The sequence below is a fragment of the Haemaphysalis longicornis genome, unplaced genomic scaffold (genome assembly GCF_048455015.1).
Source record: "Haemaphysalis longicornis isolate Haplotype H1 unplaced genomic scaffold, Haemaphysalis longicornis Haplotype H1 scaffold_10, whole genome shotgun sequence".
Taxonomy (NCBI): domain Eukaryota; kingdom Metazoa; phylum Arthropoda; class Arachnida; order Ixodida; family Ixodidae; genus Haemaphysalis; species Haemaphysalis longicornis.
The window spans coordinates 130,604,116-130,892,473 of record NW_027526204.1 but is presented as its reverse complement, the minus strand read 5'-3'; the positions used below and the strand labels follow the sequence as shown (position 1 = coordinate 130,892,473).

Below are 288,358 nucleotides of genomic sequence, written 5' to 3'. Positions count from 1 at the left end.
CCCGACGTCGACGCTATCGTGGAGAGTGACCGAAGGTTGCTTCTTGACCGCGGTGTGTCTGTGGCAAGAGGCATTGCGCGGTTTAAGCATCGCAAATCCCACGTTTTGGTCACCAATTTCACCGAGGAGTACCAGCATTTAAACAAGGGCGCTGCAGTTGCGTTCGTCGAAGAAACGCAACTAGCAAGTGACGTGATAGCAGTCGCCGACTTTGAACGCGCACCCGACGATCCCTTCAAGCTTCCGCACCCCTTCGACGTGAATTCGGCGCTACCGCAAGAAAGGAACAAGTTATTGGCTTTGCTGCGTCGCTACAGCGAGTGTTTTTCGTCGAACTCAAAGTTACGTCAAACACCTCTGGCGAAGCACCGGATAATAACCGAGGATGGAGCCCGACCTACCCGACAGTCACCGTACCGCGTCTCTTCCCACGAGCGCGAAGCCATCCGGACTCAAGTCGACGACATGCTCAACGACGACATTATACAGCCATCGAAAAGTCCGTGGGCTGCGCCGGTCGTACTCGTGAAGAAAAAAGACGGCACACTGAGGTTCTGCGTTGACTACCGGCGATTGAACAAGATCACCAAAAAGGACGTGTACCCTCTGCCACGAATCGACGACGCCCTCGACCACCTCTGCCATGCGAGGTACTTCTCATCGATGGACCTGAAGACCGGCTACTGGCAAATTGAAGTGGACGAGAGAGATCGAGAGAAGACTGCATTCATAACCCCGGACGGCCTATACGAGTTCAAGGTAATGCCGTTTGGGCTATGCACGGCACCAGCAACGTTCCAAAGAGTCATGGACACTGTGCTAGCTGGCCTGAAGTGGCACACCTGCCTCGTATACCTCGACGACGTTGTGGTATTCTCCCGGACTTTCGACGAACACCTCGCAAGGTTGCAGTCAGTACTCGAGGCCATCCGTACGTCGGGGTTAACGCTGAAGCCTGAAAAGTGCCGCTTCGCGTACGAGGAACTGAAGTTTTTGGGCCATGTCGTCAACGCCGCGGGAGTCCTGCCTGACCCGGCGAAAACTTCAGCCATAGCGAACTTCCCAAGGCCGAAAGATAAGAAGGGCGTGCGCAGATTTCTTGGACTGTGCGCATACTACCGGCGCTTCGTCGCAAACTTCGCACGCATTGCAGAGCCGCTCACGCGCTTGACGAAAGATAGCACCGCTTTCAGCTGGGAAGACGACCAAGAAAAGGCATTCTGCGAGCTGCAAAAACACCTGCAAAGGCCGCCCGTGCTCGCTCATTTCGACGACAACGCCGAAACGGAAATACACACGGACGCCAGTGATATAGGCTTGGGTGCCGTCCTTGTCCAAAAACAAAGCGGGTGCGAAAACGTAATCGCCTATGCCAGCCGTGGTCTGTCGAAGGAGGAGAAAAACTACTCTGCCTCCGAAAAAGAGTGCCTGGCTATTATATGGGCCATTTCAAAATTTCGCCCATACGTGTATGGCAGACCGTTCAAGGTTGTAACAGACCACCATGCGCTGTGTTGGCTCGCCAATTTGAAGGACCCCTCTGGCCGTCTTGGGCGGTGGAGTTTGCGCCTGCAAGAGTTCGACATTACAATCGTCTACAAATCCGGCAGGAAACACTCCGACGCCGACTGCCTGTCCCGCGCCCCTGTCGACCCACCACCACAAGACTCCGATGAAGACAGTGCGTTCTTCGGGGTTGTTACGGAGAGCGACCTAGCCGCCCAGCAGCGTGCCGACCCCGACTTGCGAGTAATGATCGACTACCTCGAAGGACGTAACGTCGCCGTGCCTAGAGCGTTCAAGCGTAACTTACCAGCATTCAGCCTCAGAAACTCCGTCCTCGTGAAGAAGAATTTCAGCCCCGGAACAAGAACGAATTATCTACTTGTCATCCCCGCAGACCTTCGTGACGAAATTTTGGAAGCGTCCCACGACGACCCGTCTTCCGGACATCTCGGCACAGCTCGCACTATTGCAAAAATTAAGGCGAAGTACTTCTGGCCCCGCCTTACATCCGACGTCACCCACTACGTTCGGAGTTGCCGGGACTGCCAGCGACGAAAAACGCCGCCGACAAGACGTGCCGGACTTCTACAACCGATCGCCGTCCCGCGGAGGCCCTTTCAACAAATTGGAATGGACCTTCTAGGCCCGTTCCCGACGTCACGATCGGAGAACAAGTGGATTGTCGTAGCGACAGACTACATGACGCGCTACGCAGAGACCGCCGCTCTTCCGCGGGGGACTGCACAAGAAGTCGCCAAGTTCTTTATAAACCAAGTTGTGCTGCGACATGGAGCCCCTGAAGTCCTAATCACGGACCGCGGAACGGCCTTTACCGCGGAGCTGATGCAAGGAATCTTACGCTACAGCAACACGGATCACCGAAGAACGACGGCGTACCACCCCCAAACGAACGGACTAACAGAACGTCTGAACAAGACAATTGCGGATATGCTGTCCATGTACGTCGACGTTGAACATAAGACTTGGGACGAAGTCCTCCCGTATGTCACGTTTGCGTACAATACAGCGACGCAGAAAACTACGCAGATGACACCGTTCGAGCTTGTCTACGGAAGACGACCGACTACGATGCTCGACGCCATGCTTCCGCATGTAGAAGACGACGACCTCAACGCCGACGTCCAAGGATACCTTCAACGTGCGGAGGAGGCCCGCCAGCTTGCTCGAGTTCGTATAAGGGACCAGCAGCTGGTGGATGCCGGCCGCTACAACCTCCGACGCCGAGACGCCGAGTACCAACCAGGGGATCGTGTGTGGGTTTGGACTCCCATCCGACGACGCGGACTGAGCGAGAAACTTCTGCGACGGTATTTCGGACCCTACCAGATTCTGCGACGTGTTGGCCAACTTACCTACGAAGTGATCCCCGATGGTGACTCCGGCACATCACGACGACGTACGCGGCCCGAAGTCGTCCACGTGGTTCGCTTAAAACCTTTCTACGAACGATGACGAACTTTTATTTTCATTTTCGAACTGTCGCTTATGTTAGCATCGGGTCGATGCACTCTTAGAGGGGGGGTAATGCCGCGAACCATGCATTGGGTTTGTTTATTTGTGTTTTGCTTTTACCGCCCGGCTGCGCCGGTCTGTGTTATCTCCGTGCCAAGGGAAGCGCGTGTTCCATTCTTTCTTTCTGTGCCGCATGTGTTATCTGTTCAGATAGGGAGAGCATTCCGATCTAACGTGAACATCCCGGAATAATCTTCTTGCATCTACAATGTTCTCGATGCGAATCGACGGTTCCAGAACCACGCGCGCCGAAAGATAAAAAGCCTGCAGAGCAGACGCCGGGGCATTCGATTCTGCGACGCTCGCCGACGCACGTACGTCACTTTGTTGACCACTGCTTCGCCGCCTCTGTATTCTTTTCAGTTGTTAGGGGAGCACAAGTTCGCTCCAATAAACTTGTTTCTTTTCCAAACAACTGCTTCGTCCTTGGCTACGTGACAATATTGTGTACCCAAGGCCGTTCGAATTCATTACGGTTGGCGTGAGGTGGCGCTGTACACCGCAGCTTCGCAATACCCGTGCAAAGACGGGCTACCTTGATCGAGAAGGAGCAGGTTTGGAGGTTTGCATTAAAAACACTGCGAGACAGAACAAATCGAAGTTACGTCAAACGAATGAATTATGACATGTTTTTGCACGCACCGGTTATCTCAAGAGCCAAGCTGACGGTGCTGCGCGACTGGCGTTTTGTGTACTTTTGCGTCGTTGTTTAATGTGTGCGCGTGAAGACTCTTTGTACCTTTTTCTCTGTCTCGTCCCCTGTCTCTCTCCACTTTATCCTGTCACTCCCCTCTACTTCCCTTCCCCTGCACTGGGTTGTATGCCGGTGAGCTACCTGCCGAGCTCAAAATATCCCCAGTGCCTTTCCTTTCCTTTTCCCCTCCCGCCAACCACAAACAGCAAGTGTTAAAAAAAAATACCCAGCTTCAGTTCTTTTGGAAGCCCCTAGCGATAGACATTCATAACAGATATTTCCGGGTCATGTTAGGTCGTACCGTTCATCAGGGGAAACCTTCTGCGGGGATATTTTTTCTTTTTTTCTTTTCGCGCTTACACATGCTTGCATAACATTGCCGACATTGCTGTCAGCACAACGACGTAGTGGTTCGCCGTCTACTGCTAGCAACTGATGGTCTATTCTAGATGCCAGTCTAGAATAGTTCGGAGCAATTCATGGGCAGTGCAGGGCTGAACCTGGAATCGAAATTCCGTGATAAAAAAAAAAAAAAAAACAGTCCTCGGCAGTTCAAAATCACAAATCGAAGATACCCAGAGTGACAGATGTAAAAAGAATCAGCGTGCACTGTAGGTTAAGTTTTTCAAACGTTTAGTGCAAAGCTTCCATGGCTGCAAACGTCCTCATTCCTATTAACCAACTAATTAGCGCATGTAGGTACTATTTTTTAAACAGCAAAGCTGTTTAGCAAATCCTAATTTTTCGTGTCCGCAGTTAAAAATACCAAGAAATTGCCGAGCGCGAGCACGTGAGTGCGGATCTTGCGGCGACCAACCGGCAGCTAACAACACCAAGAAAATGCCTAGCGCTCGTGTATGCGTGCGTCGCGACGACCACCCAGCGTCCCCTGCGCACGTATGTCAAGCCAAGCATACCCATTTAGAGAGATTGGCCGAGATTGGCAAAAGAAAACAAACTCCAGCGTTCGCCGTAATCGAGGCAGACACGTCATAGCGTACCTTCCTCCAAGGTGATGTCCAATGATTATCACTTGAAAAAAAAAATAAAAATAAAAGAAAGAAGCTCACATTTGTAGTAACGATGTTGGAGTAAAGGTCGTTGCGGCAGCGACGAAGGAGCGAGTCGGCTGGAATCGTGGTCATAAACCTTCGTGATGGTCGTGAAGGTTGCGTAGAGCTTCGCTGCCTTCAAGTCTTACTCGTTAGCGTGAGCTGAGTTTTCAGGTCTTTTATGTTGTGTGTGTGCATTATCCCACAGCTATGAATAATGGGAGACAGAACACTTGCAATGGCTCGCAGAACCCAGGGACGCAGGTTGGAATCCCGGCCGCTGCGGCCGGTTTTTCACAAGTAGAGGCGAAAAGCAAATACGCCTGTGGGTCAAGATTTCGGCGCACCTTTAAGACCCCGAGGTGGTCAACAATATTAATGCACCTCGGACAAGAAAAAAAAAAAAGACTCTTGGGGCGTTTCTTTCCGCCCCAAGAAATGCGCTCGTCACATCTTGCATCGCGGAAAAATGCGCCGCAAATGGATAAGCGTAAAATTCCGGCACTGAATATTTGACAGAGAAAAAGCATTTACGAGCGCGCACGTTTTACCTTTTAGCGTCAAAAATGAGAGGCAAATACCTTCAGTTTGGCATTGACTTGGCCGAACGTACGACTTATCATTTTCTGCCAATATTCAATTGAAAAGGTAGAGAAGCTGTTTTCATTTAAGTGCCATTGCGTAACATAGGAAGTGCGAGGGACCAGTTTTTTACGGCCAATGACGCGTCGGCACTTAAATCGCGCATTTATCCTCGAAAACCGTGCGCGTCAATTCGTAAAAAGAACTTTGGCGCATCCCTTTCGGTCAAGTGGAACTACCGAGTTGTTTGCATCGCTACCTGAACGATACGAAGGGAAAATATGGCACTCACCTGAAACGCAGCAATAGGGCTACAATACGAAACTACGCAGCTTTTAGGGCTTAGGGGCTGGGGCGCTTGGCGCCTCCTGTCGTCGTCGTAATCGTTGTCTCGTGTAGTCACGGTAACAAAATACCGAGAAACTCGTTTACGCCTCGCGCTGGAGCGCTTCGTGCTTCAAAGACGCGAGACTTTTACAGCCCAGCTGTATACCTCTATCCCACAATGGTTTCATCTCCGTTGGCAAAAACGCCAAGGCGCCAAGAATACACTTATACACTGCAAGCTTCGCGTCTCCTCAGGTTTCACGTTAGTGGAGATGGCCCAGGATTTTTCAGAAAGTTCACAGTGGAAGAAATTTTTTTCCTGGTTCGGCATGTCAAATTTTCCCATCTTGCCCCCAAACTGGTTGTCAGAGTTTAAGGGTGCGTTTACTAGGTAGGAATTCCGTCCGAGTTATCGTGAATCCTATTGAGTGCTCGGAATTCATTTAGAGCGCCACTCTCTCGGTCTCGAAGGGTCGAGGGCGAGAACAACATTGGCCATTTTCGTACGCGAATAGAAACGGTTACATGCAAGAGTTCAAAAATACAGCGGCCTCGTTGTAATGCAAGAGAGAGAGAGAGAGAGACAAACATTGATTGTAGTAACGAATAGGAGGATGTTCTTAGGGCCTCCACCCAATGGAAACAATGCTAGACTGATGTCGGTTCTTTTAAGTGATCGGAATGTTGAGATCCCGGGCGTATTCGTGTACACTGTATAGTTGAGCTCAAAAGCATCGCTTATTATGTACACTCGGTTACTCATGCTAAAGGATTCATAACAGCCAAAGAAGGTGGAAAGGCAATAAAATTGAGTCACCATGAATTAAACCACGTCTACAAAAAAAAAAAAAAAAAAAAGCACGTCACGCAACACACCCTGTGGTGCGTGGCTTTTCCGGGTCATTTTTACCAGCAGAGCTATTTAAGCCTATGTTTCCGCCATCTAGCGTTACCAGAGAAAAAAATACCAAGAAAAATACCGGGCGCGCCTCACGAGTGTGCGCCTCGTGAGGAGCTCCCGGCGTTGGCCAACTCGGCCTTTGAGAACATTCAACACTGCCCAGCGTTCGTGGCGTGATCTCTCGAGTGCTCTTCTTCTCGCCAGTTCACGTGCGTTCGCGCCTGAAGTGGGGAGCACAGACGCCAACTTCGCCAAGCCGGTTGCGGCGGGTTCTAGCGCCTGCTAACGCGGTCCACTTTGGGAGAGGCACCCGCCGGGGTGGCTCAGTGGCTAAGGCGTTGCGCTGCTGAGCACGAGGTCGCGGGTTCGATTCCCGGCCGCGGCGGCCGCTTTTCTGATGGAGGCGAAAAGCAAAAACGCCCGTGTGTACGAGATTTCGGCGCACGATAAAGATCCCCAAGTGGCCAAAATTAATCCGGAGCCCTCCACTACGGCGTGCCTCATCGCCTGCGTTGCGTCGGCGCATTAAACCCCACAATCAATCAATCAATCAACTTTGTGAGAGGCGAAAACCTGCGGTCAAAACGATCCGGACCTGCCAGTCAGGGAGAGCTTTCGGCGGCAAGTTCGAAAATCCATGTCAGCTACAACAGCCGCGCCTACAACTATTTAAGGACCGCCAACTTTGCCCTTTCTCCAGCCTTGCCCCACCAGTGCGAGCCGCGCCGTTTTTTTTTTGTTTTTTTTTTTTGTTTGCAACAATTTCTTCTTGACGCACGAAATTACATTTGCGCGGTCGAGTGAGGGAATATCATTTCATTTTCCAATTTGAGTGGACGGATAGTTCCCGTTGCTTTATTTCATTCCGTGAAGTATTGAAAACGAGCCAACGTGAAGGGCAGCGCGACGCAAGAGAAAAGCGTCCTTGAAAGTACTCCTTCTTAAGGGGTAACAAAAACAAAACAAAAAAAAACGCTTCGAAGAAAGGGTTTGAATGAGAAGCAAGCATTAACAAAGACCGTTAGAAATAAAAGAGAGAGAGAGAAAAAAAGAGGAGACGACGTGGGGAGTCCCCGGGGCTTTAAAAAGGTGCCGTGTGCACACGAGAGCGAGGAGGGAATAACGGGTTAGCGCGAAAGAGCAAGCAAGGCAGACGAAGGTTTGCGGTGTGCGCAGTGGTGGTCTTGCCCTGTCGGCCGGTGCCAATAAAGCACCACAGCGTCGGAAGCTGTACAGTGTCGCGTGCGACGCTAACGACGTCACACGCGTTTGCGACACAATGCGAACTCGACGAACCACTCCCACGTCTCCGAGGGATCCGTGGAATCCTTGGAATGCCGTCAAACGCAAGCTGTAAAACCCAGAATCAAGAAGAGTTTATGTGAGGGCGAAAGATTAAAACGGAGAGCCGCGGCGGTCGTTTGTGTGAAGGGTGAAAAAACAAAAGGATAAGGAAGTGTAGAGGGAGAGAGGGAGAGAGGGGACAGAACTATGCGGGGTGAAATGCTAGGCGGTCAAGCGTCAGCTGCGAACTTGAGCGTGCTGCGCTGAGGACTGAAGGGCTGGTTGCGCTACAAGACATCCTTGGAATAGCTTTTTACAGTCCAAGTAGGATTAGGCGGGGTTTCGTCTTGGATAGTAGCGTAGAAACAAAGCCGTTAACGTTAAAGGCTTGACAAGGTTTATTTCTGACACCGCATTCGCTTCGCGCTTCGTAGATCAGGTCCACCCTTATATATCTCCTTAAGATCCTTCCACGACTAACTTTTCATTCATGGTTCGAACTTAAGCTTGTGTAAAGTGTATAAAAAAGTAAGTGTAAATTCTTAAGTCAGCTTTTGGACAAGAAACGTCGCCACAGGAAGACTGAAAACTTGCTTTTATTAAAAGAATATTTTTTTCAAGCATTACTAATCTAAGTTATCTGCATTGTCTAACTAATTTGCCAAAATAAAGTCTAAATGTGCAGGTGATGCATTTTGCGAGTTTTTTTAGACAATTAACGAGCCTTTTGTTTTGCCAAAAAGGGGATTTTTTCTTCCGCCTTTCATCGTGTTTTTTTTTTTTTCGTGCAATAAGAAAACAGCATTACCTTATTGCGATAGCCATATGGCAAGTTTTCGATATCGAATCAACAAGACCGAACTCGCACTCCCATACGACCATACAGGATTGCTACATTCAGTCTGAGTGACCCCAATATATGTTCTGAGCGATTCCAATACGTTCCAGGTAACCAAATAACGTGGCCGGAGCTTTCTGTTTAGATGAAGGAGACGGCCATGGTTCAAGAATAGTTTTTGAACTAAAATGACCGTGGTATATAGAGGCACTCGATCTTTAGCGCGAAGCCATTTCCTACGTCGATACATGCCGGACACTCCATCAAGGCATGATCAACGGATTTCGGCGACCCACAAGTGTCCCAGTAGGAGTTCGCAGTCTGGCCAAGGTGATAGCGGATACAAATTCGTGAGCGCTGCGCTGAGACACAACCGATGGTGTAGGGTCCCTAGCCGACGAGGAATTCGCTCCGGCATCCCAATCCTCAGAATGTAATGCGAATCGCGGGTAGGTCGCTAACTCTTCATAGCGTGCTTGTCCCCTGTACCTCTTCGTCTCGTCCTTTGATTTCAAGGACAGACAACCGATGTTTGTCGAGTATATTTCCGCTGTCCCAATTGAAAGGGCATCACTGAAAACACCTTAACCCGAAACTGTTTTTCTGATAGCGCCCTAGAACTTTTGAAATCGGGATTTTTAGATCTACCAGCCTATAGTGTCCCGCCAAAAGGAATGATGGCATCTTTGACAGTGAGCCGTGCGGCAACACAATTTTAACTGCCCGTGAGATTAAGAGAGGTATTTGAAAAATTGTCGCCGGCTAAAACAACATTAATGTGCTGCCTTCCCTATTCCTTTATGCGGGTTTCGAAGCATGCGTTGAAACCGACTGGCTTGTTTGGACACGTACGGTTCAGCCACGTTTAGACGAGTGCATGGCGCCACCCTTTAGACTTAAAAAATTTTGGTGCAAAATTAAAATTATTTCCGCCTGTTTATTTAGATTCCTCGAAGTTACCCCAGTATACAGACTGCTGGCTTTTATATGAGCTAGAGGACATGCACTCCACAAAAATCGATTGTCTGTTTCTTTAAAGGGTCTATCACTCCAGGTACAAACCCAAAAAACGCATAGTTTAGCCTGTGCCTAGTAGCGTCCATCTGACCTTCAAGCCAAGCAAAGGTCAAGCCAGCGCCTCGTACAATTGCGAAGTGAAAGCGTCTAATCGCTCGTTTGTTTTGTGGGGATTGGGGTGCATAGAGGGCGCTAGAGGGAAAGAGTAAGGGTGCGTGACTGCATCCCATTGTTCACTCGTGCTCGGACCTACAGCGCCGACTGCGCTGAGCAGCGTACTGTGTTCTGTATTGCCGCGCAATTGTGCGCGCGTTCACTGGGCACTCTCGGCGCGAAAGTCGAGCTTTCGCTCGATAAATCTGGCTTAACCGAGTTCAACTATGGCAAATATTTTCCTGTACCGTTTGCTACTTTAAGAAGATACGTTTTGAAACATGTTTATGTCGCATTATATTGAACAGGTCAGCGGTAACAGCTGCTGTCAGGATACCTGTCCAGAAATTAAGGCTGACCAAGTATTGCGTCCGTGTCCGACGATTGAAGCGTGTAACGCCGTCTGAAAAAAGCTTCAAATGTGCTTGAGATTTGTGTACTTGTAGTTGAGGTTCGGAGAAATTGGGGTGGGGCTCGTGGTCCCCACCGTTTAACCGAAGTAAATGAACTTCAACTTTAATAGTGACGCTGAGATGGAAGTGAGGCTGAGCTCCGTGAGCTGGGTTTGACCGTAGGTCGAGGATTTGTAAATTAAGTTGAACAGCTCTGCATAGTATGACAAGCAGAAAACAGACATGGCAGCCTTGAGAACGAAAAGCGCGGTGTGGAGCTATACCTTGAATTTCATGGTGCCGGGAAGCAAACTTGTGGGGTATCGAAGGGATATTTGACAAAAGGGGCATTAGGTCTGCCTCGAGGGCTGCCTGGAAAAAATTTCGGACAAGATTCGAACCCCCCCCCCCCTCTCTCTCTCTCTGGCTACGTGCTTGGCCAGATTTGGTCATGCGCTGGCTGAAGCCTCGCGTTAAAACACAGAAGTCAGTTCAGAATTGTTGCCTATAGAAAGACGCGTTACTTAACAATCCTAAGTGACGGTTACCACTTATGCGCGTAATAAGTGTTACGCACCGAAATCGTCGCGTTCTGTGTTTTCATTACCAGAAATTGATAAAAAACCTGTCTGTTTTTTTATATATATCTTACTATCAACTTGGCATGCATTCGCTCATCAGTTCATCGCTGTGTGAATCTTTACAGCCCAATTTTCCAGGCGCTGTCGACGTTAGGAAAACGAAGGAACAGATAAAATGAAGATAAACGTGCCTTCAGCATCGTTCACTTGAATTTAATAGGGAATCCTTCAGACTACGAAACTTCGCACGATTGAGCCTATTATTTACTCCATACTATGCTATAGACAACAAGAAATTAATTAATTCAAGCAAGACACCCAAACAAATTTGTAACGGCTCGTGGCAGTCGCCGCAGCTTCTCCTATAAACCGAAAAGCAAAAACGCCCGTGTGTACAAGATTTCGGCGCACGGTAGAGATCCCCAGGTTGTCAAAATTAATCCCCGGTCCTCTACTACGGCGCGCCTCATCGCCTGCGTTGCGTCGGCGAATTAAACCTTGCAATAAATAAATAAATAAATAAATAAATAAATAAATAAATAAATAAATAAATAAATAAATAAATAAATAAATAAATAAATAAATAAATAAATAAATAAATAAATAAATAAATAAATAAATAAATAAATAAATAAATAAATAAATAAATAAATAAATAAATAAATAAATAAATAAATAAATAAATAAACTCTTCCAGCAACATCGAGGAATGATATTTTCTGTTGGGAGACTGCTGCCTTTTTCATTAAATTCCAGCGCGAGGTCACGTGTTACTACAACCTAAAAGCACACGCAGTGCACTATCGTAGGCGTTGCACGCAGAACGTCACTCGGAGTGACGATACGGAAAGAAAAGCAGCTACGAATGCAACACACACTGCTATTGCGACGTGAGCTTTCCTGGGTTTGCAATTATTGCTTTAGTTCGCTCAAAGTGCGACATCGAAGAAGGTTAACGCCCAACGAAACGTTAATGAAATTTTCAAGAAGCGAAAATGAAAAAAAAAAAAAAAAAGACTTGTCAGAGGATGACATGCGTGCCGTCGGAGCTTTGCTACATCTATTCTTTCGTAGGGTGCATAATAGTGCAAGTGGTGTGGCGCCGCTCTAAATTTGCAATTGCCGAAAAAAAAAAAAAAACTTGGAAATTTTGACTGCGCTAGAGAAGGAAAGCGCTCTTTTATTCAAGGCATTTCGCATTCTCTCAAAAGCCACGTTTAAAAGGTTTTACGGTCTGGGCTGTTTCTCGTTTTTTTTTTTTTTGTTGTTGTTTTAGTTCTAATCTAGTACTGAAATGTTTGAACACTCTTGACACGGCCTTACAGAGTTGGTGTTGCCATGGAGCTACTGTTCGAATTGTAAATATGCAAGGAAGCGTGCTGATAGCAAAAAAAAAAAAAAGAATGAACGCATTCTTTCTCTGGTTTTCAGAATTTGTTGCCCCACGTACATGTAATCGGTGTTGATTGGCTCGTAGACACACTTAAAGTTCTCTTCAAATATTTAAATTGATTTCCAAAATAAGTGACGGGCTGGTCTTGTCAACGCGCGCCTGTTTTTAAAGAGAGATTGCGCTTAATGCATGACGTAGTTTGCTCTTTCTCACGTACAGTTTGGTTGTCGTCGCTGCAGTAGGCTTACAAGCAGATTAAGGCCGAAAAGTAACGGAAAAGTCTCGTGTCAAGTTCGAAATACTCGCAGTAAGGACCCCTTCACATTTGCGACGAAAGCGAGCGATGCGGCTGGACCGCATCGCTTGTTAGGCAAGCGACACGAGCGACGGCTGTGAAGTATTTTTGGGGCCCTATTCTCGACTGCACAAATTCTTGGGAAATTCGCCGTTTTTTTCCGTAATTGATTGATTGTAGGGTTTAACGCGCCGACGCAACGCCCCTAAACGCCGACCCATCGCCCCTAAAAATGGTCGAGACCAATCGCTCCCGTCGCGCGGCGAAAGTGATGCATGCCAGGCGACAAAAAAGCGACAGAAATCTCGTCGCTTTCGTTTTCGCTGCAAGTGCCAACGGGCCTTAAAACGCACTCTTAGCGCTGCGCGAAGGAACCCCCTCCTGCAAAGATTATGCGCAGGAGCAACTTCCGTTGTCATGCTTAAGCTGTACCCGAGCTTACGAGAATCGGCACCAGCTGCAATGAGAGCGCGATTTTCCCTGCCCCCACGGAAGATGAAATGCTGGTCCTTCTCATATACATGCACGACACACAAGAAAAGCTTTACCATATTTTTTTAATGTTGAAAGAATCGCGAAAGCTGAAAGTGCGTCCAACCTTCGCTGAAAGTGCGGCCAATCGATAGTCAAACCTTCAACGATTCAAATCACAAACGAAGAACGATCCCATGCGGTGATTTTTCCCGCACTAAGTAAACGTATCTACGAACGATCCAAATATATACCGACAGTTTATGAGATAAAGGTATACTAGTTCTGCGTAATCGATGCGTGTATTGCCTTATCGAGAACAGTTTTTCTTTTTTCCCCGATGTTCAAGTAACCGTTTTGATACAATGGAAGCCCGGTCCCGCGCACGCACTGTGTGTCCAAGAGCTCTTATCCGAGCTTTTCGGTCGCCCAACCCGTCTACGAGAAAACGCATTAGTGTTTTCATAGAACGCCATCTGTCCCATTAAGAAAGCTTCTTTAATAGATTCGGTGGTCGCAGTCATACTGCGAACAGATGGTGAGCGTCCTTCGTATCGGGGTCAGTTGAACGTGTCTTCGGATAAACTATCTGCGTAAATTGTAAAGGTGCTTTGCTGCATAACGGTGTTTGGTTTGATCTAGAACGCGTCGAGTAAAGCGGTGGTATCCTTTTTATAGCTGCTGTTCAAATATTAATGGACAGAAAAGCTTTAAGCTCGCACGTCACGTCGTTATCAGCTCTGATTGTCCAGTTGAGATTACGCTAATTTGTGCCTACAACAGTCGCCTTCGTTATCTCTTTTCGCGTGCGAAATTCAGCAGGGGTTGCTCAACTGGGAAGATGATTCGATTGATTGATTGATTGATTGATTGATTGATTGATTGATTGATTGATTGATTGATTGATTGATTGATTGATTGATTGATTGATTGATTGATGGGTTTAACGCGTCGTCGCTTCACAGTCGATGAGGCTCGCGCAGTGGAGGGCTCCGGATTAATTTTGACCACCTGGGGATCTTTATCGTGCGCCGAAATCTCGAACACACGGGCGTTTTTGCTTTTCGCCTCCATCAGAAAGGCGGCCGCCGCGGCCGGGAATCGAACCCGTGTCCTCGTGCTCAGGATGATAATTCGAGGCGATCAGCGCGTCAGTATATGTCTTTTAAAGCAGTTAACATTCCCAGGATCTTTTTTCGGCTGTTTTCACTTTTTTTTTTTTCCAGCCGTTTGGTATTTCCTTGTCTGTTGTTTACTATTATTTCTCGGCCGACTGATCTGCAACGCGCTTTATATACGAGCGAATTCCTGCCATATACAAGGCTTCAGACCTTATCCTACTCTGGACAGAGGTTCGTAATTTGCATTTCCCGCGTTCCTGTGGCGGCCGTACAGTGCAACTCTAAATGCAGCGACGTTAGTAACCATCGAATACTGATGTGATCAAATGCGGATACCGTTGCATACGCAGCCCACGTTCTCGCTTTTCGACGCGAGTGATTTTTTTTGTTTTATTCTTTTCTATTCAAATTCAACGAAGAAGGAGAATCAGCATGGTTGCTCGGTGGTTCCGGCACTAAGCTTACGAAACGAAGAAAAAAAGGAACGTTGTAGGCAGCACACGTCTTTGCTCTGTAGTGCGGCTGCATTTTTTGTTGTTGTTGTTCTGTTCTTTCGCATTCAATGGGGATGCGAAGTCAGCATGATGGCACAGTTCTAAAACTAACCCCATGAAAAAAAAGAGCGCGACGCGACGGCGCGAAATATGCATGGGGTGAGTTGAAGGAAGTTCGGCGGGCGCTGAGATAATGCAGCATCGACGCGCACAGCGTCGGACTGTGTAACCGAGAGACGCGCAACGAGGAATCGTTACACGATTCGCGGTATCTGTCCGGACTTGCCGCCGCTGCCCGTGCAGTCGTATGGAGACGCGTGAGACTGGGAAACTGGTTCACGAAAACCGTGGGAAAAACCGACAGGGTCTCGACTTCCTGATCAGCGCGGCCGCTCGGGAAATATGGCGCAGTGCTGCTTCCGCTTCGCCTATCTCACGCTGTAAGTTTTGAAAAGTGGTGAATTTAGAGTTCATTGTGTTGGGGCTGTTAAGGCGTCACTTTTGGCGGTTTCACCCGCCGAAAGCTGTACGTACGCTATAAGGTGCGCCGTGTATACGGACGGCTCCGGATTCATTTTGACCGCCTGGGATTCTTCAACGTGCGCCGGTCTCGACGGCTGGGCGTTTTCGCATTTAGGCTCCGTCTGAAAAAATTAAAGCCGTTCCACTTAATATGAAAGCTGTCGGAAGTGCAGAGCATGGATTCGCCATAATGAGCTGCAGCGTCGTTATCCGCTCACTGCTGCCACCCACAGCCTTTCAAATTTCCCGCCTTCGCAGTGCTCGCGCCCCCACCTGCCTGAAACTGCGCCGGCGGGAGTTCTGTTCTCTGGTGCTTTCCTCCCCGCACGTGCTGGCGTTGCACTGCCACATTTTGCGTTTACTATATCCTAAAAACCAACCCCACGGGCGTCCTTAACTGAAGGAACGCGGGCGCTGCCGGTTAATTACGTATATTTTCCCTCAAATGTACCTATAGTTTTCTTTGCCCCAAACAACGGGAATATGTATGACAAGCGCCAGCGTTTCACGAGTTTTGAACTCTTACGACTGTATAAACCGTTTGGCTTTCGAAGCCTCTGGGGTACGCCGCGAATAACAGCGTTACCCCGGGACGCCGCCTTGGTGCTCTATGTGTTCGGGTTGAGCGGGCGAGCTAGTACGACAAGGCGAGCGCCTAAAGTGCTCTGCACTTAAAAGCAGCCGCTGTGGCCCGGATCGAACCAGCGTTCTAAGCCCGGATCGATTCACCCAAGCACAAGAGCGTGCTTGATGTAAGTTTCGCAATGGGATGAATATAAAGTACAGTGTGTTTGTATTAATTAGAACGTTAGTGTGATTACGGAAATACGTTTTATAGTATTTGCCTTGCCTATATATAAGCTAACTAATGCAATAATGAGAGCAAACTTCTTTTCCCCTGTTTGTTTCCTTTTTTTTTTTTTTCATACGAGAGGCAATGTATACGCTCCTTACGGACGGCTGCATAGCTTTGCAGTTTAACATTACGTCAGCCATGTAATTACCAAGGTAATATAATGTGACCAACCCACGTTAGACGTTGTAAGGCAGCTTGATTTTACTGTTTCTTTTAAATTCTATAACAGGTACTGAACGCTTAAAGGGGTACTGACCCGAAATTTTCGAGCTAATTTTTTTGCTCTGCTATGGGTGCCTACCAGCCCACTAATAAAAGAATGGCACGTTAGACGGTCGATAGCAGCGTAAATAATTATTTACAGCCTCGTTTATTGGTGTCAGTTTCGGTCTCGGCTAAACGAACACCGAGGCGGCCGCCATCTTAGGAGGGCGATCATGACGACGCCGTTTTGGTCGCACCTCTGCCGGTGCCATACCAGCCGTGGTCTCCACCATCTCCATTCGCCAGGCAGATGACGTCAGTCGCAAAACCGTGACGTGTAGACACGGTGGAACAGCGCGCGCCAACCTCAGCCAGCGCGTTGGCCATGTCACGGGAACCCTCACGTCGCCACTTTGGAGCCAGGTGGAGCAGATGGGTCAGGCTGATACCGATTGCGAGATGGTATCTATTCTGAGCTTTCTTGTGCGAACAAAGATTAAAATTAGATTTAAAATATGTTATAATTAACGATTACTGCTGAAGCTTGCTGGGAGATCTCATTATACAAAGGAAAGCTTTTACATAGTTATCCCAGCTTTGAAATTTCGTGTCAGCGCTCTTTTGATTTATAATCTCATTTGCGTTCATTTTATTCAAATGAGCTTCAGCTTCAAGAGCAGTGTTGCGTAAAAACGCGACCATTTCTTTCATCAAACCTCATTTCGAAATATGGCTTCAGATGTAAAACACGTTACAAATTAATTTCGAAGAAACCAGCCCGCTTTTCCCGCCCCCTGTTTCGCGCTGCTTCACTTCCACCCCATGACAGCGTCAGGCCGGGGGATGTCACGCCCGGCGCATGCGCAATAGAAATGCTTTTTCTGGTGAGTAACCAGCTCGGCATCGAAGTGACGAACTCCACGTTTCTCCAGAAGAGCTTACGGGCAGGTTGGGATTACAGCTGATTTATCCATGGTGAAAGCGGGTGAAAGCACCCCGAGTGAAGCGGTAAATTGTCCGAAGGACGACCAGATACGCGAGGCTTGCGCCGTTGGTATCACGAGAGCGGACAATGTGAAGAGGGATTTAAATTTCCCGCGCAGGTTTTAGACCAGCCAGGTAGTCAAGAGCTATATTAAACACTCGTCGAACGCCAACCCAGACTGACCGTTTCGACACGCGACTGAGAGCCGTGCCGTGAGTGTTATGAATGATAGAACGGGATTACAGTCGCCGAATAAAGCCTCGTGGCACGTTGTTAATCATTTCCACACTCAGATATACATCCTTTGCTGCGTGGTGTCAGCTAAGTAAAGTGACTAGGTTACTTTTCTGTTGCACACTACGGCAGTTTAGTCCCCCCCCCCCCCCCCCCCCCCCCCCTCTCTCTCTCTCTCTCTCTCTCTCTCTCTCTCTCTCTCTCTCTCTCTCTCTCTCTCTCTCCTCTCTCTCTCTCTCTCTCTCTCTCTCTCTCTCTCTCTCTCTCTCTCTCTCTCTGCGATGTAAGCTTAACCTTACGGACTGCTTTTACACTGGAAGCAGTGCTTCAGCTAATCTAAGACATAAATCAGCTGTATATTGTGTCTATATTGTGTCTATATTGTCTATATTGTGTCCCAACAAATCCACCATATATTTTATGGAAATAAAGCAAAGTTGACAACTTGATATAGCTGCCTGTGTTGCAGGGAAACATCTTAAAAGTGGGATAGTCGCACATAGATTGTACGTTTCTAGAAGTTCAAATTCTAATGGCATGGACAAGGCTCGTGGGCACGATTTCGCATTTCGATAGCAGCCGTCGGGCTACGCATAGTGGTGGAGACAATTTAAATGATTCCGGATCCTGCAGCGCCGATATTTGCAGCCAGGAAATGCCATGCACAACTGAGATCGGGCTGGCTACCTGCTGCGTTGGCGTTCCTCAAAGTGCGCGTGTGAGGCTACGGTAACAGGCCCGGACATCTTTGGAGGCCGAGAGAACAGGTTTCCTGAATTGCTCAAATAGTTCACGTCTCGGCCGGCGAGTAGAGAGAGGCCCGGCGATACAAATACGAATCTTGCAAATATTCGCGGTGTCGTCTCTTTTCATTACATTATCCTCGTTTTTCTTAGAAGTATAGGTTCGAGAAAAAAAAAGGCTTGCTCATACGTTTTGCAATCTTTACAGATGGGCACCGCTCTCGATTCTCATGTCGGATGTACCGTCGCTGGCCCTGACGTATACGTTGCGCAAGTTTAAAGTCGCATGTTGCAAAATCTGTACGGGAATGCGTCATTTAATTTCTCTCCGATCGGGGCATGTTCCCGCGCAGCTGTGATTAGAAGCCGAAATAGCTTCGTGCAGATCCGGTCAAAGCTGCAGCCAGATAACGACAGCGACGGTACTGTCGACGCGGGCATGTATGGAGTTTTTGATCGTGCGGAAGAGCGCCTATAAGTTATGATCCCCGTGACTTCAACCACTGTAGCCGTCAGGAATCTGGAAACAGGTTGTAGCTGCAGGAGGCAATGAAAAAACGGGGTGGCTGATGGCCGTATAGGTGGTCATTGTATGGCACTAATCGGGTCGTGCGTAAGCTTGCAAGAATTGTCGTTCGATTAATTAAACTTGTACGCTTGCATTAATTTTCTACTGCGACGGTGTCGGAACTTTCAGTTGTGTTGTTGCGTTTAGAAGCATTCGCTAAAGTAAAGTTACAGGCCCTGCTGGTCACGTGTCATTAGGATGGTTCGTTTTCGGGTAAAACCTGATTTCACCTGATTCTTATACCCCGAACACGGGTCAGGAGATTCTGGTTCAACCCGATTTCTCACCGAATGGGCCTTTTCAAAGGAGCGATTTGCGCAATTGTGGCGTGAAGTTCCGCCGTTCCCAACTAGTACTTCGTGGAAGCGAGCCCCACAAACACACCTTCGGAACTCATTGAGTATTCGAATAACTCTACCACCCGCAACCTCCGGCTGGTAAATGCTACCCTAACATTATTGTGCCTCGCTAATGGAGGCTGTGTTGTCGCGAGAACCTTCTCCCAGTTGAGATACGTTCAGCGATGAGACAGGCCTCAAAATGAAGACCGACAAGTTGCGCAAGAACATCACCCTAATGTAGCAAGGATGAGGGAGCAATAGATGACCAGCTTTTCGTGAATAAAATGTTTCATTTGTTAGCCGTTATGAATGCTATTTACTGTCATTATTTAGTCATTTACGAATAGCTGCCAAATTTCGGAGAGCATGTTTTGAAGAGAACCCTGAAGTCCCCCGATTACCAGGGTGAAATAAACAACTATATTTAACCCGTGAGAGTTAAAAGGTTCGTGATACCATCTACAATAAACTGAGTGTATTAAATAAACTTAGTACACCTATCGCTTTACCCTCCCCCCACCCCCCCCTCCCCCAAAAAAACCCGAATTTCTTAATGGTTTCACCAAAACACCCAATTTCTCCCCGAATATCAGTTCGCAAAATAGCACCAGATTTTTACCTCCCGATTTTGAAAAAATATAAAACCCGAAAACGAACAATCCTACGTGTCATGGAATTATCATTTTGTTCAAAGTATATTTGTCTATTTCACAATGGTGCAGAAATCACAAATCGAAAACTCTACCCATCAAGCGCTCGTTCACTCACTCGCTCACTCACTCACTCACTCACTCACTCACTCACTCACTCACTCACTCACTCACTCACTCACTCACTCACTCACCCACTCACTCACTCACTCACTCACTCACTCACTCACTCACTCACTCACTCACTCACTCACTCACTCACTCACTCACTCACTCACATCATGTAGAAGAGGAAGGCAAACTTATTGGTATATTCTTTACGGGAATGTATCTCGCCTCTATGAAAAAAGCAAAACGTTAAATTCACTGGAATACCATCGCTTGTGTCGAATTTGCGAACTTTGAATGTTTTACGCAACGAATGAAACCTGGCTGCGTCCTATTCACGGTCTTCGTGATATTTTCAATGTTATAACAAAAGGAAAAAAAAAAACAAAGCTCCCCGTCGGGGAATCGAACCCCGGTCTCCCGCGTGACAGGCGGGGATACTGACCACTATACTAACGAGGAGGACGGGAGTCGCTACGGAAGAGAACGTAGCATAAAATTAGCTCGTGGTTCTGTCGACATGTTTTTTGTCCTCAATTGTTACTGGATGCAGGTACGGTAGTTGACATGTTTATTGACGATTTAGGTTATTTTTAACAACCGTCTCACTAATGTGCGTTTCAAATAAATTTCGATTTGTCAAAGACAGCAAATCCATTATCGAGATTACAGACATGTAGAACACAGCTGACTTAGAGGCGGTTCTGTGTTGGATACAAAAAACGAAAACGACCATGTATCATGATTATACTGTCATGATTAATTATACCCAAGTATAATGATTAACTATACCCATGCGGACAAAATAATCCGGAGCCCTTCCACTAAGGCGTGCCTTACTGCCCACGGGAATACCACCGACGCGTTCAACCCGCGCATTTAAATTTCAAAGAGATGTTTTAGGGGAGTCATTAGCAATGCTCGCACTAACAACAAATTAAATTGTAACAGCCCAATATTGTGGTAACAATTTTGACGAGATGCAGTTTATTTTTCCAAGAGCTGGGAATGTATGAGTAAGATCGCAATGTCAGTCAGCTATGCAACAATATAAATCGACAACATCAATCAATCGATTCATCAGTTCATTTCCTTCCACCCCTAACCTCAATCCAAAAGAACTTCACTCAATGCTGAAATTCACAGCCTCCCTTTTAACATGTTAGCGGGGTAGCGGGTTTCCGAAAGACCTCAAAACCTTTCATTTCACTTCGTCAACTGCCGCGATGACGCTGTTTTAAAGCGAAGCTTCAGTGGCCTCACCAGGGGTTTCCCCAGGCATCGAATCAAGGGGGGGTGTCTCAATGGCTCTGGGGAAGGGGGGGGGGGGGTTCATTTTATCCCACTAGTTAAATAATAGACGTCTGTTAACCAAACGCTCACCCCCGTGACGTACGTTTTTCATTTTCTATATGTGTTTGTGGGGCTCGCTTCCACGAAGTACTAGTTGGGAACGGCGGAACTTCACGCCACAATTGCGCAAATCGCTCCTTTGAAAAGGCCCATTCGGTATATATATATATATATATATATATATATATATATATATATATATATATATATATATATATATATATATATATATATATATATATATACACCTGAGAGGCGGTGCTTCCTATTCAATCTAAGAAAAAAATAAATTTAGAGAAATTCATTTTTTACCATGAAAGGTCCGTATTCAGTTTTTTTTTTTAATTTCTCGCCATTTTTCAACGTATAAGGACATTTTCGAACTTGTTACCAGGGCCAGTGACGAAATTTGAGTTCTTGAAACAATGTTTAGGTAGTACACGAATTATGCAGCACTTATAAATCAGGCACCGATTGTACGCTCCCGATTTATTAAAACGCCAGGATTAGCTTCCGTAGCGCTTTTCGCTACTCCCTGGCTGGTAGCAATGTGCTCGCAGCGTGGTCAGCCTCAAACCACTTTGCCCCTTTCCTTTGAAAGCCTTTTTTGTGTGGACATACGAACTTGCCACGAGCTGTCGAAAAAAAGGAAATAAATACATGCAACGCTAACAGCAAGCTCGGGGGGCGCACTTTTGTTTATTTTGCCCGAGGCTACTGCCAAGAATAGCAGACGGGCAGCCCGCGCATGCGCAGATCGATACTGAAAAAGGTCCATACAAGGACTGACAAGAGTGAAATTTGGGGATTCGAGGGGGGGTGTCCAGAAAACCTAGGGGGGGTCTACACACCCCCTAGGGGGGGTGTAGGGAAATCACTGGGCCTCACTGATGCCGCTGTACGCAATGGACCCTTTTCCAGTACCAGTCCCTCTAGCGGCCGCCACGGCGAACTAAAAATGGCAGTAACGCACACCCCCAAGAAAGTTTGACTTTCGGAGAACTCGTGCACAAAATATCCTGGTCCTGCTAGGGAGCCTACATGCGCCGCGCCTTCGTCGTTCCTCTTCGTCGCGCCCCTCATGGCAGCCATGTGCGCCTTCGACGAAGGCGCGGCGCATGTAGGCTCCCTAGGTCCTGCTGCCCCTCCCGCACTGACCAGTCACCCGCACCTTTCACATGAATGTCACGGTACGGTAGCAGGCGAACGTTCTCGTGACTAATCTGCCGTGTTCAAAGCGCCCCCCCCCCCCTCCCCCCTTTTTTTTTTCATTTTCGTAACCCCCTCACTGGCAGCCATGTGCTGGCAGCGTGGTCAGTTTCAAGCGTCTTCGTTCCTTTTCTTAGAAAGCCATTATTGTATGCACGTACGAACCCACCAGGGGGAGTCCAAAGAGAAAAAGAAAGAAAACGTGCAGATTATAGCCGCTTCCTAAGCAGAAAACCGAGGGGCGCGCTTTTGTTTATTTTGCCCGAGGCGCCTGCCAAGAATGGCGGACCGGCAGCCCGCGCATGCGCAGATCGCTACTGGAAAAAGGTCCATTACGCCCTGCAGGAAAACCAACTTTCTCTGACGATGATGGTGAATAATCGTGGGGGAAGTGAGAGAGAGAGAGAGAGAGAGAGAGAGAGAGAGAGAGAGAGAGAGAGAGAGAGAGAGAGAGAGAGAGAGAGAGAGAGAGAGAGAGAGAGAGAGAGAGAGAGAGAAATAAGCGTTTATTGTCTGAAAAGACTAGCTAGGACTTGGTCCTTGCCGGTCAGAGGTGGTAGGTCTCCTCATTCCAGGAAACCTTTGTCGGTGGCTGCCGTCTTCGCGCGGTTCACCAGATTCTTCTGGTTCTCCGGATCCTCGCAGACGAGCAGTGCCTCCCACTGCTCGTAAAAAAAGAAGAAAGTAAAAGAAGAAAGAAGTAAAAGAAGAAAAAAAAAAACGCTATTTGTGGCCGGAATAATCGAATCTGGGTCCCTCGTGTTAAGAGACCGGCGTCTATCTGATTTTTCTATTTCGAAATGGTCGAATCGAACGCCAAGCAGCAGGTACCGATTCGCGCCGTACACACCGAACCCCAACGATACGCACCCGAGGGTATTTCGGAACAGTGGCGCGTACCCCCAGAGTAGCACATACTCGCAGTGTGGGATTGGCCAGCCAAAAAAAAAATAATAATAATAATAAATCGCGAGAAAGCTTCCTGCTCAAAAAAAGTCGTGGTTATACGGAGGAGTGCAGAGGGCTCGCCTTCTCGTCGTAGGTCGCTCGCTGAACCCAAGTAAAGCCACACGGCGTTCTGTCGTCGCGGCGTCCCACAGAGGCCTCGAAAACCAAGCGGTTTATGTAGTCATAGGCGTCAGAAACGCGTGAATCGCTGGCGCTTGTCATGCATCTTCCCGTTGTTTAGCGCGAAGAAACTGCGGGTACATTTGAGGCAAACTATACGTAATTAACCGGCAGCGCCCGCGTTCAGTTAGTTAGGAACGCTTGTTGGGTTGGTTTTTACTACCGTAAGCGAAAAAAAGCGGCGGTGCAACGCCGGCACGTGCGGGAGGAAAAGCAAGCACAAAAAGAACAGAACTCACGCAGGCACTGTTTCAGGCAGGGGGCGCGGGAGCACTGCGGAGGCGGGAAATTTGAATTGCATTGGTGGTATAGCAGTGCGCGGATAACGGCGCTGCTGCATCATGGCGAATCACTGCTCTGCACTTCCTGTAGATTTCACGTCGAGTGGAACGGATTTAATTTTTAACAGGAGAGATTGCTAAAACGTAATTTTGATCATTCAATCATTATAATAAAGAAATAATTGTCAACGAAACAATAGTTTATAATAATAATAACTTCATATCAAGCTGGAATCTAAGGCTGGAGCGGTGATCCGCAACGGTCTTCTTGCTTCTCTGAGCACAAAGTCCTCTGAAACGGCGAGACAAAACGGGTTCGCACGATGTCCTAATGCGACCCTGCCGTTGTTCCCAAGGCTGTTAAAAACTCAAGGTCACTGGTGAGGCCCCCTCAGCGCAATGAGCCACCGCTCCGCGACTCCGGAATGGGAGTAGGCGTTCACTTTTATTGCCGCCATTAAACACGACCAGGGGCGCGGAACCTTTCGAAATGTATGTCTCGGAGTTACTCGTAAGGCAGGAGGGCTGCTGGCTGAGCGCTGCTTCCGTGACGTTTGGCACGGGGACGCTCTGTCATTCCTCCTGCGTGTTATGTTTCTGCGCCCGTGGTTTTATTTCGTTTTAACCCTTCGTCCTACGTGTTTGTCCGACCTAGCGAGGTTGTTTTCCACGCGTAGCAACCAACCACTTCCGTACGAAACGAACAGTGCGCATTATTCCATGTTGGTGATTCAAAGGGAGCAGTCTCTGCCAAATGGACGTCACAACAGTTCATTCATTCAGTAGAAACATTCATTCATTCATTCATTCATTCATTCATTCATTCATTCATTCATTCATTCATTCATTCATTCATTTATCTATTCAATCAATCAATCAATCAATTCATTCATTCATTAATAAAAATCAATCAATCCATCAATCAACAAATCAATCAATCCATCAATCAATAAATCAACAATCACTCAACAAATCAGTCAATCAGTCAATCAATCAATCAGTCAAGCTTTTATTAACGTGCCCAGGAACAGCACTGCCCAGCTTCTGCGCGGTGGAGCATGTATTGAAAAAAAAAAACTAGACAAAACATAAAAAACAAACCTCTGAACGCGGCTAGTGTATGTACTGGTTAAACTTGAACAAGCCTGTCATGATGCCGCAAAATCGTTATTCGTCGAACACACCAATGCGAACCCTTACCCACTCCTTACAAATGTGTAAAGTGACGACTGCAATCCTTAACATGGACAAGGTAACAAACATGAGAGCGACAAATCCTGAACATGGACAGCATACGATGCTAAAACAGCACGCCAATAGAGATTGAAGGCCGGGAAAGAATATCGTCAATATTGACGTTATTTATGCGCCCTGAATGATGGGAATGCGAATGCTTACATTTTTTTCTGACATAACATCAATTTACGAGGGCTCTCTACAGAAAGAAAGCTGTTTTCTTTTTTTTTGCCAAATTACGCGTTGTAAACAGAGAAGCGCGGTTGCCCACCGGAACGTGATCCGACCGCCCGTATAAAACGTCAGGTTCAGGGAACGCAGGAAAGGTTTGTAAGCAGGCGGCAGATTTAAATGAAAATTCCGCCTGAATTCATATTTCCAAGGAATTTCTCAGGAGAGCGTTGATCACTGCACCGTCGGAGGGTGTGTTCATGACATGTAATCTTTAGCGTCTCATTTTAGCGTTTCGTTTCTTTTCAAATTTTATTTTAGTACTAATCTCCCTTCTTCTTCTGGGGACCAATCAGATCCCGTTCAGGTCTCTGGTGGTCACAATTGAATCACAATTGAATCGCAGTCCCGCAATCATTTGTGTGGACTCAGGCATATATATCATATATGTGGTCAAACGGCATTCCGTTGTTGAACACGAAGTCGCGGTGCTATTCCAGGATACGATATTCACCGGCTTACGGGCCATGCTGCTGAGTCTGAGGACGTGGGTTCGATTCCCGGCTTCGGTGGTCTTTTTTTCTGGTGGACGCAAAAAGCGAAAACGCCCGTGTGTCGATATTTCTGCGCAAGTTAAAGATAACAGCTGGTTAAAATTAATCCGGAGCCCTCCAATACGGCGCGCCTCATAGCCCGGGTGCTGCTTCAGCCCGTCAAACACGTACATCCGAAGATCCCAGGTCAGGGTCGTTCTTTTTTCTTTTTTATACTTGGTCGAGATAAGAAACAGCCGCGTGGGGTAATCTGGATGTGCTATGAAGATTTTTTGGGTAAGGCATCCCCCTACAATAGGTCGTTCATAGTAGCCCGTAAAAAAAAAACAATTTGGGATAAGCCTGCCACCTGGCAGACTTGCTTCGAGTAACAGTGCTTCGCGAAAAACAGCGTCGCGAGTTGCGTCCTCGAGCGAATTTTAGTCACGGTTCTTTTTCCCGTTCACTCGCATCCTCCTCGTTAGTATAGTGGTCAGTATCCCCGCCTGTCACGCGGGAGACCGGGGTTCGATTCCCCGACGGGGAGATTTTTTTTTTTCTTTTTCTTTCAAACTCTTGCTCTATCTCATCATCATCATCATCACCAGCCTATCTACGCCCACTGCAGGGCAAAGGCCTCTCCCATTATTCTCCAATTACCTCGGTCCTGTGCCAACTGTGACCAATTTATCCCCGCAAACTTCTTGATCTCATCTGCCCATCTAACTTTCTGCCGCCCCCTGCAACGCTTGCCTTCTCTAGGGATCCACTCTGTTACCCTTAATGACCAGCGGTTATCTTGCCTTCGCATTACATGCCCTGCCCACGTCCATTTCTTCTTCTTAATTTCTACTAATATGTCTTTAACACCAGTTTGCTCTCTGACCCACTCCGCTCTCTTCTTGTCCCTTAATGTTACACCTATCATTTTCCGCTCCATTGCCCGCTGAGTCGTTCTCAATTTAAGTTGAACCCTCTTAGTGAGCCTCCAAGTTTCTGCCCCGTAGGTGAGTACCGGTAAGATGCAGCTGTCATACACTTTCTTCTTCAGCGACAATGGTAGGCTGCTATTCATTATCTGAGAATGTCTGCCATATGCACCCCACCCCATTCTGATCCTTCTAATTATCTCTGCCTCATGGTTGGGATCTGGGGTCACAACTTGGCCTAAGTAGATATATTCGCTTACCACTTCCACTGCCTCGCCACCTATCTCAAACTGCTGTGCTGTCCCGAGGTTATTGATCATTACTTTAGTTTTCTGCATATTAATTTTCAGGCCCACGGTTCTACTCTGTTCGTCCAGTGCGGAAAGCATGCTTTGCAATTCGTCCCCCGAGTTACTTAGCAAGGCAACGTCATCAGCAAATCTGAGGTTACTGAGGTATTCTCCATTAACCCTTACTCCCACCTGTTCCCAATCCAACGTTCTGAATACTTCTTGTAAGCATGCTGTGAATAACATTGGAGAGATTGTGTCTCCTTGTCTGACACCCTTCCTTATAGGTATTTTACTGCTCTCCCTATGGAGGATGATGGTAGCTGTAGACCCACTGTAGATATCATCTAGTATTCTTACATAATGCTCATCTACCCCCTGGTTCCGTAATGCCTGAATGACTGCTAGGGTTTCGACCGAGTCAAATGCTTTCTCATAATCTATGAAGGCTATATATAGGGGTTGAGTATACTCAGCGCACTTCTCTATCACCTGATTGATCGTGTGAATATGGTCCATTGTTGAATAACCTTTACGGAACCCTGCTTGTTCTTTAGGTTGACTGAAATCTAAGGTTGCAGAGATTCGGTTAGCGATTACCTTGGTAAATACCTTGTAGATGACTGACAGTAAGCTGATCGGCCTGTAATTTTTCAAGTCCTTCATGTCGCCTTTCTTATGGATTATTCTCTATCTATATGGCTGAAAATGACGCTTCGCCAGGTCGCTTCGAAACGGGAACAAACTTATACTGTAAAAAAAATCGGGGAATTTGACACTGCAGCAGTGTAGTGAGGGGACCATTGCACAGGTGAGGAAAAAAAAGCTGCATAAAATCTAACGAGACCTAGATTTTGACTTGAAAAATTGCGGTTAACCTCAGTGCTGTGGGTCAGTGCCGTCCACTTCGTAAGGGCACTGCCCGTAAAAGTCGAAATTAAAGTTTCTGCTCATATGCATGCGATTTGTTACCGGCATTTCAAAAACTTTAGTTGGTGCGTTTGTTGCGCTTAGGGCTCGTATTATAAGCTTCCAAGCGCGGCAAAGGGCGAATCGTCTTTAGACCATTGTCGTATCTGCTGGAAGCTGCGCGAAAAACAACTTGCTGTTTGATAGCGCCACGCCGCGGGTATAATCGGCTCTAGAGACGCCATTGTCAGAGTAAGAGCTTAACACTCGTGAATTAAATGAACGCTTATTTTCCTGAATTTATTTCTGTCTGCTTTAAAAGATTTCTGTCTGCTTTAAGGGCAACAGGTATTCCAACTTCCTTAATGGTTGATGGGCGAGATTTATGGGGGGCTATAAAAATTACGTGTTCCGAGATTGCATTGCATGGTTAGCTCTATTCGCACAGAACAGTTTTAGGGAGCGGAATTCGGGGTAGCTACTTTAACGGCGATGGCCTGTAACAATGATTTAATCGAAAGTTTGGAAAAGGATGGCAATTAACTGTTTTACTAGCTTCAGGACTGCATTCCGATCAGGGGCAATGCACAAGTTTTGTGGAGCTAGGTGCGACTTATATCGCGGAAAAAAAATCTTGGGTATGTGGTGCTATTCGTATCATAAATCAGGAAAGTTTTTTGTACATTAGGTATTCAACACGAGCGCTAATGATTATACAGTAATCTCTCCTTATAGGGAAATCTTTGTACTCGTTTTACTCGAAATATCGCTCTATTCGAAATTTCTTCTGGTCCCAACCCAAACGCATGTATATTTCAGACCGCATTATTCGAAGTTCACGAAGAGCTTGATCCGCTTAGAGCGAAGTGGCGAGCGGAGGCGCCGCCGAGCGGCGGCGACCCAGCGGCGAGGCAGGCTGTCAACATGGCGGGTCAGCGCGCAAGCCAAAGTTGACGCAAGCTGGTGTTTCTCGGGCGATCTTCTCGAGCCGGTCAAGCTCGATTCGCCCCATTTGACTTTATACAAACAGTCCAAGTGCGTGGTAGGGCCATTGAATTTTGTTCCTAGTCATTGGTCAATGGCGTGGACGCGACGGTGCGCGAAGACCGACGCACTCGAACCATAGAATCTGCAGGGTTGTTGAAAACCGGGCGCCAAAAAACTCTTGTGTTTCAAACTTCCCGGCTGCAAACCTCGGGGGAAAAATCGCCAAGTGATCATGCAAAGCCTCTAGTACAAAACCGGTCAGTTTTCATGATTGCACTGTGTACCCACAATGAGTCGTTAATCGGTTTTTTAGGTCAACAAACACAACCTCAAACTCGAGCCACGGCGTTTGCTGCGCTTTCCAGCGCGAAATTGTCGTAGCGTTCCGCGACGCCCGCACGCCCCCCTATAAAAGTGGCCACTTCCACTGCCACTTTTATTGGCGGGGACCACAGCGTCATGCAGTGTTTGGCCAAATTGGAGCACGGGTTGCTCGCGCTCGGCAACACCATGAAATAGCCAAAGTTCACTGTCTTGTTTGCACCGGAATAATGTTTTGCTTCAGTGAATATGCTGTGCTTTGATTCCTAGCACCTGTGGCGCAATTTAAGCTGGAATTCTTCAGCTTTTCTCGAGTGGTCGCTTATATCGAAATACCGCTTATAACGACTTTTTTCGTTTTCCCGCTGACTTTGTTATAACGAGGGATTACTGTACTTATATAACTTACTGGTTTCTCTAAAGAGGAAAACACTGCCACTAGTGCGTTTTGCGTCTTTGTTATACCCGTATAATAAGGTATTAACTATGTTAAGCGAATTTTCTATATTGCTTTTTAAAACTTATTATCATTGCATTGGCACCAAAATTACCATACGTTGGTCTCAATTCTCAGCATTTCCACACTGATTTCTTTTCTTATTTTTAGGGGCGTAAAGGCGTTCGAAGGACTGCCCTGAGCCTGCGGTAAGTTTCCCCATTTCCTTCAAGTAGTCGTGTATTGTGTAACGTTTAGTCTATCCCTAAAAAGAAGGTAGTTAGGTAACTGGATAGTGTTCTGGTTAGCAGCGCATTCGCATAACCTACACACATGACCTTTTTGAGTTCTTGTGTATTGTGTAACATTTAATCTATCCCTAAAATGAGAGAGTAGGAGGAAGTTAGGTACTCGATATAGCGTCCTATAGTCGGCGCATAGTCACGTAGCCAACACAGGTACCATCTTCTTTACTCAAGTTAGGTAACGAAGTCCTCGTCCTTATTACACGGACACCCTACCGCAAAAAGCGAGCGAAGTTCACTTAGAGGAGCTGCTTAGATATATACGTGCGTAGACTGACCGCATACTACCGCGCACTTTCAGACTCCCAAAGCAGCTACGTTTGTAGGCCTGCAGTGCAAACGCTTTTTATCTTCTCCCGGATTTCCTATGCGCTGAAAGACACCGGTTGTGCGGAACGCTCGAGTTTCCCAAGCAGCTCGTTTTCCTGTTCTTTTGTTTCCGTTTCTTTCGCTTTGTTTTCGGCCGCTGTCTCCGCCTGCCAGACCGAGCTGTTCCGAAGTAGTGACTGTCGTAAAACGCGTCTTCGATTGATTTTCCCTTCGAGAACGGCCGAAATTAGAGCAGGAAACTAGTTTCACGGCTCCACGTGCCGTCGTCTACTGACGGCAGCGTGGTGATAGCGGTAACTCGAAAAACAAAAAGAGGTCTTAAAGCAGGATGAACAAGTCCACGCAATGTAAGACAAGGTCCTTCCGTACGTGGTAAGAGAACCCCGCGGTTGAGGGCAACTTCTCAGTCGCGCGTATCAATTGCGTCGCTACGTGCTCAGTCGCATTCGGTGTGTAGGAAGAGCGTGTTTCAGTCCTTATTTGCATTCGCTATACTCGTTCAATTACAGTGTTTGTTCTTTGCGGTAGTTTTGACTGTAAGAATGGACTAATTGGCAGGCTTATTGGGGCGGTCCAAGATATGCGGCATTTATTGACAAGCACAACAGAGTTCTACTTCTGCAGACTATACCCTGTAACTGAGTTAAGAACGGCAATAGCTCATGTACAGTATCACTCCGCCTAAGCGACGGACCGAGATGTCAGCGGGCACAAAGGGCAAAGACAGCCGGCAGTACTAGTCTTGGACTGAAGACCTCGACCACAAATATGCTCATTTTAACTGTAAATGAAGTCTCTCTCTCTCTCTCTCTCTCTCTCTCTCTCCCTCTCTCTCTCTCTCTCTCTCTCTCTCTCTCTCTCTCTCTCTCTCTCTCTCTCTCTCTCTCTCTCTCTCTCTCTCTCTCTCTCTCTCAACGGGCGAGCGCGCGTTTTGAAAGGGGATTGGATGAATGTGTGATATCGTCTGTCTTTTCTCGCGTAGTTTGTGTCGCCGCAGTAGTAAGCATATTAAGTAAAAAAAAAAAAAAAAAGATCACGGAAACGGCTCATGTCATGTTCAAAATATTCCCCAGTAACGTCCTACTTGCGCCGCGCGGAGTAGCATCCGGCTGCGGTAATGAAGCACAGATCGAGGCAACTTCTGTCGCCAAACTCTAGTCCTAAGTTGTACCTGAGTATAGCACTGGACATGATGCGGGGTGGAGAAACCCACATCCCAGCTAAGCGGGATGAAGCTGACGCAGGGCTGCCAATTGAGTGTGGACTCTATATTTTAACAGCGGAGATTTTATAGTTCTTTCGTCCAGCGTTACCAAAAAAAATACAAAGAAAAAACACCGAGTGTCTCGTGAGAAGCGCCCCGCGTCGGCCAGCTCGACCTTCGAGAATACTCTGCCCGGCCTTCGTGGCTTGATCTCTCGCGTGCTATTATCCTCGCCAGTTCCCGTGCGTTCGCACCTGAAGTGGGGAGCAGAGGCGCCGAGTTCGGTCTACAGTCGCCGAGTTCGCGAGGCCGGTTGCCGCGGGTTCTGGCGCGTGCTAACGCGGTCCACTTTTGGAGAGTCGTGAAAGTGTGCGGACGAAACGATCCGGGCCTGCCAGTCATGGAAACCCTTTAAGCGGCAAGTTGGGAAATCAATGTGGGGTTCAACAGCCGGGTCGCGTATAGAAAGGCGTTTCCTAGTCAGCACAGCCAAGCGACGTGTGGCGCCATCTAGGGGCATGTTTGAAGCTATGTCCACGTGCATGTGGCCCTCAATTTATTAGCGCAGAAACGCTTGGTCTCGTGGTGTAGTAGTTCCGCTCCTTCGAAGCGAACATCCTAACCCTGGTTCAAATCCTGTTACCGCTTTTTTTTTTTTTTTTCATTTTCAAGTCTTTTTCATATTTGAATATTAATTTATGCCAACGGGCATACTATCGCAATAAAAAATATTTGAACATTAACACTTGTTATCACGCATAGAATCTATTTATGGCATCTTTATGCCTTAAAAATGGATTTCGGGTATTGTCGTTGCCTTTTGGTCAGTTTCAGCTACTGCTTCTTGTACGTTCTTGCGGTTTTTCCCCTTTTATGTCTGTTTCTGCTATTTCTGTTGGATATTTTTCTACCCCGTGGTTTTGAACCATTGCAGGTTCGTTTTGGCTGTTATTTGTTTCAGTCCGGGTGGTTTTGTATGCTTTAGGTACGTTTATGCTGTGATATAACCCCCACAAGCGAGCTCAGGTGACGTCTGGCTGTACTGACTAGGAAACGCATATACGCCAGCCGGGTCTCCGACGAAGGGAGAGGGGCCGCCAGCTCTGCCGTTTCGCCAGCCTTGCACCACTAGTGCAAGCTGCAGCATTCTTTTGTGTTATATATTGAACGGCAAAATAATTTGAGCCATGGGTACAAACGTGTTTCGTGCAAGAGTGGCGGGCGTCATGCTGCCGGCGACCTGAAACGGCGATTAGACGAGATGGCGGCACCGATGTCTCGCCTTCTTTACGCCAGGTAGCATGTATACACGACGCTGTTTATTGTCCTCGAGCACTGTTGCCGCACCGGCCGCTGAGTTCATGTTGCGGGTCCAGGCGTATAATAGGGAGTTTTAGTATAGCGTTTTAGCTGTAGCGTTAACGTTTTGCGGGCCGCAATCGCGAACGGATAGCGCCTCGTTATGGTTTTATGACAGTGTCGATGTGCGGCGGGAAATTTTCGGTGGGAACGCCCTCGTCACGGCCAGAGGCGTGACTCACGGATAGCCCTCTGATTCCCACTCTGACGTCACTCGCCTGTCGGCGTGAGAGACACGTCACTCGAGAAGCCTCCGGCGCGGGGGTGCTTCTGAAGTCGAAGACTTCACAGCTTCTGTCGCGCCAAGAACCCGAACTCTGTCCTCCCCCTCCTCCTCCTCCTCCTCATACTCCTCATTGTGCGGCAACGGTCCCTCCTCCTCCTCCTCCTCCTCCTCCTACTCCTCATCGTGCGGCAACGGTGCCCTTGCGCCGGCGCTTATTTGTTTATAGACAAGACCGCTACACACACGCTACACACACACTTGGGAACGGGGCCTGGAGACGGCGACGAAGGCTCACGGGTATGCATTACTCCGGCGACCTTGAACCCGGAGACGCCAAACATGCGCCATTGAAAAATACGCGAGGCCAGGCCAGACATTTTCTGCCGCGAGCAACACCACCGAGTGTTCGGGGAAGGACTGCGTTAGTTGAGGGTGTAGAACGGGGGAAGTGTGGCACTGCCAGTGCGGGTGATGTAGACGAAATAGTCGTGAAGTGTCAAGACTTCCCGCGACCTTGTTGTGGGAAGAGGGGTGGTGCGCGGATGGAGTGTGGCGGCCTTGATGGTTGTAGGTGATGGTTGCGGGGTATCAGACATTTGTCAGAGGGGGAGGACAGATTGGCGCTGACGAGTGGGTGCGGCCGGCTAACGATGCGCGCAGAGAGAAAATTGGATGTCACGGCGATTCGTCCTTTCGCGAAATCGTGGACGCTTGAGGTGTTTCTGTGCGCGTTGAAAGATGACCGGGAGCAGAGGTATGAGTTTTATAGGCTGATGATGCAGTGTCTAGGCGAAATCTTTCCATTCTCAGAGAGAGCGAGATAGAGAAAAGTTCTTATTTGGTGCGGGCGGGCTCTGGTCCTGTCGGTAAGTGCGGGTTGGAAAGGTTGATGGGATGGGGCAAAGGTGAAGTGAGCTCTTGATCGGCGAGGCTCTTGGGCTTAACGGGTGTCTTCTGGGAGAAGCTGTTCACGCTAACCTTCACCAGAATATTGCTTTTCCGTTGTGGTCTAACAGTGCACCGCGGCAAAGTTAATCTGATAGCAAAACCCCTCTTTTTGTGTGTGTCGTGTGTGTACCCGGGGGTGGGGGGGAGGTAGCGGCCCTGACCGGATTCCGAGTCACTATATCCAACGCGTCAGTAGACCCAACGAGTCATTACATCCATTCATTGATCTACTGACTCGTTGGATCTATTGACGCGTTGGATCTAGTGACTTGGTTGGAGGCTAGTAAACAAAAGCAAACCGTTAAACACAATGAGACCCGACCCCAAGAAAGACAAGCACGCGCGGTTCTTCCCGTTGGATGTAATGACTCGCTGGATCTATTGACGCGTTGGATCTAGTGACTCAGTTGTATCTCTTGACTCGTTGGATCTTCTGACTAGGGCATCACGTGACCTAGTGGGTCGCCTGACTCGTCGGATCTAATGAGCAGTCGGATCTCGGGGCCATAAGCGCCCTCACCGGGAGCCTAGGAGTATGGGTAGAGGAAAAAGAACGCGCCCATTCCAACGGCATCACAACACTAGCTTCCTTGCAGCTTATAATACCTCCGTAAGCTTTCAAAAGAAAGTGGGCTTCTTTTTTTCCTCGTCCCAAAAGTCTCCGTGCGCAGTATACAAAGACAGCGCATGTTTCCCACGTTCCACTCGAGGTGAACGTCTACCACGCGTCCTGCCAGTCCGCCGCGCTGCGCAGGCGATTAGGGGAAGGGATTAACGCCGCTGTTTATCAGGCTTGCCTATAGCACGAATCTCGGCAGTGTATTTACTGTCCACGCATAAACGACCGTGTCGGCCGCTCTCTCTAAAGAAGGAAAAGAAACGGCGCACGCACGTGTATCATGCTGCGGTGTCGGCGGGTAGCGCTCGCTAGCGCGGCGACGCGCGATCACAGATGCAGACGTCGCGAGCTTCGTGGGAGTCCATCGGCCCGCGGATTAGCCCTGTGCCGCCGAGCAGCATTTGAAGCTGCGCGCGTGCATGAGAGGCGCTGGATGACGGATCGGTCTGCGATGCGCAACGCGGTGTTTGTGCGTGCGCGCGCGACCGATTAGTTTATGCGGTCTCTTTATGGTTTCCCCGATGAGCGAAAACACGACCGCCGTCATTTTGGTATGCTATGCGCGGTATATCTGGAGGCGCGGCAAACGAGACAGAAATCGCAGAAACTCTGATGTTAGAGTGGTGGGATAAATGCTTAAGCTGTTGTGCTATACACACCAAGCCCCTTGTAAGTCGGCTTCACTGTTGTACACAATTGATTGCCGGGAGGACATTTTTTTAAAGGGCAATATAAGAAGTTTGATATAAAAGAAGGAAAACCGAAGGTCCTTTTATCAAATGCCACAATAAGACGTCGTAAATCCCTGCGAAGCGCTGTGGTCTGAACCCCCCTTTAAAGGGATACTGAAGCACTTTTTACAAAAAAAGAGCTTTTGCTCCCATTTTATCATTTTTCATACGGCGAACTCGAAAATCAAGTTAAAACTTGGCATAAACAATTGAAAAGGACTTAATTTTGGCAAAAATGAACAACGGGTGCCTAGGGGCATGTGGCGAACCTCACCGCCGTTCGTGATTGGTCAAGTCTTCGTGACGTCGTCGTGAGGACCCTCGGAGGAGGCGGAGCATGAAACGCGTTCCCAGCGGGTCGTCCCAGTAGAAAACGCTGTATTTGCATTTGTGTAATTGATCCCACTTTGTCCAGTCCGAGTAGTGAGTTTATCGTACACCCGTACTGTTCGAGCCTCTCGCCCGTGCACGAGCGGCGACGGCGACAAGTGCCGGCGACGAACAACACTTCCGAGGAATACGTGTCCCAACCGGCAACGTTCACCCGCCTGGGAAACAGCTGAGTCGCCAAGCCATCGGCCAACTGCCGAGTTGCCCGACCGCGCTGTCATACTACGCCGACGGCGAAACAAACACGTCGGCCGATGGAAAGTCGCCGTAGTGTGACTGGTTCGCCGACCGAAGAAGCCAACAAAATCGGTCACCCGACCGGTCGCCCGACGCGTCGTCGGGAATCGACCGAGAAGCGAAAACGGCTCACCGACAACATCTGTGCCGCAATGAATGCGGCTCTATTTTGATAGTTTCTGGAGTGTAATAAACTCAGTAAGGTCCACGAAGCCCATGCAACTCAACACTAGCGCTAATGCAATCTGTATTTTGGCTTTCGACGCTTCTACCCCGGAGCTGCAAGCTGTAAATGGTGTGCGAACGGCTCGCCTGTAGAAAATGTAAGGTCAGTTTCGTGCAGAAGAAGAGTTACGTAGGGTAATTTGGGTAATAAGGCATCAATATCGGCCAAGGTTTTTTATGTGAAACGTAAAACCAAAGTAGGACAAGCTCTATCCCCGCAGTCGGAAATCGCAGTCGCAGCCGCGCACACACATTTTTGCGAGCGTTTTCGCGAAGCAGGGGAGTTGATGGCGATAAGCTATTGTGGGGGCTTCGGGGAACCTTGCTGTGCAAGCGCTATTTAAGAAATTTCAGTTTACCAGCCAGGAATTCTGTAAACCAGCTAGTAAACACCGACGTATGACACGGAAGGATGGGCCTCCATCTATTACCTAGGCTATTTTGCACCGTGTCCCCATTTGTGCGGTGGTGCAGTGCCGTCGCGCCCGTGCGCTCAACTTCGCGGGTTCAATTCCCGCCGTAGTCTTTTTTTTTTTTTTTTTTTTTGGGGGGGGGGGTATGGTTTGCGTATGCAATTTGTGAATCATTTTCTGCGCTGATTTTGAGAAGCAACCACCTTCTCAATAGAAAATTTTCTTCGAAACATGCAAGTGGCGTCTTGAGCCACCACAATTAATTTCCCTTTTCTCGCACCGTGCTTCTCGAAAATGCGGTACCATGGTGCAAAGTATATATCCTTCTTTATTAGAGGAGGTTAAATTTCAGCTGACGTACGCACTAATTTATATGCAAATTTTAAGTGCTACAGAGGTCTTTTCACCGGGGGTTCATCCATAACATTCATATTATTACTGTCGCGGCACCAGCGCACAGCTCTTTTTTCTTTGTCCGTGATCCAACAAGAAGTTCAGGAGTACATACAGTACAAGCAGCGCACACGCCAGTACGCACCAACGGCTTCAGTCGTGCAGCGGCGACACGATACTCCAATTTTGATTACAGAGAGCCGCTCCTCACATGTTTTTTGCGACGTCACCACTGCTGTTCCAGATTTTAGAGCCGATATCCCGCCGCTGGGGCTTTTGTAACTGCAATGGCGTTGTCACTTAGTTCAGCATGAGCCATATTGAAACGCTTTGGTCAGTACTGGTCCCTTCTGAGGCACTCATATCACGATAAGCATGTTTTCATAACAGGTGTTCATGCGCGCACTGCGTTACAATGACCGACGAAGAAGATTGCTGCTGTTGCCAGGAGATACGGGAGGTTCGAGAGAGGCAAAGGCACCCCAGGTGCGCCACAACCACCAGAAAACTAAAAAAATGTGTGCCTCAACAGGGTTGTGCTGGAGGTTGCACTTCGACAGAATGGCATCCCGATACTGCCTAGAAGCAGCCTGTCTGGGAATGTCTGGAACACAACACACTCGCCTTTGTTGGCTTGAAGTGTTCCCTCTTTACAGTAGCAACCCACTGAGCAGCGAGTTTCGGCTCCCGCGGGAAGCTGTGAAAGACCACTTTATCGCGGCCATAGGTGCTGTTGCAACCGAATGCCGAGCAGAACCTCGGCATGGTTACTCCGCTTCCTCGGCACGATTGTGAAGCAGTACAACGCAGCACTGAAAAAGTTTCCACTACTAGTTGCTAAATTAAAACAAAACACAGCACGGGGCCCAGGAAAGCTAACGCTGGCGGACGGCACGCTGAGAAAGGCAGCAGCAGGGGCCGAACACTTGCCGCGGCGGCCGATCGCTCCTCACGACGACGTCACCACGACCCCTTTCACTCTCGTGCCGTCCTCCTCCCCTGCGCTCCGCGCGTCGCGGGGGCGTGGCGATGGCGCTTGTTTATTCGCCTATTACGCCGCTATTTCAACCAAAAAAAAAGAAAAAGACCTCGTAGGTTAGGTGTTTAAGGTCAACGTTTCCGAATTTCTGTGTATCCAGCAAATTGAAAACCGCCTCAGTTTCCCTTTAAAGTCGGATTCACTACTATGCACAAACGCTATCCTGCAAGACAATTTTTATTTTTTTTGAGGGGGGGAAAGGGGGGGGGGGTCCAACATAAGTAGTCCGATATCATAGTATGAAGACCTAAAGGACTTTTAATAAATAGCTCCGTAAGACATAATATGGAGGGGAATGCAGAGTTAGAGCGAGTCCTGTCAAAGTCGGCCCCTTTATGTATGTAAGTATTTATTGTTCTTAGGAAAGGAAGATCCACCAACAGGCGTAAATTGTCTCGCCTAGGGGGCGGACACCGGAATGCCTGCTGGTGTAGGGGGGGGGGGGAGGATAGGGAGAAAAGAATACATAGGAATGGGTGGATAGGGGAGAAGGTTGGGATTACAATGTATATAACACACACAAGGGTAAATATAAAACACAAAACATAAAAAAAGAGGAATAAGAAAAAAAAGGAGTTACACATTGAGAAAATTAACATAACAGAGAAGCACTACACTCTTAGGCAAAAAGGACTAAAAGTTCGTCCTTTCGGGGACTAACGGCCTCTGCCACAATCATTAGTCCCTTTGGGGACTAACTGCGAGGGGACGAACGGTTAGTCCCCCACTCGGATGGTCCGTTCCGATACTCCCCAAGGACGAACTGCGTAGAGTGCAGAAAAAAGAAAAAAACGCCAGCACCGGCAGGGATCGAACCCCTGACGCCCGGAATTATACACAAGGAACCCGACGCGCTATCCGCTAGACCACGCCGCCGGGTAGTTTCCACGGCAGATAATAGTGTACAGCGTGTAGTTCTGTGCATAACGCAACAGATCCATTGCAACTGGTGCCCGAATTTCTATCTGTGCAAGCGAACGTGACCTCGTTTTGCGCCTTGGGCTTAGCGCTTTGCTAGGTTTAGGGACTATTGCTCAGTTCGATTCGAAGTAGAGCCTCACAACCATAGTTTTTTTCGTAAATAACAATCAACTCGTCGTCGCCTAGTTGAGATAGGTAGCTGGGCGATCGGACGACTCATTTGTTTCCGCACAAATTAGCGCAAGCTAAGTGCTTTCTTAGTGTTCGATACATATGTTAAGTGCTCTATGTAACGTATGTGAAAGGTGTCGTCTGTGTGAGTGTCAGAATAAGGAAACATGCCATATTTTCCTGCATCGGCGAAAGCGAATTTGGTGTTGCTTAGCCTGAATTCTTCAAATTCGCGTCGCTAGACGATTGCGACTGCGAAATGCAAGCGGGTTTTACGGCAGTTGCAGCACTGTCATAGCTTTGGTGCCCAAGGCAATTATGTACCGAGTGTAAAAGATAACTTCGAGACGCTTACCTGTAGCGAGCATTTTTGTTTTGCAGTTGTCATCAGCAACATGCGTTTTTTCTAGTCTGTTAAACATATACATATTCGTTACGCTCAGGAATCCACTTTTGCTATTGTCACTAATTTTTGAGTTACTGTTAAGGCGCTTGAAAGCTTTCATTGGCCGTTATTATCTCGCACGAATCGAATGCAACACAGCGTATCAACATAACCTCGCCGAGAAGCGTATGACAATCGCGCTTCGCCGTTCCTTGCCATTACCCGCCGCTCTACTAACCCTAGGCGATTTTCTTATAGCTAACATCAATATTTTCTCTCGTGGCACCATCTAAAGCACACAGTGACTGCAATGCCTTGTGTTTTGGAAATATAAAACTGTTCGCAGAAATATGCGCGAAAGGGCAACGACGACGCCATTAGGGGATTAACGACGCAGCAAAGAGACTAACTGCATGCGTTTCGTCTTCCCGTTACTCCTTATAGATCGGCGGGGACGAACAGTTAGTCCGAATTTATGCACACGGCACGTACTCTGCCGCAGATACTCCCTTTGAAGATGAACGGTCCCCCGCAAAGACTAACGGCTGTATTTTAGTCCCTATTTTAGTCCTTTTTGCCTAAGAGTGTACAGATATAGACAACACATGAATCTACAAAGGACAATGTTTAGCACATATGTAAAAGGGGTCACACACACACACACACACACACGCACAGAACATTTTACAAACACAATACATTTTTGAGGTATACATATTGGGATGAAATATAGGAATCCTGATGCCGAAGTGTGAAGGCTCTAAGGTCTCATAATAAATACCTCCACAGAACTACATTCAGCCCTACACTAAAAAGTTAAAGACATAAAAGTTCTAAAAAGACGCAAAAGTTCTGGAGCCTTTTGAACTCGACGGTGTTCTCAACACGCCGATAGGGGTACGTTAAGGCCGCAAGTCAAGCCCACCGTCCCGCTATCGACCTAGCTATGTGAGAGGATTACTTGTTTTTACAATTCAAACACGTTGCGGCGCACTGATTATTCCCACGCTGTTCGTTGATTGGTAGATGTGTGCTCTGAATCCGCTGACCAATGGTACCTAAGTGCAGGGCAAGTCGCTTGCCGGCGGTCGCTCGTCGCCATTTGCAATGCCGGATATGAACAAACGTTTGTTTTACGCTACGTCAGCGGTCTCTGCGGCTGTGATTGGCTAACTGGTTTGCGATGCCATCGCGCGACGAGGAAATTCGGTCCGAGAGCGGTTGGCTGCGGCGTCGCACAGTGACGGAAAGCGACGGCGGGCTTAGTGCTTTGTGAAGCCGCAAACATCGCGCGACGTCGGCGATTCGCAAGTGGAAACGTCGTTCAAACTTGGCGCCGCCAGGAGAGTGGTGTCTCACCCCTTCAGAGAGAAACGATGCACCAAACTCTCGAGCTCTTTTCGTCCTGTATTCCTTGGCCTAGCACTGGACCGAGATGCGTATCGTATAGAAATGCGTAGAGATCCCAAACGATGCTGATAGTGGAAAATGTGTCCACATTTCTTGTGTCCGTTGATGTTAGCCCTATGTAGTATATGTAAGCAGCTGGTGTTGTGCAACTAATGGTTGTGATTCAACCTCTTTGACATCGGCAAGATGTCTGTGGTAAAAACAGGCAGTTGCGATGCGGATCGCATTTCAAACACTCTTTTAAAAAATGTTAAGATCCCTGCAATTGTCTTTCCTATGACGTTGCTCCTTTTTGTTGTTATCGTAAGCTGTGACTGATCGTTCGTACTTCTCATGGTCACAACATCCACCTAGCCGCGTGTTGTTTCATAAAAAAATCAATGCCAGCCGCAGACAGTATTTGTTAGAACATTCCAAACCGTTCCCGAATTACGAAGAGTTGCCGAAATATTTTGCTAATTTACCAAGACTGGCCGTACCTAGGAAGACGTTACCCGCCTAACATTTCGGGAGTAATTTTCTCCAGTAGGGCACAGTGAAAGTTCAGCTGCGGGTGCACTCCCAGCCAAAATTTTAGGAATGAATTTTCGCAAATATTTTGCAAAAATTGTCCGCGAAAGATGCGGAGAGTCGCGACTGTCCCGAAACGCGACTCTGTGATTTGCGCTTTTTTGCAGAAAATGTATCCTTTATTCATATTGTTACGCGGTGGTACGACAACTGAGGCGAACAATGGCAAATGAGGAGGAGCAGGAATAAACATTTATTGAGCAAAAGGGCCGGAGTGAGGGGTGAGGCGATGATTTAATAGGTGGCCATGAGGAGACGAGCCGAGGGCTTCGCGCCGGTCGCCGTTCCGACTTGGAGGTGAGGAGCTGCCTGCCTCTTCTCGTCACGATACGTTCTAAACCACGTAATCGTGGTGTCACACTCATCGCCTGGAAAAAATAAATAAATAAAAAAAAACGATCATTTTCTACCGGCTTCCTACATAGAGTGATTGAGCATGCGTGAGTGAGCTTGAGCATGCGTGAGTGAGGGAGTGAATGGGTGAGAAAGTGTGAGGGAGTGATTGAGTGAGTGTATGACTGACTGAGTAAGGGAGTGAGTGAGAGAGTGAGTGAGGCGAGGGAGGAAGAGGAGAGGGGGGAGAGAGAGACAAAAATTGATGATTTGTGCGTGAGCCGGACGATGTTGTTAGGCCTCCACACCGTGGAAGACATTCGCACTCAAAGATGCCTTGGACTGCTTACTTGGTTGTACGGGCCCGGTCCCTAAGTTGGGAGAAGGCGATTGAAGCCCGAAGAGCGGGCATTAAATTTCTAAACTGCGCGTCTAAATTGAAATGAATTGACTTATGAGGTTAACATTAAGGGGCAAGAAGAGAGCGGAGTGGGTCAGGGAACAAACGCGTGTTAAGGACATATTAGTAGAAATTAAGAAGAAGAAATGGACGTGGGCAGGGCATGTAATGCGAAGGCAAGATAACCGTTGGTCATTGAGGGTAATAGAGTGGATTCCTAGAGAAGGCATGCGTTGCAGGGGGCGGCAGAAAGTTAAATGGGCAGATGAGATCAAGAAGTTTGCGGGAATAAATTGGCCACAGTTGGCACAGGACCGGGGTTATTGGAGAATAATGGGAGAGGCCTTTGCCCTCCAGTGGGCGTAGATATGATGATGATGATTATTATTATTATTATTATGATGAGGAGGAGGAGGAGGAGGAGGTTCAACGCGCAGAATCTGCGCCTGGGCAACACGGCGCGCCGTAATGAAGCTGTCCGGATTAATTTCGACCACCTGGGGATCTTTAACGCGCGCCGATATCTCGAACACCCGGGCGTTTTAGTTCTTCGTCTCCATCAGAAAAGCGGCCACAGCGGCCGAGATCGAAACCGCGTCCTTGGGCTGCGTCTAAATCGGCTGTCATCTTATCAGTCGTAGGAACAGTACGGTCGAAGTCATGAGCAGGCGCTCGACTTTATCTGCGGAGCGCACAATCATTTCCTTTCAGTGTCCTTATTTTAAGTGAAGACTTTGATAGACGAGCCTGTCGCTCTATTGCAGCTACGGATGCTATCGGACTATTACCGCCTCTCGCAAGCAACGCGGAACTAAAAGGTGTTAACGAGAGCGTTGTGTTCACACAAGAGAGTACGCCCCTTTGAGAGCAACGGGAAACTCTTTGATAACGTGCGTCGTTTCGCAAATAAAAAGGTCACCGCACTCTCCGCGAGGTGGCCTATCTGGTGACCCTGACCGGGTCCTTCTAGACACAAGGCGGTGGTTTAGCTGGCGCATCTTTGATTTGTGATAGAAGGTGCCTATTTATTGACACAATTTGCGTTCGGTAGTACACCGTGATGGGAAAAATAAATTCGGACTGGGTGTACGGACGTGCCTGTCTGTATGGAAATGTCGTCTAGTGGTCCTCTGGAAATTGGATAATGCCATGATAGGCGAGACGTTGTGTGGAAGCTGCAGCAGTGATCGCAAAGTCTGAGTGGTTCGGTTGGGGGATTCTGTTGATGGGCGAAGTTGTTGCCCGTTGTTACCCAGACATGAACATACCAGGAGAACCCCGAGTTGGGTGAGGGTGTTCAGGCACCCTGGGCGTCCTTTGAGGCCACCGATACTTCTAGGTAACTCTGGAAGCCTGCTTGAGAAATTGTGATTATGGCTTTGCCCGACGGCTGAGACAATGGCGAATTGTTCGGCGTCAGGAGGGTCAATCGTCCGGAGGGACGCGCGTGCGATTAGATTGCCTCCGGAGGTTGTCAGTGCCACCACAGTTCTGTTGTCGGCATAGTAGGTTACACGCGTATAGGGTACACTAATGTCACTATAGATAAGGGTGCAGAGTATCGGCACTCTTTTCTCCTATTGTTCCGTGCCGCCGCCGTGATCATTGGTCAATTAGCATCACGGGACACTTGTTTACACTGCGACGGTTCATTGTCGCCGCCATTTTGTTTACGCGTTGTCTGTCGGTCAGTTGTGGTATTCTCATCTTGTCCTCCCTGCCCTGTGGCTGCGCGCGGCTGGCGTCGTTCCGAATGCGAATCAAAGATAACGCGCTTCGCCGCATTTCATCTGCAGAATTGTGTCCGAAGATGCCATGTTGCTGCGTCTTCGTCAGAGTTGTTTACAAATGATCTCGTCCAAGTTAGCGGTGAGGCCGCAGAATGGAGCAATCTGGCAACACTGATAAACAACAAAATGGCCGCCGTTGCTCGCTTGCATGCCTCAGTGACGGTACTCTGTAGGTTATCTAGTGACCCTCTTGAACACCAGAGTGATTGCCGTATGTACATTCGTGGGTTTGATCGCGGGAAGCGTATACAGTTCCTCGCTTGAAGGACCAATAAATGGTGTTTAAAATTATTCCTGGCAGATTTGGCGCTTTCAACGGCAACATTTTCGACGCACAGACGCGGACAAATGCAACTAGAACTCTAATATACGAACCACAACACGCAAAATCAAAGAATGTGAGTAGTGGAGATAAAATAATCGTTCTCCGGCATATTTGGAAAGACGCATTTTTTTTTGCGATAGAATGCCCGTTGGCATAAAAATAACTTATTCCAATCTTTGTTACTGTAATAAAGCCGCGGGGCAATTTCGCTTGCACGTAAACAAATCGGGCTATTTATGTGTTCTGGTTTATATTTTCGTGCTCGCGTTTAGTTTGTTCATGACTGTACATTTTCACTGTTGCGTTCACCCTGCGCATTATTTGAACTTTGACGATAGAAAAAAAAAGAAAAGAAACCGGCAATATTGTCATGCTCATAAATTACTTCGCGCGCCACGGCTCTATCAATGGCAGGTGGACGATTTCAGTTGTGTGCGTTCTTAGAAAGCAAGAGGGCGACGGAAACGCGGTGGCATCTTCTGAGAACAAATATAATGGGCACGCAAGAAACAAAACTGGCAGAGATTAGGAGGGGGCAAATTAGCGGACGTTAGCGGACGACAAGTAAGAGGTCGTTGCCTCGCCCTCAATGCCATTGTTGAGATTTCACGGCCCCCTTATGTCATGCTCCCCTATTCTCCCCCTCTCCCCCTCAGGGCTCGTCGTACAAGTTGAAACAGGTAGAAGAAAAACCAAAAGCGGTGGCTCAAGCTGCCGCACGTGTTGGTCACACGACGCGGTTTCTGTTGCACGCGTACGCTGGACGAGAGCAGCTGGAATGGAACGGTCTTCTTTTCTTCTCAGTGCGCGCAATGAAGCCGCTCCCTTCAAGCACCCCCTCCCTCTTCCCCCCCCCTACACCCCCTCACCTCTTCTGTTGACCCCCGAACCCTCCTGCACCTGCGCTAGAGCAGCTCCCCTCTTGCCCCGCCTCCGTTCACTCTTCTACTCTTTCGTAACCTGCTTAGCAGCGTTGCGGCAAGTGAAACAAACGAAACAAAAAAAAAAAAAGAAAGAAGGAAAGAAGAGACCGATGTAAGTACAACCGGACGAAAACGAAAGCCACAGGGGCACCGGAGGCAGGTGGTAGCTCTCGACCCGGCTCGGCTACCGAGCAGCAGACGACGCTGTGCCGCCGCGCTAGCAGACGACACCCGCGGTATCGTCTGCAGCGTGCCGCCTGCGTGAAGTCTTGCGCCGGGACGCGTTCTTCGCAGATATGGCGCTGGCAGGCCCGGTGGAAGAGGGACCCCCCTCGTCACACCTTGCAAAAAAATGAACGCCAACAGAAAGAATGCGCTCCGAAATACGGGGGAAGAGACAGGTGTTTTTGCTTTGCCTCCCTTTAAAGGCGGGCCAGTTCCTTCCTTTGCCCCTCTCTCCGTCCGCCGTCGGAGAAGAAGCCATTTTTAAACGCGCCGTATCCGCTTCGGCATCGCCTGCTGCCCCAGTAAAATTGCAGACCCTGCCGCCACCCACTTGCAATTTGCAAAATTTGTCCGCGAACAGCAGCGCCTTGGCGGGTTTATATCCTTTTCTTTTGCGGTGGGTCTTATTTTTAACTTTCGGGGCTGGCTCCCGGAAGATAAGCGTGTTTTGTTGACGGCTTTTTTCGCCCTCCCGTTCAGACTTGGCCCGGCCTGTCTGAACATGTCCGGCGCTACGGGTAGCAAAGAGACATCAGTGAGATGTGCGGACGCGATACCGGGTTCGTGTTATTTGTTTTGGTGGCTCAGAGTTTGGAACGCGCGGCTGGTGCTTGGTGGGTGGTGTGCTCTGTTATAACTGCGGTGGCAGCTGGGAACAGGACGTTCCTTTACCATTTTTTTTTTTTGTAGTTTTCGCGCGAACTTTTATTTAATCTCTTTCGATGAACGCAATCAGAAACACATCCAACATTCACAACAATGATAGACACTCGCGTTTGGCTGTTCTCAAAGGGGGTAAATATGTTGCACCTATGCCAACAATGCATGGAGTTAAAAAAATACGGCCATTAATTTTGGAGCAAGCGATGATCAAGCGTAGCTGACGCAATTTCATTGCGGAATTACGACCGTTAATGGGCCAACCATTAAAGGTAGCGACTGCCATGTCGCTCCTAAAAATCCCGAGGTAACTTTCTGTTTTTGAAGCAGAAGAAAGATTCAAAGTGAGTGCACTTTAATGTTTTTTCTCTGTCTCATTCCACGAAGGACACGAAATAATAACAGTTATTAACAATAACAATAATATAACAATAGATAATAATATAAATAATAACAATAAATAAACAATAACAACAAATAATGACAATAATATAGCCGGAAATTCGTTAAACCGAAGGTTAACGTTTGATAGCCGGAAGGTTATCGTTTTGATAAAAGGCAGTTTTAGCATATCGTTACCGTGTTTGCGTTACCGTTTACCCTGTTACCGGAAGCCGCTGGCGAAGGTGAAGCCTGTGCCGGTAAGTTACCGTTCGCGGTAACTCTCGCGCTGCGCAGTCGACTCCCGCAAACACGGTAAACGGTAACGTAAACACGGTAACGATATGCTAAAATTGCCTAAAGATACAACGTTGATGACGTGAAGAAATGTGTTTATTTAGTAATTAAGCTGCTCTACGACGACTATCGAGCAAAGTAGTTGCCGATAGTCTTCGCTTCCATTGGGTTCAAGGCATCGACTATGTCGAGTCCCGCCATAGCAGCGACAGATTCTCATCGCGTCAGCCATCGACTAGCAGTCATATTGGGCTGTTAGTAGCGAACGGAAGGTGATTTTGTTTGGCTGTGCCAATAAAACACGAGCAAAAGAATTAATAACAAAGCCCTTAACAAAGGCAGATAATGTATGTAATGTTTTCGACCAGGTGGTCGCTGCAGAATCGCCGAGGATCGGGCGAAAAATTTGAGAAAGCATTAACGGGCCAGTATGGTTGAGTTTAGTTATATTGTGTCTAAAAAGAAAGAAAGAAGCAGGAAAACTAGCAGACCGAAGAACAAGGAGCAGATAGAGCAAAAACTGTGGAGCTGGTTTGCCGGAGGCCCTGCTTTCATCAAATACAGACCCCGCTCTGATCAATAAGACAAATACACGAAATCACGGTCCAGGGAACATTCTGCACGACTTACTCAGCAATTTAGTGACACCGAATTCAATGTATCACACCTTCTTGGCGTTGATGCTTCGACATACCTGCTGATACAGTTACGGTTTAGGTAGAAACTTTGCAATACCTGCACGCTGCAATTCAAATGATATTATCCATGTATGATTTCAATTTATTGCGATTTTACAGTAGTAACTGCGAAAGCGTCCACTTGTGCTGTTTCTCGCTCGATAAGTGCAATTTCTGCGTTAGTTAGTTTATCCCTGAAAGACACCAAGCGCATTTTGTGGCCGAGTCACTGAGTCACTATTTGGCTTTCCTCTCCAAAGACGTCTCAATATTATTGTTGAACGTTTTACATAGTTTCAATTGCGTTGCGTTTCTTGGAGCGCCACCTGTACGTTCATGCGTTATGGGCGCTTGGAACCATTTTGGTGCTTGGACGATGGCGAAATGGCTAAGGGACTTTAGGAGTCACTTTTATTCTTTTAGTTGAGGGCCAGAGTACCGGCGTGTGGCAGTGGTCAAAATCCTGCAACACGGAGTTACACCACATCCAGTCCGAGGAATGCGGTGCTCGCCAGGCTGACAGCGCATGCGCATACGAACGGCACTACCTGGCTGTGCGTATATGCGCAGTGGCTCCGACCGTGTAGCGTGCGCCGGAAACGATTTGCCGACCTATACACAATAATTGGCGTATTCATGGGAGGTTGTGGCCGTTACTACACCAGGGTGGCCAATCCTGCTCTGGTGAGGGAGTGTGCATTACCGGCAATGGTCGTCGAGGTCAGGCCGCACCCCAAGCCCCTTTGTGCAATTCCATCAATACGCGGATTTTTCTTTTTTTTTAATCCGGTGGGAATTGTCCGGCACCGGGATTTGAACCACGGTCCTTCTGCACGCGAGGGTGTTCTACCTCTACGCCATCGCTGCAGGGGGCGGCAGAAAGTTAGATGGGCAGATGAGATCAAGGAGTTTGCGGGGATAAATTGGTCACAGTTGGCACAGGACCGAGGTAATTGGAGAATAATGGGAGAGGCCTTTGCCCTGCAGTGGGCGTAGATAGGCTGGTGATGATGATGATGACACAATAATTAGAAGGATAAGAATGAAGTAGAGTGCATTCGGCGGGCATTCTCAGATAATGAATGGCAGCCTACCATTGTCCTTGAAGAAGAAAGTGTATGACAGCTGCATCTTCTCTGTACTCACCTACGGGGCAGAAACTTGGAGGCGCACTAAGAGGGTTCAACTTAAATTGAGGACGACTCAGCGAGCAATGGAGAGGAAGATGATAGGTGTAACATTAAGGGGCAAGAAGAGAGGACGCGTGTTTAGGACAATTAGTAGAAATTTAGAAGAAGAAATGGGTGTGGGCAGGGCATTTAACGCGAAGGCAAGATAACCGTTGGTCATTAAGGGCAACAGAGTGGATCCCTAGAGGAGGCAAGCGCGGCAAGGGGCGGCAGAAAGTTAGGTGGGCAGATGAGATCAAAAAGTTTGCGAGGATAAATTGGCCGCAGTTAGCACAGGACCGGGACAATTGGAAATCCATGGCAGAGGCCTTGGCCCTGTAGTGGACGTAGATAAGCTGATGGTGATGATGATGATGATGATGATGACGCAATAATGATAAAATCAACAAACAAAACAAACGTCATCGAGATATCTCCTCTGAGGTGCATACGCAAAAACGGCTGTCGCGGAAATGACGCACCACACTCGCATTTCCCTGGAGTTCGATTTCGGCGCCAGAAGACCAAGCAAACCTAACCTCGTATCGTTGTTGCCCTTATTTACGCGTTCGCAAACAATCGCCGTGCTTCTTTTACGCATATTCGTGCATCCTTTTTCCGTTTCGCATTTTCACTCCACATCTCGCGCCGCATCGCTTTTACTCCTCGCTTCCCAACGCCGCGGCTTTGGTCCACGGCGGAGTGTGTCGGGGGGCCAGTGACGAGAGGGTTTGTTTACTCGCCCAGTCTCCGGTTGAACTTTACTACCAACGGCATGTGCGCACATCGGCCGGAGAAACGCGTCGGGCGCGGCGAGCGGTGCATTATGGACCGGAAACGCCGCAGACGGTGCTCGATCCCTTCGCCGGCGGCGGGCACGAAGCGAGAACAACAAAAAGCTCGCCAAAACCGAGTAAACGCGGGAAAATCGAGTCGACAGCCCGTGCGTGGGTATACGCGCCTTTTAACCGGCGACGCAACGCGCGAACGTGTCTTAACTGGAAAGAACGGCACCGCTCGACGGGAGTGATGAATGGCACGTCGGCGTAAACTGTGAAACCACGCTGAAAACAGACAGGAGAGAGCGATCTCTATTTGCGATGCGGCGGCCGGCGTCGATCAAACGCATTGCCTCTTCAACACAGCTGTGCCGACGGGTTCGGGGTGACGAAGGGGAGCTCTCAGTGGATGTCCCGATAAAAAACGTTATCCTGCGGGATGAACAGCATCGGTGGTGTCGGTTAGGTAGTATTAATAACAATGGAGAACCGTATAACAGCGTCGAGTCCCACCGGCTCCCTCGTTGCTTGTGGTTTTCGTAGAAAGCATTGGTCTTGTTTGCCGTTCTGACCGCCCCATATAATTTATCCGCTGGGAGCGAGAATCGTCGGAAAACGCTAGCAGACAGCACTGCCGAAGCGATGAATCGAGCCACAGCCTCCTGTGAGTTACCATTCCCAAGTTTACAAGGAGCCAGGTGAACGAAATTTCTGAGGGAAAAAAATTCATTTTCAACAACAGTGTTGATCAAATGAACTGATTTCTACCCGCCGCGGTGGCTCAGTGGCTACGGCGTTGTGCTGCAGAGCACAAGGACGCGGGTTCAATTCTCGGCCGCGGCAGCCGTTTTTCTGATGGAGGAGAAAAGCAAAAACGATCGTGTGTACGAGATTTCGGCGCACGTTGAAGATCCCCAGGTGGTCAAAATTAATCCGGAGCCCTCCACTACGGCGCGCCTCATCGCCTGCGTTGCGTCGGTGCGTTAAACCCTACAATCAAATCAGTTCCAACTGATTTCTGAGAATAAACAACGATTACCTTATAGTGTACCTCAAACTCTGCCGAACTTATATGAACTTGTATATGAATTTATACGAACGTATATATGAACTTAATGGAGTGCTTCTTCTCTGACTTGCCGACACTCACATTGCAATCACTGACGACCACGACTACTGACGACTACTGATGACTACTAACTGACTACTAATACTGACTACTAACTACTGACGACTACTAAAGGAGTTTATTACACCCGCTTCCCGATTCCCTGGTCGCTTTTCACACGCTATCCCGTCGATCACGTACTATTTTCATGATGGAAAAACAGCGCGAACACGACGGGCTCAGAAAAGAAGGGAGACAGGACACGCGCTGACTAGCATGGCTGGCATGGATACATGGCGAAACGTTTATTGAGCTTAAAGTGAAGCGGTAGAAGGGTGTGGTTAGCCTCCTAAGTCCAGGAGGCCTCTTGTCCGGGCTGCCTGCCGATTTCTTTTTAATCCACAGGAAAAACATATATACACTCAAGAAAAATTACAATTCACATATAGCGCATTCATTCGCGCATACTGACAGCCAAACAAAATATAAAAACACAGGCGGTTTGTGTGCGTACATAATCAAACAGCCCTGGCTATAAAGTCAACCTCCCTATCAGAAAGCTTATAGAGGGTTTGCTAATGCTTGGATTGATTGTAGGGTTTAACGCGCCGACGCAACGCCGGCGATGAGGCGCGCCGTAGTGGAGGGCTCCGGATTAATTTTGACCACCTGGGGATCTTTAACGTGCGCCGAAATCTCGAACACACGGGCGTTTTTGCTTTCCGCCTCCATCAGAAAAGCGGCCGCCGCGGCCGGGAATCGAACCCGCGACCGGTTTGCTAATGCACATTCTACTTTTTGCGACGTGAAACGCCTGCACAACCTCCTTCCTCTCCTAAGTTCGTCGTCTTTGCACTGTTTTTCTATCATGAGAGAGAGAGAGAGAGAGAGAGAGAGAGAGAGAGAGAGAGAGAGAGAGAGAGAGAGAGAGAGAGAGAGAGAGAGAGAGAGAGAGAGAGAGAACTCTTTAATGTGGGCTGGAGAGGTCAACTCTGCTAGCGGCAGTGCTTGCTCCAGATGGGGATGATTACCTCAAGCCCAATGGACAGTCCATCTGTAGTTTTATACACGCTATTCTGTTGCTATTCGTAGGCACGCAACTTTTCGGGAGTCCTAACTATAAGTGGCTGTCCCGAAGCGCCACTAGAATACAAGCGCAATTCGCCGTGCCCGTTACTTTTCGAGAGTCATAACAGCGCAGTACAGCGTTCTTAGCGTGGTGCGTGGGGCATTTATTAATTCTAAAATCATCCCCCACTACTTCTTTTACATAAGTTGGTATACGTCAGGAGCGGGTTTTTGTTCACGGACACGAAAAATACTGCCATCCTACCGTATGCAGCTTCCGTATGATAATCTTATAACAGGCTGACCAGGATAAACTTAATCTCCCCAGACGCAATTATCTAGTGATAGGTAATTACCAGTAATTACCGATAAGTAATTAGTAATCATGGGGTGATCAGTTTGCGACGAATTCGTAGATTCGTACGGTCTTCGTTAGCACGGGGCGATTGAAACCCCAACTGGTTAAAGGGACAGGCAACCGATTTTTGTGGAATACATGCCCTTCAGCTCATATGTGAAAGCCAGCGTTTTGTATACTAGGGTAACCGCAAGGGATTTCTGAATAACCGGAACGAAATAATTTTAATTTTGCACTAAAATTTCCGAAGTCTGGAAGGCGGCGACGCGTATCAACAAACGTAGTAGGGCGCCTCGATTCACGCGCGTCTCCGCCGTACGGCAGCGCTGGCATCGAGGCACCCGACTTGGAGCAGTGGAACGCGGTAAATTTAATTTTTTTTCTTTCTGTTTGGTGGGTTGGAGGGGGGGGGGGGTGCGAATAAGCGACAGGTGGTTAGGCCTGTGCCCCTCAGTCATTAGCTGCACCGGCCGACAACTCCCCTTTGCGTGCGCTGCTGGCAGGCCTCGTCACCCTCAGAAATCTCCTGGCCCTTCGCACCGCTCGTCTTCATCCGACTTATCTTTTACTGGCCAAAGAGAAGCTCGCCCGTTCTTCGTTCCACGTGGAAGGTCAACCGGAACCCTTAATCACCGCTTCCAAACGGTGCTTCCGGTAACGTGACTTTTTTCCGCCCACTTTCTCAAGCCTGCGGTGGCGACGGCAGTCACGCAAGCCCCTTCCCTCTGAACCTTGTGCATATAGGGTAAGCACTCGTAAGCGTTGTAGCGACAGCTGTGGCTCCCCGTTGAATTGTATCGGATTGTTTGTATACTACACAGACGGCTTGGGGTTCCGTTTGTTCTTTTATCCTTTCCTCTCCGCTGCCGGTCAATGATGGGCTAATCCTTTCGGTACTTTTCCGCTGATTTGTTATGCAGCGTAAGCTGTAGAAGACGGTGAATGACACGCGGTGGTGATTTCGTCATCGCGTCTTGCGCTAATGTGAGACGGTTTACGCTTCACTCTAGAACTGCGTTTTGTACAGTGTGTCCCAGCTATAGTTTGGACAAAGGTACCCTGCAGTCTATGACTTTGGGACCTCCTTATTCTACAACATTGCAGTGGTTTTGTGGGGCAATAAAAAACATAATTGAATTCAACTGAAAAGGAGGCCAAGAGATCTTACGATATTGCACCAGCTGTATATTATCGGTCGTCATGTACAGTTACAATAAGTTTCTCTTCCGCTGCGATAAGGAATTCATTATCTTTATTTCATCAACTTCTTAATGATTCGCTCCATCACTGAGGCTATCAATTAGACGCTTGTAGAAGCTAAAAAAAGAAAAATGCCGATTTGAGCGTTTGCTGTCGCGGCACGGTTTGCGTGGTCGTCGTCGTCGTATAGTAGTAGTAGTAGTAGTAGTAGTAGTAGTAGTAGTAGTAGTAGTAGTAGTAGTAGTAGTAGTAGTAGTATTAGGTGGAGGAGGGGAGGAGGAGGAGGAGGAGGGATGCCTCAGCCTGGCAGTGGGCTAGGAGTAATCGCTTATTGGAGCAAAATGAAAATGGTGGCGGTGAAGCGTCCCTAGTCCAGCATGCATCTCGCCCATACAAACTCGATGACCCGAGAAACCAAGGTTCGTGTTTTTTTTTCTGTAAGAAGCGACCGCATGCTAAATAAACCCGTCGGTGGAACACCCCGAGCCAGGATTCATACGCGTGTGTGCGTGCGTGCGTGCGTGCGTGTGCGTGTGTGTGTGTGCGCGCATCCGTGAATGCGCGTGTATGCATGCATTTATTATGTATGTGTGTATGTGTGTATGTATGTATGTATGTATGTATGTATGTATGTATGTATGTATGTATGTATGTATGTATGTATGTATGTATGTATGTATGTATGTATGTATGTATGTGTGCGTGTGTGTGCGTGTGTGTGTCTGTCCCTACGTGCTGTGAGAAATAGCTGACGTACTAGCACTCATATTTGAACCATTTCGTGCCTCCTTGTATGGGATTGAAATAAAAATAAAGAAAAAAACGGGCGGGCCTTTACAGCCGCCTGAGTGATACAACTACGCGATACCACTACGCGATGAGAGAGAGAGAGAGAGAGAGAGAGAGAGAGAGAGAGAGAGAGAGAGAGAGAGAGAGAGAGAGAGAGAGAGAGAGAGAGAGAGAGAGAGAGAGAGAGATTCTGTGAATACTCAAGAGATCAGACTTGCCACTGCAGGACTCGTTGTTTCCGATATGCAGTACTAAAAATAATGGTGGAAACAATAGCGAGATATCGCACGAGCACGTTCTATGCCTACCCGCCGCGGTGGCTCAGTGGCTAAGGCGTTGCGCTGCTGAGCACGAGGTCGCGGGTTCGATTCCCGGCCGCGGCGGCCGCTTTTCTGATGGAGGCGAAAAGCAAAAACGCCCGTGTGTACGAGATTTCGGCGCACGTTAAAGATCCCCAGGTGGTCAAAATTAATCCGGAGCCCTCCACTACGGCGCGCCTCATCGCCTGCGTTGCGTCGGCGCGTTAAATCCTACAATCAATCAATCAATCACGTTCTATGCCTAGCTGGAAGATGGCGAAGGATAAGTGTATGAGGCAAAATAGGAGATTAATATAACTGGAATTTCGCGCCTTCATGTACATTTTAACGCATGCAAGTCATCATCAAACACAGATCTGTGTTGCGTATATAAGGCAAGGCGAGCAAACGCATATGAACACCCTAAATCATTGATACGAGGTCTAGTTACTGCTTCCAGACCCCGAAAGAAAATGGAAACGGCGTGGGCCGCCAGCCAGTCTTTCTCACCTGCAAGCTCCGACCGACGTTGTTATTCTTTTTCGGAGTGGGGGTCGGAAACAAATGATAAATGCTTGATATCAAAAACAAAATCAAACTTAATGGAATGGATCTTCCTGACAGCGGGCTCAGCCGGCGTGCATGCGTGTGGTGCCAACAAAACGCCCGCTCTTGTAGTTTTTTTTCTTGACAGCATGGAAAACTGCACCTATTAAAGCCTACAAAAGCTATCAGTCATCCAAGAAGATGCACATCGCTGTAGCTGGACTGGACTGGAAAGGACTTTAAAATAAGCCGTCTGTCGAACTGTCGAAAGTCCGGCAAGCAGACGCACGCGTCCAGCAGATGCAGCCAATCTGGTCGGCCACTTTGCGCCGGATAAATGGTCCGCACCAACGCAGCATGCTCCCCAAAAATGGACTTCGGTGGGGGAGCGGGTTCCGCGTGCCTGTGAGTTATGCGGCACTTCAATCCCACCCCAACAAATATATCATAGGGCACTCCAGTAGCATCCCGAAAAGGAAAGAACCGATTTGTATAAGGGTAGTGTCCATGTCCTTTTTAGCAATTCGTTAGTTTGAGGTTGATTACATAAGCGGAAATTGTCAGACCAAGGAATAGACATTCCTTTTTCGCGCAGCCATGTTTTCACTGGGAGCCTCAGCTTAAAGAAAAACGTTTTTGCATCACTGCCTTACATTGGCCACCATAATGGCAGTGTTTTGAAGCGTGTTACACGTATGTGTCTTCCGCCAAATGCAAAAACGCCCGCTCCTGTTCGTTTTTCGCTGGCTTATTTTTCGCCGTAAAAGGCCAAGTACGTCGCTAACGAGCCTTGACCTTCCTATTTCGCTCTTTTCAGCACCTGTTGATTCAGTCACGCGACCGCCTGAAATAGACTCACTTGGAAAAAAAAAAAAAAAAAAAGAGGGAAGTCCACACAGAAAGCGGAGTCGAGAAGCAGGCGAGCCGACCGCATCGGAGTAAGGCTAGCTGTCGCCCGTGTGTTTGCGCCGCGAAGGAAGCGGAGTAGTATTTATATGCACACTCCCTCGTCTTCAACAGCACCCCCGCCGAGCCATTCCAACCATTCAGTGAGGCGAAAGCCGGCTGGCGACCGGATACGTGACTGACGCCGAGTTGCCTGCTGTTCGCGGTTTCTGCCACCGTTCGAGGCCGCTTGGTCTTCGTCGGGCTTGAAGCCACGCTAAAGACATCACGGAAGGCCTGGCTGCCGGCTTTGAAGTTGACCCGGCCAATAGGAGATTTCTCGGGCAGCGATTCCGTATCGCCCCGCGCAACGCTTCAACGAGGCAGAACAGACAATCACACGCGTCGGCAGCGAATAAAAAAAAAAAAATCGACTGCGCGAGAACGATCGGAACCTTTTTCGCATCCGCTTTCATGGTTGGTTGTATTACCGCTTATTCCTATTTGTTTTTTGTTTTCTTCGCGCGCACGCGGCGTGGGGGGGGGGGGGGGGGGTGATGTCGATGGTTTGCGGTGTCCACAAAAGGTTTTGATATGCCGTTGCGCTGTTGCAGACGAGAGAGCAGACGATCAGAAGAACGAGAGGAGCGAGTCAGCGGTTCTTGTGGAATGCGAAACGGCTTGGCGAAACTTGAACGTGACTCCGGAGTGAGAAATAAGAGGGCGCGGCCCTTTCAACTGAAGAGCCGCGACAGTTGCACCTTTCCGAGAAGACCTCTGCACCTCTCTCCTCCTCAGCCCCTTCTGTGGCGCGAACTTTATTGCCTGGCTCCCTTCCTACCACGGTGCAACCGTCGCGCTCAGAGCTAAGTGGAATCATAGGTCCCTTGGCCGGCCCTTGCATTGGTTGCATGATGCAGAAGCTGAAACTGAGCTAGTCATCACATTCCCTTCCCTCGGCTTCCTGACCGCCTATTCACCAGCTTCAACAGCTTCACCAGCAGGTGCCGCCGTACTAATGACGTCATCATTTTACGTGCAGCAAGTATTTGTGACCTGTAGGGGGCTTCGGGTTTGACGTTTTGTTTTTTCATTGATCAAGTGAATAGAGTGATCAAGTGAAGTGATCAAGTACATGGTGAATAGATCAAGCGGAAGGAATAGAGAGTGAAGGAAAGAGAGAGAGAGGCGGAAGGAATATAGTGAGGGAAAGAGAGATAGAGATAGGCAGAAGGAAGAGCGTGAGGGAAAAAGAGATAGAGAGAGGCGGAAGGAAGGGAGAGTGAGGAAGAGAGAGAGAGACGAAAGGAAGAGAGAGTGGGGAAAGAGGGAGTGAGAAGGAAGTGAGAGAGATTGAGGGAAGGAAGAGAGAGTGACAGAAAGGAAGAGAGAGGGAGAGAGAGAGACGGAAGGAAGAGAGAAGGGGAAGAAGAAGAGAGAGAGATATTTTATTTGAGCCACGGTCATTGAGGATTGGTGGCGGCTGCCTATTCCCGTCTTCGGTGGCTCTTCTGCGTACCAGGGCCTTCCAAATCTCCTGGCTAGAACTACCCAGCGCTAGAGCTTTGAGGGAAGGGGTCGTAAGGGCAAGCCCACGTGGAGTGTTCAGGCGTTGTCCGGGACAGTTAGCAGACAGGAAAAAGGAGAGGTGGATGGGGTGTACACGAGCTCCGCATGGGAAGGAGTCCGTTCGCAAGAGGCGCCAGTAACGGGTTCGGTGAGGCGTGAGGGAGGGGGACCGCATGACGAGAGAGTCGGTAGTGCAGTGTTGGCTTCGCCGGGTTGGGCTGCCGAGCCACCCGCTCAACGCACGGCTTGCTCGGGTAACATTCGCGCAGCGGAGCTTCGTGGTCGTTTGGGCAGTTTTGCAGACGAGGAACGTGAGACTCGGGCTCCGTAAAGCATAGGTGGAGGAGGCTAAGAAGAAGCGGCTTAGGATGCACACAAAATAACTTAACCCCGGGTTCAGGGCAATTCTGACGCGGGCAAAATGAGGATGTCCCGGAGCAGTATCGCACCATAGGGTGCCCCATCGGCGATCGCCATCGAATCTCTCACAGACGGTAACATCCGTCGAGCACACAGACGCTGAGACCATTTCACGCGGGGAACGCGTAGGAAAGAAAGATTCGCGAACAACCGTCCGCGGTAGCCATGATAGTACCATCGGGCAAGTAAGAAGCACAGACAGACAGACAGACAGACAGACAGACAGACAGACAGACAGACAGACAGACAGACAGACAGACAGACAGACAGACAGACAATGAACTTTATTGTGTAAGAAGCACGGTTTAAATAAATGATAATAAAGAGTCCAGTGGCAGCGGACGGCATGGTTCCGTCTCTTTCCTGCACCTTGTAGGCGTTCTTATACACCAACAGTTCCGGCCTAAGGGTTTTCGCAGTTTCGCGAAGTAAGCGCAGGCCATTTTAGGGGCGAAGCACCTTAGGACCACGCTTTATCCGTGGCTTGTCCCTTGGCGTCCGTGTACACAGTGTTGCGCATGCGCGAGCAGCATTGCATTGCATTGGATTGAATTGGATTTGGATTGGATTAGATTAAATTGAATTATATTGGATTGCATTGGAATTGTATATACTGTACACACGCGTTGTCACTCCTTTACATGCGCGAGTGGGCAGTGCAGTAGCGGTTCCAGAGATTGGTTTGGGGGGGGGGGGGCGAATTTTTTTTGGAGGGGGGTGCGAATGAAGAACCGCTCCCCTCCTTGCGCCAGTTCTGCAGAGGAGGAGATAACCATGCAGGCGTGTGCGCATTTGCGGTGTGACCCGCTTGCGCACAAATCACATAGCGACACATTGGTTTTTGGCGCCCCTTAGGCGGTGCAACGGCTGGCTCGAGTCCGCATTTCTGACGGTTGCACATGTTTGCGGCCTCGCAGAAGTGGGATTTAACTTCGCGCAAGTGGAATGCTTAAAAAAAAAAAAAAAAACTAGAAATAAGAAGCTGATGACCTCTTTTTTTTGGGGGGGGGGGGGGGGGAATCGCCTCATTCGCTCCCCCCTTGGGACCGCCACTGCTGCAGTGCCACGGGTGATTTACGGTAAGAACGGTCCCCAGTGCTTCGCCCACTCGTCATGATTCACTTCGTGGAGATGCGTAATTTTTTTGTGTGCTTGTTCTTGCATTAACTGTTTTACGTGCAGAGCACTTTAGGGGCCCGCCTTATCGTCCTAGCTCGCTCGCTGGACCCAAGTATAGAGCCACACGGCGTTCCGTCGTAGCGGCTGTCGTCGCGGCGTAACCCAGAGGCTTCGAAAGCCAAGCGCTTTATATAGTCGTCAGCTTTCGAAACTCGTGAACCGCTGGCGCTTGTCATACATCTCCCCGTTGTTTAGTGCAAAGTCAACTGCAGGTACATTTGAGGCAAAATATACGTAATTAACTGGCAGCGCCCGCGTTCATTTAGTTAGGAACGCTTGTTGGAAGCGAAAAAAAGTGGCAGGGCAACACCGGCACGTGCGGGATGAAAAGCAAGCACAAAAAGAACCGAACTCCTGCTGGCGCAGTTTCAGGCTGGGGGCGCGAGCACCGTGAAGGCGGGAAATTTGAATTTCATTGGGGGTTAGGAGTGAGCGGATAACGGCGCTCAGCCCGTTATGGAGAATCACTGCTCTGCACTTCCGACAGCTTTCACATTGAGTGGAACGGCCATAATTTTTTTGAGCAGCCGTGTTCCATCGGCAGACTTCAAAAGTCGGTATAGTTTTGTTTTTAATGTTGTGTCCTTCAGTGTGGCTCTCAGAGCCTCCTCTTGTATCATCGAACCGCGCGCGCAGCGTCGACAAATGCTAGGTGTAACGGGAACAATTAAATAGCAACAGCAGGGCTGCGAAACACCGTTTTGCAACAAAGCTTTCGATAAATTCACGAAAAAGAGGGCAAATACACGGCAACCGCACTGAAACCGTTCGACCGAGATTCCAAGAAAAGAACATAGTACCATAACAAGAATCTGTCAACGATTTAGCTGGGCGGGAAAACGGTATGATGCGAAGGTCATGCACCTTTATCACTGGGTGGCGTTGCCTCTCGCTACTGAAATGTTACGCAACGAAAAAATGCCGCCGCCATCTTTAATCATTTGTTGCTACAAGTCGGGGGCGCTTGTCTCACGCATTTCGGGACCGTGTTTGGGATGCCGCTCGCGTCTTCTCAAGGTCGCTGCCGTAAGGTGGTTGTAAGACCCTTCTCTGCCCGCATCCCTCCTCCCCCACCGCCTCTCGCTCGACGGAGGCGCTTTCCTGTTAACTTCTTCTCATTCTTATCTCCCGTACGTCTTTACGCGCGCAGAAGACCACTCGGTTGCTCTCCCAGCTAGCAACAAGGCATCTTCGGACTTAGAAGCCGCCGCCGCCGCCGCCGCCACCCAGAGTGAATCTTGCCGTCTTTTCCTTTTCGGGCTAGCGCGCTGCCGGCGGATGTGTGCGTGTGCGCGTATGTATGAGCGAGCGCTCGAAAACTCGAGAGCTGGGAAATTGATTCTCCGCCGCTGCTCCTTGCGCGCAGAAGGCGCCGAGATGTGTGCGCTGGATGCGCGGTTCGGACAGACGACTACCCGAGCGCATGATACCGACAGTTGGCTGCGAGCCACGCACGTCATGGACGTCTTCCACCGACGGCGGCGGCACATGCTGGCGCGAAATGTGAACGACCTGCCGGCCTTCGAAGCCTTCATCACCAAGGCTGAGCGGGCATCGTTGCATTGAAGGCAGTGCGTTTTGAGGCAGTGAATCTTTGTGAGACCTCTTCTTTACAGTGACAGAATAGACGCCTTCAGCAAACAACACTCTTAGCCAAAAAAGGACGAAAAAAGGAGTAACTACAGCCGTTAGTCATCGCGAGCGACCGTTGCTCCTCAAGAGGAGTAACTGTGGGAGCGTGCATGCCGTGTGCATAATTCTTGGAGTAAATGTTCGCCCCCGCCGATCTAGAGAGCAACGGGAGGACGAAAAGCCGAGTAGTTACTCCCCCATGTCGTGGCGTCGCTGCTATCTGATGTGCCGCATGTCTGTTCACAGTTTCATAATTTGCAAACAAACGTAGCTGCCCACACATAATCTAAGAGAACGGTTGAGGGAGTAACCGTTCGTCCCCTTGCATTTACTCCCGTGAGGGACTATTGGTTGTGGCAACGCAGTTAGTCCCCCAAATGAACAATGGCACTCCCCCGTTGCTCTCTTTTGGCTAAGAGTGAAGGTAAAAGCGGTTTTCGTACAACGGGTACGCCAGCCGAAATGCTACCGAAAAATCATGGTGGTGGTGGTGGTTGTTGTATATGATCAGGCGGGGTTAGCCTGGCTGGATATGCTGGCAATTGCTGCGCCCAAGCTCCTCCTAATTAGCCAATATTAGGGTCCTTTCCCCACAAGTTTGCCAGCTCCGTCTCCTGAAGGAAGCTTAGTAGATGGCGCGACACGTCTCTGCGCAGCATCCAATATCCCCTTGGGAAGACGATGTGGTCCATCCAGAGTGTTGTGTGGGAAGAAGACGAGGAGGAGGGTGCGGAGGATGAGGAGGAAGAGGTGGATGAGGAGGAGGAGGAGGAGGAGTGTAGCAGCACCTACTTTCTCAGCAAGAGATGCACCGAACGAACGAACGAACATTTATTAAAAGGGATGGCTCAAGGCCGCATGGGGAAGAGGAGGGAGGGGAGATGAAGACCTCAATAGTGTCCCAACATGGAGGAGTCCAGAACGAACGAGTCCAGAGATGCACCAAAAGTAGTGCATAAAAAGTGCGGGCTTTTTAATAGATGACCTGACTGCAACTTTTTTCGTTATGAAGGATTCCATGCTTAGGCCTAGCTTGGAGGCTGCCCGTAGTAGGGATATGTGCAGTGACTTAATCATACATTCATTACCTTCAGATAAACTGGTAGTGACGACAAAGTCATACCCCGCAGCTACAGTTCGCGCATGCGCAGTGGCACCTATCAGCTACCAGGTGGCGTGCCAGGCCAGGTCAGCTTACACTTCCTCGATGTCCTTATTAAAGGTAAACAAGGGCTGCGTGCGTGTTTTCCACGACCCGCCGTCGCTGCAGGTTCTTGCGCTGCGCAGGAAAACCCATGCATGGTGAGAAGCTGTAACCGCAGCCGGCGGCGCATGCGGGCACTGGCGAATGCGGGCCTCGCGAATTTAAAACTCAATATGCGGATGGTCGCGCACCTCTGCTCCCTATATGAGAACTAAATTCAGGGACTCTAGTTCTAATAAAACTATCCAGACACCAGATACCGAACCATGCTCACTTACGGTGAATTAATTAAGCTATTCGATCTGGAGTGGCAGCCGAATCTAGCGAGGACTGGCCAGATCGGAGAATGTACGGAGCTCGCTGGTCGAAACTCGAAACCGATCAGGGAAGCGCATTGAATCGCCTCCGACTAAGCTCTGAATGTCCTCACTCGAGCGGGACGGAGTAATCCACTCTGTAGTACGTTAATCCGAAGCGAACGCGAGCAGTGATGCATGAATAGACCGCCTCTGGACATTAAAAAAAAGAGAGAGTGGCGTGCAATGCGCCGTTCATTCAACGGTCAAACGAGCCTACTCAAGCCTTTAATATACTCTAAAAATTGCTTAAGGGGTGCACGGAGGGTAACGTGCAACTTGACTTCATTCGCAGCGCCTCCTTGAAATAACATACACGCCATTTTTAACCCAACCTAAATTTAATAAGCTATATAAAACAGAAGAGAGACGACATATCAGCATGCCCTCCCTTACTTGACTTAATTGTGACGTTGTAGGAATATAATTTGTGCGGTTGGTTAATGCCGAGGGAAGCAACCGCAAATTGAAATAGTATTTGTAGGTTTGCACGTCGAACGCACCGTGGTTAAAATTCAAAGTAACCGTATTTTTGCGGCGACAAGGCGGTGAATAAAAGGCTACGGTGGAAAAATGGTATCAGGAATTAAGCACAGTTGGAAGCGCATGCTATGAGCGCCGAGAGTCACTTTCAAAGTCCGAAGTCGGGAGGTTTAGTTGAAATATTTCAAGTGAGAGCCTCTCAAAGGCGGATTAAATACAAGGCAGCTGGAAATGCCGGGTGATCAAAATTAAGTCGACAGTTTTTTTTAATTAGGCGCTTACGTTTACGTGGAGACCGCCTGTACAGTGAGGTTCGACGCCTAAGGAGACACATAATTACGTGGTAATTATTGATGTTGATGGCTTAATTAACTAAAATTGAATAATTAACTTTTTAGTGGCTGCAATGAGCAGGCATGTTTGTATTGAGAAGTTAGACGAAATCGTGTTTCCACGCAGTTTCATTCTGGAGAATTCTTCTAGCGCATCCGTACTCCGAGATATCGAACTGCGAAGTTTAATTGCTCTTCGCATGAATACGCATGCAAGACAGTGAAGACCGGCGCCAAGCTCCTCCCTTTTGCTCTGTGTTTCGATAATGGTTCCGAATACTGCAGATAGAGATAACACCAGCCAAGTCTGAAAAGGTGCCAGTTATCACTTTTGCCTATGCCTCCACCCCGTTTTTCAAACTATACACCGCGCACCGGAGGCACGTCACAAAAGGGAGGAGCTTTACGCCGGTCTTTACTGTCTTGCACGCGGAATTATGCGAACGGCAATTAAGGTTCGCAGTTCTATATCTCGGAGTACGGATGCGCTAGAAGAATTCTGCTAAATGAAACTGCGTGGAAACATGATTGCGTCCAACTTTTCAATACAAATATGGCGGCTTACTGCAGCCGCTAAAAAAGTTAATTATTAAATTTTAGTTAATTACGCCGCCGACATCAATAATTACCGCCTAATTCTGTCTCCCCGGGGGGTAAAACCTCACTGTAGAGGTGGTTTTCACGTAACTTTAAACGTCTAATTAAAAAAAAAAGATCCTGTCGATGGTAACTTAAACCTGTAGACTGTACAAACCGAGCTCTATTCGGCTCGCTAATTATTTTATACTTACGCTACTCAACAGGAAGTCAATCGTCCAAAGCGGGTAAAATTTAGAAACGAGAAGCACGCAGGCAGCGCCGTCGGCTAATAGCCAATGGTATGTTACGTTATGTCCAAACCTGTCGATCTGTGCGAGCGTTTCCAAAGCTCTGCGCGTTAATTTCGTCTGCGGGCGCGAATTACCGGTGGCCCCAGCACGACCGCTGTTGGAGGCGCACTTAAGTGATCGTAAATCCATACTAAATACTTTCAAAATCAATTTCTTATGAAATAAGAAGGAATTCCCGAAGGTGTCATCACCGTGCAAGTAAACCTACGGAGCGGGTGCTCCAAAATTTATTACTAATTTAATAAATAGTTGTTAGCCTGTAGCTTTCACTGAATTAATCACGTGATCGGTAACACATGTCAGTTTTTTTTGCTTTTCCCTCCTTTTAAAATTTACGCTCCGCTGTTCTCTACCTGTGGCGTAGTAGTTTCGTTGTTGAGGAGAACAGCTGTGAGCGGGAAAATCAAAAGAAAAAAGAGAAAAGCAAGCCGTGCGGTTGTCACGGGTGTATTAATAAACGACCATCGTGCATCGTTTCCCTTTCTGCCCTGGAATGGGATGCACGGGTAATTTAGCACAGCGTGGCCTAAACGGAAACAACCGTCTGCAGCTATTAACGAGTACAAAAGAGAGCGGCTTTCAAAGCGAGTGAGCAGAGCGAGAAATTAAAAAAAAAGAGAGAGAGAGGATGCTGTAGTAGCCGAGTAGCTCGGCGGGGGAGGAACGAGACAGTGTAAAGAGGGTAAGCACGACATGGCATCTGAACCCGCCGAGGCGTGTCATTGCTACTACGCTGCGAAGAGACCTGCGGGAAGCGCGAACGTGAGGAAAAGGAGAGGAGAGAGGGCGAGACACTGCGGAGTTCCCCGCATAGGTAGGTCCGTGTGCGTTCTGCTCCAGGACGACGGGTAGTCCGCGTGGGTTCATGCCTTCATTGCGCGGTAATTACGTACTCTCCCGGGGAGGCAGCAGACCTCCCAGTGAAAGCGCCGTGTCGTTCCGTCTCTTAAAACGAGCTTATTTAACACCACCAAGGTTTGATGAAGGCCTCTAGAGAGTGTCAACATAGCAAGGTTGACTGCGATATTGTTTTTTTTTATTGCTAACATCGAGGAGCACCTCTATAAGACACGGAGCTCGGTATTCATCTGACGAAGTGGACCGAACGAGAGAGTGATTACCAGACTTTTTTCCGTCTAGGAGGGGTTGGTTTATTCCCGGAGAGGGACATTGCAGCCCTAGTCGCTTGAGCTCGCGGGCTCACTTACTGTCACGCTTAACAACTTTTTCGCTCTAAGATAAGCAGGCGCGGTTAACTACCTGTGCTCTTGATGCAATGTTCTAGTCTCCAAAATGTTGAACTACTGCTTCATTGATATAAATAAGCGCTGCGTAACCCTTTCGCTTCAATATCCAAGCCGCGCACACACACTCACATACACACACACACGCACACAGACTCCCGAGCCGGCGCACGAGATTTTATTCATCGCACCTTTACTTGCCATCGGTAGGAAGATGCTGCTTTTATTAAAAAAAGAACTACTCGCACAAAAAAAAAGGAAGCAGGATGTCACGGGGTTAAGATGTTTATTATGAGTTGGGCTCAAAAGAACCATATCGATTCGTTCTAGGGAAGAATTTGAGGGTCGATCGAGAGAGGAGGAGCAGGTGAAACATGATGATTGGTGGGGGATGAAAAAGTGGGATTAGTTGCGCTGGAAATCTCAACTCCGGGGTGTTTCTTTCATGTGTATGTGTTTCTACTACTAAAGGGGGGGGGGGGGGGGGAGGGGGGGGGGCTGACTTGAACCACGTGTCTGAAAAAAACAAACTCGCACGGCCAGCTTGTTTCCTCGACGTTTTTCTTTTTTTTTTTGCGAGAGTTTGCCGTGCGGTATAACAGTTATATATACAACACCACATTTGTTTCACGCAGAAACGTCAGCGCAGACCGGTACTGAGGGCCCCACATCCACTGCTGTAGATCAGGGGGTCTCCCAGGATGGAGCCCTGTGCCCCGGAGGTGTTGCAGGCGAGAGGTGTGAAGGGCAGGGCAGGTCCATAGATGGCGGCTCTGTCGGCTTCGGACGCAGGGACCGTAGAAAAGGGACAGGTGTCCGCAAACGGTGAGTGATAGCGGGCAGGCCAAGCGTGTGTAACTGCTGGGGATAACGCCACCCCAACCCGAAGCCTCCGCAGCAGGACCTCCTCCCAGTGAGCGAGCCCACTGGGAAGTTCAGTTCCACGTGGTGGAAGTAAACCACGCGTGGCGCGGCGGAGGTTCTCTTTTTCCACCAGCAGTTCTTCTAGGGTGGACACCGGAAGAAGTAGTAGCGGCCGTGGAAGGTCTATACGGCGACGTTCTCGCGGACAGTCACCAAGTTCTCCTTGTCCCCGTCACCGCCGGCCTGAGAGCTCTGAAATAGGTATTTTCATCACAATAATGCAATGTTATTGTGCTTGACAAGCGCTTAGAGGATGGGATTGGCTACGTCATTGCTTGCTTCGTCAATACGCTGAAATATAACCCTTCCAAATGGTAATGAGCACAAAATAGGATTCCTAAAATGTTGGGGTTTCATGCTATGCCTTAGAGAAAGTGCTGGCAGTGCAAGATAAACTTCCTCATTTATCTTTCTTTATCTGTCTTTACAACAGCTCTTTGTAAAAGAAATGGAAGGTACTTTTTCGTTTATCATTTATATTTTACTGTACTTCGCGATTAAATAGCCCTTGGCCTTTATGCATCAAGCTACTTAGTTTAAGTGGAAACAGCTTTGATCAATAAATGCCAAACGGTTGTGCCAACTTCATTACTTGCTTGATTTCCAATATCTAAATTGGAGCAAACCCATTGAGTGAGGTTAAATTGAAATTTATTAAATAGAACATCGCCTCTCTCCCTCCTCCCCCCCCCCCCCTCCCCAGCTCCTCAGTTCCCCTTTCTGGGTACGCCAGTACCAGAACACAACATACGAAACCAGATGGTTACAAAACGTCACATGGAAAGTTTTGCGGAGCGCTGTGTCAGTTCGCATTCAGTGCCGTCATTCCATTGTTTGTAGAGTTGGCTTTCCCCCATTATGGGTACGCTTGAAGCGAAACACCCTTTGCAGGTGCACTTCGGATCGGATGGTATGTATACGCGTGGCTTTAGCGACATTCCCGAGGGAGACACCGCCGAAGAACCCGCTCCGAAATTGTTTTTCCAGGCAACTCGTGAGCCAGACTTAGTTCTTCTTTCAGAAAATCTCCTCCTTTCGAATAACCCATAACATCCTCCGAAAAAAAATTTGGCTATGGCCCTGCCCAAGATCATTCGTCATCATCGTCAGAAAGGTTGGCTTTCCTGCAGGGCGTTTTCGCGTTATAGACGCAATCAGTAAGAACACTAAAGCTTCGCTTCAAAAACTTCCAGCACCGGGCTTAGGATTACGCGGACGATGCTCTCGCTCTAGTTGATCCCACACGGCGCGCACATATTTCTCCATAACGTGGTTCCAAATGAATCAAAGCCGCCCTCTTTCCCCATGCTCATGCGAAGCGTTCGGGATCCCCAAACTTTCAGTCGTCTGATCTTCACCGCGGCCAGAGATGACCGGTAAGCGCGGAAGCGCTTATGGGAAATGCGGCATCCGCATTTCGCTTCAAGCTTCACCGAGCCATACCTTCCGCCTTCAAAGATGCACGCGCGGGCTTATTACGCGGGCGGTCACCTGCGGCAGCCAAGCGAGGGAGCGAACAAGGGGGGGAGAAGAAACAATTAAGAAAGCGGAATCACGGAGAAATCTCGAGCCGAAAAGGAATGTATGTTTATACTGCGTGTATGATGAGGCGCGCTTCCCTCCCCATTCGGGCAGCTAATAAAAATGTCACGCTTCGTGAAGGACCGAAAAAAGAAAGAGAGGGGGCGGGAATAGGGGGGATGCTGATCTTATCTAACGCGTTCGCAGGCAGGTTGGCGGGCGGCGAACGGGCGGCCTCCCCCGGGCGCGCTTGTGGATGCAGCAAGCCGCGACGACCCAACAGCCCGTGGCATTGCCCGTAGCGTTACAGTGCCGTGAAGCAACTGCCGCTCCGCATCGCGCTTAAACGTTTGGATGCTCTACTGCGAGAAGCTCCCGGCATAGCTCTAGCGTGAGCGGAGCTTCGCGCCGCACAGGAACCGAGATAGCCGACTCCGCCGTCCACTTCTTTTGCCTACACGAGCGTTGCAATAGGCGCCGCAACTATCAAACAAGAGACTACGCGAGTCTTCTCTCTCTCTTTTTTTTCGTAAAGGGTGTTTTTATTCAACCAGGAAGCGGCTGTTTGAGCCATTCACATGCGGAAGTTGCGCCATTGTGTGAAAAGCCGGCGTTGTTGTTTTGTTGCTGTTGTTGTTGTCGGGTGCGGAAAATGGCCGCCGCTATGAAGAGTAAATGAAAGCACATTTGTATGGGAATGGAATCCAGGTATCAAGCATGGGAGCCGGGTGCGCTACCACCACGCTACATCAACACGTTGCCAGCAGTAGAACGATTGTTAGTGTTTCTGGCGCTGGCGTCGTATTGCTTGATAGGTGAACGTGACGGGTGAACGTGACTGCCTGGAGTACACCATGGTGCACCCCAGGAGCGGAGAACTCCGATTCTGAGGAAGCTGGGGCGTTTAGTGTGGCTGTCTGCCCGTCGAATAAATGAGTGAATTAATTAATTAATTAATTAATTAATTAATTAATTAATTAATTGTCAAGAAAAAAAGGAAAGTAAGGTACAGGTCCAGTTTGGCAACGCCATGTGGGCTCCTCGGCCGGTGGACGTGGGCACCCCGCAGGGCTCCGTCGTCAGCCCCTTCCTATTCAACCATCGAAATAAAGCATTGCGCTGTGGTATATACATATACGCTTGCGAGCTGAGCTCGTCGGGTGTGATGTGGACGAAATGCGGGCGCAGACAAATAAATTTGTAGATATTGTCAGAGCAGCTTAGTCTATGAGCACTCCAGCCGTGTTACATTGGACAGAACAAAATGAACGCTAACTGACCTTTCATTGACCGATATTAAGACGTACTGATGGCAATGTTAGCGCACTAATGGAGCGCCCAGTCCGCGGTACGCACAGACATTTTGCGTGGTTTTCATCCTCCAGATAATGCCGTCACCATTGACCGACTAGCTGTGTGTTTTCGAAGAGGATGTACTTCATGGGAGTCAATTTGGGAGAAGCTCAGTTTACTGCATGCCATTAGAAACTCCGAAAGGTTGCGCCAAAATTTTACGTAAAAAGAAATCGACACGTAGTATATTTTACTGGGCAAGGGCTGTAGCCTGTAGGCAGTCAACCACATGAAATGCGTGTACCTTGAAGCCAGCGCGCGTACCCTGATGCGTACCTAGCACAATGATGCGCATCTGAAGTCTCACATACGCGAAGAGGTACGCTCAATCAGCACGCAACTACTAGGAGGGTGGACCACACACACGCATGCACGCACGCACACGCACGCACGCACGCGCACGCACACGCCCACGCGCACGCACGCACGCACGCACGCACGCACAAAAAAACGGAATCTCCCACTAACGCGCAAGCCTTGAGGGTAGCGAAGCTGGAAGCGACCTCCACAACTATCAAGACGGTTTAACTCTACGATTGCAGCCGATTTGCTTCTTCGCTGCCACAACGACCTTTACTCTGCCATAGCGACCAAGAAGAAGCAAATCGAAGAAGCAGAACGAACGAACGAATGGAACGCGCACACTTAAACTAGGCGCCCGCAGGTGCGACGTGTACCTAATCACTTGTTCTGTGTTGGGGAGGTGGCATGATTCCTCTCCCACAGAGTCACAGCCGAGTGAGTAAGCCGTTTGAAATTCGGGTGCTAACTCACGGTCGTAGCCGGGTGGGTAAGACGATTGACTCTAACTGCGACTCCCGGTGCCGCTAATTTCTTTTCTTTGCACTGTTTTACTAAGTTTCGTGAAACGCCGAAATCGACAAATTGCTAAGCAGCTTCGATGTTACAAATTCGCGCGGGCATTCTGAAGCCTGCGCGCGTGCACTGAAGCCCAGCACAGTGTTCATACACACACGCTAGGACGTATACCCGCGGTGGAGCATTGGACGGCGCTGTATAAGCAGGTATCCATACTCGCCTAATAGCGCAGAAGAAGCAAATGAGACTGGCTTGTTAACGTACTACGAATCTTCATCAGCTCGTCCTTTAATCCGCTTTATCTCCCACCATCTTCTGTCGCGCCTCAAGTGACGGCGCCAATTCCCTACTCGTTATACTTCGGCTTTAAACGGCCCAGGATGGGGAGACGTTCGCATCGGCGTGTAGTTAGTTGGCCGCTCTCTTGGTCGTAAATTTGGCGGCAAGTTCCTTTGACTCATCTGGAAGGGTTAACAAGCCCTTGATAGGATTAAGACGGGGAGGCCGTAAAAATATATATGTTTATGTGAGGGTCGCGTAGCACCGCGGCTCCAAATATGCAGGCTACGTGGTTGTTGAACTTCTGCTTGTATACTTTTGAATTCAGGCGCCAAACGATTCACCCTGGGCTTGTTATATAGCGGTGGTATGCGCTGATTACTTCAGTAAGTAAAAATAAAATGAAAGGCGAATGGAGAGAAGTCACCCAGCCTGCAGAGCCCTGTGTACCCTACTCTGAGGGGATTAAAAATACCAGGAGAAAGGGGGCAAAAATGTGCGAGCCGTTCCACTGTACGCGGGTGGATGGCCAGCGAAGCTGCGTAAAACATGCATCATACAAGTGGTTATAGAATGTACGGGTATTTATTTTTCTCATCAGTTAGTGGCAGTAAATATGGCTTTGTTGTGATTATTTAATGGTATGTAGAAGAATTAGTGTTTAATCCCGGCCGACAAACATTGGACTGCCCGTTTCCCTCCCGTAGAAGTGCAGGTATTTGCGGCTGGCGGGCGGGCGAGAGAGAGAGAGAGAGAGAGAGAGAGAGAGAGAGAGAGAGAGAGAGAGAGAGAGAGAGAGAGAGAGAGAGAGAGAGAGAGAGAGAGAGAGAGAGAGAGAGAGAGAGAGAGAGAGAGAGAGAGAGAGAGAGAGAGATGGTTATTCGGGTGGAAAGGAAAGGAAGTGCACTGGGGATATTATTGAGCCCATCTGGGCGCTCACCAGCATATAATCCTTAAAGAGAGAGAGATAGATAATATATACTTTATTAAGAGCATCGTAATGTGGTGTGGGGTCCTCAGTCCAGGACTCCATTGGATATTCCTGCCGCCACGGCCCTTTTCACTAACTTAAGCTCGGAATCGATACGGGACCTGGACAGTTCCTTTTCTCCCACTGCTCGATTTCTGCGATGTTAGTAACTTACTGTGAAATAACTAGTTCTAATTACAAGTAAACGAAACTCGGCGAAATAATGGGGTCGTCTTTTCGGCTAATTGTCGCATACCTTGTTGCGAGATACTTTCGATAAAAGAAGAATTACTGCCGTTTTCTGAAACCATGCTGCTCCCGCAGACGCAGCTGTATTGATAGCGGACGGGTATTCTGTCACGTTTACAACGGCACTGTGAGCTAAACGTGAGAAACAAACGAAACTCGGCGAAATGACAGCGCTGTCTTAGTGGTCAGTTTTCATGTAATTGCCTTTCAGAAAGTTTTGATAAAACAAGAGTTACTGTCCTGGCGGGCTTTCACGATAAAGTTGGCTTTGCCGCAATACGTTTTTGCTCATGTACATGAAAAATGCACGGAACTGTAGCCATATCAACCTTCTCTTTAACAGGAGTGGATCCGTGTTCGTACATGTGTATTCGTCGTGGCGTGATAGGTGTTCACGTAGACTGGTAGGTTCAAATCCGGGGAACAAAATACAGCGTTGGTCGCGTGCACCTTGGTATAGCAATGACTGGAATAACCAGTGCCCCAAAATTGTGTGCGTCTGGAACACCACATCATCGAATCGGTTGAGCTAGGCATAAAACGTTTCTCAAGGGCACATTAAGAGCGGTGCCAGAAGAAGTGTTTTATGGTTTCTTCAGTGCTGCGAGCGTCTCAGAGTGCGTTGTCAGGGGAGAGTAGGGGTTTATAAGGCCCCTTCTTCTCAACCATAGGCGGCAACGTTAAACTGATTAAGATTGAGGAAGATCAGACGACGCTGTAGTAGTGTTGCCAGAACGTAACAAAGGCGTGATCTCTTCGGCGGGTTGAGGATGTTCGTGCTTGCAAAAGAACGAAGCGTCTACGCGGCGTTAGTCCAAGATACTATATAACGGAACCAAGATGATGAATTCGTTGGATGCTTGCACTAGGATCATTACCACTGCTACCGCTATTCCGGTAGATGTAATAATAGTAATAGATGTAATAATAGTAGTAAAAGTGGTGGTAGTAGCAGCAGTTATCGCAGTAATTCTTGTATACACCACGGGGACTATGTGATCGTGTGGATTAGATAACATTCGGGCATGAACACGCCAATGTGTTTTTTTAAAGCGAAGCTTTGAATGCCTCACTGATGGCGTGGTTCGTCACGCAAAGCGCATTACCGGAAAGCAAACTTTACACAATGGTTTTCACACACACACACACAAAGTCGCTGGCGATTACGACACTGCCTAATGCGATATCTGGGCGCAGCTATTTAGCTATTTTGACTGTGAAAAATACGTTGAGGCAAAGAATTTCACACGGACATATTTGTATGGTTACAGAAAACTTGTATTTCCAGTGGCTGACGAAGCACATGCATCGGTTGCCTCGCTCACTGTTTGGCACTCACTCGGGGTTCTGGCGTCGGCGGGGCTTAGCCTCTGCTCTAGCAGCCCGTTTAGCTGCAGCGGCTGACGAAGCGCATGACCGGTTGCCTCACTCGCAGTTCAGCGTTCACTCGTGGGTTCTCTCGACGGCATCTATGGTGAGCCTCTGCGTCGGCGGTGCGAAGTGCGTCTCCGGAAGGAACCGCAAACTGCGTCTTAGGAAGCGAGCACGCATCATAGTCACGCGCACGCCCTCCTCACGTTTTCGTCAAGCGTCGCGCAGTCGAGCGTCTCATGCGCGCACAGCATACTGCCCCCCTCCCCCCCGCACACTTTCGGAGAAGCTTCTCGCGCCGCCACGGTGAACTGCCCTCCCCTCTGTATTTCTCGACAGTCTCCTCCATCTGCTTTCTTTCACTCTTCGGACTTGCCATCGTTCGCTCGATGACACCGACGGCGACGCCCCTCAGCCCACGAAAGGGCTCCAAAGGGCTGCGCCCTAAAAACGCTTCCCGTGGTCGGAATCAAACTTGGGCCCCTCGCGTAATTCGACGTCTATCCAACTGCGCCATTCCGACACGGTCGAAGAAGTTCAGATTTTGGACGTTGACTTTTAGTCAGGTTGCACGGGAGAGAGCTTCGCGGTTTAACCATCTTTATCTTAAGAAATGAGCTTCGATTTTTTAACTAGAAAAACTGCAGAGAGCTTTCACTTATGAGTAAGCTTACAAATTATCTACAAGAAACGCCCATTCTAATTCAACTTGTAGGACTCTCGATCTTCGAAAGATCTTATCTAAGAGAGGGTCAAACCTCACGTGCGCGTGCCTAAACCAAGAGTTCCGGGTATACATCGCTTGTCGAATACTAATACAGAGTGTTTCAAAAGCAAACTCAATCAACGACTCACTGCTGCGGAGAACATATGAAAGGGCATCCCCTAAACCGCGCGGGAACTAAGCTCTGCTATATACGTTGACCGAAAGCAAGTGCGCACTACCTCGATCGCTCGGCCTTCCCCGCACACAATGATGCTGTGGTCGATTTGAAACTCTTTATTTTCCCGTAATCGATAGCCGCGAGGAGATTCATACTTTCGAGCCGTGCGCCAAATCCGTGTTCTGCGTACGTGCGTAAACGTGCGCCAGCAATCGCCCTCGTTGTTGATTTTATGTTGTTGCGCTGTGCATTTAAAATCTGCGTCTGCATAGTGCTTACAGTTCGCCAAGCTATATACTATGAGTGCTTTCCGACTACCGAACAGATTTCGGGCGCAGAAAACGAAAACTTAATTTTTTATTATAAGGACCATGAAGACAACGTACAGCGTTGCTTCAGTCAAGAAATCCAATTGCAGTAGAACAAGTTTAACGCAAAGTGCGCACTCATGAGCAAACTAAATGCGAACGCAAAAAATATCAAGCAGAACACGCACAATTGAAAAATACTGTTCGTGGAGGTCAAATAATGGCGCGCTATTGGCCTATTGGGAAAGCCACATTTCCCAACTTTTGTTTTGTAATTAAGCCACGCACGTTATTTTGACTTATGCGGAAACGAATCGCGCTATAGTTGTGTGTTCCGGTTTATATTTTCGTGTTCGCGTCTGATTTGTCCCGGACTGTATTTCATTAGGCTAGATATTTACAAAATGAAAAATTAAACCCGTTCCACTCAACGTGAAAGCTGGCGGAAGAGCAGAGAAAGTGATTTGCCATAATGGGCTGCTACCACCCAATGCAATTCAAACTTCCCGCCTTTGCAGTGCTCGCGTGCCTCGTGCCTGAAGCTGCGCCATCGAGAGTTCTGTTCTTTTGTAGCGGAAGCTACACTGGCCGAGGTTGAGCAGTTTCGTGTGGCTCCTGAAGAGCCGTACTGCGCAAGCGCGAAAAGCATGAGATTGGATTGGATTGGATTGGGTTAGATTAAATTGAATTGTATTGGCCAGTCTGCCAGTCTGCGCATTCCAGAGGAGTGACGTCATAGCCGCGGCCGACGCACTGGCGCCGGCGCATGCCAAGCTGTCGGCTCCGTTGCGCAGTAGCCAAGTCTATCACTGCGCCGGAGCCGCTTGATAGCCGTTTCGCGTGGCTCCTGGAGAGCCGTGCTGCTCATGTGCGTGGAGCAGTGACTGGACTGGACCGGATTGGATTGGATTGGAAATCGTTTTAGCAGCAGTAAGTATCATAATAAGCTAATCCTAGACAAACCTAAGAATAACCAGCTGAACCTTAGCTCACGCTACGTATATCCTGGCATAGCCGAGCTAAGCCACGGTTAATTTTTTGTGCTTGCTTTTCCTCCCGCACCTGCCGGCGTTGCGCTGCCACTTTTTTCGCTTACTATCGTAAAAACTAACTAAATGAAAGCGGACGCTGCCGGTTAATTACGTATATTTTGCCTCAAATGTACGTGCAGTTTTCTTTGCGCTAAACAACTGGGAGATGTATGACAAGCGCCAGCAGTTCACAATTTTTGAACGCTTATGACTATATAAACCGCTTGCTTTGGAAGCCTCTGGGTTACGCCGCTATGACGGTACGCCGTGTGGCTCTACTTGGGTCCAGCGAGCGAGCTACGACGACAAGGCAAACCACTGAAGTGCTCTGCACTTATAAAATGTTATAGGTAGTGGTGAGAGGCTTTGGATGTGTTCTTCGCCCTCTCTGGAAGATGCCACTGTACTTCGTCACCCGCCGGCCTACAAAGTGAATGATGCCTGATGCTGCCACAGGCAAACGCAAAATTTACGGCGACGCAGCGCCATCTCTGTGTGGCTCCTGAAAAGGGCGACAAGAAAAGTCAGCTCACTCTGCTCTGGCCCTGCGCGATCACAGTTGAAAAAAAAAATGGTTGAATTCCCCACAGGTCACCAGAAAGGAACTTATCGTACAGCTGTCTTATGTGTCAAAAAAGAGCAGTCAATAAAAAATAAACACTTTTCGGCGATTTTTTAAGTTTTTTTAACACTTAGGAGGTGTTGTGGTGGACGTTACCTAATTTAACCTATAATTCATTCATCATTCAGTTTCCTAACGCACACGTGCTTTGCATGAAATGCGTGCTCCCTTGGCAAGTCGTGTTAGCAAACATCACCATCGATTAGCGCCGGGCGCCGCGTGTCGCGGCAGCAGGCGCGCGCGCCTGCCAGCTCCGTTTTCCTGTCTGCTGGCTTTCGACGAAGCAATGGGTTTTTTCCCCCACCAATGTGCGGCGTTTCGGCGGCTCCGCGCGGTTCCATCGAAGGTGCATAATCCATAAATAACCCCAACACCAGGAAACCCCGATGAAATCGGCAAAGGTGGGGGATCTTCGCGCGATCCACATGGTCCTGCAGAACCTGCACGTTCCAGGCTCTAACTGACCTAGTGAAGAGTTGAAGGCGAGAAATATCGGCCGTCAGATGAATTGAGGTGGACTTCTCTCGGTGAATGGGGATCATATGTGGTTCTTTAACAGACCGTCGCCTTGGCGTCGAATACGCGCGGACCATGTTGTATTCGCATGGGGAGCGCCCTAGAGGTGGCGCGCAGATCGATCCAAGATGACTGTCCTAAGGCGGATCCGGAGGATCCATCCACGCATTACCGCGTATGTGCGCGTTGAAAGCAAAGAGGGGTAGCTCTACCTTGTAACGTCGGTAAGTGACGCTGACGTTCGATTTTAACAGAATACTGTTCTTAAGATATGTCACGTGCCACATTAGGACTAGGGACGAACATTTCGGCCCACAAGCGAAGGTGAAGAAATATGGAAAAAGCCGCTCACGCCGTTTGTTGTGGCGGGAAGGCTGCCAGCACTCGATGTGTGATACTAATAAGTTTCTGCCTGCAGACACCACTGGTTGACAAGCCACCACAATGCGTGAAGTTCGTTCATTAGCGGAAGAGACTTATTAGAGTACGCGAGCTTGCTAGGCGTTTCATTAACGCCAGTTTATTTGACCTACCCTGCCTGTATACGCCGTTTTCATAGTATACCGCTCTGTAGTATACGTTGTGTTGCTCCATGCAGGGCACGCAATTCAATGGACTGTTCATCGTGATTAATAATAGCTTTCCACTAGGTCTGTTCGGCGAGACGTTTTTGTTTTGTTTCTTTTTCGTTTAAAAGAACAATATCGAGCAATCGACGACGTGGTAGTCGTAGTGGCATTGCCCCCTACTAAAACCAATATTTTGATAAGACACACTATTAGCAGACGTGTTGGATGCCGCTCATCAATAGAAAAAAAAACACGTGAAAACTTTTTTTAGAAAAACGGTACACCCACTTGCTGTTTTTATGGCTGGTGTACACCTAAAGCTGGAAAAAAATGTTATACAATTCATGCCCTATGTGATTCCATTCCTTAACCCGAAGAATTGTATTTAGTAAACTTTGAGTTCCTTCGAGGAAGCGCAAACACCGTATAATAAGCGCGTAGTATTTGTGAATAAAATTTGTATCGCACACTATCACGTAAACTCATCATTTTGCTCCCTGATTGTAGGGTTTAACGCGCCGACGCAACGCAGGCGATGAGGCGCGCCGTAGTGGAGGGCTCCGGATTAATTTTGACCACCTGGGGATCTTTAACGTGCATCACGTAAATAAACGCCAAGTGTGGAAGCAGAAACCGACCAAAACAATATTGTCGCTCCATATTGGAGCTGATTAAACGCTTGAAACTTCTACGCAGAATGTTAAACTGCTAACCAGCTTTAGCAGCTTTCTTACTATCACTTCAGTTTTTCTGCATTACTAGCAGCAGCTCCCTGAAACAAGATTCAGAAAAGCATTGAAAGGCAATGAAGAAAAACGAGCTCTTCGCACATAAAACATTAATTGTAATGCAGGTTCTAAACGGACCCGCCTGAGCAAGCTTCTTGTCTGCGAAATGTGAAGTGATGGCCAAGGTGTCCCCAATCACAGACTTCCCTCGCGGTGTCGTACGAGCAAACAAATTTGATGATATGAGCCATAACATATATAAAATACGCCCGCGCAACGCACGATGAGCAGAGAAACGGTCAACATCGGTAGGTTTTAAAACAGATTATGGTTCAGCGTAGCATCTTACTACTGAAATGTGGTGTGCCTGCGCTCTCACACCCTTGCTTTGCTATGTAAGAACGTGAACACGAGGAACGTGAACACGAGGAACGTGAACACGAGGAACGTGAACACGTGAACACGTGAACACGATTTGTCGTTTGAACAAGACGGTATACACTCGCCAGGATTTAAAAGCTTTGCACGAAGACGAGGGACTACAACATCACAATACACAGCATTCGTGTTTCGTTTCCTCGTTTTCGTGCAGCGCGTTCAAATCCTTTGCACGCGCCGTATCAAGCACGAGAGCGTTTAGAGCATAGCATGCATTCGGAGAATGTTGTACTTCTTATCACGTGAAAACGGCGTCAAAATCCCTTTAATACTACGTGCGAACGCTGCCGGCCAATGTGGGGACGTGTGGGCTCGGACGTTTCCGTCGCTCGCCGATCCTCCATAGAGTGTTTTCTCCCCCTGCCACCGAGCAGAGCCACCGTCTACGCCCCTTTCGAATACCTTGCCTCGGTTGGACGACACAGCACAGTCGCGGGTAGCCGGGCTCGCGACCAATGCTTGTAGGCTCATTTTTCCGCGGCGCGATAATAAGAGTCCGAAACGCCTCGAGTTTTAGGGGCCACGAAAACAAAATACAAATGTAGCTTATTAAAGAGACCACTTTGTTCTGATGATAATGATACCATTTTTATCGCTAATCTCAAACAAATAATGGTGGTATTAAGGAAAACGAATGAATCAGTGGCTGCTCCCCGCCGCTTCCTGGAGATTTCGCTATGACGTCACAGGTTCTTGTTTGCCCGATTGGAGGCCGCCGAGCTAAGCCACCGCCAAAAAAGATGAGCGCGAAATTCGAAAGTGTTTGTAAAACAAAAGTGTTTAAGTTCCTGGATACAGCAAGATTTCACTAACGTCATATCCGTCACCGAAATGACGCCAGTACAACGGAGCAAGCGGCCCGTAAAGGGTGCACCCCTGCACACAGGGTCTTCTTGCGGTGAAGCAACCTTTAGTACTAAGGAGTACGTTATACGCAGGGTTGTTCGTTTTCGGGTTCGTTTGTATTTTAACACGAAAGTGTTGTATGCCGGGATAAGCCAAGATTTCACTGACGTCATATCCGTCACGGATATGACGCCAGTACACCTTTGCCGAAGCGACCCGCCTGCAGGACGTCGCTCGCCAAGCACATCCACAAGACAGCCGCCGACCCGCAAATCATGCTCATTTCGCTGCAGATTTCGCTGCACATTTCACTTTCGTGTTTTACCGATTCATATGACGGAGGAATCAACCACAGTCTTTTCAATATTTCTTGAACGTTTTTTGGTTAAAAAAAGTCTTTAGCGGCTGGAGTGGAGCTGAGTTTGTTACCACGCGCTATTTCTTTCAAAATGAACGAAGTTGGGTTTTGTCTTCATGGCCGTCGAAAAGCACCGTAGAATGCAGAGAAATACGCTGGCTATTATTCGCCCGAAAGTTACCCCGCAACTATAAGAGACGAACAGACACCTATGATACACTGCCTAGCTTTCACGCTTCCGTGCACCTCGTTCAAAAAAGAAAAAAAAAGGAATGAAGGAAGCTCACTCTAATGCGTAAGACTTGAAAGTAGGGAAGCTGTAAGCAACTTTCACGACGATCACGAGGGTTGAAGTCTGCGATCGCAGCCGATTTGCTACTTGTTCGCTGCCGCAACGACCTTTACTCCATCTTTGTTGCTACAACGGCGAAGAAGAAGCAAATCGAAGAAGCAGAATAAATGAACAGAACGCGCACACTTAAACTAGGCGCCCGCCGGTGCAACGTGTGCCTTATCACATGTTCTGTGTCGATCAGTTGGCGTGATTGCTATCCCCACAGTCACAGTCGAGTGAGTAAGCCATTTGACGCTAGGGTGCTAACTCACGGCCGTAGCCGAACGGGTAAGGCGACGGACTCTGTTGATCTACGTACCAGACAGAGGTTCGAATTCTGCCGGGGTCGAGGATTTCTTTTCTTTGTACTGTTATACTAAGTTCTGTGAAACGCCGGAATCAACGAAGTACTAAATCGCTTCACGGTTAATATTTGTTGGGCTGTGACCCCGGGTAGAGTACCCCCGTGTTTCATGCTCACATGAACAAATTTCTAAGCAAGTGTTATAAAAAGATGATATAGCAAAGAGAAACCCCTTCTCGGCGGTGTCAACGAACCAATAAAACGATATAACACGAGTTTCAGCGCGATAAGGCGCCTCGGAACACAACAAAACCGCCATACGGTCGCCATCAGACAAGGTGCATGCACTCACTGCGTGCAAAGACACAAGCGAGCACAAGTATAATGCCAGCCAAAACAACCAGGAAACACCTTACGCTTAAACGCCAACGGCATAAACTAATGGTTGGGGAAACATTTCGTGATGGAGCGGGCGTGCCAGCGTGCACACTCGATCGCTGGTTATCAGTTTTTCCTTTCTCTCGAGCGTCTGTTATTCGTATAGTTACCGCAGGTGCCTTTGGCACTCTTGTCATGTTTTCTCGTAAAAGGCGGAGGCGGTTGTTCTGGCGCCTCGTTCGTAATTAAAAGGCCTTTATCAAATCGAAAGTGTGGGGCTACAAAAGCAATTAGCGCTCTTGCTACCGCAGATGCTCCTGTCGCGATTAGAGGTTCTTCAAACTCCTGGCAACGAATTACTTTTCCAGAGGAAACCGCGACCGCTTATCAGTCGTTTAACTCCCATCGCGCGCCTTTCCTTTTTCCCGTGTAATTGTGGCGTTTACCGGGCTGTTTGTCTTGTTCGTCTTGCGCGTCGGGCGGGAATAACGTTGCTAATTTTTCTAACTTGAAGTTTCGCAAGTTGCGGCCGTTTGTGTTGGATAGCGTGCGTGTATGCTGCTCATTACAAACACGAAGGCGTGGACTTTCTCACAGACAAATTAAAATGCGTTTGTTGGGTGGAAAAAGCTTCGATTTGTATAAAAAAAAATGGTTAAATGGTATGCGATCATCTTGTTCCACCCATTTAATAGGTGCAATCCGTTTAATATTTGCCGTCGTGTCATCTATTTAAATAAAAAGGCTGAAATAATTTCAATTTTGCACTAAATTTTCCGAAGTTTGAAAGGTGGCGACACATTGTGTCTAAACGGGACTACCACCTTATGTGTCCAAACAATGGACCTTTTTCCAGTAACGTAGCCCTCTTCCGGCGGCCGCCCGAACCACACTTGGGGGAATATAGAAGAATACGCCCCCTTTCTTTCCCCCTGCCCTGCGCAGTTGAGGAAGCCTTCCCAGGCGCCACATGATGGTTTTCATGGCAGAGAAATTTTTCGATGGCAGCCGTAGCACCTACCTGTCAGCTACTTTAATGACTCAGTAAACGGAGCAGCACTTAGCTGGAGCTGACGTCCGCAAGTGGCTAATCCAATATGGCGTCGTTTTGTTTACATTTTGCCCCCCAAGAATGGCGGATTGGTCGCTGGAAGCGAGAGTAACGCATGCGCAGAGCGCTACTGGAAAAAGGTCCGTTCCCTCAATTCCAATGCGTTATTCAAAAACCGCATTGAGAACTAGGAAAGGTTGCACGTTATTGTTGTTTTAGCCTAGAACAAGTCTTTAAACACTTCTTTAAATCCCACGTGCAGTTAGAAGTATGTTGCAGCACGGCCCATTGTCATTGTTGCCAGCATTACTTTTTGCGGTACACGTACGGCTGGTAGTTCTAACAATTCCGATTTCAAAAGTTCTAAGGAACTATCAGCAAAATCGTTCTGGGTTAAGGTGTTTTAAACGATGCACTTGCATTTCGAATAAAGAAAATATGCGCGACAAAAATGGGGTGTCTGTCCCTTTAACCTATGTTTGGTGGTTTCGTTGTTGTATGTACATACAAAACGCAAAACGCGGCGTAGTTTTCACTAAAAAGCACCCCCAATGCCTGTTACGTACTTCTGCGCTCTATTTGAAGTGTTCCTAAGGTTTCCTTCGAGCTTAACAATGTTGACGTGTATGAAGTATAGCGGCAGTTGGAAAAGCTACGTGTCTATATACACTTCGTCTTTATGCGCGTTATTGTCTTGAGAGTGTTATTTGTCCCTGTTTGGGTCGTATGCTGGAATCTGCCGCAAAAACGTGACGCACACACGCAAACCGAAAACCGATTCAAGGAAAAGGAACATATGTGAAAAAAAAAACCAAACAGAAACGCGAAGTATGCCTCGCATGTAAAACCTATCGGAGTGTATTGTACCGCGAAGTAAGCGCAAACAATGTAAACATAACAAAAGTGTAAACACGCAAAGGTCAAGTCCACGTCCTACTAGGTATGCGGATGGTTTCTGTTTGCCATCAGGAGCGTCTCCTTTGTGTTGTCCTGTTTACGGCCTTTCCGCTGACGAGTGATGAAATGATAGATTACACAGCAAAAGTATCTAGCCTGCTTTATCGAGGCCACCGCCTTGCTTTGCAGCAGAGCGAACGTAAATGTCACAAACGCTGCGCGCTCGGAAAAGAACCGAGCATATTGTTGCATGCCTGGCCTTTTGAAAACACTGCGAGGGAAAATAAACACAATAAACTTTAGAATACGCTAGGTCACAATGATACAAAAAAGCTGGGATTGACTTCGAGAAAAGGAAAGGTTAGTGCGCTTTAAAGAAACGCTAAAATGAATTCGCGGAACACATACGCGGCAGCGCGTGTAGGTCAACACATGCAACTCTTTATTTCACTATTCAGTGGAAGAGCCTTATTTACACGTACGGGCTGCGGAAAGTGCGTCACCAGTTTTGCAATGCACTTTGTTGCTATTTGAGACTTCAAGAGTTTAATATTCCGCAACCTCTTGATTAATATTGGGTTATTGTTTATTTATTCACAACCAGTTGGTGCAGGTTTAGAGTGCCCGCAATCCACTGCCCTGCGAACTTGCGTGTGCGTCGTCGCAGCTTACGTTCCAGCGAGAAGGATGGTGCTAAAGAAACGGCGCGCACTTTTGAACTTGATTTTCTTGTAAAAAAAAAATACGCGTTTAAGCCAACCGGATACGTCCCCACAAGCTACAGTGTCTACTTCGGTGCGATGTGCTGCAGCCAGATGCGCCTGACGCCCATTCTTGGAGCGACTCGATAAATTACCCCGTATTTCCACAATTCTAACGCGCACCCTTGTAATTCTAAATTCTAAGCCTTCTAATTCTAATGCTTCTAATTATAAAAGTTGCCGTAACATTTCTGGGCGCGTTATAATCGGGCGCAGCCCCGAAATCTGCTTCAAAGCGGCCAGCAGCGTTGCCATTGACACTAAGTTACTCCTAAAATCCAATTCTAAACCTGCGCGGTAGAATCAGCGTGAAGTAATTTTTTTTCGAATTTTCCTACGTAAACTTACCTGCGCGCTACATTCGGGGCGCGTTCGAATCGTGCAATTACGGTAATTCTACGGGCATGTTCACAGCACCACACCCCAATCACCCTATCCGCGCGTTCCATCTTAACCGCGCGATTCCATCCGGCCTTCGTCGAAATCCGCCTGTCCAGGCTGATAGTCGAACCCGTGACCTTGGCAGGAAAGTACGCCTGCAGTTTCCCGGCCGGCCAGACCCACTGTCTTAGCGAGAAATGAGTTCAGTGGGTCCCCCCCAACGCGCGAAGCCGGCCAGACGGAGTCTCTCTCCCGTCGGCGCACTGGGTAGGTATTCCCCGTACCCAGAAGACGGGGGCTCCTTGTACGGCCGACCCTACCACAAGCAAGCCAAACTGCCAGAACCCCTCTCGCCCTTCCTTCATTCTACTCATTGGTTCCACGACGGAGGGCGGATTACGTAAGTGTGGAACGCCTAGGCGTAACGAGACGGCGGCTACCACAACCCCACCGCCGCCACTTCCCGGAACAAGTCGGAGCGGCGAAAGGAAAGAATTCGCTTCCTCCCCCCTTCTTTCCCCCGCCCCCTTAATTTTACGCGATTTTTTTTTTCTCTGGTTCACTCTGTTCGCTTCCTTGGCGAATTGCGTTCACTGCCGTTGAGGGTGAACAGCGTGAGGAGGCACTCCTGTGAAGACGCAGGCAGTTTTGCGGCGCTAAGATTAGTGGCCCCAGGCAAAATCAAATTTGGGTGTTAGAACCACGAAGTAGTGATGCTCTGTTTTGTGGAATGATGCGAGAATAGATGGGAAATGAACCGAATGAGGAGGCTAACGTTTGAATGCAACGCGCACTGTAGCTACACACGAGGTCGAATTACAGCTTAAGAAGTTAATATCAAATGTAGATATTTGTAGATAAGTGTAGATGACTACACCATGGTGGCAAGCCAAAAGAGGGTGGAGGGGTGGTCGCAAGTCGTGAATAAAGAGTGTCAGCCCACACAAAGGACTGGTATGCATACTTGTTGGCCATTTCGGGCAGGTGATGTCGTTGAAGATGATGATCACACCGAATGCAAGAGGCCGCCGGACTTCAAAACGACCGGTTTTGAGCTTCTACACGTTCCTCCACTCGCCAAACCACGATATGCTTGGCGCGTTTCCTAAACAAGGACGAATTTTTCTTCAAAACTGCGAAATTTCTGAGAAAGCTGTACAGCTTTTGTTTGTAAGGTGGATGTCAAATTTTCTCTCGCAGTCACTGACCCCACCTTGGGGATTTCCCCTAAATCTGGTCGATTAACATTTTTTTTTGCTTTCGTTCAAATGACCACGTTAACTGAACAAGAAGCTGAATAGCTGGTTATCGCTTGTTAAAACCGTGATCCGGGTCGAGAGCGCAGCGCTCGCTGCGCACAAATAGCGGAGGGCGAAGTCCGGGCCTTGAAGGCCACCACCACCTTGCAGCATCCTTTGCCACCGCTTCTGCAGCCACCGTTCCTCCACCGGTGCTAACACTCTCTCCCCGCCTGCTTACAACTTCGCAGTTCATCGGACAGCCACTCCCTTCGGCGCACGGCGCCGACCGCGTTTCTGTACAGGCCAGATAAATACCGGTGGTGGTTCGTAGGTGATGGCGGCAGTGGCACGAACCGTGTAATTAAAGGCGTTCGCGCGCCATTCGTCGCCTGGCCCCGCTATAGAAGGGACGGGGAGAAAGGGCTAATTGGGGAAGGAGATGACGTGTTGGAAGAGGAGGGAGGAGGATGGAGATGGCTCCTGAATGAAAGCGAGGCTCCGGTTTTGGGAGTTTCGTAGGAGCGGCACGTTTGAAGCGGCGGCGCTCTGATTCCGCGAGTGAGGTGGGATTGCCCGTTGGAGGTCGTTGTTGGGAGGGGGGAGGGGGGGTAACGTTTGCTTTATCGGATACAAATGGCCGTGCAAGAGTTCGTAGGGTGCACGGGTTGTCCAGACAAATATGTGAAGAGCGAGAGAGAGAGAGAGAGAGAGGGGGGGGGGGGGGGGAGAAAGAGTGACGATTTGGCGCTCAAGGTGGGAACACGTGTGTAATGACCCATTGAAGGTCGCGCATAAGCAGCGTCTGTATTGAAGAGGGCAGGTCATAGAGTGCGCAGTTAAGATTTTTACGAAATCGAAAGTGGACAAACAAGAGATAGATGAATGCGGCGACTTGGACTGAAAAATGGAAAACGAATGCGGGAAGGGAGGCCTGGTAAGGTATCGTTCATTCAGGCGGGAGAGGATGGCTCGAAGGCCACACGCGCAGTTGCGTCAGAGGAGCCGGCGTAGATTTAAGACCAAGGAAGAAACTTATACGTGGAAGACACTTGGGAAGATGTGCGGAAAGCCATTAGGCGGTTTGGGACCCGATTCAAAGAACGCCGACTAAACTCCTTGCAAAAATGGGGCTTCAATTATACGTTTCGGAAAGAGCGGGGGTGCCGAACTTCCTAAGGAGCGAGTGTCTTCTTATGTAATAGGAATAATACAGGAAGGCCCGTCAACCTTGGGGTTTGAGCGGGAAGCTCTCAAGTTCGCCGTACTATTCCGAGTGTCGGGTTTCTAAATCGGAGCTGTCTATCCGCACTTCTTGATTTTCAAGGCTACAGCCAGATGAGCCAGGCTAATCCTAATCATCATCATCAGCTTCACTGGCTCCTCACAAGCGACTGCATGAGGATAATGATTGCTGATGGTATCCCCTTTGTAACGGTGTAGTGACGTGTCATCTTACCAAATAATCTAATATATCTATCTTTTATACTCTTCGTTTAATTCTAGCACTGCTGTTAAGCCAGGCTTAGAGTACTTTTTTCTGTTACAGGCGGTAGCTGTCCTAGGCAATATTCCCCTCTCTGCTTTTCGTCCACCAGCATTTTAATATTCTTTTCGTCTCCTCGACAGCCTTGAAGTTAACTCTCTCTGTGCTACCCTTTTAATTCCTGCGGCATGCGTTCACGTTCCATGCAACGTTGAATGCAGGGTTAAAGAATGAGTCCCCCAGTTGCACTAATTATTGCGAAATCTGCTTTCTAACGACCGCTTTGCAATGGTGTTCGTTACTCTTCAGGCTCACTTTTATCTGAAGCGAGGCAGGTTAACGAGGAATGCTCGTTACGTGATTGAGAAAGAGAGGAGGAGGGAGAGGGAGAGGATAAATTATTTATTTTACGAGTGCTGGTGCTTCTGTTAGGGCACCCGCCCGGTGGGGGGCGCCCCTAGTCCGGGATGCCCTGGCCTTGGCTAGCAGTGGGTGCAGCATGGGAGGGGAAACATGGAAGAGCCCTTCGTCCTGCAATGCACACAAACAGGATGCTGCTGTTGCTGATGACGATAATTGTCATGATGATGATGATTTTGATGCACGTGTGGCTCCCAGCAATAAATTTGTAACGTACAGGAGACACAGAAAGTATACGGACCACGGTTTGAAACTTTGAGGGTGTTTCTGCGCCATGTGCCTAGTCAGCAAACTCGAAGGGACTTTTCAAGAAAATCATTTTACCATAAATTACGGACGCACATGCTCTGTTTATGCTGGCAACCCCATAACATAGAAGTTAGTATTAGTTCACGAAGTCGTGCTCCGCTTACTTTTTGCTTCACCTGCACAGTCATGCGAATATGAAAACATGAACCAGAACACACAAGTAGCGCGATTTCTTTCCATGCAAGTCAAAATGGCGCGTGGCTTAGTTACAAAAACAAAGTTGGGAAATGTGGCTTTGCAGATATACCAGTAGCGCGTCATTCATCATCGTCATCATCGTCAGCCTATCTACGACCACTGCAGGGGGAAGGCCTCTTCCATGGATCTCCAATTATTCCGCTCCTGTGCTAACTGAGACCAACTTACCCCCGCAAACTTCTTGATCCCATCTGCCCATCTAACTTTCTGCCGCCCCCTGCCACGCTCGCCTTCTCTAGGGATCCACTCTGTTGCTCTTAATGACCACCGGTTATCTTGCCTTTGCATTACATGCCCCGCCAACGTCCATTTTTTCTTCTTAATTTCTAACAATATGTCCTTAACACATGTTTGTTCTCTGACCCACGCCGCTCTCTTCTTGTCTTTTAACGTTACACCTACCATCTTCCGTTCCATTGCTCGCTGACTCATCCTCAATTTAAGTTGAACCATTTAGGTTGAACCCCGTAGGTGAGTACCGGCAAGGTGCAGCTGTCGTACACGTTTTTCTTCAGAGGCAATGGTAGGCTGCCGTTCATTATCTGAGATTGCCTGCCGAATGCACTCCACCCCATTCTTATCCTAATTATCTCTGTCTCATGGTTGGGACCCGGGGTTACTACTTGGCCTAGCTAGGTATACTCGCTTACCACTTCCACTGCCTCGCCACCTATCTCAAGCCGCTGTGCTCTCCCAAGATTATTAAGCATTACTTTAGTTTTCTGCATATTAGTTTTCAAGGCCGCGATACTGCTCTGCCATTATTGCACCATTATTGCGCCATATAGCCTATCATAATGAGCCTCAAAAAACAGTAGTTTTCAAAGTGGGGTGTTCTGGCTCATATTTCCGTGTTGCCGTTTCATTTTTCCATTACCGTACATAAGTATATGACGTGGTGCAGTGAGCGTCACGACCACAACCGCGCTCAGCACCGTCCAATCATCCGGCCCTGTCTCTCATGACCTGTGACGTGATACTGACTGCTCTCCCCATTCTTCCGAATGTGGCACATCATCCTATGGGGAGAGCGATTTCTTCTCACTGCCGCTTCTCTCAAAATGTGCGCTTGTACGTATATGTGAACAGCCACATAGCCAGTAATCGTATTCCACCTCTTACCAACACCTTCAAAATGGGAACCGACCGTGAACTTTAAAGGGACCCTGCAACACTTTTCCGACTTTTTTTTGAAATCTTAAATACTTGCAAAACGTAGTCACCCAACACACCCAGTATTTAGATTAGGGGGTCGCAAAGTACCTCAGCTAAAAATTGCTGCGCTATGCCCATCAGATAGCTTGTAAACTCGCTCAAGAAATTTTCCTCTCTTTCCCGATCTTGACGTTCTTTGACGGCTCGAATTACGTCACTAAGGCCATGTAGCGGCTGTTGGCCGGTTTTCGTTCAGCTGCAGCAATGAACGCTTTTCGATAGCAACTTGAAAAAAAAAAGCCACAAAAACAAAGCAGAAATGGAAGGCGTATCTGGTGCGACGAACGAACAAATCACGAAGTGCGGCTCCGTGCTGGCGATAGCTATAGCTTTCGCACTGGTTCCAGTCGCCAAGGAATGAGCAAAAACGCTTATCGAAAGTGTTGCAGGGTCCCTTTAATGACCAGTAACCAGCTCAGACAGCAAGCGACGCAACCGTTTGATAACTCGTCGAGACGCGTTCTCCGTCGCTATTGCATAACCGACTTCCGACGTCTATCCGTCCTTGAACTTTACCGAGTACCGTTTCCCACCGTTGGTTCTCTGGTGGCTATGGCGGGTCGTCTCCGGCGCGGCAGCGCATATAGGACGAAGAACGCGAAAGCCTTCGCGCCTCAGCGAAGACGCCTTCCTTTGCGAGGACCGCAACCTGTGACCAGGACCACGCAAGATGTGTGGCTTCCGCCTACCCGTACCCCCGTGTACGGCGCCTGCCGCACGACACGGCAATAACTTCGCGGCCAAGGCCGGTTGTGCGCCGCCCTGCTGGAAGACATGTTTATGGCGACCCCGGGGGAGGCGGGTTAAAATGGCCGCTCACGAAACCTGGATGGAGACGTCAAAGTGTAGATAGCATTCACGCAAGACTGGACAGCGGGAATTCCGTCCGTGAGCTTAGCGGGCGGGCGGCGTAGCCTTGTGCCGCTCGTCGCATTGTGAACGCGCAGAGGAATGAACGGGTGCGGTGATGATGATTTGATGGTTACGATGATAGTGGTGACGGGGATGATGACGACGATGTCTAGGGAGTTTTGTGGGGGATGGCGATGGGGATTGCGGATATAGTGATGGTGACTGTGGCGATGACGATAGCAGTGACGTGAAGAGAGAGAGAGAGAGAGAGAGAGAGAGAGAGAGAGAGAGAGAGAGAGAGAGAGAGAGAGAGAGAGAGAGAGAGAGAGAGAGAGAGAGAGAGAGAGAGAGAGAGAGAGAGAGAGAGAGAGAGAGAGAGAGAGACTGTAACGAAAACCAGCGAGATCAGCCGAGCCGTCGCGCTGGCTTGCTACGCTAGATAATAGAAGGAAAAGAGAAAGAAAGCAAGAAACAGAAGAAATAAAGAACACAAAACATGAAAAACTATAAAAATGAAAAGATGTCGTTTGATGCGCCCAAAATTGTCAATCACAAAACTCTGTCCAGTTCTGTGCTCCGAATAAACTGCAAGAGAGCTTTGATTGCACGTGCAGCCTGACTGAGACCCCACCAAGGTCCCAAAACAGCCCTCATTTGAAGATGGATAGCACTATTGTTCATGGTATGGAGTCAGACGGTCTTGGCGATGGATTGGATTTAAAGCCCACAAACTGTACCTCCATACGAGTGGACTGCGTCTTTATGCACTATAAAGAGATTTGAAATATGGAGGTTTATAGTATACAAACTATAGGAATCCCAGCTATATATATATATGCCACTACATTTCTTTTCCTACGAATACTTCTTAAAAGCCGTGCTTGCTAAACAGCCGCTGTGCACGGCAGTGTTTAAACTCAACGCAAGTGTCCCGCTTGTTCTCGTATACCACTGACTTAAAACGAGGTAGGAATGGGTAATTCAGCTTAATTTCGTAATATCGGTCTTTTTTCGTAGTATTGGTCAGCCTTTTCGCAGTATTGATAAGCTTGTTCGTAGTATTGGGCTTTCGCTTTTCGGAACCGCTTCTCCACGCCAGCGCTGCCCGCTGCTCACATTGCTGAGCTCTTATTGTTGAGAAAAGCCCACCCCGAAGTCACATGTCAGCACAATTTTTTCCGCGGCATTAAATCCCCCTTTTGCTCTTCGACATGACTGAGAACGGGGTTGGTACTATAAAGATACGTCACAAAACGCTTAGTTTTCGGTAGCCGGACTGGCTCGTCGTTTCCAGACAGTTTGTCATGTATGTTTTCGGTGCCTGAGTTTCGCTTCCGACCGTCGCCCCATGTTTTACGTGCAGAGCACTTAAGGGGCTCGCCTTGTCGTCGTAGCTCGCTCACTGGACCCAAGTAGTGCCACTCGGCGTTCCGTCGTTGCGCCGTTACCCAGAGCCTTCGAAAGCCAAGCGGTTTGAGTCATAAGCGTTCGAAACTCGTGAACCGCTGGCGCTTGTCATGCATCTCCCCGTTGTTTAGCGCAAAGTAAACCGCAGGTACATTTGAGGGAAAAAAAAAAAAAAAAAACGCAATTAACTGGCAGCGCCCGCATTCATTTAATTCGGAACGCTGGTTGGGTTGGTTTTTACGATAGTAAGCGAAAAAATGTGGCAGTGCAACGCCGGGACGTGCGGGAGGAAAAGCAAGCACAAAAAGAACGGAACTCTCGCTGGCGCAGTTTCAGGCAGGGGGCGCGCGAGCACTGCGAAGGCGGGAAATTTGAATTGCATTGGGTGGCAGCAGTGAGCGGATAACGGCGCCACTGCCCACTATGGCGAATTACTGTTCTGCAATTCCGACAGCTTTCACATTAAGTGGAACGGCTAAAATTTTTTTTGCCTTCGTTCGTTTTTCGCATAACATTGCTGTGTTACAGGCATGTCTGGTCGCCCATCTTTTTCATTAAAAAGCTCAGTCTGATTCACTAAGTAGAAGGTAGAAGACATATCGTGAAACTCGCTAGCGGAAATTTTTAGTTTCATTTAGTTTATTTTAGTTTCACCCAAAACGCGCAAGTGAAAAGAAATTTGCATGGATTCTCCCCCGTCAGGAATTGAAATAAATTTGGAGTGTTTTACGGCCTAAGGGTACATCTTGGCTATGAGGCGTGCCGTAGTGCAGGTCTTCTGATTAAGTTAGACTACCTAGGTATCTTGAAAGTACGCCTATAATTCGGGTGACACACAGGCGTTTTCGTTTTTCACGTCCACCAAAGAGAGAGAGAAAGACAAAAAATACTAGCCCTTAAAGAAAGTTGAGGGCAGGGCGAAAGCTTACTGGCACCAAAACAGCGTCAAAAGTGCGTCAAAACGTTCGGTAAAAGTGCGTCCGACTTTTGATTCAAGTGCGTCCAATCGATCGTCAAACTTTCGAAGGCACAAATCGCAAAAGAAGAACGAACCCATGCGACGATTTTTCGCGAGAACTACGTAAACGCGTCTACGGACGATCTAAATGTATACCGATGCGTGGTTTATGAGATAAAAGTATACTATTGTACTACTCCTTCTTCGTGCTCGATGCGTGTATTGTCTTATCTAGAACTGTTCCTTTTTCGTGATTTTCAACTAACCGTTTTGGCACAATGGAAGCGCCGGTCTCACGTACGCGCGGTGAGTGTCCAGAAATCTTATCGGAGCTTTTCGGTCGACGAGCCGGTCTATGGGGAAATGCATTACTTTTTTTGAAGAGACGCCATCGGTTACTTAGAAATGTACCACTTAAAAAAATGGATATGAACACCCCTCAGTACGAATATATATGACCCACAATTTTACAGAAAGTAGTTCATGAAGGTGTTGTCAACGAATTTTTGTTATATGGGGCTGCTTTACAGAATCTAATGCATAACAGTTATACCAAATAAAATCACGCACCCATCCGTCTAGCGACGACGTTGGTTGAACGTGAATCTTTCTCGTGGTGGACTCTTCGGTTACCCAATCTCACACCACTGCGAGTATGGTCTGCTCTGGAGGTACGCACCACTTTTCTAGGATACCCACAGCAAGTCTCGGGAGTGCACTCCGTATACGCCTAAAGTTTGCGTTCGGGGTGTGCGGCCCGAACCGGGACCCGCTGCTTGGCGCTCGCTTCGACCATGTCGAAATGCAGCAATCGCATAGACACCGGCTTCATAACGGGAAGGATTGAAGTTCGATTCCGGCCACTTCACCCACGATCATTCATCACCATCGTCCGAGAAATTTGGCTTTCCTGTAGGGCGTATTGGCGTACAACTGCGTCAGTCAGGACACTAAAGCTTCGCTTTAATGAGGGCGCCGATCATTTCTCATGTTTATCTGCACTCCAACCGTGATAACAGCAAGTGAGAGTGCCTCAATTGAGCGCTGCGACGCCAGGAGTGTGTGCGTCTACAACATTATCTTGTACATTTTTGCAAACGCGATAACGCTTTTCTTCTTTCTTATCGCTGTGCGCTGAAATTGTTCTCATGCACTACCTGGATAACTCGGCGTCAACGCTCAGGTAGATGCTCAAGGCTCAACCGTCGTCCCTGAAGTTCCTTTATTTTTTCGTCCTCGTCCTTCAAAACGCGTGACGGCCTTGTTACGAGTAGTTTTCGCAGTTACCGCTTAACGAACACGTTACACTGCGTCACCGGTCGGGAATTCGTCATTTTTTAAAAGGAGGCGTCTCCAAGTTGTTTCGCAAGTGGGAAACAATTGCTAGAGTCGAGTGGATGATGTCTTGAGGAGACAAAAGCGCATACCGAAGTGTTTCAAAGCTAAAGTGAGATAAGATGTCTGGGCTGAGGTAAATAATACCTGGTATCGTAAGTTAAAACTCAAGTGCGTGTTCAATCCCTGCCGCGACGGTTGGCGGTGAAAGGAGAGAATCTGGGTCTCTTCATTTGATCATCAAACTTCTTAAGAACGACGTATGGGCTGGAAATGCTATTTAGGAACAGAAAAACAACAACGAAAATTTAGAACTTTTTCAATACTAAGAGGATGGAAAACCAGCGAAGCTGCATTGGTAAGGAACAATATTTAGTTATGATTGATTGATTGATTGATTGATTGATTGATTGATTGATTGATTGATTGATTGATTGATTGATTGATTGATTGATTGATTGTGGGGTTTAACGCGCCGACGCAACGCAGGGGATGAGGTGTGCCATAGTGGAGGGCTCCGGATTAATTTTGACCACCTGGGGACCTTTAACGTGCGTCGAAATATCGTACACCCGGGCGTTTTTGCTTTTCGCCTCAACCAGAAAAGCGGCCGCCGCGGCCGGGTATAGAACCCGAGTCCTTGGGCTCAGCAGCACAACGCCTTAGCCACTGAGCCACCGCGGCGGGTAATATTTAGTTATGCATGGTGACTTATTATACTGATCGGATAAAGACACATGCGCATACCCCCTCTTATAAAACTATTAATTTTGAATTATTTCTCATATAATTTGTTTCTAGATAGTGTCTATAAAGCAAGAGCTACAGACATTTTTTCTAACCAGGCGGTCATGCATTGACAACAGACGGGAAGTCTGTAACGTTTACAACTTCTACGTGAGCTAATTGTGACAAATAACCTAAACCCGGTGTAATTATAGAGTCGTCTTGGCGGCAAATTTCACTATAAGTTTTTCAAAAATACCTGCATAAGAATGACAGCTACAGAGTACTTTGCACTGTCTCTAGAGCGAGTGTGTGTGAATATTCGTCGAGGAGACCTCACCATCATCATCAGCAACATCATCACCACCACCATCATCACCAGCCTATCTACGCCCACTGAAGGGCAAAGGCCTCTCCTATGGATATCCAATTATCCCGGTCCTGTGCTAACTGCGACCAATTTATCCCCGAAATCTTCTTGATCTCATCTGCCCATCTAAGTTTTTGCTGCCCCCTGCCACGCTTGCCTTCCATATACGAATCCACTCTGTTACTCTTAATGACCACCGGTTATCTTGCCTTCACATTGCATGCCCTGCCCAAACCCATTTTTTCTTCTCAATTTCTATGAATATGTCCTTAACACGCATTTGTTCCCTGACCCACTCCGTTCGCTTCTTGTGCCTTAATGTTACACTTATCATCTTCCATTCCATTGCTCGGTGAAGCGTCCTCAATTTAAATTGAACCCTTGTAGTGAGCCTCCAAGTTTCTGCCCCATTTGTCGACGAGACCTGACAGACACACGGAATTTTGGTCAGGACCTAGCGCAAGAGAGCTTCGCTATAAAACAACAAAAACTATCGCTTTATTGTCCACTTTACGCTGTGGTTATTGGCAGCCGTTGCTTGTTCCGTGTGTATTAAGTGTTGAGCCTTTGATAACTCCCCCCCCCCCCCCCCCCCACCTCCAAAAAAGGAATGTCGACGCAGTCTGCATACTTAATAGACAGCGCTAAGCTTTGGGCTTCGCACATAGGCCACAGCAAAGACGACATTAGCCTGACGTGCGGAAAATTCAGTTCTCGCGGGGCACAGCTTTAAGGTTATTCCTAGGTTTCGGAAGCTTATGTAAGGATAGGACTTACGTAAAAGCACTTTTCAGTCTTGTCAAGCATCACACAAGGGAGTTGAAGCGAGGAAATGACAGCGACACCAAGTTAAAGTGCAGTAGACATCAACGGCACCAGTCCCAAAGCTGACGTCATGAGCAAGTGCCACTTAAATATCGCTGAAACGCTGCATATTTAGGACAAAAGTTCGAGCACGAAAAATAAAAATTTGGTGCTAAAAAAATACCAAATACAACCAACTGACCTAGTTCTAGTTCATGCTCGGAGCCAACTTTGGCTGTTTCAAAACCGGGTAATTACGCAAGTTGCGTCAGCAGCACTAATGGTATTTTTTAAACCACGACGAGTTCTTTCAAAAAAAAAAAAAAAAAAAAAAACCAGCGTCTTATTTATAACAACATTGCTTTATTCAAAATATCGCTTTATTCCAAGTGTGTCATTGCGCCAACTGCGGTGCATGGAGGGCACATCGCATACCCGCTTTTATCTCAGTACCGTTTATAACGAAGTCAGCCTCGTCTCCTGAGCAGTTCATTACAACGAGAGTTTACTGGGCTCGGATCATCACAAAGAAATAGCATATTTATATTGGTGACATTGCCAGACCCAAAGCCGCAGGTTCGACTCCCTGCCGTGGCGGCCGCTTTTCAGATGGAGCTAGGGGAAAAGCGAAAACGCCCGTGTGTCGAGATTTCGGCGCACGTTAAATAAAAAAAAAAAAAAGGCCGCATATCTGCTCCTTTCGTTGCAAATGTCGACGAAGATGGTATCTTTCATCGACATTTGCCAAGTCAATGCGTCCCTTCTCTTTCCCGCTCACCTCTCGTGCTGTTCCTCTCCCGCCGCACTCCCCCCAAGCTAAACACGCTAGAGGTTTGTTCAAATCAATTTAAATTTACCGCGTTCTACTGCGTCAGGCTGGGTGCCCCCACCGCTGCCGCACAGCGAGACGAGCGTGAATCGAGGCGCCCTGCTTCAACCTTTATAGAACCACATTTCCTGAATTCGCATGCGTTCCAAGCGGAACGTGTAAACTATCTAGTGGAACCCTTCGTAACTGTTGCCGTTTGATTTCTTAAAATGCCGCCAGAAGTTATAGTGGCGCGGGCGACAGCAGGCGACGGAGTGAAGTTTTTTTTTCTGCAGTGGACATAGTATTTCATTTGCTATCGCAAAAATCAAGCATCCATAAAGGAACACTGCAAATATCCCTTGTGTATTGATTTTCTGCCTCATATTTGCGTAATGTTTTGTTCTTGTTCAACAATGTTGGAAAGTATGAACATTTCCACGGGACCTAGACGTTTGGATTTGGCTGTAGGTATATAAGACTGTTGCGCAGCGTCTGTTTCACTTTGGCCGGCTGGCTGAATCGAGTGACGGACAGACATACGACAGACCAAAATTTTCCCATTCAAGTAGCCCAAAAAAGTCTGTAAAATCCCCAGGTGATCGAAATTAATCCGGAGCCATCCACTACGGCGCGCCTCATAGCCCGGGTGTAGCTTCGGCGTGTTAAACCCCGTAATTAATAAATTAATTAATTTGTGAGGCAGCGCCCCTACTGTGCTTTCTTCCTTTGTCATCCGTTTGTTTACGCGGTAGCACTTCAATATGTTTGGTAATCGGCATACAGTCGAGCCCGCTTATAACGAAAACAACGGGAAATAGAAATCATTTCGTTATATCCGCTTTTCGCTATATCTGGACAGACAGAAAATCTATGTATACCAATGGTAACGGGAAACGAAGATTTGTTCGTTATAGCCGCTATTTCGTTAAAACCGGGTTCGCCATAACTGGGCTACACTGTACATTGGAGAAGTACTGCGGCCAAGAAAAAGTTCCACGCCATGTGCACTTTCGTTCCGAGTGTATAAACGCACACAGCGTGCTGTAGAGCGTAAAATGGTGGCTGCCGGAAGGCGTCGGCTCATCGAGAACTTTCCCGATGGGTTCAGTTATCAGCCCGTCCTTGACCTGCATCTAGGGTTATGTGCCGGTACCGGCAATTGAATCCGCGAAACCAATAGCAAAAACTGCGGCGAATGCTTATCCAGAGAGAGAGAGAGAGAGAGAGAGAGAGAGAGGACGGCCAAATGAGCGACATGTGAGCCGGCAGCGGAAGCAAAACAAACGCGTCGATTCCCCGCGGTATACGTCGGCGCGCTTTACGTAATTAGTTCCGTAGCAGGCTTCATGTGATACAGTTCCGACTGTCCGAAATTGATGGAGGGAACAGATCCTGTTGAGCACTAATTAGCCGCACGCCTAAATTGGATTGCCCGCGCAATATTGCTCGGATCCCGAAGCCATCTATTCGGCGCAATCGAAACGACTTTCATCTTTCTAGTGCTCAGTTAGGCCTAACGTTTTCGCAGTTAATGCGCTCTGTCCTTACGTTCCCCTTGTTTTAGCGCTTTCATCTTTTTGCCCCATTGTTCCCCTTCCCATCGTGTAGGATAGCAAAGCAGGCCGCCGCCTGGTTGACAGCCCTGGCTTTCCTTTGCCTTTATTCCTTCCTTGCTCTGCAAGACCCTTCTTCGGATTCTCAGTACGTGAATGTCGAATCTAGGCTGCCTTGTTTTGATTTTTCAGTACGGATGCGGGAAAGCGTGTGCGTAGCTTTAGCGGTGGCGCAAGGCATTTTTTATTAACAGTACCAAACTTGAACGTGACCTGAATGCAAGCTGTGGCTCCACACAACTTTTCTGTTAGGAACTTGACATTTCTCGGTGTTTAATTGTTATATTACCTGTTATACCTAATTATATTGCCAGTAACGTGCACTGAATTATTACAATATTTTAGAGAGTCAGTAGCTCTTTTGTGTGGGAAGAGAGTGCCTCGAAATCCTTATCTTCAGCTGTGGGAGATGGTCTTCACTTCGCCTCAAATACTCTCTGGCTCAGTGGCTATGGCGTTGTGATGCTGAGACGAAGGACGCGGGTTCGATTCCCGGCCGCGGCGGCCGCTTTCCTGACGCAGGGCAAAAGAAAAAACGCCGGTGTTCGATATTTTGGCAACTTGTTAAAGATCCCCAGGTGGTCAAAATTAATCCGGAGCCCTCCACTACGGCACGCCTCATCGCCTGTGTAGCGTCGACAGGTTAAACCCCCTAATCAATCAATGGAATCAATACTTACTGAAAAAAATTGAACCGAGCGCCGAGTCACTTATTGAAGGCTGAATACAAGCGATGTGTGCATAGTAGCTTCTAGAAAATACCAAAACTTTTCTCGCCTTTTCACTCGCATGCACACACGCACCCCCCACCGGCCTTACCAAACACAGGCGCTCATATTTTATGCATATATATTCTAGTTCCGCTTAAAAGTCTAAGCACTATTCTTTTCATAAGTACTAACAGCGCAAAAGACGATGCAGACAGAAGAATAACCACAGGACAAGCAATGTCTCTCAACTTAATTTATTGAAAACCGGCCACACACATTTTTACCAAGGCAAACAGCGCCACACGTGTCAAAGTTGCATACCAAAACAGAAAAAGAATAAAAAAAGAGAAAAGGCAAGGAAAAAAAAAAAGGAAGACATGACTCATTTGTCGACCATGAACCGAACCTCTTTCGCGCTGTTATTAGTTACGAACACCTACCAACTCACCCAACCTGCAAGTGTCCTACACTATTCTTTTGTTCGGATTCGCTATCAGTGACGGTTCGAAAGCTTTTTATCTTTGGAGCAGCGGCGTCGCTTCTACCGCGACTGAGTGACACCCGCAGTCACCGTCGAACACGCCAAGGGGCCGAGCTTGCTCAACGCAGGGTCCACTGCACTTCCCCGGCTATCTTCCGGACCTACCTCTTAAGCGCGTGTAAACCCACATTTTTTTTTTATTCTTCCGCGAAATCGGCAATGCAAAACCTGCAATCCTATTGCCTCCCATTGCGCGCAATCTGCGCCAACCCGCTGAATGGACACAACCTCAACCGTCAGGTGCGGTCGCTCCGGCGTCGTCTCCGCGAAGGCGCGCGACTTCACGGCGCCTCGCAGCGTCTATCTCGAGATAAACGGAGTTTCGAGAGCCTTTCCGCCGTGCTGCCCTTCTTCAAGGTCTGGACGCGTACGGCCGCGCATACGGCGTCACAATCACAGTCGTCGGAAGCGAAAGTGTTACACTCTATCACCGGCTGCTCTTATAAACTGGAAGGAGAACGTGCGATAAAAAAATGCGAGAGGAATGCCCCCCAACGCTTCCAACTGTGTCCCGTTGACAAGTGCAATTCGCAGTAAAGCGTTTCTCGACCGATAAGATAGCGCGGAAAGAGCTGATGCCGAGCGTTCTTCGAGCGCTTGCAGTGTAAATGCGTTAGGAACGGCCACCCGAGTGGCGTCAATGCGATATCGCTTGCATATATCTGCCTGGAGAGAATGGGGCAATCGACGTCGACGCCCCTGTGCCGTCTTTGCCGAGTGTTTTCAACTGTGCGATTCAAAACGCTCTCCGTCCCTTTAATTTCATTGTTGGAAAGGTATTCGAACTGAGTAGTTCTGGTATTCCGAGAAAGGCATGCTGATAAGAAAGACAAGAGCAAATGCAACGCTTACGGGGGAAACCGGGAAGTATTTTGAGTGCGTGAACTCAAGCTGAAACTCAAGCTCGCGTGATCGTTCGTGCGAGCTCGGATGCGACTGACAGATTATGGAGTGTTGATTGATTGATTGATTGATTGATTGATTGATTGATTCATTGATTGTAGGGTTTAACGCGCCGACGCAACGCAGGCGATGAGGCGCGCCGTAGTGGAGGGCTCCGCATTAATTTTGACCACCTGGGGATCTTTAACGTGCGCCGATATCTTGTACACACGGGCGTTTTTGCTTTTCGCCTCCATCAGAAAAGCGGCCACCGCGGCCGGGAATCGAGCCCGCGACCTCGTGCTCAGCAGCGCAACGCCTTAGCCACTGAGCCACCGCTGCGGGTAGATTATGGGGTGTAATGTGCCGAAGCTACATCCGGGCTAGCTATGAGGCGCGCCGTAGTGGAGGGCCCCGCATTAATTTCGACCACCTGGCGATCTTTAACGTACACCGAAATATCAATGAACGGGTGTCTTCGTTTTTAGTTTCCATCTGAGCAGCCACAGTAGCGGGGAATCGAGCCCACGTCCTCGTGCTCAGCAGCACAACGCCTTAGCCACTGAGTCACCGTGGCGGGTAGCTTAGGTGCGGGATTTTTAACATTTTTCTGCTACTGAATCGTACACAGGTCTTAAAAACAGAGCGTAACAGCAAATGGCCACGAACTTCTTGTAAATGGGCCTAAAAATTTGGTATGTTTCTCGCTGGACACTTTTATGCGACCTCTGAAAATGTAGCGGTTCGACGAAGACACGGATTTGAGTGACGTAACTCTGGTTCATTTTTTAACGAATAGTCTTAGCTGCCTCTCGTATACCTTCACTTTTCGCGCTTTCTTGCTCCTCCTTTGATGCCTTTCCTCTTACGTCGCTTGAGGCAGGCAACCAGCCTGCATGGAGTACTCCAATTCACTTGATGTGCAAAAAAAAAAAAAAAAATTCTATGTTCACGCTCTGGCTGCCGTCCTTGCTTTTATTTTACTTGGTCCAATGATGGAATATAGCTATAGCTTTCATTTCCTTCACTGCGTATACGAGGTATGTGGCCTTTGAGGTACAACCATGTGCGTGTCGAAATTCAAAGTGTAAACTGTAAAAAAAAAACAGAATAGAGTAGGGCGTAATTCCATCCGAAACCTCGATGCAAGCTCTCTGTTTTCCCCGCGAAAACAGCGGACTGTTAATGTATTGGATTTAAATTTCCGTCCTTAAAGAAAGTGCTGAGGCTACACTTTTTATGCAACAGATATGGTGTGGAATGCACTGTGTGAAATGTCAAAAGCCTCGAAGTCACTGACTCTGAGCATTGCTGATAATAATAGTTATACAGATTAAAAGGCTGAAAAATCTGGAGTGTTTGAAAATTTAGGCAGGCGCAAGTGCACACGGTTTTGCTGCAACTAGAAATTCGGAAACTCCTGAGAGGTCGTCTTCATTGCGACTGAGCTTGCTTTGAAAGGAATATGACACTTTCCAAGAACATTGCTGGCCAATTTTTAAAACGCTCTTTGGAAAATTCGTCTAGTTGCATCGCACGGCAGCTTTTTTTCTGTCCTGGTATTCTTTCTTTCGTTTCTTTTTTGCACCAGGAAGGCTGAATGAGGGAATTTTGAACACTGAAAGACGTGTCTTCCTGACACCTGCGTATGACGGTTGCTCTGGAATCACAGACAGTCTTAAGAAGGTACTACATGACTGAGGACAGCTGCAACAAGAACAATAAAAAAGCCGGAGAAATTTTGAGACTTTTCTGCTAATGCGTGACAGTTTTCCGCGCTGATTCTCCGTTACATCAACCCTACGTTTCGCTGAACGAACCCTTTCGTTCAACCGGCCTTTCCTTCAACAAGGAGATTCGTTCAACCGTTCAACTAGCCCGTCGTCCAACCGGCCCTTTCATTCAACCGGGCCATTCATTCAACCGACCGTTTGTTCAACCGGAAGCAGGCAGACGCAGCCTTTGATGTTGGTCGAAAGTTAAGTGACAGGCCGCCGCTCCACCGTCTGCACAGCATGGCCTTAAACAAAGAGCGTTTTTCCCTGCAATATCGGTCCATCGCGTTCACTGAATAAGCAGTAGACGGTTCGTGGGTTACCTTCAATATATCGTGCGTAAATACGCCACCGAATGAAGGCTTAAGGCTTGTTTCCGTACGACTAGTGCTCTGTACTCGTCTAATTAGTTCTGTACACACTAGTCGCAACTTGTTCAATCTGCGGAAGATATTCTTCCAATCGCGCCGTCACTTCGTCTATGGTCTCTCCCTAATGTAGTGTGAGCGAAAGATACCGTCACCGACCATTTTGTTCGTGGCGTGTGTATTAGCCCCGGAGGAGGTTATAGACGTTACCCGGCGATGGACTATTGTCTAGTCGGTGGCGTAACATAATCTAAAACTGCGGTTTGCTCTACATGGCACCTTATCCGGGAAGCGCGTGCCAGCAGCAATAAATACTTGCTAGGTACCCTCCGGACAGCACAAACGGCCTGTTTCTGCACGCTGCCTTTCGTAGACATTGGTATACCTATATGTGCTACAGAATCTGTCACGCCAACGATTCGGAGGGGAAGATACACCAGAGAAAAGGGCCGGAAAAGATTAACGCATGCGCAGTGCATATGTCGGTGTAGCGGGCTCTTTCAAATTACGCCTGTACTTGCAGATGAACATCGACTGCGCCCCCTTGTGTCACAGCTTTGAAGTTCGTCTCCTGCTGAATAGATACTAGTTATCTGCAAGCCAGGAGAGGCCGCCTAACGGCTGGTAATCACGGAATGGGTTGTGAAACAATGCTTCCCTGTCACGGCGCATGCGGCTATACCGTGGGGAGTCCGTGACGGCTGACTCGTTGCCTGAAGCCGTTTATCAAAGACGCCGCCCCGAAACAAGCATAAAACTCCGAACATGAAAGACAAACGTTGCATCATTATGCGTACATTCGCGTCGAGGCTTATCGCGGTGGGTAAATAAAGAGCCTTGCGCGTATTTAAATGATGAGATGGGAAGGAAGCACTGTACGTGCGTGCCGAACGAGATAGAGAATCTCGCGTTCGCTGCTGTCAGCACGTTTCCTCAAATACACCCATACACGCACCGCTGCTGATAGCGCACCGTTGCGGTTACGTAGGAGCACGACTTTCACTACACGACAACTGTGCATTCGTGGACGGAGCTTTACGACTAGCGAGAACTGCGAGTGACGCGGCTCGCATGGGACGAACGGCGTACAACGCCCATACGCCAGCAAGCGGTTCATGGGCGATTTTTTTTTATGGAATGGAAGGATTGAAAGGAGTGTCACTGTGAATGAATGAATGAATGAATGAATGAATGAATGAATGAATGAATGAACGCACTGCCGACAGAATGTGCAAGGCTCATAATTGCAAAATTTTGAGGAGTACTGACACCAAATTTTAGCTTTTTCGTTTTCACGTTTTAAACAATACCTCTTCGCCCACTACTAATGAAAATCGAGCAAGAACCGATCAGCAGACAGCCTAGAAATAGTTACAATGCATTTCTTTCAACCAGTTTTGGTTTCGGTCGCCGGCAGCACAGGTGGCAGTTCTTGCCAATGCCGGAATTTATTACGTCATTCTATGGTACGGGCGCCGCAAAACTGCAAGTTGTGACGTCAGTCAAGAACCCGTGCTGTCACACGCGTGTTTCCCAACGTGTGCGGTGCTTTCACGTGGTATGCATTGGTCCGCCCTATAGCTTGCGGTGGCAACCGGGAGGCGGGAAACCTGAAACGTAATTTGAAAATTTGTGTAATTAGATGTTATTTACGGGGTTTAATTTTAATTGAGACACATTTGAGTTCGGCAAGGCCAGAAGTTGAAACATTTGAGTTCTTTTATGTTCATGATGTTGACCGTCAATTGGTTTTTAAAAACAAAGCATATAATTTTTTGCCACTTTTCCAAAGATTACGATGCCATTGACAGACCCTGCCTGGTGCAACGAGACCACTAACAGCAGCACTGCAGAAGAATGTTCCCGCTTCCGGAAAGGGCTACCCGACGTCACCCAGAACCGGCCGGTTTCCAGGATGCGGAATGTCTTTCGTCCTACTAATGGCGATTTTGCTGGCGGCAGGGAACCTGAGGCATAAATGAATTCTTGATCTGTTCCCTGACGTGGCCGGCTACGAAACTTGTAAGAAGGCGTCTTCACAAGCTGCTGAAGCCAATTATATCATTTTTTGTAATTCTGATTTTGGCGTCAGCACTCCTTCAAGGATGTTTCTACAGGATGGCTGCGAATTTACGCGTCAACAGTTTCACATAACGACTGAAAGCAAGCAAGCATATTCGTGTATGGGTTTAAACAGACGATCATTTTCGGTGCGGGTTGCGAGAACTGCGCCACTAGCAGAGATGCCGTAAAAATGTACTTAAACGTTTTCAAACAACAACAACAACGAGGAACAAAGAGATTCGTGTTGGGGCGTCGTAAGCGCTGTTGATAGATCAAGTGGTCATTTATATCCAAGCGCAGGTAGAAATTTCCGTCCCTATCTTAGCGCGCTAACACAAGCCATTTACGAACGAATTGAACGTCTTCTCTCGCTTCATCATCCCGCCCGGAGTACTTTCTGGCTCCGCTCAAATCTGCGTCATCACGAGCGTCGCCCGGTGGGCATGAAGTTTCCCTTTCACGCGACGAGTTTCGGCGAAGCACACCGCGGTCGTAGGCCCCGTGAGGGTGTCATTGTTATGGAAAAGCGAGGCGCTCTTTGTATACAAGCGCCCTTGAGTGTCGGTTGGACGGAAAGAATCGCAACACCCCAGTGATCAACCGCCCCGGCCAAGAAGACCACGCGATCTTTGCGAACCTTCTTATGTGGACTGTCCCAGTTTTCCGCCAAAATCAAGACGAGAGCCACTTCGGAGATGCGCGTTTTGTTGAAGGTGGTATGTCGATGCTCGGAACGGCAGTGCCCCCTCGAAGATACCGCCTAAGGAGAAGCTCGTTGCAAACACCATAAGACTCCAGACAAAAAGTGCCCAGTAGCATTTTTCTGTGAATCAATCATAGTAATTTCGTGACGTCTTGAAGCTAACATACCATAGTAATCATATCTCGGGAAGGAATTGGTTGCAGCGACACAATGCTCGATTTAAGAGAGTCAAGCGGTCCATTTTTCAGAGACTGTTCTTAGACGCCATTGAAAAAAAATTGTATGCCCAGGAAAATTGCATCGTTCGAGTCACATGAATGAAAATGCACAGGAATGAAGAGTGAACGCTGTTCTCCATATAAGCGGCAAAGCAATCAGCTAAGTGGTTTGGGTGAAGAGTTGTTGATTTTTCATTCTTGGCTCCCTCCTTCAGTTGCAAAGCGTCGCGCCACCACACCCCGACAGATGGCGCCTCTCTTCACGGAGGCGCGTGAACACGATTTCACGATTTCTGGGTTCGGTTGCGCCCCTTTTATGACGCAACATCAGTTGTTTTGGTTACGGCCATTCTTATGAAGTGTGATGCCTCCGCACCTTCTGTCATGCGTCACAAAAGACAGTAACATTGAGATATGAGAGAGAGAGAGAGAGAGAGAGAGAGAGAGAGAGAGAGAGAGAGAGAGAGAGAGAGAGAGAGAGAGAGAGAGAGAGAGAGAGAGAGAGAGAGAGAGAGAGAGAGAGAGAGTATGGTTGAGCTGTCACTCGGTGGGGTTGTTTGGCCTCGGTTCAGGTGCCCTTGGGCCTTGGGTGCCGCCAGGTGTAAATCAGAGAAAAACATTATTACAGCGAAGCTATTAACGTCTAGTCAGTCGCGTTTTTTGAACAGCCGAGCTGTTTAAGCTCTTGGTTCCGCCGTATGGAATTAACATAAATATATAAAAAAATACCGATCGCCCGGTGTCGGCCAGCCTCGCGCGTGGGCTTGCGCCACATGCGGAGCTCGCAAAAGAAATACTGAGTGCACGTTAGCATGCGCCTCGTGAAGAGCGCCCGGCGTCGGCCAGCTCGGCCTTCGAGAACACTCTGCCCAGCGTTCGCGGTGGCGTGACCTCTCGCGAGCTATTCTATTCGCAAGTTCACCTGCTTTCGCACCTGAAATGGGGAGCACAGACGCCGAGTTCGCGAAGCCGGTTGCCGTGGGTTCTAGCGCTTGCTGGGAGGTGTCATAGCCTGGGTGGTGTGACTATGGGAAAAGTAATAGCCAGCGAAAAAAAAACGATCCAAGCCTACCAGTCATGAAGAACTTTCAACAGCAAGTACGGAAATACATGTGAGGTGCAACAGCCGGGTCTCCGACGAAGGGTGAGGGGCCGCAAGTTCTGTTGTTTCTTCCACTTTGCACCACTAGTGCAAGCTGTGCCAGTTTTTCTTTTCTCTTGGCGTCCGTATGTGAGAAAAACCTTGCCCACAAAACAGCAGCACATGCCTTCATAGGTGCATTGCGCAACGCCTTAGAGAGATCTCCCTGACATTAGGCCTAAAGTATCGCGTTGAGATGTAATGACGCTAACATATATATAACCACAGCTTGACGAACATGAAGTTCGGTGTTGCTTGTGTTGGCGAACGCTTTGGCGGCATTTCTCTGTTAGGCCTAGCGCTACGCTTTCCAACAGCATTAACACCTACCCGGAACTTGATTGACGTACAATCTTGATTACAGTTAGGGTGAACACGGGAGCGCGTGTCATTCCGTGCGCGGGAGCCACCTGTCGGCGTTCCGTGTAACTTCGCACGCATGCCCAGTTCGTTTGCACCGAGGCTATTTCATGCGCGTGCGAAGTTACCCGGAACGCCGACAGGCGGCGCCCGCGCACGGAATGACACGCGCTACCGTGTTCACAACTTCACCCTAACTGTGATCAAGATAGTACAATGAGTTCTGTGTTTAGATCACACAGGACACAACCACGTAGTGCACAGCTATGCAGGCATGCTGTGTCTGGCGTTTTTCTTTTAATTTATGAATGCTTGCTTTAATTGAAATACCGCTGGAGTTAAGCTATTCTAACCGATTGGTCACTGCAAGCTTTTGGTCAATTGAATGTCACGAGCGCAACTGCTAATTGTAGATTTGACAACAAAATTCGCTGAAATTCTGATCAAGTACTTTTCCCTGTTCCGAATGTAGAAATCCTTGTTATATGCAGTCATTGTTCAACAAATCGAAAGAAAAAAAAAAGCATGCTTTCAGTCAAAGCTTTAGCTTATATTGCGACAGTTCCTTGTCCGGGGCCTCGGCCTGGCAGGAAACTGGAGTTACGCATTTCCCGACAGACCGACATATGCTTATTCTGCGTTTCCACGGTGCAACCAGATATCCCGCCACGGCTAGGTGTCCCTTGTGGAGGCAAGGGGGGAGTGCTCGCTTCGTGCTCTCGTGGAAAACGCAGAGTGTGAAGTTACGGCCAAAAGGGTAATATGGAAAGCGATTGCAATCTTCTCAAGACGCGGAACCATACAAATATCTACCCACCACTCAACTACGCATTCTTCGACGCATACGCCTAAACGCACTCCTTACACATGCTCGTTCCTTTTTCTACGTATCCGACACTCCCCCGCGTGCCGAAACCGTCCCGAGCCATACTCTAATTAGAACACGGTATATGAAAAAGAAGATAGCTCCAATAGATGCGGGGGATGAAAAGGGGGCGGGTAAGGAAGCTTAAATTCCGGTTTGTCAAAATGTCTCTAAATCTCTAACTACTTGCACTACCAGCTTTATTTATCTCCTTTAGGCCCAATGTGGCGTGGCTTTTAAAACGAAAGAAAAAAAATCCTTTTTACCCGTGGAAAAAAATTTATTGGATAATGACCTAATAATTGTCGTGCCTGTAAATAATTGAATGCTTGCTGTATCAGCGTAATTTTTCAGTTTTACGCTTATGAGGTCTAAAATACGAAAATATGCAAAAAAAACAATTTCGGAAAGAAATAAAAAGTCCAGGGCCTAAAGGGTTAATGTTGCGTTTAAATAAAGTTTTTTTCCCCCTCCTCGAACAGACCGTTAGGCCTTTGCATATCTATGAGCAATATGAGTGTACTTATGGGTATACAATATGGGTATACGATATGGGTATACAATATGAGCAATGCGATAGCTATACAATACGGGTATACGATCGAGCGCTAACTTCAAATCCCTCCGTCAATCGGCAATGTGTTGTGCTTGCGGCGGTATCCCAGAGCAGCTGAGTCGGATAACGTGCATCATCTGATTTTTCTGTGTCATCTTTCAGGTGGTGGTATTGAGTAAAGGCGTAGAAATATTGCCGGCTGGTGCAACAAGAGGGCGAACGGTGCCTCAAATGGTAATGAGAAGGGTACATATGTTTTTGGAGCAAGCAGAGACCGCATTCAAAATGGGCTTTATTTTCTCCAGTGAAATGAATGGGCGCTGAGTTGTCATTCAGAAGCAGTTACATGGTGAATGTAATTCAGTGCGCGAAGTCTCTTGATGAATTTGTCGTTGTTGTTGTTGTCGGCCACAATGATAAATACAGCGCACATAGAAAAAAGAACTGAGAAAAGAGACGAGCTCCGCATGACGCGTGTTCTTGCATTGTATTTTTTTGCTACAGAACTAATTTTTTACAAAAAAAAAAAAAAAACAGGCAGTAAGCGGGGCGAGCTCCACATTTTCGGATAAAAACAGCAGAGCTTGCCCACGTCCCTGCTTGCCTGCCTTGTCAAATAAAAATTCACGCATCTTCACGAAGTGAATCATGACGAGTGGGCGAAGCACTGGGGATCGTTCTTACCGCAAATCACCCGTGGCATTGCCCACTCGCGCATGTAAATGAGTGACAACGCGTGTGTACAGTATATGCAATTCCAATCCAATCCAATCCGAGACAATTCAATTTAATCCAATCCAATCCAGTCCAATCCAATGCTCCTCGCGCATGCGCAACAGTGTGTACACGGACGCCAAGCCCCAGACAAAGCGAGGTCCTAAGGGGCTTCGCCCCTGAAAATCAGAGAAGTCCCCACATTTAGCTACCTGTCCCAACAGCTGGCAACATTGCCTAGGCCGTGGCGTGTAAAACAGACATTTGTGGTTCTACGCTTTGCGGGCGCAGGTCCCGTCGTTCCAGGGCGAGCAGATGCGGCGCGTCGAGGTCAGGTAAAACAAAGGGGCGTTCGGCCCGGGGCGGCGGGGCTTGATTCAACGCCACGTTGACAACGACAGCTGGGCACTGCCGCTCCGTGAGCCCGAAGGGCACGTGACCGACGCTACGGGCGGTCGTCTCCTTTGGCGCGCTCACTGGACCTCATCCGCCGAAACGCGCCAAATAAAGAAAGCGCGCGAAAACAGCCGCGGCCAGAAAGGGGTGACCGACCGGCGTCCAAGGAAACCATTGCGACATCGGATCGCTGTGTGTGTGTTTGTATGCGGCGTGACCCTCGAAAGGCGCACCCTCGCGAGGGAGCGTTACGTGTAAAGAGGGGAGGAGGAGGATGACAACTGGTGGCAGACCGGCAGCCTTGCCTACGCTCTCGACAGCCCGTGTTTTCGCCGCGGGGGTTCAGGACCGGGCGCTTGCGATCCCATACCAGCTGTTGCCACGGGCGGCCCGCTAGGAGCATTAATTGCTGCTGTACACGGCCGCGGACTTGACGCGTGAGTGCGTGCGTATTGTCGGAAGTGTGGACCTGCTGGACAACTTGCAGACGGCCGCCATTTCGAAGTCGTGGCGTAGGAATGTTAAGATTGGAGTCATTCTTTTTTGACGATGCCGGATGCTTGAGATTGTACCGTCTGGGATGTGGCGGGTGCATATTCAAAGCATATGCTTGAGTCATCCTACACGCAGTTTTCGTGGTCCCTAGGCCAAAGAGAGCCACCCTTGTTAACAGTAAGATTGAACAGCTAGGACTAGGCATAAATTGAGTTTATTCAATTTAATCCTCATAAGTTTAAAGTGTGGCCTTTTGTAGCATCCTATTGTTAGTCTACCATAAATAGTGTAAGGCTCCGTTGATGCAATTCTCCAGCCTGGGCCACGAATTCGTGGCCTGATGACAGGACTTGCACCAACAGCAACATCTACAGAAGCGTCTACATTCGGATTTTCAACATCTATGCAACCCCTACATCGACGTATCCCCGTTGCTGCGTGGTTGTTTAGCACGACCTCATGCACATGGCACAGCGCACTAGCTGTACGTCTCGTGTTCACATCATTTAAGCTTGCACGGCGTCAAACGCAGGGGTATTGTCAACTGACGTGACAGGTTATATCGTTATGTCACTCACCAGTTAGGACGCAACGTAAGCGCACTGCTAACACGCTACCGTGTACGAGTATTGAGTTTGACAACGTGCTCAGTGGTGTTCCAACGTTTGTAACTGAGCGGCTGACTAGCAGCGTCGATCGCGTCGCTACCTCCTTGCGCAAGAATAATTGTACGTTAGGCTGACTTGACAGTCAACGCTTAACCGTAATACAGCTGTTAAAGATTAGAGTGCTTCCACACATGTGCTATATGTGTCACAGAAAAGATCTGTGGCCAAAATTTAATACTGTGGAAGTGTTGCCCCCTTTGTTCAAAATTATTGCGACTAAAGTCACAAGAGTATCCTTATCCTGGTAACCACATCTTTTGAATCAGCCAGGTAGATGAATCAAGCTAGCGGCCGGTTACGTGCGATCGCTGAAGAGAAAAAAAAAAAAAAACAGGGAAATGATTCTTTCGAAGTGATGATTCAGAGGAGGTACGCGCCGACACTACATAAGCATTAAGGGCCTGCCGTGTGTATGCTACGGTTTGATTAATTTTGATTTCCCTACCGAACAAAGTTAATGCAGAAGAACTGCATTGATTTTTCTGGAATTCGAGAGCTCTACATGATGCTGAGTCACGTTCGCATGATGCTAAGGAGTCATTGATGTCAGTAGTTTTTTTTTTTCCCGAAAAACATGGATAGATTTATCATTCAACGCACCTCGAGCCGCTTGTTAACTTTCTTTGCAGCTTAATTAAGCTCCGCCTTTATTGTTATTTCGTATGCTACCAAGCCGCCATCCCGATACGAACTATGCTTGGACGCTGGGCCTCTTCGCAAGAAACTCCTCAATTACGTTGCGAAAACGAATGTTCTGTTGCCGTGTTGCGCAACTTGGAGAGTGTCTACTCTTCCTTTATTGTGATTCCGCTGTTTCCCGCGCCCTCACGCTCACGCGGCAGCGGCGATATGAACGACCAGCCGCTCGGCTTTGGCCTTGACTTTGGCTCCGTCTGTGCCGCTCTTCTGTGGCGGCCACCAGGGTCTTCTTCTCTCTCCCCCTCTCTTCTTTCTCTCTCCCGCACATCGTGGCCGGTACGCGCTCCCCGTTAGTCCTTGAGCGGTCATACAACCCTGTGCCGCCTCTACATCACCGCTTGCTTGTTCGCGAGAAATAAATACGCGTGCGCGCTCAAAATGGCCACGTTCCCAACGGAACGCGCCGTATCACGCACTCTCGTCGGCAGTTCTATGCAGCGATGTTTCACTAAGTTGCGGAGTGAATAGAAGTCTGACGCAAGCGGTTACGAATCGTTGCGCGCCGCTGAGCACTCGGGACGCTCTTTTTTTGTACTATGAGTGTGTTAGACTGTAGTGTTGCGCAAACTGTTACAAATATATTGATTCCTTCCCGTGTTTTAATAGCTTACTTATCGTAAGGTTTCAATATCATGTCACATTCCCGCGTTTAATGTTATATAAGACTCGCCAGAGAGTTTCCGTTAACTTCCACCTGGTGCATCGAAGCCGCACGAGACATTCTTCCCTAACCAAGTCCGCGTCCATGAAATAGAAATCTGCTCAATGTTTCACTGTTAAGATGCACACATGAGAAAAAGAAAGTTGTAGTGGGCGTTTCCCAACCACGCATTCAGAGAACAGGGATACGTTATTTGTGGAACAAGCGATTCTGTCTCGCACACGCTTTGTGGACACAAACAAGCATAACATCCGCAACGGCAAGATCACGCTTTGCAACAGGAATCACGCGATCTTACCTAGGTAGATTAGTGCGTTCGTAACTATGCCTGTAGAGGTGTGTACAGCACAAGCTGCACTGTACGGCATGAAACGCCCAGCCTGTAGACCAACACATTGGACTTTTTAGAGATAATGTACGCCTGCACTGTAAAGCCCTTGTTATTAAAGCGAAAGCTTTCTTAGTTGGACCGATGGCGTCCTGTCCGTATGCTAATGCATTTCCCCATAGACCTATTGGTCAAGCGAAAAGCTCTAAGATCTCTGGTCACACGGCGCGTGCGCGAAACCGGTCTTCCATTGTGTCAGATCGGTTACTTGAACATCGCGAAAAAGTAACGGTTCTACATAAGATAGTGTACGAATAGATCATGATGCAGGAGTACAATAGTGTTCCTTTATCTCATAAACCACGTATCAGTATTTATTTGCATCGTTCGTAGGTGCGTTTACTTAGTGCGCGAAAAACTCGTCGCGCGGGTTCGTTCGTCAATTGCCATGTGGATCTTTGAAGGCTTTACGATCGATTGGACGCACCTTCAGCGAAGGTTTTGACGCCAGTTTTGGTGTCAGCAAGCTCTCCTGCTTCTCCCAACTTTCTTTGGGAAGGAAGGGATAGTAAGGATTTTTGGTGGTCACCCGTTGTCCTTTGAAGTTGGTTGTAAAATCAGTCGAGGAATCTTCAGCCGGCGGATATATAGCCAGAAGCTTGAATTTGAAAAAAACGTAGGACTGGGACACCGTGATGACGTGCGGCTGCAGTTAGCACGGGATACTTCCTTGCAGTGGCCTTTCTCGTTTTTGCGTTCGGGAGACCCCCTTGGACCTTCAAAGGAAGGCTGGTCTATACCATTAAACACATCTGTTGGGCCAGTGTTGGGCAAGTTGGTGCATTATGATTGAAAAAAATTACACCATCTTCCCGAGGGGAACCCTGAGGTGATGCGAAGCATCGCAGAGTTCCAATCCAATCCAATCCAATCCAATCCAATCCAATCCAATCCAATCCAATCCTATCCAATCCAATCCAATACAAGCCAAGCCAATCCAAGCCAATCCAATCGAATCCAATCCAATGCCCCTCGCGAGAGAGTGTTCGCTATCGGGGAGGAGAGGGGGTGAGGCGGAGAGCGCAGCTGGCGCAGCGGGGAGAATGGGGGAGGGGTGGACGCCGACAACGCCGACAACAACGCCGGATGGATGCAGGGACAAGGCGAGTGAATGAGATGCGTCGCATCTAAAAAAAAAAAAAAACTAGAGCGCGACTTAGACAATGACAGTAAAGAAGGACGACGGGACAAGCACTCACTTGCAACTAACATTTATTGAGGCATCGTCTCATGTTTATACATGTATCAGTAGCATGCGCACTTTGGTACACTACATGGAACTAATCAAACAGAGGACATGATCAAAGTGACGTTTTCAAAAACTCAAACTCGCCGGCACGCAAAAGCACCGAAGTATCAATTGACGCACTTGTTCCCTGTCTGCTTAGTATAAAACGCTTCCAAAAGCTCCCTCGCCACTCTATTATCACTCCTGCCGAGAATTCCAATCTGCTCAAAGTTCGCTTGACTGTTTCGCTTGGCAAAGTTCGCTTGGCGGTTTTGTGCACCTGGAGGTGTACCGTGGAATTTCCCGGCGCTTACCTGCTGGAGGTCACGGGCGATGAAGTGATGAAATGCCAACAGCGCTCATGTGACGATTTCAAAAGCTTTTCGCAAACTGGGTTTTCTAAGTTATTCTTTCACATTTCAGTTACCTGCATAAAAACATCGAACAGTGGGACACATTTGAAACACTTTTGTTTTTCTAAAATATGCTCCACTACAAACCTTAAATTTAAGTCTGGGAACGATTTTTACGTTCGACATAGAAAAGTTGAGAATTTCTCGGTTCGGGTATTTCGAAATACAGCAAAATATGCTCCAGGTTTTAAGGCGCTACGAACAAACATTTCAAATTATCGAGCACGACAAATTACTCAACTGTTGAGGAAATGTCATCGTAATGCCAGACGTGCTGTAAGGATCGCATTTTTTTTCTTGTTCCGAAGGTTGCCCTGTGGCATAACGACATGTGGCAGGTACATGAACAAACTGGCTTCGTGTATAAAGTACACGAGTTGTCGATGAAGCGGTTTATGCACCCGGCGCTGCAGGTCTGGAGTGCGGCCACGGTAGAGGCCGGTGGCGCGAAGGTGCTGCAGTTTGACTTGATGCAGTCCCGGGCAGAACCACAGCAGACGTCGCGCATTCACGTCCTGTACGGAGGAGTCGCAGAATGGGCAGGTGGAACCGTATGAGCCACGGTGCTGCGATGACCAGGTTGCAGTCACCGACGCAATGAAGGCCCGTTCACACTTGCGACGGGAGCGACAAAAGCGAGCGATGCGACTGGAGCGACCGCCGCACTCGGTGTTCACATTTGCACGCGGCACGAGCGACGGCGGCGTCCTATTTTTGCTTTCCTTGTTATTGTCTCTCGCTTGGAACGTACCTTCACGGGAGTTTCATTTTCGCCATCGCACAGTGTACAGGTGCGATGGCAAGATATGACGTCATGAGCTTTCGCCTCCTTCCACGTCGAGAGCGACGGCGCGATGGCAGCGACAAAAATTGGTCGAGACCAATCGCCCTTGTCGCGTGACAAGAGCGACAAAATTCGCGTCGCTTCTGTCGTTTTGGCTCGCTCCAGTCGCAAGTGTGAACGGGCCTTAAATGCCATCCCGACGCCTAGCCTCCGCAGTGCTACCTCTTGTCAGCGAGATAATAAGAGACATTTTTAAAACAGTGGCAGAAATCCTGAAAGCAGAGCGTATAAACTTGTAGCATTAAGCTTATTTGCTACACACAATTAACATAGTATACAATTAATATAGGTCCCCATGTTGATTTTAGCGAATTTGTTTTTAGGTTGGACACATTGAAAGATTGAAAGGGCTGCAGGTACGAAGGTGCTTTGATGCTGCTGCTGTTCAGATCGAAGTTGCGCAGCTTCAACTCAATATTTATCTTTTACTCTTATTTTGGTAGATTTCAACGGCTAGTAGCTCTGTGAATCTACAAAAACAATGCTTCCCTTCTCATACGCCACGAGGTGTTGTTTATTAATATACATACTGCTCAGGTTATGCCAGTCTACATCTTCAATTCCTATTTAACACTCTCACCCAATGTGAGCTACAATTTGCGTCATCAAATATGACACTTAAATAAATCGAAAGAGACGAGAAGTATTCAAGCCGGTGCTGCTTGTGTAACGAAACTGTTGCGTAAATCCTGTAATTCATGAAACGCGAGTTTCTTTGAAACTACAGTTGAAGTTCACTACGATAGGTTGGCAGCCAGAAATTTGTAAAGAGACTGCTCACTGGCATGCCTACCAGCAGCGCCTTCTGTTTATACTACGAACTCATTACATACTGTTCACACGCCAAGGACAGCTTACTGCACCGAATTACGCCGAGAACGCTCAGCACCGCCGGCACGACTCACGTAAGAGACGCGCGCCGCTCAATTTCCTCCCTTTGTGGCGTCGACGGCGAGCCTTCGCAGCCGCGTGGCCCCGCCCACTCTTTGGCCACTCATTTTCCCGCGCTTTTCGCTCGAGACCGCTCCGCAAATAAAGCGCGCGCGCGCGCAACCGCTAGGCCTTTTGTCCTTTCGGTTTTCTTCGGCGCAGTCGTTCGGGCGGCTTGCAGACAAAGGCGCCATTACACAAGGCCGCGGCGCTCGTGTCACGAGGATAAGTCATAGCCCTGCCTGAGTCAGTCAGTGGCAGATGCACGGTAGGTGTTGTCATACGGGAGAGGACCAGCGTCCCGTTATTCACCTTCCGTGCACGCTCGCCCCGAGAAGAAAAGACGTTTCGCCGCCCGGCGCAGGATGCACGTCGGCCATCCCAGCGTAACTTGCGTAAACCCGTTTCTCAGTTGAACCGAGCCAATGGGTGGTCGTTTTCTCTGTAGCGAAATTCGAGAAAACAGAATGACATATTCTCCGCAATTGCCGTGCGAACGTGTGGACGGCGAAAGCTGAATCATTTTTCGCGCGGTGAGTGTGAAATGCCCCGTGCTGACGACGTGACCGAACGATGCGAGATATGAAACTACAGTAGTTTTCAAAGGGCGACATAAAGGAGTACATGAAATTTTCATGTCACGTTTTTTTTTCTCGCTGTTATGAATGTCTATACCCGGGAACAAGTTAAGAACAGCAATAGCTCATGTACAGTATCATTCCGCTTTAGCGACGCACCCGGATGTCAACGGGCGCGCGCGTTTTGAGAGGGGATTGCTATGAATGCGTGATATCATCTGCCTTTTCTCACGCAGTTTGTTTGTCGTCGCTGGAGTCATTTATAAGTATATTAAGTCCAAAAAATCACGGAAACGGCTCATACCATGTTCAAAATATTTCCAGTAGCGCCCTACTTGCGCCGCGCGGAGTAACATCCGGCTACGGTGATGAGGCACAGCGGCGACTTCCGTTACCACCAGGACAGTTACCACCTGTAACAGGGAAAAGAAAGTATTTCGGGCCTAATAAGCGTTGGTGCCTGCCCTAAGCAGCGCTAGTATTAAACCAAGAGTGTAAAAAATGGTTATATTAGTCCTTCTTGGAAAGATGACATGTCATCACCCCGCTTCAAAGGGGAAACCAATATGAATAATCATCATCATCATCATCATCATCGTTGCCGTTCTTAAGTTGTAACCGAGTATATTAGTCCACTGATGATAGAATGGCACATTAGAGGTTCGGTCGCACCGAAAATAATTACTTACAGCTGTGTTTATTTCTGTCAGTTTCGGTTTCTACAAAACCAACACCGAGACGGCCGCCATTACAGGGCGGCCTTCGTGACGTCACCGTTTTGTCGCACCACTGCCCGTCTGGACGGGCGCGCGCGTCCAGTACGGCCGTGGTCTCCACTAGCGTCACTAAATAAAGGCTTTTAGAGTATCGGCACTTTTTATCTCATTGTTATGTGCCGCCACAATTGTCAAGTAAAGTTATTGTGCAAGCCGCAAAAGATATCCGTGAGTCCTGTTTCAAAAGCGCGCCTGGATTCAAACTGAAAACATACAATCGTCCCTTTTCTGTCCTGGAGAGCCAACGCAACTCATAATTTAAAATTTAAACACTGCTTCTCACACAGCCGAGTGACGGAAGTGTTATCACCTCTGGAACCATTCACTGCAACGGAGTAGCTTACTACCGACTATAGTATCTGGGCATAGATAGCAATTCATAAGACCACCCGAGTGCGTGGACATAATTTGATTTACAAAAGCGCGAATGAACACCGCACTTACACGAAGTAAGTGAAAGTAAACACAGCCCCACAGTTGACGAGCGCCGCCAATGACCGCCCACTCTGCCCGTCACAACCGGCGGCTGTTTCGTTGGGAGAGATGGCAACACTGCGAGCCAGAAACAAAATGGCCTCCAGACTCTTCCGGGTGCATGAAGTGGCGGCACTCTTAAGCGTAGCTTATTTAGTGACGCTAGCCTCCACCATCTATGTCAGTCCCAAAACCGGGAAGTGTTACACACGCCGGAGAAGCACACGCCAACCACAGCCAGCGAGTTGGCCACGTCACGGGGGCCCTCACGTCGGCAGTTTGGGGACAGGAGGAGCAGATGGCGTCATGCTAATGCCGATTGCGAAAGGGTATTCGTTCTGAGCTTTCTCGTGTGCGCAAAGATTAAAATGGATTTAAAATGCGTTATACTGAATGGTTACTGTTGCCATTTTACATAGTTATCTAAGCTTTGAAATTTCGTGTCAGTACTCCTTTAAAGGGACAGACAACCGATGTTTGTCGCGTATATGTTCTCTAGCTCACATGAAAGCCAGCGTGTTATATAGCCCGGTAACCACAAGCAATTTCTAAACAGATCGGCGGAAATAATTTTAATTTGGCAGCAAACTTTCTGAAATCGGAAGGGTGTCGGTTCGTAGTGTCGAAACTTGGCACTACAATATGTGTCCCTGTCACGTGACCTGCAAACCTAGCAGCTACTGTAACTGCTGAAACGTTTATTTACGTATTGAAAACGTTTTAACACAAGTATTTATGCAAGGTTAAGTTGTATATGTATTTCTAAACATTATTTTGAAAATTCTAAAGACACGCCGCCCGCCGCCGCTGGGTTGCTCTCAGTGTGGCTAACTGAGCCACCATGCCCAGAATCAACGGCAGCGTTCAGTAAACAGACCCAGTGAAGGAGCTTTGACGATTCTGCCTGAGGCATAGGCGTTTGTCCTGCCAAAATATTTTATTTCAGTTTCCAAATACGCCAACGGCAGCAGCTTAAAAAAAAACCTCGCGCCCGGGGAGAATCGAACTTCCCGCCTCCACAACGTGAAGCCAGATTCTACCTATCGTCTATCCCAACAGATGGCGCATTCATGCCCAATAGACCGTTGCATTAAAAAAACACATAACGGGAAAGGAAAGCCTGCGATTCAAACTTTTTTTAGCTGGGGACAAGTTTTTGAATATCGTTTTTTATTTCGCGTACAGACAAAAGTATGTTGCCGGGCTGCTCTATGTCATGGTTGCCAGCATCATTTTTGGGAGGGACACATACGCATCGCAGATCTAAAAATTGCGATTTAAAAAGTTCAAAGGCGTTATCAGCAAAACCGTTTCTCGTCAAGGTGCTTTGAGTGATGCCCTTTCATTTGGGATAGAGAATATATACTCGACAAAAATGGGTTGTCTGTCCCTTTAAAGCGCAGTTGGCAAAGAGTACACCGCACCTGTCGCGGAGCAAGCGCTCCGGCTGGTTGCGCCCACCTGGTTGGTAGCAGTTGGTTGATCTGGAGTTATAACCCGTTCACAACCACGCAGTTGTCCAAGAGGTACTACGCGCACGCACGCACGCATCTCGTGGCGGTCGCGTTAGCTGGTTTATTAGCTGGAAAAGTTGGAACCCTCAAGCCTCCCGACTACTCTGTTACGATGCATGAAGGCTCATAAACAGGCCCGAACAGAAAAAAAGTTACAAGAAATCTGGTCGAGAGTACTCATGAATATCTCAAATCTCGAAATGATCACGCCCAAGCTCAGCTTTACGCCGAAGACACTTTATAGTTGTTGGGCTGGAAAAGAAAAATGATGATGATTATGATGATGAATACCTTTATTTGGTCCAAAAACTAGGAAAGCGAGGGCAGGGAGCTGGTGAACCAAGAGGCAGAGGCATGTTTCCCACTGCTCTAGTGTGCTGATCTGGACACGCGGTTTGGAAGAACATTTCTAAATAGTGTAAGTGAGAGATGCATGGTTCTGGCACCGTTTACACATATCTTTATAGGTCTTTACTTTACTTTATCTTTGCTCCAGTCTACGGAATTGAGGGAAGTAACAGCCTGTAGTTGTCCCTAGGTCGTGGGCGCTAGTAGAGGGAAGGTTGGGGCGTAATGAATCGTCCCACGAGAGAGGGACAGCGACAATGCTCCAGGAAGGGCGGTGGGGGAACAGTCGCTATCAGAATATCGGGAAACGCAGCCGTTGTGCGACATCATGCGCTCACTCATTTCCCAGCAAGGAAGAATGAGCTGGTTACCAGACTAAACCGATGCTATAGAGGTCAAGAAGGAGGGTCTGAAGTACGCGAGCAACAAGGACAGGTGCACCACCTCGGTCAAACCTTTGAAGGGCAGGCTTGGAGCCACTATTTGACTGACAGGCATGCACTGTCACAACCGTCAGGGTAGAGGCTGCTGCTTCGCCGTCTTCGGCGCAGGAGGAGGGTATGGATACGGATGTAGCCAGTCTGCCATCAGAAGGGGCTGCTGTAGCAGTCATGGCAGGTTGGTAGGCATGTGCCGCAGCGTCGACGCAATAGGTCAGAGGTTAAGTGTCGTATGTTTTATTTAGGGCCGTTACCCGAGCGCGGCGTCTTTTTTCGTGGAAGGAAGGGTGCACGTTTCAGAGTAGAGTGACGACGTAGATGCGGTCGTGTAAGTGATTGGGCAAGTCGACTTCCTTGAGTCGGGAGGGCAGGGATGATATGAGCAGCTCAGTAATGGCAGCTACGAGATGTCTTGGTGCCGACAAGACGACGGATTTGAGCTTGGGAGTGAGCTTTTATGAGTGCTACGATGGTGTTGCGAATATCTATCTCCATGCATCGTTGAGTGGGAGTAGAAACCGAGAGGCCAAGCGACTGTTTATAAGCCTTCATCCTCTGCAACTGGTTGCGTTAGTTGAGTCTGTGATATTTGTGAATAGTGCGAAGAATCGTATATGACCGATCGGTTGTGCATTCGACGTAAGGTCCTTGAGGATTTCGCGTTCCGACCTCCATTCCTGTATGCGAAGTCCTGGGCACCCGCTCTCAGGAGACCAGTGGTAGAAGACCGCACACAGAAGACCCAAGGCGCTGGACGAGTGGTTGTATGCCTGTTTCCTGAGTCAAAGATGCTGGTGCGTACGCCTGGTGGAGAATACACGAGGAACTCTGTTAGTGGGAGAGCATCGGGGACCTATGATAGTAGTGTATGTGTATGTATGCGTCTGTCAATGTGTCTGTCACATGTATGTGTCAATGATGTGAATAGCCTGCTGTAGTCGCTCTTCCGATGTCTAAAGAGCGGTGTCATGTATGTGCAGACAGGCTGGACGCAATGTGCAGTGTGTAGGAGAGAGGAAGGCTAGAGCACGGCGGCGTTAAAAAGAAACGGGGAGAGTACCGAACCTTGGGGTGTGCCTCTGCTTTCCAGAAAGAACTCCTCGGACCCGAGTCCAGCCACAAGGAGATTAGGGGTACGACTGTTGAGCAGATAAATGGGCTTCCTGGGAACTGCTAAAACCTGCTGCCATCGTAGTTTTGGGGTCTGGCTTATAAAAAGAGTCATTAAGGCACGAAAACAAGGGTTACGTAACCACAATGTTAAATTGATAGTCTGCTGGCAAACCCACATTAGTTCAACAATGTACCCACCATACAAGTCCCTCTTTCGTTCAGTTTTAGATGCGAAGCATCTCTTGCTCTCGGCTCCGTCGTCCGTACATCCACAGCTCTTCCCCTACACTATAAAAAAAGAAATAATAGTTTGCGGCGCCCGGTTTCGATCCCACGACTCTCTGGACGCAACGGGAGGTACGTGGCGGTACTCTTGGCGGTACCGAGACAGGAGCAAGTGCTACGAACGCGCATTATGTCCTTGACTCATTCAAACTTCGTCAAGAAGCTACTGATGCAACGAAGGCACGCGAAGCTGAACCTCAACGGAAACGACGAACTGAAAACTTTACAGGAGGATGTTGAATTTCCTGTGGGAAAGCTGTGGCGGGAAGCGCCACGCGCTTTACAGCTCAACCAGAGAAGAGGACGCAGAGGGCGGGAAGCGGGGTAGGAGCGTGTGCACGCAATAAAGAAAGTCGAGAACCAGGAGGTGTTCGATCAGGTAACGCCGGTGTCGGTCTCTTCGCTGTCTCTACATTTCTGTACATTTCTCTGTCTCTACATGGGGGTTCACACTACGTTCCCATTCGTGCTCCGATAAATGAAACAACATAACGGCAACACAATGGAACCTACACGGAACCCTTATGATGCTTCGCATCCTCCTCATGATTCCCCACGGGAAGATGGTGTAATTTTGTGAAGTGTTAAGAACCACTGGCAATGATTATTTGGATCCACACGAAATATGCAAAGTAAAAAACTCGGCCATGGTAACCGGAGGCTTAACGAAGCGACGCGTAAGGCGCACTTCCAGCCTGGGGGCCTGTTATCCAGTTGATTACGGTCATCTGTAGGCACTTTAAGATATAAAAACAACGCCTTAGGTGGTGTCTAGCAAAATCCCGCATTCGACACATCAGCGCCCCTGACGCATCATGGCGTCTTAAAGGCGCCACTTTGCGTCAGCGGCGCCGTTGCGTACTACATGTAGTGGTAACACTCCTCCGTCGGGGCGGAGTCGCCATCAGGAGAACCGTTACGACAGTGACGTCATCAATGATACGTCACACATGCGCGTCACTGGCCCTTCAACCACACAGACCGTGACAACAACACAGGCTAACGAACTGACACACATGTGAACGCTGGTTCTTTCAACTTACCGCGGCGCCACGACTGAGCCGCTGGAGCTTCTCACGTTAGAATTTAGCGCGGGCAAAGCGGTTCGTTTAGGGCCGGTTACTGTTAGACGGGCCGTCGTACTCACCATGGGAAGTTACGCGTAATCACACGGTCACACTCGTTCACGAGCGCTCGTCATGCCCGAAGAACGAAACGCAGAGTGGCGAGGGAGAGTCCCGCCGAGAAGCCAATGTTGTCTCCAGATGTTGCCCTCCAACGGAGTCATCAGAAACGGGCGTCGGGTTACATTGTCGGAATGGGCGCAGACTCATATTCGGCGCCGGTGCTGACACCGAGAGACCCGCAGCTCGCGATTCATATAAACGTCCGGTGACCGGGTCACCACGCACCGACGCGCTCGTTGGAAGTATAAAAAAAAGGAGGAGAAATTAGACGAAACGCACCGAGGCAGGGTGCGGCGGCGTTCCCAGGAGAACTACGCGTCAGCGACGACGACGATGTCCATGTCACTAATCTTCCGGAACTAACCATGTAAAGCCCTTCACGGAGTGGCCCGTGGCCTCTAGGCCACGACGCGTCCCTGAGAACGCGAGTGCCTAATGCTGGATGAGGAGGGAGGAATGCCTTTAATGATGAGCAGAAAGCCTGGCAGCGAGCTTGGCTTGCTACTCTACATGAACATGAGAGGTGCGAAAGTGAAAGGACGCGAAGACACAAAAACTCATACAGACACTACAAACACAAATAAGCACACACAAACTGACAGACACAGGATCGCGCACACAGCACACGCACAGTGATATAGTTAAGGCAAACGTTCACAGGATTTTGTTCACGCCGGAGTCACGGAGGAATGACACGAATGCCCGTGTACTCCGTGTTCCCGCGGCAGTTGACTGCCATGGACCAATGGCGTCGGAAAGTTTCAGTGGTGCATCAGCACGCAGTCCCAAAGTCGTCTTCAAGGTTAGCCGCGGAGTGTCGTAACGGGGACACACACACAGTACATGTTCTGTCCTCGCGAACACTGCATACGTGACAGTGAGGGGAGGCAACTCTGCGCATCTTGTACAGGTAGTGGCCGGTAGAAGCGACGCTGAGACGGATGCGGTGAACAACTGCTTCGTCACGCTTTCCCAGGCCACATGGCATTTGGAAGCTGCAGGCGGGATCAATTCTGTACAACGGCTGATAATTGTTCGATCCAGCCGTCCATATTGAGAGTTGTAACTGCCGCGCCACGGAGTACGCTAGTGTCGCAGCGTCACGTCGAGAGAAAGGAATAGGGTTGATCACCTGAGACTGGGTGTGGGCCGCGGAAGCTGTTTCGTCGGCCACCACATTCCCACTCACCCCACAATCTCCAGGTAGCCACTGTAACACTACCTCGTGAAGCAAGCTGGCAGCCTGGGTATACGCAGGGTGTGCGTTACCGATGCATCGGTGTAGATATGCTTGTGGTTACGGTAATAATTCCACATGTGCTCTAGAGTGAAGTACTTTGAGGCTGGAATTGGCAACCTCGACTTATGGCTGATTCTCGGTACTGTGGTGACAATTCGACAGGGGGAGTACATCCAGGGCGGGAGATGAAGCGGCGCATGGTACTTCTGACACAAGGATGGTAGAGTGTCCTGCACCTCTAAGGCGGAGCTATAGCTCAGCGGATGTCCATGGGCCCTAGTCGCCATCCGCAAATGTAGGCGAAGTTGCTCCTCTTTGATGAGTACACTGGGTAAGAAGTGCCTTGACTCTCGTATGGTCCCCAGCGTAGAAGTTGTCTTCGGAAGGCCAAGACAAAGCCGCAGAGCTTGGGCCTGCATACTTTCTAACACCCTTGTGTTTGTCTTGGAAAGAGGGCCGAGTACTGGGAGGCGGTATCGGAGCAGTCCTTCGCAGAGTGCTGTGTAGGAGATTTGGCTTGGAGACTTACGAAAAAATATACGGCCTTCGCTTCGTTATTCGTCCAGTATGATTTCAAGCGGATTTACGTATACGACAATTAGGTGTTTAAAATATAGTTATGCTGAGTCTAAATTTGCATTGAAGGTTTGTGATTGAAGTATAAGGGTATCAGAAAACATTGTATTCTCTCCTTTCGGGACCTGAGGCCTCACTCACCAACAAAAAAGTGCCTTGGGCGTGACCCACGTTCCGCGAATTTCGACGGTGAACTTAGCTCGGCGGCAACAGCTGCTGCGAAACGCCGCGGACCCTTCGCCTGTCTAGACCCCTCATGTTCTAGTTCACTCTACAACGGAAGAAAGAATGCCGAAATGCAGTTCGTCGCCGCCGCGAACGCCTGCCGGTGTCGTTAGCTGTTTGTTCGCTGCAGCCTTGCTCCATAAGGGCTGCGCTTTAAAGGAACACTAAAAGCTGAATGAAATTTTGTTGCAACTGAAAGATCATACGTTGCGTAGCACTCTCAGTTTTTGTCCGACCAGCACCGATGCGTTATTTGCTCAAAAATAAGTAAATAAAGCTGGCATTTCTCTCGCCCGTTTCCCCTTCATTTTTTTTGTGACGTAGCCATCGCGTCACAAAGTCAGGAGCGAGGCACCGGTCCGGTCTAAAGCGTAAGCGGTTGGGGCTAGGCGCTCTCACGCCGAAAACGGTTGCTTTTACGTCTCCAAACTATGGCCGATCCTCGACAACGTTTCTTTGGGCAAGGAGACTGGCTTGCACTTTTATTATTTGGGGCTGGGGCTGTTGGCGTCTGCTGTCGTCGTCGTCGTCTCATGTCGTCACTGTAGTAAAACACCGGAACACTCGTTTACGCCTCCGGCTAGAGAGCTTCGTGCTTCAAAGACAAGAAAATTTTACAGCTAGGCTGTGTATCTCTACCCCCCAACGGTTTCATCTCCGTTGGCAAAAACGCCAAGGCGCCAAGAATACACTTATACACTTCATGCTTCATCCCTCTCCAGGTTTCATGTTAGCGCAGGTGTTCTTTGTCACCGACGGAAGCAGAAATGCATTTAAATACTCGATAGCCCGGTGTGCCTTCCTTCACCGGACACCAAGCCCACGTCACGCCAGTCGCGAGCGAAGCCCCTTCAGACGCGATAAGGTCCGTTTCAAATATCGTCAAGCGCGGTTGCCCTGCTATGCGGAACTCAGGCGGGCGCCTTTACCTCCCCTCGTCAGGCGATCACGACAATCTCACATTCTCGTGTCTCACGCGAACCTAGCGGGAAGTACGCACTCGCTTCCCTGCACCCGTGTCGAGAGTAGTCCTCGTGGCCGAGACTCGCCGTGGCTCAAACGTAACAAGGGTAGAATTACGTGACGCACGACCTACGGATGACTTCTCAACCGCGGCTCGCGGCGAACGGAAGAGCACAAGGTCGGTCCGGTCGGCTAACCCCTGCATCAAGAACCCAGGACCTTTCACGGACGATAAGATTCGAACCGGGCGCGGTAACGCTTTACCGATAGCAACATCCGCGCGCGGAGAACGGAAGTTTGGAAGCACAGGCGGGTCGCTTAACCACCTGCAGTGCATCTTGTTCCCTTTGCCGCTTCGAGCCGGGGATATTGCTTGCAAAAGCTCGGGTGTTCACCCTTGTGAAGTGCTCAGGCATTGGCACCGGACGAGGCAAGAGCGACGCTTGTTTCCTTTTCGAACGACGAAAACTGCGTCAACCCGACGGGTCGTTTCGCTTCGTGGTGGATAACAGGAAACTAAACAGCGTCACCAGAGTTGATCCATACCCCTTTGCCGGACATCCAGGAAACACTGCCTCAACTAGAGGGTCAGCTAAATACTTCTCTGTTGTTGACTTGGCGTCAGGCCTTTGGCAGATCGAGATGAATCCTGCCGACAAACGAAAGAACGCCTTTAACACGCACAGTGGGCACTTCCAGTGGACTCGCATGCCCGTGGGTTTAGTTCACAGTCCAGCAGATTTTGCCACAACTCGCTTCCATGTTGGCCATACCGTGAGCTCGACAGCTACAGAACGTGCAGCTATTCGTGAGGCTCTTGATAATGTCATCGGAGCAACTCCTCAAAACTGGGCTATCTTCTCTGATTCCAAGGCTGCCTTATAGAGCTTACGCGCAGCCTTGCGCTAAGGTCCCCTCCACCCACTGGTGACGGAAATAAGAGAAAAATTCCCTCAAGCCATCACAGCCGGCGATGACGTAATATTCCAGTGGCTTCCAGGTCACTGCGGTGTCATCGGTAACGTGTTGGCGGATGAAGCTGCCCGTACAGGCCATGAGAGCGACCGCGTCATCCTGCTTCCACTTTCAAGGACCGATGCCGTGAGGACGATTCGCCCCTTTGCAAGCAGGATTACCAGGCAGCAATGGAACACATCGAACTTTTCCAATCCTCGTCTGTATATTAAAGATCCTCTTCTTTAGCGCCGTATTCCGCGCGGGCTATCTCGACCCCAGTCGACTTTACTTTGTAAACTGTGGTTAGGAGTGGCCTTCACGAAAGCCTATTCTTTCCTCTTTTGGATGGCCAGCAGCGGCCACTGTGACGCCTGTGGGATGGAAGAGACTATAGAGCATGTGCTGTGTGGCTGCCCCGAATACTCGTCTGAGAGGAGCGTGTTTGCCACCTTGCTCGGTCGATTGGACAATCGATGATTTACAGTAGAAACTATCCTAAATCATCGGTCTTTACCATCGGCCTCGCAGAACGCGACGAAAGCCCTTTTACGTTTCCTGAGCGAAACGAACTTCCATGAAAGGCTATAGTGCCCGAAACGGGACTAGAGTGCGCGCCTTCCCACTCCTATCTCTTGCACTTCTACCGCTCTCTCTTTTTATCCCCTGAACCCCACTCCCCCAGTGCAGGCTAGCAAACAGGGCTCTGCACCAGGTTGACCTCCCGGCTAGAACCACTAAATAAGCTACGCTTAAGAGTAACGACACTGACGCACGGCGGCAGCCATTTTGGTGTCTGGCGCCAGGGTGGCCAGCTTTATGCGCCCTATTGCGGCTGATATTGACGGGCGGAATTGGTCCGCGCGCCGCTTGGCAACCATGACAGCTGTATTTACTTTTCGAATATTTATAGACAGCGCGGGTGCGATAGGGCTAGACTCGGTTAAGCTAGCGCAGCTAGCGTAACCGAGCCCAGCCCTATCGCACCGGTGCCTAGCACTGAGCCTAGCCTTATCGCACCGCGGTGCCTAGCACCGAGCCTAGCCCTATCACTATCGTAGCTAGCGTAGCTCTAGCTTACGCTAGAGCCACTAATTAAGCTGCGCTTTTTAAGTGGCTGTAGGTTACGCTAGGCCACTGTAGTTCTTTCCCAGCAGAGGCAATGCAGGAGTTTTCTACCTTTTCGCCGGTTGAAACAGCCCCGTACAGAGCAGCACGGCATCGCAACTTTGCCTGGGGGCTTGAAAACTCACTCTCAACGTGTCATACAGCCGCACTGCGCTTTGAAAGTCACGACTTGTCGAAGAGCGCGAGTGCGGCAACACAGAGGCACCAAAATGTCAGCGCCCATAGGTCTTCCTGTGGTAAACAAATGTCACGTGACGCGGTTCGACCAATGGCGGCTGTCGGCGGCATACAACAATGACAGAAAAGAGTGCCGATATTCTGAAACCTCATCTAGTGACTCTACTCCCGGCCTTTCCGTCCCGTCTTCTTCCTTCCTGCGGTTTGGCAGCGCACAGCTGATGTTGTCCTCGAAGCACACATTGGGCATGTGTGCCACGTTTACATGGATGACATCATCGTGTATAGCTGTACGCTAGAAAAAAACACATGGCAGACATTGAAGCAGTTCTGAGGCGACTCAGTGCGGCTGGCCTAAAGCTGAAGCCTAAATTAAAAGTGTAAATTTTTTAAACCCCCTGTAAAATATTGGGGTCACAGGGTCTAACCCGAAGGGGTACGGCCTGATGGGGAGAAAGTACAGGCTGTGAGCGGCTTCCCCCCGCCAACAAGTGTCAGGCAGGTGCGAGAATATCTAAGGCTTGGTAGGATATATTATCGGTGCCACACTGCTAATTTCGCGCAAATTGCGAAGCCCCTAACCTTGCTCACCGCAAAGAGCGCCGGGTTCGAGTAGACCTCACAGGCAGAACATGCTTTTGCGGAGCTTAAAATGAAGTTGCTTCAGGCTCCAGTTTTAAGGTATCCCATTTTTGCGGAACCCTTTGTCCTCGAGACTGACGCATCCCAGTCCGCTCTTGGCGCCATCCTTTCCCAAAAGCACGGAGGGATTGAGCATACAGTTGCATTTGGCAGCCACCAGCTTAATAAAGCGGAGCAAAACGGTGGTGCAACTGAAAAAAATTAGCAGTGGCTTAGCCCGGATATGCCAGGATATACGTAGCGTGAGCTAAGGTTCAGCTGGTTATTCTTAGGTTTCCTGGTTGTCTAGGATTAGCTGATTATAATGCTTACTGCTGCTAAAATGATTTCCTATCCAGTCCAATCCAATTTAATCCCATCCCATCCAATTCAATCCAATCCAATACAGTCGCGGCGGCGGCGGCTCGGGCGCGCCAGCTGTGCGCCGTGAGACGTCACTGCTCCTCACGCATGCGCAGCACGGCTCTCCAGGAGCCAGGTGAAACTGCTCAACCTCGGCCAATGTAGCTCACGCTCCAATAGAATGTCTCGGGGTGGTTTGGGTGGTGCGTCATTTCCGCTGCTACTTGTATGGCCGCAAATTTAAGATTGTGGCAGACTGCCAGCCACTCAAGTGGCTCATGAACATTCGCGACCCAAGTTCCAGGTTAGCTCGTTGGGACCTTCAGCATCAAGGTTACGACTTCTAGATTAAGCGCAGGGCTGGACAGTCGCATGCATTCAGTGTCGATGCTTTGAGTCGCGTACCTGCTACCAAGATGGGCTGAGAGCTCTTACCTGTCATGCCAGGATCACGAACAGCTCCTACAGGGGCAGCGAGATGATCCGAAGCTGAAAGACATAATCAGAGAACCCGACCGCGACCCAGGCTCCAGAGACGACTACTCTATTAGTCTGACCCATCTCCTTGTGAGGCTTTGGCCCCACCTGTAAAATAGGCCGGGCACGGGCTCACGGGAAAGGATTGTGCTCCCTGAGAACATGGTCAATGACGTGCTGCGTGTCTATCCCAATGCACCGTATTCTGGCCACTTTGGAGCGAAAACACTAGACATAAAATTGAAAGAAAGTACTGTTGGGCTGAGATGAGGAAAAACATTGCGGACTGCTGTACGCAATGCGAATCCTGTCAGCTGAGAAAGACGCCAAAACATAGAAAGCGCGCTCCTCTTCAGGAGTTTCAAGATGTCGGGGCTCCTTTCGAAAGGACCTCTAAAATTATCAGAGGGCCGCAGCCACGACGACAAATGGGAACAAGATCATACTGGTATTCTCCTATCACCTCACCAGGTTCGCAGAAGCCATCCCCATGAGCGATCAAGGCAACCACGTTAGCGAGAAACTTCGTGGAAAAAGTGGTCCTGAGGCACGGCGTGCCTCAATAGCTCCTAACTGATCAGGGAAGTAATTTCACCTCTGAAATAATGAAGCAAGTGTGCGAACGGTTAATGGCGAAAAAACTACAAACAACATACCCAGAGAGAAACGGCGCTGTCGAGCGTCTAAACCAGGCACTCGAAGGGCGGTTGTCGCATCTGGTTGCTCGAGATCAGCGTGATTGGGACCTGTGGATCGCATACGTGCTGTTCGCATATCATACTGCTGTTCACGAGAGAGCACTGGAGAGACCCCATTTTTTTAAATGTATGGTCATGACCCAGGCCTTCCCCAGGAGGCTCTTGCGCCTGTCTCAACTCCACTCCTGTTTTTATGTTTCTGGCAATACTTGCCTTATTAAACAACTGCTAGTTGCGAGAATGGTGTATTCAGATTCTCAGTACTGTAAAGAACTGGCCTTTGGTAGAGCGCTCAGATTTATTCCGGCCATGGCAGACGACGGTTTATTTAACGGGACAGAAAACCGTTTTTTGTGTAGTATATTTTCATCTCATACTTTCATATATTTTCATATTTTCAGTATATTTAAGTGCATCACTTGAAACACCTCAAGCCTAAACGGTTTTGCTGAGAGCGCCCTAAAACATTTGAAATCGGAATTTTTAGATCTATCAGCCATAGATGCTTTTCCCGCCAAAAGGAATGCTGGCAACCGTGACACTGAGCCGTGCGGCAACATACTTTTAAGTTTTAACGGAACGTGAGATTAAAATAGGTATCCAAAAACTTGTTCCCGGCTAAAACAACCATAACTTGCAACCTTTCCTATTCCTCTAAGCGGTTTTTGAGTTACGCGTTGAAAAAGACGGAGTTTCGTGGACACGTGACGCAGTGTCACATTTGGCCGCTACACGGCGCCACTTTTCAGAGTAGTGCAAAATTTTAGTGCAAAATTAAAATATCTTGCGCCTGTTTATTTCGGAATTCCTTGCGGTTACCCCAATATATAAAACGCTGGCTTTCATAGGAGATAGATGCCATGCACTTCACAAAAAAAAAAAAAAAAAAAAAAGGAGAAAGCTCACAGTAACGCGTAAGACTTTTGAAGTCTTACGCGTTAAGTTGCCTTAGTTTGCGTACAGCTTCACTACCTTGAAAGGTAGTGATATGCTGTACGCAACCTCGACGACCATCACGAAGGTTTAAGTCCATGATTGCAGCCGATTTACATCTTCTTCGCTGCCGCACGACCTTTACTCCATCACTGTTGCTATGAGTGCGAGTTTCTTTCTTTTTTTTTTTTTTTGAGAGGGATAATCATTGGACATCACCTTGGAGGGGCGTACACCATGACGTGTATTTCTCGATCCGAGCAAGTGTTACTTGATTACGGCGAGCGCTGGACTCTTTCTCGTTCCGTACAAACGTTGCCACGATTACGACGAACGCTGAAGTTTTTTTGTTGGCCAATTTTGTTCAATCTCCCGACGTGGGTATGCTTGGCCTGACAAACGCGCGCAGGGGACGATGGGCGGTCGCCGGGCTGATGGGGGTAAAACTGTGCGTGCGAACTTCCACGTTAGTTGTTTAATTTATACGTCTTAACGTTCACTCACGCGACGCGTGATTACCTTGTCGGTCGCCTAATACGTGAGACTATGCGCGCGGCCTCGGACATGCCGCAAATTGTCCAGTTTGGACACGCTCCTCCGTCGTACCTACACGAATTCCTCGCGCGCATTTCGGCACTTCCCGATCCCCACAAAAAAGAAGGGGCAATAAAACCCCTTTCGCGTTACCTGACTTGTCCAGGGGCGTGTTTTTCTGTTCACCACGCACAAAACAGGCTCACGGATTGCGAAACGGCTCTTTTATCGAGAGGTACGTCTCGATATCGCGTAAACCCAATCCACATTGTATGCGCAAGTGTGGCGTATTCCCCGACAGCGCTATCCGTCGGCATGCACTTGGCACACACAAACACGCGGTTCACACGGCCAGACGTATCTGCGGCAACGGGCGGAGTAATCTTCTTGCCAAGTCTATAGAATCTCCTTTCGAGGTCATATCCGCACAACGCGTGTACCAGGCGATGGTATACGCGGGCAGCATGTTATCGACGCAGATCAATTAAGTCGTTTCTTGAAAAGTCATAAAACAGCGGCTAATAAAACTCGCTGCGGTGAGGACAGGTTGTTCCGAAATGCCGACTCTCAGCCAAGTGCGTGCGATTTCCAAATTCGAACTACGCCGTCGAAGATTAATTGAAACGAAGCCTTCCAAGCCCACAATGCCCGCGGCCAATGCCAATCGGTGAAACAAATGAGTGATCTGGTCATAAACACAGGCACCGAAGTGCTATTTTGAACGGGCGCCCAGCACCTTTAACTACTACTGCCCTCTTAATACCATGTTTTTAAACAGTTACGTGGTTCGTGCGTACTCCAAAAAAATTAAAGCCGTTCTACTCAGCGTGAAAGCTGTCGGAAATGCAGCGGAGTGGTGATTTGTCATAATGGGCTGTAGCGCCGTTATCCGCTCACAGCTACCACCCAAAGCAATTCAAATTTCCCGCTTCCGCAGTGCTCGCGCGCCCCCTGCCCGAAACACCGCCAGTGGGAGTTCTGTTCTTTTAGGGGCGACGCACCTTAAGCTGCCTTAAGGCCGAGGTTTTTCCGGCGTCCGGCGTCCGTGCTCACGGCACAGCACCGTGTAAATCGAAACATCTGTGAACAAAAGGTTCACAAAAGGTTAACAACAAAATAAAAGGTTCACAAAAGGTTAGAGAGAGGGGGAGAGAGATTCACAAAAGGTTGGAGAGAGAGAGAGAGAGAGAGAGAGAGAGAGAGAGAGAGAGAGAGAGAGAGAGAGAGAGAGAGAGAGAGAGAGAGAGAGAGAGAGAGAGAGAGAGAGAGAGGGCAGTTTCGTGTGGCTAGGGCCTAATTTTCTAGGCACTACAGCCGTGTTGCGCATGCGCGAGGAGCATTGGATTGGATTAAATTGAATTGTATCAGATTGGATTGGATTGGATTGGAATTGTATATACTTTACCCACGCGTTGTCACTCATTTACATGTGCGAGTGGGCAATGTCACGGGTGATTTACGGTAAGAACGATCCCCAGTGCTTCGCCCACTCGTAATGATTCACTTCGTGGAGATGCGCGAATTTTTGTGCTTGCTTCTCGTACCACACGTGCCGGCGTTGCACTGCAATTTCTTTTCGCCTGCTATCGTAAAAACCAACCCAACGAGCGTTCCTAACTAATGGAGCGCGGGCGCTGCCTGTTAATTACGTATATTTTGCCTCAAATGTACCTGCAGTTTTCTTTGCGCTAAACAACGGAGAGATGTATGACAAGTGACAGCGGTTGACGAGTTTTGAACGGTTATGACTATTTAAACCGCTTGGTTTTCGAAGCCCCTGCGGTACGCCCTACGACGGGTACGCCGGGCTCTACTTGGGTCCGTTATCTCGCTGCGCCGCCTGATTCCGGCAGTCGCTTGACATCGAGCGTTACAGCGAGCTACGACGACAAAGCGGCCTCTAAAGGGCTTTACGCTTAAAATGAAACTTCTTCACACCAGCGGTTTTATTGTTTGCCGAATGAAGCTACCATCTGCGCATAATTTCGCATCAAACGCAGAATGCGGAAGGGAGTCGCTGAGGGACACTTTTAGCACCCTGTTGTCGCACGGCGATGCATCCATCAACTCTGGGTGGCACGTATGGAACGACTAGCAATTAATTAAAGTACAACAATCTAGTTTCGCTTTCGTTCGCCGGACTATATAACCTGGACAATGAAGTGCCAGATAGTGGATAGTTACTGATTAACTTGTTCCACCTATGGTTATGTGATGTGTTACGAAAGCCGTACACGCGTAAATTTCGGAGCATTAAAATCTCGTTATAACGAATTTCTCCGAACAGGACTTCTCCGCTTTGAACGAAGTAACGCTTATAACCAAGTAACGCTTATAACCAACGGTGAAAAACTTTAAGGGATCATTTGAACAAGGCAATTTCGTGACATAGAGGTTTTGCCTTTCTTACCGGGAAGGATGTTATCAACAGCATGGGTACCAGTACACCGCCCTGAGGCACTACACCTCTGCGGCTGGGCAATTTAATCGAGTCAGTTCTCGATCGAATTTGAGAGAATTTCGCGACATCTCGCTCATGTAAAGGGCACGCAGACTTGCGCCAGTTGGCACGGTCGCCGCGTAACCTTTTCCGAAAGACAACCTTCACGTACTTTGCGTGTACACATCGCCAACGGTTCCTGCATTGCGAACAGCTACGCGCCTTACCCAACCGCTGGCTCTTTAAGCGGCCTGCATACGGCAGCAGCCATTTGCATCGCTCGCAATAAATAGGCGTCCGCTTCCATCCCCGTGGCCACATAGAAGAAGAGTTGCATGCAATCGCAATGCGAATTCAGTGATTACGGGTGCCTTTTGGAATGAGAAGAGCATACATGTCAAGACCGATGCGTGCCTCGCGGGACACTTAGAAGATGAGGAGAGGAAGAGAAGAAGTAACCGCGGAATAAGGCAAGCAGAAATGAAAGGGGAAACAGCCGAAGACGCCGTTAAAATTCGAAATCGCTTTCAATTTAACCGAGCGTGGCGCTTTTTCTTACTTCAACTTTTTGTTTCTGTGTGTGGTCGCATAAACTGCTTCTGCAGAAAAGGTGACGGACGTGAGGTCGGCGCAGCCTCCTTTGAAGTTCAAGGAAAATGCAAAGTTAGGAAAGTAAAAAGAAATGATGGCAGAGCGACAGTCGAAGGGGGGAAAACACGAAGAAGAGACCAGTTGAATTCTAAAGTTGCGGATTCCGCAATGAGCGGCTATAGTATTACTTGGGCGTTACAAGTTTCCCCTTCCGCCGCGGGGTATATGCGACGATGTCTTGCCTCGCCGGGCGCAGACGGTAGCTCAGCCTTTTTTTTTTCTACCTGCGCGTCTGCTGTACCACTTGTGGCCTGATCGAGCGATCCCTATCGATCGGGTCGCTGGCCACACCCAGGCAGGTTAACCGGAGCATGACCTGCAGATTCATAACGCGATAAGAAGCACTTACACATATAGATAAAGTAACGCCGTTTACAGAAGCACGCTAGGATGCAGTTAAGAGTAAACGGTTCTGTTGAATGGGGCGAGCCGTGCAACCTGGAACTTCTTTTACGGGAGCACTAAATTAATTATGCAGCTACGAATGAGATGTTTTTTTAATTATAAATTCCTGTGCGCTAACAAGTAATAGTTCGTGTACAATTGATTGATTGATTGATTATTGATTGATTGATTGATTGATTGGTTGATTGATTGATTGATTGATTGATTGATTGATTGATTGATTGATTGATTGATTGATTGATTGATTGATTGATTGATTGATTGTGGGGTTTTACGCGCCAAAGGTACGCATGGGGGGCGCACCCTAGTGGGGCGCTCCGAATTAATTTGGGACACCCGTGGATCGTCAACGTGCGCCAAAGTCGCGACACGCGGGCGTTTTCGCTTTTCACCACCATCTGAAAAGTACCCACCACGGCCGGGAAGTGGCAAGTCTCGTAACTGACGTTGTCGTTAAAGTCGTTCAAGAGGAGTGGAGGCGTCAGAGCAGGATCGAAGCAGCGAAGTTTTTGTGAAATACGTATCAAATTGTTTGACGAAATCACGCTCCACAGATTTTCACGAACTGTGAAAAAAAAATGCATGCCGGTAATATTAGCCTGGAAACCAAAACCCACCCAATTCGCTCCTCCCAACAGCCCCTATACCGCGTCACCTGAACCCAGTGATGTGGTCTCGAGTTTTTCTTATTTCATCCCTTCGAGGACTCTTCCGTCCTGCCTGCTTCTCATCCAGTCCTTCGGAAGGCATTCCCAGCGTGGTTTCTTCTCTTTCAGCGCTGCGTAGCGGGCCACAACACAAGGGGCTCTGCCAAGCTCCTGTTTTTGCTTGCACTGCGTAGACTGGCTCAAATAAACACACTTTTCGTCGTCTATCCCGGAGATAAGACAGCATTTATTTTATAACCCCTGAAAGAAGGATAACTACCATCGGCGGTTTGCGGCGGCGCAGCTCAGTGACGTCAATATAAGGTGATACGCGAGTGGACGATGTCAAAGATTAGACAGTTTCGGTTTCAGTTCTGTAAAACAACATGCTTGGCATCCGACGTTATCGTTGGGCGGGCATTCTCGATATCTCAGTAATCGGCATACCGCGCTTCTGCCATGTTGTCGGCTGTAAAATGCGTGAGATACGCCTCCCAGCGCGGCTTGGAATCGTAACAATCACTATAACCGGGGCGTACGCAGTGGATGAACGCCCTCGGCGTCACCGCAGATGCTCAAATGCGATGCGCTTCCATCTTTGGAGCTTGCCTGGCTCGTGCCTGTACCGTCAGAGGCGTGTTCGCACCAGGGCAAGGGTCGGCTGATTCGGGACTGTGCCCGTATATAAGCCGTCGGTGCTTATGGCAACACCACGCCAACGAGAACTCGCCAGCGCATCAGTGTCACTCTGCACGGTGCACGCCTTCGGCGAACTCGCTGGTGGACCAATGAACGTTACAGCGCAAAAATGGCGAATTCAGTGTAGGGGTAACCCTAAAACAAATAAATTAACTTAAAAAAGCCTGCACTATGGGTGATTCAAACTTCCGACTTCGAGGAGAATTATAGTGCTCCAGACCACTTGGCCATAAGACAGCGACGCCGGGGTGGAAATATAAGGTATGTAATCTATATCCAGTTTACATTTTTATTTAGTTTCAGCATTCCAAGCAGCTTAAATGAATAATTCTTGTATAGCGCTCGTGCCGTAAGCGTTCCCCCAAATTCCCACAATATCTCATGTCTAGCGACTGCATTCCTTTGTTCGCAGATGTGTGTTCGTGCTGCTGACCTCTGTTCTGGTTCACCCAGAGCAAGAAGTGCTTCCTGCACCCTGATTTTACTCTACGATAAAATTTTTGGTTTTAAATTTTCAATTAAAATTGTCAATTGGCCTTAGGTTTTTCTACTAGCGTACCAGTCTGCAAAACCTCGCATGTGCGCTTGTGTGTAGCGACTTGACCTTAGAGCTTGACACAGTCTACAAACTAACAAACTAAAGGCACATTCTTACTGGCCCAAACGTGCCGTGGCTTAGTTTCAACTGAGCGAAGGAACTGCGACGACCCGCCGGCCGACTAAACGTTGGGCCGACTGATTCTGTCGAAGAGTCGGTGAGCCGTGCAGTTGCGCAGTCAAGCCAATCCATCCTGTCTTGACGTCGTACGAAAGGTCAGAAGATCAGCAAAGACGATGAAGAGCAGAGGACAGCATTTTCTAATTGATTTTTCTACTGAATTAAATCTCATAAACGCAGCGAAAGTGGTCGAAACATAACCTAGAGACTCCAGACTACAATTTGCGCAAGTAAGACCGCAATATTTACTAATTACTTCAGTGTCCCTTTAGAGAAACCGTGCGGACAAAACACAAGTCTGGTTGATTCGAGAGATTGCCTCGTTAGAATCATACTGACCCCACTTTTAACGTAAACTTCGCTTAAATAAGCTACATAATTAGCAAAATAGGGAATGGCCATGCGACTCAATACTCATTTCCCGCACTAGAACATATGACGTCATATGCACAGCTGTGTGGTTGGCTGAGCCCGCAAAAGCAAACGCAAGTTAGGAAGCTTGCAGAATGAGCTATTTTCGCCTAAGTATAATGAATATTCATTCTATAGCAGGAAGAATGGTGTGGTGAAACAATGGAAGTTACGAATGTACACGTAAACACAGAAGTAAACACTGCTGTTGGTACTGCGCGCACTATGCTAGCTGCACAGCAGAGCGGTGCTTTGTCGCGCCGTGCCGGGGGACGATGCTCACACCAGCCCGGAGTGTGAGATGGTGGGCGATGGCATGGGCAAGTTCGTTTCCCGGCAGGCCAGTGTGAGCCGGGGCCCACACCAACTCCACCATCTTTTGAGGCGAGTTACTCTGGATGACGCGGAGGGCTTAAGAAGAGGTGGTCCCCCGTACAAAATGCAGCAGAGCCAGCTTGGAGTCCGGGACAATCTTGGGCGGGGTTGGACGTTATGTGAGGGCCAGCGCAATGGCCGCTTCCTCCGCAGTCGTGGGGGAGGTAGTTAAGAGGGTGAGCGTGCTGAGGGGGGTGCAAGCGGAGTTGTGCGTTACCACCAGAGCGTAGGCGTTGTGATGGCGGTATTCCGCCGCATCACAGTACGCCGCTTCCGGCCATTTTTCTGGCCAGTTCCCGGTCCAAGGCGCGCTGAGTTGTAGACGGGGTGCATGTGTCGAGGGAGGGGCCTTGTGAATATGTTTTCCCGAATTTCAAGTGGAATATGCATGGCACTTTTAGCTTGTTCGGACTGCGAAATGCCTTGAGCAGCGAGAATAGATTTGCCCGTTTCCGTTAGTTCTAGGCTATTTATTTCTCTGGGGTGATAAATGGGCTTCGACTAATTCGGTGGCGGTGTTAAAAACTCCGAGCTGGAGCAGACGATCCGTGGATGCGTTAAGGGGTGTCTGCAGGGCGGCGCGGTAGACCTTGCGGATGAAGCCATCGATCTTGTTCAGCTCGACCTTGGCCGCTTGTATATATGGCAGAGTATAGAGGAGGCGGCTGATAAAAAAAGAGTGCACTAGGTGAAGGCGGTCCCTTTCATCTAGTCCATGCCGTCGGTTGGTTACCCGCCGAAGGAGTGCGCTAATTTGGTCGACATGAGATCTGAGTTGTTATATGAAGAAAGCATTCGATCGATTCTTCTGGATAAGTAGGCCGAGGATTCTGAGGCGGGAGACTTTAGAGACTGTATGGCCTTGTACCGTTATTTCAGTATGTGGATTTGCAGGAGTACGTGTACGAGGAGGGAGGACTAACAGCTCGAATTTGGAAGGGGAGCAGGTGAGTCTGGCCAAGGCTGCCTGACAGCTGACCACATCGGCGTCTACTTGGAGAGTGCTTTCAATATGTCCATCATTAACCTCCTGGTACCCAGAGTGTAATGTCATCCACGTATATGCCAAAACGAAGGTGCGGGATCTGTTTGCGAGATTAGGCAACAGGCAGGAGGGCAATATTGAAAAGCATAGGGGAGAGGATGGCCCCTTGGGGAGTACCTCGGCTGGCCAGATGGTATGGGCCGCTAGTGTGTGGGCCCAGGTGTATGGTGGCTGTGCGGTCACTCAGGAAAGCTCTGACATAGTTATACACCCTAAAACCGGGGGAAATGGCTGAGAGGCCGGCCATTATTGCCTCGTGAGTTGCCATGTCGAAGGCTTTTTTAAGATCAAGCGCCAGCACGGCTGCATTGTCCACTTTGCTGGGAGGCTGGATAATTTCATTAGCTACTTGTAGTAGTAGATCTTGAGCAGAGAGTTTAGGTCTGAATCCAAGCATTTCTTGCGGAAGGGCTTCGGTTTGAGTTACGTAGTGGGTGAGTCTGGCTAGGATGGCGTGTTCAAGCACTTTGCCAACGCAGGAGGTAAGTGAGGTGGGGCGGAGCTGATCGAGGGGGACAGGTTTGCCGGGTTTTGGGATGAAAGAAATTCCTGCTGTGCGCCAGTCTGGGGGGGAGAGTGCCACTTCGCCAGTAGTGATTGTAGTATTCGGTTAGTTGTGTGATGGAGGCGTCATCAAGGTTGCGGAGCATCCTGTTGGTAACAGAGTCGGGACCGGGAGCTGAACCAGGTTTGATGGTTTGAAGAGCCGTCCTGACTTCTGTTTCGGTGATGTCAGCGTCGAGTTGGTCGTTATCCTATCCGCGATAGGCTGGGAGTTGTGTTTGTGGTCCTTCCGGTATGTATAGGGAGTGAAGCTGGGTCATGAGTTCGGAGAGGGAGCCAGGGGTATCGTGCATGAGTTTCTGTAGTTGGCGAGGCTGGGCCGTGCGTGTGTTCTCAGGGTGGAGTAGGTGGCGTAGGAGTGTCCAAGTTTTGCGCACACTGAAGGCTCCCCGCATCTGGTCACAGATTTGATGCCACTGTTCTTCGGCCAACTGTTTGGTATAATTCTGTATGGTGTTGTCGAGTTCAGCAAGTTTACGGTGGAGAGCCTGGTTGTGCTTGTTACGCAGCCAACGCTTCTGTATGCTGCGGTAAGCCTGCCACAGGTGCTGAAGGCGGGAGTCGACTCTGTCAGAGGGGATATCCGGGTCAAGGCGGGCGCTGGCTGCTTGGGTGTCTTGTAAGAGTTGCTTGACCCAAGTTGTGTAGTTGTCCGCAGCCGGGGGTGTTGCAAGTTGAGGGTGGGATCTGATCTGGCGGAACTTTTCCCAATCCGTAATGTGAGTATGCCGGCATGGGGGAGTGTACTGATTGGCGATGGAGACATCCGATTGTAGAATGTAGTGGTCACTACCCAAGGTGTATTCGGTGCAGGTCTATTGCAGCTATTCGACATCCTTAGATAGGGATAAATCGGGGCCAGTGTTCTTCTGCACACTCGTACCCAGACGGGTGGCCGTGTAAGGATGTGATTCCGGAGTGAAATGACCTTTTTTGAATTTGTTTCCACAATAGGCGACCTTTTTTAGTGGTATGAGCATAGCCCCATGACGTGTGAGGGGCATTGAAATCGCCGACAACGTGGAGGGGTTGCTTGGCTGCTTTCCGGGAAGCTGCAGTGAGGAGAGAATTGAACTCGTGTTGGTGCTCTCTGGGGCTGCTGTAGATGTTTAGAAGAAAGATGCTATTGTCACCCTTGCGGCGAGGGAGAGCTTCAATGAAAATATGTGGGATTGTTGTCTCAGTGAGGGATACCTGATTGACGACTAGGTTGCGGTGGACTAGAATGGCTGTACCATGGTGACCAGTGTGTTGAGGCTTTAGTAACCCGGCAGTTTGACTGCTATCCCAGTTTCTTTAGGAGCGATTATATCAGGGGATTTGTCTTGGGATGGGGTGAGGAGTAATAGAGAGTTTAGCTTCTTTTTGTAGCCCCGGTAATTCCATTGCCACATACGGAGCATGCTAGAAGTCTTGCGAGGGGTCATCAGGAAGATCAGGGAGAGGTTGCGAGCTTGCGAATGGGACCAAAGGGCGGGAAAAGTCGTTTTGATTTCATGGAATTGAGTGAGGCAGGCGTGTAATTCTGTCATTAAGGCTTCCACCATTGCCTGCGTGCTAGCTTGATTAGTAAATAGGGTTGGATGAAGATGGATGTACTCAGCTTTTTGCTCGGATAAAACGTCATGGCAAGTGCGTTCAACTGCTGCAATCTGGTCGACGAGGGAGGGTTGGCTGTCTTCAATGGGAGCAATCGATTCTGTTGCCGACCGACATTGATTGGGGAGGAGGGGGAACTCGGTAGAGTTTTGTGTGGAAGAGGGTGGAGGAGGGGGGGGGGGGGGGTTGGTTGGCATTGTGGAGGGCTTAGCGGCATGTTTGAGGGCAATGTTTTCTTGTCTTAGCATGGCATTTTCCTTGCGGAGTTGTGCCAATTCTTGTCGAATTGTTCATAGTTCTTGAAGAAAAACGTTATGGATGTTGGGGGGATTGTGCAGCGAGCTAGAGAGAGAGGAATGCTGGGTGCTCACCTTGGTGGCTTCAGCATTCGGTTTGCGGGGTGGCTGGTTGGCCTCCTTGTTCTTCGAGTCTTATTGCTTCATGGACTTCCCCAAGGCAGGGGATTGTGAAGCCTGTCGCTGACTCGGTGAGGCCCCATCCGTTGAAGTCCGGGTGGTAGCGGTAACTTGAGCGTATGTGGGGGCTTGTCGTCATGGTTGAAAGCGCCGGGCATTTAGCAGAGCCCGTTAAGGAAGCGGGCTCTGCTTTTCTCCTGACCTTAAATGGGGCAAACATGTTGATCAGATAAGTGGTCAAGCTCCAAGGAAACTCAGTTACTTAAAGCGTAGATTGAAAAACTCGACTAAAGAATCCAAGTGAACTGCCTAGAAGACTTAAGTGAGCCAATGCTCGAGAACGCCTCGGTGGTTTGGTCGCCTCATCTTGAGCAAGATAAAAACAGGTTGGAATCTGTGCAGAAAAAAGGATATATAATTAATTTCTAATTGTTATGATAGAGACTTTTTACCGTCTTCACATGCTCACTCGTTGTCACTTCATTCACTAGAACACCGGCGTACCCGTGAGAGTGTTATCTTGTCGCACAAGATTGTACACAAAACAACCCGCATGCAGGCGTCCTTATCTTTCGCCGATGTACCATTGCGCACAACGCGTAGTACAGATGCTTTGAACATTGTATGCTTCCGGTCTCGTTTGTATTGCTTCATATTCTCTTGTTTTTCATCGTGCGGTGGAACTGTGGAACAAGCTTGATGGTGGTTTGAGCAGATTAAACACTGTAGAGTTCGGGAAGAATGTTATGTATAAGTCAAAAAATTGTGTGCACTGTTGTTTGCTTCTGTGTTCTTGTTTGGTTTTTCTGTACGCTCTCCTGCAATGTCCCAGTCATGGGACACCGGTGCAGTCGAACACGGATACACCGAACACGGATATATCGAATTATTGTCTATATCGAACAGATTCAACATCCCCTTGGTTATAACATGCAAAATTATGTTGTACACGTGTATCGAACTCTCGATCACGGGCACATTCGATATATGGAACGCTGCGCCCCAAGTGCTCCTGCAAGTGCGCTTCTTCTGACGGGGGGATGCGATGATGATGATGACTTCTCACGGGCGCTGCCGCGCTCGATGTCTGGCATTTTTCTACGAGCTCGAGTGGTTATCTCTGGTATATCGAACAGGCGGGGTGTGCGTTCTTGTGCAAGGCCCGCGTTTCGGAGCCATTGGGACGTAAAAACGGAAGAGTTTGGGTTTAGAACAGCCTGTGAACTTATGACGCAGAAGAATAAGCAAGCGAATCTCACAGATCGTACGTTAAATAAATTGTGGTGATCGTTGCGCTGCGGCTTGAATTCACCGTGCTGTGGGGAACAAATCGGAAAGCTGCCGCTTGTCACGACTTTGAAAAGCTTTCAGTGATGTGCGGAGTTTTCAGATGCGCTTCAGACAGGCATATTTCATAGTTCGAATTATCGATACGCTGAACTATTCCGTGTTCCCCTTGGAGTTCGCTACGTCCGCGTTCGACTGTATCTGCAAATAAAGAAGGGGTGAGCGCGGATGTCAGTAACGGTGCCGACGGGGGGGAGGGGACTCGGGACCATACAGTTCCAGAAGGCGACAGAAACTCTTGTGTATACGTGTGGCGCATGTTTCCGCAGCTTACATTCGTTGCACCGATATCACTCTTCTCGTTTTGTCTATTCAATGGCCGTCTCATCAACGGAGCAGAACGACGGCGGCGCAGTTTTACGCAAACCACGAAAAAAGACATCGGAGGAGACAGGTATCCCTTTAAATGCCGCAATCACTTGGAATCACTAAGTGCCCCAATTCATCAATATTCAACGCGAGTGCGTCGCATTTCTACTTTATTTGTCTAACCCCGACTTCAAGGAAATCCTCATTCTACGCAGGCACTCTCGTCTGCCCATGACATACGAGCTCTGCCTTCCTGTCAGACTGCCAAGCATGCGTTCGCACGTGGCCGATACTGGTTTCTTCCACAAAAGCCTAAAAAAAAGTCACGTTGTTCCCCTTTTTCCGCTTAGTTAAACATTCCGCTACTCCAGAGAAGCGTATTCGCTGTGCACCAAATTGATCGCATCAAGCATTCGAAGTGGCAGTGTGGAATTTTTACGCCAATGCGTCTTTTACTGTGTTACCGAATCCTGCGTAGGAATTGAAGTACGAAAAAAAATTGCCATCCCTTCCTACCGAAAGCTGAAAAAAATTAGCAGTGGCTTCGCTCGGCTATGCCACGAAATACGTAGTGCGAGCTAAGGTTCAACTGGTTATTCTTGGGTTTCTTGGTTGTCTAGGATTAGCTGATTATCACGCTTACTGCTGTAGAAACGATTTCCAATCCAATCCAATCCAATCCAATCGTGGCGGCGGCGGCGGCTCTGGCGCGCCAGCTGTGCGCCGTGAGACGTCACTGCTCCTCCCGCATGCGCAGCACGGCTCTTTAGGAGACGCGAAACTGCACAACCCCGGCCAGTGTAGCTCGCGCTACAAAAAGCGCGAAAGCAAAGAGTGCGTCCAAACTTCGCCGAAATTGCGCCCAATCGATCGTCAAAGATTAAAGATCCCCAGGTGGACAAAATTAATCCGGAGCCCTCCACTACGGCGCGCCTCATCGCCTGTGAAACGTCGGCGCGTTAAACCACAATCAACCAATCAAGCAACGATCGCCAAACCTTCGAACGTCCAATTCGTATACAAAGAACGAGCCCATTCGACGATTTTTCGCGCACTTAGTAAAAACATTTTCCAACGATCTAAATGTATACCGATGCGTGGTTTATAAGATAGAGGTATACTACTATTGTACTCCTCCTTCATGGACGATGCGTGCATTGCTTGATCTATAACCGTTCCGTTTTCGCGATTTCCAAGTACCCGTGTTGACACAATGGCAGCCCGGTTTCACGCATGCGCACCATGTGTCCGCAGATCTGATCGTAGCTTTTCGGTCGAGCAACCGGTCTATGAAGAAATGCATTAACGTGTTCACAGAACGCCATGCATCCAACTGAGAAAGTTTAGAAGAGGGAGCCCAGATGCAAAACGAGGAAGCGAAGAAACTTTCAAGACGAAGGGAAATTGCGGGATTCGTCGTCTTCTTTCCGGAAGTTCCTCGTTTGAATTTCTTGTTTCCTGTGTTTCCACCGTTTTCCGACTTGGCGATCCTCCTATCGTCGGTGGCGGTCCGTCGCTGAGCCTGTCGCGAGAACACTTTCATCCGGCGAAGCCTGTGACAGAGACCAGAGGGTTGCCACTTGGAACACCACCTAGATAGCAACGAGGCTGTGCATCTGGGCCAACAGTTCGGGGGCCGCCAATCCGTCTAGAAAAGTTTAAGTAAACAAAAAATCGTTAGTGTACTGGGGACACAGCAAATTTGGTAGGCAAACAAACAGCCTGACAATGGTTCCCTCGTTGGGCTCCAATTGGAAGGCCTTCTTGTCTAGTCAGTGTGGCTCTATGGCCGTCTGTTCTTCTTCCGGCTGGGCCACCGGTATGTGACGTCAGTCCCGGTCCTTGCTTTGCTCGTGGAAACCGCGCTACTCAGTGCCACGTTGGTTTAAGCATAGAGTTTCATACTATCATATACTAGAGGGAAATCTGGCGCCACTGTCTAGGGGAGCCGCGCTTCGGTGAGCGTTCCGTCATTTACCGGGCAGGCACGTTCCGCTTGTCCTTGGCATGGCTCATAAACAGGCTAGAAAGTTGGCTCTGGCTGCAAAAAAATCAACAATATTACTGCACAAGGTTCATCAAATTTGTTTTGTCATTATAAAATTGAACCTCCAAAAAGATTAATTTGTCAGTAATTATTTAGAAGCTTCATGTGCAATGAACAAGAAAAAAATGTTACCTTTCTTGTTGATTTTGGCTTCGAGACAAAAAATAAGCCATATGGCTAGCTAAGCCAAGTAGGCGAGGAACGTCGCTAGCGGCAATGGCGCCGCCCACGGCGGCCCGCGACTGCAACGACAGATTTCCGTCTAGTATATATTAGTATGAAACTCTATGTTTAAGCGTGTTTCCGCACAAGGGATTGTACGGTGGCGTCTCTTGCGTCAACACATTCAAGGAGCGTAACCGACAGTTAGTTCGGCGTGCTTCGGGAATCATTACTCGTTCCAGGTGTCTGATGAAATTTTTTCCGCTTTACGCACTATCAATGAAAGACGTTTTAAAATGAAGTAAAAGTTTGATGAGCACCAATAAACGAACAAGTTCAGTCAATCAGTTATAGTAAGTTAGCTCAATAAATGAATCAATCGATTAATTTAAACCGACGTTATCGATACCGTTACGTTCCGATCATATCAGCAGTTGGAGCTGTTGTAAACACGTTTACTTCGTAGCCCCAGGACTTATTAAATGAGAAGGAAGTTTGGCTTGAATCCAAGAAGCCAGCTTAGTTTCGCAGATGTAGTCTAGTAAGGCACGGTGGGCAGGAGCGTGAAGCCACCGATTAGAGTGTCTTGCCGCAAGTCCAGGTCTTCCGTTGCCACATGTATTGACCGCACGTCCTAGATTCCAAGGCATGCCCGAAAGAAATGGTGAGAGTGTCAGAGTAACTAACCATGCCATTCGACGTTCGTGTGGTGCCAGGAAATCTGACTGTTTGCAGTCGAACAAATAATGTCTATTACTTACAAAAAATCAATTATTAAACATTAAATCATTCAATCAACCAACACAGAATTCCAACTAGCGTTGAACCGCGTTATAACGAACACTGGTTTAACGAATTATCGGCTTTAAAAAAAAGTCCCGGGTCTTCTCCACTAACGGGAAACCCGGGGGATAAGGGGTGGGGACGAAGCATGCAGTGTGTAAGTGTATTCTTGACGCCTTTGCGTTTTTGCCAACGGAGATGAAACCGTTGGGGGGGGGGGGGGGGTAGAGGTATACAGCTTTGCTGTAAAAGCCTCTAGTCTTTGAAGCACGAAGCTCTCTAGCGTGAGGCGTAAACGAGTGTCCCGGGGTTTTTTGTACGCGTTACGTTCTAGCGCGAGGCGTAAAAGAGTTTCCAGGTGATGTAGTACCGACACTACATGAGACGACAATTACGATGACGACGACAGGAGACGCCAACAGCCCCAGCTCCTATGGGGCTTCGCCCCTAATACGAACTTTGGCCACACTTCACTTCAGTGACACTTGTTCTTTTAATAACGAAACCGAAACCGCGACAGCGGCGCGCAATATCATCTGTATCGAAGAGATATTTGGCTTGCGCGAGGCTCGAGACTTTAACTCTTTCGCTACCGCAGAAAATTGACCAATTTTGGGGGCTCCAAGAAAACATTTTTTTTTCTGCTAAAAAATTATTTAGGCACTAATTGCAGGAGCACAAAATGCAGATTATTTAACGGCCTTTCCAATAACACCAGTTTTTTAAAGGTTTTCATATATCATAGTTGTGAAAAAAAATATCAAAATCAAAAGTTTTGTCAAGTTGTCGAAAAAAATGATAAAAAAGGAGTTGTGTATATCAAACCACCGGTAGTAGAAAAAAATTAGAATATACATTTTGCAGGGAAACATTTCAAAAACACACCCTAAAAAAAATGTCGACTTGCGCGGAACAGTTTTTCAGATATAAAAAAAAAATGTTAGCACGCACGGTGCTCGTGTCATGCGGTGAAGCCCAACCTCTAATTCAAACTGTGCAATTTTGGGTGGTTCCTTGGAATAAATCTGGCGGTTTGACGTTATCAGAGGCACCAATTTGCCCCCACATAACGTAAAAACATCTTGTCAATGGCTGACTTTGCATTTACAGCGAGCACAATATTTGGGACAAGCACGCGATGCAGAAAAAAACATGCATGAAGTTGAAAACGGAACGCCGTGGCTGATGTTTGTTGTCGTTCACGGTCAGTTATCTCTCAAAACATAAAGCTGAGCTTTATTATCATCTTCTTACTCGCAATTGTAGCCTTGCTCGCAAAAATGAGGTACGATGAGCTAGAATCGTCTCCTGCGATCTTTGGCCGAGTAGCAGTCGCGCGCTAAAAAAGATCAGCACAACGAGCCTCCTCTATTGCAGCGCCACCTAACATTTTTCAAATGAAACAGTACAAAAACTTATCAGAGACTCCGTCCGAATAGACAGTTCAACTAAGCAGCAACATTAGACACCCGGATATACCCTCGCATGAAAACGAAACTGGAAGGCGAACAGCTGGCAGTGTAAGGCCGGTTTGAAGCGTTGTCCTCGGCGGAACAGATATCTGGCGACTGGGTGTGACCTTTTGACTTGCATCTGAAGTTCTTATCGCAGAAATCGGGTTAGGGTGGGGGGAAATGAGGAGCGGCGTGCTTTCTTCGAGGATCAGTCGCGGACGCTTCACGCGCCATGGCAGTTAGCCTTGAAGTTGGGTAACTGCGTAGTTGCGCTAAATATGAATTCGCGATGCAGAAACGAAACCGAAACTGTTGTAAACTGTTTGGGAATGGTCCTGGGGTAAGTAGAACTACCAGAGTACTTAGGACAACTTGCGCAAAGGCAATAAAACTGCCTAAAATCATAAAGTAGCTTTGCAACCAGGCACTGCTTGACATTTTCAGCCGATTTCTGGGATTATTACTGTCAGAGCGTGAACCTGACGATTGAAAATCGTTTGCTAGTTCCCCATTCACGCCCTGATAGCAAAAAACAAGTGCTGGTGCAGAGTAATTACGAGTTGCACGCATTCTTCGTTGGTAGCCTTGAGGTGCGATGACCACGCCCCTTTTCCACAACCAGGTGATTCAAAAGCATGTCAAAAATCACGTTTCCGTTGCAAAAATGAAAACAAAACTGATTTTGAAAGGCCATTTTCTGATCTAACTCCGAACAGCTTTACTTGTTCGAGAAACGCCTGGAACGCTATGAAAAGGCACTCCCAAAAGTATCGATCAAATTGATCGATTTTGATAGGCGCGGTAGCGAAAGAGTTAAAGCTAGCATAAAAAAAAAGAAATGAATGATGACACCGCCATTCTTTTATACACTTGAAAAAGTTGCGGAAATTTTGGTCGCCCCACGCGAAACCGCATTTGGTTAGTTGCACCACCTACATTGCAATTGAGAAAGCAGGCCTGTTTTGTCAAAGAAACTTTGTTCTGTTATAATTTCACGTTCTCATGTCCCGGTGCATTTTCTTCGAAATGCCACAAGGAGACAGGTAAGGATTGCCTCGTCTATAGTGGGTTCGAAGCCTAGAATTATACGTTTTGGTATCTAGGATTTTTCCGCGAGCCAGAGTGCCGATGTGTTAGGACCGATTTTTACCTCTACGGTTACAACGAATATAGGACACAGCGAACTAATTTGGCGCCCCGATTCTATTCGTAATAACGTGGTGCGTCTGCAATGGTTGGACTTCAAACAGTTATATCCATGAGGACCCCAGCTTGAGCTGACCTTCACACCACCCCTGCTCAGCCGTTTCTCAATATTCTTAGTAGTTCATTGCGAAAGCGGTCAAAATACAAAAAGAAAAGAAAAGAACGTCCGGAACAACGAGCTGGGTGATCTATTATACGCTAATGTGAGGCGACAAGGACGCGGCGGAGCACGGGACGGGCGGCAGGGTCCGGGATGAAAGGATGCTTAAAGTCGGTCGGATACAATCTAACCTTCACGTTTCCTGCCTCTCCTCTTCCCGCCTTGCTCAAGACTTTCGCCTTCGTTAGAGTCGTGCGACCGACCGGAGGCGGATAAGATATAGGCTCGCCTCACCGGAAGCAACACTCGAGGATCGAAGCTCAAGTTGCGCGTCTTATGTAGGGGGCGGTAGTACGCACTCGCGCTCAGAAGTGTGCCTCGGCGCCTCGGGGGAAGACATGATGGGGAGGGTGGTAGGGCGGAGAAAACAGAGATGAAAGTACCGTGTCTAATATCTCTCCTCCGCGTGCATCCCTCCGAGGCTCAGGGTCAGGTTAAAGGGCCGCTATACAGGCCGCTATATTGCGGTGGCCGAGCTGATGTCATTCGGCGTAATATACGTCGCAACACTTGGCACATGTCTGCAGGGAATGTTCTTTTCTGGCGACCTCGAGCACGCGTAAGGTAAAATAGGCGGCTGACGTAGTGCGCATCGGTGGTTACGGCGGTTGACTGCTGAGGTACCCCAAGTGAGCGGCGAAGTGACCAACTACGGAACCGTACCACTTTGTAAGCGATATAATAAAAACTAACGGAAGACGAGGACGCGGGTTCGATTCCCGGCCGCGACGGCCGCTTTTCCGATTGAGGCGAAAAGCAAGAAACACCCGTGTGTACGAGATTCCGGCGCACGTTAAAAGATCCCCAGGTGGTCAAAATTTATGCGGAGCCCTCCACTACGGCGCGCCTCATCGCCTGCGTTGCGTGGCTTATTTCATCTCGATCCAAGTAATCGTGTACTGTGTCCTCAACCGCTCGATTCTTCTCCGTCGAGAAGCCGTGTCAGGATCATACTCTATTAGTGCAACTTCCCAGGTTCCCAGTGTTCTACGCACGCGCGTCAAAGTAATGTCGGCGTCCTCTAAAAGATTCGGAAGACACCGTTTTCCAACTGAGACTAAACGCAGATCTAACGTGACATGCGGAAATAATTTTTAAATGTCTTTCAAGTATTTCTGGAAGTCAACCATAATGTAGCGTTTTCCAGTAGCAGCAATAAAGTGAGCTACTTAATAAATGCGTCACCTGCCTCACCTGCGTGCTTTAAGCCACGTAAATATAATCAAATTAAAATTTATTCAATTAAAAATCACAACCCACGTGAGCTGCGAAGAAAATAAAGGGGGCAACATTACTGGACAAAAGCAAGAAGGCACTAGAACGGGTCATATCTGTTATTCGACCCACCCCCGGCACACCTTCGAAGGGCTGTCCTTATCTGACGTAGTATCAGCCGAGTGCAATTTTGAATGAAAGTTACAGTACGAGGCGCGTTCTCGAATAGGTAATAGCGGATAATATTCGCGGACTCTGCGGCCATAAAGAGGTTCCTGGAGCTGTATTCCTCCTACCGCTATCTTACGTGACGCCCTAGGAGTGCAGAGGCCATCGGACAGCGGGATGTGATTATAGCGAGGGCCCGAGTGAGCAAACACGCGGAGTAACCCCTTGACGGAGGCGATATCTCTCTCGGAAGGGGCCTTGTCTACCCATTGTCACATCTTGTCGTAGCACACTGTTAACATTATCTGCGCCCTTGAGCCCACGCCAGACCGGTGGTCGCATCCCCCGGTTTTCGAGTGAAGATCTGGCGACTAGAAACTTGGTGCCTGCCAAATCTCTTGCGTGCACTCTTATACTTCTGTCGCTTGCTGAGGAAGTGTAGCGTTGCGCGACCATCTTTGAAGAGGGCCGTTTTCTACCTCTTCAAGTAGTGCTCCTGAAAGCGATGTGGCGGGTCCGGTTCCCATCCACGGTGACTGCTTCTAGATGGAAGCTGGGAAATAATAAAACAAAATTAGAATTCCCGTGTTATGTTGGTGACACCGCAATACCCGCGCATACCGGCCGTACACCGGTAACAACACCGTATAGGTGGTATTCACTGAAAAGTTGAGCTATCAATTTCTTCCCTTGGCAACACCGGAAACGGCCTCGGACGTGGCCGAATCGCCACCGAAATGGCGCGGCTTATGCCACTACGCCCGCACGTTGAAAAAAAAAAAAAGAAAAAGAAAACACCGGCGTGCGTTGTCTGCTCCGTTTCAACCCGATTCTCAACGGTGGTATCAACAGAGATGTTATTAATCGCACTCACATTGGAGTCGAGTCATTACTTTGCGTTCGGTGGAAAAGAGTTAAAAACGTCCAATACACGTCATGTGCTTAGCACGGACAAGCACCACCATCCCGTGGAGCCCGACGTAACCAGTGACGGTGCACTCACATGGTTGCCTGCATTCTTGCCTCACCAGTGAATACAAGCTATACAGCCACAATTATTCGCACAATACTTTTAACGGTTTACTAAGCGTAGAACGGGTTCTTCCGCTGTTTAAAGAAAACGTTAGGTACTGACACTATTGATGATAAAAATCCGTGAAGTACTCCTTTTGCTTTATGCGCGGTAGGTCTGTGTTATCTTTAACAGAATAAGCACCCTCAAATCAAATAATTGTTCCTACTCCGCATACTACTGCGCGCAAAAATGCTTTATGTGACGTATTTCGGATCAGATCATGCACAAAGAAGTCCTGATGTTTGTATATTCTTGCGTGTTTTGTCAATGCGTCTGGCACATCATTCATTTCATAATTTCTGATAATCTCAGACCTGTTAAGCGAATTTTTTCATGCATTACTGCGTCCTTCCGTGCGTATAGGCCCAGTGAAGGACGCAGGAGGCACTGGTGATTACGAAGCGTTTGTATACGACACCCGCCTCCCGCTTTATGCAAGACATCTTCGGCTGCGAATCAAGTTGATGGCATTCTCCGAGGCGTTGCGTGCGATTTGTCTTTGCTCAGAGAATACGTCCGCGCAATAACGATCATCGCGAACAAGCAACGCTAAAAACTGTGCGCTCATTTAATTTTTTTAAAAGCGAAAGCTTTCCTAGCGGGTCCGATGGCGTCCTGTCAAAACACTAACGCATTTTCCCACAGAGCGGTTGGTAGACCTAGAAGCTCTGATCAGATCTCTGGACGCACGGCGCGTGCGTGAAAGCGGGCTTCCATTGCGTCAAAGCGGCTACTTGAAAATCGCGAAAAAGTCGCGAAAAAATCGCGAACACATTACACGCATCGACCGTAAAAAATGTGTGCAATAGTATACCTTTATCTCATAAGCCACGTATCAGTATGCATTTGGACTGTTCGTAGATGCGTTTACTTAGTGCGCGAAAAATCGTCGCATATGGGTCCGTTCATCGTTTGCGGTTTGAGTGTTTGAAGGTTTGGCGATCGATTGGACGACGCACTTTTAGCGAAGGTTTCGAAGCACGTGCTTTTTGACGCAGTTTTGGTGTCAGAAAGCTTTCTCGCTCCTCTCAACTTTCTATAAGAAGGGATGGCAAAGTTTTTTTTTTTTTTTTTTTTCCGCAAGACTGACTGTGGCGCCGAGAAGGGTCGGGAGGTGCACAAGTAACGGCACGTGCCCGGGCAGTATATCCGGTTCTAGCATGGAGGGACCGAATAAGAAGACGGTGAAGGTACAGAACTATGTAAATGAATGAGATAACGAAGCGCGGGGGTAATAAAATGGACACTGCAGGCTCACGGTAGAACAGTTGTTGGAAGTCGTGTGACGTTAGGTTTGTCCTGTAGTGAGTAGCGGTAAGGAGGAGGAGGAGGAGGAGGAGGATGAGGAGGAGGAGCAGTTTACAATGATGATAAGGGTAGAATGATGCAATGCAATAAGGGTAGCACAGAGGAAGCTATAGCTTCAAGGCTGTCGAGGGGACGAAAAGAACATTAGAATGCTGGTGGACGAAAAGCAGAGAGTGGAATATTTCCTAGGACAGTTACCACCTGTAACAGGAAAAAAAAGTATTTTGTGCCTAATAAGCTTTTTGTGCCTCCCCTAAGCAGCGCTAGTATTAAACCAAGAGTGTAAAACATGGTTATATTAGTCCTTTTTGGTGAGATGACATGTCATCACCCCGCTACAAAGGGGAAGCCAACAGCAATCATCAATCATCATCGATGTTTTTTTTATTATGATGATGTTGCTGCTGCTGTTTATGAGAACGACGATAAGGATGACAGTGGTGAGGAGGGGGCGGAATATTCTCGCTCGGATGGCATTCGCATTCACGGTGTGGCGGCGTTTCTGAAGATGTGAATTCGATTTTACAAACCGTGCTAGTTTGAGGAAACTAGACTATCATGCTCATGCCAAAATGTAGTGCCTAAATGATGAATACAAATGAAACGTTTGCTCGCATTTCGCTACGGACGTCTCTCAAATGGTTCTATCTGCGCTTTGGCGAAACTCTTTACCTGTACAGCGTATGGACGGGATAAACATGCAACAAACATAAAAAATATAAAGAAACTGTAGTTTAGAAACTGAATTCTACAAAATTCTTGAAATAAATAGTGTTAAACGACTAGCATTGACTTTAACGTACTCAGCGTGGTTTAGTACAGAGTACGGGGTGTTAACGCATTGCTAAAGTGTATTCCCCTCGAGTCAAAGCTTTCATCTAAGGCGGGTGTAATGCCGACTTTTATGCGGCAAGAGATTGGAAATCATTCATAGTTACCGGTTAATTTTGTTCTGATTGATTGCCGCATGTCAAAGACAAACCTTACTAAAAAAATATTTTTGTGGGTGTATTCCTCTCTAACATCGTGTCGAATATCTTACTTCGAGGTGGAGTATGCTATCCACGGTTGAATGAATGAATAAACTTTTATTGAAACATAGGACTTTTGGGGCCGTTGATGGGTAGGAAAATCACAACAGAGAAGAATGCGAGCTGCTATGTGCCGGAAGCTTTCATTGCTTTTATCTATTTAAAAATAATCAGTATTTATTAAAATTTACTCGGAGAAGTTCAGTATCTTAAAATTATAGCTACTTCGCCCCTTAATGGGTACAAAAGTAGATATCTCCAAACGATGCGCAACTTCCAGCTAGTCCGGTGTGTCTATGATGGTTGAAATGACTTTAGAATGAGCAGGGAGCATTCTACTATGTATTAGATAAGGGTATTTTACTATGGGCTAGAAGTAATAGTTGCTGTTATCTACTGAAAAACAACCAAGAATAGTGACTTAAATTTCGTAGGAAAAATTCTGTATTTCAAAATATTTGCGACTAACCACCATCATCCCCACACAAGACCTCGCAGGAAAGCCAAGAACAAGCACACGTTATTATATTTCCCAAAGACAGGCTAATCACATACAGGGATATAATAAATCACTACAGGTTATCCAGATGCATATATCCCCCGGCCCATCACACTCTTTTCAGGAAAGAGGCAGTCACGTGGCGACGGTTGCAGCAAACACTTTTCCAAGCCCTGTTTCCCTCAACCGCTGCTACCCAGACCTTTACTCAAACCTCTGCACTTTGTGCAACAGCAGAGCCGACCTACACCACATGATATGGTCCCACCATGAGCTCCAAAAAAAAAATACGACCGGCTATAATAACAAATCCGATGTAAACATACTTAAAAGATACACTATTAAGACTGCAGAACAATGGGAGGCTGTTCTGCTCAGCTCCACACCGGAGGCACAACTCACTGCCGTCCGGATGGCTGAAGCCGCCGCGAGGATCCAAGGAATCCTGGCTGACGGATGAGGGAGGGAGACTGTACAAGTCGTCTACCCTTCAGAACCCATCTCGGGCATCAAATAAAGTCATCTCTCTCTCTATTCGCGCCTTCCTGTAGATAATTTTAAGTAGATATCTCCAAACGATGCGCAACTTTCAGCAAGTCCGGTGTGTCTATCGTGGCTGAAATCACGACAGGATAAGAAGGAAACATTCTACTTTGTACTGGAGCATTTTGTTGTGTGCTATAAGCAATTGTTACTGTTATCTATTGAGAAACGACAAAAAATATTTGGTTAAATTTTCTAGGAAAGATCCAAAAACCACAATATAATTGCGACTTCGCCAAGTCCAGGGTGTATATCCATGTATCCGTGGTTTAAATCGCGACCGAATAAGCGGGACACATTCTACTGTGAACTAGAGCATTTTAGAATGTACTTGAAGCGACTTATGCTGTTATATGTCAAGAAAAGAGAAACAAGGAATATTTACTTAAATTTACTAGGAAAGACTCAGTATCTCAGAACCATTGCGACAGTTCGCGCCTTCCTTTAGATGAGAAAGTAGATATCTTCGAACGACGCTCCCCTTTCAGCAAGTACGGTGTGACGTCCGCACTTCGGAAACGTGTCAGCGAATCTCCAAATGACGTCGTCGAGCATTTGCCGAGTCGTCACTTTTCCGTTAGCGGAGCACCGATACTGCACGGGTAGCTCCTAACGAGCCCGGCACCGCAGGCGCTTTTCCCAAGTGCTACTGCGCAACGTAACAGCCCGAGAAGCGACCCAGGCGCGATAAGGATCCGGCAGCAGGCAGCGTGTGCGGCGCCTTCAATGATAGCGTGTCGTGGGAGTTTGGCGTGGGCCCAATTTGGCGCGCATTGCCAGGCCGCACGTGAAGGGGCTTCTGTGACTTTGCGGGGACTCTTTAGGGCCGTTATGCCACGTAGTTACGAGGGCGATCTCGAGGGCTTGCCCGAGCCAACGACGGTCACCTGAGCCTCTCTGTTACATAGAGCCGCGGTTGATAGCCCTTGTAGGTCTCTTTACTTGGCTTTTTTCTGTTTTTCTGTTTCGCATACAGAGAGTTCGGTAGCCTGGCTTTCTGTTTCGTATGTAAGGGTTCTGTAGACGATCTTTCTGTTTCGCACATAGAGATTTCTGCTACTTATACAGTGTGTTGCGACGGTAATTGGAACACTTTAAAATTTTTCCTGAGCGAACTTCACGCTCAAACTTCACGCTCTGAGCGAACTTCACGCTCTGTTCGCGCTCAAACTTCACACGAAGGTCGCATTTTGTGGTCTATTTTGTTTGACACCGGGAGCAACGACGGTACTTACCTGTTTATGCTGAAAATAAATAAAAACGATTTTCGCCTATGGGAAAATGGCGGCTGATTTGGACATGCGAGCCCGAAAACCGGGTTTTCTGATCGTCTGCTAGCTCATTTCTAGGTGCATTTTCTGATCGTCTGCTGCACCATTTGGCTCCGTACGTGAATCCCAAACGTGCGTTTCACCCTGCAGGTGGTTTCGTCAACTTGCGCTGGCTCACACGTCCAAACCAGCCGCCATTTTCCCATAGGCGAAAATCGTTTTTATTTATTTTCAGAATACACAGGTAAGTACCATCGTTGTTCCCGGTATCAAACAAAATAGACCACAAAATTCGACCTTCGTGGCAAGTTTGAGCGCTAACTGAGCGGCGGTTCCGCCAGGAAAAATTGTTAAAGTGTTCCAATTATCGTCGCAACACCCTGTATTTCCGTTTCGTATGGAAGTATTCGGTAGATGACGGGAAGTTTAAATGACTTGCCACCCGCCGCGGTGGCTCAGTGGCTACGGCGTTCTGCTGCTGAGAACGAGGACGCGGGTTGTATTCCCGCTCGCGGCAGCCGCTTTTTTGATGGAGGTGAACAGCGAAAACGCCCGTGTGTTCAAGATGTCGGCGCACGTTAAAAATGCCGAAGTGGTCAAAATTAATCCGGAGCCCTCCACTACGGCGCGCCTCACCGCCAGAGTTGCATCGGCGCGTTAAACCCTACAACCAATCAATCAATCAATTAAATCACTTCTTCTCGTGGCTTGCTGTTACGCTTAGTGGTATTGCTTTGCACAGCTCGCGTATTTTCTTGCACCCTTTCTTCTAAAAAATAAAAATTGGGATTATAGTGACCGAAATAATGATTTTGATCAACTCCTCGGGTTGGTTCAAGTCATGAATGTGAACTCCCCCTTAACAAACAGCGCACACATGCACATGAAAGAATGTGAAGGTATGACACATAGCATCCGCCGCCGTGGCTCAGTTTAAAAAAAAACAAGCGCCCTGGCTGAGTGGCTAAGGCGTTGTGCTGCTGAGCCGAAGGACACGGGTTCGATTCCCGGTCGCGGTGGCCGCTTTTCTGACGGAGGCGAACAGCGAAAACGCCCGTGTGTTCAGGATGTCGGCGCACGTTAAAAATGTCCAAGTGGTCAAAATTAATCCGGAGCCCTCCTCTACGGCGCGCCTCATCGCCTGTGTAGCGTCGACGCGTTAAACCCCATAATCAATCAATGACACATAGCACTATGACTCCGTCTTCCACAACCTTAGTGTTAGTTTTGTAGGATTTATCTTTCGACTACCAGATACTGCTAGCTTGAGAGAAGTTGAAATGATTTTTCTCGTATTTCGGGTTTTTGCGAGGTGTTTACGTTCTTTTTACCGGCAATGAGGAGGTGCTGTTGTAAAGGTTAAAATTGTTTCAGCAGATGTCATAAGGTCACGATGATTGATTATAGTCAGTTAAGAAAGCCAAACTTATTGAGTTTCCTAGCCGTCCCACTTCGAGATTGAGTTGTTTGAAGAAACACAACATTCGAGTCGGTGCAAATCATTTATTAGAGAGTTCGAAACGAGCAAATTTATTTTTCTGTCCGAAGCAATAATTTCTACATCATGTGAAGTTACGTCAAAAAACGTTTACCAACCCTAAACAATCACGTAACAGAACAAAATAAAAAAGTATTCTCTTCAATAAGAGCTGGTGCTATATGCAACAATATATATTTTTACAAAATGGTCTTACCGCAGATGTGCAACGTTAAACTTGGCATTCTATTTTTAGCAAGAATAGGTAATCAGGAATAAAGCTTTAATATTCCTGCCACTGGAAAGGAATGTAAGCATACAGGTCATTTTTTTTTAAATAAACGGGTTCCGCAATGTTTTGGGAACCTGTAGTTTGTTACACTTTTCTTCCTACGTGCTGGCACTTGTAGACACTAAACTTTTTTTCCACCCTTCTATAAGGTTGTAAATACCTTGCCTCACGGAAAGAAGCCTTTAAGGGTAGTTTGGCTGATAAATGGTATCTGCTGAAAAATGATTATGAGGGAAAACTTAAAGGAGTACTGACACGAAATTTCAAAGCTCAGATAAACAATGTAAAAAGCTTTGTTTGTATATGGAGATACCCCGTCGGAAGTTTAAACCATAACGGTTGAGTAGAAGATATTTTAAATCCACTTTAATCCTTGCGCGCACGAGAAAGCTCATCCGCGCCATCGAGCAAGCTCATGATGTCACATGCGCCTCGACTCAAACGGCCGACGTCAGGGCTCCCGTGGCGTATCTAGGCAGCCGCGGGGCTGTTGGAGCGCGCTTTTCCGCCTTGTGCATCACCTCACAGTTTTTGGGACTGACGTCGCGTGCGCCTACGGACGATCGGGCTGTTCTGGCGCGCGCGCGAGCGCGTCCAGACCGGCATTGGCTGTGGTTCGACGAGAACAGTGACGTCAAATCCGCCTTCCCGTCATGGCGGCTGCCTCGGTGTTCGCTTCACCGAAACCGAAACTGACACAAATAAACAGAGCTGTAGGTAATTATTTATGCTACGTTCGACAATATAACGTGCCGGTTTATGACTAGTGGGCTCTAGGCATCTATAGCCGCGAAAGGAAACGTAACACAAAAAAATTCCCCGCATTTCCCCGAGGGGAAGAATGTGAAAGTGCGAATGCACGAGTTGAATTTGCGCGGTTCGGTAATGTTCGCGAAAGAGAGATCACACACACACACACACAACTACAAAGAAAGAAAGATGCATTTATTCACAGACACCTATTTGTGTTGTCGTTGTACTTGATTGCTAGAGCGGATCTCAGCTTTGAAATTTCGTGTCAGTACTCCTTTAAGCAGGTGCATTAGCCCTTCTCACGCCCGATTCTTGGTCAATCCCCCACGTGGGTATGTGCCATGTCAGCGGCCAGGCAGCGCGCGCCCATCTCCCCCCGTTGCCAAGGAAGACGAGGAGATTCCTGGCCAATCCCTCACGTCACGTGGGTATGTGCCATGTCAGCGGCCAGGCTGCGCGCGCCCATCTCCACGTGCGCGGACATCGCCGGTGGACGCAGGTTCAGGGTCGCTTAAGAAGTGCATTGCACTTAAAAAATTACACCACCTTCCCGTAGGGCAACCCTGAGTAGTATGCGAAGCAGCCATGGGGTCGACTGAAGTTCCCATTAGTTTTCAGTTCGTCGTTTCCGTTGACGCTCAGCTTCGCGTGCCTTTGCTGTATCAGTAGCTTCTTCACGTAGTTTGAATGAGTGAAGGACATGAGGCGCGTTCGTAGCACATGCTCCCGTCTCGATTTGTAGCGCAGTGGGAAGAGCGCCACGTACCTCCCGTTGCGGCCAGAGAGTCGTGGGATTGAAACCGGGCGCCGCTTAACTATTTTTTTTATAGTGGACTGCGCTGACGTCAGCCCAAACGCTGACGGGGCTGAAGAGACGCGCATGCGCAGTAGAGTGCGGACGGCGGGCGACAAGGGAGGGAGGGACACAGCCCCGAGCATGAGATGCTTCGCATCTAAAAATTTCGTGTCAGCACTCCTTAAAAGGTGCCTGAACACAAAATACAAGTTTGATTCATTGAAAATGAATCATACTTGCATTTTGTCTTCAATATTTTTGTCTTCCATAAACTGCTTTGTTCCGATATGTTATCGGGTCAAGGTTTTACAATGTCTCCAATTTTATCGCAAACTTCAAGCAAATGGTGGAGGTATTCAGGCAAGCCCTGTGTGAAGCAGTGACGTCACAGAATCTTGTTGATGTCACAGAATCTATGACGTCACATAATCTGGTTTGTGTGGTTGGCGGCCGCCAATTTAATTAAGCCACCGCCAAACAACATGATTTGGGCGATTGTGGTAAGATCTCTAGTCTCGTTTGATCGGATTACGTGAATGCCAACGTGCAGCTAACGCACTGATGAGCGAGTTTCTTGTGCAGGCAATTCTACATCCCTTCTGCCCGTATTACGTCAGTGTAGCGCGAAATTTGAAAGTGTAAATCGATATTTGTTGCGTTTTCTAGTCAAAAAATGTGTTTGATGACTGGAATGGAGCTTAGTGAGTTGCCAAAGGCTAAGTTAAGGCTAAGTTCTTTTTTTTTCTATTAGAACGAAGTTGTATTTTGTCTTCGTAGTGGCCTCTTTAAAGGGACCCTGCAACACTTGTCATCGACTACTAGTAATGTGTTTTGGGATAAAGTCTATTGTCCCAGAAATCTCCTCCCGCAAGAATTATGAAAATCCGTTCACAATTAACGAAACTACGCGCGATGAGAAATCGCGCATAATCGTTCCCTCTCAACTCGACCGCGGAACGCGACGAAAGCTGCGCGCTCTCTCCCGGAGAGGGGGGCGGCTCGCGACGTTCTCTTCTGCGGCCTTCGATATATCACATGCCGGGTAGTTTTCTCCTTTTCTCCGCAACGCGGAGGGGCCTATTTCCGGTCTGGTGCCACAAAAAAGCAGGCATCGGTGCCTGCTCGCAAGTGCGCGCTCGGGCTGGTAGGGCGTTTTTGAAGCAATAAACGTTTGTAGTCGAGTGGTCCCGTGGAAAAGTATTGAGCTCATCACTCAAATTCCGCGCGCACTCAAAACACAAAAGAAACGGCAAAACTGTGCCTACAGGTTCAGGCATAGAAGAGGTTCGTACACAGCGATGACGACGACGGAAATGGGAGAATCTAGCCGCGAAGTTGACCAGTGACAGCCGATCGGGCAGCCATGGCCTATGTGACGTCCCTTAGGCCATGCATAATGAGGACAACTGAAGAGAGAGCGGTTGGTTTTTCCGCGTCTTTCACATCGATTTGCGCGCTCACCGCTTCACGTGCACGTGTAATATTTGGCTCAGGTATTCCTGGCATTGTAATCTAAACGTCGCGCAGGTTTACTTGCACTGCTCAAAGAGTGTTGCAGGGTCCCTTTAAGGTTGGAAAAACCTTTTTCTGAAGAGAATAAGCGTTATGTTGCCACGTGGCAAGGATACGAATACTTACAGCTATTTACAAGTGAGAATAAGCTGGGAAGCGTTGGGGTAAGCAGAAGCGTGAGTCCGGAGCCGAGCATCGTCGTCCTCGTCCTCATCCACCAACGGCACAGCGCCGATGGCATGTTTGTTTCTCACAGGGATTGCCTCGTCACATGACCCCCGGCGGAATAGGCACCGTCTCGGTGCTTGCTAAAGGATCGAGAACCGGTCGGGGGTAGCTGGTAAGGTTTGAGACGGGCGACGTGGACAATACTGGTAGGCGAACAGTAGAGGACGAGGCCTTAGGACAGTCGGTAGGAACAACCTCACACGTCACATTATTATTATTGTTATTATTATTATATAAATATTATTATTATTATTACTACTACTACTAGTAGTAGTAGTAGTAGTAGTAGTAGTAGTAGTAGTAGTAGTAGTAGTAGTAGTAGTAGTAATCCCTGTGCACCAGTACTAGTAAAGCCTTTTTATTCGGCCGGAACTAGAAGCCGAGCAATCCCAGCGTAATCTCTACAGTAATCCTTATGCGTCCTGTGACTGTAATTATCTGCGTCCTTTCGTTTGTAAGTGTAGCAGCACTTTGACCTCACTGTTTTTTAACACTGCAAATAGATAGATATATAGATTGATTGATTGATTGATTGATTGATTGATTGATTGATTGATTGATTGATTGATTGATTGATTGATTGATTGATTGATTGATTGATTGATATCAAGAATTGTTTTCCTTTAAGCCTTTATACTTACGTCTTTCTTGAACCTTGCAGCTACGTACGAAGTTCGAGAGCTTTATGATACATTCGTTATGTCACGTGACGGCTGTGAGCGTAACTGCGCAGAAACCACCTGCCATTGTGATATAAACAAACAGCCAGGAAATTTCCAGGAAGTGGCGCACGCTCCGATAAAGAATACAACACCGGCGCCGAGATAAGACGTCGTTCCGGGTAGCACCATTGTATTATTACGGCATCTCGCGGTATATAGCCTTTCATGGCCAGCAAGGTTAATTTTTCTGTATGCAGTCGTGTCCACAATGTGCCCCTATTATGGGTTGCGTAGACGGACGGCGCCATACGATGACTCCTACGTTACTGTCTCCGTACGCTGCTACGCTATCACCGCAGCGATTGTATTTCTGAAACAAAGTCATACAGGCTGTTGCCGCCAGCGTTCTGGCGATTGCGACCGGCCGGAGTGCATACGAGCACCGCCCTGCGCTCGATCAGAGTCTCCTAAGCTTGTCTAATACCCGAGCGACACGAGCGTTTCGAAGGCCTTTGAGTCGAATGTCGTTTGACTCAAATGGCACCTTTGAGCTGCTACACGACGTTTTTTAAAGGCCTTTGGTTGAAATGATTGATTGTAGGGTTAAATGCGCCGACGCAGCGCAGGCGATGAGGCACGCCGTAGTAGAGGGCTCCGCAGTAATTTTGACCACCTGGGGATCTTTACCGTGCGCCGAAATCTCGTACACACGGGCGTTTTCGCTTTTCGCCTGCATAAGAAAAGCGGCCATCGCGGCCGGGAATCGAACCCGTGTCCTCGTGCTGAGCAGCGCAACGCCTTAGCCACTGAGTCACCGCCACGGGGCCTTTGATTGAAATGCCTTTTGAGTCAAAGGAGCGCCACCAACCGTACTCTAGGGCGCAGTTTTCGCATGCCGTAATTACAAAGCAATTATTTACGAGTAAAACTTGGTGTTGAAAGTACGCAATCTTCATAATTTTTCAGTTGTATTTGTTTTCTGTCACTCGCCCTAGAATTGCAAGGTAACTTGGTTCTCTCAACACCGGCAGTGCGAAAAAAAAAGAATTGGTTGCTAGTGCATGTTTGTGCGCGCTTGTAGATGATCAATATTATCACAAATTAATTGTCATTGGTCCATTTTAACTCTAAAATTTATTTTTTGTCATGAGCTAAACAAGGTAGCAGTAGCGACACCAAAACATGGCAAGCGTGCTCGGGAACTTTCAACTGCCTATGAGAATTGTCGTGTAGATCGGCGAAACTCCTTTCAGTTCGAATGGCATTTGAAATTTTGAAGGCCATTCGACTCAAATGTCCTTTCAAACGCCCGTGTAGCACAGGTTTAGCTTCCAAGACAGAGGATTTTACGACGTGGAGTTGCAGTTTGGCAATGTATACATCAACCACTATGAGAGTTATCAGGGCGTATAATAATGGCTCAAAATTACGTACGTCTGTTTTTTATTCGCTGACTGAGGGGATACATGCTTCACGCATGCGCTTGCCGCGTTGTAAGATGAAGTGCTTATGCACCCAGATTACCCTGTAACGACGCGCTTTATCTAAGACTGCGGTAATTGCCGCGGTCTGAGCGTTACGTCAGATAATTTCAGCAGTAACTTTTGGACCACGACAACTTTATAGCTGTGAATGTGCCGTAAACTAACATTTATTTTACCGCAGATTCTTGCGAGTTTAAAGTGCAAAAGGGTGCGTTTGACCGTATAGTTTTGTGTGCTCGGGAGCTTACACTAACAACTATACTGGGTGCAGAAATGTTCCGCTCTGCGAGTTATTCTGGGCATAAAGAACGAAATGTAGTGTTTGAAGATCCAGTTGCTATAAGCACTGTTTCCACTTTAAACCACGCATTACACCTGTTTGTATCGCCACCCTGGTTCCACTGGACCGAAATGTAGACAGTAGTTCATTAATTATTACCTTATAAACAAGCAACTCGGCCAAAAAGGTGGGACATCATCATAACAGCCGGGAATGATTTTTTATACTTTGAGGAATCATAACATGTGCGGCAAAGTGCGGAGTTAGGCCATCTTGCAAGTGAATTTGTGACGACAAGAATTGTGAACATAAAAAACATTTTCTGTCTAAACTCTTCCGCTTATCTTTTCCACGTACTCCATTTCGCTGCGTCGCTATATAACAGCTCGTTAAATACCTCAAAACTCATTGGGATGGCAGCATTTCCTCCCTAAAACTGGGCCAACGCCATTGAAAGACAACGCAAAGCACTTCTGAAAATCTTCGCCGGGAGTTTTCGATGCCACCGTCGTACGAAAACTTTGCAATTCCTTCTTAACGAAAGCTGAGAGAGGCGCGAAAGCTATCTGATATCAAAACTGTCAACGGCACGTCAAACCCTTTTCCAAACGTGCGTCCAAACTTCGCTGACAAGGCGTCCAATCGATCGTCAAAGACACGATCTCAAACGAACGAACCCATGCGACGATTTTTAGCGCACTGAGTAAACGCATCCACAAGCCATCTAAATGTATACCGATACGTGTTTTATGAGATAAAAGTGTACGATTGTGCTACTTTTCATTTTGTTACAGCGTTTTCATTAACGATTTTCTTTTCAAATGTATTTTATGTACGGACTCTGCTGGCAGCATTCTCTTTTTTTTTTCTTGCCCTTTTTTTTAACGTTTCATGTTTGTCTTCTTCGTGCTGTAAGCCTAATGTGTGATATTCACCACTCATCAACGTAGTCACCCCCAATCTGGTGTAGCAAGCCTTGTCTCTAGCAGCGCTGACCTCACCAGTTCACATTAAAGAGTATTCTCTCTCTCTCTCTCTCTCTCTCTCTCTCTCTCTCTCTCTCTCTCTCTCTCTCTCTCTCTCTCTCTCTCTCTCTCTCTCTCTCTCTCTCTCTCTCTCTCTCTCTCTCTCTCTCTCCTTCTTCTTCACGATCGATGCGTGTATTGTCTTATCTAGAAGCATTCCTACCTCGCGATTTTCAAGTAACCCTTTCGCCACAATGGAAGCCCGGTTTCACGCATGCGCCGTATGTCCAGAGGGTCTTATCAGAGCTTCTCGGTCTACCAACCAGTGTGTGGGGAAATGCATTAGTTTTTGAGAGGACGCCATCGGCCCCACTAACAAAGCTTTCGCTTTAAAAACCCAAACAGCGGCCCCGGAGTGGGAATACAGTACGTTGTAAGATGCGTCATAGGGAAATAGACAGTTTAGTGAGAGATATGGATGGCTATGTCCCACAACAACCTGTCGCTGCATTCCTTCCTAGCGAGACAGTGCGGACGTCCCCGTACCTATTCGTCTCTCTCTCCTTTCCGGAGAACGAAATGAATTTGCTTACGTCTGAAATAAACGATTATTGGCTATAGCTTCGTTTAATGTACTCTCCAAATAGTTTGCACACATCAAAACAGTATGAATGACAAAATCGGGCAGCTAAAAAGAAATATTTATTTATTTTTTTGAAATACTGCCAGTCTTTTTTCAGACCAGGGCAGGTGGACATACATAAACAGACATAGACAATAACAGTAGAACAGGTGGGTATACATGAATAAACACGGATAATGACAGTAAGGATACTCGGTAGGTAACTTAACAGTGGTGAATAAACATTCTTTAAGCTGAATGAATGAATGAATGAATGAATGAATGAATGAATGAATGAATGAATGAATGAATGAATGAATGAATGAATTAGGAGGCTGGCGGCCGCGGCCTGGAAGGGAATAATCTATAGTAAGGTTGCACCGTGTTAGAGTTCAAAGAGACAGAATTGAAAGCCTAAAAGAAATGAACGAAACGTTTTAGAAATTTCGGTGTTTAAAGAGACACTTGAAAGTCTAAAAGTAATAAAAAAAGAGTTTCAGAAAGTTCACACCGTGTTGAAGTTCAGTGAGGCATTGGATGGTCTAAAATAAATAGTTTTACAGAGAGGTCGCACCGTGTTAGAGTTCAATGAGGCCCTTGAAAGTCTAAAAGTAACTAATAAGCGTTTCAGAAAGGCCACACCGTGTTAAAGTCCAATGAGACATTTGAAGGAACGTTGAAGGAGAATGCGGATAACTTGTACTTACAACAGCTACAGCTTGCCAGCGCAGAAAGGTCGTTCTGGGAAGCCAAATAAACATAACAAAATGAAAGCGCTAGGTTCGCTCAATAAAACAAAAGAAAAGAGGTTGGCGCAACAAAGTTATTGTGAAGGTTATCCTGCACCGGTGGCAACCAGACCCGCAGCCGCTTATCAGAGGAAGGGCCGACCGTGACCCAGAGATGACAGAAAACGAGAGCGAAGAGCGGATAAGATAAGGCCACCTCACCGAAAGCGAGTTTCCATGCTGGGCGTGATATCAACGGATCCTGGCGTGCTTGTGTCACGCGGTGCTTGATGAAAGAGCAGGCAGTCGTCTTCTGTATCGGCTTACCTATGAGAATAATAGGAGGAAGGTGTGCTTGCAACACAGTACCTTTCTTATCGTTCACACGTCGTCATATTGGGTATACGGCATTTCCTGAGCATATATTTGTTTCCCGGTTGGTCACGGGGCCACTTGTCGGTTGTGAAGGGGCGTGACAAAATATGCTGCAGAGGAGAATTGTTATGCTGAATTTACTAAAGCAGAATTGTCACTAGCGGTTTGTGACCAAAGGTAATAATCTGTCAGTTCAGTTGTGTTTTTTTTAATGTTTCTGTGGGTGCGTCCGCGTGCCCATTTGTGTGGGAGCGCAAATGGGTGAGTGAGTGAGTGAGTGAGTGAGTGAGTGAGTGAGTGAGTGAGTGAGTGAGTGAGTGAGTGAGTGAGTGAGTCAGTCAGTCAGTCAGTCAGTCAGTCAGTCAGTGAGTGAGTGAGTGAGTGAGTGAGTGGGTGAGTGAGTGGGTGAGTGAGTGAGTGAGTGAGTGAGTGAGTGAGGGAGGGAGGGAGGGAGGGAGGGAGGGAGGGAGGGAGGGAGGGAGGGAGGGAGGGAGTGAGTGAGTGAGTGAGTGAGTGAGTGAGTGAGCGAGCGAGCGAGCGAGCGAGTCAGTCAGTCAGTCAGTCAGTCAGTCAGTCAGTCAGTCAGTCAGTGAGTGAGTGAGTGAGTGAGTGAGTGAGTCAGTCAGTCAGTCAGTCAGTCAGTCAGTCAGTCAGTCAGTCAGTGAGTGAGTGAGTGAGTGAGTGAGTGAGTGAGTGAGTGAGTGAGTGAGGGAGGGAGGGAGGGAGGGAGGGAGGGAGGGAGGGAGGGAGGGAGGGAGGGAGTGAGTGAGTGAGTGAGTGAGTGAGTGAGTGAGTCAGTCAGTCAGTCAGTCAGTCAGTCAGTCAGTCAGTCAGTCAGTCAGTCAGTGAGTGAGTGAGTGAGTGAGTGAGTGAGTGAGTGAGTGAGTGAGTGAGTGAGTGAGTGAGTGAGTGAGTGAGTGAGTGTGGCGAGCACCTGTAAACCATACATGGAAACGATAAACGTATAATACTTGCGCGAAAGACAAAAAATAGGCAGATAAATCATATAACAGTTGCGACTCACAACTTTTCATTGACCAGCTAGTATTTGCCAGAAATCGAACATGTCTCCTGTTTACTTACATAACAAGCACCGAGTTTTGAGTAACTATTGGCGGTATAGCATTTGAAAGAAAAAAAGTTTTATAAATGATATGTAGTAGTTAGTAAATACGTGTGGTACTGTGCAGGTGAACATACAAATGAATAAAGAACGGAAATTATAATGAAGAAAGTTACATGGCAGGCACTCATAGGAAAGAAGTGTAAAATTATATTACGGGTATTTGTGGGGACATAAAATAAGTGTTGTGGGGATATAAATGTGTTGTTTTGAAATGACCGTTCTCTACAGACCTTCGAATGGAAACAATGATTGTGCAAGAGAAATCTTACTGAAAATTTTGCTGTGAATTTGGCGGCAAAAACTATTATTCTCGTACTGCGACTGTGTTACGCTGTTGCTGTTCTCGCCGTATGTGTTATGATTTTCCGCACCGTAATTACGTTTTTTTTTTTTTTTTCGTGTGTGGTATACCCATGACAGCGCGTTCGGGGGATGCTCCGTGTTACATTCTTGCATACCTTATCTTTGTGCGAATATGGAGGGCTGTATTACGCCCTTGTGATAACATGTACTAATTTCAACACTTGCAGTAACTTCAGCCGAGTGTTCTCAAATGTTGCCACAGAAATCAAACCTGCTTTGTTACCTGCTGTCAAAGTTACCTGTTTTGAAATACTCTTCCGGACGGGCTCAGCTTTTTATTAAAAACAACTTCTTACAGATATCTATTATACGTAGTTCGAAATGTGGGACAAGCTTTTCATTCGCAGTCTCTTCATATTAAAAGCCTTCCGCTTGCTCCTATTGCCAAGCTCTCTAATTTAGTACTGCTTGACTCGTCAACCTGGTGTCTCGGCTGGCAAGGTTTTTGTCTTTAGGTCTTCTTTCCTCTTTAAAAAAAGTGTTTTATGAATTAAATTGAATTGAATTAACAATTACATTGTTCTTCGATTTAGTTCCCTACTTTTGTTCCACTTCAACTGTCTGTACTTTCCGGGTGCAGCCAGTTTCAGTAAAAGGCGTTGCTAAAGACATGCGTGTCGCGCAGTGTATACAAGTTCTCATCCCTACGACATCTCCCCCAGCACGTCGTCAGCCTACACACCACAGGACTGCGGTAAAATGCAGAACCGTGAGTGCGCGCCACGCCGCACTCAAAGAGCAACAACCTTGCACACCGCACGCTCGCGACAGAATTACTGGGTTCCGCTGGCTTATTGGCCGTTCGGCCGAGTTATCGCCGTACCTGTCGTTAAACCAGCAGCAATGGCGGGATTCGCAACAGGACCATAATTCAATCACGTACGATCAAGGCAAGCACGCCATCTGATCTTCTGACCGCTATCCCGTGAATGCAAATTTCAGCCCACTCATCTCACGTATGGTATTATTACGACAACTCGATAACTCGCCCCTTGACTACCAGCCGCTTTTTGTTAGCGAAACCGGAGTCCGACTCCTCCCACCGCTGTCCCGATGATAATCCTCCCATTCGGCATCGACCAATTTTCGCCCCTTCCTCACAGCCGCCGCGTTCTCGGCGCGTCTCGTCCGGAGGCTGTTCGCGAAGGCCACTTTGGGGGCATTCCCGCAAGCGAGGGCGGCAACAATGTATCAACACTGCCGCATGGGTGACCGGTTATTGCACCCGGAGGGCCTCTTCACACGCAGTTCGGGGTAAGGTGGCTAGAATGAGCGCCGCTGATCCGGGCATGTGTGCGCAGCTGGCCGAGCCGCCGACCGGCGGAGGATGGAGAGGGGCAGTGCAGCCACCGACCACACACGTACACGTCAGACGGAGGACTACTATTCTCGGAAGCTGATCCAGTTTGGGCGGATCGGCTTCGAGCTGCCCGTTTCCTGGGACGCCGAAGGCGTCGTAATAATATGGACGCGTCCCCAGGTTTAAGAGCATAGCTGTTCTGTTTCTTAAAATTCGTAGTTTTTTTTTTTTGTCAGCAAAAACGGCTGGGGCTACTCCCACCGAGCCATTTCCAGCCGCGCTCGACAGTAAAAAGACCCTTGCGGCCTCGATGTCGTGAATCCGACGTAGCGGGTTCGACTCCCGTTCGAGGGCGTTGTGTTTGGATAGCGCGGGAAAAGAGTAAATGCGCTCAGGCTGACAGAGCCGGATTCAGAGAGCGATGTCACAGAGATAACAAGGTTTATTGAAACTGGCGATGTCAGCCGAGCTATTATGATTGGCTTGCAACGCCAGATTAATGCGATGATGGTGATAACGATAATGAGGTGCATATATGCTTTTAGTTATTTGCAGGATCTGATCAAGACCTCTGCCTTTTAGTTAACGCCGTTAAAGCCTTCGCAACGAGTCCTAGGACCTAATACGTACAGTCGTGTGCGATTTGAAGGTAATCGCGCTAGCTTCGACCGATAAAGACGATCACGCCCCCGCGTGGCATTTTCGGCGCGCCTGGGACCTAGTTTATGCATTCTTGTCTCCCTCGGTCGCTGTTCCTTCAAGAAGTCATCACTCGAGCGGCTATAAACCAGGTACGACAATTGGAACGTCGTCGCTGCATGCGCGATAAGAAAAAAAGAGGAAAGGTTACTTGTTCTGCCGCGGGGGTGATAGCTGCTTGAAGAAATAGCGACCGAGGGAGAGAATAATGTGCAAACTAGGAACCAGGCGCAGTAAAACGAGCCGCGCGGGGGCGTTATCGTCGGGGTCGGTCGACGCTCGCGCGATTGCATTCAAATCGCACGCGACTGTACCTCAATTGCAGTGCTGCGGAAAGCGGCCGGCCCAAAACATGCACTAACAATGCAATTCCGCGGGACGTAGCATACGGCTTCGCTCCAAATCTTTATGCAACAGAACACGTACCCTTGATATAGTCTTGGAATGTTTCTGAACGCTAACAGCCAGTGGAATTTGATTTTGTAAGCAGAAGGTGCCTAAACATTAATAACATTGCGCCTTCCAAAGGGAATTCTCGTATTACCTTGACACGGGCGTATGACCGTTCAGAACAATAGTCTTTTCTAAAAGATTGGGAAACAGAAGAAGTTACGACTCAGCTGCCAGAACGCGCAAGCTATGTGGCCAATTTCTTGTTATTGGGCTATTGTTATTGATCTCGCTATCGCAAGCTCGATGACACTAACGTGGATCCCGTGCCAGCTTGTCTCCCGGCGCGTGTTTGGCCGAGATCTGTCAAATGACACGCGCGGCTGTAGATGGCGACACGTCTCTCCACTTCCTGGCACTCGTCGTCTTTGAGAAAGGCGGGCATTCCTCGGCATATTATATTACCTATTTGCATGTGATAGTGGTATCTTATCAACGGCTGCGCCCGTGCCAGCAACTCAAACTTTCCGATAACTGGAGACGCGTGCTTCTGTTTATTTGCCTCCTCGTACGGGAGTGTGATAGAGGGGAGGGCGTTTGAGGGCTTGTTTTGCATACCGTTGAAGGCTTTTGTGCCTGACATTACAACCCAAACAGAGATAATCTCGCTATCACATCTCCTCGAGTTCGCGAGATAAATACAAACTCAGGCGACGCGCGAAACAAGCAGCCAGTTTCGTTTACTTTTGAGATGACAGGCGTCAATGTGAGGAGTGCGCTGTTTTTCTGAGCGTGCTCGCGTAAGCGTTTAACACCGTGCTCACTTTTTGGTAGGGTCTAGAAGTTACGAGGTGACGTTATGCCTCCAACGTGCCCACCATATCGCGTTTGACGACTGCGCGCCACATCAAAGGAATCAGTTGCGGCAGCTCAAGACTACAGACCTTTTCAGCTTCTTCCTCCTGCGAGAAACCCCTTTATCATTGGGCAGTGCTAGCGCCGACTTAACTGGCGCAGTCGACGGTCCAATTTCGCATGCGCAGTGCAGTCAAGACCACCCCAAGATGTTGTCATGGCTCAAAGAATAAAAATCCTTGTAGGGTAACACTTGGGGGCGCGAACAAACTGGGCTGTGCTATCGTAGATTCGATTGGCGCAGTAGGGAGGGTGGTCCGACTGCGCATGCCCAGTGCAGTAAAGGCAACCCTAAGATGTCATTTGGGTCGCGAATATGTTTGGTTTAGCTAGCACCAATTTAATTGGCGCAGCTTACAGGATAATCAAACCGCGCATGCGCACGAGTGCCCAGAACACTACAAGGTGTTATCAAGGCTCACCTTACGGGAGAAGGAGAAGCCGACGCTCATACATGACGCCAACCTATCCTTTTTGTCATGTAATAAAGAAAAAAAGAAGGAACAGGTCTATTAGAGTAACACTTCGGGCGCTGGCCAATCCCCCGGAGTGGTACGCGCCTTGGTTTATTGGTACCAACCAAACAACTTAGGGTGCGGTCGCGACAGCATCACCGCCACTCCATTGAGACGCTGCTAAGCCAACTCGGCCACTTCAAGCCGGCAGCTATATAGCGTGGGGGGGTTATAAGGCTCGGAACATCATCTTTTGATGCATTCCCGGGAGAAGAAGAACGGGCTTTGCTTCTTCGCACCGCTTTGGCAGCCGCCGCCGCCTTTCCATTTGAATCTCGCTTCCGCTTTTCTTTAGCTGACTTCTTCGTCTGCGTTGCCCTCGCAGGCCCAAAGTGGCTTGTCCCTTCCTCGCAGTGCCCGCCCCACTGCCGGGATTCGCAACACCTGCATGACTCGAAAGCCCTAAAGTTGGTCAGTTTCGCCAGAAGCCACTCTGTTTGAGTTAGAGATGTAGCAGGATTACGTTTTGCGTGTGAACGTCTAGTTGAGGCGGGTTGAGCGCTCGCTGTGTAGAGATATCCCTATATGCCTCCCCTGCATGGTTTTCTAGCCTAGTGGGTGTTAAACTTGCGTCCCGCGCCCTTTCCGAAACCCTTCCGTGAGTCCGCAGCTCTCGCTCGCTCTCATCTGTCTTCTTTTTTTTTGCCCACGCTCAAGCGGTTTGCGTTCACGAAATTCCCAAGTGTGTCTGCCGCGGCCTGGGTAGATCTATATCCTTGAGTAAGATTATCAATCCAGTCGCGGTTATGGCCAAAATTTTTCGTTTATTTCTTCACCTCCGTCCTTTTTATGTGAGTGGGTTATCGCTCGGTACAAAAGAAGGATCTCGGAAGTACGATTGTCAGTGGAGTAGAGTCGGCACACTCTTCTTTTTTTGTTGTCCTGAAATGTGCCTCTCCTTTTTATGCGTGCTACGTCAGCCCAGTTCTTCTCAAACTGCCTATAATTATAATACATCAGATAACGTGTATTTTCAGTGTGTAACTATGCTGGTTCACGGAAACATTTTATTTGAAGCATTATTATTTGCTTCTCATTCCTGAACTTTTGCGTGAGTGAGTGGTAGTCCACTCCTAGGTACTGCTTAAACTTCTGTTTTTATTTTCCTGATCTATTGCGAGGCAACTACTAGATGAGAGTTTGTTAAGTCGTGAAAAGTTTGAATGGTTTATTTGATAAAATCTGCACAATCATTTCAGGCTATCGAACTCCTTACGATCTAAAAGAAAACTTACAGCATATCATCACTGAAATGGGGTGTTCATATTCAAACACGAGTTATACATCAAGTGTTCCAGTCAGTTGTGATCGTTAGCGTAACTTGTGTAGTTACGCTAACGATTACATCGTTAGCGTGGCGTCTGAGGTTGCGGTAACGACAGTGGCTCTGTTTATGTCCGGTAAGAATGGTTGGGCCAGGCTAGCTGCCCCCCCCCCCCCCCTCCCTTTTCATTGCATAACGGAGGCGTGTTCGTGACTCTACTCACCACCAGGAAGCAGCTAAACAAAGACGAGGCCAGATCCAGCAGGGGTGGTCGGCATCAAGAACAAAGGGAAAATGAGAAAAGGGGCGGGGGGTGCGAAAGGGGCCTTGCACCTATTAGTTTAACCTCTGCGGTTTAACGGAGTATATATGTACAGGAAAGGCTGCGATACACAATGCCCGTAAATCGACGAGTTACAGAGGTTTGAACGTCAGATGGCAGTCACTTTTCTTGCTTTTCTCGCGTAGTTGTATTAGCGCAGAATCGAGTGGCTCTTTGCAGAGAACCGACCTTCTAGGGATAAGAGGTAACTAGTAAAAGAACATAAGAGGGCTCAAGGCCCATCCTTGCGGAACTCCTGCTGTCTCGGCTATTTACCCGACACTTGCGCTTCAACCACACTCTACACTCCACACCGAAACTCCACACCGTGTGCATAATATAACGAGGCCACGGTCAATTAGTTCACCTAAATAAGCCACGCGTTATGTCTGCGCCACTTTATTGCTCATATGAATTCCCTCCGCAAAACTTGGCCCTTCTACGCAATTAACTTCTTACTCGTGCAGGTAGTCTTGCTCACCTTGAACCCAACCGCGTGCCATGTTGCTTCCAAACAGACGCGTCTTAAATTCAGCTGCCCAGTGTTCATTACTTAAACGTCTAGGTCGAGGTTATATGATGGGCGCTTTGATCGACATGCCAGAGGTGTGTCGTTTACCTTAGTGGTATTTTCGAGTCAGTTAGACAAGAGAACATGCCTTAAAATTTCCTGCAGGCTAAAAGCGGTGACAAGAGGGTAGAAAGACACTGTCTTACCGCCAACCAAGTTAAATGTAGTCCACCCTGCTACACGTTTCTCGACATTGATGACTGAAAAGAAAGTATACCATGTAGTACCGTATGCAGGGCTTAATTTCTACCGGCGCGGTAGTTCAGTGGCTAAGGGGTGCTGCTGAGCACGAGCGCGCGGGTTCGATTCCCCGCCGCGGCGGCCGCTTTTCTGATGGAGGCGAAAAGCAAAAACGTCCGTATGTGCGAGATTTCGGCGCACGTTAAAGATCTCCAGGTGGTCAAAACTTATTCGGAGCCCTCCACTGCGGCGCGCTTCATCGCCTGCGCTGCGTCGGCGCGTTAAACCCCACAATCAATCAATCAGGATTTAGTTTCTGCAGTTAGAAGGGACAGGACAAAAAGGAAGTAGGAGAACCCAGAAGAAAAAGAAAGTAGAAACAAAAAAAAAAGATAAAAATTACAGACGGTTTGGCTGTGCTAACCACGAAATATCGTGCAAAAGCAGCGTATACATTCTTGCTTATAAAGCGTTGTGTCGTACGTGTTGCTGTGTGGATATATAAGACTGTGGTGGTGTTTAGAGTACTCCCACAGGCTTCAGATTACGCGCACAGATTTCTCGTGCTGTACGCACGTAATGCTTGCGCTATATATTACCCGCTCCCGATTCCCGGCCAGTACCCAAGTCTGAATGTGCCACGAAGAAAGGAACAACTTTTCTTCTACGCTGGTAACGTGTTTATAGATACCGCAGTTTGTAGAGCATTGGGGTGCTACTTCGCAGACGCGTGTCGAAATACCATCGCATCACGGATGTGCTTTTTATTTGCTCTTTTTTGCGGCGGCCATTTCATTGGCCGGGCAACTACGTCGCGGCCGGCTATTCTAATCCTATTTGTTCAAAACAAGAGGATAACGAATGCACGATTAGCGAATGAATGACACTTCGAAGTGTGATGATATGAAAGGACAGGGTCATCGGGAAATATTTACAAAAAACGACCCCCCCCCCCCCCCTTCCAAAAAAATACACCCCTTCGCTGAGAAACGCAATCTAGTATCGGCAGCGCGGCGTCCCACTTGCTATAGCGTACAGCGTACAATCGCCGCGTATCCGTCAGCTCATTATATGGATATCATTTATTTCCCGTGGAAGCGAGACCGGTTTTGCGTACGCGGATCTGACGTCGGCTGTTTGCTCTCCAGTTTATCGCCTCAGAGGTTATGTTTGCTTTCGTTTTACTATACGCGCCGAGAGACGTGCTCCTGTTTTGCTGTTACTCTTTGGCGTGCCTTTCATTTCTGCGTAGGTAATATTTAACAGCCCCGCGTTTGGAGAGCGCCCGCGTGCCTGAAATTCCGCGAATGTCTTCGGACGAAGGAATGAACGGCTTTTCTTGACGCGCGGCTTGGCTCGGCCGGCCGTTTGATATGCGCGAGCGGCCCGCCATCTGTTAACGAGTGGGGGAAGTACTCTGTATATATCCGCCGTTCGCTGAAACGTCCGTGGCGCTCAGTGTTCAAAGTGCCCGCACCCGGCACAACCCTTATCCTTAAAGGGGTCATGAAGACAAATAACATCTTCGTTTCATTTAAAAAATCAAAGCCCCTTTTTGAAAGCGACAGACAACCAAAGGAATGCTGGCAACTACGATGACAGCGAGCCGTGCGGCACAACATTTTTAACTGCACGTCAGATTAATAGAAGTGTTTAAAATCTCGTCCTCGGCTGAAACAGCAATAATGTGCAACCTGTCCTATTTCTTCGTGCTGTTTTTGAATCACGCGTTGAAATCGACGGAGTTGTTTGGACACGTAACGTAGTGTCACGTTTCGACGCTGCGTGTCGCCTCCTTTAGACTCCGAAAAATTTTAGTGCGAAATTAAATTCATTTCTGCCTGCTTATTTAAAAACTCCTTTCGGTTACCCCAGCATATAAAACGCTGTTTTCATAGGAGCTAGCCGATAGTATGCACTCCACAAAAAATTACACCATCTTCCCGTAGGGGAACCCTGAGTAGTATGCGAAGCAGCCATGGGGTCGACTGAAGTTCCCATTAGTTTTCAGTTCGTCGTTTCCGTTGACGTTCAGCTTCGCGTGCCTTCGTTGTATCAGTAGCTTCTTGGCGTAGTTTGAATGAGTGGAGGACATAAGGCGCGGTCGTAGCACGTGTGCCCGTCTCGGTTTGTACCGCAGTGGGAAGAGCGCCACGTACCTCCCGTTGCGGCCAGAGAGTCGTGGGATCGAAACCGGGCGCCGCCTAACTATTTCTTTTTATAGTGGACTGCGCTGACGTCAGCCCAAACGCTGACGGGGCTGAAGAGACGCGCATGCGCAGTAGAGTGCGAACGGCGGACAACGACAACGAGGGAGGGAGGGACACAGCGACGAGCATGAGATGCTTCGCATCTAAAATCAGTTGTCCGTCCATTTAAGAGAAAGATGATTAAAATGCCGAGCTTTCACGCCGGCTTCATGACGCGAGGGTCCCAGGTTCGATTCCAACGACTGGAAGCGTTTTTTTTTTTTTTTGAGGCGCCTAATGTACCTTCACTTATCATTACCATCGTTTGATGAAACCAATGGGTAAAGTTACCTTTCCTGCAGGGCGTTTCGTTTGCCGGACGGTTGCCACCAGTGGGGCATAGACATTCCCGCTTTAATAACTAACCTTTGGTAACTCACTCAGCTCCATTTCAGGCACGAATGACAATTATTAACGGGGAAAAAAAACGAACGAAATATTGAAAAAAAAAATTATTTCGCGTTAGAGCCTTTTCCGATGGCATTGCTAGCTCTTCCTGATATGAAGCGCTGATAACGGCTGAACGTGAACACTACCGTTCCTCACGCAGACAAGTCGTAAAAATACTAATGAGAAAGATGTCATAGAAGGGCTTTAGTGCTAATCGTCAACCAGGTAAAGCGTAATTGACAAAACAGGCGCTTTGTCCATTTTGTTTCGTATGTTCGATTTCGCATGTTTCTGCGTCCAATGATCGCGTTCAGTTTTCTTCGGAAAGCATGCGGTAATCCAATCACTGGGGAGCGTCGGATTACGAAACAAACATTTATATGCAACCGCTCATTTTCACCTGGATGTTAACGTCGTGGCCTAGAAACCGTGATCTCCCCGAGTTCCTTCAGATTATGGTGTCCTCTAGGTTGAACTATTGTTCTTGTTTTTTTTTTTTAGGTCCGTGCACCCTGAGCCTATTCGATTATCAGTCCCGTACAGTCCGCGGACTGCCTGTGACACAACCCGCGCTCGATTTCTTCGTGTATTCTTATATGGGACCTCCACTCCGAAGGCAGTTCTTGGACTTCCCGCGGAATAACCAGGACTGTACTGTGGTACGACTAAGAACGGAAATGTGATGATGATGATTGATTATTGCTAATGGTATTCCCTTTGTAACAGGGTAATGACGTGTAATCTTAACAAATAAACTTATATATCTATGTTTTATACTTTTCGTTTAATTCTTGCGCTGCTCTTAGGGCAGGCGCAAAATACATTTTTTTTTCTGCTACAGGTGGTAGCTGCCCTAGACAATGTTCCCCTCTCTGCTTTTCGTCCACCAGCATTTTAATATTCTTTTCGTCGCCTCGACATCCCTGAAGTTAATTCCCTTTGTGCTACCCTTAAATCCTACGGCTTTTGGAAGCCGAATATTCCCTCGTGTAGATTTAGATAGATACACTGGTATTCCAACACTATGTGCCGCATAGTTTCTGTTTCTTTTCCGTATACCACGCAAACCCCATCATTTTGTGAATACTTCCCCACAAAGCTCTTAGTTCGCAAGCAACCTGCTGTAGCCTCAAAAAGCAAAGCACTGCCTTTGGAATTATCGTAGAAATTTTCCTTTCTGATGTCCAACGGAAGCGCTCCCTGCGCCTGACCCTCCGCACGGCGCAAAGACTGCGTCCCTGCGAGTATTTTGAACGTGATAGGAGTCATTTCCGTAATTTTCCTGGCTTAATATGCTTAAAAAACTCCTGCACGGACGACAAACAAACTTCGTGAGAAAGAGCAGACGATGTCACGATCTTTTCAAAACGGGCGCGCGTCGACATCCGGGTCCATCGCTTCGGCGGAGTGATACACTACACAAGCTATTGCCGTTCGAATCGAAGCAAATCGAAGATGCCCTGTGTTTTGAGCCAGACCATGGTTGAGTGATAATACGCCTGTGACGTCACCTGCCTGGCAACATAGGAGGTAATCGAGTGTAGAACGCAATAGGCACGGGACGCATGCGCGCATCGGGGTTGGTGGATATCATCAAAGCATAATTGAGTGGTTACCTGCACTTTGAGGGCGACCGTAGCAGCGGCACAGAAGTAACCCTTAATAACCGGATTTGATACCACAGCGCCGCCAGTCAAGCGTGAACTTCCATTCTGCTCGCCGCAAGTTTCTCTGAGCCGTTAATTGCACGCGTTCGGGGATCTTTCGAAGCGGACTATTCGCACTAGACTTCGCATATAATAAATGTGATTGTGTGTACACCTCACAACCCTATCTGCATAGTTGCACGTCACGTATACCCAAAGTGTGCATAATGCGAGTCGTTACGATTATCAAATTACATATCGTAAATTACATCTGGGCAGTTAAGCACCTGAACTTGGACATGTTTCGATGGCTGGTGTACAGCGAAAACTGAGTGCTTGGAGCAACACAGCGTGGATCGGGCAATAAGGAAGTGATTTTAGAAGAAGCAATGCCTCCTAGGGGCTACAGAAGCAAGCTGGATGGGCACCAACTGTCCTTTATCGTTGGGCTCGATTTGTCCACGCAGTCGGCACTTTCCGGATTATAAATATTCGCTGTAGGTCAAAACGCGCAACAGTTCGTTTCTTCAACTTGTCGCAACCTAAGGTATTAAGGAAAGCACCTAATGCCACATCAGTCCTGGTATGTCGTGAGCGTCGCCAACAACGAAAAAGTGATTACACACTCATTGGTGGATGCAGAGGTGGGCGGAAGGGGGGGGGGGGGGGGGTCCGGATGTCCTGACCCCTCCCCTTAATTTCGAAGTTTGTTCCCAAGATGACCCCTCAGGTTATAGAAGTCTAGTTGATGATTTTTTTCTTTTTCGTGTATTTTTGGTTATCCCTAATTTTTTGGGAGTAAAAAAGGCGACTATCATCCTCCTCATCATCATCATCATCATTATCATCACTAATAATAGCTGATAATCCCCTCAGAAAAAAACTTGGAATCTGCCCCCGTACACACCGAACATGCTTGTACCCGGATGGATAACAGCTAAGCCGTTACAGATAGCTTGATCGCAGTGTTTTGTTTTTGTCGCAAAGAGAAAGAGAGATAAATAGATATACAGATAAAAAAAGAGGAAGAGAGGGATTGGTAGAACTCTGTACAAGCTTCTACCCGGCTATGGGTACAATCAATCAATCAATCAATCAATCAATCAATCAATCAATCAATCAATCAATCAATCAATCAATCAATCAATCAATCAATCAATCAATCAATCAATCAATCGATCAATCGATCGATCAATAAATAAATGAATGAATCAGCCAATCAGTTAATCAATCAATCAATCGAATATTTTTGTTTGTTCTTTTCCATTTCATTTCCTTCAACCAGTAAGCTCTACTTATATTATTAAAGCGATTAAATGGGCCACCTTCACCAGTTACGCATTTTTGGGCCAGACGCGGGATGTTTCACGCTTGGTGGGTTGTGTAGGCGCACTCGGCAAAGGAAGCTCAAGCTTAAAAAAGGGTGTAGGGGAAACGAATCAGAACTTCATCGAGGTGTACACAGCACGCTTTTTTGTATAAACGTTTTGCACAACATCACTAGCTTCCACCGACGGCGAAGTCTTCGAGCTCAGGGGGATACTTTCAAATTTGAGGCGCTCCATCAAACGGGCCAAATGTCACTACCTCGCGCACAAACAGAACAGTTCGGCGGACAGGCTCGCGAAAAGCGCCTGAGCGGTTCTTTTGTTGCACTGCACCCGTGGGCCGGTGGCGCCATCTTTCGGACGTACCCTTTCATCCAGAGCGTACACAAAGCCGTGCGCGGAGCGGCAACTTTCTTTCACTAAGAGTGGCCGTGTAGCAGCACAGTTTGCGGAGCCATGCTCGGCTGAACTGAGTAGGCGGCGCCGCGTGCCCTCCGAGGCCCAAGTCGGCAAACAAAGGGCGATGTATCACAAAGAGCGCGCGTGTGACGCCGCGCTTAATGCGAGGAATTATCCCGCGTAATAAGCGTCGCGTCGCCTGACCCCCCAACAAGTGCTCGTTCCGCTAGAGTGCCACTACGCGCGCCCACAGTCTCGCCGGTTCTACTATGCGTCTGCCTCCACTGTTTTGCTGAATCGTGGGCGTCGAGAAGTGTCGAGGAGATAGATGTACCGTATTTTAGGGCGTATAACCCGCCCCTGCATATAACCCCCCCCCCCCCCCCCCTTTCTCAGCCCGCCGGGAAAGAAAAAAAATCCTCGCGTATTGCCCGCACATTTGATACAGGAAAGGCTGCACCAAAGCTACTGCTCAAGCAACACATCCGCGGCGGCCGCTTTTCTGGTAGAGGCGAAAAGCAAAAACGCCCGTGTGTACGAGATTTCGGCGCACGTTAAAGATCTCCAGGCGGTCAAAATTAATCCGGAGCCCTCCACTACGGCGTGCCTCATCGCCTGCGTTCCGTCGGCGCGTTAAACCCTACAATCAATCAAGCAAGCTACACACCACATACTATGTAGACAGAAAAAAAAAAAAAAAAACGTGTATAGAATACACTGACTGCAAGGCGAAAGACACAATTCACTAATAAAGTCAGTTGTTGGAGTGCACTCGTCCTTGTTTTTTTCTTCCTTGTCCTTATATGTTTTGCGCAATCACTGCCACGGAAGGCTTGTCAGTGTTACTGCGTAGGCGCTTCACGGCATAACGCGCATTGCCGTGAAGCTGCACTAAAAGAAATACCCCGCGTATGATCCGCACCCCTACTTTGCCACTGAAATTTTAGCATTTTTGATGCGAGTTATACGTGCGAAAATACGGTATCTGTGCACGGTCTTCCCCGCTCCCTACCGTCGACGCTGACGCTTTGTCTTGTGGCTTAGGTGTCCTTTGGCTTCCCTGAAAGGAAGTCGTGAGCAAATATATTTGTTTGGTACGGTTTAGTTTTAGCCGCCCCGTAGTCCGACGGCTGATGTTTACAAGAGGCTGAAAGCAAGAAAAAAAAAAAAAAAACGCCGACTAATTTGATTTTTTAGACAGCACCGTACTCTAGAAGACAAAGAAGGGTGTGAAAAACATAAAAACTACGAGAGATATAAAAGCTGCACCGGCAACAATGAATTTGAAGACTCCCTTGTCACACTTCTTGCCCTATCTCGCGCTTCTATTACCGTTGGAGTATATGAAATTCCTATCTTGACTTCGCACATTTGCATAAAAAAAAAAAAAACACTTGGACGTCGCCATTGTGCAGTGCTTCATTTGTTACCCCCCCCCCCCCCCCAAAAAAAAAAAAGAAAAAATAAAGAGCAGAAGAGCAGACAGTTAGCGGGTGGGCATTGAGTAATCTTGCTATGCCTGAAATCTCAGCGTTCAACTCTAGGGGCTTACTAAGCTTAACTTTGCCGAGTTAAATTCCGAACATGACTTCGTAGGCGTGAAGCCCTTTAGGGGATCGGGCTGTCGGCGTCCCATGTCGTCGTCGTATCATGTCGTCGTGGTATCATGTAGTCATGGTGCTAAAACACCGGGACACTGGTTTTTTTAACGCCTCGCACTGGCACACTTCGCGCTTCAAATACACGAGACTAACAGCGAAGCTGTATACCTGTACCCCCCAATGGTTTCATATCCGTTGACAAAGCGCCACGGCGCCAAGAATACACTTATTCACTGCATTCTCCGCCCCTCCCCAGGTGTCACGTTAGTGGAGATGGCCCGTTTTTTTTTTTGTTTTTTTTTTTCAATTTCATTTTACTCAAAACAGCGTGATGCTAGAATACTCTCCCACGGAGTATTCTAGCGGAGTTCGGGTCAAGCGTTACGGTGCGTTGACTTCGCGGCGTGACAGAGAAGGACGACGCTTCCGTGTATATTTATCTGCCTGGCGTGCGCGCGTCGCTGTCACGCAAGCGGCGGCCGCCTACCTGTCTTGTGTCCCGCGGTGCGGAGGCTTGCGGTCCCGCGGCTGCGTGCCGATTGAGCGCCAAGGAGCGCCGAGAGATTTGTTTGGTCAGGCGCGCTGCGCTGGTGCACGGCGGGATGCTTTCGTGACTGAACGTCCTTTGCAACTTGCGACGTCGCGAAGCGCGGCGCCGCTTGGCCAAGTGTTCACACGCCACCCTCCTCACCACAAATAAATGGGAGCTAAAGAAAGGACGGGTGGTTGTTGAGTGTTTACTCGATTCTGGGCGAAATGTACAAGGAAATCAAGTCTGATGATCTCGTTGAAGCCCGAGATTGAGAGCGGGGCAGCGCTGACATGAACGGGTTGAAAAAAAATTGAAGGGCAGCCCCACTGGGCGATTGTGAATTCCTCTACCGCACTGCGTGAGTGAGTGAGTGAGTGAGTGAGTGAGTGAGTGAGTGAGTGAGTGAGTGAGTGAGTGAGTGAGTGAGTGAGTGAGTGAGTGAGTGAGTGAGTGAGTGAGTGAGTGAGTGAGTGAGTGAGTGAGTGAGTGAGTGAGTGAGTGAGTGAGTGAGTGAGTGAGTGCTTTATTGATATAGAAAGTGGAAAAAAAAGTAGGCTGGAGATATTTGAACTCATTTGGGAGTTCACCAGCATACAACCCAGTCTGGGGGAAGGGGAGAGGGGAATGAAAGGGGATAGGTGACAACAAATGGGGACAGAGAAAGAGAGAAAGAAAGAAAGAGATAAGGAGTGCGCAAGGCCGGCCGGCAGGCATCGGGCTACAGCCGTTTGGGGGGTCGGTCTCCTGGGGGAAGTCCAGGACAAGTCGGAAGGCTTCCCGCCGGATGGAGTTTAGGGACCGTCTGGAAAAGCAGGCTCATCAGGGTGTGGCTGGGCAGCCCGAGACGCTGGAGCGCGGCCCGTAGCTCTGCTACCGGGGGGTCGTGCTGGCGGCAGGAGCAGAGCAGGTGTTCCGGGGTCTCGGGCTCTGGGCAGTCGGCACATGTGGGCGACGACAGGCGCCTTGTCGGTGCAAGCGGGCTGCCACGTTGCAGCAATCGACTGCGCTGTACGCACGTGAGCTCCTTGCCGAGGTCAGTAATATCACCCAGTCCACTTCCCTTTTTTTTTTCACTCGAACCACTACTGAATTCCAGGGTGTAAAAATTGATTGATTGATTGATTGATTGATTGATTGATTGATTGATTGATTGATTGATTGATTGATTGATTGATTGATTGATTGATTGATTGATTGATTGATTGATTGATTGATTGATTGATTGATTGACATGGTTCCGGGTCACTCGTAGCTACTGTCTAGTACTTGCGAATCCACAACGCGGGTATGTGGCATTCGTTTTTTGGGGGGGCTGTCGAGGATAGGCTAGACCGTCAAAGCGTCTGCTTGGCGGGCGTACAAATTGTCCCTCTGCATTTACTACTGCTGCACTGACCGCCCTTGTAATGTTAACGCCTCGTTATTACTATGTAGACTCGTGGTGTAAGGACAGCTAGAAGAACCGTGTAATTCATAGAAAGCTGACGATGAGAGAGAGAGAGAGAGAGAGAGAGAGAGAGAGAGAGAGAGAGAGAGAGAGAGAGAGAGAGAGAGAGAGAGAGAGAGAGAGGGTAAAGGAAAGATATGTTAACTAGGCTACAGCCTATTATGCTATCCTACACGTGGGAAAGAGGAACAATGAGGGAAAAAAGGAAAACAGAAAAAGAAGGGGAAAGGTAAGGACAGAGCGTAAAGCGGTGTACCCAGTGGTAAGACACTATAGGCAAAAAAGTTCGGTGAGTTCATAGACGGTAGTCTTTTGTGCTACAGTCTTCTGTGCAAGTCCGTCGTTTTTAGAAAACACAGGAGCGCTTTTGTCGCCTGGTGCGTAGATGGCGGAGAAGGCCAGTGGCCCAGGATTTTCTCCTCAGCGAACGGGCGCCGATAGTCTAGTACCCGTAGAGTTGAAGAGAGTGGGCATCTTTCCGATGAAAAACGTGGACACTCGCGTAGGACATGTCGTGGGGTCTCCGGTGTGTCACAGACTTCGCACGCCTCACTGGCTGCCATTCTGATTAAATAGGAGTAAGCATTTGTGAATGCGACTCCAAGCCAGAGACGACAAAGAATAGTTGCATCAGACCATGGGAGTACCAACGGAAGTGGACGCTTAAGATGCGGGTCCCGGGCAATAATGCAAGCGCTCGTGAACTCTTGGGTAGTCCATTTGCATAGCGCGGTCTCCCTTGGCAAGTTTGCGGATAGTCCTAGCTTCAATGCGGGGTGAAGGTTGCTTGAACTAACAAAAATATGTGATGAGGTCCCCATCACATGTTAAACTCCTAGCGCTGTTCTAGCGCCGCTACAAATATGCCGGGTAGCATTCATATAAGCTTTAAATTACCAGGGCTACTTCACCTATACGTGACGTCTCGCATAGTTGGTGGCGTAAGCAGCGTTATTTTACTGGGCACATGGCGCAACCTTACTTACACTAGACGTTTTGGTTGAAAATTTGGGCTATTGCGTGTTATATTACTTCATTTCTTATCTATTCGTGTTCATTCTTTAAACAAAGCCGTTATATTGTTTAATTGTAAAATTACCGGGTTCCCTAGCTTGATTGGAATGTAAAGATTCGCATCGTTCACATGGTGTTCTTGTCTTTCTCCCCTGTTTAGAGTAAGACAGCCGCGACTCGCTGTGCTTGAACTCATCGTCTCAGCGTAAATTATTCATAATGCTACGGGAGAAAGGGAGGAGGAAAAAGGAGGGGACAGACAGCTGAATAGCCACTAATGCGGTCTCTCCGACCTGAGCTTACACCTATACCCCAACGAGAACTCGAAAACAGGACTGCGCAGTTTAGAGAGCTGCTGAGCTCGGTCCTCATTACGCCAAAATACGTCCATTTTATGGAACAGCTCCCGGCTGGTGACTCCGCTTTCACAGGGGCCTTACTCTTTCTGCGTCAAGCAGGCAGGTCAGCGAGGATTAACCCACTCCCCGGCCGACAAGACCCACTAATAAACCCGGAAAGCGTCACCTCTACCTCGAAGTCCTGTTCTTTTCCATACGACGTCACGCGCGGGCTGGGAAGTCTCGCGTGTTGCGAACCCCGAAAGCCCACCGCGTTTGACGCGCCGCGTGCCTGCCTTCCTTAACCCGATGGCAGCCGCGATCGCAAAAATAAACCCTTGGGTGACCAGGGGGAACCTCCGCATTCTTGGCCGCCGATCTGACACCTGTCGGGTTGCCGCACTTGTTTACTAAGTTGCTCATCACTGCGCGAGGAACCAGCTGGCGTACACGCGAAACCCTTTGCCAGGGGGACCACCGCGGCTTCGCGAAGGCGCCGGGGATGTCACGGCCCGGCCAAGGTTGGCTGTTTGTCGACCTTCCCTGCGTCCCCCGACTTCAAAGACGTCCGCGGGAAAAAACATGTCACTTGGGCTGCTGGTCGCACTTAAGGTGGGTGGCGACACTTGTCTTCGTCGAAGTGGAAGAAGAGGACTCGTCTGGGCCGCGTATGTGATTCCCGGGTCGGCGACAGCTTTGCGGCGCCGGTTAGAGACAATGGACGGCGGATGTTACCCGCGACTTCACTTTGAACCCTCGCACCGCAGAAAGGGTCTGGCGTGTGAGGGCGCCGGATTCGACCGGAAAGCGAACACGTTGACGGAAATAGAATGCGCGCCCTGAGACAAGAAGAACCCCGGGGGAAGGTTATGCAAGCAAAGGGCGGCGAGTAGACAAATACGGCGACATTGCTTTCGCGTGAGTCGCCTGGACAGATTCCCCCAGAGCTGTGGCGTCGCAGGAGCATTGGCAGGAAAGCAAGGGGGAGTCCGCGAGCCTACTACTCAGGGGTCAAATAGTTCAGTGACGTCAGAAGAGGGACGCGGGACTACAACCACGCTATTACCCTAATAACACTTTGCGACACGGCGTTTAGAATTGTACACGCGACTTTTAAGAGCACTGCGCTGTGTCCCGTCTACGCCTCGTCCTCGTCCCTTTTCTCTGTTCCGAGAATGCTATACCAACACGCCGAAGCTTATACCTTAGTTCATTTTTGGGAGCTACGATCGTCGTCATCCCCGCTTGAACCTCTCAGTCTGCATTTGCATTCTCTACGGCGGGAAATGCGAATGCTGGCTGAGAGGTTCAAGTGCGGTTCAAGAACACCTACCGACACGCCAAATGCTCGTCGCGTCAAGTAGGGGTTTTTGGTTTTACGTTTTCTATCTAGTTAAAACGTTTAATTAAAGTAAAACTGAAGCTGTTACCTTAATATATAAGGGCTACAGATCACAATAATATGTATGCGTTTTCTATTGTAGCAATGGTTATAGGAAACGGTGGTCACAATTACGATAGCGTGTTTATAGGATTATGATAGAGACTAATTTTGTTAAGTACTTATGAGATCGGGTTATTTATGGTTTCTAAGGGAAATTTTGGTTATCAAAAACATATACAGGCAGTTTTAAATTTTTCTGACGGCGACATGCTAACGCGTGTCGCAAAGGGATAATAAATATATCTTGCAGTGCTGTGAACTAACGCAACTCAAGACGGGTGCCTAAAAATGGCACCGTAGTTGCAACTAAGTGACATAATGGTGATTAGGAGCGTTAGATAGGTCACCAAGGCAGTCTAACTGAATAGCTAAACTCAAATATAGTGAGCTTTGAAACATGTGTTCTCAGTCGCACGAGAATATTTGTCTCTGCACGTGCTCGGGAGAACGGGATCGCGTGACCTTTTGTACTTTTAGAGTGGTCAACGTTCCGGCGGGGATGTTGGGCTATTTTCACCACGGTCGCGTGCATGGCATGATTTATGGTTTTAGCTTTGTGCATACTCTAAATTTTTGTTATTTGCCCGTTGTTAAGTTTCATCGTCCACATTACGAGCTTGTAATTATGCCACTCTCCGGTTGAGTACGCGGTAAATGAATTAAAAATGAACATGACACCAGGAAATTTGGGGACAGAGAGTTCACTCGCAGAGCGCAGGTTAGAATCGGACGTGAAGGGGGGAGACCGTCGTCGTATACAGAGGACATTATCGGCCTATTCTATGTCCACAGCAGGATGGAGAACCTCCCACTGCGCATCCCCGGCTGCGCAGTGTCATTGACATTCGAGCACTGCGGCGGGTCCTCACAAACCCCCGAGAAACCAATTAAACCTCAAGCGCGCATGCTGCGAACGACGTTTAAATCCACTGATAACACGCGTGTTAACGAGCGACCTCCCGTGGCGGTAGCACCTGTGATGCCGGAAGCTAGCAGCCGAATCCCCGCTAACTGAATGAAACCGGTGTAGTGTATAGCGTGCCCTGGAGAGCAGAAATGAGTTCACGCAGGCAGCTGGGAGTGAAACGTACTCTAGCCCACAGAGTCTTCGACGCAGGGGTTCTGATTACGGTACATTGGCGTTCGTTGAAGCAGCAAGGTATCCACACGCCCCACAACTGGCTACCCCTTTCAGGAGGAAAACGAAATGTACAAAGGCCTGTTTCCTCACCAGTGTAACTGCGTGATAAGCGCTCAAGCAGTCGTGCTTGTCACGTATATATAGAGCTACACGTGGTATCGTGCACGAGGCTTGGGTTATATAGAGTAGAATACGTTGACCCGTTATCTCCCTGAGCCGTGATTTTGAACAGCGTCAGCCGCATAAGATAGCCTTGTCCTTCCGGGTTTCGTGCGGACTACGGACAGAAAAGTCAGAAAAGTTCAACTAATTTACATGGTGCAATTTTCGGCTGCGAATTCGGCGGAACGGACATTCGCACTTCCGAAGTTCGCAATGCCTGTGAATGCCGTCTACATGGCCTGCGAACTTCGCGATTTTCGTATTTCAGAGGCACATTGTTTGCAGACCGTATTAAGTCTGCCACAAGCGGAGCTTGTTGTGATTTTAAAAAAATAGGCTTTATTGTACTTTCTGGGCAAGTTGTTTCAGACTGTTCCGCAGTAAATATGACTTTATTTGAGGTCTCATATAACAAGCGCCAATTATTTATCAATGTGCGCACACATAGCAGAGAAGACAGGAAAACACAGCAAGCAACCCTGGGTTCGCTTGTTGTGCGTGCATAGCACGAATTGGTGTACCTCGGGCGGCTCTTCTTGGGTTATATTTTACTTCTTCCCTGCTGTGATGTCTGCCACTTGCGCGGACACCGGTTAAGCATTCGTTAAAAACAGCGCGCGACATCGCGTTGTGAACGCACGTGCGTTTGTTTTGGTGCGCCCGCGCTTATGTCGCGCTTACACAAGCAACGCCATCTGGTTGCTAAGCGTGCAAATGGTGGCGCCGTGACATTTCACGTAGCTGTGTTTCTATTATAGTGAACTAGAAAGTATTCTAGTTCACTGTAGTTCCTATTGGCCGCAGGTCCAGCCCCTCTACGCCGCACGAATGGCGTTCGTGGGGGCTACTGGATGGTTCCGAATATTTGGCATTTTGCCGCTGACACACAAAAAAAAAGGTCGTTTTGCCGCACGAGCGGCGCCGCATCTGCAAATTCGAACGGAAAATCACACCATGTAGAACGGGCCTAACCCGTTTAACTTTCTATCTGTCATAATGTCTCATTTGCTTGACTTAATTAAACTGACTGTTCTTGCTCTGACGTGCGAAGAACTTGCGAACTACATGCACGCGGCGAGAAAACGGTGAACAGGTTTTATGGGCCTGAAGGGGGAATGTGGTCCTCCCTCTCTCCGGGCTTAAGCCGATAATAATTGAGCAGATGTCGTGGGTACAGATGCGTATCAAACTTTGATTTGATTAATGGATTGTAGGGTTTAACGCCCCGACGCAACGCAGGCTTTGAGGCACGCCGCAGTGGAGGGCTCCGGATTAATTTTGACCACCTGGGGATCTTTAGCGTGCGCCTAAATCTCGTACACACGGCCGTTTCTGCTTTTCGCCTCCATTAGAAAAGCGGCCGCCGCTGCCTGGAATCGAACCCGCGTCCTCGTGCTCAACAGCACAACGCCTTAGCCACTGGGCCACCGCGGCGGGTCTGCGTATCGAACTTTCAAAACACCAGTTCATTGTTACGTTCAGGATGCCTATTGCGCTTTCATTTCATAAACCTAGCTTCAAAGCCAAGCTCTATTGATGTTTCAGTTGAAAACAGCTATATTGGGGGAAAAAATGACGGTGTAATATGTGAGTGTGTTTGGGGGAGAGGGAGTGTTTCTTACTTCGAAGGCAGAATTGGGCTTTCAATGAACTGGCTAAAAAACACGACACACCGAAATAGCGAAATACAACGAAATAAAAAATGACAGTGTATACGAGGCAAACAATAGATCGGGCAACTTATCGGAGCACTTATATAAGGTATGTGAAGCGTGAAAGGAGCGGACCAAAAAGAAGTGCGATGGCATTACCGAGTCACAGTAAAACACGGGCGCATTGAAAGCGTCTAACTGCGTCGGCACTTTGGGCAAAAGAAGAAAAATAAATAAATAAATAAATGTAATATACAACCTATACCGAGAGAGACAGTTCACGCTCTTCAAGCACTGCGGGCGTGCAGTGTAAGCGAAAAAAAAAAAACTCATAAAAACGACGGCGCCAGCTCTGAAGAAAAAAAAAAAGAAGGAGGAAATTCCCACGGATGTGGTCGTCACGAGTAACCCTGAGCGTTTTCGTGTTGAGGTGCTTTATGGTGTTAAATTTTCTTGCCAGGATCTGAGCGACTCTCGACCTTTGAATGCGGAACTGCATGCAGGCGGTGAAGTCGGACTAACGAGTTACGGGTATACCTTCTAAGGCATTTTCTTAATTTCTTGCATTACTCGTCCTCACGAAGTCCTCCAATAGGTCGATTTCCCGGACCGGCCGTATACTCAGGCTCAATTCAGCAATTAGTCAAGCGCAGGCGAGCGCACCGTCACGCTTGTGATACCGTAAGCCCTCGGGTGAATCTATTACAATTTCCAGGGATATTCGAGCTCAGGCGGACACAGGGGAGCGGATACGAGTATACTCTAAGTCGTGGGTGAATCGATCAGGACTTCGTGAGCTGCGTTAATTGCTCTCTCATTTTCCACGGTGCATATCCTGTTGCAGGGAAGCGCTCAAAGAGCTACAGTGTATTACATCTCTGTATGTAGTGCCGTTACGGAAAATTGACTTGCTAACCGTGATGCAGCCCACGCTTTTGTGAGTAGATAACGTTGCACAGGGCGTCTTGACATTTCTTTGCTGTGCGTGCCGTGTCTGGCCGTGTTTTAAGCGCGTAGTGCCTTAGGGGCCCGGCTTGTCGCCGTAGCTCTTCCAGAGTCACGGTATCTAGCCACCGTATAGTCACGGCGTTACGCACCCAAACAGAGGTTTCGAAAAGGTCACCGCTTCCCCTAGTGGGGATCGAGCCTAGGCCGCTCGCGTTAAGAAGCTGACGTCTATCCCATTGGGCCACAGACGCTCACGTTACTCATATGCAAAGTGCTGGGGGTTACCTTTGCGGTGCGCCGCTGCCACGGAGGCTGCTGTTGCTGGGCCGCAAATAAGTACGCAATATTATAAAGTTAAGGAAAACATCATTTTTTAAAGAAGTTTACTGTCTCTTGTAAAATGTGAAAGTTACATGAGTAGATATATCCAGACGAGGGTCCCATAGTTGATACTGCACCGGGACCCTCGGTATATTATTGCATAGAAAAATGAAAGCAGCCAAGGACAAATTACAGTTACAAATCTCAGAGTTACACTTCTAGAGTTAAAGTAGCAACAGAGCAGTAGAAACCGAGGAACTCATGTCACATCATTACTAGGCAGACTCGATAAAAACAAAAAAATGAGAAGAAAAAAATACAAAAGAGAAAAGGAAAGAAATTACGAAAAAAGAGAAAAGAAAAACCTGACACAAAACACCGTATTGTATATGTCAAGTCACAGTTTTAACAGAACAACAGCTTGGAATGTTCAGGAAAAACGAGTAGACGAAATGGCGCATCTGGGCGAAATCTCTAAAAAAAATTAATTAACGCATTCATTACCCAAATTAATAAAAACTCAATTCAGTGCCTCTTTATAGCGTTTTCGGGGGCTGCGACGTCCTCTCTTGACTACCTTCGGTATCAACGCCAGGCTGATACTGAACCTAGCCAAGACAGAGCACCACAGCTCCTCTGTCCAACCACTGCTCCGCACTTCGACAGCCTTTCCGTTGAGTGGAACTGCTTTAATTTTTTGAGGATTGTATTAGGTTTACTTCGCGGTTTTTAATAGGGGGAAGTGGGGTTGCTGCAGCCAGCTTGAAAAAGTGTTTCTTGCTCGCACCTACAGGAGTATACGACGAAAACGCCGCTGGAGTTCTCCACAACTGGAGAAACATGCGGTGACACAGTCACTAATCTTAGTTGATGCACTACCAGGTGCAAAAGTCAGCAAAGCACATGTAACTTAGCTATCACGTTTAATTTCTTGCATCAATGGGCCGCCAAGCATTTGCTAGGCGTTCGAATGGGAAACGTATGGAACTCATTCTGCAAAGAAAAGCGGAAGGAGTACTGACACGAAATTTCTCGCTTTCAGTTTTTATGCTGTAAAGAATACCTATGGTCCCAGTAATTACGAAAATCGAACCGAAAGGCGTCAGCCACCAACATATAATTAATTATAGCACGTTTATTGCAACCACTTTCAAATTCGGTCGCCGCGCGGGAAAATGGCCGTTCGAAGGAGAGCCTGCAAGCGGACTGCCTGACGTCACGGTCTCCGTGACGTCGGACCGTGACGTCATGGTCTCCGTGACGTCAGGGACGTTCGCTGCATCGTCTGCTACGGATTGCACGCGGTTCACACTAAAGCGCTGGACACATGTACGATTTGTACACTCGATTCGCATGCGACTGATCGTTACGACTGTCACCACGACTAGTCGTACGCGTGAATATGAGACACATGACCCGATGCGTGCATGCGATGCGTCGTCGGCGTCGCTCCGCCCACCGTTTTTGCTCCATGGTCAACTACGACTATCGCTGAGCTGAATTTGTAGATCCCGCGCGTTTAATCGCAAAAAATGGATAAAGCAGGCAATCGTGAAGCGTTTCCTGCCTTCGGAAACAGTTCGCGCACACGCCGGCCGCGCCTGCCAGCTCGGACACTCAGCGGCTCGATCCGGCGCAGACCACGGTAGCAAGACGGTTGCAACCGCTTGTCGCTGCTCTTCTGAATCAATCTGATCGTTAAAATGAAGTTACACATGCGAGAAAGTAGGTGTTAGTGTGGCGAAAAATTGTGCTTGGGATTGTTATCAGGGCTTATTTTAAAAGCGGCGATCAGATATCTGCCGCGATGCAAGCGTATACGCTGACCGGCCCCCCGCGGCGCGCGGCGGGCGGTGCGCCGACCGGTCGAGAGATGGCAATACCTGCGCGGAAACGTGAAGTGCGCACTTCGCAAGCCTTGCTCACAGCGGTACCGCAGCCAAGCCAAACCTCCTATCGAAGCGAGACCGCCCACAACAACAGCGCAGGCTATCGCTTCCGGTTCCGGAAACAACTGTATGACGTCATGCTGAATCGGCCGCAAAATCGCGGATAGCCTGACGTCACACCCTAAGCGATTTCGCTAGTGCTGCCGATTTGTAATAGTTCGCGGCCAGGGCAATTAAAATCGATTTTTGATGCGTTTCCAGCCTCGGATCGCTCCAAAAATTTCTGTGGGTAATCTGTACAAACTACTGAAGCCAATTATATCGTTATTTAGGCCTCTAAATTTGGTGTCAGTACTCCTTTAACCACACAACTGGGGTGCTGCACCATCAGGAGGTAAAAAAAAATGTACTTTTATAAATGCAATCTCGTCTACAGACTTTTTTATTCCTGATATCACACGTCACCACTTTCCGTGCTTTGCTAATCAGACCGAGCAAGAAGCACCGTACTTCCGCCGTGTTGATTTACGCGTTTTAAGTATTACTAGGTTAACACTCAAAAGTATACGCATAACAGTGCTAATTATTGCAGAGTCACAGACGGAAAGCAACGAAATTACCGTATTAACCCTGGACGTAGTCGGTTAGTAAACGTGGCTAGGATGTATGACATATTTTATTCCTTCATTCGTTCTTTTTGTTTTCTTTGTTTAGTTCTTTCTAGCTTGCTGGCTTTCCTTGTGTCCGTTTTCTTTCTTTGTCTCTTTCTTTCTTCCTTTATTTTCCTTTCTTTTCTCCTTTCCTTACTTGCTTTCTTTTTCTTTCTTTCCTTTTTCTTCCTTTCTTTTCTTCTTTCTTTCTTTTTTCTTACTCTCTCTTTCTTCCTTTCTTTTCATTTCTTGCTTTATTTTTCTTCCTTTATTTCTTTCTTTCTTTCTTTCTTTCTTTCTTTCTTTCTTTCTTCCTTTTTTTCTTTCTTCCTTTCTTTCTTTCTTTCTTTCTTTCTTTCTTTTGCTGACGTGTGCACGATCCAATTCTCCCGGGGCACTTATACTCTACTGGAGCTGCTGCTGCTGCATCGCTAATCCTGGCCGCACATCAGGGGCCAATTTGCAGTAGTGATATACGCACGGTGCCGTCCATGGCCGATGTGTCGCAACTGCGTATAAACAGATTAGGCGCCCCCCATCGACACACGCCGCAGACGCACGCCTACGTCGTCGAGCGGCGCACAGAAGAGGAGGAAAGAAAATGCGAGACACAAATCAGGCCTAATTTATTCTCATCGAACCGGCCATCTTTGCCAAATGAAACAAATAGATCGTTAAGCGAGGAAAAGAAGGCGCGGGTGGAATAGAAAAGGGGCCGTGATCTTGAAACGTTGTCGTGGACGGATCGCGGGGACTCCCCAAGGCAACTGCCGCCAAATAGAATCGTGCGAGATGGTTTCGCATCTATGTAAACATCGCGCACTCACGACCTGAGTGCCCTTCGGCGGTAGTCGTGAGCTCGGCATCAGCGTCGCGGTTACATATCCTATCAAGAACAGCACCGGACGCTGTAAGAGCGCTCTCCGGCGGCGTGATTAGCACCCGTATACAGGGCGTCTTGCACAACATTGAAACACGGGTCGATATCCTTTTGCATGATGGGGAGGAAGAACGTACACGATACCCGTGAGTTGGCGGCTCTGGGGGCCTATATTTCAATCCCTTGGCGTCACTACATTCGAAATCCGATGGCATTCGCAGTGGCCACATTCACGGTTTCCTTCTTCGTCCGGTGACCTCACTAAATCACCTGCGCGTTAGCTAGGGTGCGGGAATGGCATAAATCTATAGGTTGTATTCACTAGCGAAGCGCGCGTGCTGGCAACCATGTGAGTGCGCCGTCACCGGTTACGACGGGCTCCGCGGGATGGCGGTACTTGTCCGCGCTAAGCACATGATGCGTGTTGGGCGTTCCAAACTTTACCCCACGGAACGCAAAGTAATGCCTCGACTCCAATGTGAGTGCGATTAATAACATCTGTGTTGACACCACCGTTGAGAATCGGGTTGAAACGCAGCTGACGACGCACGCCGGTGTTTTTTGTTTGTTTTTTGTTTTGTTTTCTGCGGCGCGCGGGCGCAGACGCACAAGCCGCGCAATGTCCGTGGCGCTTCGGATATGTCTGTGGCCGTTTCCAGTGTTGCAAGCGAACAAACTGAAAGCTAAACTTTTTTGTGCATACCATTTATACATCCACCGGGAGGACGGTGCAGTACTCCAGAATTTATTGAAAGGGGAGAAATAATGCACCAGGACTTCAAAACATTACTGCGGTGGACTTTGTAGTTTTGACGGTTTCGTGTTTGTATCAAAGTGTCCATGTCGGGCGAGCCCTGATTGGCTGAAAGCAGACCACCCGGATGTAAGGCAGCCCAAGCAAGGCGAGGCGTTCGTTTCTGTGCATGTCATTGGTCGGAGACCTCGGAAGTGCAACTACGTCACAGCTGAAATGGGCGCGAAATGAAAATTTTTTAAACTCAGAATACCGCCCAATGGCTCTGCTCAGTCCGCGCAGCGGTGCACTTTGGCCAGGGTCGTTGGAAAAAAGGGGTAAAGGGGTAGCGATAGTCCCCCCCCCCCCCCTTTTACAGGTGGGGTAGCACGGCTCACTTAGTCAAGGGACACCTGGAGACTGCTGCTAAACCCCGGACGACTGCGGAAAACTCAGGTTTATTTGAAGAAAGATTACATTCAGTCGAGATTCCGGCGGCGCCGGTCTCTAATCAGACGACATTTTTCGCCTTTAGAATACCCCAAATTCTGAAAGAAAGACAGTGATTTCGACGCTACCCGTTTTCAACATATTTGTGGTTGCAGCGGCGGCGCAGAGGTAGAGCATCCGCCTCGCGTGCAAAAGGACCGTAGTTCGAATCCCAGTGCCGGACAATTTCCACCGGATTATAAAAAAATACGCGTGTTGATGGAATTGCACAATGAGGCTTGGGGTGCGGCGTGACCCCGGCGACCATCGCTGGTAACGTACTCCCTCACCAGAACAATATTGGCCACCCTGGTGTAGTAATAGCCACAACCTCCCATGAATACGCCAATTAACCCACGGCCCTCAGTCTCCAGTGGCTGCGAAGCAACTGACCACGGCGGTGGTCAGACCTATGACGCAGCAGAGGGTAAGAATGCCAGGAGTCGGACACGCCGACATTGGAATCTGAACCTGGCAATGTTTAACACAAGAACTTTATCTAGCGAAGCGAGTCTAGAGGTGTTGTTCGAGGAAATCAAGGGCATTACATGGGGTGTCATAGGGCCGAGTGAGGTTAGAAAAACAGGTGAAGCCCTTACGGTGCTGAAAAATGGACACGTCCTATGTTACCGTGGTCTAGTGGACAGAAGAGAACTGGGAGTGGGATTTATAGTCAATAAAAGCATAGCTGGCAACATCGAAGAATACTACAGCATTACCGAAAGGGCAGCAGGTCTTGTAATTAGGCTCAACAAGAGGTACAGACTCAAGGTGGTGCAGGGCTACGCACCCACATCCAGCCACGACGACCAGGTAGTGGAACGCTTCTATGAAGATTTGGAATCGGCAATTGCTAAAGTAAACACACAGTATACCGTAGTTATGGGGACTTCGATGCTAAAGTAGGCAAGAATCAGGCTGCAGAAAAGGCAGTTGGGAACTATGGTCTGGGCTGTAGAAATAGGAGGACCTACTAGTCGAGTTCGCAGAACGGAATAATCTACGCATCATGAACACCTTCTTCTGTAAACGGGAGAGCCGGAAGTGGACGTGGAGGAGCCCGAATGGGGACCGTAAAAATGAAATAGACATCATATTATACGATAACCCTGGCGTCGTGCAGGATGTGGAAGTGCTCGGAAGGCTAAGGTGTAGTGACCACCATATGGTAAGATCTCGAATTAGGCTAGATTTGAGGAGGGACCGTAACAAGCTAGTACGTAAGAAGCCGATCAATGAGCTAACAGTAAGATTTAAAGTTGAAGAATTCAGGATCGCGCTGCAGAACCGATATTCAGCTCTTACCGAGGAAGCAGAGCTTACGACACAGGAAGCCAGCGACAATCTTACAGGCATTATCACGGAGTGTGCAGTAGAAGTCGGGGGCACGATGGCTAGACAGGATACAGGTAAACTTTTCCAAGAGACGAAAGATCTAATTAGGAAACGCCAAAGTATGACAATCTCCACCGCAGCTGACAGAATAGAACTAGCGGAGCTTTCGAAGCTAATCAATAAGCGCAAGACAGCTGACATATGGAAGTATATAATATGGAGAGGATCGAATGTGCTGTGAAGAACGAAGGCAGCCTGAAAGCAGTGAAGAGGCGTTTAGACGTTGGGAAAAATCAGAAGTATGCACTTAAAGAGAAGCAAGGCAATGTCATGACAAATAGGGATAAAATAGTCATAGTAGCCGAGGAGTTCTATAGGATCTGTACAGTAGCCAGGACATCCAGGATAATTCCGAACGAGAAAGTAATTCAGAGGAGATAGACATCCCACCAGTAACGACAGAAGAAGTAAGGAAGGCTTTGAAAGAAATGAAAGGGGGCAACGCACCTGGTGAAGATCATATAAATACCTTGGAATACATGTCTCAAGTGACCTATCTTGGACCCTCCACATTAGTCACGTCATTTCAACAGCTAGTAGATCTTTAGGTTATATTCAACGAACCCTGAAGTTTGCTCCCAGCCACTTAAAAATATTAACTTTCACCACAATAATACGCCCCAAACTGGAGTACGCCGCAGCAGTTTGGGACCCATACCAGAATTACCTCATCCAAAATCTAGAAGCCATCCGAAACCGCGCTGCCAGATTCGCCTTTTCCGATTACTCATCGCTCACCAGTGTAACAGACTTAAAGAAACGTGCCGCACTCATTCCTCTTAGTCACCGCCGAAAAACTGCGCGACTCGCATTATTCCACAAATTCTATCACGCATCCCCAGCGGGCATCTACGTCACCCAACGCCCCCATTTCTCTGATCGTTGTTGCAACACTATGCAAGTTCATTGCCCTCGCCCGAAAACTACCACATTTGCAGAATCTTTCTTTATTCGGACTGCTAAGGAATGGAACGCACTACCAGATACTATTGTTAGCATTCAGGATGCAGAAGCCTTTAAAAATGCCCTGACGACGATCATTGAATCGTAAGAAATTGCCTGCTAACTTTCTAACGTGTTTAACTTTTTTTTTCCCGTGTGACCTCCCATGATATTTCTTGTATAATGGTTCCTGGTGTCATTTTCCTCGTACGGCGTGTATTTGTGTGTATATATATGTGTATATATATATATATATATATATATATATATATATATATATATATATATATATATATAGATATATATATATATATATATATATGTGTGTGTGTGGGTGTGTGTGTGTGTGTGTGTGTGTGTTGACAAAGTTTTGTACCTTTAGGTGGTATCTTTTGCCACTGCAAATTGTTTTCATCCACAGTCCACAAACAACTGTACCTGTCCCCCCACCTTCCTCTTTTTTTTTTGTCTGTTTCTGCCGCTTCAGCTATATCCTAAAATTTTTGTTGTTTTATTGTGTTGCACATCCAATTTTGCCCTTACCAATGCCTTGTATACCCACCCCTCATGTAATGTCCCTTCTGTGAGGGACCCTTGAGGAAAATAAAATAAATAAATAAATAAATAAAGAAATATAACAGCAGACCTCTTAAAGGATGGCCGGCAAATTGTACTAGCAAAACTGGCAAACATGGACACGCAATGCCTAATGACCGCGAGTGTACCAGAATTTTGGAAGAACGTGAACATCATCCTAATCTATAAGAAAGGTGACATGAAGGACCTGGAAAATTACAGGCCGATCAGCTTACTGTCAGTCGTCTACAAGGTACTTACCAAGGTCATCGCTAATAGAATTTCTGCCGCCTTAGATTTCAGTCAACCTAAACAACAAGCAGGGTTCCGTAAAGGCTATTCAACAATGGACCATATTCACACGATCAATCAGGTGATAGAGAAGTGCGCTGAGTATACTGAACCCCTATATATAGCCTTCATAGATTATGAGAAAGCATTTGACTCGGTTGAAACCTCAGCAGTCATTCAGGCATTACGGAACCAGGGGGCAGACGAGCATTATGCCAAAATACTAGAGAATATCTACAATGGTTCCACAGCTACCATCATCCTCCATAGGGAGAGCAGTAAAATACCTATAAGGAAGGGCGTCAGACAAGGAGACACAATCTCTCCAATGTTATTCACAGCATGTTTACAAGAAGTATTCAGAACGTTGGATTGGGAACAGGTGGGAGTATACATAAGGGTTAATGGAGAATACCTCAGTAACCTCAGATTTGCTGATGACGTTGCCTTGCTAAGTAACTCGGGGGACAAATTGCAAAGAATGCTTACCGCATTGGACGAACAGAGTAGAACCGTGGGCCTGAAAATGAACATGCAGAAAACTAAAGTAATGATCAATAACCTCGGGACAGCACAACAGTTTGGGATAGAGGGCGAGGCAGTAGAAGTGGTAAGCGAATATATCTACTTAGGACAAGTTGTGACCCCGAATCCCAGCCAAGTGGCAGAGATAATTAGAAGGATAAGAATGGGGTGGAGTGCATTCGGCAGGCGTTCTCACATAATGAATAGCAGCCTGCCATTGTGCCTGACGAACAAATTGCATGAAGCTGCATCTTACCGGTAGTCACCGGGCAGAAACTTCGAGGCTCACAAAGAAGGTTCAACTTATAAATTGAGGACGACTCAGTGAGCAATGGAATGGGAGATGATAGGTGTAACATTGAGGGACAAGAAGATAACGGAGTGTGTCAGGGAACAAACTCGCGTTAAGGAGATATTAGTAGAAATTAAGAAGAAGAAATGGACGTGGGCAGGGCATATTGCGAAGCAAGATGACCGTTGGTCATTAGGGGTAACAGAGTGGATCCCCAGAGAAGGCAAGCGTGGCAGGGGGCGGCAGGAGGTTAGGTGGGCACATGAGGTGAAGACGTTTGCGGAGATAACTTGGTCGCAGTTAGCACGGGACCGTGTCAATTGGAGATCTATTGGAGAGGCCCTTGCCCTGCAGTGGGCGTAGACAGGCTGCTGCTGCTGAGGATGATGATGAAATAAAAAAGTTACTGAATCGTGCGTGCTACCGTTTCGTCGTGTAGAGGGCGCAGTCTCTGTGAAGCCACTGACTGGCCTTCTTGCTGTGCTCCCCAGCATCCGTGATGTTGAACGAATATTTGATTTGGTTTTCTGAGGGTGTGTTGATTGTGATTGCTCATGTATACTAGTCATTGTAGCGCCACTATACAGCCCCTGCAGAAGTACTCAAGGAAAATAAATGATAATGACATTAAACAATAATGATCTAAATAATAATAAAATCATATTTGCCAGAATGATGATTGTGGTAGCATATTTTTCGTTCCTCCATGGGAAAAATAATTCCGACGCCACTGACTCTGACTCACCGATCGCATACGCTGCGAATCCTGGACCTCGTGCTAGTCATCGGTGTCTTGTCGATACATTTGAAGAGGCTGTTTGTGAGGGTTTGTGACCATGGCAGCATTGGGAAACGACCTTTTGCGCTGCTTGTCGTACGGTGTAAAGCGCCGACGTCGCGCAGGCTATGAGGCGCGCCGTAGTGGAGGGCTTCGGATTCATTTTGACAACCTGGGGATCTTTAACGTGCGCCGAAATCTCGTACACACGGGAGTGTTTTTCTTTTCGCCTCCAGCAGAAAAGACACCGCCGTGACCGGGAATCAAACCCGCGACCTCGGGCTCGGCAGCACAACGCCTTAGCCACTGAGACACCGCGGCGGGTAACCCTGTCGTGACTGTCACCACCAGCTGATAATATAGCGACGCGGAAAGTCGTATTTCCGGAGGTCGGGAAGCCGGAACGGCGCCTCCGGTAGCAGCGTCGGGATGTCCTTTCGTTTTAAAACTGCAGTTGCTACTGGCCTATGACTGTGAACAAGATTAAATGAAGTCTGATTTTAGGGCACCCATTACGAAGAAACGTCGAATACTCCTTTTATAGAAATTCATGCGTTTGAGCCTTCAGTGCGCTACGCTACCAGGTAATTCTGGTATAACGGGCAACGTCGTCTCCGATGCGGCCGCCAGAGAAACACGACCTCAACTACATCCTTGGAATCCCGTTTCCCAACATAAATATCAAAGCAGCTGCATTTGAGCTAGGATGAAAACTCCAGCTTCCGGCTTGGCAGGATCCTCTGAGAAGGTATGCGCCCCTCCATGTGATAGACCCTAAGTGCGATTTCCGGAATCCGCGGGGTCCGCCAAAGCGCACTGAAGGCGTGCTACACCGACTGCGACTTGCATTGCATACATTGCTTGCGTTGCATACACCCGAAGCTTCTTATTTAAGCTGGACGGGGTAGAGTCACCATCGTGTACAGTGTGCTCTACTACCGACAACCTGCACATTTTAAGTCGCTACCAGCGATATGCTGGTCACTGGGCAGCATCATCGAAGGCACTTGTGCGACTCCGACGTGAAGGTCCTCCAGAACTCTCACACTGTCTTGGACCCTGGTGAAATCATGATGAGGCAGTGCTGGGAACAGAAACTCCGGTTACTTTTCTTGTGAAAACAGGGCTAGAAGAGGTCCTGTGAACCCTTTGAACATATACATCGTGTACATCTCCCTTCCCCCCCCCTCCCCCTCCCTGGCTTTTTTTGGTCCTTTTCTTTCTCTGTATCTCTATTTTCCCCTGTCAGTGTCATCTCACTGTATGCACCCCTATCTGGAATAGCAAACCCTATATACTGTTAGTGGGGCTGATCTCTTCAGCCTTCAATAAAGGTCTCTCTCTCTCTCTCTCTCTCTCTCTCTCTCTCTCTCTCTCTCTCTCTCTCTCTCTCTCTCTCTCTCTCTCTCTCTCTCTCTCTCTCTGTCTAAAACTCAAACTCTTTTCACAGCTTTACTCTGAATAAACCACACAGTGCAACGGCGCTAATCTCGGCATGGTTTTAATTAGCTACAGCTGCTGAACGCGATGTAATTTGTTTTCCTGTAAGATAGCCCTCCTCGTGAAATGGGAAGCCTAGCAAGCGTTCGAAATTCCCTTCATAATAATTATTCATTTGAAAGGCGTAAATCGTCGCACGGAGTTTCCTTGACATCAAAACATCGTGAAATTTGTTTTTAAGCTACGTGCACAACAACGTGAGAAAAAGAAAAAAATAAATAGCTACAAAAAAAAAACCACCCGTCCAGCTTATTTCTCTGCGGTTTAGTCCTGTAAAATAAATTGCTGTATTATAAAGCAACAAATGGGGCGTCTTTCCAGTTCGGCTTCTCCACCCATCCAAGCATTCCGAGGCGTCCGCGCGGCGAAGCGTTGCACCGAATCGTAGCCCATCCGTCACGCTGGTCGTGCGGGCACTAATTGCGCGTTTCGTCGTCCGCGCGGTAAACCGCAATCGTAGTCAATCCGTGACGGCGGCTTTGATGAAAGACGAAGCAAACCCGTTTTCAGGATGAACGGGTTCACGCACGCGTGATTGCCCTATTTATTATGCGATACACGCGCTTCGTGTCGCTCATCGGGTCCGCCACCTTGTTTCTGGTAGTACGCGAAGGGGGTGCGACGGCTAAAAATGGCGGTGCATTGAGCATCGGCTTGTAGCGACCGTTGGACCGCTGCAATCCCCGATCGAACATGCTTGGGTCATTGGCAGGGCGGGTTGAGAGGAACGGAGTCACAGACAGCGCTTGTTGCGCTGTGTCCAGATACAAAAGGAAGCTGAGCGTGACAATTCATGTATCTGATGTTGGCTTCGTATCGCATATGTTAAAGGCAACATACGAGAGCTAGTATTAGGAGGCAATCCGTTATAGCCATCTGAACGTGGGATAATTTTTTTTCGCAACGTTTACAAGCGGCTGGAGCTTTAGTGTGTTGCATTCATTTAATTTCATGGATGTTCGGAAATTTCTACACCTTTTCGCGCGTTAGGAGAACAGCTTGTACTATTATGGGTCATGTGATATCATATTATTGTCTCACTTTGTCTTATTGAAGGGACACTGAAGTGATTTGTAAACATTGCGGGATTAGTAGCGCAAATTGTAGTCCGTAATCGATATGTCATGTTTCGACCATTCTGAGCGCGTTTACGCGAATTTATTTAGTCGAAAAATCAATTCAAAAATGATGTCCTCCTCTCTGCGTCCTCGCCTATTTTCTGTGGCGTTTTCGTGTGACGTCAGGAGGAGATCACTTGGCTTGACTTGGCACGGCTCGCCGACCTTCCGGCAGAGTCAGTCGGCCCAGCGTTTAATCCGCCGGCCGCGGACGGGTCGTCGCAATTCGTTCGCTCAGTTGAAACGAAGCCATGACACGTTTGTGAATGGAAGAATGTGCCTTTCTTTACTTTGTTAGTTTGTACACTGTATCTAGCTCCAAGTCAAAGTCGCCCCCCACAAGCGCTGCACAAACGCACATGCGACGCACATGCACAAACGCACATGCGACGGTACGCTAGTAGGAAAATCTAAGGCCACTTGAAGGTGGGAGAACAGTCAGCGAAGTCAATACTAAGGAAATGAAATCAACTTTAACTTTTACCGTACAGCTTAAAACTATGGAGCAGGAAGCACTTTTTTGCGCTGGGTGAACAAGCACAGCGGTCAGCAGCCCGACCACACATCTGCGAACGCTTTTCCGGCTAAGAAATGGAATTGCTAGACGTGAGATATTGTGGAATTTTGGGAGACGCTTACTGCACGAGCGCTATACAACAAACAGTCACCTAAGCAACTTGAAATGCTAAAACTAAATAAAAGTGTAACTTGGTTATACGTTATGTACCTAATATTTCCACTGCCGTCTGCCCTGGCTCCGTGGCTGAGTGGTCTGGGGCGCTAGGTGTATAATTTTGAAAGTCGCCAAGCTCGAATCCCCTAGAGAACTTTCTCTTTTTTTTTTTTGTAAGTTAATTTCCTTCAGCTTCGGCCGATGTTTTCCTTACTGAGGTCACCATTTTCGGTCCATAACGTTCACTGCTCCACGAGCGAGTTCGCAGAACGTGCGCAGACTAACACTGACGCGCTAGCGAGTTCTCGTTGGCGTGCTGTTGCCACAAGCACCGGTTATTTGCGGGCAGTGGGCACAGGCCAGAATCAGCAGACCCTTGGCCTGGTGCGAACACGCTTTTTACGATACAGGCATGAGTGAGGCAAGTTCCAAATATGGAGGAAAAGCGCATGGCATTTGAGCATCTGCGGTGACGCGGAGGGCGTTCATCCACTGCGTAGGCCTCGGCTAGTGACGGCTACGATTCGAAGCCGTCCTGGGAGGCTTATCTTAGGCATTTTACAGCCGACAACATGACAAAAGCGCGGTATGACGATTATAGAGATATCGAGAATGCCCGTCCAATGATAACGTCGGATGTCAAGCATAGTGTTTTACAGAACCAAAACCGAAACTTGTTTGAATGCTAATCCTGGACCTCGTCCAATCGCGGTGCATCTCCTCCCGTCGTCACAGCCTTTAGTTGGTGCGGCCGCCGCAGACCACGCATGGTAGTTTTTCTTCTTTCGCGTTTTATAAAATAATTGCCTACTCATGAGCCGGATAAACGATGAAAAGTGTGTTAATTTAAGCCACTCTACGCAGTGCAAGCAAAACTGGGAGCTTGACAAATTCACTTCAGTGTCCCTTTTAGGCCAGTGAGGGTGGCGTTGATGCTCGCCAAATTAAGATTTATCTATCAACTTGGACAGTAAAGATGACAACGTGAAAATACACTTTTTTGTGGAGTGTGCTTAAATCCAACAGCTTACAGCAATTTAACGCCATTTACGAGGGAAGCGGAGAAATGCACGCAGTAAGTCAACATCCACCGAGGATTGAAATGGGGGTATGCTTTGAGCCCAATGGTGTTGATGCTTGATATGTCAGGTAAGAAAATCAAATGTGCGGTAAGAAAATCAAATATATCAATCAAACAACCAGTCAATAAATCAATCAATGAATCAGTTGTCAACCAGTCAATTAATCAATCAATTGGTCAACCAATGAATAAATAAATCAGTCAGCCAGTCAATCATTCAACCAATCCAGTAATCAGTCAGTCAACCAGTCAATGAATGAATGAATGAATGAATGAATGAATCAATCAATCAATCAATCAATCAATCAATCAATCAATCAATCAATCAATCAATCAATCAATCAATCAATCAATGAGTCAATCAGTCAACCAACCAACCAATCAATCAATCAATCAATGAGCCAGTCAGTCAACCAGTCAATAAATCAATCAGTCAATCAATCAATCAACCAATCAATCAATCAATCAATCAATCAATAAGTCAACCAGTCATTCAATCAGTCAGTCAGTCAATCAATCAATCAACGTGTGGGCAATGGTTAGTCTTCTGTGCTTTCGGCGCGGTGTTTTCGTCGCGATAAAATTGAAGTGAAACGGGCGGGAGAAATGACACCTTTGGTTCAGTTTTATGAAAAGAGGGCGCCGTTTCTCGTCGAATAACAGTTGGGAGAGGGAAGAGATTCCACAGTTAAACGAAAAGCTATCCAGCGTTTACAATCCCTTCGAACATCGCAAAACACCATCCTGTCCCAAGAGTAAGCTTAATTTTACAGCGCCTTCTGCAGTTCGTCACTCTTCATCTCTTCGATTAGAATAATTAAAAATGTTGGTGGTGGTTCATTCCGGCTCCCCCTTCATCTTCTTTCCAGGCCCGTACGTGCAGCGACACCGGCTGAACATCGACCGCTGTCATTCCTCGCGAACCAGCACTGTTTAAGCTGCACCGAAGCGGAACATGGCACCTGGCGTGGCAAGACCAAAAACAAATGCGAATGTAAGGTTTTTTTTTTTTTCTCCGGCAGACGAGCTAAAAAGCGCCCCAGTGATCCTTTCCAAGGATGATGGCTCAGACAGACCTGCTGTGTAACACCTGCATGCCCCACACAACAGTCGCGTTCAACAGAACAATGCACTCATTGCCAATGACCGTACGATGACGGGCTTCCGAAAGATGTCTCAGAGGGATAAAACTGGCATATAATTAACCTTGTATAACTCCGCTAAACTCAGAGCGTAAGGAGAAAAAACTGTGTTTTTTTTCCTCTGTCATAGGATTTGGTAAAACACTGAAGTGAAATGTGCAGCTGAGCATATTTCGTGGGTCGGCGGCTGTCTCGTGGGTGTGCTTGGCGAGTGACGTCCTGTTGGCGGGTCGCTTCGGCAAAGGTGTACTGGCGTCATTTTCGTGACGCATATGACGTCAGTGAAATCTTTCTGTATCCCGACATAAAACACTTTCACGTTAAGATATAAAACCCGAAAACGAACAACCCTAAGTATAACGTACTCTTTAGTACTCAAGGTTGCTTCCCCGCAAGAAGACTTTGTGTGCAAGGGTGCATCCTTTACAGGCCGTTCGCTTCGTTGTACTGGTGTCATTTCCGGGACTGATAAGACGGCAGTAAAATCTTTGTGTATCCCGGAATAAAATACATCCGTGTTAAACGAGAAAGGGCCGGGAGGGGAATGGTAACAGAAGCGTAACGTGACAGAAAATAGGGCATAATTTTTGAGAATCTGTTGTCGCATGCAAATTTAAGTATTTCGATACCAGCATTGCCCGGCTATGAATGCGGATGCGAGTCACTGACATATTTAATCCCCCTCTTGGAACGCTGTGATGATGTCGATAACGGCAATAACGGCGCCGTAGCAATGCTATGCGGGATAAGGTCTGGACTTGATTGCCTTCGCGGAGGACCATTGAACCTTTTTATTGATTGTACTGCCTCATTGTGTATGCCGAACTCCAAATAGGCTTTTATAGTTCGTAAGAATGCGAACCCAGAAAAGGTATGTTCTATAAAAACAGTCTAGATGCTCGACATTATAGCGACATGTTGGGGACAGTCTTATTCCGCGTCGTTGGGTTTTCGTTTCTGTCAGAAAAACATGGTCAATTGAAACGTCGGTCCTTAGCGTTCGGGATAATTTCACCGCCGTGGCGAATGCATCTCCCTGAGAAACCACCGGCGTCTTGACGACGAGCCAGCCTGGCTGAAGATTAAACAAGAAAAAGCACGCTTATTTATCCTGACCACGCTTCGCGTCTTCGCTAGGCCGGCGTACACGCACCGTGTCCACATAAATAACAATAACAACAACAACAACAACAACAACACAGTGATCGCATTTTTGGCGGCCAGGTGAAGCCAGGCTGATTAGCCTTCCAGATTCCTGCCGCCAGGGAGCGACGGACACAAGAACCCGCCGCGGTCGAAGGTTTGCTATATCAAAGCCGGGTGTGCGTATATCTATTGGACGCGCTTTGGAGCGACGCAGGTGGCAGGAGGTGGCGTTGACTTTTGGTTCGGTCGAAAAACCTGATTCTTCGTGGCGAGCACAAAAGAAGCAAGGGGCAGGTGCTTCGATTTCGGGGGCAAGCGGGGGCCACGCATGCTTCGTGTGCCGACGGTGGTGGTGGCACGTGCCAGCGCCGGTGATTGGAGGGCGTGCGCGGAACGGCAGCTGATCGAACCCAGTGGCACGCCATCGCACCGAAAGGGACGCTCAAACAGGTCCTCCCGGTGATGATCTCCCGCGGCCAATTGCCGCTCCCTCTCAGTCCGGGCAGCTGTCCTCGTTTAGAATTCGTACAGGACACTACGCGTGTCTTTCTTTTCTTCTTTCTTGTCTCAATGGCTCTTTCCCGTTGTTCGCGCGGTCTCGCTTCAAGAACATTCTCTTTTTACCAGCCCACCCACCTGCCCCGGTCTTCAAGCGCTGACGCACCGTTTTCTTTCGTTCTTTTCGTGGCCGGAATATTACGCGTCGGCTATTTCGTGTTTACGTTCCGGCACCAAATGTCAACTCGGTGCGTTGTGTGCGGAGAGAAGGGAGCGATGCCCCCGCGTTTACTGTGTCACTCGTGAGCCGACGTTTTCAGCTGCTGCCCTGGAGGCTCCGCTGCTGAAAAAAGCGCACCTGCGCGGTTAAGTGAAAGTCGAGTGGGCAATGAGAATGGGAAATATAGGATTAATGACGAAGATACTCTCAGATCACTGGATTGTAAGTAGAATTTAAAGGGACCTTGCATGCAACACCACCGATAAACGTTTTCACTCTTTCCTACACGTCTGGAAGCACTGCGAAGGATATATTTATCGCCAGCACCGAGCGGCATTGTGTGATTTGCTCGCTGCCGCAGATACGCCTTCCGTTTCTGAAATTTGCTTTTGTGGCTTTCCTTTAAGTGCGGAGCACTTACAGAGCTTTCCTTGTCGTCGTAGCTCGCTCGCTGGACCCAAGTAGAGTCACTCGGCGTTCCGTCGTCGCGGCGTAACCAAGAGGTTTCCAAAGCCAAGCGGTTTATATAGTAATAAGCGTTCGAAACTCGTGAACCGCTGGCGCTTGACATACATATTCCCGTTGTTTAGCGCAATTTTTTTTTGTAAAGTGGCTGTAGATTGCGTTTACTGTTGCAACTGAAGGAAAACCGGCCAATAGCCGCTACGCGGCTGTAATGACGTAATTCCAGCGTTAGAAAAACGCCAAGACCGGGAAAGAGGGGGAAATCTTTTGAGCAAGTTTCTGGGTCACCTGATGGGCATAGAGCAGTAATTTTTGGCTGAGGTACTTTGCGACTCCCTGAACTAAGTACTGGATGTGCTGGTCGACTACGTTCTGCAGGCATTTACGATTTAGAAAGACGATGAAAAAACTGTTGCAGGTTCCCTTTAAGAGAGCACGTACAAGCAGCTGACGATCTTCTTTTGTGAGGGCAAAGGTGAAAGAAAAGATAACTAGGGGGGAACAAGGGCGGTCGGTTCTCAAAAACACCGCTTGGAATCATTCGAAGAGAATCCAACAGACCAGCAGGCTGTACGGCTCGCTGTCAAGTATGGAGGACTTGTCAAGACGGAGGCCTGCGTGGGAACCGTACTTCGCGGCGAACCTCCGCTTTGCAGCTTCCACCCACACGTCTTCAGCGAAGTGCTCCCGCAGAGGAGGTGACGCAGCGGCGAGATGACGTCGCCGTGAGACCGCTTTGAAACGGAGCCTCGCGGGGGTCACCCAACGGCAACATAACGATAAAAAGTTCGCAACAGTAATTGACAGGTGCTACCAGGAACGCTTCCCAGGTGAGGACGGGCGGCGACTGCGGCGTCGTGCATCGTCGAAGCATCGCTGTTGCCACCTACGGTGCTGTCGCTGACGCTGTGCAAAACGTCTGTGTCTGTAGACTTCTTTTTTTTTTTTTTCGTTTTTTTTTAACTCTCAGTCTGCCTTGGTTGTGTTGGTTTCTTTCAGCTGCCAACGTTGTCAATGCGAGACCGACGCCTCCGACAGGCCTTGGCGTCCCATTCTCTGGCGGCAGCTTTTGAAAATGCGGCTAACCATTTAGTTGCGCGCTGGGCTTGCAGGCCTTACGGGAAGAGTGCGAGTTTAAATACTTTTAAGGTGTGCGCGTTGAGACCACACCGCTTCCGAAGCGGCCCTGATTGTTTGCTGTCAGCAAAGTACAACTGTGGGGTACAGGTGCCGTCAAAAGTAATTGGAACACGGTTTCGTAAATTTACAGGAATTTCTTCTCCCCGAAACTTCCTGGTTGCATTAGTGTTGCATTAGAAAGGGAGTCCTCTCCCTGAAACGTCAGTAAACTTATTTCTATTTTCTACGTCTTTCTCGTTTGTCTCTGTCTCTACTAACCTTATTTTTTTCGCGCTCTGTGTGAGTTTTTATCTTTTCAGACTATATATATATATATATATATTGCTCTCTCTTTCTCTCTTGAAAGATTCTTGCGCTACGTGCTCCGGCTTGCTATATCCTGCCTGCATAGAACTTTCCGGCTCATTAGGGATCAATGAGGATTTCTTGACTCCCAAGCAAAGTATTTTCCCGCACCAGTTGACCCTATGCAGAATGGCCCGAGCGCTAGCGGAGAAGCAGTCAGTCATTCTGGCAACACCATACACTCGCTGCACCCGCCATCATGAAGGCAGCGAGAAGGTCGCTTTCACGCAGACCAGCTACCGTCGCTTCTCGTAAAGTGAGTTTTCCCAAAACTGGGTGGGAAAATATTCTTGCTACTCTTCTGTTGTTAGAAGAGCGGCATATTCTGGTACAAGGTCGTCGACTGACACATCCTACGAGACATCCTACAATTTCAGCGTAGGAACTTGCACCGTCGTACCCGCCGCGGTGGCTCAGTGGCTAAGGCGTTGCGCTGCTGAGCACGAGGTCGCGGGTTCGATTACCGGCCGCGGCGGCCGCTTTCCTGATGGAGGCGAAAAGCAAAAACGCCCGTGTGTACGACATTTCGGCGCACGATAAAGATCCCCAGGTGGTCAAAATTAATCCGGAGCCCTCCACTACGGCGCGCCTCGTCGCCTGCGTTGCGTCGGCGCGTTAAACCCCCCAATCAATCAATACTTGCACCGTCGTCAGTGATGACGAACAGCAGCAAACGAATGTAAGATTTGTTACTAACAACGAATAGCCTTACCCGCTGCCCACTTATTTAGTCGTCGAGTTCTAATTGTGTTTATTCGATGCGCCCTTGCCGCGATTGTGGCAGCCGGCCACTATGAACGGGCTATGAGGAGTCCGTTCTTTGCTGACCGCTCACCTTTTGACTGTTACATCTTTTTAAACCATTCGGGAAAACATACATAAAGACACTGCTCTTGTACCCACGAAATGTTCCGAACAACAGACTGAAAAATGTTGTCCCTCATCTCTCTTGATTTGCTGCGATACACCTGTTTTCATCTGTATATCAGTTGGACACTTGGGATAGGAAATGTGCAAATAAGTTACGCAAGTTATAAACATTTAATGTATTTTCACCTGCATCACATAGGCACCACAATTCGTGCATTGCGCAACAAGCGTTGCTTCAGGGGTTCGAACTTAGATTGAAATTTATAGACAAGCAGAATTATAGTTCAGTTCGAGCACGGCGCGATCGCTGCACGGTGTGGGTGTGCCGTTAACACCACGAGAGAATAGATGCCGCATGATCTAAAGACAAACAATAACATCCTATTTCGCATTCCCGATCTACTTCCGTCGAAATGTCGAAAGAAGCGGAGTGAAACACGCGTGCAGGCTCGAATTTTTGGCTGCACCGACACAACTCTCCTGCTTGAATGTTCACGCTAAACCTGCGGCACACGTGATTCGCACGTGAAACTGTACCACGAAGCAGCTCTTCTCGAAAAAAGAAAGAAAGAAAAATACGAGCGCGTTAGCGGTTTAAAGCTGTCGAAACGTCCGTCACCGTGACCAGAGCGAAGCACGCATGCAGGCTCGAATTCGCCTGCACCGAAACAACCCTTCTGCATAAGTGATCGCGGTGCTAATGACAGCGGCAGTCGTTACCGGCACGTGAAACGCAACTCTCAAGAAAACGTGTGTAAATGGCGCATTGCTCTGGAGATCGCCAAAAGAAAACGGGAGACGATAAAAGTGTGAGTCGTAAGTGCGCCGTCATGAACAAATGAAATGAGAACACGAGAATATCAACCGGAACAGGCAAAATTGAAAAATGCTGCTCGTGGAGGTCAAATGAGGGCGCTCTATTAGTACATTTGGAAAGCCATATTTCCCGACTTTGTTACTGTAATAAGCGACGCATTAATTTGACCTGGATGTGACCTGGATGGAACTCGCCCTATTTACGTGTTCCGGTTCGTATTTTCGTAACCGCGTTTGATATGCCCATGACTGCACCTTTTGCCCAACATCACTACCCTTATACATACCGTTTGCAAAGAGGTAAGCAGCAGTGCGCGGCATTGTTTCTTATAATGCTACAAGAGCATTGCAAGCGTATAGAAGACAACCAAGAAATCTATTTATGAGGCGGCAGAATGGTGAAGGGCTGGGCCAAAAGGCGTAGCCGCAATGGCGTTCCTGTGCAACGCTTACTTTCGCATGGCGTCGGGGCGGTGACCACCGCCGCTTCCACTGCTCAGTGTTTGCCGACTTTTTGCAAAGGGTATGTTGTTGGAGGTGACAGCTCTGTTTTTCTGCAGCTTGAAATTTACAGGATAGTTCTAGCAGGTTTCAGGGGCATTTAGGCTACCTTCCATGACCGTATAGGCAGTAACTCCTGGCGAAGAATTGCGCAAAAATGATTGAGCGTTCGAAAAGGTATCTTTCATGTGTTCGTATAAATTGTGAACTCTTGATATATGCGAAAATTTATTTTCAACACAATGGTTCCAATAGGTTTCTGAACGGTCTATCTTGAGAAAAATTTCTGGTATGCAAGTGCGCTTTGGAACCTAACAATAACGTAAGAAATCATAAACACTAGCTGAACACGAAGCTTTCTCGTGATGGATTATTTGGTTGGTCGATCCCACGCTGCGAGCATGTGCTACTCTGGATGCACGCACCACTGTTCCAGAATACCCACAGCAACTCTCGGGTGTGCACTCCGTATACGCCTAACGTTTGTTTGCCTTTGGGTTGTACGGCCCGAATCGGTACCTCCTGCTTGACGTTCGCTTCGACCACGTCGGAATAAGGCAATCGGATAGACGCCGGCTTCAGAACGCGAGGGACCCAGGTTCGATTCCAACCACGGGAAGCTTTTTTTCTCTTTAACTTCACCCCCGATCATTCATCAGCATCGTCAGAGAAAGTTAGCTTTCCTTCAGGGCGCATTGGCGTACAACGGCATCAGTGAGGACACTAGAGCTTCGCTTTAAAACGGAGACTGGGTTATCACGCGACTCGAAAACGCCACTGGCACGCTTTCAAGCCTTTCACTTGTCACTTGCAATGCAGGAAACACATAAGCCACATAAACACATTCGGCGTGCGCATGACTTCGCGTGGTGTCTACAGCTCTGCGCTTAACCAGGCACAAAGGGCACGCCCGGCCCGTCGTTACGCACGCACGTGTGCGGTACACGACCACGTGACGAAAACACGAGGGTTCGCTTTTGTCAACTCGCGGCGACCTTCGCGAGCACTTGCACTCAGCACAAACACGCGTAGCCACTTCCGTCAAAGACAGCATCGGGGAGCGAGCCGCCAAAACCGGAGGGCGTGCGCGCCCGCCTGTTGAGCGGCTGAGCCCCTGCTTTGGACTGCAGGGACCGGACGTGTGTCATTTGAAGGGTCGTTAAACTTTGCTCCCGACGCTTTCCCCCCTTTTTTGCCTCCTGGTGCGACGACGGTCGACTGCGAGCCATCTTGTTCAAATATGGACGGGAGGACACCGTCGGCGGCTGCAGCAGGACGGACAAGCGGCGAAAGCAGAGGCGGAAGGGGTGAACGGAATGTGCGCGCGTGCTTTGGACTGCTCGAAACGGGTTGAGATTGACACGCAAAAGTCGTCCCTCTGCGGCGTTGCTTGTAACGATTGCGTTGGCTCACACATACTTTGATGCGGCAAGGGGGAGGGCCTGGTTTGTTTCTTCACGAATGAGTGTATGCGGCAATGAAGATTCAGCTCTCAGTCGCGCCAGGTGAGACTTGAATCTGGGGGGTCCTCGCGCTGCTTTTGTCCGATATGCTGCTGCGTAAAATCGCACACGGAATCGCTGTTTCCCGAAAGTAACTTTGCTGTGAGCTAGCTGGACTAAATACTTTTTTCGTACACTTTAAGCTACGAGCGTTCATCAACAACTCAGAACGACGGGCTCGTTGGGTGAACACCGAAAGGAAAACCAAACGTCAAGAAGCCGAAAGGAATTCCCGCTTGGACTGCGAAAGTTCTATAGCTTGGTCCAGGAAATACCAGCCAGAGGACAATGCCCATACGCAACATTACCCTCGCCGGTTATTTAAAACAAAACTTTACAGCAGTGTGTACAAAAATTAGAGCCATACATTGCAAAAAAGAGCTAGGACTATTGCTTTGACTGCCACTCGGCGAGGACGCGTAAACGCCGCTGTCAGCGCAGTAGGTCGACGATAGTAGACTTTTAATTTATATCTATTAATATAAATGACACCGAACTAAAACGAAACTAGCGGCCAACCGATTTCAGTTTTCGGAAGTTGATCCTTTATTTCAAATGAAGTTAGCGGTGTTTTTCTTGTTTTTTTTTTATTCCGCACCAAGTTTTTTCACCGAAAACACAGGGAAACGTTTTCGTACAGTCGAAGGGAAGTTACTAACAAATCGCAAATAAGGCTTCTGCAGAATCGGTTGACACCAGGGGACGTTCTAGTCGGCGCAGGGGATCCTTCGGATCAGCCCCTCGGTCACAATCACAATCTGTCTTCATGCTGTGCACAAGAATACGAAGCTCCGCTTGGGACAAAGGCATACCGTTACACAAGACGCCCCAGTCTCCAATGCGTTTCAGCGGGGAGGCCGCATCTAAAGCACATTTTACTCCGCGTCCACTTACGCAGGGAGGGGCAGCCTTTCCGGCCTTTCCAACAAAAACAGGCAAACACCGCAAGTCATACTCGCAGAAAGCGCAGAGGCACAACCGCCGCAACACAAGGACGCCACAGCCCCGGGGCGCCGTCTGGTGTCCAATATTTCGGCGCGCAGACGAAGCGGACAGTAAAAGCGCGGGAAAAGTAAAGCTCGCCAAAACCATTTTGGCGGGAAAAGGACGTTCCCCCTGTTCTCTCCTTCCACAACCGGTCTGCCCTTTCCCAACAGATGCTCTCTCATCCCCTAGCGAGCGCCTCTCTAATTTATATCTCCCGCTCTCCCTCCTTTCTCTCTCGAGACCTCCCGCTTCCTTCCTTCTCGGCCTCTAATGTCGCGCTCCCCCTCCCTCAAATGGCGGGAAAGTTTTGGCGGGAAAAGCGTTTCACTCGTGGGCGGACGAGCGCGCAGGAAGGAACATGTTGGCTGCGGGTTTTCGAGTGCACCTAAGCGGTGAATAATAATAAGAAAAAAAAATGTGGCACGGAAGCCAGTGGGGAAGGGAACGGAACATTCATTCGCGAGTAATGCGAAGACGGCACGACGTACACGATACGCGCGGGTAAAACAACGCTCGGTAAACTTTCGCGCGTGAAAAGAGGGCGGGAAAAAAATAAGGCGGGGGAGAAAACGTGCGCTGACACGTGAGAGGCGTTAGAGCGCGACGTTTGCGTAACAGAAACCGTGGAGTAGACAGAGAAAAAAAGCAAACGAAAATGAGATCGTATTATGCGAGAAGCTAGACGCTTACGGAGAGTTGTGCCTGTATATACACAGCCCGACGTCTCAGACTGATAGATGGCAGAGGAAGTTCATGCCTCAGGTAACGGCCTAAAGCGAAAGTTGCCTCCGAAGCGTGCCTGAACATTCTTCATGCGCGTGCGATACGAGAAGTAGCGGGAGTCTTACTAAAATATCGCCACGAAAAAATGAAAAAAAAAAAAAAAAGAAACGGTGTTTTGCACCAAAGGAGATGTGTCTGCGTTCTTAGGTCCTAAGCCTATAAATTCCCGCCGAGTCCTCGAACCTGCCCCGCTGTGCGAAGAAAGTCGGGCGTCGTGCGAATTGAGCGGATCATGCCGAAGTCAGGCCGGCGCACTCGGCGAGAATTGCATCAACGTGGGCGTTAAAAAAATGCAGGGCGCGCTGAATTTGCAGAAAACGTTGGCATGCGAGAAGTCTATCGGTAAAGCCGCGATTGAAAAGCGACAAACATTTCATGCATTTCGCTCAGCGCTAGCACCGCTTGTTTTTGCTCCCTTAAATAAGGGGAAGAATTTAGAATAGATACGATTTTGTCCGGAGAGGCAGCAAAAAAGTGAGTCGATAAGTGATCCGCGTAATGGCTTCCGAAAAGGGTTTTCATGCGAAACTCAACTAGCACTTTTTGTCCATGACCTTCATTCCAATCTCGATAATAACCTTCAAACCGAAGCCATATTTCTAGATTTCACCAAAGCATTTGATAAGGTACCCCATAAACGCCTGTTACTGAAACTTTCCAACTTAAACTTACACACCGCAGTCTTAATATGGATCCAAGAACTTTTAAATAACCGTTCCAAATCTGTCCTTGTAAATGATCAGCTCTCCAATTTTATTCCAGTTACATCAGGTGTCCCTCAGGGTTCCGTCCTTGGCCCCTTGTTATTTCTAATATATATTAACGACCTTCCAACGAAATTATCTTGTAACATACGCATGTTTGCTGATGACTGCGTTTTGTACCGCACAGTAACTAATGAATCCGATCAAATTAGCCTCCAAAGTGACCTTAACCAACTACAGCGTTGGTGTACTTAATCGAAATGGAACTTAATCCTAACAAATGTAAACTTATGTCGTTTCAGCGTCGCCATCACCCGCTGACCACTTCCTACATAATTTCTAACACTCATGTTCAACTTGTGCAATCATACAAATACCTTGGCCTAACTTTGTGCTGTGACCTAACTTGGACTGAGCATATCCGGACTATCATCGCAGCTGCTAATAGTACTCTCGGCTTCCTAAAACGTCATCTGCGCAACGCATCTCGCTATTTAAACTTACTAGCTTATCAATCCCTCGTAAGAAGCAAGCTCGAATATGCGTCGTCAATTTGGCGCCCACAACACGCGTATCTATCTCATTACTGCACTGGAATGAATTCAAAACCGTGCTACTAGATTCGTTCATTCCTCATATGCCTATCACATTAGCGTGTCATCTTTAAAAGTAGAAATTGGGCTGTCACCTCTGTCTTCCCGCCGCCGCATTGCTACCCTTTGCTTGTTTCATAAACTTTTTCACAGTCCCCTTGCAATCGAACCTTACATCTCCCCCGCATTTCGCTGATCGCATCGCATTGGCCATATCTTTCAAGTTACCCGTCAACGTTCCCGCACCGTTACTTTTGCTGTCTCATTTTTTTCTTCGTGCAGCAAAAGACTGGAATGACCTCCCCCACCATATTGCAGCAATCACCTGTCCATCAACATTTATGCATAGCGTCACAGGTCATTTTTTAAACTAATTCATGGCTTTTTCGTGCGCTTTTGTGTATCCCCACCCCTTATGTAATGTCCCTCTGGGGACCTTTAAGGTAATAAAATGAAATGAAAATGAAATTGCCATTTTTTGTGAGAGCGAAAACCGTGAACGTTTCGATTCGAGCGCTTGAAGGTGTAGTTTTGCTAAAACTTCGAAGGCACGGTAAATGCGATTTAGCGAGTAAGTGAGTGAGTGAGTGAGTGAGTGAAAATAAATAAATAAATAAATAAATAAATAAATAAATAAATAAATAAATAAATAAATAAATAAATAAATAAATAAATAAATAAATAAATAAATAAATAAATAAATAAATAAATAAATAAATAATATTTCTGTGCCGCGGTGGAAGATTGAGCGATTCCGGCGCGTCAGCGTGCATGCAGGCTTGCCGTCGTCGAAATTTCAACAAATGCATCAAACCTTTTCTGGTTATTAATACATTCACCATTTATGTCGACCCCCAAACTGCAAGTTAAAGGAATTTCGGCGTGTATAGCTAGGCCGCCCCTCGTGGTGCTGAGGAATCGTTAAAGGGGCCCTGAAGACAAAATACAACTGTGGTCAGTTTGAAAGAGCAGACCTGTGGTAGCACGCTCAGCAGAATTCCAGCCGCGAAAGACGCTTTTTTTTAAAAAAAAATCAAAACTAAGTAACACAAGAAATATTGAAAAAAAAAAAATCTCATTTCGCGCTGCAGGTGCGTAGTAATGTGTAAACTGCAGAGTATCATTCGAGCGAAACGATCGAACGGCACTACAGGCCCCCTACAATCACGTGGTCATGGTTCTTAGCGGTGGCTTAGTAGCAGCGGCCTCTCAGCAATATTGTAGTTGAGGCCCGTCCGGCTAAACTTTAACACATGCACAGTATAAGTATAGGCCTCTTCTGTACATAGCCATTTATTCATTTCTCCGCCATCTTCATCTCTCTCGTCCTCTATCCAAGCTCTTTCCTCCCCTTTCCCTTCCCACACACAGGATAGCTGGCCAGATATACTACCGTCAGGCCGACCTTTCTGTGTTTTTTCATTTCAATAAAATTCCTCTCTCTGCCTCTAATTAGGTTGGCTGCCGCCAATCGCGCCAATCATCGGGTGTGCTCCTAATAACCCAGCTTTCCCGTCTCTTTGCTCTCCCCTCTCTCCCATCCCGAGCTGTGGGTGGACCTGACGACCAGCGCTGGGGATACGGCCCGTTCGTCACATGGCGTTTCGTCATAGGCCGGTTCGTAATAGGCCGTTTGGTCGCACAGGGTCATTCGTCATAGGCCGGTTCGACACACGGGAAAGTTCATCATAGGTGCGCAAAACGAATGTCCACGTGCTTTATTATTTTCTTGTGTACGCATGTGGGTCTCAGTGAAGTAGGTAGGATGGTTCGACTCAAAAGAGAGAAGTGAAGAACATGTTTTATTTTTTTCTCCCTTTTCAGCCGTACATCTGGCAAAGTTCAGCAAAGAATGCAAGCCGGAGTGGGCAAGTAGGGTGGCCTGGGTTGATCAAGAATATCGATACGAGTTCGACAACCATGGATGACCTACCAACAACCAAGGCAGGCCTAATAAAGTTCTTAGAAGACGGGCTACAAAGAAGAACGCGCGACCCCCTTTTCAGTGTTGCGGCCGGTTTGGGCACCCTTTATGGGAACAGGCCCACTCGTCACAGCCGACTCGCCATGGGAAAACTCGTCAAAGAGGCATCTGCTTTTAAGTGGTCCCGTAATAAAGAAATTGTAGGGAAAGATCTAGTACAAAACTTCCTAACTCCACATTGCTGGAAAGGGACTGCGAGAAATACGTAATTTGTGAGAACAACACGTGCAAATTAGTTAAAATTTCTTACTCAGCAACCACTACGCAACATGTAAATATGATAATGAGTGCTGCCTTACCACCACTTACGTCTAAAAACACACCGCAAAGTTTGGTTTTCTGTTCCTGTGACGAATTTTCCAAAGTGACAAAATGTCCTATGACGAATGATCTTATGTGACCAAACGGCCTATTACGAAACGCCATGTGACGAACTGGCCTACACCCCCAGCGCTGACCTGGACGCCCAGAAACTACTGGTCTACAGGACAGAGATGGCCAAATCGTCACTCGGGCTCCTCGGCTGAGGAACCAAACCCATTTCTCTGCGAGATGAAGCTCTCTGCTACTAATACACCAGCAAGACTTGGTAAAGAGGGCCTGGACGGCCAGTCTTAGCTTGGGTATCTCGGAATGGGGATGCTCTCCAACGGGCGAGTGCCCTGAAATCAGCACCTACGCTCCCCAATAAATTTTAATTTTCTTTCTCTCTCTCTCTCTACTACTACTACTGCTACTTCTACAACTACTACGACTACTACTACTACTACTACTACTACTACTACTACTACTACTACTACTACTACTACTACCTACTACTGCTACTGCTACTACTACTACTACAGTCGAACACGGATATATCGAACTCCAAGGGAATCGCGAATTAGTTCGATATATGAAAAATTCGATATAAAAATATAGGCTCTAAGACCTCACCTATGGCGGACGATCACTTGCCAATCGTCGCATTCAAGAATGACAACTAATTCCGCACTCACGACGCAATAGGACACTTTATTTCCGTGAAAAAAATCGCTCATCTTGGCCTGCTTCTTCGTCCTGGAAATGAAATTAAAGACGCTGGTCTCGATCTCCTCGAGGCTGCACAACTAGAAAATTCCAGCAGCACGCTGCGCCTTCGCACACCATGCACAACACGCACGCAAAAGAAGAACAGCGCGCACGTACCACAAGAACTTTTAAGGTAACAATTCCAAGGCTCTCTTAACGGACTCCAACAAAGCGCTCGCGATGGTCATCTCCGAGAGAAACAGTGATCTCTGAAAGGTGCGGGACAACTCGCCAAACAGCAGCAATAGCAGCAAAATGCAAAAGAAGGAGGAGGCCGCCAGCGCCTTCGTTCCCTGTTCCCTTTCCCGAGACGACATCGGGGGAAGACAGATCCAGAGAGAGAGAAAGAAAAACTCTTTTTCGGCAAGCCGGGGAACGTACGCAGCCGAAAAAAAAGGACGTGCGCAGTCGGGGCAGATGCCTACCTCGCACTGTCATATTTTCCGAGCGTTCGGGCTTGTGTGCCTAGAGAGATTTAGCATACCTGGCTCCGTCCGCTAACGCTACGGCGGCCGGTAGCGGGGCCCGACTGGGCAAGCGCCAATTCGTTACGGTAGGGGGGATTACTTACGCGAGCCAGTCTTCGCCATGCCCGCGCATTCCTCCACATACTCCTCAACCTTAATCGGGAGTGCAGCGACCGCCGAAGAGCACCTTCCAACTCGCGCGGTGTTCGATATACCCAATGTCGGGAAAAATACGGTTCGATATAAACGTACGAATTCCTATACTTTTACACAGAATTTTCAAGGGGATAATTTATGAGTTCGATATAGACAATAATTCGATATACCCGTGTTCGATATATCCGTGTTCGACTGTACTACTACTACTACTACTGCTACTTACTACTGCTGCTACTACTACTACTACCCGCCGCGGTGGCTCAGTGGCTAAGGCGTTGCGCTGCTGAGCACGAGGTCGCGGGTTCGATTCCCGGCCGCGGCGGCCGCTTTTCTGATGGAGGCGAAAAGCAAAAACGCCCGTGTGTACGAGATTTCGGCGCACGATAAAGATCCCCAGGTGGTCAAAATTAATCCGGAGCCCTCCACTACGGCGCGCCTCATCGCCTGCGTTGCGTCGGCGCGTTAAGCCCCACAATCAATCAATACTACTACTACTACTACTACTACTACTTGCTACTACTACTCTACTACTTCTGATACTTCTACTGCAACCACTTACTACTACTACTACTACCTACTACTACTACTACCTACTACTACCTACTACTACTACTAGTGCTATCACCCACGCAAATTTGTCAATGTAATTTGGTCAAACAATAAGATTACATGTGCCGGCACTCGGGCAATGTATTAGCTTTGCTATTTCTTTTTGTTAAACTGAAGGAACAAAACTGGATTTGGAGCTTGGTTAGAGCACTAGTAGCGTACGCTTTTTTTAGACGCGATGTTTTGCATGTTTACTGTGACCTGGCTTTGCATATATTTGGCGTCTCAAACGCATTTTAGCGTGTTTTGCGCGGCCCGCATCCCACGTGACACCATAAAAAAGGTCCCCCTACTTGAGCTGGAAAAAAAAAAGAAACGCAAAATTCTGTATGTTAAACTAGTACAGGGGCTAGAAGGCTTGCCAAAAATTATTCTACAAAGAAAAGAGTATACCGTACTGGATTTGTCTGCACACCGGTAGTAGTAATAAAAAAGGTATTATGCGTCGCTATATGTTCCGAAGGCATCCGCTTCATACAGAGCAAAAGCGATGAGTTTTATACAATGTAACACAGATACAAATACTCCGAGGAATAAAGCTCTACAACGCCAAAATGGGAGGGGGCTTCTGAATACCGATGCGACCGCTGCATAATCCTGATGGAAAGACCTGAGTTGGGCTGCGTGACGGGCACTGAATAAGAGAAAATGAATTAAATGCCTGCACTGAGGCGGAAATGAATAACAGCAGCAATAAACAGAGGCTCCGCTGGAAGCGAAAGAAAGCGCGCGGAGAAGCCCGCAAACATCAAAAGCAACGAGCGAAACTACCGCGCCAGGCTCGTACGTGAGGCGTAGAATGAATTCGCCGTCAGCATTTCAGCATGCAAGCACTGCCTGACAGCGACGTCGTTTCGCGCGTCGAAGCGACCTTGACGGTAGCATGTTGCTGGGTGTGTACCGAGAGTAAACGCTGAAGCGCACGGAGAAGCCGTAAAAACGCTGCTGCACGCCCGTGACGCGTGGGTGGGGGCGTACACAAACACACGCGCTCGCCGTCGAAACCTCGCAAGTCTGGGCTACCGAATCACGTACGCAGAAAAAGAAAGTAGTCATTGTCATAAAACATGAGACAGAAAAAAAAAAGCTTGTTTTTGATTTCTGCCGCGATGTGTAAACAGGTAACTGGTACGGTTGCCGGTATAACGGGATGGAAGTTACGGAACCGTGTCTCTGCGAGTTATGTAGAAATATTTATTAAAACGAACTTGACTGTGTGGTACTGTTGACAGTGTTTAAGTAATAGACAGAAATTGCTTATCTTGCAATGAGGCGCTTCTTGCAGTCACGAGGACGTCTTAAATACACACCGTATTTGCATGCTTCTAACGTACACCTTTTTTGGCTAAAATTAGCATTGAAATTTATGTGCGCCTTACAGTGGGGTGCAAATCCCAAATCGGGTTCAAAGCGGACAGGAGCATTGCAATTTTTGATTGATTGATTGATTGATTGATTGATTGATTGATTGATGGATTGAACAACTTTTACTGAGCTTCAAATAAAGAATGGTGCGCGCACGCACCAGATGGGGTGGTTCCCTATTCGCGGGAAATTCCTCCCAAAATCCAATTCTAAATCTGCGTGGTACAATCAGCCTGAATATACTCTATTTTCGAATTTTCCTTCCTAAACTTACCTGCAGAGCCTTACAATCGGCCGGGGGTGCGTTAGAAACGCGCAAATGCGGTAGTTTGCATACTGGCTACATACAGAAGCATAGATATATAATCCATATTAATTAATGACCTGCACAGTGTGTTCGCGTAAATTTACAATGGTGATATCTTGGTTTCCTGAGTTTTTTTTTTTTTATCTCATCCTTTTGTGTGTTCTTTTCTGCGCACTTGGTGTCCTTTTGTGATCGCACCTACTCGCATACCAGTTCACAAAGAAATTCCTAGCGTAAAATTGCGTCAGACACACTTGCGCATGCGCCGTGTCCTCCCTTCCCTCTGTGTCCCATCGTCCCTCCAGCGCTGAATTTTGCCATTATAGACCAACTCGCTAAAGAAATCACACTTATGTAGTTTATTCTAATACAAGGGGCCGTTTAGATTGCTTCTAGTTTTTTTCACCAGTGAATGGTTGACCTTCTTTTGCTTGGTTTACGTTCCTTAAGGCTCCCGCGAATTAGCGCGATGTGTGGCGTATACGAAAGGCTGTATACCGCGGAAGTCTTCTCTTCAATGGCTTCTAGTCCAACCGTTGTAACATCTGGAAAGGATCTGTCTACCAGCAATTTTTTTCAGGACACGGGAAATTGCGCTTTGTAATACCTTGGATGCAAATGCGTGAGCTATCAGCCGGCCAGTTCGGGTGCGAGCATGTGGCCCATTACGCAGCCGTCAGTGATTTCATTATGCGTTACAGGCGAACAAAAGCTTCCTGTTTCGATCTATGGGGATATATGCCGAGACAAGTGTATGAAACAGCGAGAGAAGTAGCAGATGCCGCGGTGCACGAAGACAAAGCTGGTCGTGCGCTCACACCGCCACGACGGAGCGTCACTTGCGTGCATCGACTGCGGCGGGCAGGTGATTGACTCGACCCAGATGTATGTTTTAGGACGGCCCCTTGTCTTGGCTTGCGAAGCGAGAAGTGCCCGAGTGTTGACAGCCTTCGCCTAAGGGTGGCGCTGATTGGGCTCTTGACGCCCTCCTCGGAGGTGTCACTCTTCGCACCCCGTATCGAGTATGGCCGACCTATTAGCGGATTGGGGTCACGGTAAAAATGACGGATTTGCACGTTTTTCAGGCTGGAATCATTACGAGGAACCATTGTTTGCAGCAACTTGGAACAGGGTTTCATGCATCTGTAGGTGTCTTTAAAAGTCAGCGTTCTGCGTGACTTGCTCACGGTGACCTTTGGCGACAAATTTGTTCGTGAAGTGCTCCTTCAAAGCCTGATTAGTTCTTGCATTCTGAGGTTTAAAGACTACAATATTATCGAGCGGAGAAGAACAGTACCTCTCACAACCTAGCTGCAGCATCTTGTCAAAAAATGTACACATACGCAGCACTTATTCGAGTCTCTGATAATCAAAAATGTTGGCAATGTGAACTAAGATTGAAGCATACGAAGCAACGTTGTATAACCGAGTTCTTTGATTTTTTACAGCTGTGGCGATTCTGAGAAGATGTTCAATTAGCCACCAATGAGTCTTGTAGGATTTCGTGTGCTTAAGTACGGAGGGACACAAATATTGCGCCTCCATATGCGCCTCCGTTTGTATATTCGCCTGAAGTAGTAAAGCCGGCTGTTTGTGTTGGTTAGACAGTATTTAGGAGGTGCTACTTATAACTAAACAAAACAGAGTTGCAAGAGGAGAAAGTTGTGCAGAACCATTTATTTAGTTATTAATTAACGCTGATTAAGAATGTGAAGCTACAAAAGAAGCTCAAGCGTGCTTCATTGCAGAACACTGAATATTTGTTAGGGTAACGTATACATCAATGCGCGCCTCTATTTTCCTTCCTGCACTTCGAGGTAGACATCCAGTTCCTTCCACTTCACGAGAACAGGGACGTAAACGTGGACATCTATGCAGACAAGGCTGTCAGGCGAGCAGTTTCTCATTGTAAAAAGTATCCCGTGACGAAAGAAAAGGCAAAGGTGGAGCCGCCATCTAGGAAAGAAAGGGTGCTCATCCAAAAAACCCGGACCTTCTGTTCCCGATGCACCCCGCAATATTCGCACATCGTACTTTAGGCTCCTGGGATCCTTCCGACTGAACAGGACCGGTCCTAGATTGGAACGTTACAGAACGCCTAGGTCGAGATATAAGAGGGACGGCTGAACGCGTCCAGCGGCGGTGGAGATCTTGTCGCCCTGACCAGGACCTAGTGCCTGACTGCTTCTGCCTCGATGCCAGTTCCTTCCCAAGTGCCGGCTGCTTGCGTACGAAAACCTCCGACAGCGAGAACACATAATCCCCTTCTCCCGTGTAGCATGCCGCTGGCGTCTGCTTGCAGATGACCGCCTGTTTTCTTGGAACACGATGGGGGTCTCGTCGCAGTGACCAGGATGCCAGGCTGCTTCTGCCTCGATGCCAGTGGCTCCGTACAGTGCCGGCTGCTTCCATACCACTACCTCCAGCACCGAGGATATTTGACCTTCGGTCAGAAAAGCGGCAAGGGCACCGCCTCTGCCGGGCCGCTGGCGCCTGCTTGCAGATGACCGCCTGTTTTCTTGGAAAACGATGGAGGTCTCGTCGCAGTGACCAGGATGCCAGGCTGCTTCTGCCTCGATACCAGTGGCTCCGTACAGTGCCGGTTGCTTCCATGCCACCTCCTCCAGCACCGAGGATATTTGACCTTCGGGCAGAAAAGCGGCAAAGGCACTGCCTCTGTGCCGGCCGCTGGCGTCTGCTTGCAAATGTCTGCCTGTTTTCTTGGAACACGGTGGAGGTGTCGCAGTGACCAGGATGCCAGGCTGCTTCTGCCCCAAATTCAATGGTTCCGTACAGTGCCGGCTGCTTCCATACCACCACCTCCAGCACCGAGGATATTTGACCTTCGGGCAGAAAAGCGGCAAGGCAACTGTCTCTGTGCCAGCCGCTGGCGTCTGCTTGCAGATGATCGCCCATTTGTTGGAACACGGTAGAGGTGTCGTCGCAGGGACCAGGATGCCAGGCTGCTTCTTCCTCGATGCCAGCCAGGAAACTGCTTCTGCCTCGATGCCAGGGGCTCCGTACAGTGCCGGCTGCTTCCACACCACCACCTCCAGCACCGAGGATATTTGACCTTCGGGCAGAAAAACGGCTAGGGCACTGCGTCTGTTCCGCGCCGCTGGCGTTTGCTTGCAGATGTCTGCCTGTTTTCTTGGAACACGATGCAGGTGTCATCGCAGTGACCACGGTGCCAGGCTGCTTCTGCTTCGATGCCAGGGGTTCCGTACAGTACCGCTGCTTCCATACCACCACCTCCAGCACCGAGGATATTTGACCTTCGGGCAGAAAAGCGGCAAGGCAACTGTCTCTGTGCCAGCCGCTGGCGTCTGCTTGCAGATGATCGCCCATTTGTTGGAACATGGTAGAGGTGTCGTCGCAGGGACCAGGATGCCAGGCTGCTTCTTCCTCGATGCCAGCCAGGAAACTGCTTCTGCCTCGATGCCAGGGGCTCCGTACAGTGCCGGCTGCTTCCACACCACCACCTCCAGCACCGAGGATATTTGACCTTCGGGCAGAAAAACGGCTAGGGCACTGCGTCTGTTCCGCGCCGCTGGCGTCTGCTTGCAGATGTCTGCCTGTTTTCTTGGAACACGATGGATGTGTCGTCGAAGTGACCAGGATGCCAGGCTGCTTCTGCCTCGATGCCAGCGCTTCCGCAAGTGTCGGTTGCTTGCGTACCAGTATCCCCAGCCCCAAGGACACTTGACCCTCTTCGAGCAGAGGCGCCGCGAAAGCACCGCCTCTGTACCATGCCGCTGGCATATGCTTGCAGATGGCCGTCTGTTCTTGTGGAACGCTCCTGAGGAAGAAGAGGAGGTGTACCCAGGCGCCGGTCGCCTGGGTACACCTGCGCCGATGCGGCACGGAGCCCGTGTCGCGTCCTCCGTAAACCGAGTGCAACCGAGCCCACACCTGTGAGATGGTCAGTGCAAGCGATGAAGATTGCCGGCGTTGTGACGACCACACTACCAGCCTCCAGGCTGCTGCCGTCGCAGAAGGATCGAGAGGCAAGCAATGTGATGGGAACCGGCAGGATTCCACTCGTGCCGCGCGATTGCGCGCACGTGACGATAGTCAGGAGCACATACCCGTGCAAGGATTGGACGTTCTAGGAAAGAGATGCACTGCACTCTAATTTCATTACTAGTAACTGTATATGTATTGTCGCATCCTTCCAAACACATGCAAAAGGTGGCTGCATGTATACATAGGAAAGGGCGGTTTTCATTCAGAAATTAGGTCGCAGAAAGGGGATGGTCATTAATGAAGACTGGTCATTTTAGACGGGCTAAGGTTCCTAGCTTTGCGCGCACCAAAAGTGCTGGTCAATATGGCAGCCGAAGCACTCGCTAGTGCGTCGCTGGCTGGTACGGTTCATCCAAGTCGTCGTCCCCTCATCTCTTTCAACAGCTTGCCGTATTACATGCCACGTACCCATGCATACAGAAGGTAGCGGGTATCTCTTGCATTGCTACCTACAACTGTTGTAATGTCGAGCTCCAAGGTCGCGTGGCATCCGCAGCAACATCACGGGCAATGCGCGTTTACTGGCAGCGCAAGCGATTTCTAGAACAGTTGGCTCTTGGAATAAACTGGTGACGCGGAGCTCCCTGGTCTGCCTCTAGCTTATGGCGTACACCTGCGATCGTCCTTAAAACACCAACTAGCCCAGCTAGCAACACTACGATAGAGGCTGTGGTTCCATCGAGTTATCTGCCTCTTCGTGGATTTGCGGCCTGGGGAAGACGCAGATGAACACGTGTCAATACAAGTAGCCTTGGCTCTGTATTTAAGACAATCTATTAAGCAACAAACTCGGGTACAGTTAAACCTGGATGTAACGAGTCTTTATGTAACGAATTCCTGAGTAGGCTCTATGTTGTGGTGGTTAGACTTGATGTAACAAAGTCGGTAATCTGATCAGTCATTGTTTTTTGCATTTTTGCAGAAAAATTGTCAGGAGTAGTAGTAGTAGCACCTTTATTGGTAAGGAGGGCCAGAGGCCGGTTTAGGGAAGAGGAAGGGGGAGTAGGGGAGGGGAATGCAGCGTCTTTTACAGGGACGTGGCAGCTTGCAGGGACCAGAGTCGACCCCAGCTACACTGCCCGTGCTAGGCCACTTTTGATAGCAAACAGCCCTATTTTGTGCAGTAGAGGTTTCTCCATAGTATGATAGTCTTCTGGGGTGCTTGTGGGCGCGTGGGAAGATGTGATGATGTCTGAGCGATGTTGCGAGAAGAAGGAGCAATCCCGAAGGAGATGGTTGAGGTCTGCATATGTGAGGGTATTGCAGAATGTACATTTGAGAGGCAGATTGGGAGAGAGCCATTTTCGGATTATGTGCGGGGTGTAGGCGGCATTTGCTAGGAGCTTGTTGAGAAATACCTCACCGGCTCGTGGCAGGGGAGGAATGCCGGTTAAGTACCCTTGTGGGGTGGCAGCGATGTAGCGGTTCCTCTTGTCGCGTTTATGTCGAAGTAACTGCAGGGAAGGAGGTAGCGGTGACGGAGTCGGCGTGCAGGGAACCAGCGGAGGTGGGATACTGCTCTCCTGTGCCGCAGAATGGGCGGCCTGGTTACCCGTGCAAGCTGTCTCGTGGCCGGGAACCCAATCAATCCGTACAGATACCCCGTTGCGACGGAGTAGGGCAACATGGGTCAGGATTTGTTGTGTGAGGGGGTTGAGAGAGGATTGGCGTCTGAGTTCTTGAACTACGCCGAAGGAGTCCGTGAGGATTCGAATGTGGGATGGGGGCATCTGCGAGACGTCGAAGCTTATGTGGTTGAGGGTACCGATGATGGCGTGGAGCTCAGCCTCCAACGGCGTGATGTGGACAAGGTTGAGGCTTGCTGTGCCGCTGAGATCTGGGTTCTCCGAGCAGTGCCAAGCCAGACCGACGACGTGGTCCCTGACGCTTGCATCCGTATAGATGTCAATCTCTCCGGGCAAACGGGACCGCTTGAGCTTTTCTAGGCGCTGTTTGCGCAGCATGGAGTGACCGCGCGGGACTGGTTTCGAAGGTGCATTAGGGGCGACATCCGGGAGAGTCCATGGAGCCATTGGGCTTAGAAGGTTGTGCACCTGGATGGGCCGTTGGTTGTCCCAATCTGAGAGCGCCAGTCCTTGCAGGGTAAGAGTCCGCTTGAAGTCCGCTTGCATTCGAGTTTCCTTCATTATCAGATCGATGGGAGGGAGTGGAGCAGCTTGTTCCAGTGCCGTTATTCGTGTATGCCGAGGTAAGCCGGTTATGGTTCGGAGTGTGGCTCTGTGAAGGGTGTGGAGGAATTTGAGATTAGTCTTGCTGAAGTCATATACAGGGGCACCATATGCGAGGGCACCGATGGCCACAGCACGAGCCAAAGCAACGCATGAACTTTGTTGTGCACCGCCGTACTTGTTAGAGAGGCGCTTAATAAGGTGAAGCATCGGTTTCCATTGCTTTTTTAATTTGGTTAGCCAGATCTTTGGACTGTTGTGACTGCCCAGCGGGATGCCAAGAAGCCTTATGTGGCCGCAAGTAGCACGGATAGTGTTATTTGCGATGTGGAGGGCGGTTGGTTCCGTATCAGGCGAGGACTTGGTTCCGTGTACAAGGAGGAGCTCAGTTTTTTCAGGCGCCATCTCAAGCCCGAGTTGAGGCAGATGGTTCTCAAGGCTTACGACAGCCGCCTGAAGTTCAGTAATCATACTGTCCGTGTTTTCAAAGTCATTACCTTCTGTCCATATCGTAATATCATCCGAGTAGATGGCGAAACGGGCGGATGTGTCTCGCTCGAGTTGACGAGCCATACGGGTCATCGCCAGATTAAAGAGGACTGGTCCGAGTATAGACCCTTGAGGAACTCCTCTGTCCAGAAAGTAAGTACGGGGCGACCAGCCCGGATGGGAACCGTTAAGTTTTATGGGTCTACTCTGGAGAAAGTGGCGCACCCAGTCTTGAGTTTTTTGGCTGGGATACGCTTGGGCTAATTCCTCTAGAATTGCGGTTTGACTGACTCTGTCGAAGGCCTTGCGGATGTCGACGGCTAAAACGTAGTCTGGTAGGCCACAACTCCTTGCCGAGCGGTTGATAACACGGCGTAGAAGCCACAGACAGTCGTGTGTACCGAGATGAGGGCGAAAGCCGGTTTGGGAGGGGTGAAACCAGGGTTGAGCGTATTCGAGGTAGTATTGTAGCCGGGCATGGATGAGACGTTCTATTAGTTTACACAGAGTAGGAGTAAGTGAAATTGGCCGCAAGTTTGTGATAACATTTGGGTCTTTGTTTGGTTTGGGAATGGGATGGACAAGGGTGAGTTTCAGGTAATCAGGGACCTCACTCATCTCCCATAGCTTGTTCACGTGGGCTAGTAGTCGTGTCAGGGTAAAATCGTCCATGTTCCTAATTTGTTGCCAGGTGATGCCGTCATGGCCAGGGGCAGAACGTAGTTTTCCCTGCATTATGGCGGCCCGGAGTTCTGCCAGAGTGAACGGAGAGTCTAGGTCCTCGCGTGAATGGGGGACCTGGATGACCGGTAGTGAGGCGGGCTGGGTGAGTGATGCCGTGGGGAAGAAGGTAGTAATAAGTTGGTGCTCTACTGTGGCTGGATCGTCCGTCAGTGCAAGGGTGGAGAACAGTGGTTGGGGTTTTTTCGATTTCCCGGCGAGGCCTCTGTAAATTCGCCACAGCTTGGAGAGGCCACGTTCCTTGCTAAGTGAGGAGCACAAGTCATTCCAATGATCATTCATTAATTCCTTCTGATACGAATTAATCAGTTTGTATTGATGCCTGATGCGCATCAGGTCCCGATGGCGATGGCCATTGTAACGGTAGCGGTGGGTGAGCTGCTCGATTCGCTTCCACAAATTCGATAAATGCCCGTCAATGGCAGGGGTGTCTTCATAACAAGTTACTTGTTCGGAAGCCGTGTGCGAGGCCTGTTGGACGCCAGCGATGAATGCCGAAAGATCGTGGTCCTCATGTGCATTGAGAGCTTGCCGAAAGGCACACCAGTCTGTTCGAGTGATAGTTTTCGTCATGCGGAGTCGCTTGCCGCGTAATGTAATGGATATAGGATAGTGGTCACTACCCCACGTTGTGCTGTACGTAGACCAATTACGGATGAGGCCTGCAGTGGTCCATGTCAAGTCAGGGATGGTGTCCCGTTGAGATGGATGAAGCCCCACCCTTGTTGCGCAGGCGAGGTCGTTAACAAGGTGTAGATTACATAGTTCAGCAGTTTCCTCAAGAGCCGCTCCTCTCTTGTCTGTATTGGTATAGCCCCAGGTGTGGCTCTTTGCATTGAAGTCGCCTCCAATAACCATATTTGTGCAGGGAAATTGAGACTTAAGTTGGTTTATCCAATTAAAACTGACATTACGGAGGGATCCTGTAATGGGCCTGTAGTAGGCCGAGGCAACCACTATGGTTTTTCCACTAGGTAGTCGGGCATGAGTGACTACGACTTCATGCTGAGTAGACGTGAGGCCCGGCACAATGACTTGTCGACTAGCGAGGTCTGCACGGACCAGTACGGCCGCATAGCCGGGTGTGAGGGTGGATCCATTTGAGTTACGATGCGGTTTGCAGGTAATGCAGGGGCTGGTGTAGGTCGTATAGCCGCGCACGTTAGGAGTTGTGCGAGTTTCTTGGAGCAATATAAATAGCGGTTGGATTTGCCTAATGCGTTGTAACAATGTGAGATGATTCTGCTGGTAGCTGCGGCAATTCCACTGTAGGATAGTAGGAGTAGCCATTATTGCTGAATAAGGACTTTACGCGGGGGTTCCTCTGGAGCCTCTGTTGGGGTTAGCCCTTCTGAAAAACGTTGCAGTAAGGCCGTTGTTTGTTGCACATGACTTTCGAGAAGACTTCGTATTTTGCCGATATCATCTTGCCGTGTTGTACGTTCACGCTGAATGTCGGTTCGGATAGCGTGGAGAGCCTGCGTGAGCTCCGGGTCGATCCTACTTTGTGATGTGGGAGTACGTTTGATGCCGGGGCTCCGGCTAGGGCGCGTATTGTTGCGCGAAGAGGGTTTATTGGGGTTCGTTTTGGTCAAATTCTGATTCTTTGCGGCTAGGGCTTTTTTGAGTTCCTGGTTTTCCGTCTTGAGCTGCTGGATTTCTTCTCGCAAGGCAGCCAGCTGGGCCAAGACGGCGGCGTAAGGGGGGACTGGTTGAGTGTCACAAGAATTTTGGCTCTTGTTTGGTTGGCGCTGAGTTTCCTTCTCACGTATTCTGTCCGCCCAAGAAATGCCCTTGGCAGAATCCTTAGCAGGTGTGCTATTGGAGGGGAGCCTGCTGGGGCAAGTTGGACTGACAGCAATGTGGCCTAATTCATCACATGCAGCACAATATACTGTCGGACCGCAATCCTCACCTACATCATGTGGTCTACCGCAGGTCCTGCACACCGTCTGGCTGGGACAGTACTTGGACATATGACCGATGCGGTGGCAGTTGTAACATACCATTCTCTTGGGGATATAGGGGCTCACTTTAACGATGGCCATGTAATACTTCACCGCTTTTGGCAAAGTTGGGGAGTCGAACGTGACTACCGCACGGTTGGTTTTGCCGATGCGATGTACCGAGAGAATTTCTGCATGTTCGCCGCGAAGCCATTCGAAAATATCTTCGTTGGAGTCTTCAGGCTCAACTGTAATTACTCCTCTTGTGGTATTTGGACGGTGCGGGGACTTTTTGACCTCAACTGGGATAGAGGTACATTTGCCATTTTGTTTAATCGTGAGTTGGGTAGTAGTCAGGATGCGTGAGGCATGTTCGTCATCGTAAACTGTGATGTAAAGGCAATTGCCGGCGGCGTCGTACTTGTGAGAGGCTATCTCGGAATGAAAGGCTTGTGGGGCCGTAGTGCCTATAAGGTTAGCGAAAGCACTCTTAGGTATTTCGCGAATGTTGATTTTGGATAGTGGCCTTAGCACTAACAGTGAGCGGGGTCGACTTACCCGGTCAGTCTTGGTGACGAGTGTTGTTCCGGTGGTCTTGTTGCGGTGCCAAAAAGTCCAGGGCGCTGGCTGGCTCGGTAAGCCGGGCCCTTGGTCATGTTCCATTTCAACAGGTTCTGGTTGTTGTCCGGCATCAGCAGAAGTGGTTGCTACTTGCAGCGAGGAGGTCGGAGGACCATCTTGAATAACGGGATCCCCACCGAACGCTGAGGAAGACGCTGCGTTCAGCGGCGCTCCCAGCCTCGCGGGCCGGAGCAGTGAAGGGGGGACCGACGGCGTGGCGGCGGGTTAGGCTTAGCTTCACCCAAAAAAGAACAGGGCAATAACTGGCCCCAGAGGGGTCGTTGAGAGTCACAATTGGCACGTACGTGTAGCGCTGCACTTCACGAGTACGTTGGTACCATTTTCAACAAGGAGGAAACACAATGTCCGCAGCAGAGGCCACATAGAAGCGAAGCAGACTTGAGTGCCATTCACACAGATGGCGATCGCAGCGCCACCAGCAATTGTCAGGAGAAATTAATTAATTTAGGAAATGATACCACTTCTATAAGGAGCCATACAGCAACGAAAACGTCTAGAGTCGCCTGAAAACGAAATGCGTCATGACTCGATTATGAACGGCGCGGCTAGCGCCATCACGCGGTTAACGTAGCACCCGCTTCTGGTTTTGCTTGTGTAGCGTGACCCGGTAGCAAGAGCAACTAAATCTTTCTTTTTTGCCCGCACTACAAACTACCGTGCGTTTCCACGAGTGAGTGCAGTGTCGGTTCGAGACTTAATTTTTGAGGTACCAGCCCGTGCTGTCAGCGGGTACAGTCGGGCGTCTCCACTGTTCTCTGTGGTATCGGTTTGTCGGAGATGAGTTCTGATTGCCAGAAAAAACTAAACGTTTTGTCTTTTCAAGGCATGCTCCAATTTTAAGTGAGTCTCCAACGGCAATAAAGAAGCATGTCGCCGCCCGGTACACTATCTCAGGTAGCGCCCTATCAATAATTTCGAGCGCGGAAAACAGTATCAAGTTTGCGAAAAGGGGCCCTTTCAGCACACGTTAGTTTGCTGAAACGGGTTTAAGGCACCGATAAGTGTCAAAAGGAAAAAGTGGCACTTAAGTTACGTTTGTGAATACGGGGGTAGGGTGACCACGCTTCTCTGGAGCGCCGTGTAGTGCCTAAGCTCGAGCGAAAGCAGCAGGCACAATTCACCCACACCCAGTTTTTCACTGTGAAGTAACTCTTTGAAGGGGGAGCATTTTGGCTTCGTTTCTGCTTCATTCCCGCCATCCTCAACTCCATACCTGCATGCAACAAAAACCTGTATGTAACGAAAAATTGCGAACTTTCTTCAACTTCGTTCCATCCAGGTTTACCTGTAGATGATATCGTAGTCCAAATAAAGGAACAGAAATGGACTTGGGCTGGCCATGTTGTCAGGCGAATAGACAACCGGTGGACCACCACGGTTGGATATGGAGGGAGGGTCTAGAAGAAGTGGAAGGCCAATAATAAATCGATGGAGGGACGAAATAATTAAGTTCGGAGGCAAGGAAAGACTTGGGCAGCGCAAGACAGGTGTTGTTGGAGGTCGATGGAAGAGGCCTTTGTCCTCCAGTGGACCTAAGTAGGCTGTTGCTGCTGCTGCTGGTGGTGATGACGGTCATTACTATATTATTATTATTATTATTATTATTATTATTATTATTATTATTATTATGCGTCCATTTGAAACTGAAAATGTACGCTTCCCGAATCTTGTAAAAACTTTCTTCTTTTCACTCACCCTTCCGTATAGTTACGCTTATTGTAAGATGTCTTCTTGCAATTGACCAGACATTACAGTTTCTATTGATTGTGTAATGTTGCCTAAAATTACAATATGGTATTTTTATTCTTCTTTGAAGTTGTAGCTTCTTCATATTTTTTGCTCGCTCACTGTTCTTTTGCCAGCTGTTGATGCATTTCATTGCTGTCTTATACCTTTTCTGTGCGCCAGCATGACTTGATTGTGTAAAGTCGGTTGGATTGCACTATTTTATTACTAATCTTCTTTGCCGTTTTTTGTAAGTCTTTCTGTCTTTTTTTCTCTTTTTTTTTTGCTCACTGAGTGTTTATTAGCAAATTGTTGATGTACTACAGTGCTGCATTTTCCCCTCTGAGTGCTCCAGCACGAAGGCCTCCGCTGTTCCTGGGCACTATAATAAACATTGATTGATTGATTGATTGATTATTATTATTATTATTATTATTATTATTATTCTCCCAGCCACCAATTTTCGAAAAAAAAAAATGAAAGAATCTCACACTAACGCGGAAGACTTCAAGGTTGCGAAGCTGTACGCAACCTGTACGACAATCACGAAGGTTGAAACCCACGATTGCAGCTGATTTACTTCTTCGCTGCCCCAATGACCTTTACACCGTCACTGTTGCTATAAGTGCGAGCTTCATTCATTGTTTTTGTAACTGATAATCATTGGACATCACCTTGGAGGGGCGTACGCCATAACGTGTCTTTCTCGTTCCGAGCAAGTTTTGCCATGATTGCAGCGAACGCTGGAGTTTTTTGCCAATCTTTGCCAATCCCCTTCAGCGGGTAGGCTTGGCTTGACAAACGTGCGCCGGGGACGCTGGATGGTCGCGTCGCCGTGAGGCACGCTCACACGAGCGCTCGGCATTTTCTTGGTTTTTTTTAAACTGGTGGGAAGTCGCCGCATCCATGGCCAAAATCTCCCTAAGTGGGTACGCTTGCCTTGACAAACGTACGCCGGGGACGATGGGCGGTCGCCACGAGGCACGCACACACGAACGGTCGACATTTTATTGCTTTTTTTTTTTTCTAACTGCCGGGCGGTCGTCGCGTGGCCCGCGCTCACATGCACTCGGCATTTTTTGCTATCTTTAACTGCGACACCAAACTCTAACGATTTGCCAAGCAGCTTCGCTGTTAAAACGAACGAACGAGAGCTTGGTGCGTTAAGTGGCGTTTCTGCCCCTTTTGTGCACTGCGCCCTAACTTTATGCCATGGCTAGAAAAACTCTTTGAACACCGTCGACAAGTATAATGTACCGTGGACTGGAGCAACCGGGCCAGGGCGTAATTAGGCCAGGACCATTAACTAGCACCCGGGTCGGGAACGCTTTCTGGGCGGAGCAGTAAATAGAAAGGAGTTAGGCTGAATGAGCACCCTGAATAAGATTCAGGGCTCCTGATTATGCAACGAGTCAGTGTGCGTAACTTCTATCCGGCGCTGTTGCCGAGGTGCCAGCTCTCTTTCTTGGCAGACAATTTTCGGTTGCATTATGAGCTGGGGTCATGGTCTTTCTTTTCAAGGATTTCAAGTGCGAATACAGTGGCATTAATGAAAGAATTACGCCACCCTCCCCTCGCGGGAACCCTGGTGTGATGCAACGCTGAGGGGGGTTCAAGCGCAAGCGGAGCGCAACCGTCGACCGAAAGGCCGCCGGAGAGCGGCACACCGGTTATATGCGCAGCGCGCCCGAAGGAGAGGAGACAGCGGAGAGAGGGAGTGCCGCGGCTATGACGCAACACAATCCACTTTAATCCAATCCAATCCAAATCCAAGCCAAGCCAAGCCAAGCCAAGCCAAGCCAATCGAATCCAATCCAATGCCCCTCGCGAGAGAGTGTTCGCTATCGGAGAGGAGAGGGGGAGAGTGGCTGCGGACAACAACAACAACGGACGCACGCAGGAAGGACAGGGCCGCCGACAAGAGATGCTCTCAGCGTCGCATCTAAAAAATGCAGGTGGTTACGTTTCGTGCTACCTAGCCACTATGGTTAGTTTCACATTCGCGGGATGCTTTTAAACTGCAAGCTGCAAATGTCGTGCTTTATATCTCTCGTGTAATCGTCATGGCAGGTCTATGTGGTATTCTTTTTCGCGACGGTTGCATCCATGCAGGCCTTCTGCAAACGTTGCAAACGCGTTGTTTTTCTCACGTCCGACCTATCCATCAAAGCATGGGCGTTAAAAGGCAAAACGCGAACTGATCAAATTGAATGCAGAAAAGTGTGAACCTGTGAATTCTAAAAAGAAATGATGAAATAAGTTCTTGAACATATGGAGTCACTGGGGCTTAATAAACTCTTCCGAAATTTGCTTAAAATTTATTAGAAAACTCCCGGCTTCCGTTTAGGAATTACAATCGGAACGGGCCATCGCCTCCACCGAAAGCACTTTTCAGGGTTTCTGGCTAATTTGGTCAGAGGTTCCGACTAATCAGTCATGAACTTCTGATCAAATAGTCGTGATTCCGACTGAACTATTTTAGATCTTTTTTTACGAAATGGGGAAGCTGTGTTCCCCTTCCCCTTTTCAGGGAACCTTTCCACTAAAAGTCCAGCTGTAGCTTCGCCGGGAGAAACCCACGTTTTAGTTTAGCAAGCGCCATATTTCGGTGAATTACAAAGTCCACATACTATTCCCGAAGACCGGTCTCGCGGATGGTCCGGGTAAAACGAAAGCGGCTCCAGATAATTATACTGGTGCGCACCTTCCCTCCAAAGATGGTGGTTGTGGGGAGGGTGACGATGAAGGATGATGTGGTTTCTTCTCATAACACTATGGGTCTGCAGATCAACATCATCACCTCACGGAGGCGATAAAAATTATCCGTGGCACTTAACGTGCCTATAAGCTTTGCAGGCGAAAGCTTGAAGATACTTAAAGGACCACTGACACCAATTTTCGGCGTTAATATTATTGCACAGTTCGCTTCCTTCACTCAGCAGAATACCCTGGCTGAAATATGAGCGGCCTGCGACGCGAAGAACATAGTTCAATTGGATCTCGCCGACGGAACAGCGCGAGGAGCGGCACTCAGCAAATGGACATCAGCGTGACATCACCCCGTGAAGCCAAAAGAAGTGACGCGACAGCGCCAAGGAGGTTGTATAGAACCTTTTATACAACCTCCTTGGACAGCGCTCGTCAAAAACTCGTGACGTCACTTCACGCGCGCGGCCCCACGAGCGGCGAGCGGGCCCAACACCCTCTCAAGGGGGCGCCGGTGACGTCCGCACAAAGCGGTGAGGTCAGGCCGGGATTCTGTCATATGCGCCGTTCGGGATGAAAGCGAGGGAATTTGAAACAAACGATTTTCAGGCCGTTCAATGTAATTAACTATCACGCGCTGAAGTATTTGAAGTGCTGGTTCAGGTTCGCCATATCATTAAGCATCGATAAAAGCAATAAAAGTGTAACATAAAATTTTCGTGTCAGTGCTCCTTTAACAGCTTACTGCTACCGTATTTGCGTCTCTTCGCTTTCGATTCTTTCTTTTTGGTCCGAATTACATCGACCGGCTTGTTTTCTTATACTTAAGTGCCATCCTGTTCAAGTGTCACGTGGCACGCAGTAATCTATATTTTTTGTGTTTCCAATACGTTGTTTTGTGAATTTTTAAAGCGCATCCCTTAAACCTACCGATTCCTGGCCTATCCTCCAATTGGGTATGTGCCAGAAAAAGAACAACATTTGTTCCATCGCTGGCAGCGTGCGGAGATGGCGCAGTGGTAGCGCGCTGTGGGCTCCTACTATGGAGGCTCAGGTTCAAATACCATGCGAACTAAAATATGTTTTTTACTTATTTGTTACAGCGGCGGCCATTTGCTTGACCCAAAAACAAGGACAGTCTTTGGCACAATTGGGCACTTAAGACTTTCTTTTTAAAAGTTGTGCGAATTGACCAATGCAGCAAACGCAGTCTGCCCTTCACTGGTACGTTTAGCTGCCGGCTGTCATGTTGACGTGTTTAAAACTAAAATAATGGAACGATTGAAATACTGGGCCACATTTCGGCGCTATTAAATTTACTTTTTTTTCTATCTTGTTTGTCTATTAGATATTGAGCTACCTGAGGAAAAAACAATTGTATCAGTACTGTAGCTCCCAAGTGGGACTGGCTGGATAAATGCGTAAGCTGCTCCGCAATACACTGAACACCAAAAGTGGGCTTCACTACCGCACACCATTGCAATGCTGGAAGGACATCTCTTCAGGGACAATACGTAAATCTGATATCAAGGAATGACGGCCCTTTCTCCGTATATTTTAAATACCATCATGCGACTCCATTTAACAAAATCAATCGCTGCACATCGAGCGCCCTTAAAGCAGGCTTTACAGCTTTACGCAAAAGCGTTGTTGGAACTACATTAATCCCGGGGAGTTCCGTATGCGATGAAAGTGCGACGCATCGGGCGTTACAGACAGTCAGACGGATGTCTTTCTTGGGCCCATATAAAAAAAAGTGAGCCACGCAGTGCACGCTGGGAAGGTGGATGACCAGTGAAGCAGGAGTCTGGTCTATTCAGGATGTCGTCATTGCAATGACACAAGAGAAGTGGAATTCAAAAGCGAGAACGGTATTTTGTCTTGACTACGATACCTCCGCCCCGAGGAGCCGAAGGAAAGCAGTCACGCAAGCGGGCGCGCAACGAGAGCGCGCGCGAATCGACCAACGCGGGTCGCACAGCGGCCCGCGTTGGTCGATTAAAGCTGTTTTTAATCTTTAAAAAGGTGCCTATTGATAACTTATCTACTCAGAATGCATGTTTAATTGATGAGACGTACAGGCTTTCGCACACAGTCAAGCGATCTTGCATCAGATTCGGTACCTCAGTTTTTGCACACGCATAACAAAAAGCTTCACCATCCCTTCCTGAAGGAAGTTGAGAGAAGTGCGAAAGCTGTCTCACATCGAAACTGCGTCAGAAGAGCGTCAGAACCTTCGTTAAAAGTCCATCTAACCTTCGCTGAAACTGCGTCTAGTCCATCGCCAAACTTTCAAAGACCCAAATCGCAAACGAAGAACGAACCCATGCGACGATTTTTCGCGCACTAAGTAAACTCATCTACGAACGATCTAAATGTACGCCGATGCATGGTTTATGAGATAAAGGAATACTATTGCACTGACCGATGCATGTAGAACCGTTTCTTTTTCGCGATTTTCGAGTAAGCCTTTTTACACAATAAAGACCCGGTTTCGCGCACGCTTTGTGTGTACAGAGATCTTATCAGAGCTTTTCGGCCGACCATCCCGTCAATGGGAAAATGCGTTAGTTTTTTGACAGGACGCCATCGGTCCCACTAACAAAGCTTTCGCTTTAAAATGCACAGAACCGTAGCCACGAAGAGCTTCGCTGTAAAATGCTGCGCATCTAAAGTGCCCCCACTTTTTCTGAGGCGCCCGCCATGGGCGGTGGTGCGAAGAGGAGCCCGTCCCCTGTCTTCCCTTTCGGAGCGTGCCACGCGTCGCCCGGTTCCAGTTGCCTGCATTCCGAGCCGTAAGCAGGAGTCTCCCGAACAACTCCTAGACCTAGACTCCGCCTGGCGCACGCGCGACGCCCAGCCGACTGACGGGGCTCTCAGTCTGTCATCCAGAATTAGAGCCGCGGGCCCGGAGAGCCGACATTCGCTCTTTCTTCGTCGGCGCAGAAAATAAACTTTCCCCACTGGCCGCCAGAGGCCGCTCCGTCAAACACTTTTTCCTTCCCCCCCCCCCCCCCCCCCTCCGCTCCCCCTGCCTGCTGCGAACGAGAATACTCTCGAGAGGAGTGTTCCTGTTCATTATCCTCCTACGTACATTCAACCCACCACTGTTCTTCCGCATCGCTGTACCTTTGCTCGCTTTGTCCCCTCAGTAGCTCGCTTTGTTTTGTCACTGCGCAGGCCGCAGTGAAAGCCCCCTTCTGTTCCCCACTGTGCCCGTTGCATTGCGGCTGGCACGTTCTGTGTGTTCGTGCTTCGTGGTGTCATCTCTTTTGATGCTGGCATGAAAGGCAAACGCCAGGCACCGGGACAATTCATGTTTTAGGGGCTCGGGCTCATGTCGTCGTCGTCGTAACCATCGGCTCATGTATTCACGATACTAAAACAACGGGACACTCGTTTCCGCCTCGCGCTGGAACGCTTCGTAACGCGTACTTAAAAATACCGGGACACTGGTTTACGCATCGCGCTAGAACGCTTCGGGCTTCAAAGACACGAGACTTTTACAGCAAAGCTGTATACCTGTATCCCCCAACGGTTTCATCTCGGTTGGCAAAAACGACAAGGCTCCAAGAATACACTTATACACTGCATGCTTCGCCCGTCCCCAGGTTTCACGTTAGGGGAGATGGCCCTGGATTTTTCTTTTTTATTCCCGTTGTAGGGTAGAAGCAGTCGATGAAAGACGTTATATTATTGTAGAAAACAGTCGTGTGTATAATGCGAGGAATTTGTCATTCCTGTAAAACCGTTAGTTGAAGTCACGTTTAACGCTTGTTAAAAATACATTTTCTCCTTCGGCATTACAGATTTTCTGTTCACATACACACGAAGACGAAGGAACTTCTGCTGAGATACCCTTTGCGAAGGCTTTTTTTTTTTTTTTTTTGCAGAATGCAGAAGTCAGTATGGCTTGATTCCAGGGGTTTCATATAAAAAATTGGCGTCCCTTGCACCAGTGCATGGTGCAAGGTTGGAGACAGCAGAACTGCCCTTCGTCGGAGACCCGGCTGTTGCACCTCACACGGGTTTCTGAACTTGCAGCTGAAAATTCTCTACGAATGGCAGGCCCAGATCGTTTTGTTCGCAGGCTTTCACGTCACTGCCAAAGTGCACCGCGTTAGCACGCGCTACAACCCGTGGGAACCGGCTTCGCGAACTCGGCGTCTGTGCTTCCCACTTCGGGCTCGAACGCACGTGAACTGGCGAGAAAAAGAGCACGCGAGAGACCATGCCACGAACGCTGGGCAGAGTGTTCTCGACGATCGATCTGGCCGACGCCGGGCGCTCCTCACGAGCCGCACGCTCATATGCGCTCGGTATTTTGTCTTTGTATTTTTGCGAGCTTCTCACCTGGCGCAAGCCCACGTGCAAACTGGCTGATGCTGGCTGCTCCTCACAAAGTGCACGCTCCCGGGCGCGCGCTCGGTCTTTTTCTTCGTATTTCCTTGGTAACGCTATACGGAAGAACTAAAAGCTTAAACATTGCTGCTGTTAAAATGCGCGGTGCTACAATCAACTTGAAATTAACCGAAATTTGTTATTTTATTGGACTGCTAGACTTCATAGGGACTTCATCGATGTTACTAAGCATATGCAGCCGCATTCAGCATTGCCGGGAGTAACCACGGCGAGGTATTCCCGGATAGGCTGAAACTCCGTAGTTAACAGAATTGCAGTGAGATTGGCATATGTATAACGCAGAAGTGTCCAGTGTTTTTACTCGGAAAAATGTTTGACCAGTATCCAGGGATATGGAAGGAGCTCACCCTGATACTGTAAGGAAACTTTGACGAAGGGCACGCCGTCGTCGCATTTATCGTCCCGTTGCAAAAGTTGCAGCTGATATATTCGTTGTTTAACCGCACCACGGTTTTGATGGCGCAGATAGACAAGCAATCAAGGGAGAAAAGTCTTTTTAATAAAAAATAATTGTAAATTAGTATTAGTTGTCCGCGTATATCCTTACTGCATTGCGAAGTGGCTGATCTGGACAGTTCTTGAGTCTGTAATTGTTATGCGCTCATGTGATGCATACGTCATGACTGCTAAAGTGAGCACCAATTCTTACATATGTTTTTTGCATCTGTAACAAAAAAAAAATTCAGTTTTTATTCAGTGCTTGTGTTGTTGCTTCCTTTCTGTGCCCCGTTTCCTCAGCGCTAGTTCACCACTATAAGTCTGTATCAACTGTCCCTCTTCTCGACTCTTTCGAATATTTGACAATTTGGTCCGGCAACGAAAGGATATTTCGCTTACTTTGACTAGACGAGGAAGCACCATAGGGATCGAAACTTCGGTATACAAATTTTTCGACAGTTCCACAAATGTTTTTTTTGCAAGAGCTCTCACACCTCCATTTCAAATTGACAACACCAGACTACTTTTTCCGCGCACGCAATGACTGTAATCGTAAATTTAACCGTAGAATGGTCCTGTGGCTACCTGTATTTAGACTTCTAACGTTACTATCACGAGCAATCCATTCCTCACGATTGCGTGGGAATTTTAGCGTCGTGATTAATTTGTTGCTTCAGTTTTTCAGCAGCTTTTGCAGAGATCTTACCGGTTGAAGTTCCTAATCATTATTTCTAACGTATCTAATCGTTGTTCTAGTGCGGCTGAGAGCACCCTAAATAGCTACGACAACAGTAGAGACACATGTGGGGTGAGTTACGGCCACATGCAACCCGTTTTGTGGAGTATATGCTCTCTCTCCCAAATGGAAGCGAATCACTTAAAATACCTCGAACCGAAACGGGTTCCCTGATTGGGCCTTAGAACGTTTGAAAGCAGAATCGTTAGATCTCCCAGCCTATACGTACGATGCCAAGACGCATGCTGGCAACCATAACATCGAGCCGTGCAGCTACATACTTCTAGCTGTACGTTAGATGAAAAGAGGCATTTTAAAACTTGTCCCCAGCTAGCACAATATTAACATTATTCTTTTCTATTCCTCTACGCGGTTTCTGAATCACGCGCTGAAAGGGTCGGGGCTCTCTGTATGCGTACGGGGACCCGTTTAGACACCGCGGCACCTTTCAGACAGCAGAAAGTTTAGTAAGTTGTTTCCGCCAATTCATTTACTATATCAAACATATCAAACATAGCCCACTATATCAAACATCCCGGGCCATATCCACTAACGGGAAACCTGGGGAAGGGCGAAGCATGCAGTGTATAAGTGTATTCTTGGCGCCTTGGCGTTTTTGCCAACGGAGATGAAACCGTTGGGGGGTACAGGTATACAGCTTTGCCGTATAAGTCTCTTGTCTTTGAAGCACGAAGCTCTCTAGCGCGAAGCGTGAACGAGTTCCCGGTGTTTTCCGAGTACGCGTTACGACGCGCTCCAGCGCGAGGCGTAAACGAGTGTGCCGGTGTTTTGTTTGTACGCATTATATTCTAGCGCGGGGCGTAAACGAGTTTCCCGGTGTTTTAGTGCCGTGACTACATGAGGCAAACGACGATTGGGACGACGACGGCAGGAGTCGCCAACAATCGCCAACAGGTTTCCTCGACGTAACATTCTTCGAAAAGGAAAAGTCAAAGCACTTTTCTAAATTGAACTCAGGTGCGTGGAGCGCAGAATTCGCTTACAGACGCATGGCTTCTGCATCTGCACACAGCGCTGAGCGCAGGAGGTGGGCACCACGGAGAGACAGACGCTGCGGTTGCAGAAGCGATCAGGTGCAGTACGCAGCCGAGCATACAAAATAACAACGATAAAAACGACTATTACACGGACAGCACTCCCCCCCAAACCATCAGAGTAACGTACAACGCCCTGTAATGATAAGCACCAGCCCAGTGGTTAGCGCAAGGAGGAGCCCTTTACCACGCGGTTGTGTGGGCAGCCCTAAATCTGACCTCCTGACGCGACACTGGTTGGTCTCTCCGAGCATGAAGTGCAGCCGCGAACGACTATCTATCTTTTTGGGGTCCTACCTGTTCGGGCGTTACACGCCTAACCATCCGTGATGCTTAGTTAGCGGCTCACGCCTCGATGCCGCCGTCGTGGGGTTAGATCATTTAGACCCCCATATTTTCTTGCCCTGTCTGCTGGCGCACCGGCCGACTACCTCAGCAGCCCTCGCTCGAGCTGTCGCGTAAGGTTAAACATGATCCTGATGCATCGACATTACTCTTACGCGCTTTTGCGGGTGAAAAAGCGTAGATTTTCAGCACTGGGTGTGTCATATATTTCGCTCCTTCGTATCTTTTAGACATCTCGTTTTAATTTTACGATGTTTTAGTTCGCTTCATATTTGCTCTACATCGTGATCATGCACTGAGCCTTATCCCTTTTAGCGCCCCCCCCCCCCTTCCCCCTTCGCCCTTCCGTCTCACTTTGTTCATTCCAATGGGATGTAGTAATTCCTGTCGTTAGTGAGGCTGGTCCCCTCAGTTTTCATTAAAGCTATCGATCTCTGTCTTGCTACTTAGAATCAAGAGCATGGCCTCCGTATTGTTCTGAGTTTTTTCTCTAGCAGAGGTTTAATTTCATACAGCGGAAACACCGCGAGCGATAAAGTCGGGTAAATGGGCAGAGGAAGCCAATCTATAAAACAAAAAGCGGATAAATTATAGTTCATTCCACAAGCTGCGTGCAGCACTGTGGAATCTGCATTGTTAATAAAGCGCCCACTGAGGGGGCCTAACTCACCGCGAAGGAAAGCTAGAATAGGCGCCGGGGCTTTGCGGGTCCACCTGCTGAGTGGGGAGACAAGTGTCCTTTCAAAACCCCCTTCGCGGCAAGTTAGGCGCCCTCGGTGGACGCTCTATTGACAACAATGTAGCCTCCACAGTGCTGCATGCAGCTTGTGGTATGAACTATAGGTCAAAGCTCGTACGTCAGGGTCTACCGTTAATCTTACCGAAGCAAAGGCGCTAAAGTCCCAGTAATTTTATTTCGTACCTTATGGTTCCGGTAGGGTCAGTACATACATCGCAAAAGACGGGTACCACGCTAATAAGGCAATGGGAATGATGATGATTTGAACCCTAGCTTACTCATGTTGTCAAAGAAAGACTTGCAGCACTTAATTGTACGCTTGTGCAATTGGTGACGGCTTTTGTTCATCCCAGCCACGGTGTTTGAGTTGCGCTGCTATACGCGCGCGTGAAATTGCGGTACTTTAATAGCGTATAGTGCAACAGGACTGTGAGTTCGGGTAGTTAGCGAATATTCAGGCTCTGATCTTTAATTGCGATTAAAGTGTTAGGAGGGTAGAAGCAAGCAAGAGAGAAATACAATGAACAGAAATTGGCCGCAAAGAGTGCAAGAAAAGCTCACCGCGAGATTCCGTTCCCTGTAAGCATGAGCGTAAGGGGGGGGGGGGGTGCAAATTGTGGCATTTCAAGCTCAATGAACCAGAACATGAACTGGGAAATCACAACAGAACAAAGTTCATTTGACAAAAAGCTTTTCACAGCACTGAGCAGGATGAAGTTTTCGACAGTGTCTACGAACAAAGGGGCCTTTTGTAATTCTGCAGTTTTGGTCGCTGGGAGTTTTCACAAGTAGCTCCTCAACCTCCTGGTCAAATATTTCTTCGTTATATGTGATATCGCGCGCGGCTCTCACGGTTTCAGTTTCTTTATAAAAGAATTGTCATTGAAACGAAGCGTGACCAACCAAAGTTCGTATTTAGTTCGCTATAGTCGATAATTCGCTATATCAGTGTCCGTTACAGTGAGTTTCAATTGTATCCGTGGTCATAGCGAACGAAAAGCAGTGGGGGTGGGGTAACGGGTGATCGTTCTGGCGGCGCGGTCCCCCGTTACGGGTCCACGCAGCAGCTTCGCACCTGCTCGTTTCTGGCTGAGAACTAATGAGCATTACTCGTGCGTTTACGTCAGCTGCTCGTTGCTGAAAGATAGTTGACAAAAAGAGGCCACTGGCTTCAGACCCGCGCGACCGGAGAACAATTAACGAGAGCGACTCTCTGGACACCCTGAAAGCAAAAAAAAAAAAAAAAAAAAAAAAGGAGGGGGGGGGGGGGGGGGCATGTTCTTTCAAAATGCACAACTCATTTTTCGCCATGGCGACAGGTGTTCCCTCGGTCGCTATCGAGGTCTCTGAAAGCGTTTCGGTAAGCCTTCTTGTTCTTGTTTATTCTTACCCTATTTTTATAACGTTCGCCCGTGCGATTACATCTCCGCGTTTAACCCTTGTCATTCGGCTTCCCGCATTTAGTTTCTCGGCCAGGACCGCTGACGTTGCGTGCTGAATTTGTGCCAGCATCGCGGCCGGCACGAAACGAGTGACGGGGACGACGGAAGGCCTCAGGGAACCCCCCTTGGGAACAACGTTGTTCGCACAAAGGCGCTCGCACAAGAGTTCGTCTACGTTCTCGGAAGCGATTTAGGGCACGATCCGGGCCCTGGCGCGGGACCCCACCGTGACTTGCGTCGTGGCAGTCACGTGCGGGGCTTTTAATTCTTCATTCACTTCTTTCCTGCGTTCATCACCCCGTTATCCCAGTTGCCCGGATGCTCGTCTTCGCTTGGCCTCTTGGAGTGACACCGCGCTTTCAGAGCCCCGGAATCTTGGCAATAGAGGGTCGGTATACCGCGCATAGCACGCTGCCGGAATGCGTCGGTCTGTGTTGCTCAACCGTTGGCACTTGCGCTGCGCTGGGATAGAACAAGAAAGCGCGTATGTGTGTCCCCGTGTTTGTGTGTTGATGACGGCGAACGGGTAATGATGAAAGGTTGCGTGGAGCGTCAGGGCAGGAATGCTTTCGGTTCGGTGAAAGGAAAACACTGTTGTGTTTGCACCGGGAAGCACGGCACGGCGGTGAAGTGTTTTTGTATACATTGTCTCCGTTCGGCCCGCCCGAAATACGCTCAATCCTCCTTGATAATTCAATAAACGTAATGACGTAACATGTCAGGTCATTGCCTCATTATAACCTGTCGTTTTTTTTTTCGATATTCTTTCGCCTGCATGTCGTCAAAGAATAGTTTAGGCACAGTGTTGCCAACTGCCAGGAATACAGACTTTTTGAACCGTGTGCCGATTAAAAGGACTCTGCAACACTACCGGTAATCGCTTTCACTCTTTCCTTCGCGTCTTCAAGCACTGCGAAAGCTACAGCTGATTCCCCAGCATGGCGCAGCACTGGGTGATTTGCTCGTCGCAGGAGACATGGCTTCCATTTCTGCTTGGCTTTCGTGGCTTCTTTTTTAAAGTGGCTGCATTGCTGCAAATGAAGAAAAGCGGCCAAAGGCCGCTACTCCCTGTAACAACGCAATTCCAGAGGACGAAGAACGCCAAAACCGGGGAAGAGAGAAAAATATTTTGAGCAAGTTTTTAAGTTTTTTGGTGGGCATAGAGCAGTGATTTTTGGCTGAGGTAATTTGGGGGGCCCAATCTACGTACTGGTTGTGCTGGTGGACTACGTTCTGTACGCATTGAAGATTTTGAAAAAAAAAAATGGAAAGAAGTGTTTAACATGCAGACAAAACACAAGTTTGGTTCATTCGAAAGATTGCCTCGTTAGAATCATACTGACACCACTTTTAACGCGCAGTTCGTTCAAATAAACAATATAATTAGGAAAAAAAAGAATAAACATGCGACCCACTAGCTCGTTTCCCGCAACAGAACCTATGATGACATATGTGCCCAGCTGTGCGATTGACTGAGGCCAGCAAAAGCAGACGCAAATTAGCCACGGCTTATAAGCTTGTCTAACGAGCTATTTTCACTCAAATATAATGCCTGTTCATTTTACAGCAGCAAGGATGGTACGGTAAAAAATGAAAGTTACGAAAATACACGTAAGCATAAAAGTACCCATGCGCACTGCTGTCAGTACTGGGCGCACTATGCTTGTTTTAGCTGCACAGCAGTCCGCCGCTTTGGAGCTTTCTTACACGACACTGGCCGATTAGCGTAAGCCACGTTGTCTTACGTGATCTTGTTTGTCGAAAATAGCCTATGTTTCACGAAACGATTACTTTATACAGTAACACCAACAATCCATGTGCAAATATGGTAAAAAAAAAAAAAAAAAAGCAACGGCGAACAACGGTCCGTGGATGAGTATGCATGGTAGCGCCATCTGGGCCGATTGACGGCAAGCAAGGCTCACAGAGCCGAATGACGCAGTGGAAGTGCGTTCGAGTACGCGCACCTATGACTTCATTGCTGACGTCACGAAAACACACGATATGGCGGGAGAATCAAAACTTTAACCTAAATTGATTTATTTCTCAGTGAATGCGGCATCTTTTTCTGCCGGACATGAGCTTGGGACACTATAAAACACACATCTTTCCACTAAAACAAACTTGTATATTGTCGGCATGGCCCCTATAAACGTACGAGTACTGACACGAAATTTTCGTGTTACGTTTTTTTCGCCGCTATGGGTGCCTACCAACCCACTAATCATAGAATGACACATTAGACGGTCGAGCGCAGCGTAAACATTAATTTACGGCTTCCTTTATTCGTGTCAGTTTCGGTTTCGACAAAACGAAGCCGAGCGGCCGCCGTGACAGGAGGGTGCCCGTGACGTCACCATTCTTGCCGCACCGCTGTCGGTATGGACGCGCGCCCAGACCGGCTGAGGCCTTCACCATCCACACGCACCCGGGCAGCGTGACGTCAGTGCCAAAACCATGGCACACGGCGTACCAGCGTGCGCCAACCGCAGCCAGCACGTCGGCTACGTCACAGCAGCCCCGACGTCGGCAGTTTGGGGTAAGGATCAGATGATGTCTTGACGGCCCGCTCTGGGCTTTCTCGTGCGGGCAAGGATTAAAATGGATTTAAAATATGTGATACTGAACGGTTACGGTTGAAACTTGCTGGGGGATAGCTCCTGATAAAAAGGAAGCATTTTACATAGTTATCTCAGCTTTCAAATTTTAATTTAATTTAATTTTAAGCCTCATTGAAATCACCTCGCACAGTCTAATATGCAGTTGCGGCGCGTGAGATCTCTCTATGTCGTCACAAATCAGTTAGACAAAAACCAATACTCAGGCCCTCCTTTAGGTCAAACGCGTATTGCATGCCCATACCTGGTTAATTTTAATGCTGGTTGACATACTGCAATCGCCCAGTTTTGAAAATACGATGTGATACAGGGCACCAAAACAGCAAGAACAATAACAACAACAAGGGAGCACTGGCTTTGCCGTTCTCACTGAAGTGTGCGTCAGCTCCCTCTATCTGCTTTCCTTTTTTGTTACACTTTTCTCAGTAGACAATCATTAATTTTTCTCTTCATTGGCATAGTGCGCTATCCTCCTCTCTAAAATATAATTAATGCACACGCAATATCCACGCTTAGCACAGAAGATTCCCACTCCTTTTATGCCGATATTTGGGCCTATAATGGATGTTTACGCCATCCTTTTTTATGACATTTTCCCCTCTTCTATGACGCATCGCTTTGCGTAAGCATCTGAGTATATAAATACACTTACGGTGTCAAATAAAAAAAAAAACATGGGTGAAGTTCAACACGCGTGAACCAGTTACCACGAGTGAAACCTGAAGCGCGCGCACAGACGGCTCAGCCGGCTTGCCACCTCTGGAAATACTGAGCGACCAAGCGCCGCCGAAGCAGCCGTTAAAACCTCGCCTATTCAACGGGGTACCGCAGCAACCACGCCCTGAGCGAACATTTGCGTTCCGGTGGTTCAAGGTCATTGCGACGCGATGAATGACCTTCGATACATGGCGTAGTAGGTCTCTTGCTCTAAAAGTTAGGGACAGCACTGTTAGAGAGAGAGAAAGAGAAACTTTAATGAAGACCAGCGAGGTCAGCTGAGGAGGAGACTTATTCAGGAACTGAGAAAACCGGAGTTCATACCCCGTTGGGCTGACGTACTTTTTAGGGCGCAGCCCTTTGGCGGCCGTCTCTGGGCTGCGCCGAGTGTCGGCTTAACCGAATGAACGATGGCAAGACCGACGAGTGGAAGAGAAAGCCAGCGATGAAAGAAAGCAAAGGAGGAGAGTGTCGCGAAATTGGGAGGGGAGGGCTGTTCGGCGTGGCGGCGTGAGCCAGCGCTCTCCGAAAGTGTGCGGTGGGGGAGGGGAGGGGGCCGTATGCTGTGCCCGCACGAGACGCTCGACGGCGCGACGCTTGGCGAAAACGTGCGCCTGACTATGATGTGCGTTCGCTTAAGACGGAGTTCGCGCTCCCTTCCAGAGACGCACTTCAAGCCGCCGACGCAGAGGCTCATCATTGCTTCCGTCAAGAGAACCCACGAGTGAGTGCTGCCTCAGTGCACTGCTGCCGCGCCCGAATATCGCATTAGGGAGTATCCTAATCGTCAGCCAATTTTTTTTAAACGCCGACGAACTGTGTGAGTTGGTTTAACGTGTAACATCTGACTGACAGCTGAATATATTGCTTTTTCTCGACGGTCTGCCACACTTCCTGTCGATTACACCTCCCGCTCTGCTCAATCAAAGTTTTCGTCCACATCAGCCTGTATGAAATGTGGCACTTCCTATTCAAAATTGGGCTGATAAAACGCACACTGTGTGCGAATTATTTCGGCGACATTTTTCAGCGTAACAATTTTTTTTAATGAAGTATAGTAACGGGAAAAGTTGCGGCCGATATCGTTTGCCAACGTGGGAACTAAGGGGACAGTAAATATTTTTGCTGCGTCATGATCCGCTTGGCTCAGAACGCTTTCAAGGCTGTGAAAACACGTGAAGTGTGGAAAAAACCTCGAGGAAGGTGTTTGTTTACATCGACGGATAAGGAAAACACGCTGGAGGAATGAAAAAATGAAATAGTTTGAATTTTCTCGGTCATTATTCGTCTTTGTTATTGTTTTGAGCGGGAGGATTGCGCTGACATTTTTTTTTTTCGCCTGAGAATCCGCGGGCTCAGGCTTACGGCTACGAACAACTCTACAACTTTAACTCGTGGAAAACCAGGTTATAAATTGTAACAGTTATTCAACACCGCTATTAATTCATAATAAATGGTCAGAATAAATAATTAAATGGCCCGTATTTCGTAGTGTTGCTCACCTTCTGTTGTGATACGACACCCGTTCAATTCTGATGGTTTATTTTTTTTTAAAAACAACAGTGAACAGCTACACATTAGTACTTCATTCTCGTCAAGTACTTGATACTTGATTAGTTCTTGATTTTCCTCGCTTAGAAACAGCGAGCTTGGTACAGCAAATTCGTCGGCGACGAAAAATGCTCACGTGCGTCTTAACAAGTAGGAGCGAAAAAAATACGCTGTGTTTAACTTTTTCTTGATTCCTACCACGTGTTTTTATTGCCTTCCGATATCAACAAACACTTTCCGACAGTTTCCCTGCACTTGCCGCATTCTCGTAGCCACTAAAACGTTCAGAGCCCGGCCCGGCCAGTAACGAAGCTAATGTCAATATTTACTCCCCCCATAATTCCCATGAGCGGCCTCGATACGAGTCGCGGAGAAACGCGCGCGTTAGATTTATGGTATATTTCGCAAAATAATTTCTCACTTACGGGGGGTAGAGCTCAGGCCTGTGTCAACGGTCCTTTAATGGATATCGAGAGCGAGAGAGAGAGATGACTTTATTGATGCCCGAGATGGGTTTTGACGGGAAGACATCTTGAATGCACTTCCCCCTTTAGCAGCAAGCCAGGATTTCTTGTATCCTTGTGGCGGCTTCGGCCATCCAGACTGCTGGGAATTGTGGCTCCAAAGTGGTGCTGTACAAAATAGTGTCCCATTATTCTGTACTCTTAATATTGTATTTCTTAAAGTCTATTGATATCTGCGTTACGCTTTTCGTCGGTTGCATTTTTTCGCACCTCATGGCAGGGGCATAAGATGTGTTGTAGGTCTTCTGTGCTGCCGTAAAAGGGTGCCGAGGCTTGATCTGGATAGTACCAGTTGAGAGAAAACGGTCTGTTGAATCGGAGTGCAACTATCGCCACAAAACTGCCTCTATTCTAGATAAGTGAATACCGACGAACGTTTTATTTTATTTTATTTTTTTTTGTCGATAAGCTGCTCAAAAGCGTTGACGCGATAATAATACAGGACGCCGAATGAATGGCACCGCGCATCGCGCATAGATTAAAAAAAAAAAAATCACCGTTAGGTCTACAAAAAAAAAAGAAAAATAATACCGTAAAAGCTCGTTAATTCGAACTTGGTTAATTTGAACTTGCAGTTAATTCGAACTGACACCATGGTCTCGGCACAGCCCTGTAGGGCCTGATAAGGTGTCGGCACCCTTCGCCAGACAGTTTCGGGCCCTTTTCCTCCTACCTCCCCCCCCCCCCCCCCCCCCCCTTCAAAGCCTGATCGCATCGCATCGCACAGCCCTGTAGATTTCAATGGGGGGAACTCCCGATAATTCGAACACGTCGGTATCCAGAACGGTTAATTCGAAGTGGGATCCCCTGCTTTCCATCACTCCTCTCAAAAGATGTCTGCCCAGAGTGATTACAATGTGTTGCAAATCCAAACCAAACCAAATTTACGAGAGATGCAAAACAACAAAACAGAAAAACAGCAGCGTAGCGAGCGCGCTACGCTTCTGCAACAGCTTTTTTCGCTCCCGCAGCGTACGATTACGTTCACTTTTGATTGTCTCGACACTGCCATGTAAATAAACGTGTTTTCCAGCATAAACAGCGTCATTATTTAAGAAATCACTTGCCGCAAAGCATTTTTGTGTTATGACCGCGCAGTACGGCGCAATGTCCACTGATCATTTTAGCGCCCGCCCACTAATTCGAACTCTGCTTAATTCGAAGAATGTTATGGTTCCCTTCGAGTTCGAATTAACGAGCTTTTACTGTAACGAAGTTAGATTTGTAAACAATTACAATTAGCATTGCCCAGGCGTCGTGTTGTTTCATCATACTTCGTAGTGCGTGAGGGTGCATGTACGTCTAGCGACTATTTCGCGCCATGGCGTCGGCAACGTTCAGCAATTTCGACCGTTTCGGGTAAACGTCACAAAAGTAAAACAGGGTAGATGGCCAAGCAGGGTCTCTCCGCTAATAAACACCACCTCTACAAACATGACAACATTTTGTCAAAGTGCCAAAGACGGGGGACGATTGTCAAAAGGTGTGCTGTGCTTATTTTTCCATAAAAAAAAATGGAAAAATAAGCACAGGGAACGACGAAACTCACGAACCAGGCCCTGGCGTTCACCCTTATGTTCAACAGTTCTTTTTAATCAGATCAAACGAGCGGATGCCTGGTGTGTGTGGGTGGGTGGGTGGAGACCATTTTAACGGCGCGGGTCGTTATATGACACGATACTGCTGAGTTCTAACGAGCGGCAATTTCAAACCGGGGAAAGTACTCGCAAAAAGACCCACAAAAAAGTAGGCTCAAAATGCCAAATGTCTGGTGCATGGAAATTGTTAGACCGGGAAGGCCCCCGTCGTCGGGCATAGGCGTTTTCCTCTCCAAGGTCGGGGGAGCCGGATATGACCGCCGCGGATGCGTATATGCACCTCTACGCCCGCGCTCGCGCGACGCACTCTCCAAGAGCGTTTGCCAAACGCCGGAAGCTGATCTCCGCCTCTCCCTCATCTCAGCCGCTCAATTTCCGCCTCCCCCTCCTTCTTCTTCCAGCCCACTTCCGGTTCCGTTTTCCAAGCCGCCAGAGCCGCCGCAGGCCTCCTCTAGTGTTGCCCGCTTCACAAGAGAGAAATATAACTAAATTAAACTAAATGCAGGGCGATACTAGTGTGGTCGTAATAACTCATAAAAGAAGAAGTGGTACCGCAATATCGGTCTGGGACCTTTTAGAGGCCGTTGTGCTCCGTGTTCCTGCAGTGATATAAAAAAAAAGACCGATAAAACCTTAAAAAGCAGGCACTTAAATTGATTTAAAGATACAAAATCCCTCGCGAAAAAGCTTTGCAGTCCCCATTCGTGACAAAGTGCCGTTGGAGCGGCTCAACAACAGCAAAAAGAAGTTTGAACTTGATCAAATGCACTTGCTTTCAACTTGAGCCATTTTACTTCTCACTCTTTCCCACTCTCCTTCCTATCAAGCGGGAAAAGAATGCGTTTGTAACTGAGCGACAACAAAAAAGCTACATTTTTTTTACAACTAGGCAATTCAAGCGTGCTACTTCCCTTGATATACGTCAATGACACTTTTTTTTTCGTTCCAACATTTTCAAACCAGCGAGCGTCGGGCTCGGGGCGAGGCGTGGGCGAGGAGCACTCGATTCACGTCGGTGGGCGGACAATAGAGCGACTGCATTCTCCTGACTCTTAAATTGGAACCATAAAAGCCCTTTTTGTTCACATATCGTAGAGCAGACGACTAATTTCTATTCATTTAAAGCGCTTCTTAGCTCCCATCGTATAAACGGGAAATCGGGGAGTGGCAGAGTGGGGAGGGGAATACAGGTTTAAATCGCTGACGTCAACTTATCGTATACGCGGCAAAGTGTAACTTAACGTTTCTTTGTTCACTCTAGAAAAACTTTGAACGCTTCGCTGAGGAAAATAATCAACCGAAGTGCTTACAGCGTCACGTAAATGATTCGTAATATGAAATTTGGCGAACAATTATAGCAGTACTAATAGTAGTAGTAGTAGTAGTAGTAGTAGTAGTAGTAGTAGTAGTAGTAGTAGTAGTAGTAGTAGTAGTAGTACCAGTTGTTGTTGCATAAACGTTCACTTGCCTCAAGTGCGTAGAGGAGTGGGGGGGGGGTAATATTCTGCGTTGTTCGTGAAGTGATTGAATGAAGAAAAAAACGAGAAATCGCCCTACCTCCTGCTATTATGCTACATGAGTACCTTACTTGCAAACAAAAAAAAGAGAAAATGAAGATATATATTCCAGTTAAGTTTGTTTAACAGACATAAATACGACAAGATTAAAGTGAGTGGTAGAGTAAAGGCGGGAAGAATGTAATAAATAAATATTGATTTGTGTAGTGAACTGTTTTTTACGTATTCTTGTTTCCATGTACAGTTATTTTTCTTTAACTAGCGGTTGCTTGATTTGTGTGGTGAATTGTTTTTTATGTATTGTTGTTTTGTATGTTTGATATTTATTTTGTTTGGCATAATGTGCGGCTACATTTTTTGTGCTGTTTATTTGCGTGTATTGTATGTGCTGTATCGCCCCTCCTGCTTGGGCCCAAACTGGGACTGCAGTATGTACTAAATAAATAAATAAATAAAAAAGAACCATCAGAGGAAACAAGACTTCAGTGGCGCCAGCATCACCAGGACTAACTAATCCCGTACTTAAGCAGTGAAATCGCCTAACCAGTCTCTCCAGCAGACAAAGCGTGCGGGAGGTGGACACCCCAACCCAAGACAACAGTTTTTTTTTTTTCAGAGAGAGTTCATGAATCGCGTCCAATGAGCTCATTTCGCTTTTGCAACCCCTGCAGACACTATACAGAAACACTCCCCGTAAAACATTACCTCAAATGAACTCCAAATATTTAGCAATGCGATATCTTCGGCAGCATTTACGGGCAGCAAACCATATAGTGCCCAAAACAAAATACTTCTTGCCGATTGCAGACTGTGCAAAACGTCAACGTCCGTCGAGCTAGTGAACTGTCTGATGCGATGTTCAATTGAGTCAAAGCAGGAACATCAATCGCACCGTATTACAGGACCGCTCTAACTCACATATGAACATTCTCGGGATCAAATGTGCAGCTCCCTTCATCCTGCATATACCGCTATTTTTCAGGTACCCTTAAAATAACCATTTCTTGTCGCACAGCTAGCCGTATCAGTGGCCGTAAACGAAGCTTCGAGCTGCTTGTGAGCTTGAAAAAAAAAATTATTTAACAAGCATGAGGTTATTTGAGAGCGGCAAAAGCTCCCAGCCGCCACCACATATTTCATTCTGCCTCATTAAACTCCACTTTAGGTCGTCAAGCAGAAGCCCGCGTGCGAACTCACTGCTTCCTTCCTTCTTTTTGGGTGCTCTTTATATAGACTCCGCGTCAGTGTCGTGAGTCATCGTTTAACGCGGTTCTTTCGAAATCTGTCATAAGTAAACTATGACGGGAGTTTCCGAGCATACAGAGGAAGATAAAACGCCCGCCCTTCTCCACTAACAGAGCGGGAGACTTAAATAACGTGCACGACAAATTTAGTCCCTCCGCCCCCGCCCCTTTATGCAAAGTGAAAAAAAGTGCGCGTCAGTAGGAAAAAAAAAAAAAAAAAAACCCTAAGGCCGATAACACTTTTTATACAAAGCTGAGATAATGTTTTCCGGACGTTTTGAGCTTCATGTCCCAGCGCGGAAGATTAAATCGGCGTGAATACTCGACACACCCCCTCTGTAACCTGGCCGGCATAGATGTTTTCTTCGGTATTTCAGAGGGGAAAAAATGAGGTCGTAATTTTCGCTTAATCTTTGTAGTTCACCTTGCCCTCTTAACAGCTGTTATATTTCATGTATATATGTATATATCAAATTCATGTATATATCATGTTTCATGTATATATCAAAAGCAGAAACCAGATCAACACGACACACGCATCCACTAACACTTCGAGAATACCAATGCCGCACCGACTGTTTTAAGTTCTCCTTCTTTCCACTCGCCATACATGAATGGAACAACTTGCCTTCCTCCGTAACAAGCAGTCCTACTTATGAAACTTTTTCGTCTTTGCTGGAAAATCACCTGCGCACATCGATGTAATTCAGTCATAGTAGCTTCGACTTATACCGCATCATGTTGTGTTTTTTTTTTGTTGTTGGTATCTCAGACGCTGTTTGCAGCTGCATGATTGTTGTCATGTACTAATATTGAATTGTTACACACATAGGTGCACAAACCGATACTGTCTTTAAATTTTGTATAATGTTATACGCGTAAATGCTGTATGTTTGTACTATGTTAAAGGTTGTATTATTTTGCCCTTCCTGCAATATTCCCTCATGGGATTGGCAGTATAAATAAATAAATAAATAAATAAATAAATAAATAAATAAATAAATATTTTTTGTGCGTGCACGTCTGGACAGTGTAACAAGTGGATGCAAAGAAGTGCGCTTTATTCGCTGCCTGTTTTCAAGTGTGAGGGATGCTGTGCGATTGCATGATGAAACATCGCAACGCCGTGACGTTACTTACGACTTTACGGTATAATTTTTTGGAAAAATCTGTGTTGCATTTGGCATTTATATGTCATCGGCTGTTGTATACGCAGATGTCGTTTTTCTTTATTTGAAAGGTTTATTCATAAATGTCGTACAATATGTTGATTGATTGATTGATTGATTGATTGATTGATTGATTGATTGATTGATTGATTGATTGATTGATTGATTGATTGATTGATTGATTGATTGATTGATTGATTGATTGATTGATTGATTGATCGATTGATTGATTGATTGATTGATCGATCGATTGATCGTAAGGTTTAACACGCCGAAGCAACGCAGGCGATGAGGCGCGCCGTAGTGGAGGGCTGCGGGTTAATTTTGACCACCTGGGGATCTTTAACGCGCGCCGAAATCTCGTACACACGGGCATTTTTGCTTTTCGCCTCCATCATAAAACCGGCCGCCGCGGCGGGAATCAAACCCGCGACCTTCTGCCGATCGACTGAAGGAAACACTGCAATAGTTACTGCCCTTCCGTGCAAGAGGGGGGGTAAATTCCGGGGCGTGTTCTTGCCGTGCAAACCTACGTACGCGACTACACGAGCAGTTAGTCAGGCGGAACTGGAACAGTTGCTTTCCTCTTTTAGCTGATCTGTGGAAAAAACGCGTGTCGAGTCTCCCGTTTCGTAAGCGCCAGCCATGATATGAGGCGAGGAAGCGCGGTGTTGCAGCGCGAAAGCACGAGCACCGTAGAGCCGTCATAACTGCGGCCTTTCCTCTGCTCCATCGAAACTTCGTTAGTGGCAGGGGACCATGCCGATGAAGCAGGGAAATAAGAATTCAAAGGCAGAAGGGGGTGCGCAAATTAAGGTGAGGAGGAGGCGAACGTTCAAGCGAAAAAAAAAAAAAAAAAACTGTGGTTGATTCCTCTGTCATGGGAATCGGTAAAACAAGAAAGGGAAATGTGCAGCGAAATCTGCAGCTGAGCATGATTTTCGTGTCGTCAGCTGTCTTGTGGGTGGGCTTGCGAGCGACGTCCTGATGGCGAGTTGCTTCGGCAAAGGTGTACTGTCCCCATTATCCGTGACGGATATGACGCCAGTGAAATTTTGGTGGATCCGGGCCGTGTTAAAATATAAAACGCGAAAACGAACAACCCTAAGTATAACGTAGTCTTTAGTACAATTTCTGCCGAACTTTGGAGGCAGACGGTTGCGTCACTTCTTTTTCCTCTCACGGAGTGATGCCACACTGATGTCCACTTGTTGCCCACCGCTCCGCGTGCTGTTCCGTCGGCGCGATAAATCAGATCAAATTGAAGTATGTTAAACGCATCGCACGGCGCTCATACTTCAGCCAAGGTATTCTGATGAGTAAAGGAAGCGAACTGGGTAATAATATTAACGCCAAAAATTGGTGTCAGTACCACTTAAAGACATACCTCCATTAACAAATTATGTATGGTTAGGGTTGCGTGCTGCAGCTTCTGGGTTTGTATCAGTTGTATCATTTGTAGCACATTCAAGTTAAGAGAACTCATCACATAGTGAACACTTCTTTTCAGCCGTTGACTCGTGTTCGACCGAGTGCAGTACCACTGCATCAAAAAAAAAAAAAAAAAAAGGGACGGCACCCCCCTACAGCGCGATAGCCGCAGTTTGGCACCACCGAGAAGTGGCCGATGGGAAGTGTGAATGCCCTGCTGGAAAGGTTGCTTCCAACCACCTGATGGGCATGCTGCGACCAGTTGCCCTTCTGCAGTGCAAGGGCTCCAAGAAGTACCCCAGCAGATGGCGTGCACTCATTTGCCGCAACAGATGGAGGGGGCCAAAAAATGATCAGTTCTGCAGCAGTGCAGTTTACTGTTTATTTAGTGTGTGTTTACTTTTTTTTTTAGTTTACAGTGTGCATGAGAGAATGGGTTTTGCGTTTCTGCATTATAGGGACTCTGCAACACTTTTTCAAGTTTTTTTGAAATCTTAAATGCTTGCAGGACGCAGTCACCCAACACACCCAATACTTAAATTACGGGGCCGCAAAGTACCTCGGCCAAAAATTACTGCTCTATGCCTATCAAATAACTTGTAAACTCGCTCAAAAGATTTTTCTCTCTTTTGCAGTCTTGACGTTCTTCGACGGCTCTAATTACGTCACTAAGGCCACGTAGCGGCTGTTGGCCGGTTTTCCTTTAATTGCAGCAGTGAACGGTTTTTGATTGCTACTTTAAAAAAAAACGCCACAAGAACAAAGCATAAATGGAAGGCGTATCTGCTGCGACGAACAAGACAAGCAGTGCCGCTCCATGCTGGCGATAGCTATAGCTTTCTCAGTGGTTCCAGACGCGAAGGAAAGAGTGCAATCGCTTATCGAAAGTGTTGCAGGGTCCCTTTCAGCACACCTTAAAGGGGCCCTAAACAGGGTTCCAAAGGTTGAGATTTTACGTGCGCAATCATAGGAGTACTATCCAAAGAACATTCTGTCGCAAAAATGATTTAAAAGCGTCCAGTATTAGCCGAGCTATCGTTCATTAAAAAGGGCCCGCAACAAGGCCTGGCGCATTCCCTCTTTAACCGCTCCTCCAAAGCACTGTGGAAGCGGAGACGCCACCGACCAGGCGCAAGACCTGATCGGTGACACCTTGAGAAACAGGGTTCCGTCGAGATGCGCGCAGCCATTGGCTCCGCTCGGTGGTACGTCACGCTTGTAGCAGACGACGGCCAAGCTCCGCCTACTACCGCTCAGCGGGGTCGGTCGGTGGCGGGCCCGCATCGAACAGCACCTCGCGGCGGCCGTGCTCGCGTCGGCGGAAACGAGCGCAAACGAGCGTTTGAAGGCAAGATAGGGGGCTTCCTAACTCAACATGCTCGCAAATAACGACAATAATTGAAGATTGCCACCGACGACTATAGCGGCTCGCTTGCGGCTCGCTAGCGTTAGCGTTTCGCGGTGAACTCGTCCCACCGAGGTCGGTGAAAAGGCTTAGCCTCGCCGCAGTCATCCAGACACTGCTTTGCGAGGCCGCGACGACGACGACCCCCCGCGCAATCTTTCACTGCACTATCACCCCCCTTCGCGTATTTGCAAACTGATTTTCAGCAATAGTCCGGTACTGGTGGGCGGTGACAAGTTTTAGCTGCTGCGGTGTATGCGTTATCGTGCGTACACCGCACAGTGGGCTGCTTGCCGACCGAGCAGGCAGATGCTTGCCGCGGTTGCGCGTGTAGCGGCCGTTTGTGCCCGCTGAGATTTTCCGTGTTATTCAGCGTTATTAATACCTTGTAAACGACTACAAACTCAGCTACGCTCATGTAACGGTTGGCGACGATAAACATTCGTCCATGCCACCCGTGCAGGACGAATACGCCGTGCCGCCGGTGCAGGAGCGCTGCGCGCAACCGCGTTTCTCCCAGAGCCGGGAACGCTGACTGGCTACAGCACTTAACGGGGCCCACCAATAGCGCAGCCGTACTGTTGAGAGCTTCGTGCGTCACACGGGTGCGTCACAACCGCTCTGTTGCACGTCAGAGCGCGCAAGTGTGGCGGCAAGGAAGCGGTAGGTGAGCAAGGAAGAAAGAAAGCATCTTTGTTGCGTGTTTGTGCGGCCCCTGCTTTACGCAGAGGTGTAATATTTGGTATACATTGTCGCGAAGGGGTACTCTAGCGATTGCGCGATTGAAATGGCGACCTTCAGAAACCTATTTAGGGCCCCTTTAACAAAAATCCCATAAAATGCTCAGTGTCTGTAACATGTGTGTAACATGATATAGAAAGTAGACTCCTTCGGCAATCAACGAAAATAACTTACAATGTGACGGTACTTTATTGCACTGTACACAGACTCCACCACATCTCTCTTTGCCTTGCTGCAATCAGCTTACCAACTAGAGTGTAGCAACAAATGAGGGAAGGGTCGCACTCTTGATAAGTGGCGTTTGTGTCCAAGGAATAAATTTTCCAATAGGCCAGTTGAATCTCCCGCCAAAGTGGCTCAGTGCTCTAGACTGCTGATCCCAAGAACGCTAGTTCGATCACGAATAATGGTCCCATGCTGGGGTCAACGTGTTTCCTTCTAGGTTAATAAGATGGGAATTGTTTTTGCGGTTTTGATTTTCTTCCTTCGCGTTTTAGCTAGAGGGCTAGGAAATAGATGGGATGCTTTAATATTCATATACGGGCAAGCAATTAACGCTTCTGGAAGCTAAAGTCTGACAAAGAAAATTGGGTAGATAGGCAGACGGACGAACGACGAACGGTTTTATGGATGAATGGATAGACAGATGTACGTACAGGTGCCCCAAAAAGTAAACGGAGCACGGTTTCGAGATTTTGAGGGGATTTCTTCGCCGTGTGCCTAGCCAGCAATCACTAAGTGATTTTCCAAGAAATTCATTCTAAAATAAAATCGGACTGCGCATATTCTATTTATGCTGGCGGCAGCATAGAAGAGAAATTAGTGTAATTTCACGAAGCCGTGCTCCGTTTACTTTTTGGGGCACCTGTACAGACGGATGGATAGATGGCAGGGCTGAGCTTCGATTAAAAATTTTAATCAAGTTAGTCGGCAGGCAATTATTGATCAATTGATTGGTTTATCAGTTGGTGTGGATTACAGAAAGAATAAAACATAATACCAGATTTCGAGTTCCAAGTCAACACGGAGGTGTTGAAATCGTATACAGTCGCGCATTTTAAAGCAATATTGTGTGTGCGTGTGTCCATGTGGGCTTAAGAGACCTCGCGTGGTACAGACGTGGCGCGAACGCACCTTTAACTGCCCATATTTCCCAGAGGAGATAGGTCGGCGCCTCTCGTTTTCGACTACATGCGGTTTCGGTTATGACCATGGTATTATAAGAACGGGCTGTTGCTTTGTAAGGCGGTGCCCTCAAACATGCTTACGCAAATTTGGGGAAACTTGATATTATGGTCTACTCGCCTCACATGAGTTCAACCGATTATATGGTTAAAGAATTTATTCGCGAACAATGCGTTAATTGAATAATCGGTAGGTCATTCGATCAATCGCCCACATCTAAGGATGGGTGGCGCGGATAGTAGCCTGAACAACAGAAACCCGGCACCCGAGCTACCAGAGTTTTAAAAAATATTACAAAAAGCGAAAACACAAACTTGGTTGTACGTTAGTTGTTTATACCTTGTTTTCTGCTTAAAACACACTATCCGGTCGGAACAGTGAGGCGGCGAACCTCGGTCCTCTCTCCGAACGCGTTTTGTGCTACCGATTTTTCCGTACCAATTTTTCCGGAACCAATTTTTCCCTACCTTGGATTTGGGACCATTTTTTCCGGGACCATTTTTAGCTGCACCCGCTAACTATACATAGCGCGCAGTAAAGAATAAGGAGAAGATCAACGAAAACTTTACCAATGTCCCTTCCTAAAGAAATTCGAAAAAAGCGCGAAAGCTTTCTCACATCGAAATTGCGTCAAAAGTGCGTCAAAACCTTCGTTAAAAGTGCGTCCAAACTTCGCTGACAGTGCGTCCAATCGATCGTCAAACCTTCCAAGACATGATTGCAAACGAAGAACGAACCCATGAGACGATTTTAGGTGCACTAAGTAAACCCATCTAGGGACGGTCTAAATGTGTACCGATACGAGGTCTATGAGACGAAGGAATACTATTGTACTCCTGCTTCATGATCGATGCGTGTACTGTCTTATCTAGAACCGTCCCGTTTTCGCGATTTTCCAGTAAGCGCTTTAACAGAGTGAAAGTGCGGTTGCACGCACACGCCATATGTCCACAGAGCTCATTAGAGCTTTTTGGTCGACCATTTTGTCTATGGGGAAATGCATTAGTTTTTTGAATCCCACTAAGAAAGCTTTCCCAATAAGAAAGCTTTCGCTTTAGAAACGCTCCACACCGCGTTTCATCTACCCGAAGGGTGGTTGAACAGTCAACAAGGCCGAGCAGATTCCTTCTGTTTCGCTTCTTCGTCACGTGACATGGCCCCCTGGGCGGGGCGAATGTCCTCCTTACGACCCCAGTTTGTAGTCACGTGTCCCTTCTTTACGTCCTCGTCCAGTTACGGTTGTCATCATGTCTCATTATGGGCTTAGTTTGCGTCACTTTCTTCTGTCCAAGCAAGAGGTCATCCTGGTGCTTGACTTCAAAAGCATTCAGGGTCTCCCGCTTCCCCCTGGTTAAACTATAGATTAGCCTCTCCGCATTGGGCAGGCCTGAAAATGAAGTGGGGAAGCGCTTAAGCTTTGAATAAGAAAGGTGCGTGCATTGACAGAAAGAACAACAACGCAGGACGAGGGCGCATGTCATGTCATCGCCCTGCGTTGTTGACGTCCTGTGTTGTGGGTCTTTCTGTCGGAAAATGTCCGAGTCCCCTTTTTAAATGCTTAGGCGCATTCCCACTTCAGCTATGTAGCGCCAACTAGCCCCCACTGATCCCCTGTTAACGTTACGGTCCGAAACTGCCTAAGGGTGGGGACGATTCGACGAAAGGGGACAAAAGACGCCACAAGCCCCATCAAAATGTTGGCTTTCTGTTGTTGTTCTTGCCGCGCACGTGCCGGTGGGGTTCGTTCCCCAAGCATCTTCCTAGGCATACCTGTCGCCACAGAGCGGCTTAGCCGCCGTTTCCCTGTCTCACAAAGCTGCAAGGATTTAAAACTGGTTCCAAGCGACGTTTGGCCCCCTTAACCGCAGGACTCCATCTTCACTTTTTCACGAAGCGAACCATACCAGTTTTAAGACATCGCAACCGGGAGCTTTGTGAAGCTTGTAAAGCCCAGTGAAGAATAATGACAGCGACATTATGGATTGTCCTACCTCTGCGCAGTATATGTGCATTCGCAGAAAAAGCAGTGAATATTCTAACTAATCAATGCCAATTGCATTTTAAGGCGTGACTTATACCCCTGCTACACTAGCGTCCGAATGTCATTTGACTCAAATGCCAAGTTGTGCTGCTACACTAGGTTTTGAAATGCCATTCGGCTCAAATGACATTCCAGCCAACTGAGCGCCGAGAGAGACATTTGGGATTTCAAATGCCATTTCTAGCACTCTCGCACGCAGCGTCTTGGATCGGCGATAAAAAATATAACACTTTCGTGTGTAAAACAAACAAAATATTTTTGTTTGTGGAACTTCGTTTACCATTCATTTACTTAAACTATGAAATCAGCATATTTAATTTCCGTACTCTCAAAACCAGTTGATCAGGAAAAAAAAAAAATAGAACTACGCAAGACAGCCGCCACCTTGGAGTCCAAACTGGTGTCTCTTCAAATTTGATATCATTTAACTGCCTTAGACTGCCCCTAAATTTTATTGTTGTATTATTGCACGAAAACGGAACGGGGCGACAACAGCGCCACTATAGCACGGCGAGCAATTGTGAAAGCTTTCAAATGTCATCGAACTTGTAGTGTAACATGGCGGATTCTGAATGGCATTCGAAGCAGCCCATTTGAGTAAAGTAACACTTGGTTTAAATGACATTCGGACCCCAGTGTAGCCGGGGTATTAAACCATTTGTCAATCCAACTAGTTACTGAAGCAGGTCTCGTTTCCTCCGCATACGCACTAGTATATGAGTAGCATTGGTCGGTTGTTGTTTTGCGGGTCGAGGACATTTCGGTGTACGGACATTTCAGTGCACGGACGTCTCGGTGCGCAAACTTTCCGGCAAACGAATTATCTGGTGCTTACTTGTTTTAAAGAGCAATTCTATATTTCCTCGTAACGTGGGTTATGGAGCACAACAATCAACTGCGGTGGTTGCACATTTACATTGATGTCATGTTTGATTTTTGACGGTTATTTGTATAAATTGAGTATTTCTATGTTGCTGTTTAATACCTCGTTCAGGAAACATCTATTACGCGGCCAACTAGCTAAGGAAACCAGCCGACCTTTACGATGCATTTTGCAAGTAATTTTCTCTAAACAAAAGTCACTCTCCCTCTATCGCAAGAAAGCAGTTTTACAAACATTCTGTTGCTCCAAAAATGCAGAAAATGTTTCATGTGGGCAGCGCTGTGTCGCTAGAACAAACTTGCAAAATACTGTCGGCAGCTGTTTCTTACGGAGAAGTCTGGAATATCGTCGTGGAGGAATGGGCCTTTTTGAAGACATCTCCAGCTTCTATCGCTCTTAAATTCTGTTAAACCGTGTATGGATACTGCGTAAAATTACCAGTCACTCCCGTGTTCGGGCAAAAGCGCGATGTCACTTGCCTTTAACTTCAAGCACAGAAAACGCGAAAGAAAGGGTCCGCAGTTTTCCAAGCTATGTCAGTTTTTTTTTTTTTTTGCTTTTTTATGCCCCGCGGGATGAGAGGCCTTGTAAAAGGGCGTATGCACACGTGCTTGTGGTGTCGCAAATTAGTATGATCGTCATTCAGCGGAACCAAGGGGTAACTGGATTGGCCAAATTTATTCTACGTAGGACCCACACAACCTACAATGAAGGTGAACATTTGGCTTGGATCTGTCTGGTTGGGAGGTTACGAATGAAAAGCAATAATTACACTGCGAACAAGGGTACAATAAACGGCGAACCCGGCGTTTCACAACCGGCTTTCTTTCTCAGGGGTGACATGGGGTCAGGCTGCTGCGGCGTCTGATAGCCTTTCAACACGTTAGGTATATCACATAGTCCCTTTCTTCGGAGCGCAGCCCGTGCGCGTACACAAAGGTGAGAGTTCGAAAGTAGCGATTAAGGTGTTGTGACGTTCGCTGAATGTGTCACCACTCAAGCAGAAGCCTCTTCCTCCAGTTTTGTTTCGTTCTCGACAGTGGCCGTCCCGACAAAGTCGATTCTGTGGCCGGATGCCTGGCAGTGCTATACATGCGCCATGAGCTGACACAATCTCTTTTGTGCGCAACAAAAAGCCACGGAAGAAGCCCCCGAGGACACAATGACCGGTCTCGTTGGCCGCAGTGTCGCCTACCTCGAGGAACGCTTATGGTCAGGAACAAGCTTGCTCGATGCACCCTTACGCGCGTCGCTGTCATACCGACCGCGCCCCTCTCCAGGAATCGCTCCTTCTTCGCCCCGGTTGCCCCTTCGGAAATTAACTCTTCAAGCCCGGTATATTAACACTGCGGGCATTGTTGGATGCGGACGTCTCCTCGACTTCTTCCATTATAATAGGAAGAAAATTTGAATTGGCTGGTGTGGCGAGGGCGGCAACAGTCGTCTGTCAGCTTCCGGCGCCCACTTTGGAAAATCACAAATGGCACCCCCAGGCCTTGAGGATGGGTTCCCCAGAACAACCCCCGCCCCCCACCTCCCCGTCCAAGCCACTTAGCAATGCCACTGTAAGTGGGATCGCTGATTATTTTTGAGTAGAACCTACGCCCAGTGCAACGACTATGGGGGTCTTAATGAAAATTGCGAAAGGCTAATGCACCCGTCCTTTTATTAAAAGCTAGCTTGGTTTCTTTCCTTTTCATTTTTTCGTAAGGGTTCAGGGGTCGGGGGAGGAAAAATGGGCTATAAGCAAACGCATCAATTGAAATCAAAGCACTTCAGCGACACAGAATCAAGGATTGGGGCTGTTCATTTCTACAATAAAATTTTTTGAATGTTGACCGAAAATAAAATTTGAAATACACACAAATCTCGAACATTGAAGTCATATCGTTTCATGAAATTAAAATGTTAAAGCTAAAATGATAAAATAATTCATTGGACGCTCCGTGCACCGAATGGTCCGCACCGAAATGTCCATGCACCAAAAAGTCCTTGCACAGAGATGTCCTTGCACCGAAAAGTCCGCACCGAAATGTCCGTGCACCGAAATTACCGTGCACCAAAATGTCCGTGCACCGAAATGTCCTGATCCCTTGTTTTACGACTATGCCTTCTTAAATACTCTCATCTAGTAAAAACCGGTATTCTGTGTTTTTATTATCACGGATACCTTCCGTTTAATTCTGCATTCGCCCATATGACACGGAACATCTTCGTTAAATTTATAATGAGTACTAAAGCAGCCATTACTATCACGACCTCATTTTCAGCTTGGGGGTACCTTTTAAAATGTGTTTTAGCATGATAACATCACACCTAATTTGTATCTTTTAAAATATTTTAAGGCTCAAATATCCCCAGCTAATATTAACCAGTATTATTAGTTTCTACTAGCTGCTCCTAACCGCTGTCACCGACGCCCATTCGTATATGCCACATCATTCTGAAGAGTAACTAGCACCGCGGCAGTCACGATTAGCGTCAGTAAAGATGTTTGTTAAGCGTAAGCTTTATTTACTGACTCCGGTTATAACTATCAAATGACACCGTTATCCGCTCACTGCTGCCACCCAATTCATTTCAAATTTCCCGCCTTCGCACTGCTCGCGTGCCCCCTGCCTGAAACTGCGCCAGCGGGAGTTCTGTTCTTATTGCGCTTGCTTTGATTTTGTATGCTGGAACCGTTTTGCGTCGTTTCGAACGCGTAATTTTTTTTCTTGCGCGGCTGGAGCCTTGCTGTGTCATTTCGAACGCCCCCCTTTTTTTTTTCTTTCGCGGCCGCTTTTTTCGCTTACTATCATAAAAACCAACCCGACGAGCGTTCCTAAGTAAATGAACGCGGGGGCTGCCGGTTATGTACACAGATTTTGCCTGAAATGTACCTGCAGTTTTCTTTGCGCTAAACAACGGGGAGACGTATGACAAGCGCCAGCGGTTCACGAGGTTCGAACGGTTATGACCATTTAAACCGCGTGGTTTTCGAAGCCTCTGCATGACCACCTGAAGACGGCATACCAGGCTCTGCTTGAGGCCGTTATCTCGCTGCGCCGCGTGATATCGGCAGTCGCTTGACATCGACCGTTAACGAGCTACGGCGACAAGGCGAGCCCATAAAGTGCGCTGCACCTAAAAAGAATTTGCGCAGCTTGCACCAGTGGTGCAAGGCTGGAGAAACAGCAGAGCTGGCGGCCCCTCTTCCTTCATCGGAGACCCGGATGTTGCACCTCCCATGGATTTACGAACTTGCCGCTGAAAGTTCTCCATGATTGGCAGGCCTGAATCGTTTTCTCCGCAGCCTTTCACATCTCTCCAAAGTGAACCGTGTTAGCACGCGCTAGGACCTGCACCAACCGGCTTCGCAAACTCGGCGCCTGCAGCGCGAACTTGGCGTCTGTGCTTCCCACTTCAAGCGCGAACGCAGGCGAACTGGTGAGGAGAACAGCACGCGAGAGACCACGCCATGAACTCAGGGCAGAGTGTTCTCGACGATCGAGCTGGGCGACGCCGGGTGCTCCTCACAAGGCGCACGCTCATGTGTGCTCGGTATTTTTCTTGGTATTTTTTGTGAGCTCCTCACGGGGCGCAAGTCCACGCGCAAGTCTGAACGACGCAGGCGCTCCTCACAAGGCGAACGCACACGTGCGATCAGTACTGTTTCGTTGTTGTTTTTTTTTGTTTGTTTTTTTGTGAACGCCACCGGACCAAGCTCAAGCTTAAACAGCTCTGCTGTTAAAAAGTTCAGTCTGCACCGTGGCATGACGCAGTGGAGACATGACGCCCTGCATAGCGCAGGGCCACAGTGTAGATCACATTTTTGTGATCAAGTGTGAACGCACTTTTGTGAACGCACCGCATGCGAATATTCGCAGAATAGCCTTGTTTGCGCATGGATTGATCGCGAGTGTGTATTGCGGTGAAGCGAAACCTCAAGATTGACTGGAGTGTACGCCTCCGAGACCTTTATTTCAATCCCTCATTTGCGCAAGTGACAACACCGTTTATTCGCTTGCAGCCCACCAGACCGACCGACCAACGCAAAACGCTGCTAGATTCGCTCAAAAACACTACGCGACAGGGCTCTGAAATGAACCGACGCGCCGCGGCGGTGCTATGGCCCCTACAAGGACTTCTCTAGGGAATACCTTAGGGACCGAATAATCTTTCTAGGGACAATAGCAGTTCCGTCTGCTTCCGCACGCTCTGTTTGGAGTGCCGCATTCCTTCGCGCAGCTGAGCTCTTGCGCTTCCACAGGTGCTTTCTAGGCGGGAACCCGTCAAATCAAGTAGCCAGGCGGGCAAGCGCGAAGGTGCAGTGGGCGTCACTGGAGTGGTGGCGCCATCTTCCGGTCGGCGCTGTAACTGGGAGAAAAAGGCGCCTGTATCACGCGGAAGAATACAAAGCATCTTATTAATTCTTCACGCATTTAAAAATGGCAGAAGAAAGCGGAAAGCTTGAGCTCTAGTGACAGGGCTTCCAAATTAGTTGAAGCGTGAATGTTCGCAAGAAATGACAAAACATTTTGAAGAAAGCACACAAATATGTTGTTTCAAAACAACGAATTGGTACACGCGTAAGGAATAGCAATACACGTAAGAATCGTGATATGTAGCCGCCGTGTTCCAATTTCGCGTAAATTTGTAGCACTTGTTCTCCATTACGACGGACCAAGGCGCACATTTCAGCGTCTACTTTTTCCTCAACATTAGGCAGTTTTAGCATATCGTTACCGTGTTTGCGTTACCGTTTACCGTGTTACCGGAAGCGCTGGCGTCGGTGAAGCCTGTGCCGGCAAGTTACCGTTCGCGGTAACTCTGGCGCTGCGCAGTCTACTCCCGCAAACACGGTAAACGGTAACGTAAACATGGTAACGATATCCTATTGTCCTTTACCGATCCCTAGCAGCAAGCGGGGAAAAGCGGCCGGACTAGAATAAACGGGCCAAACACTAAAAATAATTCACATTTAATTATAATAGGATCTAAATTCATACAAATGTTTTCGGGCGCCCTTCTTGGGACGACGTTATTGTTGTAGTAGTTGTTGTTGTTGTTGCTGCTGAATCTAATATTTTAGTTTTGGGCTTGAAACGCGCTTAGTTTGGAAAGCTCCAATGTTACACTTTACCTTCCCATTCGCTTACAACACCGAAAAACCAGAGCACTTTGTTTTATTAGTTGTAGTGGTAAAACCGAGTATTGCGTGCAATCAGAGGTGCCACCAGCAATGATGTCCTTCTGTTCGAAACACACTCACAAAAAAAGAAGAACAGGGTTTATTTATCTTTTACTGAATCGTTTTGTTATTAGTTTTAGTGTACATGCACATTCTCAATGAGAATCACTTGCACTATTTGATGCGTGCCCGCAAAAAAAAAAAAAGCAAGCAAGAAGAAATGCACGGCAGGAATCGTCTGCTCATGCTGGTAGCAGTCCAGAAAAGATGCGGCTGAGCTCTGCTTATGAGCGTTGGAAAAGTACATTGGTTTGTACCACAATGCAGTTTTTATTAGTTTATTTATTTATTTATTTATTTATTTAGTTATTTATTTTTTTATTTTTTTATTTATTTATTTATTTATTTATTTATTTATTTATTTATTTATTTATTTATTTATTTATTTATTTATTTATTTATTTATTTATTTATTTATTTATTTATTTATTTATTTATTTATTTATTTATTTATTTATTTATTTATTTATTTATTTATTTATTTATTTATTTATTTATTTATTTATTTATTTATTTATTTATTTATTTATTTATTTATTTATTTATTTATTTATTTATTTATTTATTTATTTATTTATTTATTTATTTGGTTTAACGCGCTGACGCTACACAGGCGATGAGGCCGCGCCGTAGTGGAGGGTTCCGGATTCATTTTGACCACCTGGGGATCTTTAACGTGCGCCGACATCTCGAACTTACGGACGTTTTTGCTTTTCGCCTCCATCAGGAAAGCCATCGCGGCGCGCCGCAGTGCAGTTTCCATGCCCGCCAAAACTTGCATTCCATCGTCATGCGCACAGCTGGAAATGGAGCATTGCAGACCACGCGGCCAACACCCGTGACCACTTCGAGCTGATATACACACCTATCAGGTGGTGGAAGGCGCACGCAAACAACTTTACAAAGCCATGCTCCGACTCTGATTCACCTGCTCGACCCCCATTTGCCGCTGATTGCGGATTTCAGCCGCCACGCGGCTTCTTGCAGGAAGTGGCGAAAAACAGAGAGCGCATTCCAGCAGGGGTAAGCGAAGTGCGCCGCACGCCAGCCGCAGTGAATGGATGGGCCCGTCGCGCTGAAATCGCGGCTCCACACTTGTATCAACAAGCGCTGCTCGCTGCGTGTTTGCAGCCGCCGCGCCTCTGCGGTGCGGATAATCGGAGCGGCTTCCGGCCGACATGTGGCGGCCCACATTGCAAGGGATTCGCGTGACTGCGGCCTGCATGCAGTGCACAGCTGATGCGCGGCTGCAGAAGGGCGATCTTGTTGTATAGGACGTGCAGCCTCGGTGTCACTTTTCTAGGCCACGCTTTTAAAGGGGCCATGAAGACAGAATGCAACTTTTTTCAGCGTGGACGAACTACCCCTTGGTAGTTCTTATTCAGCTCTTTTTCGGGCCACCAAAAACATTCTTTAATAGCAGGGTTGTTGTACAAGCTCCAAGTTCGCTGGTTCAGGAAAAAAATGCAACGAAAATGCCGAGCGCACGTGAGCGCGTGCTTCGCGGCGACCGCCGAGCGTCCCCGGCACGCGCAGTGGCTTTAGCAAAACAAAAAGAGCTCCAGCGTTCGCCATAATGGTGACAACACTTTCTAGAAACGAGAAAGACACTTCAAGAAGGGCTTTCGTCCGGGCTAGTTGGTATTCCATAACGTTCATCTTAAGCGCGTGTCCTTGTCTTCTGTGTCCGTGTGATTTTGTGCGCTTAAGTTGAACGTTAGAAAAGACACGTCATTGCGTACACCCGTCGTTCGTTCGTCCTTCATAAATTCAGGGCAATAATACCAAACACGAAAGGACACCCTTCTTGGAAGAGGTCACCGCGGCCGCCGCATTCTCTGAAATCCACGATGAATAATTGGAGACGTGGCTACGAGTGTGCCAATCGAATCTAGAACATTTCGGTGCAGGAAGTTTCGGTGCACAGACATTTCGGTGCGCAAATATTTAACGACAGACTTATAGGGTGCTTGTTTGAAACAGCCGTTATATTTTTATTTCCGCGTAACGTTAGTTATGGACAACAATCTAGCGAGGTGATTGCGTATTAGGTTGATGCCGTGTTTGATTTTTGCGGTTATTTGTAGAAATTCAGCATTTGTATATTATTGTTTAATACCTCGTTCAGGGAACACCTGTTATGCAGCCAACTGATTGAATTATTTTTCACATGTGTTTTTTAATGTGTGAGAAAACAGTGATTTATATTCACTCTTTTTTATGGTGTAATTACTATGGCGTAAATATTACTATGGTGTAATGCACTCTTTAAGCAGTTTGCTCCTAATAAAAGGCACACTCTCAGAATACAAAGAAAGCAGCTTTACAAACTTTCGGTTCCCCCCAAAATGCAGAAAACCTTATAATAAAGTTTTATGTAGGCTGCGCTGTCACCATAAAAGGAATTTGTGAACACTGTTGTCGCTGGCTTTTGTACATACAAGTCTGGGATATTGCCGTGGAGGAAGAACAGGCCTTTTGGAAAACAGTTGCCGCTTCTGTATCTTATCAACGCTGATAAAGCGCGTACGGTTGGTGCGTACAAATATCACTCATCCCCGTTTTCGCGCAAGCCAACCTTTGTTTTATATTTACGAGCTTACTTTCTTCTCATTTTAATTATTTCAATTTACTGTCCCAGCAGCCCCAGCAGCTGCGATGATTAGTTTTTAAGTGGACCGACACCGAATGCAGCGGAGACGAGGTTGATATAGAGAATAATGAAAAGGAAATGCACACGCGCTTAAGCTAGCTCGTTTCCTTTCTTTTTTCTTTTTTTTGCGGTAGTTTTCTTGAAAGATTAAATGATTATGGCTGTTCACATGAAGTCTGAAATAAAAAAAATGACGAATAGAAGTAAATTACGTAAATTTTTAACATCTGCTATCAAAATGGGGTTTTACACACTGATGTTCCGCCTCGCTTTACTGTATGTTTCCGCGCAGCGCGGCCCAAACACAACTCTCAAACGTTAAAATTATATCGTCTGACGAAATTAAAATATTACAGCTACAACGCTAATAGAATGCCTGGGATATCCCGTGCACTCAAATGTCCGTGCACCGAAGAGTGCGCGGAAATGTGCGTGCGCCGATATATCCGCACCAAAACGTCCTGCACCGGAATGTCCGGATCATGTGCCAATCCTTCCCTAGGTGACTGGCAGATCCCGCCACCGATGTCTCTAGTCGGTGACGAAGAGCTGGTGTAAATCTACAATTCTGAGGATGACTTTGCATCCACCACTCGGCGCGAAGAAGACGACGACCCCATCGACGCACATGACTACGATTGCTAGCCCCGCAACTATGCAAATAAACAATGATACCGAAACTTCACATGTGTCCGGCAATGCTCTCCTACGACAGCTTCGCTATTCAAGTACTGCGCGTGGGGGCAAGCTTCCCTGATTTTTTTTTTTGTAATCGAAAAAAAAAAAAAAAAGAAAACAAGAAAACGAAGCACTGAAAAACTTTTAAATTTCGCGCTGCACGGGGACGTATGGCGTGATGTCTTCTCGCGGGATAGGAGTAATATCGTTGGTTATGGGAAGGAAAAGTTTTGTCAAAAGGAACGCGAGCACCCGCATCATACAGGCTGCCTGGAAAAAATGGTGGAGGGAGGGTTGAATCCCCTCCCTCTCCTCGTCCCTGGCTATGTCCTTGTTAAACAGATTTTTTATCTTTATTTATTTGCTCAATGAATAATTTGTAGCCTCTTAAAAGTACGCGTAATAAGGTGACTAAAATGAACCGATTGTTTACTGACTCTTTTTGGGAGAGAAGGCGATGTAACACTCCAGCAAGATGCAACAAATTCAAATAGAGAGCCAACGTGTGGTTTTGTGGGATCATTTTGCCCGAAGAGGTACCCGGGACCATTTGTTCCGGAAACATTTGATCCGGGGCCAAATTTTCCGGAACCATAAGTTCTGGGACCATTTGCTCCTACTTTGAAGTTCGGACCATTTGTTCCGGGAGTAGTTGTTCCGGGACCATCAGTTCTGGGGCCATTTGTTCCGGGACCATTTGTTACCACTGCTGGGGCGGAGTATCTAGTCCCGATTTGAGCCTATCACTTAAATGCTAACGCGCACTTAACAGTGCGCAGCGTTTAAGTGATAAGCTCAAATCGGGACTAGAGGCCCCACAGCAATCGTCCAGTTGTGTTTCTTGCATGTGGCTCGGGTCGGCAGCCGTCACCCACACAAACAAGATTCTGTGACGTCATAGATATATTTCCGGACAATGGCTGGGGAGTCGCCACTGGTTAGTATGTTTTCCCTGATATCTCCGTTATTTGTTCGAAGTTGGCGATAAAATTGATGTCGTCGTTATCGGGAGAAAGCAGACATTGTAATGTTCGAGCCACCCTTGTATTGTGCCTTCATGGCTCCTTTAAATCTTCTGGTTAACGGGGAATTTAGAGCAAAAGATTAACGTTCAAGTGCAATAAAACTATTTTGCGACAGTACGTAGGGAAGGTGCTGTGGCCACTTTTTTGCCTAAATATTTCATTGTTAGTCACGTTCTGCATGGAACGCACATGGAGTAGGGCAACGTGGTTCTATTAACGTTGATGTAGGGCGCCTCGAGTCACGCCCGTCTCCGCCGTACTGCAGCGCTGGCATCGAGGCACCCGGCCTGGATCAGTGGTACGCGGTAAATTTAAATTGACTGGATTAAACCTTTAGCGTGTTTACCTTGGGAGGAGCGCGACGGAAGAGGAACAGCATGAGAGGTGAGCGGGAAAGCAAAGGGAGGCATTTACATGGCAGGAACGCTAGTCGACTATCGTCTTTCATCGACATTTGCAACCAAAGGAGCAGATACGCGGCCAATTTTTTTTTTTTACTTTAATCGCATTAGCACATTCCGTTACGCCGATTGGTCTGCGTTGGGGTGAAGCCCACCTGCGGCGATTTCTAGAGTGTACGGCCAAGTCGCACGTGTGAGAAGCGATAGAGGAATGCTTCGCGCTTAAAGATCGCTTCACCTATGCCAAATCTACACCGGCGACCATCCTCGCTACAAAGTACAAGGTTGAATCAAGATGTCGGCGCCAAAGGCTACTCTGTAGAAACAAAGGCTTCGCAGCTGCCTTCGCCGTGCTAAATACCGCAACGACCGCCCGCCAGGAGGCGGCAGGTGACGCCGAGTGCGTACGTGACATCCGCGGTATGTCCAGGCTTGCTCCGTTTCTTGTTTACTGTTTGTTTGTTTGTTTGCTTGCGCGTGCCGACCGGCCGGTGGTTTCCTTGCGACACGAACACAGCGAAGAAGAAAGCGAACAAAAGGCCGCCCCCCTGTGACAGTGACGCGGCAGCGCGGGCGCCAAAGCGTCGCCGCATTGTTGAGTTAACAATGTGTCGCTTCGTTTCCTCGCCGCAACTGTGCAGGCCCTGCCAAGGGGGCCGCTCGTAAAGGAGGAGACAAAGGACGCAACGGACGATGTGTTCCGGTTGCGAACTGTCGCCGACGCTGTTCCAGCTGCGTACAGCAGAACTTCGTTTTAGGAACAGTAACCAGAAGAATCCTTCCGGTTCGCGAAGACTTGTCTACGACCACGGCTAATTTCAACTGTATGCAATTACCAATGAACTTCAATTCAATCCAGGTCGCGCGTTCGACTCCCTGCCACGGCGGCCGCTTTTCTGATGGAAGCAAAAAGCAAAAACGCTCGTGTGTAGCAGATTTCGGCGCACGTTAAAGATCCCCAGGTGGTCAAATTATTCGGCGCACCTCATCGCCTGCGTTGCGTCGACGCGTTAAACCTTCAATCAATCAACCAATCGACTTCAGTTCAATGGCCTTGTGTGTAAAGTGGGAATGCATGCCGGAACCTCCACCGAAATAGGCGCTGTTTTAGCCGCAAGCAGCAATACCTCAGTTTAGGAACTCTAACATGAAGAATTCGCTCCGGTTAATGAAAGATTTGTGTACTACCACAGCTGAATGATATTACGAATGAACTCCTAGTTCAATTATAGTTCAATGAGCCTTTTTATAAGCGGGAATGTCGTAACTTCTAAGACAAGTCCAGTGATTCAGCTTCCCCGGAATGCACTTGACTGATAAATCGATGGCGCCACCCGAGAAAATTAGGCGCACAGCAACAACCGGTGGACCATTCGACCCAAAAATGTGATATGCGCTGTGAAACCTGGCGACGCGGAAAGCCATGCTTCCACTGCGAGATACCACCGCGGCGACAGAACCTTTGAGTCAAATCATTGGCTCGACATCGTCATTCGCCGTTATTTTGACTGGAGTAAACCTTTGCAAGTGTTGCAAGGTGTTGCAAAAAGTGTTGCAAGGGACCTTGCAACACTTTTTAAACTTTCTTCTTAGTCCTAACTGCTTGCAAAACGTAGTCAACCAACATATCCAGTACCTAGATCAGGGGGTCGCGAAGTACCTCAGCCAAAAATCACTTCTGTATGCCCATCAGACAACTTAGAAACTTGCTCAAAAGATTTTTCTCTCTTTCCCAGTCCTGTCGTTCTTCGGCCGCTATATTACATCATGACAGCAGTGTAGCGCTTATTGGCCTGCTTTCCTTCACTTCCAGCAATGAACGCATTCGATGGCCACTTTAAAAAGAAAGTGACAAAAGCAAAGCAGAAACGAGGCGTATCTGCTGCGACGAGCTAATAATGCAGTGCCGCTCCGTGCTGGCGATACCTATAGCTTTCGCAGTGCTTCCAGACGCGGAGAAAAGAGGGAAAGCGTTTATAGCAGTGTTGCAGGGTACGCCTAATGTTGTCTGCATGAATTGGTTGCTTGAGTGCATCGTGAGAAAGCCGAACCACAGGACGGTCTTAGAGGGTATCGAGCCCTTGACTCTACACGGCGGCTCATTTCAAGAGTCAGCGAGTATTGTCTGCTTCAGAACTGGCGAAGATTCATCTTGTCCCAACATCCAATGTGAATGACAACGGTTGCAGTCGACATGCAGGCCCGGTCGGCATGCACTAATGGGTGAAAACGTTTGATCTACGACAGCTGGCGCCAGATGCGCGGAATTTTGTCCATAATTCGCTCCACGTGCCTGAGTGACGTTTCGTAATTAAGACCGAAAAGGCAGAACAAAAAAATAACACCCACTTGTGTAAGTGCACCCTCTGCGAAAGAATTGAAAACGAAGGACAATAAGTCCATGAAAACCAATTAAGAGAGCTGAAGAAAGAACAAAAAAATATATACTGGGAAAGCACCGAATGTGGTTTAGAGCCCTCTGTCTCCACCCGGAAAACGATTTGGATTTGATACCTTTATTTGTGTGTGAAGCGGGCGCTGTTTCTGGAAGAGTAATTTCATTCTCCATTTGAGCTCCCAAATACAGAGAATTTTAATTAATATAAACTTTATGAGGCAATGATGGTGGGAACTGTGGCCAGCTGCACTTAGCCATTGAAACAACCAACGGGGGAAAACAGCGCATATAGAAGGTGACCTTGGCGGGTGACAAGGTTTGATCACATGCAGCACCTTGTTTCCTACATAAAGTTACATGCACTGGTGGTTCCGTGAGAAGGAACCCATGATGGAATCAGTCTACGCACCTACGGCCTTGTCGTCAAGCTGTTGCCCCACAAAACGCCAACAGAGACTTGAATGACCCCTGTGCTCGACTATGATTGGCCACGGAACCAGTAGTCCTTCCCGTGTCAAGAAGAATGTCTGGCGGGGTTAAGTGAAAAGGTTCGCTTCTTTAATAAAGCCACGTAGAACGCACATTCGCGCAGAAAGCACACTGTGAAACATCCGCGGTTGCTCAGAATCGGGGCCACTAGCACGTCTGTGGTGTAGACGTAGAGTATTGGTTCACTCGCACTTTTTATGGTACATTGTTAGTAGCCCGCGAAGCTCGCCGAGGCACAGCCGGAGATACTTGCAGGAGTCGAACTTAGGCCCTGGTTGCGTAAGAGCAAATTGTTGTTGCAGTACATTGTCGCCTGCATCAAATTTGTGATAGAATTGCAAGAGAAGCTCCGATGCATATACAAGAGGAGTACGCAGTGACTCGGACAATTTTTGGAACTTTTTTCACTCCCTGGAGAGCAACATTAAACACGGTAGGGCTGAGAACGCTCCCTTGCGGAACGCCTAGACCGACGTCGGGGCGCCACATCTCGCCAGTAGCTGTGGAAATGCCAGCTGTGCGACCGTTTACGTAATTGACCTTCCAATATGTTCCTGCAAAGTAACTCTGTCTTACAGAAAACTTGGAGTTCTGATAGCGCCAGCAGGCAGCGCATGACACGCCCATCATTACCCAATATATGTCTTACTCTCCCAGCCGATATGTTCAGAATAGTTCAAGGCAGATTTCCTGGTCCCACAGGCTGAGAAAAACCGTACGCAGTGGGGACCAACACGGTAGACCAATTTAAGAAGATTGTTTGAGGCTTTACGTCGCTGCATGTCTGCAAAACTACGTACAATATCATACTATTTTTTGTCGCTTTCTTTTTGGTACAAAAAGTTTTTATCCCACCTGAAACGCTTTGTGTTCACCTGCCACCATGCTTTGCAGCCTACCGCAAGTCTGCCTGACAAGCTAACTGAATTTATCGCAACCGTCAGTAAAACTAGCTGTCACTCAAGCTTAAGCACGAGCAATCAAAATACCCAGCACAGTGATGATAGCGTCCCCGCTCTAGTGTTGAAGCCTTCGCTAAGTATTTCGAGGTACAAAATTCTTCACTATATAGAGGACCTTGGCCTCCGTAATCGGCTTTGAGATCCGAAGAACAGGACTTTTGAAAAATGGGGACACTAATGCTTATTTTGTTCCTCTGTTTATTTTTCGTTTCTATCCTTACCTTTACTTCTCAATTTTTTAATTACTCTTCTAAGTTTTTTTTTTCTCTTTCTCCATACCATTGCGGCATTTCCCTTTCATTTCCCTCGCCGGTTACTTCCCCAGGTGCATGACGTCGCACGTCTGTGCTCTTATGCGTGAAGTAAAATATGTCATGCAACCTTTCTTTTCTGTGTGTGATAAACACTACAACCACTACTACGTGCCCCCTAAACTGCTACGCTTGTAGTGCTTCGATTACAGGCGGGTGGCCAAGTATAGGTGGTTGGACGAGTGGAGGCGCCACCTAGTTTTGTGTTACGTTAACATTTCGCTGCTGGCCCTGCTGATATTCTACGGTGAGCGCTGGCCGGCACGGGAGTACTCCACGATTGCTGCCTCAGTTAGCGGTCGCATCACCTGGTTATTGAGAAAACATATTGCAGGCGAGAACCTGTGATTCCAAACGTATGCCACAGACAACGCGCAAGCCTTGATGGTAGTCAAGCTGTACGCAACCTTCACGACCATCACTACGGTTTAAGTCCACGATTGCAGCCGATTTGCTTCTTTTTCTCTGCCGCAACGACCTTTGCTCCATCATCGTTTGTGTAACGGTCAAGAAGAAGCAGGCGGAAGAAGCAGAACGAACGAGCGAAAGGCGCACGGGTGCCCTATCACGTGTTCTGTGTCGAGCAGGACGCTAACCTTGTGATCGTAGTCACGGATAGGTCGGGAACGAAAAGGGAATGGTTTCCGCGTTGTGAGCTGGAGACATTTGGCTTGCGATGCCGCACCGACCTGGTCCAACAAACCACCCAACGGCGTACGTGCGTCGACGTGACATCAACGCAACTGCTCAACCGCAGTTGGTGAAGCGTTATGACCGAAGGTTCCAGGAAGGAGCAGCAGCGAGTGGTGGTGAAAAGCGTTCCATAAAGCATGAAACACGCTTCACCAAATGTATTTGGGTAGCTGTGTACAACATTGCGCTGCGTCCCTACGGTAGCAGGTATATCGGACAAACGGGGCGATGCCAGGCGTCCGTTTAAGAGGACATGACGCGTCTCCGAAGGGAGTACCATCCTCGCACTTGTCCCGGCACTGCAAGGAATGCGGCTGTACTCCGCAGTTCAATCCGACAGTCGCAGGGGCGGATCCAGGTATGGGAGGGGGGGGGGTAGCTTCTGTCAGAGATGGGGATGACTGTGGTGATGATGATGAGGTGGAGGGGGAGGATTTTCTATTCACCGAAATTTTGGAAAGCCAAAAATACAAGAAATATAAAAAATTGTCAACTAGACTTTTTCTACGACCTAAGGGGGGTCATCTTCTTGGTGTATAAATACAAAATTCAAGAGGGGGTGGGGTTCAGTACATCCGGACCCCCCCTCTGGATCCGCCAATGGACATGAGTAAATGGAGCTTTCAATAGCTCCCCGGTACCACACGAAATACAACCGGTTATACCCAATTGCAACAGTACAAAAATAGGGCCAACCGGCAAAGAGAATTTTGTCCACACGAAGGTGGAGAGAAATTAAAATTAACGGGAAAGACTTTCTTGCGACCCACCGCCAGGGGGACGAGCCCGGGAGGACCCCTCCTGTCCCCCCTAGGAAAAAGCCGGATAGGGTGGGTTGCTGGGAACGGGAACTTGGACATCGGGATGGGTTATGGGAAAAAGGGTGGGAATGAGGGAAGCAATTTTGCTCCAATCCTTTTGTCTCTCTTCCAAGACTGATTGCTCAGCGAGGGCATCAGACAGTGCCAATTGCCAAATGTGCGGTCCCTGCCATGGGTTACCGCTCACTCATAGGGTCCGATAACTGGGCCCCAACTGTCGGAGACAGGAAGTACCCTATTTAGTGGCGACGGCCAGGTCCCCCCCCCCCCCCCCCCCCGACCCCCAGCTCTGCGGCCGATGCGTACTAACGTCCTCGATCAACTGTCCCGCACAAGGTACTCATGAATAGTCGGGATGATGCGAAACAAGAGCCAGCGCACAAGGGAAATTGCCGAATCTTATGAGATTGTCAAAAGCGGAGACACGAGCGTGAGCCAACCGTCAATTTCGCCAACAGATGATGAGGCTGTCTTCCTCGACAAGTTGTGTGCATAAGTGGTTGCGCGAGAAGGTTTTGTTTGAGCCGTTCGTGCTTTTTGCGTGTGTTTTTTTAATCCCACTTTTCTATCTCACACGCGTTTTTCTAATAAAAGTTCAGTTCCTAGACAGCGCTTGTGTCGTCCTTCTCTTCGTGTCCTGTTTTCGTCTGCGCTGACCATCATGAAAGCCCTCCAACTCGCCCAAATCGCTACATTATTGCAGGTAAACGGGTTTCGGTTCAGTGATTCTGACCTTCCGCCGTCGCATACGGGCACATGCATGGAACGACAGAGCATTTCTCAGTGTTCCTCTCCCGCAGTAAAATCTGTCCCTGTTAACTTGCGACGCTTCGTGTACGGGTATCACTCTCTTGCGTAACGTACCTCGGAGAAGACTGACAAGCCAACTAGACGGGCTCGTCGTCAGCCGTCAATCTTGTGTCACTCTTCGGCAAACTTTCACCAGCCATGCACGTGAACAAAGATAAGAATAGTGCTTTCTGGAATGATCGGCGTGCAGTCACTTTTAGTGGCATATTGTGACACAATGTTTCCTGGTCGTTTCAGATGCCAATCAAGCCCTAAAGGGTATATCAAATTCCGCGAAAGGATTTTATGGGTGCTGTATAGTCCGCGCGCTGCTGTCAGTTTGAGGGAAAATGTAATACAGAGGTATGAGCTTAATCTGCTGAAGAGGGGCTCATAACTTCCAGCTGACTGCTGGCATGCGCTCCAAAAACTCGGATCTTCAACAAATGTTTAAGCTTCTGGCAACTGAAAAAAGAAGTAATAAGAAAATGCCGTATACACTCATCCTCAAAATTCCGACTTCTCAGGAACCTAGCAAAACCACTTCAGGAAAGTGATATTTGGCACAAACCAAGAAGTCAGCGAAAAGATTGAACTCTCCAAAATAAGTTTCCAGGATTCTGAACACTTTTTGTGTAATCCGCTGTCAGATCTTGCTCCCCATGTATTTGTATGGGATAGTTTCCATAGCTCTGGAGCTTAGTCCCGCGAAGTGCTAGAGCTGAAACTGTGCACAAAGCAAGTTTTCACTCCCAATATTAGCTGCGGGAAAATATTTTACATTTCGTTAAAGAACTACAGAGTAATCACTGTTGAAAGGACTGCCATGAGCGGGAAAGCTGCGCATGCTGATCCCGCAAAATTTGCAATGTTTGTATTAACCTTTGTCTAATGTGTTTGCATTAATGTTCGTTGTGTTTGGTGACGCCGAAAAAAAAAGAAAACAAAGAAAAAGAGAGGCTATACGATCGCCTTGCGCGAGAAGCACTTTGACACCGCCAGCAAGTTAACGAAGAATGTTTCTTATGCCCTGGCTACACTAGGGTCCGAATGTCATTTGAACCAAGTGTCATTCGACTCAAATGGGGTGCTTCGGATGCCATTCGGAATCCGCCGTGCTACACTACAATTTCGATGGCATTTGGAAGCTTTCACAATTGCTCGCCGTGCTGTAGTGGCGCTGTTGTCGCCCCGTTCCGTTTTCGTACTATAATACAACATTCAAACTTAGGAGCAATCTAAGGCAGTAAAATGATATCAAATTAGAAGAGACACCAGTTTTTACTCTAATGTGCTGGCTGTGTGCGTAGTTTCAAATTTCAACGGGGCTGCGCATGTTATTCCGCCGCGCGCTTTTTGCTCCTTTTTGCGTTTGCTCATTTGATTCCAAATTAACTTCCATATGCCAATAAAAAGTTATTATACACAATACTAAAAGGTATTAACAGAAAAAAATAATTACTGAGATGTGCACACTCGTAAAAAAACTATCGAAAAAACGTGCACACTCGCACAAAATATCCTAACTAAGGCTGTCTTGCGTAGTTTCTTTTTTTTGCAACTGACCAACTGGTTTTGAGAGTATGAAAATAAATACGTTGATTTCATATTTTAAGTAAATGAACAGTGAACAAAGTTCCACAAACAGAAATACTTTGTTTGTCCCGAGCAATGTTTCTTTTCGATCTCGATGCGGATTACTTTAAAACCACGTGCCCGGTTTTTTGTTTCTTTTTTCCTTCACGCCCACATCTCGGGAATTTGCATTTTTTCAGATGTGTGACCTCCTTTAAACAAGTTCTGAAATGCAACAAGTGCGCCGAGCTTGTGGCCTTATTGCGACTGGTTGGAGCGATACTGATGCTTGGAAAGGAGAAAGTGACGTTTCACATCACCTGCACGCTGCATGGCGTGCAATTTTCTAAGCAAACTACAAACGGCAAGAGGCGATTGCAGTATGCGGGACATCCCACTCAACACTTTGTGACCGAGAATATTCTTCTTATTGATCGGAAGAATAAAAATTAAAGCCGTTCCACTCAACGTGAAAGCTGACGGAAGTGCAGAGAAGGTGATTCGCCATAATGGGCCGTGGCGCCGTTATCCGCTCACTGCTACCACCCAAGGCAATTCAAATTTCCCGCCTTCTCAGTGCTCGCGCGCCCCCTTTTTGTGCTTGCTTTCCCTCCCGCTCCTGCCGGCGTTGCACTGCCACTTTTTTCCGCTTACTATCGCGAAAAACAACCCAACGAGCGTTCCGAACTAAATGAACGCGGGTGCTGTCGGTTAATTACATATATTTTGCGTCAAATGTACATGCAGCATTTTTTTCGCTAAACAACGGGGAGATTTATGACAAGCGCCAACGTTTCACGAGTTTCGAGCGGTTCTGACTATTTAAACCGCTTGGTTTTCGAAGCCTGTGCGGGACGCCCTACGACGAAACGCCGCGGGCTTTACTTGTGTCCGTTATCTCGAGGCCTGATTCCGGCAGTCGTTTGACATCGACCGTTACAGCGAGCTACGACGACAAGGTGAGCCCCTAAAGTGCTCTGCACTTAAAAAATCTCTGACATGGACCGCGCACTGTCAGCAGTGCACGGCACAGCAGTTTCGTTTTGAATCGCTAGCCGCTATTTTCTTTTTCGCCGCTTTCTGAGCGAGGTCAACTGCTGGGCGTGACGTCAGCTGGGTTTGATGTCACCTCTTTGGGCACGCGCACTCTCTCCACGTCCACGGATCGGTGGCGCATATTTTCTATTTCTATTTCTATTTCTATTTCTATTTCTATTTCTTACGCTATAATAACTGTTCGGGCAACTGGTTCAGGTACGGTAAATGGACCACGTATCTGCTCCTTTCGTTGCAAATGTTGCTGAAGGACGATAGTCAACTGGCGCCCCTGCCAAGTAAAGGCCTCCCTTCTCTTTCCCGCTCACCTGTCATGCCGTTATTTTCCCGTCACGTCCTCCCCAAGGGGTGCAGGAAAAAATGGTCCCGGAAAAAATGGTCCCGGAAAAAATGGTCCTTGAAAAAATGGTCCCGGAAGAAATGGTCCCGGAAAAATTGGTCCCGAAGCCAATGCACGAAAAAGTCTTGTTCGAGTAAAGCCGGTTAATCGAACCAAGAACGTTTGTCTTGCTAAAATGGACGAGGTATTAAAGAAAAATATAGAAATGTTCAGTTTCTAAAAATACCCGGACAAAATTGAAGACGGCACCAATCTAAAAATGCAAGCGCTGCGCTAGATTGTTGTCTATAACCCATGTTAAGCGAAAATAAAAATATAATGGCTGTTTCAAACAAGCAAGCACACGATAATTCTGTCGCCGAAATGTTTGCGCACGGAGGTGTCCGTGCAGCGAAACGGTATCCATACACCGATATGTACGTACACCGAAATATCCGTACACACCGAAATGTCTGCACCGAAACTTCCTACACCGATATTCCTTGCACCGAAATGTCCTAGACCCGAGACGACGCTGTGCGCTTCTTTGATGGAGCTCCCACGGCTTCTTGCGCAATTTTCACCGATACTGACGAAACCTCACAGCGTAGAGCTTCTATGACCTTCCAGACACTGAGATGGCTGTGTTCGACTAAGCTACTAAACCGACGGTTCCAGGCCTCGGAGTCGCTTGTGTGGTTTTAATCCAATCACGTGCATTAAAATGTTTAATCCATGCTCAGCCCTACCATCCATCCATCCATCCATCCATCCATCCATCCATCCATCCATCCATCCATCCATCCATCCATCCATCCATCCATCCATCCATCCATCCATCCATCAAAGCGTCCGTCCGTCCGTCTGTCGGTCTACCCAATTTTCTTTGTTAGATTTTAGCCTCCAAAGGCTTTAATTTCGGCCCCTAATAGGAATATTAAAGCATTCGATCTTTCTCAAATCTTTACCTAAAACGCAAAGGGACAAAATCAAACCGCAACATCAGATCGGTTCAGATCGGACTAGCTTGAAGGGAAACACGTTGGCTGGGCCATCGGACCATTTTTTCCTAGATGGTCACTGGGACCATTTTTTCCGGGACCATTTTTTCCGTTTCCGTCCCCAAGATAACACGCTAGAGGTTCGCTCAAGTCAATTTGAATTTACCGCGCTCTACTGCTCCAAGTCGGGTGTCGCGATGCCAGCGCTGCCGTACGGCGGAGACGAGCGTGAATTGACGCATCCTACTACAACTTATAGAACCACGATGCTCTACTGCACGAGCGTTCCAAGGGGAACGTGTATCCCACCTAGTGGAACCTTTCTTTGGTGTTGCCGTTTCATTTCTTAAATTCCGCCAGGAGGTAGCGCTGGCAACAGCAGGCGACGGTTTTCTGCCGTTAATGTATTATTTCATTTGCTATCGCAAAAATCAAGCATCCATAATTTTATTAATAAAGAAACAGTGCAAATATCACTTATATATTGATTTTCTGCCTCACATTTGATTGATTGATTGATTGATTGTAGGGTTTAACGCGCCGACGCAACGCAGGCGATGAGGCGCGCCGTAGTGGAGGGCTCCGGATTAATTTTGACCACCTGGGGATCTTTATCGTGCGCCGAAATCTCGTACACATGGGCGTTTTTGCTTTTCGCCTCCATCAGAAGAGCGGCCGCCGCGGCCGGGAATCGAACCCGCGACCTCGTGCTCAGCAGCGCAACGCCTTAGCCATTGAGCCACCGCGGCGGGTCTGCCTCACATTTGCGTAATGTCTTGTTCTTGTTCAACAATGTTGACATGTATAAAGATTAACACCGGACATAGACGTTTAGATTTGGCTGTGGGTATATAAGACTATTGCGTAGTTTCCGTTTCACTTTGGCCGGGTGGCTGAATCGAGTCACAGACAGACAGACATGGAGTATAGCCCAAGAAAGAATATCGTCTTTAAAAATGCGTGTTCGGTTACGTTCCATTTCGACGGCCGTAAAAAACGGGGAACCGCTATGTAAATGTATTTTGCTGCTGTCTACGCAGTTCTTGTGGTCTAGGTTACATTCCGCAACCTTATTTCTTTTACATTTTTGAGAAGGCATTGGGCAACTCAAAACACATAAAGCTAGAGTGATCACTCCTTTGTATTCGTTGTACAAAACTCGCAAGCTGTCAGTTTGCGTTTATCTAGGAGCAGTGTAAATATATGTCTCCATTGTGTACAAACAACTGTCATCCCGAAAGTACCATTCCGAAAGACCTACTTCCTCACGAACGTATAACAAAGCGCGAACACGTTTTTTTGTATATTTGTTATAACTGTACTACATTGTTTCGGGTCGTCGGTGGATTCGCTTGCCGCAAAAAGTTCGGAACATGCGGGAACCTACTATAAACATAACGACCGCCATTTCTAGAGATGCATATTCGCCGCAGATGCGAATACAGTAGCAACGAAAATGCGTGTCATTGCATTGTTTACTCGGCTGCGCGGGCAACAACAACATAAAATGTTAGCGGCCTTCCAGTGCACGCACTGGCTAAGCACGGCGGCCGAACGCATCTTGCTGGCCTGCGGATAATTCGTAATAAAACAGCCGTTTCCCCAGCCACCCCCCCACCCTCCACACGCACGCACGCACGCACGCACGCACGCACGCACGCACGCACGCACGCACGCACGCGCGCACGCGCGCGCGCGATTAAAAAAAATTGAGAGGAAGAACGAAGCGCTGCAGTGGGGTTAAATATGTCGAAGTAAAGAGAAAACGTGCTGTCGTGGTTCAGCTTCACGCGACAGTAAATTTAGACAAAAAAGTGATAAACTGTAGTGGGGCATTCAAAGCAAGCCCTGTGGTTCTTATACCACTGCTTTTCTTTTTCTTCCTGAAAAAAAAAAAAACGAAAACTAAATTAGACCCGCCGAGGTGGCTCAGTGGCTAAGGCGTTGCGCTGCTGAGCACGAGGTCGCGGGTTCGATTCCCGGTCGCGGCGGCCACTTTTTTGATGGAGGCAAAAAGCAAAAACGCCCGTGTGTGCGAGATTTCGGCGCACGTTAAAGATCCCCAGGTGGTCAAAATTAATCCGGAGCCCTCCACTACGGCGCGCCTCATCGCCTGCGTTGCGTCGGCGCGTTAAACCCTACAATCAATCAAAACTAAAATAGAATACTTGCTGTTATGAGTAATAATTGCAGGAAGAAAAGGACTTGAATATAGGCACTTAGAGAGCGAGCGCGCGCGCGAGAGAGAGAGAGAGAGAGAGAGAGAGAGAGAGAGAGAGAGAGAGAGAGAGAGAGAGAGAGAGAGAGAGAGAGAGAGAAACTGTATTAGAAAACGATGACCACTGGTCACGATGGACGAAAGGAATAACTAAATGGTGGTCGTTCTCAGTAGAGTTATTAAAGCACATCGCGAACGTTATGGTGGCGAGAAAATACTGTGTAGCACTTGCGTGCTGAAGGGAGTTGTATGTTACAGGCCAAGGCGCAGTTTATGCAGCCTGGCTGAGCTAAAGCCCCTCTTTGTACGGACGTAGACATGGGTACTGAGTAGAACAGATGTGTGTGAACTGTTGCGGTTTTTATGTTGGCTCCGACGCGTGAACTATGGTGTCTGAACCTCGTGCCACGGACATTATTGTAAAGAACCTTCGGTGCGGTGGACCTAGTTTTTTTTTTTTTTTTTTTTTTGTGAACTTGTGTGATGTTCACTTCCTTTCCTCTGTGGCACATTGCGTATATCCTGTGCCCTGTCGACCCGTGTAGTAGCTAACTACAGTGGGTCCTAGCTGTAACTAGTTTTTAATAAATTCTCTTAAGACTACTCGACTTACCACAGTGAGGTGTACAACGTACAACCTGTACATGCGAAACTGAGGGCGCTGAACCCGACGAACGTTGACATAAAAAGCCTAAAAGGCGCTTTTAGCGCATAACTTTACCTTGGGACGTAAAATTTATTTTTTAAACTCAGAGCTCCGAAGTTGTGGTGTGCACGCATGGGTTTCGCAAGTTGTTTCGGCAGAACACTTCGATGCGGGGAAAATCCTGCGTGTTAAAGGGTTCGATTTCAATTCAACTTCGCAGTTGAACTACCAAGTAGAGCAAAACCACCTATATCGGCACCTACTTTTTTGGCATCATCCGCAAGACCACCCCATCTCGTCTAGCACAACGCGGAAAATCTAATTGAAAGGGCAAGTAGTTCGATAAATGTTTCAGATGCGGCAAACAAAAACTTCTTCTTGTTACCGGCCCTCCCGCAGCGTCGGGAAATCCCCATTCTCCATTCGCTATTACCCTCTCCAGATGTAAATGCATAGGACGAAATGAGTTGCAAAACTGTTGGCAACAAGCTTGCAAATAAATGTTGGCTCACACACCTGCTTGACCCCCGGCCTATCGGAACCATCGAAACGAGCTCGCAAAAACCAATCGAACAAACAAATGAATGGCTAAGGCAGCAAGTTCAAAACGCAGCAGCGGTGTCGAGAAAGTGTAAACAAGGGTTCAAAATCCTTCGCACCTCTCCAAGCGCCTCGAAAGTACACGCGCGGCTTCCCGAAAGCGAAGCCGGAGCAATCCAGCCGGTCAAGGCTTCGAGCAGAAGATATATCACAGAAAAGCCCACCGTAAAGTTTTCCCCGCCCTTCGCGTCTCGCTGTCTCCTTCTCCGCGGAAAATGGCCTTACCCAGCCCTCCTCAGCATCCAGCCACGCTGAACCCCTCTTTCCCACCCGACAGTGCAAATAGCCGTGGTCGTACAGCACGCCCGCTGGGCACCCCTCTTGCTTCGCCGGAACGCAAGTGTGCGGAGCTGTTCTTCCGTCTTCCTCCTGTCAACTCCGCTTTCCCGGCAGCCTCCCCAGGGATCCCATTCATAGCGGGAGCACCTCTCGTTCTTGGAAAAAAAGGGGGAAGATGCGCGTCCTCCCAAGAAAAGGACCGGAAGGGTTGGGCTATCTTCGGCTTCTGGGTTGGGCGTTGATCCCTCATTAGGAGGGAACGCTTCGGCTGCGGTCTCGGACGCTTCTCTCGCCAACAAAGCGGAATGGACACTTGCGAGCGCCGGCGGGGAGTTTAGAGGTGCGGGGATGATGTTACTCGGAAGTCGGCGACCCTGTTAGGTTCCTTAGAGGGAGGTCGATGGCTCTCCTCGGCTGCGAAGGACGTCGGCGGTAAAACCCTTCCAGGGAGCGCAGTAGTTGCACAAGAGGTGCTAAAGGGTGTGCTCGCTGTGCGAAGCGCGCCTCTTCTGCATTCGGTGTGTTGTCCGTTAGCTTGGGGTTGCAAGTTAGCCGTGTGTCGTAACCATGCACGGACGGGTAATAGTAACGGTAAAGATTGGGAGCATACTGCGAGAGCTATGGTAGTCGGAGTGTCTACGAAGTTGTCACATTTATTGGCCGTACAATCGGCAGGGTCGTCACGTCGTCTGGCTTGGCAGACGTCCGAGTGAGCTCTACGAACGTAGGTCCGTGCGCTGGGCAATCATATATGCGACGGCTCTTGTTCTTACAGACCAGTACTGCAACGTGACTATCAGTTAGTGTTCGGCTACGTGTGTTCGTCTCCTTCACTGCAATACATAGTATCAGTACATGCATTAGCGTGGGTTGTGGCCATCTTTCTTCCCATTCTGTGTTGTTACTGCTTCCTCCGAAAGTAAGACTTATCTTGAAACTTCCCGGTATTTGGAGTCATTCTTTTTAACACGACAGTGTTTTACTCCCGGATACACGAAGATTTCACACACGTCGTATTCGTCACGGAAATGACGCCAGTACAATGAAGCAAGCGGCCTGTAAAGGGTGCATCCCTGCACACAGGGTCTTCTTGCGGGGAAGCAATCTTTAGCACTAAAGAGTACGTTACACTTAGGGTTGTTTGTTTTCGGGTTTTATATTTTAACACGAAAGTGTTTTGTGCCGGGATACACCAAGATTTCACTGGCGTCATATCCGTCACGGAAATAACGCCAGTACACATTTGCCGAAGCGGTTCACCAGCAGGATGTCGTTTGCAAAGCACACCCACAGGACAGCCGCTGGCCCGCAAATCATGCTCAGCTGCAGATTTCGCTGAACATTTAACTTTCGTGTTTTACTGACTCCTACGACAGAGGAATCAACCGGAGATTTTTTTTTTAATTTTTTCTTCGGGGAAAGAAGCACGTAAAAAACAACAACGTGGATTGAGACAAATGCAGCGCTGTACTTGCGTTTTGCAATGACCGGGGCGGCCGACTCGAAATATATGTCTATTTCCCGCCACGGCCCGAGCGAATGTTGCGTTTGCACTAGATTTCTGGCGTTCCTCATGCGCCCAGCGTCGGTTTCATGCGG

General features: G+C 48.1%; 1 long non-coding RNA gene and 2 other non-coding genes across 3 annotated transcripts; 1 reads left to right on the top strand and 2 right to left on the bottom strand.

The window, feature by feature from the left end:
- Positions 1–20,235: 20,235 nt before the first annotated feature.
- Trnad-guc (transfer RNA aspartic acid (anticodon GUC)) lies at positions 20,236–20,307 on the bottom strand. The gene has a single exon. It is a non-coding gene; the product is annotated as a tRNA-Asp (tRNA).
- Positions 20,308–26,231: 5,924 nt separating this feature from the next.
- Positions 26,232–26,303, top strand: Trnad-guc (transfer RNA aspartic acid (anticodon GUC)). The gene has a single exon. It is a non-coding gene; the product is annotated as a tRNA-Asp (tRNA).
- Positions 26,304–148,186: 121,883 nt separating this feature from the next.
- On the bottom strand, positions 148,187–273,130 carry LOC144157962 (uncharacterized). The gene is made up of 3 exons (XR_013319917.1): positions 273,011–273,130; positions 164,452–164,556; positions 148,187–149,256 (listed from the first exon to the last, which is right to left on the bottom strand). It is a non-coding gene; the product is annotated as an uncharacterized LOC144157962 (long non-coding RNA).
- Between the last annotated feature and the right edge of the window lie 15,228 nt (positions 273,131–288,358).